Source organism: Lepisma saccharinum, chromosome 4 (genome assembly GCF_977018435.1).
Source record: "Lepisma saccharinum chromosome 4, izLepSacc3.1, whole genome shotgun sequence".
NCBI classification, from domain to species: Eukaryota; Metazoa; Arthropoda; class Insecta; order Zygentoma; family Lepismatidae; genus Lepisma; species Lepisma saccharinum.
The window spans coordinates 28,241,527-28,529,884 of NC_139232.1; the positions used below are offsets into that span (position 1 = coordinate 28,241,527).

The window sequence follows — 288,358 nt, forward strand, 5'->3', positions numbered from 1 at the left end:
ATGATTGAACCTTCATGCCAAATTTAATCCAAATCAAATAACCATGACCTGTAGGCCCTGGTCGATCTGACGTGGAATGACCTCATTGTAAACTTATTCTACTACATTGTATTAGTTACTAGTTAGTTCATTGACCCGTGTTCTTGGAAACGTCTTCAAGGAGATGAAAATTGTTTAAATTTGTGGAACGATGGAATAATAAAATTTACTCTCAGAAAATCACGTTGCAGAGAATGCTCCTTTGCGTAAGGGGGGTACACTTTTCTAAAGAAGTGGTCACGTCGATTCGAAGATACAAATCTTCATCAAAAGAGTATATGACTGGACTCCTCTGTTTTGAATATTTCAATTGGAATTTTCCGAATGGATATACTTACACAAATGATTTGATTTGATTTAGTTTATTTTACTTCGCATTTTGTGCCTCTTGGCTAATTGCGAAGATGGGGATGAAATGATGAAATTTATGAATGGACATTCACAAACAACCAAGCCCGAGCGGGATACGAACCCGGGACCCTTGGCATCGCAGCGCGATGTGCTAACCACTTGGCCACAGGGTCTGGCAAAAACACTTACACAATACTCCTGTACCTCACCCATAATCATAACTTTTTTAGAGGGCTTAACTTAAACTATGTATTGTGTGATTTTTTGTACATAAAGATGGTACTAAGACAAGAAAAATCTGTTTCTCCTCTCATATTTTGAGACGAGACTGAAATAAATCTCTGCAAAATCAAAGCGAGACGATACTTCATGTCCGAGACAATCTCGTTCGAAACTCTGGTATCATATTTGAAGAAATTGCTTAAAATAAATTTAAACTACTATATGTGTTATCCAGACATAACAAGCATATATCTTATTGATATTTCAATTACGTCGTATATTTTGTTTACTGTAATTGCATAGTTAATCCATTACTAACAATTGCGAGCCTGTGCTGCCTGGTTTCATCTATTCAGGATATAATTCCATATTTCGATGGTTCGCAGCGTCGATACAAGATGTAAAGCAGAAAAATGTTATTTAGAAAAGTTTTTGCTTTAACAGCCTATATACGATATGAAACTTTGAGTGGTAACACAATGTACATGTTGCTTATACTAAACATTTCGTTGGTAAGGATGACATATATATATCTTGCCTTGTAATTAAGTGTTCTTACATGTACAGTGCTTTGGATTCCACTTTAAACCGCAGATCCAGTCTCAATTACCCTTTCTGAGCATGAAGTGAATCTAGAATAAGTTTTAATAACTTCTGAGTGGAAACCGAAACAAAATTAAGCGCAAACAAGAACAAGGAGGACCTCACCACACAGGAGACGACATGAAGCAGCGACGATTCTCTACTCGTCGCATCACGATGTCATTCCTAGGTGAAACGAAATGTTTCCTAGACATTAAAACGGTGCAATTTGTGATTTTATCAGAGGGGGAACTTATTTTTACCTATGTATTAGGTATACTTAGAATTGTAAAATTGCTTAAAATCTAATTTTGATATCGAATCCAACACAAACACAACGCCATTTTAAGTTAAACCTTAAAGTCAAACTGTAAGAAAATTATGTTAGTCAGATGAATGCACAAGATAAATGAGACTCACTGCAGGTTCTATGGCTTTCCAGATGGCTTGTCAAGGGCACTGTGATACTTAGACTTGATTTAATTTTTTGCAATTTTTTCTGCATGAAATCAATGTACTGGGGTCTAAGGAAAGGAGAAGTAGGAACTTCTAAATGATTTCTCTAATCAGTTCAGGTAGTTATTGGTAGATTTTGGATTGGATTCACAAGGTCTTTGTAGTGAGTTTGGAATGTTTGATTGATTGATTTAGTAAATTTTACTTCGCATTTCTCCCACTTTTGGTTAATCGTGCTAGGCTGGCGAGGTGGGAATGTGTTTTGGATTTTCTTTGCATGCAAAAATCTTTAACTGAGACGTGCACATGCTTTTGCTTACATTAAAGTTCACCTTTTCACTTAAATGAGGAATTGACATGTCACCCTAAAACATACACATGTATCTACATTTAATACCACTACATACAAAAAGAAACCTTGGCCGGCACTTCATATTGTCCACCAAAGATTGAGAAGAAAAACTTACAAGCGTTTGGCTTTCCTTGCTTGCTCTGACATCTGAAGGATTTCGGTTTTGTACGTGTAAAGATAGTACTTTCAGTGCTTGAAAAGTGTCATTAGGTACAGATAATTATAAAAAAAGGTAAAGTGTTCCCCTGTGCATAGCACCACGCCATGAAGGCGTATAGGGGGTGTGGGGGTAACGCCCCACACTTTCTTGATCCGGTCGTGAGTGGGGGTGATGTGATCAGCATCACGCCCCTGACCGCCTTTACCCCCCAGGGTTTCCCCCAGGTACCCATGTTATTCGACGCTGGGTAGGCGCCGGGGCCGCTTCCACAGATAATTATACTACAAATAAATGCTTTTGTCAAATGTTTTACAAATATTACAAAGTTAGACCTCTTACAAGTTGATCGAGAACCATTTCAACTCAGTATTTTTATTTATTTATTTATTTATTTTTTAACACAGCACCCTATAGATGTTTGAGAAAATAAACGAATACAAGGCTTCTGAAAGGCATTAGATGTTGTACACATCTGCCATAAATTGTTTAAAGATATTTTTTATGTGTGCTATGGGAATGAACCGAACTGAAGTAGAACTCTATAAGTGTGATATAGTATTCAATAATCGATTGGGTGGGTGATGATTATTCCTGGTTGGGATGGCTCAAGATTGAGGAGTGAGGAAACTTTCCCACTCCCCTTTAACATCACCCTGCATTAAAATGAATAGATGTATCTTTATTCTTAATTTTCACATTTCGAACTCCTGATTTTCCGTTCCTTTAAATTCAAAATGAGCCCAGAACAAGGTCCAGAGCTTTATATGTTTCGGAATTGTTATCTGGTCTTAAAATCTGTTTCTAAAATAACCAAAAATTTGAAGAAGAACAGGAACAGGAAATTTGTGTGTGCTGTTCTAAAATAGAACATTTCCCATGCCTTCACATTATACCTAAGTATACCTGTGAAGTAGTATGTGTGTGTGTGTGTGTGTTTGTGTGTGTGTGTGTCTCGTGTAGCCTACCTAGCCTGGCCTTCCTGAAGGCAGTCCCGAATGATCCTGGTTGTGACTTCAGCACCCACCCGATCCATGTTCCTGCCGATTTCTGCAGAAAGACGCTGTTTCTTCTGCTTGGTACCCTAGAAATTCGGAAGGTAACCCCATTGGCTCATATCAGCCCCAACCATGTGTTTCGGTCTGCCCATGCTTACCCTCTCTCTCACTTCTTTCCCGGTTATAAGCATCGAGGGTACCCAAGATTTTGACAGCGTATGCAGTGTTGGCAGCAGTCAACATATATTTTTTTCTGGAATGCTTGGCTTACTAGCAATTAGCAGCCACGCGTAGATAGATCACTGTGTTGGGTTGCAATAAAAATACATTATAAAAAAATGATAGAGGAATCAGAGAGGAGGGCAAGAATATGTAGTGGTGGAAGATCATATTTACGTAATATACACGTAAACTATCACATATAAAATATTTATATGAGATAAAAGTTACACTAGCAAGTTTTTTTTCGTATACGGAGGTGAGGACTGGCCGATTGAGGATTGGGTCTTGCGTGAACACCCTTTTGACGTCGTCACTGTGTCGATGGGAAAATATGTGAACAATTTGCAAGTTTGGCACAATTTTCAGAGTACGAGAGTATCTGTTTATCTCCTTTGGGGATCAATTTTTTTTTTTTTTAGTTCCATAGCATGTGTGTTGATTGTTGACCCGACAATATGAATGAATGATAAAAGAAAAACATAATAAAACACAATGCTTACAATGGGATTCGAATGAGCCCCCCCTCCCTCCTGCCAGACATTGCAAAGTGATGTAATTGGATGTTATATTGTGCCTATCGTCATTTATTTTAGTGTTCTGCGATGTATGCTGACGTATTTTCTACTTGTCCTTAATTATCTCCCTTCTACAAAGTACTTTGTAGACTCGCAACTCCGATTCATCCATCCACAAGAACTCGTGGTTTTTGGACCTAAAGGATCGGACACAGTACCGTGGGAGTTGGACTTTTGCTTTCTTCTGTCATGTGAAATTTGCAGCTAGTATTTCGTTCATATTATTTACATTACAGGATCTCTATTGTTTGTCGGTACAGTGAAGTGATAAAATAGGGGGACTGGGAGTTATTAATGACATTCTGGAGAAGAGATTTTCGGCATTTACGAAAAAAATTGTAAACAATCCGAAATGGAAGGTCTGTTCCTGATTTGCAAGGATTGTTTCAGACAGGAGTTGTGAAGGATGGAAAGCAGTATATTAGGTATTTTGAGAAGAAAAAAAATACAATGTCTACAGACTACACACGAATTTCCTGTTTCTCAATGCAAAATATGACTGAGTAGAAAAACAGTGAAACTTTATTGTTGGCCTTTTTCGTTGGTTTCCTCTGCGTAAGGTGTTGTGAAATAGTAGAGGATGCTGAGCTTTATCATATTTATCACATGAAATTTGAAACGATGGAAAATGATTGTGCCATTTCCTTCCCGTTCAATGTTCATCGCACTGCATGAAGGAAATAATTGAAGTTGAATTGTTGGACTCTATGTAGCTACTATCAGAATATATTTGCAAATATAAAATATAATACATATATTTTAACTCGTTACATTTCGATATTGATACAAGGATGAGAAATTTCCCATTATAAAATTGTAGAAGGAAGTTATTTTCTGAATAACATGATGGCACGGGAATGGGTGTTCTGGCCCTCATAATCCATTTCGGTTGGCCCATGTTGCGTACCCTAGTCTAAATGTCACCGCACGCCACTGGATACTGGTATGGGAAGACATCATGCTCAATGGACGTACGGAGCTGCATGTATCTGCTGGAGGTACTGTCACTACCAAGACAAGAGGCACAGAAATGAGGTACTCCAACAACATGTGCGACTTATCAGAGGTGCAGTTGGTCCATACTTCATTTTCAAAGATGATAAGATAATAATACATGTGCACATTGAACCAAGTTGGATGATGACTTTCTTGAAGGTGAAGAAATCCACTGCATGAACTGGCCACCGATGTCCCCAGACATAAATCCTGTGGTGCCTTAAGGAGACGAGTTAGCCCTCGGTCCTCTCCAAGGACATTTCCAGTGGTCTGCACTACTCACCTGAATGCTGAATGGAACCAGCTGCCCATAGAGCTCTTGAACCACGTTGTAAAGAGCATGCTACATCGTTGCAAGGTTGTGTACTGTTCAGTGTAACTTTACCCCATACTAAGCTATTTTCGTTAAGGGAGCGATCCTCTATTTTCTTATTTTTTGCGTGAATGTCCTTACACTAAAAAACAATTGTTAATTTCATGCATTCTACTCTATTGTATATCAGATAACGTTTTGATTAATTTTCACTGTTTCATGCAGTTCTGGCACTTCATTAATAAAACATTTTATCATATCTTAGTCATACTTAACTTTTGGAGACTACTGTAGTAAAAAAAATAATGATATTTTTTTCACTTTTTAATTATTAACAGAAAATGACTAGAAAAGTCTGATAATCAAACTCTAAATCAGGTTATGTACCATATTTTATGATCAGAATCTCCATGGCAGCCATCTTAGATTTTGGATGTTATGTATAGTCGCTGACACATTTTCCAGTAAAACACCTGTAGTAATATATGATTGCATGCCTCCAAATGAAGGCATCCTTCATACATATATCTTTCCTTTGTGCAAAAACCCAACAACTTGCAAATCGTCAAAATGACTCCCAAAGGAGTTTAGGAGATATGGTCGTTTTTCTTTGTTAATGTCTGTAGAGGTAGCCATCTTGATTGTATGATGTCACACAGGCCATACGCGACAATAGTAGGCATCAACAAAATATCACAGGCAGTAATTGTTCCCCTTTATATGCCAGAATGTCAAGTAAAGTGTAAAATACTCTTAGAATCCTACCAGAAAAGGACACAAAATAGTTTCACTGGATATATCTCCATAACAGTGCAAGATACGAAAAGAACTGTAAGAATCAATTTTGTTCTTTTTTCAATTCTGAACAAAACATGTATCTATAAAATTTTGTCAAAAACCACTCTTGCAGGAGTTATGATAGATTTTCTTTGTTAGTGCATGAAGCGGCAGCCATCTTGCATTTATGACGTCACACAGGCCATATGTTACAATTGCGAGCAAAACACCTGGTAGTACATGATTGTGTACCACACTTGCAACTTATTAACGGTAGTCACATATTCCCTTCATTCAAAAACCCACGGACTATATAAATATTGACATATGCATGCCCCTGGACTATACAGAAATATTGGGAAAACCCCAGGGAACAAAATATATTTTCAATTTTTTATAAAAATTTTCAGTCGAAAAATAAAAAAAATAGAGCTTCCCCTAATTTTAGCTAGGGAGATCTACCTGGTGGGGATGTATTAAAAATTTGATATTTACAGCGTAAAGTGTACTGTGGGAGGTACTGTAAAAGAAATTTCTAGACCAATATTTCATAGATAACTAAGTTACAACGGGGAATTTACCCAAGTAGCCACAACCGTTGGGCCAACATCAGTTCTTACATGGGAAAGGATTGCGTTACTTTGGTTGGCAAATTGACATTGGTCTTACTTTGGGCCAATGGTGGTTGCCAACGTTTGCCCAACAGTGGAAAAGTGAGTCAAAATCAGTTTTGAAATCAACTTTTTCACTTTAAGACAACTTTCAGGAGTATGCTGTAAATTCTAGAGTGTCAAATAAGTGACATGTAACAGTACTTCTTTATGAATATTTCAGTCACAATAAATATTGGAAATATAATATATTTTAAATGAAAGTAGAAGCTATTTTTAACTTGCAGTCACTCACCAGTCATTTGTCAGCCACCATGGATGAAATATGTGTCTGTAATTGCTTATTGTTTTTCTCTTTAGCTGTAGTATAACAAGAACATTCTGACATGTATTATTGTGAAATTGGTTAAGCAATGTTATGTGCAGACTAAATTCCACGAAAGGTGGAAAACTAAGTAAACTCTAGAAAGTTTTTGTGCTACCATGTGAAGGTACGGTGCCTTGAAAACAATGATACCGTGTGACTGAGAAAGTGCTGTGTATTTTTTTTTTATTTTCATAAATAATTTGTACTATTGTTTACATTTGGCTTCACAATAAATTATGTATATATCAGAACACAAACCTATCCATTCTTTAGTTTTCAGTGCATTGGGTCAACATACAATTTACTGAGTACAATGTTTTTACCCCAGCTATCTATCATTTTCTTAGCTGAGTTATCATAATTATCGCAACTGTCTTCAAAAGCCAAAAGTGTCTCATTAGTTCCGTCAAAATAGGAAAACTAAGGGAACTAATTCATAACAAGCTGAAATTTGGTATGTAACTTCTTTATACCATTAATAACAACATATCAAAAGTCCCCGGCGATCACCCATACGCAAAGTCTGCCATATTGAAAAATTGCGGACAAATGAAATTTTTCATGAAAGAAAGGAAATAATTCATAACAAGTTGAAATATGTTACATAGCTTCTTTATAACATTAATAACAACATATCAAAAGTCCCTGATGATCGCCCTGAGGCTAAGTACGCCAAATTGAAAAATGGTGGACAAATTCAAGTTTTCACGAAATAAATTAATGTTACATATAAGTTATGAACTAAATTTCAGCTTTTTATGAATTATGTCCTTTATTTCGGAAAAGGTGACTTCACTATCAACTCATGAAACAAAAATGGCTGCCATTTTTAAACAAAGTCAAGTTTTAGAAAAATAATGCCTATTTTGAACTACCCTTGCATAGGGGTTACAACAACAAAAATATGAAATTTTTTGAAATGGTCAAAAGATCAATAATTGTCTGGGTTTTTTTTTTTTGTTTGTTTTTTATCAAGTGATACGGATTGACTCAAAACTTGAAAATATTTTGCGCTACATTTGTACTATAATGAACAGCAATTATCAGAGGCTTTGTAAGGATGTCTGTATAAGTGTATGCAGACATCTCTGGCACCCTGTGGCACCTATGGATGTAATGTAGTGAAGCAAACAGGAAACCCTCATTGCACAATAAGGCTTAAAAATGGATAGAATGGAAATTAAGGATACTTTCTCATGGTCATCATCTTTTTGCCTTGCATGTTTTGTTACGAGAAGAATTGTCATCGTAAACAATTCCAACCAATTTTATGGATGTAGCAGCTTGTATATATATATTATAATATATGGATAGATATTAAATAATTAAGAAACGAAAATGCATACTATAAATCTTTATTCTTTATTCAGAATTGATCGTGCAATGATAATTTTCATCATTTCATTTGTACCTTCTAATATTTGATGAACACGGCTATCTCTCATGTATTGTTGTACTGGATAATCCTTGAGGTATCCATATCCTCCATGCATCTGCAAGGCTGTATTAATTACCTGTAAAGATAAATTTAGTTAAGTAGGTTGTTATAGTTTATTGTTGATAGTATAATGACAATTTTTATCTAATAAGCAAAAAATGTTTGCATTCCTAAAAAATAATGAAATCAATCTTTAAAACAATAAAATGTTTGCACTCAAATCTGCCTACAATGTCAGTGCTAGAAATAGTCCTGTTAAAATTTTAATTGCAAGGCATATCCACAACAGGTTTCAGTGATGGCGTATTCTCTCAAGTTATTTGGTTTACCACCAGTAAATCAACTTTTTCATGTATATAGAAATAGCCACAAAATTTGAAGTTGTTAGACATCTGTTTTTGTTTTTACTTCCATGCCTGCATTGGCATTTTCTTTCTATTATGTCTAATTAATATATAATAAATATATACTATAAATCAGAATTATTGTGATAAACCAGGTAAAATTTTCAGAATACACCACTGGAATATAGTAGCTTTCTATCATATGCACCAAGTACCAAAGACTTGCCTACACAGAATTCTTGCTGTAAGGATATTTGATACAAGCCAAAAGTATTGTAGAAAATATTAAAAATTTACATACAAGTTTTAGCATGTACATTTGTTCAGTGAAATTTTAATTGTTAATTCTCTTCCAGATTTAGATGTTTCTTACATTTGAAAAGTCTACAATTTAGATACTTTAAATGCTGTACTAATCATGTTTACAATGTACCTTGAGAATAGTTTGGGAGAGCGATAAGAAGAGTTAAAACTGAGTAAATAATTTCACTTTAATTTTAACTATAATGAAGATTTTGAGGTTAATTCTTGATAAGTTTGGAATAATTGGTTCCTCTTGCAGAATCTAACTTAGAAACCTATTTATTTATTTCATGTTTTTCTTTAAATTATATTGTGTTCAATTCATGTTGTTTTCTCCCACATTGAACCTATTTTTCTTCTTAATCATCTTTATCAAAGTAATTTGAACAATACATGGTATGGTGAATTTTATTCCTACCAGAATGAGCACTTACTTGTATTTATGTGTGATAATAAATTCCATTAATTTTTGTAATATTCCTAATTATATTACAAACATTATTGACACTTACTTCAAAACAGTTGTCTGTTGCAAACAATTTTGCCATGCTGCACAGAGCAACTTTGTCAGGGTGATTGTTGTCTAAAGCAGCAGCAGCATTTCTAACCAAACAACGAGCTGCAACTAATGATGTTGCCATCTGAGCTAAGTTGAATTGATTGTGCTGCAAAGGAAAGGAATACCAGACAATTTTGCTCATGCATAATTTGTTTACATAGTTATTTTACGTTGGTATTTACTAAAAATAAAAACATTACTGGTTTACATCACAATTTCTTCTCAGTTACTAAAATTGAACATCTCTAGTTATAGCCAGTGGCGGCGATTAGGGGGGACCCCCCCACTTTTTACCAGTGACGTGCACTGAGGAGTAGCTAGTCTAGCAGAGATAGATCAATCAATCTCAAATCTCTAATTATTTTCAAATCACAATATTTATTGTTTTGTTGAAGCCACAGTTCATATGCAACACTTTTTTTTCACGCGCTTCTCGTCCCTCGGTGCGTTCAGCGACCTAGCTCGCTCTTTCTCTGCCTCACAGTTCCAGGTAGAAACGGGTTTTCGAAGGGAAAGGGAAGATTTCTGCCTCTACCTCCCTTGCCCCCTCTCCCCGCTCCACTGGTTGAAAGCCCGTGCTTTCAGGTCCCTCACTCTATCTCCTATAGGACAGATAGGGGATTGGATTCCCTTCGCTTCCTTTGTAAATCCTCTAAAAAACTAAGGGGAAATTTTTCTGCAGTATTTCTGTCCTCTGTATTTACACTACTTTTTACACGTTGTACAATATGTATGTATAATATGGGATGTACTTTTATCATTTATGCAATTGGAACGTCTTATGTGCAGACAAAATTTTATGCTTATTTAAAAAATATGGAATATATAATGATTAAATAACAAATATTTGCTCACGCTCTCTCTCGCTCTCGTTTTAGTAGTGTTTTATTTAAATATACTAATCTCTTGGCCTCAAATAAAAAAATGGATAAGCTAAACAATCATAAATACGGATGTACTTATTTGGGCAAGAGAACGCACGTTCTAATTCTTGTTGTTGGTTTGGTTTATTTTACTTCGCTTTTCTGCCACATTTGGTTACCCATCGCTTTTTCTAGTTGTATAGATTTAATCGGAATAAGTAGCTAAGAGCTTGGAAAGTCGTGAGGGACAATCATAAACAGAGAATTCTAGGCTCCTGATTTCACAGTGCCCTGCAGATGCACTGGGAGGAAATTATTTGTATTTTCTTCTCTCTTCCAATGCTTTACCTAATTTCTGCCATGACGATGAACGTTGATTAAATTAAACGGGTGAAGAGTAGTTGCAAATAAATACTCATGCAAAGGCCAGGGCTCGAGCCCGGATCCTTCAGCAACGAGATCGTGAGATGGGAAAATTATGGAAATCAAGCAATCCAAAATTTTTGAAAAAACGTTAATCATATATAAAGATGGTATTTCAAAAATTCAATTGAAAATTAATACTTAGGAGAAATGCAGTTTGCTTTACCGATACCCACACATTCGAATGTTTAGCGTCTTCTTCACATGTTTGTTGTCGGCCGACCTCATTGGAGGAGTGCAAATGGTCCCGGATCTGTACCCGATGGAGGCATATAGTGGTTCGGATCCCACATTAAACTATAGGTCTAGTCCCGATTAGCCTTTCTGTGTATAAAGTGGACTTAAAACGTCAAATCAACCAACAGTGGGGGAGTGATTACCACAGCACGCTACAACACCAGGAGTTCCGGGTTGGAACCCCTACCTAGACATGGGTGTTCTTTGTGTTTGTCCCTTCATTAATTTTGTCGTATCATCTTCGCGATTAACCAAATGTATAAAAAAGCGAATCAAATAAAATCATTCATTGATTGATTGTTTGATTTGGTTTATTTTACTTCGCTTTCCGCCATATTTGGATAATCGCGAAGACGATATGATAAAATTGATGAAGGGCAAGGGACACACAAAGAAAACCCATTGCCAAGCCGAGATTCAAACCCGGCATCTCTGGCTCAGTAGTCAAATCAAATCATTTTTGATTTTTGAAAGTGGGTGGAAGTTATGTGTACAATTTTTTGTAGTCATTCTTAACATTGCAATTTTTTTCTGTATTTGACGTTCTTCTTTTAGGAATACTGGGCCCTAAAAAAGGGGGGATTATGACCCGTTGAGCACGCCACTCATTGCTACCTGAAGTGTCGACGTCACCGCACGTCACTGCTTTTTACCACTTTTGCTCCTGCAATATGCTAAACCTTATCTACCAAGGGAAAGTAAACTGTTCTTGACCCCCCCTCCCCATGCACACCCCAGTTTTGGAACCCAATCGCCGTCACTGGTTTCAGCAAACCATCTCTAAATCAAAAGGCTCATGTTGAGGGTATTGGAATAATCAATGTTGGTTTAGATGCCCAGTGGAGATTTTGATTCAACTTTCAACTCTTTCAAGTCCAATCCAAAGTAGCCTACCTGAACAACTTTGACAAATTGGAGAGTGCACTCTATGGGCTTCAACGTACAAATTATATTATATAAAATTTAAAAAGAAAGTAAACTGGTGCAGCACCCCTCAGAGACTTAGGCATGCCAAGTTGCTTTCACTGGGTTATGTGCAGTCAGCTGATTGCATTCCATCACCAGTGTTATCTGACTTCCTAGAATGGAGTCTCCTATGATTGCCTTCAACAAGATCCCCAACTGTCAGCACAACTGGGCCAACATTAACATTTTAGTCCTCCAATCAGGGATGGAACCCCCATGACTGCTTGAAACCAAAGTACGAATGCTAGTTCTGGCAGGAGTTCTTACTCAGTACCAGACAAGATGGTTGGATGAATTTACTTTAAAGCTTTCATTAAGCAGAAATGCACTCAGGACTGGGTATACAGTTTTAAGAGGATTTGAACTACAGAAATATATCCCTACCGTGAATTGGACCTGCAATCTGTTGACTGAAATTTTGTCAAGGGATATAATTTCCTATGGTCTTGCAAATCACACAGTTCATTGAAAGTTACTACTAATCGCTTACTTACTTACGTGAAATTTTCATTCACAAAAGGGTACGGGGTTTGAAGCGGAGATGGTACCGCGTCACTGCATTGTTTGTTCCCGGGCGGCGGTAGTTGTGATTTCTCCCATTTGGCGGTGCTGGCCTGTGCATCCTGGTTTGCATCGTCTGCTTCCTGTTGTCAGGTGGCGTTGCAGTTGGGGTTTGGGGGGCTGGGCTATGCTGCTCAGCAATGTGCCATTCCTGTTCCCCGCGTGGCTGGAGGGGGGTTGAGTATGTGCACCGCATCTTTTCTTTTTCAGGTCGGGGATCTTTCTGAGGACAGGGTGCTAAGTTGGGTGTGCCTGTCCATTGTCCAGGTTCAGTGCTGGTTTCTGTTGGATGATAGCATGGGTTCCTCTTTGACGATGTTTTCTATGACAGAGCCGGTTGGGTGAAGTATGGATATGGAGGAGATGGTGTGGTTAGTGGAGTGGAGGTGTTGGGAGAGGCCTGATTTTGGTGTGTCATTTTTGGCATCTTTTACAAACCTGTATACGGACACCATAGTCATTTACTAACAGGAAGAGAACCTAACCCATCTCCTGACTGCCCTCAACAATATACACCCTATTGGTGAGCCCAACTTAAGAGTTCAGTATGGGGCTTATGGCAACAGCGTTGCCGCATGGTGCGCAGTAGAAGAAAGCTCCAGCGCGCATCGAGCGTCTGCTGTGGTACACGCAACAACAAAAGTTAGTGGTCAACGGGGCTGTTCACTGCCAAACTTTTCCTCTAGAGGTGCCAGCCCTGTTTGTCCCTAAATCATTTCGTTCATCATCTGGTTGCCCTAAGCTTTACATTGGAGCACGATAGGATGGCTATTCAAACGTTATTTTCAATGAAGGTAAGAATTTCTCGTGTAAATCGATAACAAAAATTGTTTAGCAAAGCTTTAGGATTATGTAGCAAGTCATAAGTTTCTGAAAATTACGTTGTCCTGAACCTAAGAATTAATATATTAAAGCGCAACGACAGGGTAGCTCAGACGGGCTAAATATAGTATATGTATGCACAAAGAGCACTAAACTTGATGTTATTTTGGTCGTCCCTAGCTGCCATGGGTCTATAATTTAAATAAAATAGATTTTTGCACTACGGTTTTATGTTTCCTCTTGTTGCGACTTGCGAGTATGTGCAATTCAACAGCGGGAGTAGGAATCGGGGAAACTACCCAAATTACAAAGAGAAAATGTATTAAGTGGATAAGCGCATAATATTTATTATTATACACTATGCCCTATCCGATAACTTAATATTTACATATGTTTTCTTTGTATGAAGCAGACATTTCCCTCTCGTATTTTCGTCCTTTTAAGATTATAATTTCTGTAAATAAGAAAGTCCTAGAGGTTGCGAGATATGAAACAGAATGTAACATATTTTTTGTAATAACTATTTTTCTCAATAAATGTGTATGTATAAAATAGAGAACCATATTTACTAGCCATGAGGAAAAGTATGATATCACGAAAAAAAAATCGGGTATTAATAACAACTAGCTATAAAAAAAGTGCAGTCGCGTGGAATTATTATGTATTATTCTTTACCAGATTCACAAGAATAAAGCACTTAAATTGTGAAAATTCAAAGTGACGTAAACAAGTGCTGTGCAAATTTTAAGGCTATTTTTAGTTCTGATATCTTTTCTGTTATTGACGATCGTCTTATTAAAATTCTTAGTTTCACAACACTGATGTTCCGACATAATTTCCGATATTAAGATGAAATTAAACTTGCAATTTAATGTAATAGCAGTACGTTCAGCATCAAATTCCCCTTATATTTAAATATGAGAGAGAACAATTGCCCATCAAAAGCGTGGGGTCACAACATGGGTGCTGGCACCTACAATAGTTTGCTTTGACCAGGAACATACAAGAATGCATGACTTGGTGGGAAGCTGTTCATTCTTGCAGCTGTTGGTCTACAATAATGACGGTCCGTGGAGGAAGATTTGAAAATACCTGTTTCCGAATATACTTTTCATACGTCTTGCTCTCTATTTTATCACAGTGTTTTTCTTTCCTTTATGCACATAAAGGCAAATCGGGACTGGACCTACAGTTTAACGTGTCTCCAACGGGTATCAAACCCGGGACCCCTTGATTACGAGGCGACAACGTTACCACTGCGCCATCGGGGAGGCCTCTTTCACATTTTTCAGTGCACTGTCTCATTTGAAACGGAACAGTGTTCATTATAATACCGGCATACACCAAAGCACCCCGGTCGTCGCATTTTAATTAAGGGATTAGGGTTCCATACCCTGTGGAGGCATTTAAAGGTTCGTATCTCACATAAAACCGTAAGTCCGTCCAGTCCCAATTAACATATCTGTGCAGAAAAGTGAATTTAAAACTCAATTAATCAATTACTAGAGGTGTGAAATAGATGAAGTTCTGTTGTATTTGTGTAAACAATGATAACAGAAAGAAAGGACAGACATTGGAAATATTCAATCTAAAATGCTCTCGCTTTGTGTCCATCAGTTAACGTTATTGCCATTGCAAACAACAAGTTCCGGATTAAATTTACTTAGGTATCTCATAAATCTATTCCCTATTTATGCATTTGCGTCAAACTTTACTATCTGGAAAAGAACTGCTCGATCATTTTATGTTCTTTTAATATAATGCTATCTAACTTTTTATAATAGTTAGTCATCCTTTGGGAAGAGCAAGTGAACCGGGGGTATTCCCGCTAGATCCGCCAATGCATACAATATGCCTGTTTTCAGAGAAAAATTCCCCAAAACGAGAAAGCCCACACACAAATAATAAATTTCTTGACCTGGCCCCAAGACGGATGCCTATTCACGAACTTTTGCCTGGCCATTCCCCACCCCCTTCCCTCTTCCCAACACGTGTTTGCAGCGAGTGGCAAAAGGCGGACGGCTGTTATTTTTGACTCCCCAAATCGCGCTTAACATAAGAAAGGAAAGCGCATTTTTTGAATGTTCTGAATTGTAATGGAAGGTATAGACCATCAATACCTTACATTTCCTCTCCTTTTTGCATATTTATTATTTTCTCTTCGCATGTTAACGACTTTTGTTTCTGGCAGAATGGGGATGGGGATCTCAAAAGTAAAAGTCCATAACGGCCCATACTGAACTCTTAACTTGGGCTCCTCTATAACATAAACTTCACCGTTGAAAGGGAACAAAATGGCCACCTTAACTTTCTCGACCTCAGCATCCGACAACACCAAGACAAATTCATCACATCCGTATACAGGAAACCAGGTTCGGGCACCCAGTACATCCATGCAAAGTCCAACCACCCACCAAAACAGAAAGCTGGAGTATGGATGAACTTTTACAGAAGAGCCTTCACACACAGCTGCACAGCTGCATGATGAAATAGCATGCGTAACTGAAATAGGCCTAAACAACGGTTACACCGAGCGCCAACTATCCATGTGGTGCGCAAAAACAGAAGCCCAGCTCAGACACCCAAGAAACAGAGATAACCCAAACCAAAATCCTGAACCCAAATGGATCGCCTTTCCATACCACCCCACCACATCTGGCAAATTTGCAAAGGCCCTCAAACCTTTCAACATCCGAGTGGCACACAAACCCATATCCCAAATTGGAAGAGCACTACCCAACTTCAAGAGATACTACCTACCCAAACTTGCATCCCCTGGTGTCTACAAGACCACATGCCAATGCCACAACACCTACATTGGCAGAACCATCCGCACTGTCCAAGAACGGATTAACGAACATGTAAAAGATGCCAAAAATGACACACCAAAATCAGGCCTCTCCCAACACCTCCACTCCACTAACCACACCATCTCCTCCATATCCATACTTCACAAAACCGGCTCTGTCATAGAAAACACCATCAAAGAAACCCATGCTATCATCCAACAGAAACCAGCACTGAACCTGGACAATGGACAGGCACACCCAACTTGGCACCCTGTCGTCAGAAAGATCCCCGACCTGAAAAAGAAAAAATGCAGTGCACATACTCGACTCCCCTCCAGCCACGCGAGGAACAGGAACGGCACATTGCCGACAGTGGCGATTTCTCTGGGTGTGTAAGTCGTGTGTCAACATCCAAAGGAAAATGAAATAAAGAAGAAAGTATCTGTACTTTTATAAATTACGATTTTGAGCGTTTTTCTTTAATTGTCAGTTTCGAGCGCCCGGTAGTTTTCGAACGCGGCGCAGCGCGCAGTGGTTGTCAGGCAGGCAGATCGGTCCGTGACGGGCAGGGCGTTGCGAGGAAATCCAACATCTTACCACTGCCAAAACATAGCATGACCGTGCATGCGCACCCTGCCACCCACGAGCTTGGTTAGCACTGGTCAACTTCTCAAGGCGTTGTATTTGTTCCCAACGGTTTGGCTTTCATTCACCCCGCGTTCCACGTTGTTTTGCTCGTGATTGTTGTGCATTATTTTTTAAACGTGTGGTGTGAAGTGATGTGATTATTTTAAGATGGAGAATAGTGAAAGTGTTGTGCAAAAGTATTTAAATAAATCCTTTTCTTCGCTTTCGTATTCAGAGAAGAAACAAGTGATTGACAATGGTCGACCATGTCCGAATCTCACGATGTCAACATGTGTTAAAGGAAAAAATGGTGCTGGAAAAGGTTTTGAGAATGATTTTCGAAAAGAACTCTATGAAATTTCAGACTGGCTTTGCGGGTGTGATGTGGTGAATAAATTTTACTGTTGGACATGTTTATTATTCTCCACTAAAAAGAAAATGTTTGGAATTATCAAGGGTATGCGAATTTGAATAATCTCAATACTGCAGCGAAAAAACACAGTGGATACTCAACGAAAAGCTGAAATAGAGCTACACAATGAAAAAGTAAAAAGAACAGGGAAATATTAAAGAGGTTGATTAACGCCGTCTGCTATTTAGCAAAGCAAGAACTGCCATTCCGAGGCCATGAGGAAAATGCAGCATCTCTAAATAAGGGCAATTACATGGAATTCCTTATTGCAACTGCCGAGTTCGATCCCTCATTAAAAGAACATTTATTAAATTCTACAGTGTTTCGCGGTACTTCGGCAGGCATTCAAAATGATTTAATAAATTCAGTTTCGGATGTTCTGAGAGATGAAATCTATAATGAAATTCAAAACGCAGACTTTGTGGCTATCATGGTCGATGAAACATCAGATATTAGCAATACATCTCAGGTGTCAACCATGTTACGTTTTTTTTCGGCCTCACAGAAAAAAGTCATTGAAAGATTTCTTGGATTTCATGACATGAGCGCCGATAAAACTGCAGGAGCTCTTTTTAGTCACGTGACTGAAATAGTGGATAAATATAAGTGTGGAGATAAATTAATTGCCCAGATATACGATGTATCTTCTGTAATAAGTGGGCATTTGAATGGCCTTCAAAGCAAAGTTTTGGAAAAGTATCTGAAAGCTTTTTTTACGCATTGTTATGCTCATGTCATGAACTTGGTGCTGCAACAATCGTTAGAATGTAACAAAGAGCTTAAGGTGTTATTTTGTGTGGTCTTAAATCACTGCCTACGTTTTTCTCTCATTCCCCAAAGAGGTTACACGAACTTTCTGCTTTCATGTCCAGAAAGCTCCCGTCATTAGCTCCTACCAGATGGAATTTTACCTCTAGGCTAGTGTGGACAGTCAATGACAACAGAGAAGCACTGCTTATGTTTTTTGAACATGTTAGTGAAAGTAGAGACTTCGATCATTTGACTGCAATGACTTCAAGAGGATTTTCTAGCTTCCTGAAGGATTTCGAAAACATATTTTTAATAAAGGCTTTATCCAACTTGCTTGCCTTTTCAGACGTATTATTCAGTATATTGCAGTCTAAAAATGTTGATATTTTGTATTGCAGTAATAAAATAACTGAATTTCAGCAACAGCTGCAAAAGGAAAGGGAGAATTTCGAAACACTATGGAATTCTATAACTGGTGCAGTAGAAGAGGAAGAGGTTGTTGAAATGAAAAGGAGGCGACTGAACAACGAATCACAGAAAGACCACTGCCGGAGACTTTACTTTGAAATCATTGATAATATCAGCAACCAGATAACAATTAGATTCGCATCATTTGGAAAATTGCAATATTTTGATTTACTAAATCCCACAAAACGGGGCAACTTCAATAAAAGAGAAAACTTTCCTCACCATCTCGTACATAAATTGCAGGAAATTTATGGTAGTCTGTTTAATTTAACAAACTACAGAATGAACTTTATGTTTGGTATGCTTCCACTGAAGGATCTGAGAAAACACCAATTGAGATTGTAAATTATGTACTGGACACGAATCTACTGGGTGGGTTTACGGAAATATATAAATTAGCAATGTTGATCGCAAGAATTCCTTCCACGACGTCATCTGTCGAGAGATCGTTCTCGTCACTCAAGAGGATCCACACATTCTGCCACTCTACTCAAACTCAGAACCGGATGACGAATTTAAGTCTTATCTCCATCGAGAAAGAATTACTTTCTAAGCTGTGAGAAGGAGATAAATCCAAATTTTATGAGGCGGTGATCAGCGCATTTCTCTCTAAAGAAAGAAGAATAGAGCTGGAATTCAAGTAACTGTAAGTAATGAGCATTTGATTTTTCAAAATTACTTTTTGGAAGAATAAATGAAGGGTAAGGGGAAAAACTGGGAATGTGCATGTGAATTTTAGCAATTTTGTAATGAACGAGTCATTCTTATGTCCAGTATGTTCTTTGTAGGGGGTGGTGGGAGTTCCAGACCCATCTGGTTGCAAACTTTTAGGCAAAGTGGCTTGTTAAATATACCTAGTCTGGCCATAAATACTGTTACAAACTTTCGGAAAGTGTACATTTTGAAAACTGATTGGTGCTATTTGTGTGTAATATATGTAACTGTAACATAATAAAAGAACATTTAAAAATCTGAAACCATATTCAATTTATTCACCAAATAGTGTGTAACAGTATTTATGGCCAGACTAGGTATAATACATACAATATCCCAAGTAACTAGAATTTCTCCCCCACTGGAATTAGAAATGTCCACATACGTTAAGATCATTGAAACTCGTGCTTTAAAAATTAATTGTATGGCGAAGTATTGAACACTAATTTTCTCGTTTAAACTGTTCTTTGGCAGTCCTTGTTTCTCCTTACCCTTCAAATACGATTAATATTTTAAATGAAGTATTTACTTGATTTAAAATAATTTATGTGATTTAATGTTTTTCTAAATATTTCTAAATTTACACCAAAAATGTTCAGGCAAAATTTGTAACATTTGTTCACAGAAATGAGAGGGGGAGGGGTTAACACTTCTTCCTTGCCAACGCCTTTAGTTCAGGGTCAGGAGACGCCACTGATTGCCGAATTGCACGGCCCAGCCCCCAACTGGCAACGCCACCTGACAAGAGGAAGCAGACGACGCAAACCAGGATGTGCACGCCAGCGCCGCCGAACCCGAGAAATCGCAACTACCGCCGCCCGGGAACAAACAATCAGTGATCAGAACGCTAAATTTTTAAAGTAGCTTCGCTACAGTTACAGCTACATTTACCAAAAAGTAGCTCGCTACGCTACTCCTGTTCGCTATTCGCTACATCGCTACTTTTTGCGCTACTTCTGCATAAAAAACAACTTAAAAACAACCATATGGATATTAAAAAAATCCCCTACAACTGGAAAGTAGATTCTGTTATTTTTTTATCATGATTCCCGTCATTTAAAAATTTTGATAGCATTGTTACTTCAGTTACTTATTTTTCCTATAGTTTTTGAGAATACCATACCTATGCAAGTGACATATCAATTCAAATTTGATATATGAATATTGCAATTAGGGTGTTACCCAAATTAATGATTACAACTATACACATATAAAATTTGGTAGGATTACGTATTTATGTTCACATCAACATATTTTTCTTGAGAATAAATATTTCATTTTTTAATAGACTCATATGAAGGCAGCATTTTGAATGAAAAGTACCTGGGGTCCTTTGATTACAAAATGGCCCCAGGTTCGATAACCAACGGAGGCACATAGTGGTTCGGATCCAGTCTCGATCAGCTTATCTATGCATAAAATGGACTCAAAACAAAAACTAGGAGAGACGCAAAGTTGGGAGGATGGATCCTCCTGCTCCTCCATTCCCCACACTGCTCATCATTCATCATACTTCCTCATTCTCACAATTAGCCGAAAGGGGCAGAAAGCGACTATAGATAAGAGAATAATTAAATAAACCATTTATCCTCATTGTCATCATTGAGAGAAGTGGAAGGAAATCATGAGGAGGTAAACAGAAGAGGACAAATGGGTGGTGGACTATATCAAAGCGTTCGAAGATTAATATGGAACAGGGATGTACCTATGAAATGCAAGAAGGTAATATGAACACATACTATGTGCCAATAATTACGTATGGAGCAGAGACTTGGACAATGACATAGAGAGACAAAAAAAAGATGCAGGCAGTGGAGATGAAATTTTAAGGAGTCTTTTGAGGAAGACCAGAAGGGATAGAATAAGGAATGAGGAGATCCGACAGACAGTGAGCTTCAGGACAGGATAGATCAGACACAGATGAGATGGTTCGGACACATGAAGACGATGGATGCAGAAAGACTACCAGCAAGAGCTTACAATGCACGATTGATTGGTTGAATTGCTTCATTTCACTTCGCTTCTTGTGCCACTTCTGGTTAATTTGCGAAGATGAGGATGAGTGATGATATGATGAAATTGATGAATGGACACTCACAAACATCCATGCCCTGGCCAGGATTCGAACCCGGGACTCCTGGCGTGGTAGCGCGATGTTCTAACCACTCTGCCACGGGAGCCGGCTTACAATGCATAAGGAGTGGGAATAAGGTCAAGGGGGAGACCAAGTTTTTGGTGGAAAGAGCAGATAGTGGAGAGTGTTAGGAGAAGAGGACAAGATTGGAACACCATGGAAAGAGAGGAGAGGTGGAAGACCAGGAAAAAATGGAGAGGCTTGACTTACATGCCGCCGACCCAGCCAGAGGCAGGAAACGGCGAAGGATGATGATGTCATGATTAACAAAAATTACAGAAAAGTGACGCAAAAGTAGGGAAAATACATAAATTTGAAAACTATGTATTTTAACTAAAGAAAATTGTAGTTTCTGCAGGAAAGTCAATAACTCGTACGTACTTTTTACAATATGATAAAATATATTGAGGAAACTGTCGTGTACGAGGGTCACTATTTATATTTTGAGCCTAACAATGAAAAAACAGGAATTTGGTATTGAAAACTGCTTTATTGTTTTTCGAAGTATTCTCCTTTATGGTCAATACACTTTTGCATTCGTTCGAACCATTTGTCAAAGCAGTTTTTCCAATCTTCTTGAGACACCTCCATAATATGGTTTTTGAACGCATCAACGGCGTCTTCCGCCGACGAAAATCGTTGTCCACGCAATTTATTCTTGACATTCGGGAACAAGAAGTAGTCATTGGGTGCCAAATCAGAACTGTACGGCGGATGACCCATCAATTCGATTTTTTGACTGTTCATAAAGTCGGTTGTTAGACGAGATGTGTGACAGCTGGCATTGTCTTGATGAAGAATGATCCGACGGCGTTTGTTTGTTTTCCGTATTTGACCGAAGACCTCTGGCAAACAAATTGTTGTGTACTATTCAGAGTTGACCGTTCTACGTTACTCTAAAGGCACAGTTGCCACATGACCAGTTTTCCCGAAAAAAACAGACGACCATTTGTTTCGATATGCTTCGAGCGCGAACAACTTTTGTTGGATTGGGTTCATCTTGAAAAACCCATACAGTCGACTGCTGTTTACGTTCCGGCTCATATGCATATATCCATGATTCGTCACCTGTTACAATCTTATATACGTCTTTTGAAGCACCACGATTGTATTTATTGAGCATTTGTTTGCACCAATTGATGCGAGCGTCTTTTTGAGTTTTTGTAAATTGTGTGGGATCCAACGAGAACATACCTTTCTCACAGCTAAATGATCATGTAATATTTTATATATGCTGGTGGAACTAATGCCTATGGTTGCCTAGGGGCTTCCACGATGGCGCAGTGGTAGCGTCGCCGCCTTGTAATCAAGGGGTCCCGGGTTCGATACCCGGTGGAGGCACAAGTGGTTCGGATCCCACTTTAAACTGTAGGTCCAGTCCCGATTAGCCTTACTGTGCATAAAGTGGACTTAAAACACCAAGTCAACTCAACCCCATGGTTGCCTGAATCTCACAGTATGTCACATGACGATCTTGCAGTATTAGGTTTTGCACAGCATCAATGTTTTCTTGAACAACAACTGATTTTGGACGACCTTCGCGAATCTCGTCGGTGAGCGAATGGCGGCCACGATTAAATTCGTTATACCAGCGTTTCACAGTGGCAAAGGATGGGGCTTCATCGCCAAATGAGGAAGTAAGTTGATCGATGCACTCTTGTCTTGATAATCCACGTCGAAAATCGTAAAAAATCATCGCACGAAAATGTTCACGAGTTAATTCCATTTTATTGTTGTCGCGCCATCTCCAAGGCAACATAAACAACACAAATGAAGCTATTGACAAAACATTTGAAGTACGTTATGGTCAATAATGCCAGACGATTCCGTGCAAACGTCAAATCGCGCCTAACTTCAATCAGTGTTGCCAAGGCTCAAAATATAAATAGTGGCCCTCGTAAACCTGAGTGTTCCTCCTTACAACCTAAATGTATTGTAATTTTAAAATTTGTGAATAATATTATCGTGAAAATAATTGTAATTCCAGAAACTCTATCATTCTTGTAACAATAATTTCTTGCTGGTGAGATCCTATATACTGACAATGATCAATGCTGTTAACGTACTGAGCCATTTATTGCTGGAACTATTCCTTTGTCAGTGCAGTGGAAAATCCATCGCTCGTTTTTGCACTGCAAGTTGTGTTTTACACAGCAATTAATGACATTTTGGTGCCTCTTACACCATGGATATCCACAGGATTTGTTCCGGGGTGACGCAAACGAGGCACTTTTTTACCGCGGTGCAGCAAAAGAGGCATGTTTCTCCCCAAAATAGCGATGCAGCTAAAAAAAAGTAGCTGTTAGCTGGAATATATTCATGTATGTCAGTTAGTTATCTAAATATCTGAATTATTCAGATGCTAATTAAATAAATTACGAAGATATCTATAATCTACAATCTAGATAATCTGTATCTCCATGTAATGGACTGTGTATATGAACCTTCTGCAAAATTAAGGGTTATTGTCGATTTCTTTCTGATGCTGTTGCCACATTCAAAATTCACCTCAAAATGCTGAGAAAAATGTAGCTGTAGTGAAATTTTCGCTACAACTACAGGAATTTTGTAACTTCGCTACCGCTACAACTACAATTTTCAAAATGTAGCGTCGCTACAGCTACAGCTACAAATTTTGTAGCTAGCTACAGTAGCAACGCTACAAGTAGCACGCTACTTCTGACCACTGCAAACAATGCAGTGACGCGGTACCATCTCCGCTTCAAACGGCGTACCCTTTTGTGAATGAAGACAGTGGATCTTCGAAATTAATAGGATTTAACAATTAAATTGTGCAACGCGGAAGTGCGAAATTTTCTAAATTTCACGTAAGTAATTTTAAACCGCGTTTACCGCAACCATCATGAATCACATACTTATTTAGAATATTTTGAAATATTGAAAAAAAAACATTTACATCAGGCTAAAGTGTGAGAATATAAAGATTTGTTTCTGACAAAAGATGTTACTTGGCTGGGGTCACTGTAAAACAAATAATCTCCTGCAATAAGTCTGGGAGCTTTCCTGGCGGTGAATAATAAAGAGGTTTTCTCGAGATATCAGGCAGGTGATTTCCGGATAGGCTTCCGAGCTTTCAAGAGCTAACGTCACTCTCATCTTCAGGGATTGAATACCTCACCTCTGACACATCTCTGCACTTCAATCCCTGAAGATGAGAGTGGCGTTAGCTCTTGAAAGCTCGGAAGCCTATATGGAAATCACCTGCCTGATGTCCCGAGAAAATCTCTTTATGAATAATTTCTTACTGCAATTACAAATTTTTAACCAAGAGAGATAAATGTACATGCATTAAAAAAAATGTAAAGTGAATACTTATAGGTACAATTTCGAGCCAGAAATGACTCGCATCAATTCATCAATTAGCCCAATAGAATTCAATAATATTCTCGTTTTTTTTAGTCATATTCCTCTTGCGTAGAAACAGACTCTTCACCACCTCTCAGATTATTTCAGCAAAGAAAGAGGAAACTTTAAAAAAGAAAAGAAACAGTTCTCCACTGTTTGAAAACTTCTGGGGGCACCTAACAATGTTTTGCACTGGGTACCACCAATTCTAATACCAGTTCTGCATGAAATGGACAAGACATGCACAGAGATCTAATTAGTGAGAGTCATTGAGAAGACAGAATTTATTTTGGTACCTCTAGTGGTAGAACCTTAACACAATTGTTTCAATAAGTTAGAAAAAATATAGTTAAAAAAAGAGCAAGAGAGGTCACACGAGGTGGTGTTGCACTGCTCGTCCAGTAAAACACAAACACACAGTCCCGTGTCATGTGGTACAACATTGACAAAGCTGGCCCCAACTCACTATGTTGGGAGAACGAGACTGAAATAATTCCTAGATCTTGCTAGATTAATGTAGTAGTCACTCAAAGTTAATTAACACTTTATTAATATTAACTTAAGAGTCCTTTTTACTAAAGTTTTAGTGTACATGACATTCTACTTTTAAATTCAATTCCCTAAATAGACAGCTTTACGGACACTTCCATGATGACATCACTCCACCTGGAAATTACAGAAAACCTCCATCGAATTTTTCTTTGTACGGGGCAAGATGGGGGTTAATAAGGTCTTATAGAGGTAAGAAAGAAAATTCTGTCAGATTTTCACCTAACATTATGTGTTCTTCACCTTATTTTACACTAGTTAAGGAAATTCAACTAACCTGGAATTCTGCCAGTGACTTGCCAAATTGTTTTCTAACTAATAAATGTTCTCGGGCTGCATTTAAACTCGCTTGTGCTGCACCCAATGAACATGAAGCTGCAGAAAAGAAATAGCATACTATATGTGAAAACATTATGTATTTTATGAAATACAAAATACTGATATACTGTACACAGGAGAAACATGAATGTACATTTTCCTAGGGCCAAAAGAAGAAAAATGTTTGGGACACGTAAAAAGCAGGAAATCACAAGGGAACCAACCACATGTGTGGGTAAGGAATGAAGGTCCAATTGAATTTGGGACATGTAATATCAAGAAGAATTCTAACAACCAGGTAAAAAGTTACATAAAATCTTAAAAGGAAAAATGAAGACGTACCTCAATACATAACACCAAAGGAAAGTTCACGAGCACTAGCGCCAATTTTCAATAAATGAGGAGGGAATAAAATTGATAAATTTTAGAAGAGAATCGAGAGTGGGGCATCGGGAGGGGTTTCCAACAGGTCCTCCTGGAAAATGTCATCTTTCATTTCAAGTTACAAGAAAGCAGACTTTGTTATTTTTATTGTTAATGGAATAAAGCAAATTCAGTTAGTTATTGGAACACAGAATAACAAAAGTTAAAGCTGCATCAGATCGAAAAAATGTGTGTAAAATACAGGAATCACGTTACATTTTCATATTCAAGTATCTAATTCAAGGAATAATTTGTTTTCAGTAACTTTTGTGTGTAAACGTTAATAATAAAATTGAAGAACTATGCATTTCAGTGCACTAACTTTATGAAATGTAACAAATATAATGAAAAATATTGTGGATCGAGTGAAAGTATCTCCTCAATGATGTAATAACAGTAATAATAATAATGACAATAAATTCGAAAAAAATGGTTTATTGTTTTAGTTTATAATAGTTACTATTGTAAAATAACAATAACAAAAATGTAATTATTATTATTTCTACTATTCACGTTTTATCAATGACCTGACTACCCTGGTAAAAGTTCAATTTCAAAGCCTCTCCAAGAAACTCGGTCAGGCGAGCATTTACCTCAAGACAAGCAAGACACCGGCGCCAGGTCAGTGGAATTCGCGATCACGCATCAATCGCTGCCGGTTTTTACTATTCATGTCAACACGTAAACATGAGAAAACCCGGAACAACAGTTCAGCAGAACGACCGTGCAGAGAGGAGTACAAAGACTTCGCGTTTTGGCAGGAGGAACAGAATATCACAGTATACGACTATCGCAGGACTCGTCGATGCACTGACCAACTTCTTTCAAAAAAAAAAAAAAAAAAAAAGTAAAGTGCTCCCCTGTGCTTAGCACCACGCCATGAAGGTGTATAGGGGGTGTGGGGTAACGCCCCACACTTTCTTGATCCGGTCGTGAGTGGGGGTGATGTGATGAGCATCACGCCCCTGACCGCCTTTACATCCCAGGTACCCATGTCATTCGACACTGGGTGGGCGCCGGGGCCGCTTCCAACGTTAGAAAAGTTCCCGGATTTGAACCGGCCGGGGATCGAACCCGGGACCTTTAGCATGGTAGTCAGACGCGTTACCGACTGAGCCACTGCGGGCATCATTGCCAGTATATCTCCTGAAATATGGTCCCTCTACGAAACAGAGTCGACAGTGTTTAACCGGGGGTGGGGGATATTACCTTGTGAAATGTGTTCCCTCCGAAACAAAAGTAAACGGAAAGATTATCATCCCGTGATATATGGTCTCTCTTGATAATATTCCGTAAAATATCGTCCGTCCTGCGAAATTTATCCCTTACAAAACAGAACTGAAGACTAAAATTGGTAAACGCTGTAAGTGCCAAAATAATTCCAACACCTTTTTCCACGTTAAACTGTGAAATGTACCATGCTTATAATGTGATGAATGTGAAAAGTGGCTGGTAGCCCTCTAAGTAGTTCAAAGGGCGTGTAAAAAGGTCACTAGTGTGAACGTTCGTACGGTCTGATGTGCGGAACGATGCGATTTCCAAACACTTTCGCTTTTGGCACTTACAACGTTTGCCACTTTTGATCCTCAACAGTTTTCCTGGCATTGGTGCCAAATACGGAGCTGTTTATGGTGAAAATTTTAAAATTCGTACTTTCTGTAATGAAAATTTAATATGCCTCTTTTGTTCCGTACAGAGCAGGCTCCAAGCAAATTCTTCTTGGAAACAATTTTGTTCCATCAGCTGGAAGAACAACAGGGACAATTTTTAAAATACTTCATTTAAGAAATTTGAAACTTGGCCGTCCCCAAGGGAAGGGAAGGGAAGATTAAAAACTGCGTCACTGTACTGTCCTGGCTACGATTTAATATTTTACAAGGACTTCCATGTTAATTGCTTATATTTACGGATAAAAAACAATCTCGGATATGAAGCAGGAAAATAGAGAAGTAAAGGCATTGATAAGAAAATTATATCACCAAAACTATTGACAGTACGGTTAAGAGTCGTCTGGTTTTGTTCTAGAGCCTCCCTGATGGCGTAGTGGTAACGTCGGCGCCTTCAAATCAAGGAGTACCGTGTTCGATACTCGTTGAAGGTAACCGGCAAAAAAAAATGGGACACCTAGATCCTGAAATACTCGCTAGCCCGCATGGCGTTATGTGTGTTGCCTAACTCCACGGCGATGTGAGAAGGTCGTTACGAAGCGCTCTTTTTACACTCAAGTAAGAAACCTAATATGCAGTGTTTTAAACGCCACGCAATTCTAACTTTCATCGCTTCTAAAACGAAAGCTGCAAAAATATTGACACCAAGTTTTCTACTTTTTTCTAATACTTTTAATTACAAATTTGTGCCGTAGAGAAACCTCTAGATATGAATTAATGGAAAATTTAGAATATTTTTACTAATGTCAGGAAAAAATGAAATTACCATAGAGTTAAGGAATATCTGATTTCATAATAAAGTGGCCACCTAATGCTACCTTGTAACTAATGTTGACCTTTTATTTAGATTAAGACACCCAAATTGTCATTTTCTACAATGGTGCAGACTAAGATTGGCCCAATTGTTACGAACATGTGTTTTGCAGAAATTTGTAAATTTATCTCAAATATTGGGCGTTAAACTTCCCCTTTTCAGTCGCCGTTCTGAGACACGTTTTCGTTCATGTTCAGTTTCATATTTCGGTTTCTGTTCATCATAACAACATACACTTCGAGCTACCGGCCTCCGAGTCAATATTTCCTTCCTTTTCTAATAACCATATTTCAGTTTCCAGAAGGAGATACGAAGGATTGGGCGATGTTTATCTAAACACACAAAAATTATATGAACCATGACTGTTCGTATTTTCTCATTACAAGCAAAATGAAATATATTTTCTCATGTCATGCATAAGTAACTGTATTACATGTTTCATATAATTGGTATCGAATAATTTGTGCGTGTGCTTCCATTGTCCAACACAGTCAACTCTATTGTTAAACTGGATTAACGAAAATGCCGATCGGTATGATCTATTACCTCAATTCTTCTTTAGTATCTAGAACGTGTCACTAAATTCATCTCGTAATTCATTGTAAAATTCAGGCAGTTCAATTTTCCAAAACACAAGGTAATGAACAGCAACTGAACCACTCCCAACGTTTTATATATATATTAAGTGTGTGTGTTAGAGAAAATTCACACCGAAGCGACACGCGACACATGCCGCTTGGAAAATAGCCAATCAGCAGTAACATTTGTCACTGTAGCGGCATGACGGGCCCTACAAGCGACAGGTGTGTTCTGACGCTTCTGAGTGAATTCTCCTTTACGATTTCAACAAATGAACACTGTTGGTGCATATAAGCAGGGCCGTATCAAAGTTGGTGGAGGCCCCTGGGCAAAATGTTTGGTGGGGGCCCCCAATTTTTTTATTATTTTTTACTAGGAGCTTTATTAGCTCAATATGTTAACCACCAATTTTCATCAGTTGAAATGGTAGACCTGATTTTAGAATCAGTAGGCATTCACAATGGAACATGTCGCAGATAGGTTTGCAGGGAGAATAGCGCAGTAAAATAATGTTACAGGACGAAAATTACAGCGCTATAGCAGCAGTAAAATTCTGCGTCTAAATGTCTACAGTATATTATGAAGAGTGAACACGGTAACTACAATATATAGTAAATACTAAGGGGGTTCAGACCAGGTACGTAACTAGAAATATGTTTCTGGGGGGGGGTGGTCCGAACCAAGTGTCTCAGGAATAATAATAATAATAAAATTGTAATAATAAAATAAAATAATAATAAATAATAATAAAATAATAATAATAATGTTTAAATTAAAATAATTATATTAAATCAAATTAATACTAATTACAATACATAAATTAAAATTATATTATCACACGATTAGGCAAAAAGACTGTATAAGAATAGAGATATAACAGTGCATATTCATTACGTAGCTTACCTGTAGTTATGATCGGAATAACTTACATAAAAACAAGTGACCTGGCAATGAAATTAATGTCAAATAGATGAATAATTGAATATTTATCGAATAACAAAAATAATGTTACATGTAGTTGGACAAATGTAAGTTTCTGATTAAATTTTTTTGCGTATTATTTTGATTAGTAGTGTATATAAATCTTCTTTGTAATGTGATTCAAATCGTATGATCCCAATATAATCCTTGCCTTCTAAAAAGTTCAGAGGAAATTAATAACCATCGATTATGCAACAAATTCTAATATTTTCATTACTTAATTTTAGTACTTGGTAAGTCTTGCGGGGAGTCTGGATCCCTGGACCCCTAAATACGTCCTTCCTGTCCTTCAAAGCCGTATGATCCCAATATAATCCTTGTCTTCCAATAAGTTCAGAAGAAATTATACAACAAATGCTAAACGAGTATATTTTCATAATTTCGTTTTCGTACTTAATAAGTCTATTGGGTGGGTGGGGGGGGGGGGTCTGGACCCCCGAAATACATCCTTCGTGTCCTTCAAAGCCGTATGATCCCAATATAATCCTTGTCTTACAATAAGTTCAGAGGAATTTATATAACAACGGTTAAACGAATAAATTTTTCATTATTTAATTTTAGTACTTGATATATCTTTCAGGAGGTACGGACCCCCTGGACCCCTATAAATACGTCCTTGGTTCAGACGGAAACAGAGAACTGAGCAGTAGACTGTACTTACGTACATAATTTATTATAAATTGTATTATTTACAATTAAGAGTAAATATGTCACTACATATGCACGGTCCATCTACTGAACAATTACCGACAGGTTCATTGTGGAAATTGTAGTAACTACACTTTCTTCAAGAAAATTCCCAAAGGCTTAACACTTAAAGACATCCTTTTCTTGCCTTTTTCATCGAAGTCCAATTCACGAAGAAGTTCATGTTCAATACTTAGTAAACAAAGATTGGATAAGCTATCCTGTCCCATGGCAACACGAAGCCTGTTTTTCACTAATTTTATTTTTGAGAAAGATCCTTCTCCGCTGCAGTTTGTTACCATTAAGACCAAATACATTCTAAAGAGAATTTCGACATTTGGAAATGTACTGCAGAACGGGTCCTTACGTAGCTACAATTTTATACATATACCGTTCCATTGGGATGTCTTCCTGATGTTTGACATTGCTACTGCTTACTAGGTGTGCAAACCTTATCAGCTCATTCTCTAGCGAGGGTTCCAGATACTCCTCGTAGATGCTCACAAGTTTGAATAAGTGTGCCTTATTTCCACACCACAGCCAAATCAACCCATGGTATCAGTGGTGCCCACAGGGAAGGATTATGATGCAGGTTGCGACATCGAGATTTGGTGGTGGGGTTTCCCCTTTAAATAATATAAAATTCAACATTATATATTTCTCCAAAAAATATATACAAATTTTACACCTTAAACGCACCGTATTTAATCCATTAGATGAAGAAAAGAAAGTGTTTAAGGGCATTATCGAGAGGGGGGACAAATATCCAACTATTACATTTTAGGCATTAATTGACACGTGGGTTCTTTGGGGGGGGGAATCTGAATTAAACATTGGGTGGATAGTATCCAACTCTAGGTTTTAGATTATGGCGAGTAATTTAGTTAGAGGAGGATTGAGAATTAAATTGAGGGGGGGTCCAATTCTTGTATATTACTATTGTCTTAGGCTGTTGCGGAAAATCTGGTGTGGAGACTGAAAATATTTTTTTTTAGTAGGTAATATTCACTCTTCAATATCAACAGTAAGTCTAAAATAGGCATGGAAATTTTAGTGGTAGAATTGAGTATTAAATTTAAAGGGGGAGATAGGAAGCTCTTGATAAAGTGTTAATTAGTTCTTAGATTGTCAAGGGATTTCTGTAGTGGAGAGAGAGTTCCAACATTAAATTTCGGAGACTGTATTTAGCGATATGGAATCCACACGTTTTCGACCTCGAACGTGACAAAAGAGAACTGGAAAAGATTAAATATCTCGAGATCCTAAGAAAGTATTGACACCCCATTAAATTAATATTCTTGAAAGCCTGCAAGAAAATGTATGTTAAAATTTTCTTGCTCGCTTCGCGCTTTACTGAGGTGAATGTGAAGTTTTATACTATAGTTGCATTACAAGACATAAGCGATATTTTTGATATTAATTAATAACATCATTTCTTAAAATATAATGCTTAGTGTTGGTATACTGCTTAATTTAAAGCAGGTGCATCACTTTGAACAAAAATATATCGAATCTGCATTTCTAACTTCTTGTCACAGAAAAATTTTACTTTAACAAGTTAAATTTGCACTGAAGGTAAAATCCACGTAATTATTGTTATGGGATAATAAAAAAAATATATTTACCCCAAGAAAACGGGGGTGGGTGAGTTCTTTGAAAGAGCAACCGTATTATATAATCGCCCTGAACTTAAGAATTTCTAGCTAGGGTTCTGCAATGTCCCGTGAAACAGTAATTTAATCGGACATTCGGCTGGAGCATGTTATTTGGTTTGCCAACGTTGAATTTTCTATCTCTATCTTAAGGTGTGTATCAATTTGTGTTAAATACTCAAATTGGGAGTTTTATAAACCCACTCAAAAAGACTATCTATATGCACATTTACATAATTTAATTTACTACATTTAACCAATCAAAGCTTTAAGTTTTCTTTTTCGAAAGTCGAACAATTAAAAAGTTATGACAGTTTAACATGGTAAAAAGGTAAAGTGCTTCCCTGTGCATAGCACCACGCCATGAAGGCGTATAGGGGGTGTGGGTGTAACATGGTATTTCATTCAAATAGACCTTAATTATTAATTATTCAACCAAACTATTTTCGGGGGATTATGATGAACGGTTTTAGGGCCAGTCTTATGTGATGGGCACTTCTGTTTAGGGAGGAAGGGCAGATTAAGTATAGTGTTCAGTAAAGCTAAGAAAAAAATCGACTGAGAGCTGTGATGCAATTGGATCCAGAAGAGTGTACACATACGACAATATTTAATTTTTATTATTTTTATTTTTCAAATACAACTTCTTATGTGATTTTTCACAAGCATAGCCAGCTGGTTAATTTTCTTTTTTCTTTTTTGGTGGAAGCCCTTCACAGCTTCCTTTTGGTGGGGGGCCCGGGGCAATTGCCCCAGTTGCCAATGGGTTAATCCGGCCCTGCATATAAGCACCTTCCATATCTTACGTAGCAACAAATTAACGAAGTTCCATTTGTTCGTATCGAAATTCTCTATTGAAGCCTCAGATATATATAGTATATACATAAAGTGTGTGTAGGGTGGAGGGAATGCGTGTGTGTGAGAGAGAGAAAGAAATAGAAATTTATTATCTTATATAGCTCTAAACAAATTAATACCGCGTGTGAATCTGCATACAATTTTGCAATAAGTTTTCAGTAGATAAAATGTAATACAAATCAAAGTAAAGTGCAACGAAAGTGAGTTACAAAAAACTGCATTAGGTCACTCAACCTCGCCCCCCCCCCCACTCCCACCTCCCTCCATTCGCCTAAACACCAACAAAACAACATGTAATGCTGTGAATTTCTGCTTGGCTTCGCTAGGCTACGTGTTGGTCTTCATATCAGTGCATGAGTCATGCTTCAACAGACCCTACATCTTACCTTGATAGACCAATATAGGGGCAGTACCTATTCGAGCTGCCGCTGCCAATTTCATGAGGAGTTGAGAAGTGCTTTTCGATCGTGTTTGAGCTACAACATGCGTAAAAGTATGGCTAAAGTAAAAATGTGCTTCTCGTTTTTTAGGTATTTTGGTTTAAACAAAGTTTTATTCCGCATTGTGAATTCTTGTTTAGTATTTTTAAATACTTTTTCCTCTGTCAATTTCTTGGTGCCTATGCCATTCTGTTTCGAGGAAGACACCGAATACAAAATCACTCGAAGCAATGGCGTATCCAAAGGGAGGGTCTATGCAGTCCGGATGCCCCCAAATCCATATTTTTTTCCCTCCGAGCAAATATTAAGAGTACTTGAATTTTACTCAGATTATGTATGTTACACTGCAAATAATAATGTCGGTGATATCAGGACGGCACGAATGTTGAGACTAGAACAAGACCGAGACAGCCCAGTGAAACTTGAGACGAGAACTAGGTTGGGTCCTTCGAGACTTGTCGAGATAGAGCAGGCATACACCTTTAAAATCGAGACGAGACCGAGACTTATTTATCTGAAACTCTCAATCTTGCTCGAGAATTAGGTAATATTAGAAAAATCTTTCCTAACCTATAAATGATATAAAACTACATGTAAGACTGCAAGACACAGTCCTACCTCGTTTAAGGACCAAATAATAGTACAAAGACAACAAACGATCGCTGGTTCTCTTGAACACACAACTTTCGCTTAGATTCACGGAAATCTGTATGCCGTAAATACCATCGTATTGTGTTGATAAGCCATTTCGAGAAACGAAAGACAAGATTAGGCACACTCGGAGAAGTCAGAAAACGTCGGAAACCAAACCTTTGTAACAAGCTAGAGTTTGTATAAAACTGTTTTTGTCCAATGATGCAAAGTGAAAAAGAAACTAGGTTGTATATTTAACAGTGCTAAAGTTTCATTGTATTGAGATACGTATGTGAGTAGTCGTCACAGGATTGTCCGGTGGGTTATATAATGACGCTTGCTGCTGGGTTATAAGAATTATTTATAAGGGGACAAATTATTGAACCTCGATACTATAATAAATAATGTGATTTGAAATATTTTTTATAGTTTATCTACATTTGCTATTTACGTTCGCACAAGAATGGGGAGGGTGATCGAATTTTATAAAAATGTTGGTGATTTAATCTCTAACAATGATGTGCATAAGTGGATGATTACTGACGTGATGAATTTTGGTAATTTCTCTATGTATATCTGTAACATCGTTGAATCATGTGGTGGTCTTCATCAGTGGCGAAGCGTAGTGTCGCTGGAAGGGTAGCACAGGCGTGTGAGTTCGTGTTGTTATGGGTGCGACTTTTTTAAAATACAAAAAATATAACCTTTAAAGTTATTTTTTGGAAAGGTAACAACATATTCTTGCATCTATCAACGAACCTGAATAGTAACGCTTCATGTGTGCTAAGCTGCTAACTCGTAAATCGTATTTCTTGATTTTTATTGTAAATTGATGCTTTAGATGTCATTCGAGTGGCAGTCCTCAATGTTCCGATGCCCCGTCTTTCTTCCTATGCCTATTATGCTTGTTTTTGTAGCATTCCAATACAAGTCATTATTCCGCTTTCTCACTTCACGCTCACAACAATGAAAGCCGCCCCCGTGGTGGAGTGGTTAGCACATCGCGCTACGACGCCAGGGGTCCTGGGTTCGAATCTCGGCCTGCGCATGGGTATTTCTGGTCAATTTCATCATATCAACACCATTCCCCTTATTCGCAAATTAGCCAAAAGTGGCACAAAAAAGCGAAGTAAAAAAAGAACGATAAAAAAAATAAAATAAAAATATAAAATATAACAATAAATCAACAGGAGTAAATCGAGAAACTAACGAAAACGCAGAACACTGGGATAGAAACATTTTTTTTTCGCTGTCGGAACAAGTTGTCTTTGCCATTCTACCCTCACCTTTCCTTTCCCCTCGTTGGACACCCCGCGCTGGACAAGAAACAGATGTGAAGCCCAGTTTGTACCGTGTGTCCAGCGTTGCCAACCTCCCAATCAGGAAAAGTGTGCTGATTAAACTCTTAAATGTTGCTAAATGCAACTAAATTTATTTATTTATTTATTCAAAGTTTCAGATACAGCACTTTTAAGGCCATTTTACACTGAAAACTCTAACAAATAACAAGAACAAGTCAAGATGGTTTAAGGTAAAAACAAGAAAAGTTAAATATAAACATAAGGCATAAACAAGGAAACAAACAAAGATTTACATATTCATTTTTAGGGAAGATCGGAAAATGCTTTCAGGGGCAAAAATGTCTATGTTTATGGGTAGTTTATTGTAGAACTGGGGCAGCCTGTGGAATAGAGCGCGCTGTATAAGGGAAAGCCTAGCTGTGGAGGTGTGGAACAATTCAGTGTTTCGGGTCGATCGAGGGGGAACTCTGAAGTTGAATTCTGTAAGAAGAAATTCAGATCTTAATTTTCCATGATTTTATAGAAAAAAATCATATCGGCCATATCGCGTCGGGTCTGCAGTAACTGAATGTTCAAAGTAGTCAGGATGTCAGGTTTCTGAAGATGCCGCAAAGAAGGAATTCTATGACGAACAATGGCGGTAAAGAAGCTGAGGACGGAATCCATGCTAGAAAGATTTGTATTGGAAGCCATGTCCCAGACTGGAGAACAGTATTCGAGAATCGGAGAAATGAATGACTTGGAAAACAGGCTAAGAGAAGTTGGAGTATCAATTTCAGTGAACCTGTAGAGGAGGCCTAAGAGGCGCATTGCACTTTTAGTTGTAGCTGCGATGTGTTCCTTAAAGTTCAGTTTTTCATCTATGATAACACCTAGATCTTTTTGGGTCGCAACTGTAGTAATATAATTGTTTTCAAGAACATAATGAGAATGTATTTTGTTCTTTTTTAAAGAGACTGTGAGGGAGGAACATTTCTGTGGGTTAAGTTGTAGATTCCACTGCTTACACCATGTGGCAAGTTCGGAAAGAGCATTCTGGAGAATCACAGCATCTTGCGTGGTTCAGATTTCTTTGAAAAGTTTACAGTCGTCAGCAAACATGAGTATATTGACAAGAAGTGAGGAAAGTCTTTGAGGGAGATCGTCCATGTATAGGATGAACAAGAGAGGGCCCAAGACGCTCCCTTGTGGTACCCCAGACAGGACAGGAAGAAAGTCAGAAGAGGCGCCTGAAAGGGTGACACGCTGTGTCCGTGAGTGTAGATAATCCTGGATTAAGGAGAGACATTTGCCATGTATGTTAAATCTAGTTCGTAATTTGTGAATAAGAAGAGCATGGTTTATTTTGTCAAAGGCTTTTGAAATATCCAAGTATATCACATCTAGCTGGGAATTTTTGGAAATAGCCCTAGTGGCATGTGAAAGGAGAACTGAAAGATTAGTCAAGCAAGAGTTACCTGGAAGAAACCCGTGTTGGGCAGTACTGATATGCGGAGATGTAAATCTGAATAATCTTGCTCGGATGACGTAGGTCTTAAGTTCATTTTATGCATCTATTTTGGAGGCAGTTGTGATGTGAACATGCGTTGTTGATTAGTTAAACGATATTGGTAATTTCCTCCATTAAATTTGTTACAATTGTTTAACCAATATAATTGGTTCAATATAACGCTTGAAAGAGTTTGAGAAAATTCGACGACTAAAAAAGGTGGCGGCTTGTTTTATCTGTGACCCCAACTTTCTAGCAATTTCCTTCAATAAAATGTTCCTCGTGAGCTAAGTAAGGAAAGATAAAGAAAATATGAAAATAAGACGGTGGACCAGATCTAGCTGGATCGGCATGCTACCTTTTGTTTGAAACAAATAATATTTGCGATTTTATTAAAATTTATTTTTTCAAAACATATTCCTCTGAATTCAATTTATCGGTCTCCCAGGGGCGCATGTTTATAGAAGTAGAGTAGGTTCGCCGGTTCTGCATCACATTTGGTACGAGGCCATTTATTTTTATTAATTTAACCACAATGGAAAACCTATTTTGACGATGTTTTTGTCGATTTTATACTATTGCAAATCTGTGTTTTTTCATGTCACACTTGGTACGAATGGTACGAGGCCTATTGTTTTTATTAATTTAAGCACAATGGAAAACCTATTTTGATGATGTTTTTGTTGATTTTATACTATTGTAAATCTGTGTTTTTTCATCTCGTACTTCGTACGAATGTCATAATTTCTTACGAGTTAAAGTACGTAACGCCTACACCCACCCACACACACCTACACACACCTACGCCTACACCCACCTACACTTATTTACTTCCGGTCTACTTCCGGTTCACTTCCGGTCTACTTCCGGTCCACTTGACAGTCACCTGTGAGTTTTTCCAGTTTCTTTTTAAAGTATACACCCACGCACACCCACGCCCACCCACACAAATTTACTTCTGGTCTACTTCTATTGTCTCTGGAAATTCCGTATAAATAACATACCTGAAAATTTTATCGTAATAGCTACAATTATTTTATCTTGAAGAGGATTCAAGTCGTTTTTCACACAGATTGAATTTGTATGATTTTGTATTTGTATTGAATTTTGTATTTTTTTCGGAGAAAATTTGTATATAAATACCAGAGCTGAAAAAAATATTATAATTATAACTATTGTCTTTTTTAAGTTACATTCTATCAATTATCGTAAGTTTAAAATTGTCTTATTGAATCTTGACTTGATTGTGCGTCTTATTGTTATTTACTTAAAGCATATTTAAAAAAATGTCATCTACCACTTTCATCGAATGTGTAATTTGTGGAAAATTCATCTCCAAAAGTAATATTAGCAAGCATAGGGCAAGATGTTGCGAAGCAGGTTCGAAAATAAATCGTTCGTTACCTACTAGGCCTTGTACTCAATGCGAAAAAATAATTAGCATTGCACATTTAAGTAAACACATGAAAATTTGCGAAGCATCAACCGGACATGGAACATTGAAAAGAAAAATTGATCGTCCTGAAACTGAAGCTTCTACTTCTAAACAAATTAAGATGTCTAATGACCAAAAGCCGATTAGATCTGCATTCAACGACCAACTCTTGGATTTCTGTTTTACTTCGAATCCACGCTGTGATATTTCTAGTTTCTTGAGTGAAATTAAAACATCTATCATAAATATTCGGAAAAATAAACTAGAAAACAACTGCATAAAAGTATATGTTGATCTAATTTGTGAATATGAGAAACCCAATGGTACAAGAAATGTTTTCTTTCACAAAACGAAAAACCAAGTTCTTTATTTGGCAGACATTGATAATTTGAACGTTTTTATTCTAATCTTACTAGTGATTTGATTAGGAAACACGATGAGTTCAAGGCTAAGGGATCAGGTTGGTCTCTATGCGGAAGTCCTCACAGGTTAATCGCTTATGTAGACAAATTTACACCTTTTTCTGCTTCGAGCTACGTTCCACTTCCGGTAGAAATTCTGCATAAGAGAGCTGTGCTGAACATTCATAACACCGACAATAAGTGTTTTATATGGTGCATTTTAGCAGCGCTTCACCCGGTTCATCGTTCAAATAATCCATATCGAGTTAGTCACTACACACAATATATCGATGAGTTTGAATATGCTATGACAGACATCGAATACCCTGTTGCTATTTCCGACATAGCAAAGTTTGAAAACAGGGTACGAAATAGAAAAGGAAAACGTTTAGCTATAAATGTATATTCGTATACTTCAGTTAAGCATATTGTGCATCCTGTTAGGATAAGTAATATTGTTGATGACGAAGCCATGGAAATCAATCTGCTTCTCATTGCTGACGATGACAAGTTTCATTACTGTCTCATTCGTTCAATGTCACGGTTGGTGGAAATTAAAAAAACCAAGCATGAACACAACATCGAGATCTGTCCAAGGTGCTTGACCACGTTCGACGATCGAAAACAAGTCGACTACAGAAAATACACCGGACGTCAAATTGCCAAACAAAAACTTGCTGAACATAAAGTCTACTGTGGAGTTAACAGACCGGCTCGCATGTTGATGTCCAAAGCAAATGAATTCGAAGAATTTAAAATGCACAAGGCCTTGTTGGAACATCCGGCCATCATCATTGCGGACTTTGAGGCTTTTCTCAAACCATTTTCTTATTGCGATCCGGATCCTGAATTGTCTTCCACAACACCGTACCAGGTTCATGATCCAAATAGTTTTGGATATGTTGTTGTTTGGCAAGATAGGATAGATAAGCCATATATATATCGCGGACCGAATGTCATTGAACTCTTTTTCAAGAAGATGGTGGAGGAGGTTGAGAACATTGGCAGCTTCTTATGTCAATCGAAATCAATGCTTCCACTATCAAGCGATGAACTTCAATCTTACAATAACATTGAGACGTGTCCAGTGTGCGATCAACATTTCACGAATGAGAATAGGAAAGTATTTCACCACAATCACTTCACCGGAAACTACATTAGTGGAATCTGTAACACCTGCAACCTCAAAATCCAAGTCCAAATTCGTACCAATATTTTTCCACGATGGATCCAATTACGACTTCCATTTCTTAGTTAGAAATCTTGGATACGATACGCAAAGAATAGACATTCTTGCTCAAAACGAAGAGCGTTATATTTCTATAAGTAAGAAAGTTAAGATTCCAGCAAGGAATGAAATCATAGAGATGCGATTTCTAGATTCTTTCAGATTCCTATCGGCAAGTCTCGATGCTTTAGCGAGTAAACTTACTGACGAACAGTTTAAAATTACAAAAGATAGTTTTCCCAACGTACACCTAGAGCTGATTAAACGTAAAGGCATTTATCCTTACGAATATGTAACCGATTAGTCCAAATTTGACGATGACACTCTCCCATCTCAAAAAGGATTCTTCAGTCAACTGAAAAGAACCGGAATCACGGACGAAGAATACGAACATGCGAAATTAATTTGGAAGGAATTGAGATGCAATACTCTTGGCGATTATCACGATGCGTATATCAAATTAGACGTAACGATACTTGCTGATGTATTCCAAGTGTTCAGAAAAACAGCAATAAATATTTATAAATTAGATCCAGCACACTTCTACAGTCTTCCTGGTTTGGCGTGGTCTGCTATGTTGCTCCAGACCAGGATCAAGTTGGATTGATATCTGACGTGGACATGTTACTTTTTATAGAAAGGGGGATACGTGGGGGGATGGTGCAATGTTCGCAGAGATACGCAAAGGCAAACAATATTCACATGTCTGAGAATCAATACGATGCAAATCGACCATCGAATTACATATTTTATGCTGACGTAAATAATCTATACGGGTTTGCAATGATACAGAAACTACCATACGGAGGATTCGAGTGGCTGGATCCTATTTCAATTGATATTAATCGTTTCGACGATCGTGAATTTGGTCTGTTCATTGAGGTGGAGATTGAATTTCCAAATACTTCGCATGCTACTTTTTCCGATTTACCTCCGGCTCCAGAAATTAAATGCCCACCTGAGTCTAATCAAAGCAAGCTTATGTTAACTCTAGAGAGAAAAGAGAGATATGTCGTCCACTACAAGAATCTCCAGTTTTTGATTGGGAAGGGTGTTCATGTATTAAATGTGAGAAGAATTCTCAAGTTCAAACACTCTGCATGGTTAAAATCTTATATTGAGACCAACACGAGACACAGAACAGCTGCCATTTTAGAATTAGATAAAGATTTTTATAAACTAATGAATAATGCCGTTTATGGAAAGACGATGGAGAACGTCAGAAAGCATGTAGACATAAAATTGGTTTCGGATAACAATAAATGTAGAAAATTGGTATCTGATGCTAGATTCAAATCGCGAAAAATTTACAATGAGAATTTAGCACTTTTTAATCTAGATATAAAATTGATAAAATTCAGAAAACCTATTTACGTTGGCGCAACGGTTCTCGACTTGTCGAAACTGTACATGTTCGAATTTCACTATAATATTATGAAACCTTTCTATACTGATAAGCTGTCAATTTTGTACATGGACACGGATAGTTTTATTTATGACATACAAACATCTAACCTCTACGAAGATCTTAAACATCCTTCCATGCTTGGGTATTTCGACACTTCTTCCTATCCTCAACCCAACAGATTTGGAATTCCTTCCCACAACAAGAAGGTTCTCGCAAGTTCAAAGCTGAGTGTAACGGCAATATTATTGTTGAGTTCGCTGGTTTGCGTTCGAAGATGTATACATTCAGAACAGAGAGCAGCGTCACGAAGAAAGCAAAAGAAACGTGCAAAGATACTGTGGAAAACAAACTAACATTCCAAGATTATATTTGTTGTCTTTCTTCACAGTCGAGGATACTTCGAGAGGATAATATAATACAAAGCTCAAACCATGAGATTAGAACGAATAAAATAAAAAAGTAGCCCTGGATCCACATGACGACAAGAGGTGTATTCTCGAGTGTGGAATCCATACTTTGCCTTGGGAGCACTTTAGTTTAGAAGTTAACAATAATTGCAGTCTACACGTATTTTAATTTTTTATATATTATTCTCTACTATACTATTAAAATATTTCTATCACTCTTTCATTTTTTACATCATAAATATATGATTTCTCCACAATTAAAATTGCACTGCATGTAGTATTTTCAGATAGAGTTTCATGAAATTCACATACTAATTTAATATTAGTTCGATCATTTATAACTACTAATTTTCTCTTTGATGCATTGATTAAAATCATTGGTCTGTGAATTATGAACTCATCTGGATTATAATACATGTCTATGCTACTTTCAGTTACTCGTTTAAATGCACTGTAAGCTTCATATAACTTCAAATAATCTTGTTCTGCAATGTTTAAATTTTAATTTTCACGAGGAAATACTTCATTTCTGCCATTCTTCAGATACACATTTTTAACTTTACAATTATCAAACTGGCTGCTATTCTTTTCCTGATTGTCATCTCTCCCTGTCTGAAACAGCACAGCTACGAACTCTGGCATGTTATATTGCAAAGATTGGAACTGATTAGTAAGATCAAATTCAAACAATTTACCCTCCACTGACCTCTGTATGCATTGGTATGTATAAAACTGAATCGGAATTTGGGGATTTTTCAAAATGTTCGCTTTGTATTTGAGAGCATAATTCGATTCATATTCAACTATAGGCATTCGCAAATCCATAGACTGGATCACACATTTCGCAGCTTTGGGCAAACTAGCCTCATTGGCTGTTCCATCTGCATTCAAAGTTTTGTATCTCATGATGGCATTATGATCATTGGGTGCTCTGCGAAATATGACGCTCAAACCACCTTTCCACATAATTTCTTTATAATCAGAGAAAAATCCAAATAGCAATTTCATGGGGAACAGTACTATGTGACTTTTTGCTTGAATTTTTGTTCCAGCTTCGAACCCACCAACGTTATAATATGCACTCTCTGATTTGGACAGTTTCAATGTCCCTACTGTAGTGGATGTAATTCCAGGGCAATCAATCCTGTCAATCACTGTACCATGCTTTCTGACATCAATTTGAGAGAATAAGAATGGAACAAAATTTTCTATAAGTTTTATATTAGCCCCAGGGAGGGGATATTCTTCACCATCACTTTGTTTTACAATATCAAATTGTATATACAGATCAGATCTATGTGGATGAATGAACCCGTCCCCTATCGTGATGTCATACTGTATCTCCTTTGGGCTGATTCAAATTTGCAAATGTTCTCCTGTTTGGAGGGAAGGACTGTAATTCATAACTCTCGATATTTTCCATCTTGGTATTTATTTGTATATTTTAAATATTAATTTCTATTATCGCAGTGCTATTAGCACCGGCAAAGTCGATGATATCATTTTTCTCATTCGTAATAGTTATCTCTATGTAATTAACTTTATCAATAGCAACAGGGAAATAGACTGGAGGGATTGGGAATAGAAGATAGGTTCCATAAATTCCGAATTCGGTTTAAATGTAGCAATGATACCTGTCTCCTTGTAACTGCCAATCGAATTTTCTTCTGCTTTGATAATCATACCTTTGGCAATGTTACAGTGAATATTCAATGTCTCTATAGCTAAGAATTTCGATATAAATTTACCTACGTGCCTAACACCTGGTTCTAATTTGCTATTGTTCTCAAATCGCAAAAGTTCCCCAATGGTAGATAAATCCACTGTTTCATTAGTAGTTACAATCTCTACTCTGTGTGTTACAGAATTTTGAGAAAGCAAGACAGTGGTTGGAAGTTTAAACTGTAAAGTAGATAAGATATACTGTCCAGGAGGAATAATTATTTTTTCATTACCTACTAATATAGTATTGTTGTAGGTAGTTACATTCGGAATCAGATACATACTGTAGAATGCTCTCAGAGTTATGGATTTTGGATAGATAATATAATTGTGAAGATGTAGTTTCAAAACCGAAGTCTCGCTGGAGAGATGAAAAATTCCCATATTTAATATACAATACAGCTTTTTGAAAATCTTTTAATTTGATGTTTGGTATTTTACTTAAAATTCTGAGCATCGTAATGCAAACATGACCACATATAGTTTGATCAAAATCTTGAATACGATCGTCGTTGTAATAAATTTTAACGTGTTTCAAGTAACGAATTAATTCTGTAGGGGTTCCCCTCCGAAAGAATCGAAAATAAAAGCATTGTCATTTTGTTTATAATAGCATATCCAGTGAGTACCAACGTCCTCGGACTTGTCAAAATTCACCACGCCATATTCCCGAGAGTGAGGACTGCCTTTAGGGAGAGAATCAGACATGAAAACCCCCTGAAGTGTTTAATTTTAAATATTTTAACTAAATATTCAATGTCTTGGTTCGTGAGTGCTTCTTCTTTTTTTTTTAATTTTCTAAGTGCTCTAGACTTCACACCTTCGCCTATTTTTATCTCCATGGCAAGATTATGACGCTTTTGCTCTTCTAGTTCTGCCTTATTCTTCTTCGAATCAATCACAGTTTTGGCAATAGCAGCACTGCCCCCAGCCAAGCTCCCAACTGCTCCCAATGCAGCCAGGATAGCTGGAATGCTGAATATGAATCCACCACTCTGTGTTTTCTTTCTTGCATTTTGCAATCGTTTTAATTGTGGCGTACTGAGTAATAATTTCATTCCGTTCCCTTTGGCTATACATATCCTCTTCTTTTCTTGTTGTTTTTTAGTTAAAATCGAATTAAGTTTTAAATTTTTAAGATAGTGATACGGTATTTGGTACACAACTCCTTTTGGTTTCATGTTGTTATTATTATTATTATTATTATATTTCAGGGTATTTATATTACAAACCCCACCCTAATTTTTGTTTTGTATTCATAGCAATAGTTGTACCCAATGCTGTTATTTTTTCACCCAATGATGTGTCTCTGCTTGTTAATCTTCCAAAAGCTGCCTCTTCCAGTTTTTGATCACCCACATGACGATCATTCAGATCTTTGTGTGTGTTGTATGCAATATCATGCTCTTTGCAAGCTGCATCGACTGGATTAATACCCCTGTCTCCTCTCTCTATTCGTTTCTCAAGTTTTGTACCAGGACCACAATATTGGTGACCAGGTACGTGTAACTCGAACGGAAGTTTATTAATAATATCATTCACTAAACCTCGACCTTCTGATATATTCCAGAATCTAGCAGGTAGAGTATTGATAATTTTAATTAAGTATCCTATGCCTTTAGGATCGTTTACAATAAAATGTCACTAATCGTTCTTACAATACCCATTTTCTCATTATGGAAATTATTGTTCCCACATTTTCCTCCCCTGCTATAACAAGCAACCTATCTATAAGTTTTCTCACATCGTTTACCCATACAAATTGCTTAGGTAGAGTATTGTATTGTTTTATACCACTACCGGTTTTTAGTTGATTCCAGATAGGTTTAATGAGATTTTTGTATTTATCCCCGCTGCTCGATTTCACACGCTTTTGACTAGCATCGTTATTTTGGTACAAAGCATCAGAGAGTGTCAAAATTTCAGAGTAACTTTGATAATCATCTTCTGTAAAATGTTTTGGTTGTTTCTTAGTGATAAGCTCCCATAGCCCTACGGTACCAGGATATTTAGACCAGCTGTTTCTCCCACTCAAATTATTTTTTATGTTGTCCCCTTCGAATGTTACTTTAGACTTGCCAATTTTCCATACTACGCCTTCATCACCCTCCATAGTTAGATACAATCCAAATACTTCATCTTTTTCGAATTTTCCAGTACTCAAATAATCCCTTGCCAGGGGACCCAACTCGATTTTTTCTGATTCTTCTATAGCTGCTTTAGCAGGTGGTTCCTTTAGTACTAGAGGAGTGTGGATGCTAGATAATAGCGTAGGAGGAAATTCTGCATAATTTTTAGCAGTAAGAGGTACCAATTCATTGATGAGGATTTTATTTTGTTCTGTAACACTCTTAATCTCTTTAGCGAGACCACTGATTGCATCGATAATAGGTTGGTCTTGACGCTTGTGTTGTTCGTAAAAACCTCGATTCTCTGATTTTCAACATTTGAAACGCTTGGACAAGTACTCTTGTAATTTCGAATTATCTTCTATTTTACGTTTCGTCATTTTTTTTGATTAATGGTTATTTTATATCGTTTCAACGTTTAAAAAGTCGTTGATTTTATTTCTAAATTTACCATTGTTAGGTTTACGAGTCATGTCGATACTGACAAATCCAAAATCGTCGCTGTTCCAACAAGATGAACAGAATTTTGAAAATTGATTGTAATTTAAGTCTCCTCCCACATAATCATCGTATACATGTTTCAAATTAGTATGATATTGACGAAACAAACAGATTAAGTTTGTATTTTCTCGTAGCAACTGTTTGGGAATTTTGGAATAAGTTTGAGCTAAATAAAAGCAGTCTATTTCTTTGTGACGACCCTGCGTAAATAAATTTCTAATTTCATTCTGATTTTCCAAAATAACATGATCGAACACCACAACAGAATTTTTCAAACATTGGTCGAGAGGTTTTATTGTTGATGCAAATGTAGCTATGCCCAGTCCCTCGTACAGCTTCATGAGTTGTTGGTATTTCGGTTGTTCTAAACTCTTTGAGAATACATACAAGTGTCTATTTTTCCAATCTAGCCAATTGGGGGCAAGCAAGAAATTATCAACCAGCAAAGTGGTTTTTCCACAACCTGATGGGCCTGCAATGAGGCATCTTATGTTATCAGGTAACAACGCTCCATTTTTCTTATTAGTTTCTACTACATCTGGTAAACGCTGTACCACATTCCATGTTGGTGTCAAAGAATCACTTGGTTTGCTTCTATCCAACTTCTGTCTTGCAGACCTAGCCATTTCACATACAATTTATTATTTTTCTTCTTCAATATTTTCTCGATTAGATATGTATCTCGATATTTTGTTTTACTAAGTTCCTCTTCATAGAATCGTCCTTTCAATATTTTGTTATGATTATCTTTTATGATATATGTATTTCTATTCCCTGGTAGAACTTGAACCACTGAGAATAACTCCGTACTCCAATTTTTAGTAAAACCCTTCTCGAATAACTGTTTATATTTAGTAACCCTTACCTGATCCCTTATTTTAAACTTTGGCTTCTTGATAGTGTATGTATATTTTTTTACAATAAACAGTAGAAATCAATCGTTGCTCATCAGATTTGGTTACCTCAGCAGGTATCATGCGAATAGTACTGTGTACTGTATTGTTGTAATCATGAACTAGCTTGGGTAAAATTTGCACCCATTTGTAATTGCCCTTTAGAGTGAATTGTCTCCACATGCGATTTTTTAATGTTCTGTTGAATCGTTCCACTATACTAGCTTTCAGATCACTGTACGTAGAATAATGTTTAATATTATGTTGTTGCATTAACTTAGCAAATGTAGCATTGTAAAATTCTTTCCCTCTATCTGTCTGTAAATATTTTGGTATCCTTCCCTCACTGAATATCGACTTGAAGGCTTCGGTAACACAAGTACAAGTCTTGGATTTTAGGGGAACAGCCCATGCATATTTGCTAAAAGTATCAATAACTGTAAGCATATATTTGTAACCATGATTTATCTTATCCAAATTTTTTAATGTGCCCCCCTTTAGGCGAGGAGCCATCTCGATCAGATCAGCCTGGAACAAATCATTTATACCTTTTGTTACTACACTTAATCGCTTGTAATTGCGATGGCCTGGTTTGTGTATCTTGTGTATATCTTGTCTTGACATCGAGTTCGAAGTGAGAATATTGCATAAAATGGATTGTCCTCAGGGTATAACCGCTTTATGTCATATACTAGCTTGTCACCAATTTCAATATCAAAAACTGATAATTGTTCTACGTCATGTACTTTATATTTATTTGTAGACTCATCCCAGTATGCAATAGGTATTTGAACTGCCTTGTGTACACCATCTTTTCGCACTATAGTAAACTGAGGAACTTCAATATGTTTTCCATGTTTTTGAAAACTAAACTTCAGAAATCGTAAACTACCATCAGCAAAAATTCATGTACCTGAGTGTACAGATATAATTTGTAAACATTGCCAGCATTGGCGTACGTCCAATGCCCTCGAGCATTTTGAACACTTTGTAACCTAGCAATTTCCATAGAATAAAATTGACGAGTATCTACGTCATCTAGTCTGCTTAATACCGATTCCAAGTGTTCGTTGATAGTACGAACCAACTCATCGTAGCTAGGTTTGATTTTTACATCAACATACAGTTGTTTATATTCCTCTTTGAGATCGTGAAGTTGAGTAGCAAAACCTGATAAAGCAGATTCTTGACTTGCTTCAAGAGTAGTAATTTGTGACGTAATATTAGAAATAATCTTGTAAATTTTCTACAAGTTTCAATTTAGAACTCTGGGTAGCAAGATCGTGTACTTAACTTCTGATTTCTGTAAATAATGCATGTAGTTTGTTAATTATTTGATTGTTGGGGAGAGTAGCAACAGTTTCTCTGATTTGCCCAATTTCTGCTTGAATGTTTTTGATATCTTCAGATTTTAAAATTCGACGTACTGCTCTCCTCATAGCTCTGATTTCCTGAGAAGAAGGCAAAGCAGCTACAGTATTCTGAAGTGTGGTGAGAGTTAATTTTATAGCATCGAGTTCTGTTGCATCAGCTGCATTTTTCAAAATTTCTTGCAGTTGCGTTATGTCATCCTGCGTAGGTGTAGACTGTTGCAGTGTCTCTAATTTACTCTGAATGTCGTCGATAAGATGATGGAAATGCGATAATTCTGATTCAGTATTCAAGCTTTCAAGCTTAGTAAATTGCTGTTGAACTATAGCTAGAATATCAGTAATGCCAGGCAGTTTCGATTCCACAGTTTCCTGTACACTTGTTAGCTAATTTCACATAGTTGCCATAGTATCTTCTATGTGAGTTATGGTACCTTGTATCTTCCCAAAATCTTCATAAGTCTCCAACTGTAATTTGATGCCGTCAACGCTCCGAGCAATAGCATTTAATTCAGAAGATGAAGGTAAATTATTGTTAAAATCTTCCAATGTCTGCAGTTTCGATTGAACTTCCGTTATAGCTGTATGCAATTCATCTGTCTGTAATTCAGATTTGATACTTTGCAATGGTGGAACTTCGAAAGATTGAAACTGTTCTTGCAATTTAGCAATACTAGCATTTACCTGCTCATATTCTTCTTGAGTTTTGATATTCTGGATGATGGTTTCCAGTTAGGTACGAATACTATTTGCCTGGTCATTTAATTGCTGTTTCAGCTGTTCGGTATTCGTTCTCTGGATTTGTCTAAATTTATCAAGTTCTTTTTTCAAGTTGGCAATATTCTCTTCTAAGTTCTGAAGATTATCTATTGAAGCTAAATTAGTATATTTCTCAAGCAAAGATTTGAGTTCTCCATCAATTTTTACTATAGGATCAATCAGTTGAGTTTGAAGATTTGTAATGTCTGCTTGAATATTTAGATTTAGCGAATTCTGTAATATGAGTAAATCTGATTTCAGTTTCTTTAGACGTACATCTAAACTAGCAATCTCGATTCAATTATCTGGAATCTCCTGTCGCCTTCTATTACCAAATATATCCTTGTTTTTTTTTGTTTTAGGTATTTTATATATTAATAAGAGGATAGATTATTCTTATTTCGACAAACAGTGAAATCAATTTATCATACTCCCCAATTATCTCAGCATACAAAAATTAACCAGCTTCCACATCATAAGACGTATCAGGAAGTAATGTACTATGTTTAATTCTATACAATTTCGACCTATGTACAAAACTACCGCATTGGGTGGTGAAACGTTTATTTGAATTTTCCCACTAACAGGTAACTTATATGATGATAAGTTATTATTAACTACAAATAAGTGCTTTCCAGTATCCTCGTCAACATGAGACCAAATACTATTCAAGTGAACAAGAAGTAATCCCTTTCAATTGATGATAAATTTATCTCAAGACATCCATGTTAACTTGAATTCTCTCTGCAGGCTGATTATGTTGTTGCTTTTTAAACCCAAAAATATTCATGACGTTTTATTTCATATTAGCTATTTTTTATTATATATAAAATATATATTTGTACTAAGTATAAAAAATATCACCCTGTGCTTAGCACACGAAAAAAATTATGAGCAGCACTGCAACAACACGTCCGCACTCTTCAAACACTCTCGCAAAACTAACTGACCTGTAATGCGAAAACCCTTTAAGTAACCTAAGCACGGACCGCGTTGAAAACATCAGAAACAGTAAGCCAATCAGAAAACACCCATTACGTCATAATCCAGCCAATCAGAAAACTCCTATCACGTCAGATACTGGGTCGTCACAATATTGCGTAATAACTTGTTGCGCAACATGATGCAATAGTTTACCCTTACGAGCTATCGCAATGTAGCATAATAACTTGTTGCACAACATGATGCAATAGAAGTAGACCAGAAGTAAATTTGCATGGGTGTGCATGGGTGTGCGTGGGTGGGTGTAGGTGGGTGTAGGTGTGCATGGGTGTAGGTGTGCGTGGGTATGCATGGGTGGCGGTAGGTGTGTGTGGGTGTGCGTGGGTGGGTGTGGGTGTAGGCGTTACGTACTTTAACTCGTAAGAAATTATGACATTCGTACGAAGTACGAGATAAAAAAAACACAGATTTACAATAGTATAAAATCAACAAAAACATCATCAAAATAGGTTTTCCATTGTGCTTAAATTAATAAAAACAATAGGCCTCGTACCATTCGTACCAAGTGTGACATGAAAAAACACAGATTTGCAATAGTATAAAATCGACAAAAACATCGTCAAAATAGGTTTTCCATTGTGGTTAAATTAATAAAAATAATAGGCCTCGTACCAAGTGTGATGCAGAACCGACCAACTACTATACTTATAGATGATGCTATATTTTACCATTATTCCAAACACAGGGTGCTAGGTGCCAATGAAGTTCAAATTGTACTACGTTTAGCACAATTAATCTAGGGTTGGCATCACTGCGTGAGGCCGGACTCACCAGGGAGGTGCAGTCTGGCGTTCGGAACCATTCGTAAACCTCCACGGATGACGTCAGACACAGGACATGTCAAAGACGAGCACAAGCAACGGCATAGGAATTCATATATACTTCTTCCGTGTTTTTGGAAATAAATTTGTCTTAAAAATCGATTGAATGTTCTAGCGTGTGTGTAAGTAAATGTATATGTATAGAGCAGACTATATCTAGTAAATTGTGTCGCCGAAGGTTAACTATCAATATAATTAACATGTAATGAAAAGCGGGAAAGCCGGCTCGGGGGTGGAGCAGAGGTCTATTCAGAATTTTCTCTTTTAGGGGTGTAAGTTCGTGTTTATGGGGGTGAAAAGGTATACTTAGAGCCAAAATAACCACAAAGTTGTCCTTTTTAAAAAACTGTGTGGAGTGTTAGGGCGAAGTTAGTGAATAAATCACTGGGGCCGAGACATTACAATATCAAAATACCAAAATGTAAATACAAATGAAAGAAAATATACTACCATGCACAAGTTAAAATTAATTGATAAATGTGACTTACCATGTCCAGGAAAGAAGCATTAACAAAACGCCAGGAAATACACAAAAAGCACACACACTGCACTGCGCACATGTAGCAAACATAAATAATCCAAACACTATTGTTATTTCACTTCACACTCTGTTCACGCTTCATTTCAGAGTCTGGATAGATGGCTTTTTATATCCCGTGAAGCGTCAACACACACAAAATATTGAGTACTTGTTTCTCATTTGTTCTCAAAGTCAAATATACATTAATGTAAATTAGATCACAAGTTCCCGCTCCAAAGTTAGTCATGCCTGACTACAGGTTGGCCTTAATTACATAACAACCATTTTTTACCTTTCTTGAGCAGACTTCGATTGTGTTTACTTTTCGAATTTAAATGCCTGATACGAATGTATGTCCGAGTTTTGACAAACAAATCTACAATTTCCTTCTTTATCATAGCAAACCTGAAAAGTAATAATTTCCTCATTGCTTTCATTACTTCACATTCCCTGCTTAAATCACCAGGAGGATTGTATAAACAAAATGCATTTTCCATTTGTTCAATGATTTGGAAAAATTCTTCAGTAGGTTTATACAGTCCACCACGCGACACTATGTCAACCCATTTTTTCTCTTTTTGACGAACGGGAGGAAGACTGTCCGTACGAGAACCCAAATCTTTATCTAAATGCCGACACTTTTGCGCAATGAAACCTGCGATATAATATAAACCTTCCTTGGAACAGTCGTGGGCTTCGTTGTCACTGCACTCTGTTGGAAACTGGAGTTCGCTGCCATCGGTGTTATCCTTCGTCTTTGATTCGCCTTCCTCTTTGTCAAGTAAAAGGTCAGACACCATCGTACTAAAAACACTATTGTATGTCCTACTGTGTAATTCATCATTCTCGCACTGATCCCTGGTTGGCATTTTTAGGGGAAGTTGTCCTATATTCACTCCTAACAACAGCAGCCTAAGTCGGTTTTTAAATTCTGTAGGGAGAGGGTGATCATAGAAACCTCCGATGGCACGAAGACGCGAGAAAAGATTTTCAATTACATCCTGATTCAACCTTGCAGTCAGTAAAAAATTCATATTGTGTTTCTGTTTCATATCCTGATAGAGCCCAAATAATGCGTTGATAGATTGTATCATTCCTTGCTGAAAAGGCAACAATTTTCCATGTCCTTTCACGCGAACACTTTCGATGACCTGCTTCATTTCATTTAACACCTTGGTTTGATGTCCAAGATGCACTCCAAAAGCACTTTTTAATTTAACATCAATATTCTCTTTAACATATGAATTCATTATGTCAAACCAGTTGTTAATTAATGCGAAAAATTCTGCACTTTCAACTTCATTTGGGAATAAATAACATATAGCACTGCTTGTCCTTCTAGAAAATAACTGAAAATAACTCTTTGTCTCTCGCGACCTGATACGCAAATGTGTGCATCCGTTATCGATAAAGGCAAATGAAGTTCACTTTCATTTTTATCTAACACTGACTGTATGACTTTTTTTGTTACGACATTCTGCGATGGCAAGACTAAACCTTTATCAATAAAATGGTTTCTTAGCAATTTAAGCATGTGTGGAGTATCTGCAAATACCCAAATGTTCCGTCCCTTATCATTCGGATTCACAAACGAAGGATGACTCGAAGCGACACCTAATTCTCGCCAAACCCTTATATTTCCACATCCCAAGTCGGAAACACACGCAACAACTTCATAGCCCGCACTTTGCACTGCTGATATTACTAAATATAAAATCTCCTTAGTCATTTGTGTGTCGAAGTTGTAGTATACAGTTTGTTTCCATGGGGCGTACAACCCGCGAACCAGAATGACCTGTAAAAAAAAAAAAAACTTTCTAAAATCTTCTCATTAAAATGTTGAGTTTCGAGCAATAATTACGGTATTAATACTTGATAATAATCTCATTATGAACTACTAATAAATTTAGTACTTCATCCTGATAACACAGTCTATCGAGATGTGTCTTTCCAAATTTTAATATGTATTTTTCATTCTTAATTATGCTATGTAACACTTTTTTAAGGACTTTAAAGTAGTTTACTTCTATTAGAAAAACTTCAGTCAAAAAATTAACGCTGAGTTTTGGTGAACACACCCTAGCAATTTTATTCATATTTTACCTTATATCTTTTCACATTTCCAACACAGTAAGAATACACACGCGCGCACACGCTAACGCAAGATAGAAAAAGATGAAGGTTGCAGCGGAAAAACTCCGCAGTCAATGATGAATGATTTGGATTGATTTGGTGTTTTAAGTCCACTTTATGCACAGTAAGGCTAATCGGGACTGGACCTACAGTTTAAAGTGGGATCCTAACCACTATGTGCCTCCACCGGGAATCAAACCAGGGACCACTTGATTGAAAGGTGACGACTCCAGAACTGCGCCATCGGAAAGGCTCTCAATGATGAATGAATGAAAATGATTACTTGCTCATTCGTTATGCTAGAATTTGACTTCTGTTACGTTCTAACATTATATAAATAACTTGTTAATTCTACTTGTAAGTAAAGTAATAAATTATTTACCTGTGCATTCTTGAACGGTCCCATGACAGTGTCACTCTCAGCATCGTACGCAACTTTGGAGTATATATTCATTTCGTCGGAGCATAATACGCAGCACTTTTGCTGTGGTTGAAGTGATTCTCCATAACTCTTCATAACATCAATAACACTTTTCAGAAGGCCTGGTCTACACTTGAAACTTTTTGTCCAGTGACGCAAAGTGGAAATGCTTGGAAGAGGGATTTTCATATTTTTCCTCATGTAGGTGTAAGCTTTTCTTGACACATGCCTAAGTTCTAATGCACTTACAATATCACTTCTCGACCACAGTTTCGGTCTGCTTTTGTGGCTAAAAAGACATTCGATTTGGTTGGAGGAAAACACTGGTCGAAGAATTTCCCTTACTTTCTTAGACACATTTAAAGCAGATTGCTTTGATTTGTGAAGTTTTACTAACTGTTGCCTCAAACTTTTATTGCTAATTTGTAAATTCTTGACTTTATGTAATAAACGATTGCATTGTTTCTTTACTTTGTTTACTTTCTTAGCACTTTCATCATGTAGTGTCTGCAGTTTCTTTATTTGTTCTTCAGCACATTTTAATTTCTTTGTCAGCGTTTCGAACTCACTATCTTGTTGCAGATTGGATATATTTCCAGTACTCAAAGTCTCTGAATTATGTGCCATGCAAATTCTTTTGCGAGGAGACAACTCTTCAAGTTTTTCCAATGCTCGCTTTCTAATCTGACGTTTATTAGCACGTCCACTTCGATCAATTATGTCATTTGGCTGTTGCACACTACTACAATTCACCACACAACCAGGCAAATTTAAACTTGGTACAGCGTTTTTATTAAGTTGCGGTCTACAGGCAATGCTCAGCAGTTCTGCTTTTAAGTTCCGTTCGTAATCAGCATCCAGAAAATGCGATGAGCACACTGTCGCTGTTTTGGCGTTAACAGGATCTAACCTCTTACACTTTGAAACCCATATCTTGCACGTAATCGGATCCTTTGGGAACGAAAAGTAGCTTACACCTACAGTATTTCTTGCGTTGTTCGGGCACAAAGCAACAGCACAATTGCACGGCATCTTCCTTAAATGTTATTGTTGTTGCAAAAAAAAATTCTCCACTATCACACAAGCTACAGAAAAAGGAAAAACAAGGCACTTTCACACTCTCTCGCACAAATGCAGATCCTATAACAAGCGGAAAGGTCAGTGACAGAGTCACCCCTGTCCTGTGAGTGACGTCAGGGTTGGGACCGCCCACGACCCTCTTTTTTCAGCTTCGGGAGGGAAGACTGCGCTACTTTCTCAACTATCTGTGTCCATTTCGGGCTAACGTGCCCCTGAAATTATGCTTTCCCGCATGAATCACATACAATGTTATGGGACCAGCTGAGGTCCTCGGAGAAGTGGCTCAACATGCGACGATATAGCCTCTGGCAGGGATGGAAATTTGTGGAAATTATCGTAAGGCCTAGAATTTCAGTTTACTTGTATTAAGGCGTCGTTTAATGAAATTATGAGTAATAAAATGATCCGTAATAGCCAATTATATTAGGGTAGACCCGGCCTCCGGGCCTCTTATGACGCTTCGCCACTGGTCTTCATTTAACATAAGACAACATCCTTCATAGGAAAAGTACTTATCAAATTTCCATACTTTGTGGACATTTCCGGGAAATAAAATGAATTCAAAAGGTAAATAATACTTTATATTTCTCAACTTAAAACAAATAACTGAAAATTGAAAACAAATACTGCTTATATTACATTTAGAAGATATAAAAAATTAAGACATTTCATCTGTAACTTCTCTATTATTTTCTTTGAAAACCACACTACACCTTGATCTTGTATTATTTGCAATGAAAGAAATACCAATGTTGAATGCAATAATAAGATATGCTACATAAGTAAAAAGAATTAGAAGTACTAAGTCTTAGTTCTTAAATTGAATACCACATTTATTGCTTTAAAATTCCTTACAATTGCAATTTATTTTAAATGTTAACTTTCTAACTGCACTTTATAGTACCAAATAATCACTCACATAAAGACTATTACCAGTGGCGTGGCGTGGGATTTTTAAAAGTGTTACCTGTTATCAGTAGGACATTTAAGGGAGACTTGGGCGCCTCCCCACCTCATCCCCCCCCCCCCCAATGTCTTCCAAGTAGTTCATATAATATTAATCTGGTACGTCTGCAATTCAATACTAGATTTTGGTAAAGTTATTAATCAGGAAAAAAAATGTTGACATAAGGACTGAAGTGAAATCGCAAACATTGGTTGTTTACACAATAATACGTAATTTGATACTTACAGAAACATCGAAGGCTACTTATAGAGCAGATCAATCCGACGACTCTTCTTTGAAAATAGTTATATGATGCTGGGGTCCCGGGTTCGAATCCTGGCTTGGGCATGGACGTTTGTGATGTCTATTCATCAATTTCATCATATCATCACTCATCCCATCTTCGCAAATTAGCCAAAAGTGGCACAAGCGAAGTAAAATAAATCAAATCAAAAAAGTTCTGTGATGCTGTCATAAAATGAAGTTTTTCATTTGAATTTGAATTTTTGGGTGCGTAATGGTCAGGGTCCATGTTATCCACACCTGAATTCCACACTTTTTTTCACCCGAAAATAGAGTACATGGCCAACAAAAGAGTTTCGACAACTGCGCACATTCACATAACCACGGATAGTCGTTATACCACGAAACATTGAAATGTCGGTCATATCCAGCAGACGACTTGGTTTTTAAATCGTTCAAAATAGGCTTTGGCCTCCCTTTCGCCACAATTTCGCTTTTTTCTGCAAAAGAACGAACCGAAAGATTGCTTCAAAATATCTTCTATCGCACGATTACACACACTGTTCAGATAGGATGAACCCGCCACCTCGGAACTTGGAGAAAGCTCCATTAATTAATTGACAATGCCCGAAAACAACATAAAGACGGAAGACACCATTCACAAAACTCGCACTGCACAGTCCCTCCCACAAACCGTTGTTTACTTTTGTAACACGTGAAGCACCCTCCTTGCCCCCTCCCCTCTCAGCATTGATGCTTCCCCAATATTTCCTTCGGAACCTGCAAGAAGTCCAGTTCTACTACTGTTGCCATCTTAGTTCTTTTGAAACCAGATTTGCCCAAATCGCGAAACTTTTCGTTCAAATCAGACGTATGTAGAGTAGCTGTTTCCTAACTACTCCCACTCCCATGTTTCGCTAAATCCTGAAATCTCATTTCTGACACCACTACTATTTCGTATATTTTACGTCCTTTGCTACCTTTAAGGCTTTCGCTTTATAGGATAATCGTGACGATCATGGTGAATTATTGAAATAAAATTATTATTTCTTTGTGTATGTAATTATTAATTTTTATAATTATGTAAGTAAAATAATAACAACGAACATTGAAATAACCATTTCTTGCTGAGGATTCGAACCTGCGACACCTGACACTTCAGAGCGTGCTAAGATAAGAATCGGGAAATTATGCTTGTAAGTATTGTTTTCACCCAAAAGCAGTTCTACCACCTCAAAAACATTGCTTCAATCCGAAATTATCGCATTCCTGCGACAACGTATGTCAATCTCAATCGGCCCTTTCAACAATTATCACAAATTCCTGTAACCGAAATAATATTATATGTGTGAAATATAGAATTATAGGTTGACATTTTTAGAAGGACAGCGGACCCCTTAACCATACCCATCCCTCTCCTCTCCTTCTCACCCATGATGTAGAAGAAGGACAAAGAGGACTTTCGTAATCGCTGATATTTAGAGTAAATACAAAATATCACTTGGTAGTTTGCTTTTCCCCCAGTGTGATTTGATTTTTTAAAATTTTGATTAGGCGATTTAAGTCCACTTCATGCACAGTAATGCTAATCGGGACAGTTTAAAGTTGGATCCGAACAACTTGTGCCTCCACCGGGTATCGAATCCGGGATCCCTTGATTATAAGGCGGCGACGCTACCACTGCGCCATCGTTCACCAGTGTGACTGGACAGCTTCAGAGTAAGATAGACCCGATTAGGCGACTTAGCTCTTTTCTGTCAATTGAATATGGCAACACTGATCTGTATCCGGTAAGGATCACCGGCAACTGCGCCGGCTAAACAGCCCGCCTCCTGCTCCCGCCATAACAGTCTTTGACGCTACGCGAAGTCTTCCTTGCGGTGGCTCAGGGCCTTTTCCTCATGTTGCCTCGGGAGGGTACCGGATCAGTCCTCCTCTTCGCTTTTGCCGGTGTCAGAAAAAAATGTCAGTCTGCAATGTTAACTTTACGACAATATTACCAGTTTATGTACGTAATAATATTTTAGGACGGGTTCTTCAATTCTTTATATTTTGGTGTTACCTGCTGTAACAGCGGCTACATGCCTCTACAGATATTTCTACAAGACAAATACTTGCAGAAATATCGAATCAATTTTGGTATCTAATAGTGTTTTCACATTTCTGGTTGAATAATCAATGTATCTGTGTTAAAAGAAACAGGGTTAACCACCTACGGAAAAGAAGAACATTGTAAAGTACATAAAAGTATGTATTGTTGCGACAATGTACTGGAATATTATAAATATTTTATTATTGTATTGTTTCGACGAGGACACATGGTTTCGATTTTCGTCATTCTGTAGTATAGAATCAGAATGGAAATGCTTTGAGCAGGTTGTGTTTTGGTCTCATGGCCTGTTCTTGCATTCATGCATTTTCACTTGCTCACGTCTAGTCTATTCATGTTGAGGAAATGTCAATTTATAGAATAATCTGCTCTATTCTCTACCATCTTCAAAACTTGCAAACGAGGAAACTTCTACTTCTTGTCTTTTTATGTGAAGAAATCCAGACTACCTCTCCAGAATATACAATACAATGGAAATATCTACAAATTCCTCAAGCAAGCATACCTTATAGTTATATTTGGCAGTACTGCAGATACAACAAATTTCGTTTGTTTTAATTATTTGTGTTGTATTGTTAGTGATATAGGCTGGTAGAGACTATCGTCAATACAATTTGTGCATTTTTAAGTATGTAACCAGATAAGGAAAGAAGTCACGTAATGTTGTTTTGTTGCATATTTAATATAAGATAACGCATATTCTCTACACTAATGCAAATTTCTTGTTTTCATAGTGTGATACTAAGCATAATGATTATTCGTGGCTTTGACTTTTTTCCTTATAATGTTAACGTTTCATAACTTGTGGATATAGTTAATTATAATAATGAAGTAAATCATGAGCGTCCGACCGCATAAAATTTTACAAAGGAGGGAACGTCAATATCAAGGTTATGTTCTGAAGGGCAACATATTCCATTTCATGTGATGCCATATTTACGGGTCAATATGAGTTTTGGCTTTAAACACACAAAAACACACACACACAAACACACCTGTTCGCACATGGGGCTATGAGGAAGAAGGTCGCATGATCAACTAGTTGAAACAAACATTCCAATGTTTTTCTTTCACTTTATTGGTTAAAGTTTACTTGAAATCGATTTGACCATTTTAGGCTTGATGGTAAATTAAAAGGAATAGAATAAAACAGATGAATAGCCTAGTTGAAGATCCCGTCACTTCCTTAGCCTGTATTGGCGACGGACTGGGAGTAGTGTGAGGAAGAAGGATGAATATTTGCAGAGATGTAGCTAGAGATATCCCGTAGCGAATTCGGCAACTTCGTCCTATGTTTCCCTCATGTGCAAATTTCCCCCTAAGCCCGTAAGGCAATGGGTCCCTGGGGCGCCGTGGCTGGCTTACAGAGGTGCCCCGAAATCACTGAAATGTCATTTATTTATTTACTTACTTACTTATCCGTTTAGATAAGCAATAAAAAAATGCAACCACTGAATCTAATGGTTACAGATAATTCAGTATTGCCTGTCTAATAATTTCCAAATGTAATATTGAGTGTGGGTTTTGAAAACACTAAGTTGCTGACCAAGGCAGTTTATTAAGATATAAAAACACTTAACCAGTAACGTTTCAACCCTGAAAAATTCTATTTAGTTTAGTTCTTCGTCTGAGGAAGACCCTGATACAGGGTTGAAACGTTATTTGTTAAGTGTTTTTATATCTTAATAAACTGCCTTTGTCAGCAACTTAGTGTTTTAATATGGAAACAAGGCTTAATTATATTACTGTGGGTTTTGGTTTTTAAGTTCACTTTATGCACGTATAGGCTAATCGTGAGTGGACCTTACATTTAAAGTGAGATCTGAATTACTTGTGCCTCCACTGGGTATCGAACCAGGGACTCTTTGATTACAAGACGATGGCTTTACCACTACGCCATCGGAGAAGCACTCGTTGCTATGTAAGAAATGGAAGACGTATTATACGATAGTAATTAGTTTTTTTATTGAATGCTATATATATTTCTAAACCATAAAGACATTAGTGCAGCGTGAGCAGGGTGGCTAGAAACAAGCAAAAATGAAATTCCCTGACTTTTCCAGGTTTTCCAGGACAAAATTTACATTTTTCCCTGACAATTACAAACTAAACTAAAGCGATGTTTTTGTAAATTGAAATAATAAACTCATACAGATCCAGGCATGGATTTGTTAAGCACCAATATTATCTTCAATGAAATTGACTTAATTCCTCTATTCTCTATGATTTGAATTCAAACTGCAAAATAGTGAATTTGGAAAATTATTACAATTCACAAGCTAAGGAAGGATTACGGAATTTTGTTGTACCCAGTAAGTTTAAAATAAAATACTTGATTATTCTTAGTTACGACTAAATGAGATAAGAGTGAAGAGTGAATAATTAAGAAATACAATTTGTAATTTATCAGTCTCCTTATCCATTCTCGGTATTATATGTTGATATTTCCACTGAAGTTTGGAAGCCTCTGCTTGCAAGAACCATGAGTGTGGACTCAATTTTCAATGCATAAAGCTACTTCCCTCTTCTCTGTAAAGCAAACAACTTAACTCTTTCATATAAGTGAAACAATTGAATCGAACAAAATAAAGTGTCATATTTCCTTACATTATCAATGGGATTTCTGCTTCAGTACAGTATATCCAAGTGAAGTACTGTGAAATTGACAACATGCAGTTATACCATTAATGCTGACGAAAAGGGTATGTACATATTAGAAATTTAATGCAAGGAATTTATAGAATTGCATTGTATAGGTACCTGATTTAGCTAACCACACATTAAAACACAAATAATAAAAGCTTCTGAAAGTTCATATACGAGGGGAATCCTGAAAAAAGCTCCAATGGTGTCTATACGCAGCACTAGTGGTCGGAGAGCGACACACACACATGCAGGCAGGAAGAAGTGGCATTTAGCTGTAAATGGTAATAGTCGTAATGCAGCCGTTTTAGGAGAGTTCTAGGTTAAAGATTGCAGCTTTCATACAGTCTCCCACAGACTGCGATGTAACCTACATTGCACGCTCGGAATTTGGCACAGAGCCACCAGCAATTGTGTGAGGTGTGCAGACCGGACGTCGTGAACGATAGTATGGTCAGACGATGTTGCAGACAATTCACGGAAGGCCAATCGAATGTGCACAACCCCATACAGCACAACACAGGCCCTTTGCATCACTTCAGGTGAGAGATCTTGGACCACTCCCTGCCCTTTAATGTACCGACTTTCATCTCCTGGTTTAACTGAAGATGTTTCTGGCAGGGCAAGAATTTGACAGCTACACTGCGGTAGAGATAGTTCCAGTCTTTGTTTGTCAGACACATATACCATGGGCATACAAAATTTAGTGACATGCTACAACAAATGCCAGAAGAACGATGGTGATTATGCCGAAAATTAAGTTAGGACTCACTGTTACTAATGCAATAAATTACTACTGATATTCTTGTTTTATTTATGCCTAATTGGTAGTGACCTTAATATTTTGTAGTTTTTTTCTAAATTGGCGTATTTTCTTATTTTTTAGTTTTTACTATACGGTGTTATTTTTCCCAAATTCACATTTTCATTTTAGCGCATTTTCTGGCAAATATCTGAAATTATACCTTGACGGTGTTTTTAAACTACTGTTTCACATGGCCTACATATCTTCATGAGAGTTTGATATGTTGAAAGTTGTTTTGAGAAAGTTATTTTCCATACATCTTTTTTTAAATTTTAAGGTAAGGATTTTAGATAATGGAATTTCCCCCGTATATACTGAAGGGTGCATAATGACCATAAGTGGCGACGCACCAAAAAAATTTTAATCAATCAATCTCACGTGACAGATATCGATATATTATAGCACCAAAAATTGGCATTATCTTTTTTTTGACTTGTTAGTGTTATGTTTCCCAAAATTCGCGTTTTTTTTAGAACATTTATCTGCCAAATATACCGAAACTTAATACCTCATTGTGCTTTTAAACTATTATTTTAAATTGTAGGTCACATGGTCTACGTATTTTCGTGACAGTTTGATATGTTGGAACTGGTTTTTGAGGAAGTAAAAGTAAAGTGCTCCCCTGCACTTTTCCATGAAGGTGTATAGGGGTGTGGAGTTAGGGTCCCACACTTTCTTGATCACGGCTGAAGGTGGCTAGTGATGTGATCAGCACCACAGTCCTGGCTACCTTTATCCCTCAAAGTTTCCTCAAGGTACCAGTTTCATATTATGCTGGCGCCGGAGCAGTCTGAATATGTGGAAAACATCCCAGTTCTCCCCCGCAGGGGATCGACCCCGGGTCTCTCGCATATTAGTCAGATGCCCTAACGACTGAGCTCCATTATTACTCGTTTGACAAATGCCGATGGTGCACACTTAGCTTGGTAATTCAAAACATATCTTCTGTGACAAATACGAAGATGTGGCTCCCTTGTGACGGTAGATATGCACTCGATCTCCTGTTAGAACCCTACCACTTTGCTCTGTGATGCAAATGGTTTTGATAGAAGTTGAAAAAATTGTGGGAAATACATGATTTAATGTGTCTATCAGAATTATTCCATGTACGTATAACTCTACAATTTACTCTTGAGTAAAATGTTGGAAAACTTGCATGTTCTATGTACATAAACATGGCCTAGAAAAGACAAGAATGTTGGATTTCATGGAATTTTTCATTTTTTTAAGGACATTTCTTTTAAAAAATCGTTAAAAATGCCAACAATTCGCATTTTATGCCAAATTCGCATTATTTCGATATTTCGAAGGGGCGAAAAATGTGTCCAGACATCACTGCACATTCCTAAACATAACTTCGCAGCAATTACCATTTTTCACGGTTTTTGGCGTTTGCGAAAAATCAATGTCCCTACTAATTGGAAATTACTTTCTGGCCACCCCTCATATAAATTAGTAGATGGAAAGTGAAAATTTAGCAGGGCTGGTAGAGAAAAGTCAATCCTTGAAGAAAGTGATTTGCTTTTATGACTGAATGAATCGAGTAAATATGATATTAAAATATTTACGTATTTATTATTAGTATTTTGTTTCATAATATTGGATATTAACCTTACCCTGTGAGAGATTAATGACCATCTCTCACGAGTTTAAACAGACAGGACAGAGAGTGGCGTTAATTTCAATGCAATACTAGTGTTACAGTAAATTTGAGGTTGGGAGCATGCTCTTGCCAATTTTTATAACTTTCACCAATGCAGTTTATGTTTCACTTTTTCATGATAGTATTCAATATATATCCCGTTTGGTTGAATTCTTCTTGATATCTAAGAATAGTGCAATGTCATTGTAAACGTATGTTAACTTGTGCGAAACCAGTAATACGTCAGGATGATGAAAGAAGACCTACATTAGCACTGCTACATTAAATAAGGTGAAGTGAGCCAGGAGAGTAATAAAATTCCAGCAACATATTTGCAGTCCATGCAATTTCTGTCGCATGTTGTAGTGAGATACTTTGTCAGGTGGCGATATTCAACAAAAATCGTATGTATCAATGGAACCTATTTGTTTCCATGTTACTTCAGTTTGCCCAACAAAATGCTTTACTACGTGACAAGTCCCCTTACTACTCCCATATGGACAAGAAAAAATGATAATTCAATGCATTTTGCACGTAATATTTAGAGGCTTAACCTTTACTCCCCCAATGATACCATATGTTATCATCAGAGTAAGGTCGTACTGGCCCGATGATACCATATGGTATAATGGTGCTGATTACGAAATGAATGTGCTTTTTGGACATTCATACTCTTATGTTTGGGTGGAAACTCTCACACAGGTCTGGAGCAAGCCTGGGAAATTCATATTGATGACCAACCTTCCCCCTCTCCGCAACATATCCATGCCACATTTCCGAACAGAGTTTCACATTTTGGCTCATTATTCAATCTGTATGGCACCCAGGAAAATGTAATATGTTTCAATCTCTTTGGAAACGACCATTGTTTGAAGAGAATACTAAGGTTTGCGCCTTTTCACTAAAATAGCGGGAGAAGAGGGGGCAAACCTCAGTTTTTTATGTTTTTTCATTGAAATTCGGTGGTCGCGCCCTCAAACCCCCCTTCCTCCGTTCGGCGATCTGAATTGTACACGGTTGCATGCTCTGATGTTTTATCTGTAAAACAAAACTTATCCGAAGTAGATTGCTCCCATAGTGCCCGAGTTATAACAATTTTCCTCCAAAAATGCAAATTACCTATTTTTCGTAAAAAAAAATAATCACATTTTGGCTTATTATTCAACTTGTATAGCAGTCAAGAACATGAAACATGTTTCATTCTCTTGAGAAATGCCCATTCTTTGAAAATAATACTAAACTTCGCGCCTTCGTCCCAAATAGCGGGAGAAGAGGGGGCAAACTCCAGATTTTTATAGTTTTTAATTAACATTCAGGGGTCGCGCCCCCAAACCCCCCTTCCTCAGTTCGGCGTTCTGAATTGTACACGGTTGCATGCTATGATGTTTTAGCCGCAAAACAAAACTTATCTGAAGTAGATTGCTCCCATAGTGCAAGAGTTATAACAATTTTCTGAGCAATATGCAAATTACCTATTTTTAGTAAAAAAACAGTGTTTCACATTTTGACTTATGGCACCCAAGAACATGAAACATGTTTCATTCTCTTTGGAAACGTCCATTCTTTGAAGAGAATACTAAGGTTTGCGCCTTATACCCAAAATAGCGGGAGAAGAGGGGGCAAACTTCAGATTTTTATGTTTTTTTCAATGAAATTCGGGGTCGGTCTCCCCCAAATTCCCTTCCTCGGTCAGGCATTCTGAATTGTACATGGTTGTATGCTTTGATGTTCTATCTGAAAAACAAAACTTATCTGAAGTAGATTGCTCCTATAGTGCCCGAGTTATAACAATTTACCTCCAAAAATGCAAATTACATCTCTTTCGTAAAAAATAATAATCACATTTTGGCTTATTATTCAACTTGTATGGCACCTAAGAACATGAAACACGTTACATTCTCTTGAGAAATGTCCATTCTTTGAAAACAATAATAAAATTCGTGCTCTGTACCCAAAATAGCGGGGGAAGTAGGGGCAAAATATTTTTTTTTTTCCATTGAAATTCGGGGGTCGTGCCCCCAGCCCCTCTTCCTCGGTCCGGCGTTCTGAATTGTACACGGTTACATGCACTGATGTTTTATCTGAAAAACAAAACTTATCTGAAGTAGATTGCTCCTATAGTGCCCGAGTTATAACAATTTTCCTCCAAAAATGCAAGTTACATATTTTTCATTAAAAAAAATCACATTTTGGCTTATTATTCTACTTGTATGGCACCCAAGAACATGAAACATGCTTCATTCTCTTGAGAAATGTCCATTCTTTGAGAAGAATACTAAAGTTTGCGCCTTCTTCCCAAAATAGTGGGAGATTTTTGTTTTTTCTATTGAAATTCGGGGGTCGCGCCCCCCCAAACCCCCTTCCTCGGTTCAGCATTCTGAATTGTACACGGTTGCATGCTATGATGTTTTAGCTGCAAACAAAACTTATCCGAAGTAGATTGCTCCCATAGTACCCGAGTTATAACAATGTTCCTCCAAAAATGCAAATTACATATTTTTCATTAAAAAAAAATCACATTTTGGCTTATTATTCTACTTGTATGGCACCCAAGAACATGAAACATGTTTCATTCTCTTGAGAAATGTCCATTCTTTGAAAAGAATACTAAAGTTTGCGCCTTCTCCCCAAAATAGTGGGAGAAGAGTGGGGCAAACTTCAGATTTTTGTTTTTCCTATTGAAATTCGGGGGTCGAGCCCCCCAAACCCCCTTCCTCGTTCCGGCGTTCTGAATTGTACACGTTTGCATGTGCTTATGTTTTAGCTGCAAAACAAAACTTATCCGAAGTAGATTGCTCCCATAGTGCCCGAGTTATAACAATTTTCTGTTCCCGTGCAGAGTTCCATAACGATATCTTTAAATGAAAAAATTTTAAAAAGTCAATGAAGACAAAATTCCCTGACATTTCCCTGACTTTTTTTGACACCTCAAATTCCCTGACTTTTCCCGGTTTTCCAGGTTTTCCAGGTCTGTCGCCACCCTGAGCGTGAGGAACTGCAGACAATTTTGCAATAAAATTCTCAGCATATAAAATGCAATGAAATCAATGATTAATTATATAAGGGAAGAGGAAAGAGCTACGAATGTAAGAGTTATAAAACACTGCAGTCACTTGAACTTGCCTTCCCTCCTCCCTCAAACGCCAAGAAAGTGGAATCGCGTAGTTCTGTGAGGCATGCTCCTTTATGTTACTGCAAGGGCAACTCAGGTATTCCAACATCCGCCAGAATGATAAATTAGCGGTTGCTAATTTCGTTTAGAGTTGAAAATTGTTGAAAAATATACATTTCATGACGCGACAAACCTTTGTGAGCCAGGCCTATCAAGCAGATTGTCATTGGGTAATTAATGTGTGATCAGTGCTTCGAGTCGCGTCATCGTTATCCACTGGCTTTCTAAACCAGAATGCGATACTTTTCTTTTTAATTAAAGTGCACAATTATTGCAAGGGTGCTGAATAAACATCAAAATTTTGGGTACTTTCACTGGGAATCGAACACGGGGCCGTTCTTTCCAAGGGATCAACTATAACAATAAACTCATTCATCATGTCCTTGTATTTTGAAACCAGCTGTGACAGCCTTACACAACGATTGGACAAGGACACGGTGTGTCCTGTAGGACGGTAGAAAAGCATTGTAAACGTCTACATTAGTTTATATTAATACTATAATTTTATTAAGATGTGTCTTTAGAATAAATGTGTAAAGAATACCGTGAAAGCCAACTGTTGTCGTTATAACATGAAAATTTTATGAGACAGTTACCTCGAATTTAGTGGTGCCCTTTAAGATATTTTAATATTCTTCCGAGAGCCAATTGACTCCATGCTCACTTTTAAATTACAAAGCGCAAATTTTGAAAACACGTTAAACGCTTAGGTCATGTCAAACCGCAATTAAGTCATAATTCAAAATATCATGACGCCATAAAAACTCGTGGTTGGTTGCTAAAAGACGGAAGAAATATGCCCTAAATTACTGATCAGTGACTAAATAATCGTATCGAGAAAATTATAAACCAAAATTTTAACCCATTTTTTTTTTTCATTTGTAAATTTTGTTGAATCTTGCAACACTAATAGGGTATGGCGCTTCAGGAACGTTAATTGCATCATCTGATTTCAACGAGAGATCGAATCTAGGTCCTCTCGATTACAGAGCGAAAACGTTGTCTCTGCACCATCGGGAAGGACAGCAAGACACCTTGTCAATACCCATAGAAGATGTAATGGAGGTAAGGTTAAAATGTGGAGGAACCTGGAGTAATGAAGGATAATTACAGGACAAAACAACATTCCACTGAAGTGTTACTTTCTTACTTCGTTCAAGAAATGGATAATCCCAAAGCCATGATGTTCTCCTTCACTCACAAACAGCCAATTGCGATCTTCTGGTAATTTCTTTTTCTCTCTCGAAATTGACATCTTGGACAAATAATTATTCTAAATTTCCATATTTATTAATTTGGAGGGGGTTATAGCACAAATTGGCAATCACAAGTATTACAAATACGTAGAAACATAAAAATTTAGGTGTAAGTATGTTTTACAGATTTCGAATTTGAAGCGATCAAAGTTAGAATTGCGTGACGTTTGAATCACTGCATATTAGGTTTCTCAATTGAGTGTAAAAAAAAACCGCTTCGTAACGACCTTCTCACAACGCCGTGGAGTTAGGCAACACACATAACGTCATGCGGGCTGGCGAGCATTTCAGAATCTAGGTGTACCATTTTTTTTGCCGGTGGCGGTACATATAGTGTTTCGGGTTCCACTTTAAACTATAAGTCCAGTCCAAATTTGCCTATCTGTGCATAAAGCGGACTTAAAACAAAATTCAAACAAACAAACCAAAAAAACTAGTTTTGTTCTATCAGCTAGAAGAACATGAAGAACAAATTTGAAAAATATTTTTTTTACGAAATTCGAAATTTGACCGTCCCTCACAAAGGCCACGCCTTGCTGAACGGGAGGGTTGGAAATAGTATCACTATACTGTCCTGGCTATGATTCAATATTATGCAAAGAATTGCACGCTAAGTGTTTATATACTTACGGAGAGAAAAACTAATTTCGTATGTGAAGCAACAAGCCTCCTATATATCCAGAAAAAATCTAGAAGAAAAGTGCAGTTGTACGCTGAATCCTGCAGCCGACTTTGTAACCCACAAAAGTATCTGCAGGAGAAAGCAAAGGACTGCTTTATCTTAAGAGATATTGTCTCATTTTATGTCGATTGTTAAAGTTAGCAAGACTTTATAGTCATCACAGATTGACTTCCTTTCGGCAATGAATAACGCGAGATATCATAAAGCAACTCTGCAAAACATACGTGAAGCTGACACATGGTACGAAACCAGATTTACAAACACTGTAGAAATATGTAATGACTTGGATGTAGAAATACCTCCAGTCAAAAGAAAGAAGTGTCTCACTGACTAGATGATACGCAACAAAAAATAAGTCCAGTTTAAATCAAAAGTGGAAGAATTCAAAGTACAAACACTTTGCCCGTTCCTCGACTCCCTCGATGTGTCAGTAAGGTAATGGAGGTGTATAAAACACTTGTACGTACAGTCCTGCTAGAAAAAAATGTCGCATGGAATTTGTCTAAGTCCAACGTCTTTCCAAATTGTGTTGGCAGCTCTGCAACAAGGATATGTTGTGAAATATACGATCCTATAACAGAATGAAGTTCGCTTTGGAGGAGCAGGAGGAGTGACTCACTGTCTTGTTCACAGGAAGTTCAACCAATGCAGGATTTTCAAACATGAGATAACGTCCCCATTGGTTAAATATTGTTTCAATAACGCGAATCAGCAGAAAGAATGAGCAAAAGTTTACATTGTCGCTTTAGTTGCGTCTCATTATTTATATAACCTAATACATTTGTATGTGGCGTTAGACTTAGTATAAGAAGATCGTATCTTTGTATAGATTCGGCTTTCCGTTACTCAGTAAATATGACTTCCATTTCTACATTGGGGACATGATATGACACACACAAAAATGTGACATGGTATGAGGTTTTACCTTCCCCGACTGAACTTCCATCAAGGCTTTTGCCCCCTCCCCCTAATCAGAGGGTCTGACCGCGCCTATGATGTAAAACATGGGCGGCCGTCAACATCATGTGACAAATGCGCGTCCGATAGTGATGAAAAGTCGTCGGCTGACCTCTGAAATAGCAGAAGTGGAAATCAGTAGAAGTTCATGTCATCTGGTATTTAACCGAAAAACTCAACATGCATCGTGTTGCCGCAAAATTTGTTCCACTTTTGCTGACAGATGAACACAGTGTTGAAAGAGTTTTTGGCGAAGCATAACTCAACTGTTATACCCCAGCGCCCTGTCCCCCATATTCTCCTCATTTGGCACCTGCGAACAACCTATTGTGTCCAAGGCTAAAAACCAGTCAAAGGACACTGTTTCCAATAAATAGAAGGCATTAAAGAAAATTTGTTATGAGGCTTAAAGCTTGTTCCATGGAAGGATTTAGTAGAACGCATTCGAGCAGTGGAAGTAATGCTGGGAGCGGTGTATTCACAGCAAAGGGGGCTATTTTGCATGAGAAGTCAATAATATATCGAATGGCTCGATTGTTGACATAAGCAGTAGAATGGATGGACCAATCGGGGAATATTTCTTGAATTCGGTTAATATTTACTAAATAAATTTCGGTACGATCCAAATCACATATTTATAGATTTATTTACTTGGGAAATATTGAAGATTAGACATTGGCTTGCTCTCCGTGACGGAGAGGTCATAATAAGGCACTACGACGACAGCGATCCCGGGTTCGAATCACGGCCTGGGCATGCATGATCTTTCTGAGTGTCACTTACTCATATCATCACTCATCCTCATCTTCGTGACTAGCCAAAAAGGGCAAAGAAAGCGAAGTTAAATAAAAAACAAATTAATTGATCAAAACTTTGATTTCCCATTGTTAGATTCATATAAGAAGACAGACACTCACTCAGATTGAAACCTTTATATAGTGTTATCAAGCTTGTACCCAGGATTGTAAAGTTGCAATATTATGATACAAAGTAACAGAGAAAAATCAACTCCCCGACGAACACCCCTGACCCAACAATCAACAAAAGAGTCACTTACAGACAGAGGCTGTCATACGGCGTCCAGCTTTGTGCTTAATATTTTCATTCAATTCTCAGAAGATTCGAATAGTACTGCATTCCGCAAATTAACGATGTTTTCAAATTTCCTTTAATTGTCTTATACCAGCACCAATGAACAGCGATGATGTAGAAAATAATCCCTATTCCTAAATTAAATGATACATATTAGCAATGAGAGCCGCGATCGTCTAGTCCGTAGGGCGTCTGACTGCGTTCGATTCCTGGGATGGGTGATCTAAGGTCGGCATTTTCCCGGCCTTGTCCTCGCATAAAACGGCTGTGAGGCTCACACATCCTCAAATCAATGGGTACCTGGGGACAAAACTGGGGGGAGCGTGGTGCTGATCACATCACCTCCAAAATGAACTAGATCGAGAATGTGTGTGGCCTCACCCCCACTTCCCCTAAAATGTGCCTTCGTGGCATACTCCTATATGCACGGCGAACTTTACCTTTTTTTTTACCTAGTAGTCTATATTAGCAATGATTCTAAAAATGAAGAACGTGCCTGAATGTGCTTTATTATTATTATTTTACACATCATAACTACAGTTTGAAAAAGTCTGAACATGGGTTGAAAATAATGGACTGTGAAACTAAATCAGGACGTCTGGTAGCCTTGCCTTATGAACGGTTATAAAACTAAAATTACCACACATTGCGGACTGCAGACTTCTGGAGCTGCCTCTCTCCACAAACAAGCCATTCATTTATGCAAGGGAAAATCCTTGCAAAATCTGAAAAATCGTCAATGTTATTTTTGTAGTTTTTTTAACAGGTTAACATTAAAATATTTCATAGTTCGTGCGGGGAAGTGGGGGAGCATGGCCCCTTTGGCAGCCCTTTGAGTACGGGCCACAACGTTATGTTAGTATTAGGTTGATGTTTCTGTTTGCCGAATTTTATATTTTTATCCTTAGTAGTTTCCGAACATGGCCGTAGACAGGAAAGCTTTTGGGAGGAGATATCGGGAAGTTTGATTCGATCGTCTGTTGCCTCTTGACGATCAGACTGACAGGCCAATCGAGTTAGTGCATGCGTTGTGCTATTATCTGGAAGATGAATTAATCCACCACTGACAGACGTAAACTCCGTACCAGCTAACTGTAGACCAGGCGAACGAGAACAAGTCTCTGCGCAAGTAGTGACGCGAGACGGCTCCACCAATGAACAGTGTAAAAACGGGATTGTGTAATGGGCGACGGGAGTTTTCCCGATTTTCTCCTTTACTATGAAGCGTTACAAACTTTTGAAAAGGATATTACCGAACGCACATGGTCTCCAGGTCCGTACGATTGGTTTAAGAATTTCTTAGGGAAATATTATGGATAGAACTATAAGAGCGAATTTTGACAAGCCGTGTATTTAGCGTACGGACTAAGGTCTGGACCGTACGTCCGTACATGTACGGTCAGGACCGTACGGTTGGCTACACTGCGCTTTCACCACTCGATTTTCCTCCTCCTCCTCTGCCGATATGCGCGGCCCTGCTCTACAGTTAGCTGGGACAGGGTATAGCTTTAGTAGTTTCCGAGACACCGGCAGTTCAGGTGGACGGACAGAGAGACAGAGGGATAGCTATACGGTACGGCCATCGTACACCCAACGGCTTAAAAACAGTAGGCGAATTGCCCAACACCATTTTCATTCAGTGTGTTTTCCACAATGCGATGATTATGAAATGAAATATAAACGTCAATAAGTGGAGGACAATAACTGCTTCACATCAACAGAACTACCTTAAAACAACACGGGGTGTAGAATACAAGATAATAAAAATGGCGATGGATAATTTGCCTACTAATACTTGCCGTTGACTGTACAACGATATCTACTTTTAAATATATTTTATTGATTAGTACCTTGAAAACTAGGTACCAAAATTGTGGTAAAAACTTTAAAACATAAGAAATAACCCCTTAACATAACCTGGTCCAACTGTTATAACTAGGGCTCGGAAGTTGAGGAAAAATCCATTTTTTTTCCTAGTATCCAAAGACGAGGCCCAACATAATATATGTTCATTTTGGGTTATTGTAGCCCAGAAAAGGTGGGTTTTATTTGTCCTTTTTTGCCTTTTTCGGCGTTTTTTGGCTTATTTGTCCTTAGCCTATTTTTAGGTTTTAACGGCTTTCTTTTGCAACTTCACCTTCTTTCGAATAGGTTTTTACTGACCATTCTCAATTCGAATCATCATCAGTTCATCACCTCTTAAACATCCTTTCTGTAGTAAAGAAATAAAAGAAAGAAAGAAATAACTATATTTGAACCATCCCTGAAACGAGAGAAAAACATTTTTGGACGACTGAAGCAGGTACGGTACAAGGTCCTTTAACAGTAACTTGTCTGGAAGGTCGCGCTGTAAGTGGCAACTTTATCTTGATTTGAAGCTTTCAGCACAGTGTATACGACCAGACAGCACGCGCCTGAAGAGATCTCAAGTCAGATAAGGAGGTGCCGCGCATATTCATTAAATATGTAACTAGAACTGAAGTTATTAATTAATTTCGATCACATTTATACGTCCTTTTTTCCGTTTTTTAGGTCCTTTTTTTATATTTTCAGGTCTTTTTATAATCTTTTTATTGGCAATTTATAGGTCTTCAACTTCCGAGCCATAGTTATACTTGCGTACTGGCTATCTCTTACAGTGGCGGATTAACGACCTTCTATCGTGCGGGACGTATTACTCTTTTAAGCCATGTTAATGGATTAATAAAAATTATTAACATATATTATTGTTAATTTTAGATATCGTATCTACAAATTTTAGATGTTAAAGGGAACGATAGATGTTTACTCTTACAGACGATTTATGGTTTATTTTAGGCGTTCCAAAGATTGATTCTGTTTATTTTACTTCGCTTTTCTATCACTTTTGGCTAATCACGGCGATAAAGATGAGCATGAATGTCCGCAGGATTCTTTTCAGGGAGGGGAACCAAGGTAATTTTTTGCAGGGGGCGATAAAGGAGGCATATTTTCCCCCATAATAGTGATGTCTTCTCAAGAAACACTGTTTCGGTATGAAATTATCATGTTTATTCAATGCACTTATAACAATTAACATAAATTACTGTAACTGAAATGGCCCGACCCTGTGGCCGAGTGGTTAGCACATCGCGCTGCGACGCCAAGGGTCCCGGGTTCGAATCCCGGTCGGGTATGGTTGTTTGTGATTGTCCATTTTCATCAATTTCATCACTCATCCCCATCTTCGCAAATTAGCCAAGAGGCACAAAACGCGAAGTAAAATAAACTAAATCAATCAATCAATCAATCAATGTAACTGAAATGAAAGTATTTGTGAAATATAGAATTTTTATGTGGACATTAATTGTGGAGTTTCAAAGAAGGCAAGGGGAAGTGATTAACATTTACTATTTTGTTAAGTGGTGAATTATTGTTAATTTTTATACGTTTCGGACCGGGTAATCGCCATCGCCACCACACTTCGCCCTTTTACCTGGCCATGGTCTCGGGAATGGGGGGGTGGCGCTTGCATTGTTATTACCCTCGGGCCTGATTATGAATAAACTACTACACTACTCGCAGCTTTCATTCCATTGTGCTTGTTTGCAATAATCCGGATTCTCTGCAAATTGTTTATCGAATGTGTCCTCTACAATCAATTCAAATACGATGGACCTCTAACATATCTACCCTACAATTCACGAATCAAAAATGCCGAAAAATTTGTCCTTGTTTTATTTCCGACTCATTACTGTGCCGTCTATCAAAAACGAAAGAAAAAAGATTCAACTTTGCACACGGTTATCAGAAGCGAGATAAATATCAACTTCCTCTTGATTCACCCCAGCTTTGGGTTTTTCCGGTGTCGCATCCGTATCCTGAACATTTTTGCCAGTCGATTTCCACACAGGGTCACCATGAAGCAGGCGCTGGCTTTTGTGGTGCTGGCTGCAGTTCTCGCCGTTTGCAGAGGGACGTTTCCGCTGCCTGTTTTAGACACGATGAATCTGATCGTGCCATCTGCCAGAAGATTCAGGTACACCGTCCAAGACTGCATCAAAGGCCTTCCGAGCTCTTTCATCAGGCAGGAATGTGGGAAGATATTCAAGCACAGGCTCTGTCCGGAAGGTACGTACTTGGAGCTGAGATACATGGAAAAGCGCGTGATGTGTCAGCCCGAGGGGGAGAAAGACGCTTCGATTCCGCAAAACACCGGAGGAGGAACCGGAACGCCCGTTCGGTTGGACCCGCAAGATGGCAGCTGTGTATTTCCGTGGGCGCTGTGGTCGGACGGTTTCTGCTACAAACTCGCCACCCAGGGACCGTGCAAAGACAACGAGAAATGGTTCGTGAAAGACGGGGAAACTGAAATGCCCATGTGCCTCAAACGGCCCTGTTCGCTGTTTGAAGTCCCGCATGCTATAACCGGAAAGTGTTTCAGTACAGGAAAGCAAGGGTTCTGTTTCAGTGGAATGACAGTTTTTGCGGATGCTTACGGCCACGCGGATTGCCAATGTCCTACCGTACCGAAACATGTTACGTGGCAAGAAGACGGACGCTGCTACCCCCTGTTCGAGAAAGGACCGTGCAGCGAAGGCTTCGTGCTGGCTCCCGATGCCGAAGGCTCTGCAGAAGACCCCAAAATCGCTTGCCAGGCCAACGGGTGCACGGAGGAAGGGTACGCCGTATGGGAAAACCGATTTGGTGGTGACGACCAGTGCCATGCTCTCTACGAGCAAGGTTTGTGCCAAAGAGGAGAAACGTTTGCTATTGCTTCAGGAACATACTGGCCTGCATGCATTAATCCATTGCTAATTTGATTGTTACATGGGTATTTGAAAATCATCGAGAAAACGATCGTTCATGAGAACACAAGGTTTATTGTTTACAAACTTTCAACTTGTTATCTTGTGCTTTATTGTATGTATTCAGCGCCACTACTTTAATATAGTAGATATTAGACCCATTGGTTCTTCCTGTTATTGACACTTTGACTCAAAAATATGTCATAAAAGTTTATGTAACAGATTCTGGCAATGGGGGCAACAGGCCCACATGCCCACCTAATCGCCGCCACTGGTCAGTGGCAGCGAATGTGTTCCAAAACTGGGGATGCAAGGACAGTTTACTTTCCCTTGGTAGATAAGGTTTACCATACTGTGGGCATAAAAAATGACAGGCAGTGCCCCCACGCACCTCCTAATCGCCGTCACAGCCTCGCCTCTAATCTGTCAGCCATTGTAAACACTAGCATACGTAGGATTTTTTTTCGGATTTGATTTGATTGATTTGATTTGGTGTTTTAAGTCCACTTTATGCGCAGTAAGGCTAATCGGGACTGGACCTACAGTTTAAAGTGGGATCTGAACCACTTGTGCCTCCACCGGGTATCGAACCCGGGACCCCTTGATTACAAGGCAATGACGCTACCACTGCGCCATGGGGGAGGCCCGATTTTTTTTTTTCGGAAAGGGCTGGAATTATAAAGATGGATATTATATAGCTGCGTTTCTGGCAGGTGAGATGCAGAATAAAATAATATGTAATTACCATTAGAGACAAAAATGGTAATCGGGAGTCATTTTAAAGGGGGTTTGCATCAATCACCTTGGTTTTTCCCAACTTCTTTACTGCTTTCATTTGAAAATTTTGGGAGGGGTTGTAGCCCTGTATACACCATGCCTGCAAATGTTGTGGACCGTGGCCTCATGTACTCTACCTACAGGACTGATTGATTCTCAGATTTCCTCTTATTTCGTCCGAGGAATTCGGGGTAGTAATTGCAATATTTATTCCACAAATTTTACATATAAATAACCCATGAAACAACAGCCCGTAAGGGCCAATGCATACCTACTGACTGCTGGCCATTGCCTTGTTAGAGGTGGGCATTCATCCAACCAGTTATGGGGTGACATGTGGTTAGCATGACGAATCCCCAGTTGTTGTAGGTTTCCATGATCATTTTATTATACTCATTCATAACTCCCTAATTTCGTCACAATGGTGGGTGGCCACCGATCCCATACACTGGCCAAAGTCTTAGGAGAAAAGTTGTTACACTTCCCCCAGGAGAGCCTGAAGCCTGATGCCTTAGATCGCATTGCCATTCTGCAGGACTTTACACATTATAGTTATGTACAATAGCACGATACACTCATATGGTTTCAAATGAAATGAGAAAGTAAGTATTTAGTGTGTGGACAAATTAATGGAAACAGTTTCTTTTCTTCCTGTAAGGAATGTAAACAGACAAACATCTCTATTTTTCCTCTTAGTAGTATTTTTTTGTTTAGCATCACTTTTATGCCACTTTTGACTAATAGCGACAATGAGGATGAGTAATGGTGGGATGAAATTTATGAAGGAGGCATTCACAAAGAACACCCAAGCCCACGATGGGATTCAAATGGGAGGCCCCTGTCATAATAGAATGCTATGCTAACCACTCCACCATGGAGGTTGTCGATACTAATCTCTTGCCTGCAAATAGGATAATTAATTAATATAATTTGAAATCTGAAATGTGTGTGTGTGGTGGGTAGGAGGATGTGCCTATAGATCAATATTGGAATAAATTTTCAGAGGAAAACTGTACAAGGGCAAATTACACAAAACCTCTTATCAGTTTTCTCCATGTGCTACTTTGCATTTTTGCCACTTTATATCACTATTCTGGTTTTCGAACTTTGATTGTGATGATAAAAGTAGCTGATGAACTTATGAAAGTGATGAAGGATAGACATTTCTTGCAGGTGTTCATTTTTCAAAGAGTACTTTCTCAAAATTCCTTTTGTGTGTGGGGGCGGGGGGGGAGGAGGAGTGTACTTAAGTGCATAGACTCGACCAAAAACGATTTAAAAAAAAGTATTTTGAATGTTAATATTGGCAGGAAAGTGGAGCAAAATAATTATAATGAATTATTTTTTTAATAACATTAAGTTCAAATGAGGTATGATTACCATAACACCCCTTTTCAGTTTGATTTTTTAAAGTTTATCATCTCAGTTCTATTTAATTGGGACAGTAAGTACTGATCCACCATAACATTATAGTTTAGTTTTTGAAGCGAAACTTCATTGAGGATTCAAGTATTTTCAGACATAAATACAAATAACTAAATAAAATTCAGGTTTCATGCTAAATTGTCACTTCCATTGAAATAGCTAACTTGCATTTGTTTGTGTGTGGGGGGAGGGGGACTGATGCACTGATGCTTTTTGAAGAGTACACATAATCAGTTGCCACTGATTTTTGGAAGAGGGTACATTGCACCCATGAATACTTCAATTCAATTTGTACCCCTTGCCAGATTTTTTTTAAAATTTTTGCATTGGGTTGGGGGTAAATAGATTTTTAGTGTTGTTTAAAGGTAAAATAAATAGCACAATGACCAATTGGGAGTATGGACAAATCACTGTATCCTCTCAATTTTTTGGGGCAGATGGAAGAGACTTGCATTTGAAAATTTTAATTTAGTAAGCAGAGCTTTTTTTTGGCTACATTATTTCGCTATCTAAAATAATTCAAACCGCCATAACACTATTATACAATATTGTTATACTGGATAGTTGAAATTTCTTCTGTTCTTCGAAGACTGATAGTGGTGAAAGATGAATTAAAATGAGTGCAAGGAGATGAAATAGGATAAAAATTAGTATGAGAAGTTATTAGGCCTATATTTAGTGTTACTAACTCCTAGGCCAGTGTGAATTAGGGATGCCCAGATCTGGATCCTGACGGATCCGAAATCCGGATCCGGTTGATTCCGGATCCTAGGGATCCAGATCCTAAAATTTATCGGATCCGGATCTGCGGATCCGTTTTGCCATCCCACATGCGCTTCTTTGGAAAGTAAGAATGTGCTTATAACATATTGTTACCTGCTAATATACATATATATATAATATACATACACACACACACACACACACACATATATATATATATATATATACAAAGGTAACGTGTTCCCCTGTGCATAGCACCACGCCATGAAAGCGTATGGGGGGTGTGGGGGTAACGCCCCACACTTTCTTGATCCGGTCGTGAGTGGGGTGATGTGATCAGCATCACGCCCCTGACCGCCTTTACCCCCCAGGGTTTCCCCCAGGTACCCATGTTATTCGACGCTGGGTGGATGCCGGGACCGCTTCCATCGTTAGAAAAGTTCCCGGATTTGAACCGGCCGGGGATCGAACCCGGGACCTTTAGCATGGTAGTCAGACGCGTTACCGACTGAGCCACCACTCAATATATATATATATATATATAGTGTGTGTGTGCCAGTGCGCGATTTGTAATTAATTAAAACACATACAAGGGAGGTCTAAGTCTCCCCCTCCGATTTCCATGAAACTTGGCAGGTGTATTGAGCCCCCCCCTCAAATTTCAAGATGAGGAGAAATTGAAGTGGGGATCTGACTCCGAAATCACGTAAATATGGCATAGGAAGAAACAGGGGGCATAGGGCCTCTCTACATACCTGTCAAAAATCATGGGAATCGGAGGGGGACACAGGGGTCAGATGATCCCCACGTCAATTTGTCCTCATCTTGACATTTGATGTGGGTTTTGCCCCCTAAAACAGTTTTTTAGCTGAAACAAAAAAAAACACAAAAAAACACGCATTTCTTCTTTTGGGCCCCTCTATGCACCTGCGAAGTTTCATGAAAATCGGAGGGGGACACAGGGGTCAGATCATCACTTCAATTTGTCCTCATCTTGACATTTGAGGGGAGGTTGCCCCCTAGAACAGATTTTCAGCCGAAACAAAAAAACACGTATTTCTTCATTTGGGGCCGTTTATACACACACCTGCCAAGTTTCATGGAAATCGGAGGGGGACACATGGGTCAGATCCTTACTTCAATTTGTCCTCATCTTGACATTTGAGGGGGTTTTGTCCCCTAAAACCGTTTTTTAGCTAAAATAAAAAAAAAAACACGTATTTCTTCCTTTGGGCCCGTTTATACACACACCTGCCAAGTATCATGGAAATCGGAGGGGGACACAGGGGTCAGATCCTCACTTCAATTTGTCCTCATCTTGACATTTGAGGGGGGGTTGCTCCCTAAAACAGTTTTTTAGCCAAAACAAAAAAAAACACGTATTTCTTCATTTGGGCCCGTTTATACACACACCTGCTAAGTTTCATGGAAATCGGACGAGGACACAGGGGTCAGATCCCCATATTTGAATTACTCCTCATCTTGACAATTGAGAGGGTTTTGCCCTGTAAAACCGTTTTTTAGCTGAAACAAAAAAAACACGTATTTCTTCCTTTGGGCCCCGCTATACACCTGCCAAGTTTCATGGAAATCGGAGGGGGACACATAGGTCAAATGCCCACTTAAATTTGTCCTCATCTTGACATTTGAGGGGGTTTTGTCCCCTAAAACAGTTTTTTAGCTGAAACAAAAAAAAACGGAATTCTTCCTTTGGGACCCACTACACGCCTGCCAAGTTTCATGGAAATCGGAGGGGGACACTTAGATAACCTCCCTTGTTAGTCTTACACTTTGTAATTATATAACACTGTATATATTATAATGTTTTATTTTAATTTGTAAAACTGTAACTGTAGAAAAATGGTATAATTTTTGTATAACATTTCTATCTTGTTCTATGTGTTAAAGGTTTCATATTGGAATGGAATGTCTCACATTTATGTGTGTTTCCATTTCCAATACATTCGAATGAATACATATTCGTTTCAATGGCATTTACAAAATCACCTCTGACATTTTATGTTAAACAAGTAAGATTATTTTTGTGCACGAGTGTGTTAGCCGATGCGTAGCAAAGTATTTTAGGAACAACACTTCAAAAATATTCTTGTAGGACTAACGAAAAATTTCTTTGCAATCGAAGATCATAATACCTTTTTAAGGTGTGGTAATATTATAATGGGATTGAGATACGAAACTTTCGGACCCGGATCCGGATCCGAAATTCTCGGATCCGGAACTCTCGGATCCGGAACTTTCGGATCCGGATCCAGATCCGAAACTTTCAGACCCGGATCCGGATCCGGAATTTTCGGATCTGGATCCAGATCGGTAACTTTTGGATCCTGATCCGGATCCGGATTTTTCGGATCTGGATTTTTTGGATCCGGATCCGTTTGGCCATCCCTAGTGTGAATATGACACTCCTTTCAGACTATTTTCTGTGAATGTTTTTGCATTATTGGGGAAACTGTGATTGGGAGAGAGACAAACTATAGGATGGAAGGAGTGACAAAAAATGTAAAGAAGTGTCTTGGCCATCATTAAGGGTTCTGTAGGAGAGACTGAAGTTAACAATGGAAAAACGCTAGCCAGCTTGGATTGATAGATTAGAAAGAGAAACTTTTACTAACTTTTGTCAACCTTTTCTGATTCTCTGCAACTATCAACAATAGACAAATTGAATTATTTGATTATTTTTTATTCTATTATTACATGTGATCATAATTATCAAATATTGTGAGTAGATAATGTAAAAGCTGTAATTTCTCTTTCAGGTCATTCTAGATCAATTACCCCTTTTAATTAGCACAAAGGAAGCCACTAATTGAGCAAATTTATGATATTTTTCACCATCTATCTTTCTATTCTGTCCATTTTAAATCTAAAATTTTAATTTATTTGAAATTGCTTTTCTACCTCTTAGGTTAATCAGGACAATGAGAATGAATGATGATGATGAATTAGTGCAAAAGGTGATGGGACAAACACAATGATACATACATGCGTTACCCCAGGGCTGTATACAACATTCAGTGTATTATAACAAGTGTTTATTTGTAAAAAAATTACACTTGGCAAACAAGCATTTATATGCCACTGAATGGATTCTTCCTGAGTCTTGTTATCCAATGTAACCCCCTTTCACTTCGATCACTGCCTCCATTCTCTGCCTGAAGCATGAGCATGCCCTCTTTAATGGCTCTAGGTCCAAATTTGTGAATGCTACCTCAATGGCGGCCTGGAGAGATGTCACGTTGGGGTGCCTGGACTTGTTAGTAAACCCTTCAATAATGATAACTCCATTAAGCCTTGTTTCCATGATTATGAAAAACTAAATATGCTGACCAAGGCAGTAAACTAACGTTAACGTTAGTTTATGTTTTTAATAAAATAAATTTACTGCCTTGGTCAGCATATTTAGTTTTTCACCTTCAATAATGCTCCACACATAATAGTCCAGAGGGACTATTCAAAGGCCAGGAACAAGCTGCAGCAGGCAAATCTCTTGGTATTGGCAGCCTCAGGCAGCCTCTGTCATACCTTGATCACATACGACGCATATCTCAAGTTCTCTTCAGCAATCTGATGCTCAGTGGCAACACTCACCCCCCAAGGTAGTCAGCACTTTCCTTAGCGACGTTCCTGTATCTTTCAAAATGAGCTCTTGGGATCTTTGGAAGAACTATCACGGTCCTTGCCATCATCTCCTTGAATATTTTTTCTCACATGTTTAGCAGAACCCTTCTCGGACTTCTCTTAGGCCATACACTTCTGTATAATGTCATACACAGCCTTTCTGAGGTTCCAGAAGATCTTTATGATTTCAGCTGGCAACATTTCAGCACAAAGATCTTCAATAATCGCCACTCTCTGATTGTATTGCACACTCGACCTCACTAACTTGGCCATTTCAATGGTCTGCACGTCTTACGCACACATCAACAACCAACTAATACTGAAGTCGAATTTAGTGGAAACTTCAACTTTGTCTAGATTCTGCTGATGCACTCTGTGTGTGTGTGTCTATATATATATATATATATATATATATATATATATATATATATATATATGACTGCTGAATGGTGAATGAGTTGCTGTAACAACACTGCCTGTGATCAGGGATGGCCTGCTTGGTGTGGTTAAATTAAATAGTTGCATGGTATAGTATTTTGATTTACATTATAGTTCACCAAAGTCTTAGTCAAGACCAACAATCTCACCAGCATGCATGGCAAAATGGTCATTATAATGTGCTATGAAACTAGAATCCCCAGGTTAGAACTCTGGTTAAGGTATAAAAGTTTGTTTCATTGACTGATAGACTTTGTGATTAACCCTTAACTGCTGTCGTGAACATTTCGGGCACAAACACAGTCGTGTGGTCTACAGGACCTCTAAGAAGAAAGGAATGTAACTATATCGGGACATATTTTAAATGATGTAAATTTAATCATGTTGTATGCTTTGTTATTCATTGAACACAATTACATAGTTTTGAGAGCGAAACATTCTTTTTAAACTTTTCAAAAATAGTATTTTATTTATATTGTGAGTTTAAAGAAAACAAATTCACTAAGCCAAAATATATCTTAACTGAGTGTTTACACACAGCTGATCAATGTGAATTTAGTCCTTAGTTATTGTTTAACATTCATTCTTCAAAACCACGGGTCCCTATATTCAGTATATGCCACAAATAAAAAATCTGCCATTGTCTTGTCTATTGATCATAATAAATTGTTGGTGATTTTAACTCTCAAACACAGACCGCGGGACCGCAGTATATAAATAGAACACCACAGAAGCAGATAATGCAATATTTACCTTCACGCTTTCACAGCACACTGAAGTTGAGGAAGGTACTGAAAGATAGGTAGCTTCAAGATCAAAATTAATGGCGGGGTAACAAGCAAAAGGAACGCACTGGTCCGTGGGACGTCACAACTGTAGTTGAGGGTTAAGAGTTGCTTTTCTGCCACTTTTGGCTAATTGTGATGAAGAGGATGAATGATGATATGGTAAAATTGATTAATTTTCTCACAAAGAACATCCATGCCCAGGCTAGGATTCGAACCCAGAATCCATGCTGTGGTAGCATGCTGTGCTAACCACTCCACCACAAAGGTTGCCCAAGGTAAGAATGTAGAGAGCCTGTTAGAAATTGAGCTAACATCTGATCATGCTGTGTTGCCATGTTACTAATTCTTGGACTTAAAAATAATTTCAGGATGGTAAATTGTGTAACTGTGAGAGATGTAGTGTATCAATCCCTAAGATTGTATGTTTATTTTATTAAGTCTCTCTGAACGCTTCATGTTGACCAGGGCATTCACTTGTTTTTCTCAGCTGTCTCAAGCCTCTTAGGCATGTTTACAATGCATTGTGTTGTGCCATGCAAACCTCCTGAGCATTCAGGAAACAGGTAATACTTCTGGTTATGGTGTCAGCGGTTTGCATGGTAGCAATTATATTAAACACACGATTCGGCGATTCGGCATCGAGGAAGAGCTCAATGGCCAGGGAATATAGACGGGAGACAAGCTGGGAGGTGACTGGACTTTGGGCATTGAGTTGGTAGAGAGAGGTGGTCAGCAAGGCAGGAGGTCGATAGTGGAAGCACGTTTAGGTCAGCATAAGAGAGAAGCTTACAGAGGACTTCGCTATTTTCATTCAGCTAAGAGACTTCAGTTAGACAGGTAATTATCCTACACCTAGCCATGATACAGGTTCAACGGTTCACAAAATCCAGCGAGTGACCATTGTCTTTTCAGTAGTTTAATTCCTTTGTGTAATTTGTACCTTTCGCATGCCAAGCGATAACTCGTCATGTCAATGATGAGTGGTCTCATTAAGAGGATGAATGATGAGTAGTTTACATCATCCCATCAATTAACTGGTTCAGATCCCTTCATTCTATAGAATGACACGGTAGTTTGATTTTATCGTGTCACTGTTGTGCAGAAAAGATCTAAGAAAGTGAAACTGAGAATGCTTAAAATTGTCAAATTCCTTACAGGATAACCTACACTCAGTATATTTTCCAGAGGCCTGTTTTATACACTTATTTGCTTTCACATATTTCTGTATCTTGCTTTTTGATGTTGAACATTATTCGGAAAATATTTCCAATATCCTTTGATATTAGCGATAGGTTGGAAAGGATCTTTCTCAGATTTCCATGACATGAGTCAGGGGTAGTGGTAATCTCCTCTCGTCAATGATAGATATGTGGTGGTAGCAAGTTATCCCTTACTCCCCCCAGTTCCAACAACTTTTGTTCTGCATGGCTGTGTTGATGGTCAGTAAGTACATATGCATATATGTAATGAACACACATCATATCGTCATATGAGAACCAGAGGAACTTAACTCCAAAAACATGGTTTTCAGTTTTGTTTGAATAAACCCCTCTCAAGAGCTTTATTTGGAGTCACATTGGCATATCTCCACTTATAATCCTTAGCAGTAAGGTAGAGTCATGTTTCTCCAATTTAATGACTCTTTTTAAGATTCAGAGAATATATTACTTCATCTGCCCTGTAAAACTGAAAAATTGGAGTTACGACCTTCTGGTTCTCACAGGACGATATGCACCATTCACTGACATACATTAGCCATTTACATAGAAATTTTCAGCGAAAAATGCAGGCTTGACCAGGACTCGAACCTGGGTCTCTGGCATACCGTGCCATTGCTTTAATCACTGAGCTACTTAGCTGGCCTTGCTTTGCCTGATTTTTCGCTGTTGCTGTTTTACCTGCATGGAATCATCTCTGCAGCCAGGTGAAGCCAGGCCGGCTCGGTAGCTCAGTGGTTAGAGCAATGGTACAGTATGTCAGAGACCCTGGTTCTAGTCCTGGTTGAGCTTGCATTTTTTGCTGAAAATTTCTACATAGTACATCTCCTGTGCGTGCCTAATCTTCAATAATTAACCATTTACTCTCTCATTTCTATAATTCATACACACACATACAAATACAGATAGACTTGAGGGGTAAAAGGATGAAAAAGTTTCTTAAAACTGAACAAATCTTAAATAATGAAAACTTACCAATATTAATACGTCCTCCATTCAAGCCATGCATAGCTATGCTGAATCCTGATCCTTCTTCCCCTATTCTGTTGCTGGAAGGTACTTTACAATCCTCAAATATTACTGCTCGAGTAGGCTGCGAATTCCATCCAACTTTTCTTTCTTTTTTTCCAAAGCTCAAACCTACAATGAATAAAATTGATTGGTTACTTTCTTTATTTTACTTTGCTTTTCTGCTACTTTTGGCTAATCATAAAGACAAAGATGCATGATGAAATTGATGAAGGGAACACCCATGCCAAGGCCAGCATTTGAATCCATAATCCCTGACATCGTAAGATGAATTAGAGAATTGAATATTATTGTACATACTTATAGAACAGTTATTTGTTGTTTATATATTGATTAAAACTTGCTTGACATGATATGCAAGCTTTTGTACCATGGCTTCCTGCAACCTCTTCAATGCAGGAAGCCCTGTAACATTCTCTATAGTTATGAAATCTTGTATAATTCCAGAAATTTGATGGATATTTTCGCTTACATGGAAGAATTCAATTTATAAAATTATGTGTGATTGTGTGATTGTGAATGCATGCAATTAATGCATTTCTTCAGGAGAAAAATAAAAACTCAATCCAATAAATAATAATAATAATAATAATAATAATAATAATAATAATAATAATAATAATAATAATTCCAGAATTACAGGTCGACATTTTTTGGTGTAAGCACTGAGCCACCCTTGTTGTTTACTTAGAAGATATATCAACAACTGAAGTTCACTCTGTTGTATGGGGCACATGTTAATTTCCTACATAATTTAACTGAGGGGAGAGAGAACAATTATATGCCTGTCCACCCTTGTATTATACTCAATTCATATGTGCATTATAAAGATCAGGATGTTTCTTTCGCAGGAGGAGACAGGGCATGAGCATTGAGAGGAGGGGATCAAACTGATCCATTGACATCATTATGTTCATTTCAAGTTACAAAAAGCCAGTAAACTTGTTATTTGTAATGTTAATAACATAAATAAATTTAAGTTAATTAGTTTCCAAATACAGTAACGAAAGTAAAAACTGCACGATATCAAAAATATTGAGTGTAAAATACAGGAACCAGGTAATGTTTTTGTATTTTACCTTTTAAACCAAAGAGTAAATGGTTCTACAGTTTTCAAAATTGCAAAAATTAGAATTCTACATAAGAGGTCACACAATAAACTTTTATGAGTAAAATTTCACCCTAACTTTTAAAACTTTTCTTGAATAAGGGATGTAAAAGTTACCACCAAAATAGAATAACTATGCATTTTAGTACAATAATAATAATAATAACAATAAATTTGATATAATTTTTTTATTGGTTTATAATAGTTATTATTGTATAACAATAATAAAAATAATCATAACCATGATTATAATAATTTATTTTGTTATTATTCCTTACTACTCAAGTTTTATCAACGGCCTGACCCCCACCCCTCCCCACAAAAATTTACTGTGTTGCGCATAAGAGGGGCAGAGAAAACTGTGCTATGCCTGTAGGCACCAACTTATTGGGGAAAGGCACTTCCCCAGCACCATTCCTCAAGAAGTATATACATTATACATAAAAATGAATATTATTATACATTCTCCTCCCTCCCCAATATTTATGTGAAGTTGATGCCTCTGACTATGCCACTGCTTACATAGTAAAACAATTTGCTCTTTCCATTTGCCTTTGCAATCCATTATAACAGGTAAGAAAGAAAAGTTAGCTTACCTAGTTAACTTGTAACCTACCCTAGTTGTTTTTAGTATAATTCTTGTGATATTGTATATTTTATATACACCCACACACACACACACACACAGTGGCACCCCAATTTTATATTACCCAGTTTTGCATTTTCCCGTTTTATACATTCAATCTTCATGTCCCAGTAGAGCAAAATGTAATAACATTTTCTTGGATTTTATGTTATTTCACCTTGGTCCCTTGAAAAACTTAAACTAGAGGTTCCACTGTATACAGGGTGTATCATAAGTGATGGCGGAAACTAAAATGGTGAAAAGTACATGATAGTAGAAGCAAAAAATGTGTCAAATGTTGCAAACAAACTGTTTGCGAAATAATTGCAAATGTATGGTTTCAATCTGCCACTCGCTTGATTGTTTGTACACGTCGTTCGTGACACAAATGCAAATGTATGGTTACGATCTGCTACTGACTTCATTGTTTATACACATTGTGTGCTTCTCACTTTTCAAGTGATTTGCCTGTTATGATTTCCATCCTGTACTGGCGTATGGTTTGTTTACAATGCCCCCTTTCAGCAGTGTTCAGTTTTAATCAAATAAATCTCAGGGTGCAGAAGGAGACAAGTGTACGATGTGTACAAACAATAAAGTCAGTGTCAGATTATAACTGGGGCTAGACTGGCCTACCAGAACATTGGGCAAAATCCCAGTGCCCTTCTGAAAACACACATTTGCGCCTTTTTTCCCACAACTGCTCACAATCGGCACCCTGTTGAGGAAAATTGAAACCACCATCTTCACAGTCCAAGTCCAGCCATGATCATAACCATACATTTGCTATTATGTTGCAAATGATGTCTACAAACAATCAAGTCAGTGGCAGATCATAATCATATATTTGCAAATTATCTCGCAAATGGCTTGTTTACGACCCCATATTTACTGAGACTTTTTTGCTTCTACCATTTCCATTTGCACTATCACTTATGATACACTCTGTATTTGAATATGTGTGTATATGTGCATCTCATTATTTCTTAGTTTTCATTTTTCTCTGCTGATATCCTGATATAAAATTGATTTTTTTCTGGATTAAGAATTTTTCAAAGAAAAATAAAGAATAGTGTATATATATTATAGATTGGAGGTTTGTAATAATAATAATAATAATAATAATAATAATAATAAAATCGCCTTTATTGGAGCGGACATGTTTCGGCCTCTAGGGCCGTTCTTACAACATACCCTTGTCTGGGAGATTAATACAATGGAATAAAGAGTATACATTGAGAAACAAATAAAAATAAAAGACATGAAAAGGATTACATATCAATACAAATAAGAACAATTAAATACATAGGTATATACGTGTATATGTATAGATAATGAAAAAGAAAAACAGATTTACCTATAAATTGTTGAACATAGGTATCTAATGTCTCTTGCTTTTGTTTTAGTACATATACATATATATTCAGTAATCTGGAACAATGAAAAATATATAATAATAATGAAGTGAAATAAAATAATGAAATTATAAGATTTATATGCACACAGTTGCCAAATGTTACAGTGAGTATTTTTATGAATGAAAAGTTGCTCGTGATTAAGTATTTCGCTGCCTTGCCAGTAGATACTGTTTGAGATTCGTTTTAAATAGCTTATAGTTGTTGATGGATGTTAGGGAGGTTGGGAGGGAATTCTATTCTTTAGTGGCAGTTACGGTAAAAATGATTTTCCGTAGGTGATCGTATTATGTACTGGGACTGACAATAATTTTTTTCGTCGTGTTACATGTTCATGTCTGCTCGAATTTGTGTTCAGTTTTTCAAAGAGATATGCAGGCTGTTTGTTGCCTAGTAATTTGTGTGTTAAAGTTAATAATTAGTATTTTGCGAGATTCTTGGTGTTAAGCCAATTCAAATTGAATAAGTACCATGCGTCCATTTCGATCTGCAGCCGAGAGATCGGGAGAAGCGTGGCGGGCGGCACTGACGGAGATGCCGACATTTGCGGCCTGAAATGCCCGCTTATTTTTATGGACATATGCAGACATTTATATAAATATTGCAGAACGAGCACTAACCTGTGTTATAAGAGTATGGTTTTAATTTTAGTAGCTTAGTGACTGTATGTGCCGATGATTTTGACACGCCCACCTCTTGTGAAACACGGCGTAGAGGTTTGTTTGGAGAACGTTCTAACGCTGCACCAATATCATCGAGTTTTGCTTCGGTTAGATTCCGTCGTTTTTGCTTAGGTGTTTTAAAATTTAACGATACAGTTTCTCGTAATTTAAGGACAAGATGTCTAACCGTATCTCTGTGTGGAGTTGAAACGCATGGGAATTTCTGTACAAATTACCTACACACGTCTCGACACGAGTTTGTTTTCACGTAGGTACGTGTCATACATAACAAAATCTTTGTTCTAACGTGAATCTTGCGGCTGGCATTCCAATCGTCTCACTGACACGTCACACATACACACTACAATAACACAAACAAGTAACTGCAAGTAACCAAGAATAACACTCTTGCGCACAGTACGAAATTAACACGCGCTTGGTTTACATTGCTCGCCACTATATTTACAACTCTGTCTTCATCTAGTCGCGAAGGAACAAAAAACTCGAGCTCGGAGATTTCGGATTGCAAGGAAGCTCACGAACACTATTGACTTTTAACGGTTTCTTCTACAGCGTAATCTTGATACAGTGTTGCACATTCAAAACCTCCAAACGATCCCCATCGGCACAAAACTCTTTCAAGGATATAAACTTAAGCAGGACGTTACTGGTCAAAACTATGATTAAAATGTTTTATTATCTGTGGCTCTTAACATCGTTTCTAAAGCGTATTTATTTGTGCATATAAGAGCAGAACTTGGATGAATTACAGAAGAACTTTTGCGTGTTATAACACAGGTTAGTGATCGTTTTGCAATATTTATATAAATGTCTGCATATGTCTATAAAAATAAGCGGGCATTACAGGCCGCAAATGTCGGCATCTCCGTCAGCGCCGCCCGCCACGCTTCTCCCGATCTCTCGGCTGCAGATCGAAATGAACGCACGGTATTTCGAAATGTGGTCCTTTTTTTTCAGCTTGTAAATGAATCTTATGCATGCATTTTGTAGCTTTTGTAGCTTATTAGTTATGGAGCTACTTGCATTGTAAGCAACTGTCGCTCCGTAGATTAATCGTGATAAAACTAGATTCTCGCACAATTTTTTTTTAACCTCAATGCCTACAATATTTTTCAAGTGATGTAATGCTCGAAGAGATTTGTTGGCTTTTTTCATCTACTCTGAAATATGACCTGACCATTCTATGTGGGAATCCATGACAACGCCAAGGTTATTTACAGTATTTTCTAAATTTAATGGGTGGCTATTCAATTTTGGGAGAATAATGTTATCTGTGTTTTGGCTAAGCTTTTTAACCAGAAATTTTGTTCTCATTATGACAAATTTTGACTTCAAGCACCTAAATGTCAATGTCTGTTTCATGTCATACACTCTGGACTGCATCCTTGTACACTAGCGAGGCTCTGAAAACTGGACAACAGATTGTGTTGTGACCTGACCATGTCTGTTTCTGATTGTTCATTCATTAACTTCATCTTATCTCCTTTCATTTCTGTCTTCACAATTAACCAAAAGTGATAGAAAAGCAAAGTAAAATAAAACAAACCAAATCAGATAGACTGGAACATGAAATTTTGTGAAAATTTAACTTGTGCATTCTTAGGTAGGTTTAGGAAAGTGAGGTTATTGTTTGAATCTCAATTAAAACTGGTCTTTCTCATAAGATATATATATAAAGGCCATTCAAATTAAACGTAGACTGTGGTGTAGAAGCTAACACTATTTATAAGCAAGAAAACACACAATATCACAAATATAGTGTACTGCAGTGGCGGAGCGTGACCTTTCCAACAGTGTAAGCCTAGCAGGATGAAGGCTATTTCCCGTTGTGCTTATTTTTGGGCTGGTATGGTCAGTGATTTATCCACAAACATCCTCCCCCTATTTTTTTCAGAACACTTCCAAGGAATTTTTCACAAAACCCTTTTGGCACTAAAGTTAACCTTACACTCCTTACAATCAAAGTTACACCACACCAGATTAAAAATTCTGGATAAATCCCTGAGCCTGGTGTGTTCTTTGCTAGGCTGTGTACAGTGACGACTCGTGGAATTTTTGGGGTGTAGGAAGTTATGGTAAACAGACTGAGGAAAGTTTCCGAAAATGTGTTCAATTACACAATGACATGTATCGCCTGTACCTTGGATTAGCCAATGAATTTTAATGTTAGCTGCAGCTTTCCCTGCCTGTCATGTGTGGATTAAGAACAGCTTTGCCAATTACCTCCTGATAAGAAAAGGTGCTGTTTCAACTCATAAATTACGCTAAATGTGATAAAATTGTGCTAGGGTTTATTATTATTACACAATTATTATTAATTTATTATCATCATTTCATGATGATTGTAGTAGTTTTAATATCAATTTTATTTTGCTATTTTGGAGTTGTGAACTGCGTTATTGATTATTTATTGTAGTTAAGCAACATTAGGAATTTCGACCATTCAATATAATGGGTTTAGCATAGTGCTTGAAAAAACTTGAAGAAAATTCCATGACTGGTAACAGCATGCGTTTGTTTTATTTGTGAACTCCAACTCTTTCTACCGATTTCCTTTTATGAAATGTTCCACCCTTGTTAAGTCGAAGAAGATAAAGAAAAGATGAAAACAAGAGGACGGATCAAGGCCTGTAAAAGCTTGTCCCTTGGTCGGCATACTTCCTTTTGTTTGAAACAAGTCCGCTAGAGAAGTATGAACAAGATCTGGAGATTTTCTTAAAAATAAATATTTCCTCAAAATATCTTCATTAGAATTCAATTTCTCTTTTTCCCAGGGACGCCCGTTTTTGAGATGATGCTGTATTTTCCGTTATGCCAAACACAGAGTGCTAGGTGCCAACCAAGTTCAAATTTTGCTAGGTTTTGAACCATTATGCTAGAGCTGGCATCACTGTTGAGGAACCCACGGGACCTTCTTCGTGGACCGTATATCTGGGCAACCCCCCACATACCCCCACCCTCCCTTGCACTTCCCCTCACACATCTGCCTGTAGGATGATGAGAAAGGTTCCTCAGCGGCAGGCAACAGATCTGGAATGAGCGGGTGATAGCTAGCACATTAACTCTCAAAATTTTATAACGCTCATTAAACTCTTAATAAGTAGAAAACTGGAAATAAGTATAAATAAAACTGTAGGAAGTTCCTCACTTCCTACATGGAGGAATTGCCACTGGCTGTGTATCTCCTACATTTCTACTGAAAGTAATGTCAATCTTATTCCTATCACAATGAGTAACCTAATGATAAAAATATGCAAAGTTAGATAAAATAAAGAATAATGATACTAAAGAGAACAGAAAGAAACAGAAAAGTTCTGAATACTTTTCACAATTGCATAACCAAGTATCAGCTTCGTACCATGAATCACAAAATAGGCACACTCTATGTTTCGTTTCTGTTACCATGCCTGCTAGAGAAGGGGTGAGCCTACCTACAAGTTCTTTCTTAGGGTAGTGTTAAACCAAATCTAACACCTAAAAGACCATAAACAGGTTTTTCGTACATTGTTCGATGAGTGTTTAAATCATGGACTATGTAATTAAATATAGGCCTAATTAATAATATTTTGTTCACATTTGACATGAGATTTTTAAAACTGGTTCGATCTTCAGTTTTCATTAAACATTTAATTTTAAAAACGTTTTGCACTTTTTAGCTCAATTACTACCAGTTGAGTTCAAATATAAACAAACAAAAAACAGAGATCTTAATATTTCTCCTACAAGCAAAAAACAGAAATAAGCATTTAGCACATTAATGTATGTCTGGTTTTCCCATTCATTTTTAGGTGTTCCTCCTTTTCCCCTTCCTGATAGTTTTTTTCTTTGCTTCAGAATTCCCTGTTCCTTGAAAAAAACCTCCTTGAAACACCACCGGCTCAAATTTTCTTTGCAGCCAACCATTCATACCGGATGACGCTGGAGCTCCCTCCTCTTGTGGGACCTGTATCTCGCCGGAACATATTCATGGTTAGCCAGTGAAGCAAAACCAAGCATAATGGTGCTCAATCTCGCACAAGTTTAAAAAGTCATTTGTATTTGTAAATTGGAGATATAAATTAAACAAGAGGGCTGCTGTTCATGGAAGTTGAATTTTCTCAAACTTTTGACGTGTAATATCAAACCTACCCCATTGGCTGAACCATTCAAATTAATATTTATGTTTTTGTTATAAATTAATATTAATAATATGTAGATCCCAGAACAATTTAGTAGTATGTAGCATAATTTCCGAGTTAAAACGACACCATGGATGTCCAGAAGGAGCAAGGGGAAGAGGCCCTTTCTGGAAAATTAATGTCAACCATAAAATAATATAATTCACACATATTATTTCATTTCAGTCACACCAAATTACGTTAATTATTGTAAGGGAATTGCATAAAAATGTTAACTTCAAATTGAATTAGTATCTATTGAGGAGGCAACTCTATTATGGAGGAAATATACCTAGTTTACCACCAGCCCTGGAAAAAAATACTTTGCTTCATTCTCACTTGTGGAAGGAAATACTGCAGGTGCCCATGAACAACACTTTTTCTGAACAGGAGGTTTGCAACGCTGCTGTTATCCTCTGACAAAAGGTTTACACACGTAGGGTTTTGGCCTGCTCTTCTCCACCCAGATAGGGTAGGCAATGCTCGCTCGCGGTCAGCAATTTGCAAGGCAAAATTCAGAAGGCTTACAGCTTTCCACAAGCAAAAGTGGGAGTTCTGATGTGCTATGCAGCCTGATGCTGAAGTGTTGCAATCTAACAAACAGGATCTCGAACACTGGTTACAACCCGAGTTGAACTTTGTTGTTTACGAACTTTGCCATATAATTACATACATTTTACTAGAACTAATAAAGTGCAAGCCAGGCTTACACGGCTTACATGGTGTACTGGTATTACTTCAACAGAGGCGACAGATAAGCACCCCACCATTCAGGCAACTGTCCCAATGCTGAACAAGTTTCTGTATACCGTCCACAAAGAAGGATGTTGGTTGTATGTTGAACCACTCTTCCACAGCATCTTGAACCACTTTATCAGAGAATGCTTACCCTGCAGAGCCTTTTTCAGTGGACCAAAGATGTGAAAGTCGTAAGGGGAAAGATCTGTGCTTTATGGTGGTTGTTACATAACATCCCACCGAAAATGGTACATGCATTGGCAGTGCATGGGCATGTGTTATCGTGAAGCATGCTCACACCTCGTGACAGTTTTCCCGGTCGTTTGTTTTTGATGGCCCTTCAGAGTTTCTCTAAGGTGCCACAATAACATTCAGTTATCCGGCACACCACTTAAACACTGTGTTTCTTTTGAAACATGCATCCCCGTACATGGCTTGCATTCACCGAAGGATTTCACTTGCACATGAATTGAATGATGCCCCATTGTACATGCTTGGACGTATCCATTACACACCACTTGTGCTTTCACTTTCTCCTCAACTCAGCAGACGCATGCAACAGACTGTGCACATTATGTTCTGTTACTATGAACCACCAAGCCTTACAGTGCTGCCAGCATCTAGCCTCCCTGTTAAATGCTTGCAGTGTTGCCAGCTCTGTCTATCTTTCACTTGAACGAGCCTTATAGAATCTTTAATGTTATGAAAATACTATGAAGATGTTAAAGTACTATTTTGTTAATTACCTGGTGTTCCTTTCTCCACTACTAAGCATGAGATTCCTTTAGACCCTGCAGAGCCAGTCCGACACATCACAACATAAAGGTCACTTTCTCCACCACCACTAATGAATGCCTGCATATGAAATGAATGATCAAAATCAAATTAAATGTAATGCAATCTATATTATATACCTTGGTGTATTCTCCCATGTAAACTTGTAAACAAACTTTTTTTTTACAAATAGAAATTGCCAGAAAATTTGAAGTTGTTGGACTTCTGTTTTTTGTTTTACTTGCATGCCTGTATTGGTGCCTTATTTCTATATATCCGATTAATACAAAATATATGCATACAATAAATAAGAATTGTTGTGGTAAACAGGTCGAATTTTCAGAATATATCACACAAACACACACAGGCAGTTCAAAAACAAGTAACATTTCTGATAGACATATCTTACTTTTGGCGGTATGAGTGCTTAACATCTATCCTGTAAATATACAACTCAACCCAGCAAATAATTGAGCTGACCTAACTTCCAGGAGCAAGTGACAGGGCTGACACAGGCATCCATTGTTAGTTCAGATAATTTGAAGAAAAAAAAAAAAAAAAAAACAACTTGAAGTTCTTAATTCAATACACACACCACCACCCCTCTGTCCCCTCCTCCCAACATTTTTCACAATTTATGAAGTTCTTAATTCAATACACACACAACACCAAACCTCCTCCCCCTCCCCACCAACATTTTTTTTACAATTTATAGTAAGGATCATTTATTCTAAACACGTTCCATTGCATTTCTAATGTCAAATTTAACAGAAGACAGCCTCCATGGGTTTGTGGCCATTGTGGGAGGTGTGATGAAACAATGTGTTTCATCATCTCTTTTCATACAAACAGGGTATAAATGTCTGCTCAAATCAATGAAATGTTAATATCAATTACTTTATTCATAAATTATAGGTGTATTATCATCTCTTTGGGGCCAACATATAGTATGGGTTCAAATCCCTTAATGAAAACAAAACAAAAAAATGATAAGAATTCTTAAAAAAAGTGTTAAAAAATTAATTAATTCGTTCCTTGAAACAATTCATGCATGTCCTTATTAAGATCTAAAACCAGTCTACATGCCTACAATAAAATGATGTGTAATGATAGTACACAGAATGCATAACAACTATATGCAACTTCCGTGGGTGCTATTTTTCTTGTCAAAAATGGTGTAAGTTAAGTGGACAATATTTTGTAAACTAAACAATTTGACCTTCTTGCACAAGAAAATTAGCATCCAGGAGATTTAAATTCCACTGCCAACTTATGTTCATCAAAATATGACAACATGGCCCTTTTTAAATCCAAGCTGTGTGTAAATATGCACATACACAAATTCCATATTTATAATACCTGTTCAATTTCTTTACCTATTTACTCTTCTTCTCATTACTACTACAGCAGCATGGGAAAATATCTATACGAAGTTTGGAAGTAGTTCAGGGATTTTACAAATATTAACAACATAAAATTACAATAAGATAATGCATATAACAGTAGTGATTCTAGGCAAGTTGTAATAGTGGTGCTGATCGTCGTCCTGTGTTTCGAGAGTTTTCAGTGGTTTTTCTCGGCCTGTGTTTAATCATAGTGTACTCGTGGCTTCAGTGTAGCATTCCTTCCGCTATGTCAAAGGATTCTGATGAACTATTGCGGTGGAGATGTGCTCAGAGGAGATTTTCTTTTCCGGCACTCGCGGCGACACGTGTGCGTGTCTCCGCCATGGCTTCACCCAGCAGCAGGGAACAACGCTCGGCAGGTAAGGGGACCCCGGTCCGGTACTTTCACCTCCTGTGCATGGCCTTGATCTGCGGGGACATACATGTGAATCCGGGGCCTGTGAAAACGGTGGCAAATTTCTCTGTGTATTACCAAAATACACAGAGCATTAAGAATAAGCTTGGCGACTGTGCAATTTTTGCGTGTGAACTCATGGCATATGACTGCCTAATTTTTACTGAAACGTGGTTGACAAAAAACGTTTGTGACAGTGAGCTGCCATTCGCAAGCCATTTCACCATATATCGGAACGATCGTGCGACTCGTGGTGGGGGCGTTATGATCTGTGTTAACTCAAAATGGCCAAGCAAAGTACGCCACGACTTAAAACGGAACTGTGAAATACTGTGGGTGGAAGTTTCGGTGACCGGTGCCAAGAAGCTTCTCCTTGGCTCTTACTATAGGCCACATAAAAACAGTCCTTTGTTCCTCCTCGAAGAATGTCGAGATTCTTTGCTTGCGGCAGTTGCCCTGGGAGACGTTGCGCTTTTCGGCGACTTCAACCTCTCAATTGACTGGCAAGACCCTGTGAATGGAACAGCGAAGTGTACGAACGACGCATGGTTTATTGAAACTTTCATCTGTGGTTTAAACCTGAAACAACATAATTTGTTCAACACCAGGAAGGACAGCAACCTGGATTATGTTCTATCCACCCTAAACGATATTAGTATCACGCCACGTAAGAACCTCCTGACCTCCGACCACGACAGTTTGGATGTTTCTATTCTCATCCCCCCACCCCCTAGAAGAGGTCATCGCCCCTCCATCCAGAACAAACGCTACCTGTGGAACCGAGCGCCGTGGGAGGAGATAAGACTTTCCCTCGACTCCTTCCCCTGGTGCATCTTGGAAGACGGGACGGTCGACGAGGCAGCTGACCTATTTACAGGTGTCATTCAAGCAGCAGTGACGGACCACGTGCCTACAGGGAAAATATCTTCTCGGAGATTTCCGTGTTGGTTCGACTCCGAAGTGCGGGATGTACTGGCCAACAAGACACGAGCATGGCAACTTTGGAAGGGCTTCCCGAGTGAACACACGCACAATACCTTTGCGGCTCTGCGACGACACTCAAAGTATCTGCTTCGAAAAAAATATAAGGAACATATAGACAATATCACTGCAACAATCCCGGAAAACCCAAAAAACTTTTTTAATCTAATAAACTCAAGGAAAAATAACAGTAGGATTCCAGCTGAAATTACGCATGATAGTGAAAGTGCGATAGGGGACCGAAGGGCAGAACTCTTCAACGCTTATTTTCATGGTAACTTCTGCCCCCCGTCTTCCCTTGCAGCGTTGCCAAACGTAAGACCAGTCTGTTCCTCCTCCCTAACAACGCTTGTCACTACACCTGATGAGGTGAAGGATCTATTGTCGTCTCTTTCAGTTCACCGTGCCCTAGGACCGGACGATATCAACACCATGTTCCTCAGGAAAACTGTGCAATCCCTGTGCTATCCCCTCTCCATTCTCTTGAACAGATTTTTTTCGGAAGGCATCTTTCCTCACGCTTGGAAACAAGCTAACATCACACCGATTCACAAAAGTGGTAACAAAAATTTTGTTTCATCTTACAGACCAATCTCCTTACTCTCTCCTCTGTCCATCATCTGTGAAAAAGTAATCAAAGACAGACTGTACAAATTTGTTTCTCCGTACTTAAGCTCTAAGAAACATGGTTTTCTTCCTGGTAGCTCCTGTCTTACAAACCTGTCTGTTTTACTCTCACATGCTATGGAATGCATTTCAAATAATTCACAATTAGATGTAATATACTTTGATCTGGCCAAAGCCTTTGATACTGTTAGTCATCGTCTTCTGATTCACAAATTATGCAATAGATTCAACATTCATGGCAAATTTCTCACCCTTCTCACAGACTACCTTAGCGATCGCCAACAACGTGTTGTTCTTCCTGGAACTGTTTCTAACTTTCTTCCTGTCCTCTCTGGAGTTTCACAGGGTAGTGCTCTAGGACCTCTCTTGTTTATATTATTCGTCGATGACCTTGCCGACCATCTCACAGCTCCCTCTAGCAATTACCTTCTTTTCGCAGATGACTGTAAAATTTTCAGGGAAATCTCCACTTCCGACGATACTCATCTTCTTCAGAATGACATAGCAACATTTACTTCCTGGTGCCTGACATGGGACCTTACATTACATCCTGACAAGTGTACTACTCTCACTATCTCTCTCAAGAAGAACCTGTTAAAGTCATCTTACTCCATCTCTGGCAATAACATCAAAGCAGTATCCTCTCACAAAGACCTAGGCATTGTTTTCGACCAAAAGCTCACATTTGAGGAACATATTTTATGCACCACAAAAAAGGCCATGCGTCTCTTAGGTTTACTCTACCGTTTCACTGAAATTAGTGACATCTCAGCCCTCACTTTGTACTTCACATCATTCATCTCCCCAATAATAGAATACTGCTCTCCCGTCTGGTCCATGGCATGTCCCACTCACCTCTCCAGATTCGATTCAGTCTTTCACTTCTTCCTAGCTATAGTCCGTCACAAGGTTCCCTCATTACGCAATTTTTCATCTCCGCATCTCTTGTCTTTTCTAAACTTACAAACTGCTTATCAGCGACGTTTGCAGATTGATTTCAGTTACTTATACAAAATTGTGAATGGCAAAATCCGCTGCAACACACTCCTTGAGGAATTCCACTTTAGAGTACCTATGCGCACAACTCGCAATACAAGGTTATTTTATACTAAAAAACCTAGACTAGAAATTCAAAAAAGATCTCTCTTTTATAGACTTGCAGCACAATACAATGATATTCCCTCAAGTATTGATATATTTTCCTCCGAGTTTGCCTTTCGGTCTTCTATCAGAAGAAATAACCATAACCCCACAGCTCTACAGCACCTTGGCGGGCCTTGGCTTACCTACCGACTGCTGGTCTCCCTCCCACACTGTTCCTTCGTCACCTGTTATAGCGTGGAGGTCTTAGACCAGTAGTGGGGTGACGGGTGATCAGCCCGACGAACCCCCAGCCGTTGTTGTAGGTCTTCTCGACCGGGTTACGCTCACTCACTCGGAGCTTCCCAATTTCCTCACGATGGTGGGTTGCCACCGGCCCTATACGCAGGCCGAATAAATTCCGACCAGAGCCGGATTCGAACCTACGCCGTCCCGCAGCGAACGATCTCAAGACGAGTGAACGCCTTAACCCGCTCGACTACGGAGGAGGACTATCAGAAGAAATACTTGTAATTAATATCACATAGTGCCATCTCTTACTTATTTTTTTGTTCATTTGCTATTCACTTTTATGTTGTTTTGTTACTCTTAATTATTTCTTATTTATTTTTATTTATTTATTTTATTTTTTATTTTTATGCTTATTATAATTCTTGCTTTCTCATTGTTGACAATTTCAGTGTAAAATGGCCACCTGTGCTGTATCTGAAATTTTCTCAAATAAATAAATAAATAAATAAGGTGCATCTCCCACACAGAACAACTGGTCTCGAGTTTTCCGAAAAAAAAAGGATTCACAATATATAATATCATTATTACCAGGGTGGTATTTGAAGGAGGATATAGGGAAGTTGCCCCTTCTGGTTTATATGTGCAGGGGGACGAGGTTGAGAGGTGTCTGCTAGATTATTGTAACAATGAATGCTTATAATACAATCACACACAAAACATACATACCAGGGTGGATAAAAATCATTTTTGATTATTTTTTAATCGGGTTTTTTAAATTTAAATTGATTAAAAAACACGCTTAAATTGCTTGCATGGTTTTTGTCACCACACACACAGATATATATATATATATATATATATATATATATATATATATATATATATATATATATATATATATATATATATATATATATATACAGGGTGTCATTTTAATGGCGCCCACGGACCACGGAAACGTATAGAGGACATCAAAACAAACAACTTTTTTCAGTAACATTTTTCTCGTTGGAGCGTCGTTTCGGCGCTACAGTCGTTCAAAAAAGACCGTTTTGCCGCCTGAATGCTGGCAACCACACACAACATTTGATTGCATTTGTGACGTCATATCCCGTCGTGAAGCGATGCGTTACAGGGTTGCCAGGAACACACATATTCTGTGAAAAATGACATATCTACAATCAGCTACAATATGTACCGTAAAACAAAACGAGAAAACACATTCTGTAACCTAACAGGAAGTAAACAAACGATACGAAAAATGGTAGAAAGAAAATAGAATTCAAGTGGAAGTGGTCATATCGAATTTTGTATCAGCTTGCATGTCAAATATTTGCAAAAAGTTACCAAGTTGGCATCTACAATTTAGTCTATCCACTTCGTCCTTCTGATACTAGTTGTCTGTGACACACTGAATAGATGACAAAATAGAAATGAAAGAACTCAAAATTCCAAAGGTAAGCAACACATAATATAATGTATATTCAGGGCATTATGAGGCAAGTGACAAAAATGGTTGAAAATACAGGGATATAAATAGTAGTAAAACAAACTCTCCGACGACTGTGTTTATCTACGCACCGGATACACATGTAATAGTTTGCAACTCTGAACAGGGCAGTATATTCGCTACTGATTCATCATTAGATTGTTACAGTGGTTGTACGTGTTTTAGCCGTAATGTAACAACGTGAACCTCGGATACTTCCGTTATCAGCACAAAGTACCACAAGGCATCTGGACTAGGGTGACCAGACACATACATTCAAAAAAGAGGACAGAGCAGGCGAAAAAGGAGGACGAAGTCATAAAAAAGAGGACACCCCAAAAAATGGTTGTACATTTGCCATTACTCCAATATACAAAATCTTACCAACATTTTGCTCACAGATGCTTTTCTGATCTCTTAAGTTGGAGCAAAGAAAGCAATCTCCTAATCTGTTTTTTAACAAATTACAAAGAATATCTATAATTTGAAGCACAGAATTTTACTCCTTTTTCTCATTTTTGGATATTAGACTGAAATATCTCCACAAGTGAATGCAAATGTAACAAGCAAGATTCGCTTAACTTATTTCGGAAAGCCAAATTAAAATTTTAGGTAGTTTGGATTGGGTAGAGAAATATGATTTCAATGCCATGAATATTTCTGGCACTCTTTCAACAGCAGGGGAAAGTGGTACCCACCTTACGCTTTAACCCATATTCGTTTCTTCCATCCTTTAAAACTGGATATTTTCTTTCGCTTCGTCTTTTCATGAAAGTAAATATTACTTAATAATCAAAATTCTCACTACGCATTTCTGTATCGCGTATGTATAACTCGAAAAGGAACTTGCCGACCTCTGTGTTGGAGTGGTTAGCACACGCCAGAGGCCTCGGTTTCGAATCCCGGCCTGGGCATGTGTGTCCTTCATCAAAATCATCATATCATCGCTCATACTCATCTTCGCGATTAGCCAAAAGTGAAAAAAACGAAGTAAAATAAACCAAATCAATCAACCGAAAAAGAACTGCACAGACTACATGCGTTCCAGCAGTCTCAGCGCTTAATACTAATGACAGGGGTGCGGAAATTTGCGTTTTTTATTCCTTTGTAGTAAACCATAGGCTTTCATGTTTAAACTTTAAGTTCGTTTCATGGAGTTTCTATTCTGAAAACACATTTTTATAGTGCCTATAAATTCCTATTTTGATGGTTAGTGCCTATTTTGCTTAATCGTGCCAAAAAATGGATATTCTGCAATTTTGCATACTCCAGCTTTTTTCTTACGTGCATTTGGCTTTCCCTATATTGAAAGATGTAAGTAAGGCTTTGTTGATGTTGTACTGACTGAAATCTGGAATTCGCCAGATTTGATGGTCTGAATTGGAACATTGTTTTAAATAATTTTTTGTTACAATGGTGCAAATTGTTTATTCATTATTTGTTCAAATTCGCAGTCGTTAGCACAAGCTCTTTTTGTGAGAATTACTTTAACAGACGATTCCCCGCAAATGTGTTCGATCAAAAGAGTATTATAGTATGTTAATCGCTAGCGCACTTTTATGTATAAACTGAAGTGCTAATACAGTATAACTGTGCATTGTAATAAGAAAATTTAAATAAGTTCACATCCATTGCCTATTTTTATGTCCTTTTTTAATTTTTGAGGTGCCTTTTTAGTGCCTATTTTCATGCCTTTTCTTAGTTTATGGCAGTGACGTGCACTGAGGAATAGCTAGTCTAGCAGAGATAGATCAATCAATCTCACATTTCGAATTATATTCAAATCACAATATTTATTGTCTTGTTAAAGCCACCACAGCTCATATGCAACACTTTCTTTTCCACGGGCTTCTCGTCCATCGGTCCGATCCGCGGGCAAAGCTGGCTGGATACCCTAGCTCGCTCTTCCTCCGCCTGACCAGTTTCCAGGTAGAAACGGCCGCCCGAAGGTAAAATGAAGATTTCTACCTCTACCTCCCTTGCCCCCGCTGCAATTGGTTGAAAGCCCAGGCTTTCAGGTCCCCTAGTCTATCCCCTATAGGACAGATAGGAGATTCGTTTCTCATAGATTTTTTTTGTAAATCCTCTAAAGAACTCAAGATAAAATTTTCTGCAGTACTTTTGTTCTCTGTATTTACACAACCTTTTACACGTTTTACAATATGTATGTATAATATGGGATGTAGTTTTATTATTTATGAAATGGGAACGTGTTATGTGCAGACAATAATGTTATGCTTTCTTTCTTTCTTTTCTTTTTTTTTTTAAGTATGGAATATATAATGATTAAATTACAAATATGTGCTCGGGCTCTCTCTCACTCTCGTTTTAGTAGGGTTTTATTTAAATTTAGTACACTTGGCCTCTAACAGTCATAATACGGATGTATTTATTTGGGCAAGAGAACGCGTGTTCATATTGTTGTTGGTTTGGTTTATTTTACTTCGCTTTTCTGCCACATTGGTTATCGCGAAAATGAGGATGAGTGATGATATGATGAAACTGATGAAGGGCCCTCATATGAACAATCCAGGCCGGGATTCGAACCCGTGATGAGCGCGCATTCTTGTTCCTATGTGCTGTACTCTGCAATGAATAATGAAATAATTTGGAATGAAAAATGTATCTCAGAACTCGAAAAGGGAAATGAATATTATTGAAGAAACTACAAAAAAGTGTGTTTTGTTACCTGTTTTGTTTCTGTGCATAAAGTGGACTTAACACACCAAATCAACCAACCGTGAGGGAGTGGTTATCACAGCGCGCTAGGACACCAGGAGTTCCGGGTTCGAACTCCGACTCGGGCATGGTGTTCTTTGTGTTTCTCCCTTCATTAATTTAATCGTATCATCTTCGCAATTAACCAAATGTGACAAAAAAGCGACGCTAAGTAACAAAAATGAAATCAAATCATTGATTGATTGCTTGATATGGTTTATTTTACTTCGCCTTTCCCCCACTTTTCGCTAATCCCGAAGATGATACGATAAAATTGATGAAGGGACACACGCAAAGAATACCCATGGCCAAGCCGAGATTCGAACCCAGGATCTCTGACTTAGTGGTGAAATCAAATCGTCTTTTATTTTCGAATGTGGGTGGGGTTTTAGTACTCATTCATCATTTTGCAATCTTTTCCTCTTATTGACATCCTTTTTTAGGAATACTGGGCCCTAAAGGGGGGGGGGGGTGACCCACACCATCCCCAACCCCTTGAGCACGCCACTGACTGCTACCCCAAGGGTCGACGTCAACGCACATCACTGGTTTATGGTGCTTTTTGTGCCTATTTTCATCATTTTGGCCTATTTGACTGCCTATTTCAGAGGTTTTTAGTGCCATAAATACGCGCCCTACTAATCACTCAGTCGGGAAAGTGATCGTATTGAGCTCCCAGATGCTAGGTGAGCATTGCTCGAATCATACCTCGAATTAACGCGCACCAAATGAAGCATTCTGTATGCAGCACATTTTCTATGGTCAATGCTATACTCTTTCCAAAAAAGGAGGACATTTACCGATTTCTAAATAATCCGCCCGGACGCCGGACAGACACCTAAAAAGGAGGACATGTCCGGATAAAAGAGGACGTCTGGTCACCCTAATCTGGACACAAACCTGTAGATATCAACCTTGCAACGAGATTTGCAAATATAATTGACATGTAGCGGGGCTTAAACAGCCACATGTAAGTTGTAAGTACAATAAAAGTTATTGTTGTTGATATTTGACATGCAGGCTGAGAAAAGATCCAATATTGACAGTTCAATTTCAATACGTTTTTACCATTTCTCATATCGTTGGTTCACTTCCCCCTTCCCCTGAGATGACTGCTGATCTTCTGGCTGGTAGGCTATGATGTTCGGACTACTGGACGCGTTCTCGCTTCGTTTTACAGCTAATAATGTGGTTGGTAGTTCGTAATTTTTCACAAAATTTGTGTGTTCCTTGCAACCCTACCGTGCGCTGTTTCGCCTCAGGAAATGACGTCACAGATACGATCAAATGTTGTGTTGGGTTGCCAGCATCCAGGCGGCAAAACGGTCTTTATTGAACGGCTGTAGCGTCGAATTGACGCACCAACGTGAAAAATGTTACTGAGAAAAGTTGTTTGTTTTGATGTCCTCTACACGAATCTGTAGTCCGTGGGCGTCATTAAAATGACACCCTGTATATATATATATATATATTCTGGTAAACAACCCTGTAAAATATTTGAACAGTTTGATTAAAGCAAATTAAAAACATATGTAAATATACATTTTCCTGTTTCTGATACTGTATATTTGAACCTACTAAGGAAATTTTTGTTGAGTGTGTTAATGTAACTATAATAATTTCAATAATTTTTCTTCCAGTGAAAATAAAACATTCTGGATGTAATATAATTGTAACTTAAATTATTTTTATAGTCTTTGTAGCTGAATTTTGGCATTTTCTATTATTTACAGTTTAATGATAATAACACTATTTACATTTTAACATGATTAGTATTTTTTATATTATTTTACACAAAATGTCTGCTATTTTTGCCTATAAAAATTATTGGATTTTAAATCAGGAGAATTTTAAGTGTGTTTAGAGTTTACACATTATATATCCTTTTGTATGAGCTTTACCCCATCAGTACATATATTTTGTTTCTTTTCTTTCTCTTTCTTAGAGCCTAACAAACACCAATATATGATTAGGAGATTAATGTACTTTCACCAAAAGGGATTATGATATCTACAAAATCCTTATGTACATTATTCTATAAATTATTTCTTTAAAGTGATTTTAAATCAGTAATTCTTTTTTTTGTTTTTAAAAATTACCTGATTTAAATCTTGATTTAAGTCGCAATTAAATCAACCTGATTTAAATCAATCCACCTTGATACATACATGCATAAATGTATGGAGTTGTTCTGATAGCCGAGGGATACTTCTGCCATCCTCTTCTGGCAAGAATGTTTGCCGAGATCAGCAAGGGAGCTGGCTAAATGTGATCTTGTGTTTGTCTTCCTCTTCCGAAGGCTGCTTGTTCTTCTTTTAACTCCTCCTCTACTTCATCTCTTAGCCTTCTTTCTAAGATTCTTGTGTATATTTTTAAAGCTACTGAAGATAGACAGATGAGTGATATCTTCTCCTCCATTTCCATATCTACTCTTAATATTCTTGATCTAATTGGTTACAAATTTACTATTTCCTTCCTACATTCTTCTTTTAATATTACACTTACTCCTTCCTTTGCTCTAGCTTTCTTATCTACTCCTGAGTATACTCCTGCGTGTGCTCTTTTATATTATGCATGTTATTGTATATCGTTCCATTTAAAAAAATATGACTTTGCTCCAGATGCCCCATTTGTCGATATTTTTCGACCCACCCCATACCTCCGATTTACGAGCCCCATTTGATATTATTGTTTCCCGCAAACCTCACATCGCTACTGTTTCTGGTTTCTTCGCTATTTCAGGTGGTACTTTCAGGTGCCTCACGTGGTATATATATATATATATATATATATATATATATATATATATATATATATATAATGTTCACTTCACCTTACCTGGGTTGCCCCTCGACCCTGGAAACATTGGTCAAATATAGATATTTGGAAGACGTGTTGTGCAGGGAAGCTTGGCATTTTTAGATTTGAACACAGGACATCATTTCCTTTTCAGCACCTCCACTAAACCCACAATATTTTCGACATTTTTCGTTTCACAGAGTTCACTCAATTTTTAAACTGCTTTCAGAAATCACTTGTTCCTTTCGCCTAAAAAACGTGTCCACTGTAGAGTCAGATTCTTTTCATAACAACTCCAGCTGACCGCGCAAGTCCAGTTAGTGAGCCTACCAACAGTCCAGAGCGCGAGTAACAGGGATAGCGATAGGTGCTGGGTAGAGATGACGCTAGCGGCTCGTTTGTTGATTGGCTGCTCCGGGACTTATGACTCGCTCCAAAGCTGCCAATGCAAAACAGCCAGAGATGTTACGAAAGTAATCTCACTGTACCAAGCTTTCTCTGTAAGGTTGCTTCTCTTTCACGCTTTTCGTTTGCAAGTTTATGATAAGCCACCTTACATAACTTTGTTCGCTTCATGCTGCCTGCTGCATAAAAAAAAAGAACCCACCAAATCGCAAACGCACTAGCAACAAACTGAATGCACAAGCCAGAGAATACAGTAAGACAAGATCTAGTTGCGGTCCACGCGAAAGCTGCACTCACTCACTCACTTATCAGCAGTGTTTATGTGTTATTTTTTTTAAGACTGGCATTACAGATGCGAGTTTCAAACAATCAGTCTTCTTTCCTGCCTGGCCATTAACAAACGCTTAGTGGAAGATCGAGGGGTATGCATTACAAAAACAAACCAACAAAGGTTGGTCAGCTTGCATTGTTATTGTAAGCGATAAAAGCCACAGCAAGGGTTAAAAACAAATTGATTGGCGCCTGAAGGAGGCAGAGCAGACGAAACATTTCTTGATAACACACAAATCCGATACATGAAGGTTTCTTTCGTATGAAGCGAAACTGTTGCTAACCGTTGATTTGAAACATTGGTTTCATAGGTCTAAATTGTCACTGTGTACGTAAGACACTTTTTATTATTCTTGATATTCTGAAAAAAAAATTTGCCGCCCCTAGGCACATGCCTAGTGGGCCTATTTGGTAATCCGCCACTGCATATATATATATATATACTTGGTGCGTACTGAAAGTCGTGATCAACTTTTTATTTCAGACGTAAATGTTCACGTAGCGATGCGCTGTATAAGACAGTTAGAACCATCTATTGTGACAACATACACTTGACAGTGGGGTGATCGGCGCAGTACGTATGCGCATTAGCGAGTAGCGTGCAGTAATTGAATTTCTGTTGAAGGAAGGTGCATCGGCATCAGATATCCACCGCCGATTGCAGGAAGTGTATGGTGATCAGTGTATGGCTGCCAGTAGCATCAGGCGATGGATAAAACATTTTAGAGGTGGAAACACAGACATCAGTAATCTCCCTCGCACAGGCCGCCCGAGAACTGCCTCGAACAACAGGAACGTGGCTTGCGTCCAGGAAATCATTCAGGGGAACAGGCGTGTTTCGGTTAGGGAACTTTCACACATTGTTGGAGTAGGGCACAGTGCTATCCAAGAGATGATTGGTGTACTGGGTTATCGGAAAGTGTGTTGCAGATGGGTGCCAAGGGATTTGAATGCGGCACAAAAACGAAACAGAAAAGATGTTTGCACGGAACTTTTGGCACGGTACCGAGCAGAGGATGGAGGCGAGGGTTTCTTGAAGTGTTTGGTTACTGGAGACGAAACCATTTTCCACCTCTACGAGCCTGAGAGTAAGCATCAAAGCCTGGAGTGGCAACATCAAACATCACCAAGAAAGAAGAAACCGAGGACAATGTCATCAGCTGGCAAAGTAATGGGAACTGTCTTCTGGGATTCGGAGGGTGTTCTTCTCGTGGACTTTCTCACTCCAGGGGAAACAATCAATGCTGCTCACTATGTGCTCACTTTGAGAAAACTTCGTCGTGCTATTCGTGAAAAACGTCCTGACAGGGGTAGTGTTATCCTCCAACACGACAATGCCAAGCCTCACACAGCACAGCTAACGAGGGATGAAGTTGCCAGATTTGGGTGGAAACTCCTTCGACATCCTCCCTACAGTCCAGATCTGGCTCCTTCTGACTTTCACTTGTTTTCTTTTCTGAAAGAACACATGTGGGAAAACAGATATGACACCAACAAGGAAGTGGAACTTGCCGTTAGGACAATACTCAGACGTGCCTGAACGGAGTTCTACAACAGAGGAATTTTCAAACTTCCAGAACGTTGGCAAAAATGTGTCGATTTAGATGGTGGTTATGTTGAAGACTAATAAAGGTATGTACTTTAACAGGCATATATTAGATTCTTTTTTGTACAGTTTACTTCCTTCTTGTAACATGTTGATCACGACTTTCAGTACGCACGATATATATGTACTTTATAGAGTATACCAATGCTATGAAGAACAGTTCCTAGGATCCCATAACTGGAAAATTTTTCAAGCACCACACTCAGTATATGATGCGAGTTTGCTTTTTGTTTTAATATAAATTGTTCTTTACTACATAACAAACCCTTAATTTTAACACAAATATTTACCTTTGATCCATTCAACACATAAAAATCTCCATCAAGTTTTGCAGAAGTTGATAATGATGCTGCATCTGATCCACTTCCTGGCTCTGTTAAACAGTATGAAGCAAAAGCTTCCATTGATGCTAATTGGGGAATCCATTTCTTCCTTTGCTCTGCATTCCCATATTTATCAATCATCCATGCACACATACTGTGAATGGAGAATTAAAATGTTTTAACTATAAGACTGCATGCATGTGTATTATTTTCCCCTTAACTCTAATGCATTAACATATCTATATCTATATCTATCTTTCTTTAGATGAAAACGTCGTGCCTTTTGCTATATTTTAGATAGACAATAAATAAGTCGGAAGATCAGGGGTTTCCAGGGCATATTGATGGTCACCTGGTGTACTTGTAAATACAGTTTTATAAATTTTGGACAAAAGATGTAGGTTATCTACATCAATAAACTGCATGAAATTTGGGCTTCTTGCTATGTTTAGTTGTCACTTTATTTATTGCATTTTCTGATATCTGAGCTTCAATGGCACAGTTTCTCTATGATGATGTTTGTATGATACTCATGTAATCTATTGACCCAAGAATAAAGATTTCAATACATTTGGGAATAAAAAGACAATATTGAGTCGTGAAATGCAAAGAGGCCTGCTTCTAAATCAGAATATTTTACATTTTAAAAATTTTCTTTTCAAAGTAACATAGAGGAATGTTAATAGAGTACACCAAAGGTAATTGCCAATTTCTACATAGAATTAATACTTTTTAACCATATAGGCTTTATCATGGGCCATTTTTTAAATTTGCAAGTAATTTATGAGCTAAATCTGGCACCCCTGATTACTCAAGTAACCAAAAGTGGTTGGCACAATGTTGGGCCAACCTTACTGAAAATGGTTGGCCAATGGTTGGCCCAACGCAAAAACGTACCATTGGCCAACGGTAATTTTGGCTGTGGTTCCAACGTTGGGTCAACGTGTGGTTTTTATGTTGGGCCAACGTATGGTTTTACTACGTTGACCCAATGTATGGTTTTACTACGTTGGCTCAACGTATGGTTTTACTGCGTTGGCCCAAAGTACTGAAAACTAAAGAATGGATAGGTTTGTTTTCTGAAATATACATAATTTATTGTGATTACAAATGTAAAGAATACTTCAAGTTATTTATGAAAATAAAAAAATACACAACACTTTCTCAGACACATGGTATCATTGTTTTTAAGGCACCATACCATCAAGTGGTAGCACAAAAACCTTCTAGAGTTCACTTAGTTCTCCACCTTCCATGGAATTTAGTGTGCACATAACATTGCTTAACCACCTTCACAAAAATACCTGTAAGAATGTTCTTGTTCTACTACAGCAAGAGAGACAAACAGTAAGCAATATCCAACACATGTTTTATCCATGGCGGCTGACAAAAGACTGGTGAGTAACTGCAAGTTAAAAATGGCTTATACTTTCATTAAAAATATATTATATTTCCAGTATGTGCTGTGACTGAAATATTCGAAAAGAGACACTGTTACATATCACTTATTGTACACTCTAGAATTTTCAGCATTCTCCTGAAAGTTGTCTTGGCATTAAAAAGTTGTGTTTAAAACTGATTTTGATTCACGTTTCAATGGTTGGGCAAATGTTGGCAACCACCGTTGGCCCAACGTAAGACCAACGTCAATTTGCCAACCAACGTAAAGCCAACCTTTCCCACGTGAAAACTGACATTGGCCCTACAGTGGTAGTTACTTGGGTAGCCTCACAATATGGCAAGTTGTGAGGTGAGTGGCAAATTTGGTCATAATAAACACACATTTCAAGACTGCAAGTAATTAACCATGTTTGGAAACTTATTTCCGTGTAAGGCAAAATATTATGACATTACCTTATCTCCTGTAGAAATTAACACAAAATGAAACCTTGCTCTTTCACTGCACTGCCATCTATTATGTGAAATAGTAAGTTTGCCTGGAATAATCTTGTTTCCATTGTCAGAAGAACATTTCTTGCATAAATTCTTCTTTGATAGTTTCAAAATATATTATGATATCATATTTGCAAACAATGTGTAATTTTATAATATTCCACGCAGGTAAAAGAGCCAGAGTCAAAAATAAGGTGAAGTCAGGGATGGTTTTGTAGCTCAGTTGGTAGAGGAATGCCAGGATATGCTGTAGAGACCCAGGTTTGAGTCCTAGTTAAGCCTGCATTTTTCAATAAAATTTCTACATCTCTTGTGTGTGCCAAATCACAATGTGTCTTTATGTGTTACTGAGGTATATTTTCTTCCATCCTCCGTGATTGGTGGAAGATAGCAGATATTTATGGTTGGATGGTGCCACCTACCATCAATGATACCTGAAAATATATACAATCTTTGATTTGCTTTATTTTACTTAACTTTTCTGACACTTTTGGATAATCATTTAAATGTGGATCAATGGTCACAAGATAAGATGGATGAAAGGACAATCACAAACATGTAGAGACAGCACAATATGAGTTCTACAGAGGATTATACTGACTATGAGTCCCGATGTCTGAACCTCAGTAGTGTGCAAAATGCAGTCCAGGGTGAACTAATGTTGGTTCTATTTTTTCTGGACAGTGTTTTCTATTTCTTTCCTTCTTTATTTCCTTAATTTTCAAGATTGTAAAGAAACATTATAATGATGTAAAGACTTACTTGTGAATACTCAGATAGGCAGTTGTGGAAACACATCCCTGAGACAGTGCTTCAAATATAAATGATGATTCCAATCTCCCTAATCCTGTTCCTCCGTATTTTTCTTTTGCATAAATAGCACCAAATCCTAGTTGAGCAGCTCTTTTTAAAGTTTCAACTGGAAATATTTCCTACAAAATAAATAAGTAAATAAATATAAATCATTTTGTTTTAATTTTAATTTTGGAAACTGTAAACAATTTCATAAAATATGTCCACATTAACATTAATGTGTATATTCAGTTTGCTGCTACAGTACATTTTCTGCAAATGTTAGCCAGATGATAAGCTTTGAGGGGTACAAAATCCATAGGGAATATTTATAATGTTGTCAAGATTAAAAGTATTTATTTAAATAAGAAAAACGTAATATTTCTGTCATGTTCAAGCTGCTGCATACAGATGGAATTGAAGTGGTACTTTTTGTTAAGAATGGTGCATAGAGTGGAGAGAACAATGGGAGCAGCATCTCTAATTTAATCTAAAATGTAATATAAATTACATGAATATATAAAAAATAATATATATATATATATATATATATATATATATATATATATAAACTAACTAACTAACTCTCTAGCCTTCTTAAACCCGAAGGTTCATGGCTGCAGCAACACAGGCCTTCCATCTGTTCCTATCTTGAGCAAGTTCTATATACTCTTTTCCATCCCTACCGATTTCCTTTAGGTCCATCTCAACGTTGTCCCTCCATCTTCGTCTTGGCCTTCCTACAGGTCTCTTACCATCTGGTTTCCCAACAAGAATCCTGTAAACTCCTCTTTCCTCTCCCATTCGTGCCACATGTCCTGCCCACCTAAGTCTTCTTGATTTAATTATTCTAATAATATCTGGACATGAGTACAAATTATGTAGTTCTAAATTATGTAACCTTCTCCACTCACCTGTCTCCTCATCCCTTTTAGGTCCAAAGATTTTCCTAAGGATTTTATTTTCAAATACTCTCAATTTATGTTCCTCTTTCAATGTAAGGGACCAAGTTTCACACCCATATAATACTACAGGCAAAATTACTGTTTTGTATATTTTAACTTTTAGTTTCTTAGATATTAAACGAGAAGACAAAAGTTTATGAAGAGAGAAGTAACATGCATTTCCTGAATTAAGCCTACTTTTTATTTCCTCTTTAATATAATTTTCATTTGTTAATATTACTCCTAAGTATTTGAATTTGGAAACTGGTTCAAACGAGTTGTTATCAATAATTAGATTTTGATTATTACCTAACACTTGGTTTCGGCCTGTAAGCATATATTTAGTTTTCTCTTTGTTAACTTCCAAACCTATCTCTTTAGCAGTTTTGAAAAATATTTTAGCATTATTCTTAATTGTATTCACATCATCCCCCAGTAAGTCTACATCATCTGCATATGCTAACAACTGAGTCACACCATTTAATTTTAGTCCTTCTTTAGTTTCTTTTACCTTCCTTACAGCATATTCTAAGGCAAAATTAAAGAGCAATGGAGATAATGCATCTCCTTGTTTTAACCCATCATGAATTGTAAATTTGTCAGACATATTATTACCCACACGAATTTTACTTTCTGTTTCACTGGTGCATATTTTTATCATACTAACAAGCTTCTTAGGTATTCCAAACTCTACTAATATATTATATAATTTATCTCTTTTGACCGAATCATATGCTTTTTTGAAATCAATGAATAGCTGATGGACATTTTGATTATATTCCCACTTTTTTTCAAGTGTCTGTCTGATGTGAAAAATTTGATCTGTAGTTGATCTGTTACGTTTAAATCCACATTGATAATCACCTATAATTTCATTAGCATATGGGGTTAGTCTTGTTAAAATAATGTTAGACAATATTTTGTATGTTGTTGAGAGTAGAGAAATTCCACGGTAATTATTGCAGTTCATTTTATCACCTTTTTTAAACACAGGAACAATTATGGATTCTTTCCACTGTTGAGGGATTTCTTCTTTATTCCATATTAAACAAATTAATTTATGAATTTGACATATTAATGAATTTCCACCATATTTAATTAACTCAGCTGGTATTAAATCAATGCCAGGTGCTTTGTTATTCTTTAGCATTTTAATAGCATCTTTAACTTCCGTCAAGTTAGGTTCTGGAACTAAAGGTTCTGCTGTGTGGACTTCATTTACTTCTGATTTATCTCCTACATGGACATTTAAAAGGTCATTAAAGTAGTTCTTCCATCTATTTAGAATATCGCATGGGTCAGCTAGAAAATCACCGTCTTTATCTTTTATCAAGTTTACTTTAGGTTGCCACCCCTTTCTAAACTCATTTACACCTTTATATAAATCTATGATATTTTTATTTTTGCTGTTTGTTTCAATTTCGTCAATTTTGCTTTTCAAGTAATCTCTTTTTTTACTTCTAAACGTGCGGTTAACTTCTCGCTTTATTCTATTATAATTGCTTAGATTTGTATCATCCGAGTTATTTAACCATCTAAGTCTAGCCTGATTTCTTATTTCTATTAGATTATGACATTCATTATCAAACCACGGCTTACTTTTTCTTGGTTTATGGTATCCTATACTTTCTTTAGCTGCTGATTCTATTGCATTACGTATGTGCTCCCAATTCTTATTTACGTCTGTTTCATTTATATTTTCATCATCATTTAAATCCTGCAAAACATCAAATCTATTTGACAGTTTAATTTGGTAATCTTTCTTAATTCTTTCATCAACAAACTTTCCTGTATCAAATTTTAGAACTTTTAGATTTTGTTGCTTATGATTTATCACTGAGAGTCTTTCTCTTAATTTAGCAATTACTAAATAATGGTCACTGGCACAGTCAGCACCTCTATGTGTACGAACGTCAATTATACTAGTATGCCTTCTCTTATCAATGAGAATATGATCTATCTGATTATGAGTTTTACCATCTGGAGAAGACCAGGTATATTTATGGATATCTTTATGTTTAAAAGTGGTACTTTTCACAATTAAATTCTTTGAGGTTGCAAAAGTAATCAATCTTATACCATTATCATTACTTAATTCATGAAGACTTTCTTTACCAATCGTGGGTTTAAATGTCTCTTCTTTGCCAATCTGTGCATTACAGTCACCTAACAGAATTTTCATATCATACTGAGAAAATTTATCAAAGACCTGTTCTAACTCTGTATAAAAATCATCTTTATTATTATCATCTTTATCTTCCGTTGGTGCATGTATGTTTATTAAAATAATTTTACACCACCTACCCTGTAAAACTGCATATGATATCCTATCATTAATAAATTCTACTGTTTTAAGAGCCGAGATAATTCTATTATTTATGAAAAAGCCTGTTCCAAAATTATGATTTTCAGTACCACCGTAGAAAAAAGTATAATTTTTAGTTTTACAATTCCCTTCTCCTGGCCACCTAACTTCCTGGACAGCTACTACATCTAATTTATACTTCACTATCTCATTAACTGTACACTGAAATGCCCCAGGCCGGTAAAGGCTCAGAACATTCCAGGTGCCTAATTTAATATCCTTATTCCTAATGAAGATCTTATCCTTAGTCCAGGGACCTCCCAAAGTAGTCCCCACCCGGAGATCCGAACTATTTTACCTCCGGAATATTTTACCTTGGGAACATCCATGGCCTTATATTGCTGATTCTTGACATGGCTTTTTACAGTGCAGAGTTGTCAGCTCTACGCCTAACCCCCAATATGAATGGAGGAACTACTACACAAGAGAAACACAAACATATTAGACAGCACAATTACTACACAAGACGAACACAAACACATCAGACAGCATAACTACTACACAAGACACACACAAACACATCATATATATATATATATATGAAAAGAGATTTAGAAAAAATGTTGGTGGATTTAAGAACTCCCCCCACCCCTCCAAAATAAGTTCCGACGTCCCTGTTCTCACCTGTCTGCCTGATCTCCACCATGAGTTGTTACCTTCGGAACTCATCCAATATTCGACTTCTGATTGATTGTACACTCGCCTCAATTAGTACTCTGTCAGTTTTTCTTTACACAGCATATTTGCAGAAGATATAATTCAACATACCAGTGTATCAATATACGCTGCATAAAACACAACTTATTACTAACTTCATTGACCCTGTACCATTGGGCTTCTCAATTTCCCCCTGAATTAAACCAGTATGAAATCAATCCTCAGCAAATATGGCTTGTGTGGACTCCATAAAAAAATATGCTCTAAATAAGATTAAAACCTTACCTTCTCCGGCACCTCATAAAAAAGAATAGATGGATGCTCTCTGTCCTCCTTTTATCGAATGAGGAGTCGAGTTGTCATCAAGTGAATGGTACATAGCAGCAGAAAGTATAATGGTGTCAAGATACAGTGAACTTAAGTACAAGAGTGTGCTAACGTATTTGAATGGTACAGTGGTGGTGATTGGGTTCCAAAACTTGGGGGGGGGGCAAGGTGCCAAAACTGGGGGGGGGCAAAGACAGTTTACTTTCCCTCATAAGATAAGATTTAGCATAGTGCGGGAGCAAAAGTGACAAAAAGTGGGGGGAGCAACTGTGCTCCCCCCTTAATCATCACCACTGGAATGGTGTGTAGTGTATTTTTAAAGAATAGAATGGAATCATTATTGGGCTAATAAAATTTACATCCAGCATGCCTTGAGTTGTTTTTTTTTCTGGAGTTGCAGTGATACCGCTGGAAAAAGCTAACAATAAGGGAAAACTTTTGCGATAAGAGCAAGGAGATCGTGTCTACCTGTACAGACTGAGCTGTGTTTGACAATGCATACTATTTCTTGTTTCATGCACAAATCACTTTTGAATTGACACTTATATTTATTCATCATAATAATAAATTTATGTGTGTTTGTCTTTAATTGGGTATTACTCACTTTGATGTTGTGTGATTTTGTATTTTTATTGAACATTTTGGAAATGCTGCTATATGTAAAAAGTATGAGTTGATAGATAAAAGCTATCCATATACTTTACTGACAACAATTTTGTTATGTAAATCATTCCAAGATTCTTTACTCTGCTTTATTGAGGCAGTTATGGTTATCTAGATTATATGATCTTTTAGATAAAGAAGGTTTACAGATTTTTGTAATAAAGGTGTATCTTATTCATAATTAACTGATATATGCACCTTTTGATCCCACTCTGCCATGTTTGGTGCCATTTCACTCATGGCAAAATCCAAAGCAACTTTCTGGATCTGCTTCTGCTCTTCTGACAAGCCTGAAGTTGCTGTCAAGAAAATAGAGATCATAATTAATTTTATTTCTGTCCATAGAATCAAAATGTTGTACACATGGGATATAACATTAAAAAAGTCAGCCACATGAAATGAGTATACAGAACAAGTACAATATGCAAACTGCAAATCAAATAATAACAATTACTAAATCTTCATATAATACCAAATTCTGTTACTAAATTCATATAAATATCAACAGTGGCGGCGATTAGGGGGGGAGCGTGGGTGGCAGATGTCCCTCACATTTTGCCACTTCTGCCCACACTCTATGCTAAACCTAATCTGCGAATGGAAAGTAAACTATCCTTGCCCCCCAATTTGTGCAAATCGTCCCCCTGATTTTGGAGCCCAATCGCCGCCACTTGACTCATTGAAACTGAGCAACATATATAGATTGAATGTGAATTCTACATCGTGTCTCTTCATTATCCTGGGTGAGTTCCATACATTGATTATTTCAAGGCACTTTAATATATTTGCTTCTTCTCATGAATTGCCTTCACACTTAAAATGTCTTACCCACTGTGCGAATTAAGCCTTTTCCGTTGTTTTTTTTGGGGGGGGTGCTCACTCAGTTGCTAATTTGTGATTTCATTTCAGGAGGCAGTTTTTCCGGGAGTATGCGGGGTATAAGGGGTGCTCCTTCCACATAGTGCACCCAATAGTCAACCTCACTTCCACGTAGTACACCCTGGACTGCAGATTAACGAGGCTCTGGCGACTGGCCTTATAGCCAGTATAATTATGTTTGTGTTGTCCTGTGTTTTGTCCTTATTTGTGCTGAGTGCTCCTTTACAGCCTCAGCTTTTAACGAAAGTCAGAAGATTTCAATATTTTATGATTTTAGTTATGCAACGTTAGAGTTGTTATGTGTAACAATAAGGGGCTGGACCCCATATAATGTGACGGGTGCAAAATAGCCTTAGTGCTGACGCACCCAAAATTTTAAAATCAAATTCAAAATTCAAATTTCCGGGACTACGCAAAAGTTGTATGTTACCTTGGAACATTAGAACCGCGGTGCTCTAGTCGATAGTGCGGCTGACTGCTAATCGGGACACCCGGGTTCGATTCCAGAATTGAGTGATCTAAGGTCGGAATTTTCTGGCCTAGTCCCACATAAAGCAGCTCTGGAGCTAACCCAGCCTCAATTCAATGGGTACAGAAGGGCTCAAATGAAATGTACTTCCCTTTTCCTACCAACTCAGAACCGAGTTGGAAACTCTTCATTGCTCCTGTATAGATAAGAAAGTGAAGGAGGGCAGTAGCAGACAAGGCCATCACGCAAACTTGTTTCCAGCAAGCTTTCTGTTAGAGTCTTGGCATTTTTTGGTAGGAGTTTGTGTTCCTACCACCCCCACTCCCTGCCTTTCTTTCTCTCTCTCTCTCTCTCTCTCTCTCTCTCTGTGTGTGTTTATGTGTGGATGTGGATGTGTGTGTGTGTGTGTGTGTGTGTGTGTGTGTGTGTGTGTGTGTATACATATATCTCCCTGCACTATACCTATATAAACATGCATCTGGCCCCTCTTTCAAAAAAATCCTGGGTACGGGGTTGCTTGTAACGTCAGCTTTTACCTTAGAAATGGGAAATTTGTACTTACCTAAACTTTCAGTTTAAATTCTCGTAAAGGAGATTAATTCTAGTGTGTATGCACACTAGCGCAGGAAGGGGCGTACAGGGATACATTATACCCCCCTAAATTTTGGTGATACAACAGTACCCCCTAAACAGCAGATCCAAGTTGTACCCCTTGTATCCCCTGAAAGATTGATTGATTGATTGATTCATTTGGTGTTTTAAGTCCACTTTATGCACAGTAAGGCAACTGGACCTACAGTTTAAAGTGGGATCCGATCAGTTCGAACCACTTTGTGCCTTCACCGGGTATGAAACCCGGGACCCCTTGATTACAAGGCAACGATTCCATCGGGGAGGCCCCCCTGAAAGAATTTGACAGATACAAGGTGCTGCTGTTGAAGAAACCTATTTTCTAATAACTCAACACAAAAAGTTTGTATTGTTTACAAACATTATTTTCATTTATGAAAGAATTTAAATCACTGGAAACCTATTGTACTCGTATTGATATTTGCTCTTGGTAATCTTTCAAATTAAATTAAATGTTTTTAAAATGAGTGTGAAACAATGGAATCAGATGAAATTTACTTTCAGGAAATCGGGCTGGAGGCTAATGCTCCTTTCTGTGTGTGTGTGTGTCGGGGGGGGGGGGGAGTTACACTTTTCTAAGAATTAGTCGATTGAAAGATAAGGTATAAATCTGCTTACGTCTGCTCTTCCGAATTTTTCAAATGGAATTTTCCCAAATTAAATACTTCCACAATTGTCACGAAAGAAATTGTATGAATCCATCACTACAAGCAGAATTTATATTTTCCCCATTTTATGCTTGCGTAAATTTATTGAAAATGACATAATTTTATCAGAGTACAAGAAAAAAAATCAGCTGAATAGACTAGATGAATGGGACTATTCCTGTATATGACATCTCCAGTTGCTTTGCCAAGGGTTATGTGATGCTTAGACTTGATCCATTTTCTTGCAGATTTTTCAGCATGGAAGCAATGGATTGGAGGTCCATTTATTGAAAGAAAAAGAAAGTTTGAAAGTGTTGCAACTTCTAGATGATTTCTCTGATCAGTTCAGGTTAGATTCATATTACTGGACACGATTTCACATTCAACTGTTGATATTGGTAAAATTTCGATTTGATACGCAAGGTTGTTGAATGAGGTAACAATATGTTTTGGACTTTCTTTGTGCATGTGAGAAATTTTAACTAGTAGCCTGCTATCGCTTACATTAAAGTTCACTTTTCACATAACTGAGAAAAAAATACGATATTCATCTGAAGGTCATGTATCTGCATTTAATACGAATATACCTGGAAATAAACCTAAGTCTTGTGTACCAAAGATTTAAAAAAAATGCTAAAATGTCATGTAAATGTAAAAATCATTCTTGTAACTTCAGAACTACAGTCATTATACACGGTGAATCAATTATTGCTTTCAATGTTCTAATGATGGTAAGTTCCAGTGGCGTGCGGTGAGCACTTGCATAGCCGAAGCACTGAATATATAATTTTTAAGTAAACAATAGTAAATCAAGGGACAGGCTTGCCTTGATAAAAATCACAGCTGGTAATAGTTTAAATTAAAAGAATAGATATTGAAATAATTAGACCTAAAAGAGGATCATACTCTGCAGTGTACTTCAACAATTCCACGTAATTGCTTTGATTAATAGAATTTGCTGTTTCATCATGTCCTCGAAAGGCCAACTCTTGTTTTCCCAGAAAACACACTGCATTGACAAGCCTTTTAAGGATGTCTCTGTTCCGCCTTGCCTTTTGATTGTGTAGAGATATTTCATTTTTAAGCTGGTCATCAAGCGAAGTTTCTATTCTATTTTCTCCCAAAGCAGCTATAGCTACAGACGATCGTAGATGGTTAACAGACAGTCCGTGCTCGACTATTGACTTTACTAACTCCCTGTCCTTCGTTTGTAACAGAAATACACGCACACAGCCCGTGACCTTGAGGTGCGCGCGCAACTGTCTGCCACTGCTGAACTGATGCGAGAGGAAGATCGCTTCGGCTCAACCTCAGTGCAGGACTGCAGGGGCTGGTATTTGTTCTATGTGTAGCGAAGAAATGGAACAGTTTTATCTAGATATTATTGAATAATCGTGTGATTATAATTACATAATACTGGGTGGGCCAAGATAAACCGAACCTGACATGGGAGAAGATATTCGATGTACCAACACGCAATAATAATAATAATATTTCTTTTTCAGCGTAGTGTTCTGTGAACGACGCACATTGACATTGATCTGACCTTGATCGTGAACGGAGAGAGGGAAGGACGCGGGGAGAGGTAAACCTACACGTGTGAAGGCAACAATCGAGGTCTAGCTAATCACCAGTGTAGACACAAAAATGAAGCTGACGAAGGAGGACAGAATATTCATCGTAAAGGAATATTACTCGCAGGGCAGACCAGTGAAAGGAGTACAAGAAAAATTCCGTGCCGAATTCAACAGGACACCACCCGCCAAATCATCCATACACGAACTCATAAAGACGTTTGGGGCAACAGGATCCGTGGTTGATAAGAAGCATGAATATCCGCGTTTGAAAAGGACCGAGGCAAAGAAGGAAGATATTCGCTAGCGGATGTTGCAGAGCCCCACTAAGTCCACGAGGCGGCTGTCACAGCAGGCGGGAGTGTCGCGAACAACATGCCGGCGTATCCTGAAGGACCTTTAGCTGAAACCATACAAGATCATGTCTTTGCAACAGTTAAAGCCTGCATACCATGCTAGACGTGTACAGTACTGCACATGGCTACTGCAGGAAATCGAAAGTGGCTTTCTAGATCCAAACCTCTACTTCATGACGGACGAGGCATGGCTTCACCTCAGTGGATACGTTAATTCGCAAAATACGCGGTATTGGTCTGTCGACAATCCACGACAAGTATTCGAGCTACCGCTGCATGATGCAAATATTGGAGTGTGGTGCGTTGTGTCGGCAACGAGCATCATTGGACCAATTTTCTTCGAGGACACAGTGAACTCAGCGCGTTACATTGCCGACATCTTTGAGCTCTTCGCACATGAATTGACGCCTCATGAACGACGTTTCGCGTATTTCCAGCAGGACGGCGCAACAGCACACACCTCCTTGGAAGAAGTGCATTCTGTTTTCACATCTGACAGAACAGTCTCAAAGGATCTATGGCCTCCACGCTCACCTGATCTATCCAGTCGCGATTTTTATTTGTGGGGCAACCTGAAGGCCAAGGTGTACCACAACAATCCACGAACTATTGACGCACTGAAAGAGAACATACGCAACGCCATCGCCGACATTCAACGGAACGAGTTACAGCAAGTCGCACTGAACGTGCAGCAGGCTGAACCTCGCCCTTTAATAAAGGAAAATTGAATTGAATTGAATTGAAATCCATCGGGCCACCCTATGCTTGGCCCATGGTGGTCAACATTTCCAGCAGTATCTGTAGATACGGAGAAATGCATGTGAATAGACTTCTGTCTGTGATCTAATTGTATAAAAATATACAATAAAATAGCCTTGCAGTTCATATGTTCATTACTTGGTTGGGTTCAGTTTATCTTTCCCCACCCCGTATATTGTTACGTTATTGCATTCCGAAGCAATACTTCGGTAGCTTTCATTGTATGCACGCCACTGGCAAGTTCTTATTTTGCTCTAAGAACCTAAGGGTTTCGGTTTTGAATACATAATGATAGTACTTTCAGTATTTGTGCTTGTAGTGCAGCCAACTCCATTATAAATAACCACTTTGTCAAATGTTTTACTAATCCATCAAATTTGGATATCTTGTGAGTCGATCGGAAACTATTTCGAGTTTCGACTCAGTTTTTTTAAAAACCCACAACATACTACAGGTCTCACAACACTCTCTCGAACAGCATTAATGGACGAAGCGACCCAAGATACAAGGGCTGCTCAAAAAGAAACAGGACTTTTACAAAATTAAGAAAATGGTAATATTCACCCGCTATTTGGACCTGTCTCCTTCAAAGTATTCCGACAAGTACGGTAACAAGTATCGTGTGAGGCGATAACTAGCAGATCAGATGGATAGCCAGTCCAGCGTCAACTAAATCCTTAATCAAACGGAACTGGACATCCTGTAGGAATACCCTGGACGGACTGGCTACCCATCTGCTAGTTTTCCCCTCACACGATACTTGTTACCGTACTTGTCGATATACTGTTGTTCCCACAGACATTGCGCAGACCAGTCGATCTAAAAAGATGGACGAGCAATTTGAAGAATGTTGTAGGAGAAATACTGAAAATTAAAATAGAAAAGTGTGGACTAAAAATTGGCTCGAAAGAAAATATGGTAATCAATGCGTACTGAAAAAGCGTTTTAAGGGATTCGAGTATGCATATTCATACACGAGATTCGAGGCATTCATTCATCAAAAATATATTTTTTCAACTAAATATATCGTACATTCAATGCACTTGTTATAATAAGGATTTTTGCCACGTATAAATCTCATCGCTTTGCTTAAATTTAATACCTAACGAACTGAAGCGAAAGAAACAAGCCAACACTCGGAAAACACATACAAAAAACTTTCCGTCGGCCAACTCACAGCTTATCTTTACTAGGCCAAACTTCGCTCTTATTGGCTGTTCCACAGAATCCAGTCGAGGAAAACCAGTTGCAATTAGAACATGACTTGTTCCTCAAAACCAGTCAGGCAGCCATCACTTCCGGTCAGTTCAACGCCAACTAACTGCTAATACAGTTCCGTGTGATTCGGCCTTTATTCACTAACAAAGCAGCAAAAGAGGTTGAATACGGCAGCAAGTGAACGGGTAGGCGAGGTTATACATTCAGCAGCAGCACCGTTGCCGAACCAGCAAAGGTAACATCGGAGGCATCGCTGGCGATAGGCCAAGAATTGGCCAAAGGAAAGGGTTCGGAACCTAAGGAACATAAAGTCACAGTCCGCGATTCCAAAGAAGGCGACAAGGGTTATACTGGAGTTTTGACTTTCGGTAGTGAAATGAAGAGGGGATCTGACAAAGATGTCGAAACTGAACTAGATCACTTTGAAGAAATCAAGCTAGAAGTTGAGGAAACAACGCCCTCACAGCTCACAGAGGAGGAACCGTACATTCGACCAGGGGAAAAGTTAATCAGGGACTACGTTCTAGTCGAGTGGAAGTATACAATGGCAACAGTTAATTCGGCCATAGAAACTAAAAGATTCTCCGCCCTGAAGCGCATGAAAGAGAAAACCCTGCGCGGTCGCAATATTATATTTTGTTAAGAAGGTTTGGATAAATAGTGCATGCTAAAAGTCCCTGCGAAGCGTACGCTTTTAGTTTAAATGTGTTAACGGATCTACCTCTACGTATTATTTGACCCTGCGTGGTCGCTGTATTCTGTAAAATCTAACGGATCCACCTCTACGTTTATTAGCTTCGACCCCGCGTGGTCACTGTATTCGGTAAATGTTATCATTTATTGTCATTTATACTGTTCAATTTGTTGAAGAGTCCCGCGAGGCTCAATATCAATTGTATTGTCTGAATGCACACAGCTTTAGTTTATATTGACACGTGCAACTAGTGATTTTCCCACTAGTGTTTTCTTAATGTTACTTCTTGGATGTTTCTCAGTACGAAGTTTGCTATATGTAAAAAAATGAGTTAGCAACGCGTACTTGTAGTTAAAATTTTCACCACTCATGCGCCACAGCGAGTATAAAGCCAGCGCAGCGAGGCCCGGAGTTCACTTTCACTCCTCCCCGAGATGCCGAAGTGGAAGCACTTCGAACTTCATTCTTCGCCTTGGTAGAAAGAAGGGCATCGTCCGTCGCTGTCCCCCCCAGAGATGCATAAGGGGAGACAGCAGAAACGCGCCCGAGAAGAGAGACCTGAACCAGAGCCAGCAGAAGCAGAGGATTCAGCTACCGACAGCGAGTTCGACGATGACGCCACTTTAGTGACCCAGCAACCCGTTACTCCTGAGCGGACACGCAGGCCTCCCTGCATAACCATCTATAAAATGACCTGCCCCGAGGCAGCAGTAACCATTAGTAAGCTAGTCGGCAAAAGGTGTCGCTTCCGTTACACCCGAGGGAATTGCCGAATAACTACTACCACTCAGCCCGATTTCACAACTATTTGTGAATATCTTAAGAAAAACGAAATTGGATTTGCATATGGCTCATCAGCTGCAGCAAAACTTAAGGTTGTAATCCGCAACATTCCGATGGACGCCACTCCCGCTGCAATACAAGCATTTTTGGCGCACGAATATGGACTCACTATCCATAGTGTTAGCCGTTTGAATGTACTAGACCGCAGTCGGAAGAGCAGCAGTAATGTAGCGGACCAGAGTTCCCGTCCGTCCAGACGCCCGTTGCCCCTCGTGATGGTCGTCCTACCTAACAACCAGACATCTCGTCAGATTCTTACCTTTAAGCAGATGGGTATATTCGATATCACAGTCGAAAAATACCACTCCAAATTGATACTACAATGCCATGCTTGCCAACGGATAGGGCATGGGCAACGCCACTGTTTTGCGACGCCTCGTTGCGTGAAATGCACGGGGCCACATAAGTATGCAGACTGCCCAAATAAGGCCCCAGAGATACCTCCAAGATGCGCGAATTGCGGCCTTGCTCATTATGCCAGTTATAGGGGTTGCTCCCTATTTAAGAAAATCAAGAACGAAAGACGGGCCCCATCGGACCCCAAACGCCAGATTACACCCCGGCCAATTCGACCAGACGTTCCGGTGACGACACCAGCCCGTGACTATCGTCCTAGAACTTTAGCCAGCTCGACCAACCAGCGGCCACCACCGCAGAGAAGAGACAAACGCCCACCAGCGCCTCGACCGCCACCACGCCAAGCTGAGCCTCCGACTGTAGATCACGCGTCCCTGCTGAATCTCCTCAATCAACTAGCGCAGCCAGACATCCTTCCAGGCCTTATCCAGCTTTTAACAGGACTTCAAGAAATCCGGGATGCGCCGGATCGTGCGACGCGTCGGCGAGTGATTGCCCACCTCGCCGACACTCTGGTACCTTAGGGTACCCTGTGTTGTCCAGTATTGTCCCCTTTAATGTTTATGTATTGGGAAATTTTTGGGGAACAGTTGAAAATGTAACCTCTTGCGACAGATGCAGAGGAATGGTTATTGTTGATTGTTAAATTTTATTGTTGTAATTCAAATAAATAATCGACACCTGTAAATGAATCAAGAAACAAGAAGCAGGTTCCCCACATGTGATGACCCCCCGACCGCTTTTGGTAAAAAAAAAAAATAAAAAAAAAAAAAAAAAAAAAAAAACGGAGTTCAGTTGGCTTTCAGGTCGGCTCACGATAAGATCTCTCTTACCAACGGACCTGGAAGAAGGATCACTCCGTTCTTGCGAGAGTCCAAGCATCCTAAGGAAGGAAGTTGCACTCCGCTCTTGCGAGAGGCCAAGCACCCGAGAGAAGCCGCACTTCGCTTTCCAGCGAGAGAGCTTGAACTCTGCCTTTGGCAAGAGAACCCACTCCACTTTCGATTGAGAGATACCCCACTCCGCTTATTGGCGAGAGAGAAAAACTCCACTTTAGAGTGAGAGGACCCGCTCCGCTTGCTGCGAGAGGTTTCCTTCCCCTATCAACCTGCGGCACCCCGCCAGGGTAGTGTGGCGTTGGGTTTCCAGACAATCTACTCTCTCTTTCAGGGGAACCCGCTGCGACCAGGCCGTAAAAAAAATTAGGTCCCCATACTCCCCATTGGCGCCTCACTGCGATGAATGAATTGGATGTTCCCTGTTCCCCTCCTTTTTTCTTCGAGTCTAGAGGTGGTGCAGGTAAAAGCACGTAAGGGATACAGGTAAAGACTCGTGTGCTAACGGACATCTTTGTGTTCAGATTATAATAAACTTTATATATATATAAACCTGGTTTAATCTTTCTTTACACCCAGCAAGCCCTGAGATATTTCTGAGTCTTTGTACTACTACTAAATCAGTTAGAACATATGGGTAAACTTTTGCCGACCACCCAACTGCAGTGTTTAGCATGTTGGACGCAGCCAGTACCAGTACTCCTGCACAGTGGTGCTGAGTTCTCCGTGGGTGGACGTTGCAACTTTGAAGGACGGCGAGTTCTCGGTTTTTCTGCAGGAAGTTGGCAGATTGGAAGCCGCATTAGCATGGAGATGCATCGAGCTTCAATATAAACAGGAGGAAGAGCTTCAACACTTCCTGCTCTCAAATGAAAACAAAACATCAGACAACATTTTGAAGTTCGGAAACTTTCAACGCAATGTGGTGCGACGATTGAAGGAGAACCTCCTAAACGAGTTAGAAAGCAACCTCAGACGATTATGCAAAGAGGCCTGTTTCTACGAGGAGAAGAAAAGGAAGAAGAAGAAGAAAAGTCAGTTCTTTGGGATTTCCTTGAGCTCCGCCGACAGCCCAAAGACCACTCCGACCAGGGCCGAGAGGAACCAGCATCGGCTGACGGGGCTCCGTGGCAAATCCACCACGAGAGGAGGTAACCCCCCGGCAGCTGAGGTCGTAACTTTTGCAGCAAAGGTAGGAGACAGGGTTGCTGTTCAGCGCGAAGCTCGGAAGACAAGCAGAAGGAAATATATCGAGGAACCTGGAGGGAACGAAGAGAATACTTTCACAATGCACTAGAACGACGAATGGAAACGCGCTGAGGAAGAATTGAAAAAGTACATGGACTCCGAGACGTCCACACTGAAGAAAAAACTGCTCTATAACACTACACGGTCGAGATTCACCAAAGAGATCGAGGATTTGGAAGCAAAGGTATGCAGGAAGCTTACGGATCAACGCATTGCTTCAGAGAAGCGGGTTGGACGTTATTTCGTCAGAAAACAGACGCCTCGATCACGATCTTACGGTGCAGTTTATGAACTTTCATTGCAGGTCAGTTAACAAAACTAAGAAGAGCTTAATGCAAGAGGTGAAGTGGAGTTTTGAGATCATTGAAAAGGAAATGCACTTCTATAAGGAGCGAAGAGGATGCCTGAACAGATTATCATCATTCTGTCGACGCCACTTATGTCTGTCGTAGTGGACACTTATGTCTATTGTGTTTCATGAACTGACGCTTTCATTGCAGTGATGTGCAAATTTTATTGGTTCAAGTAATAACTAGATAAAGAGCATTGGAAATATAAACATCACCTGCTTCAAATTTAAATTTATGAGAGACTAATTTAAATTTCTTGTACGTATACACAAGAAAAACATTATTCTGCATTTTTTGTGTTGTCATATGAAACATGCTAAATATTACGTGTCTATGTTTTAATGCTTGAATTACATATTGACAAGCATAATTATGAAGATTTGGACCAAGAACTGAAGTAAACTGAAGTTCTAGATTTGGTTAATGCATGTTATTAAAAACAACGTTTCCATAAATTTGTTAATAAATATGAAAATTCTAAGATTAAACATATTTCCCTCCCCCCAAAAAAATTTACATTTAGATATACGAGGGCCATTTTTCATGTAGCGGCAACATGTATGATAGAGGCATTAAAGAAGATACGTACATACCTGGAATCATTTACAATCCTTCAATGTAATCTCCTGCTGCTGCGTGAACACGTTTCCAAATATCTGGCAGTCGTTGGATGCCATTGATAGCTCCCGTTCGTGCAAGTATGCGCAGAGACCGCCCTGAGGCCGAAATGATGCTCAGGACGTCTGGAAAGAGTTTTCCCCCAGAGGTTCCTTCATCTTGGGAAACAAATCAAAGTCGCAGGGACTCATGTCAGGAGAATAAGGTGGGTGTTCCAACGCAGATCATTCTCCAGCAATGTAGGAAGTGCATCGAGGTGTTGTGCAGTGCCGTATCTACAAGCTGCAAAACCCCGCAATGCAGGGGGGGGGCGGAGACAAGTCCGCATTTAGGGGGCCCTCAACCATTGACATAGTAGAGAGTTCGTACATGCGTATGTAAAAAATAAACGTAGTTATTCAGGGGTACAGAAACTGATACAATATATAGAGGTAAAGGTAAAGTCAATGCCGTATCTACAAGGCGCAAAGCCCCACAGTTGCGGAGACAAGTAAGCTTCTAGGGGGCCCTCAGCCATTGACATAGTAGAGGGTTCATACATGCGTATGTAATAATCTTGGGTACTCAGGAGTACAGAAACGAATACAATATATTGATGAAGGAATTAGGAGCATAAAATCTAAACCTCCATTTGTTAAATTATCGCTTTTAAGCTCAAAATACAGGTAAAGATAAAGATAAAGTTCCCTGTGCATGGCACCGTGCCATGAATGCACATTTAGGGTAAGTGGGGTAGACCTCCACATATTTTCGATGTCGGCCATCTTGGAGGTGATGTGATCAGCACCACGCTGTGGCCGCCTTTACCCCCATCGGATACCATTTAATTTGAGGCTGGGTGGGGCCTAAAGCCGCCTTATGCGGGGACAAAGCCGGAAAAATACCGACCTGACTGCATGGTTGTAACAAATGTATCATTCTCGAGGTGAGAGAAGAAAGTGCCATATATATATATATCACATCACTCCTTTCCCATTTAAAAATTTTGAGTTGAATTTACTATGGCGGACGTCCGCTTGGAACACACCAATGTGGTTCCGGCTCTGTTTCGATCATGACCATTTGTACCCAGCCTAACTCCTTTACTTTTTTTATAGGAGATGTTAAGGGACTTTTGAATCACCTTTCTAGTCCCTTATATGCGACTTTGTCAACATGACATCAAGAATTACACACACACATATAGCCTACATTATGTATGTATGTATGATTTGATTGATTGATTGATTTATTTTACTTCGCATTTTGTGCCTCTTGGCTAATTTGCGAAGATGGGGATGAGTGATGAAATTGATGAATGAACATTCACAAACAACCAAGCCCGAGCGGGATTCTAACCCGGGACCCTTGGCGTCGCAGCGCGATGTGCTAACCACTCGGCCACAGGATCCGGCGTATGTATGTATGTATTTATTCATGTGTGTGTGTGTGTGTATGTGTGTGTGTGGGGGTAAATGTAGGTAGGTATTGGGGGGGCCTTTGCTATTATCTTGCGGGGATCCCAAGATTTGTAGATCCGGCACTGCACCCCAATCAATGTGAAATTTACAAATGAATTGTCACATGCAGGGACGTCGGAACCGGCGGGGGACGCCTTTCCCCCCACTCACCATCGAAGGGGGTAAGATAGTCTTTTTGTCTCCCCCCCACCGGTCGCGTACTAAAAATGTGACTATTTTTTTAAACTTATGTTTCGTTTTGAAAAAAAATGGAAAAATATTTTTGCACTAGTTAAATGAAGGTGGATTCAGTTTTCGTTACAAGAAGTAGCTATATGCAGATAAAAATTGCATTCACGTCTCCTTAAATCAAGTGTAAATTGGAAATATCCTCGTGGTGTATGTCTGCATAATGCATATACAACTGACGTCCACAAAGACACGTTGTTTTTTCAATAATCTGCACTGCATTTGATCATTCAAAGGAATCAACACGTCCACTCCTTCATGGTAAAACTTTAACAAATACCTTTAGGACTATCGTCGCACAACTGATAAAACAAGTGCTCATTTCCTACTTCGTATGCCGGTTAATCTGTACTGGAAACAACGGGGACTGGTGTAAACCGGAAGGTCCAGGAGGAAACGAACGAAGGGTTTTAACAGGGTCCATAACAATACACCGGGGAAGGGGCAGAGGGCAGTTTAACTTTAAACTTTCCGGTGCACTTTACTAATTTATATTTTCTGTGTGAAAGGACAGAAAAAGACGAGGCTAGAGAAAGACAAGTATCGTCTCGATATACCATCAGTTCTCTGCCTTTTCGCATTTTAACGCTGCAAACTTTGCAGTGTATGTACCACCTTCTCTCGTGGAAAGGGAAAAACTTTTATTTCTTGGCCATTTAAATTTATTAAAAGTTTACTGTTTGTTTTCTAAACTTCATGTTCAGGGCTGATGGCTTAGTTTTAGACCTCAGAAAGAGGTAACACCATTTGTTCTTATGTTCACGGGTGATTTAATTTTGTTTTGGGAGGAGTAATTGTTTAGTTTTAGGTGGCAAGGTCGAGGCATGATCGCTATTAGAGACTTCTTGGGGAGGAGGGGGGACGATCGCCCCCTTCGCCTTCAGTCTTAGGCTCTTCTCTCAAATCTGAAACATCTGAGAAGGGCTATTGATCTGAAAAGACATGTAAAGTTCAGACTGATTTCATTCAAACGCAATACCAGGTACCTAGCTCCTATGATAATTACAGATCAAAATATCTAATTTTGAAGCAGCTGGCATAGTGTGGTAACTTGCTCCATATTTGACACCTCGGCCCTCTTTAACCGTGCACTATATTTGAAAGTTTTCGTTGCAAACCTTTAGTCTAGCATATGCTCTAAACTTACTGAGTTTAATTTCTTAATCTCAATCTCTGAATAGCATTCTGAGATTTGAAAATATCAGTAAAAGGTGAAAGAATCGTTTTTGTACGTCATTTTAGAAGCAGAAATGTTTTATATCTATGTTAAAATATGAAAAATATAGCGGTTTCAAAATAAAGATACCACAACCACAACGCCTGAATCTCATCGACTCTTCGCGATTACCCAAAAATGGAAGAAAAGTGAAGTAAAATAAACTAAATATATCATCAAATTACTTCTCTTTAACTATTTCATCCATGTAATTCTTCTTTACTATGCGACGATTTTGTTAAAATTATACAACGATTTATAAAATGATGAAATGGTAAATGAGAACACGGGCAACTTTCTTTGCAACACATCGATCAGAAAGTATAAGAAACATGGATTTTATCAATACGTTTGCACGTTTACTTTGTTCCCTTTTAAAAGTAACGTGTTTTCAGTTATGTTACTAATCATTAAAGGAATGCCTCAACACCATCATGCCTCACTACATACGATGATGTAGTAGGAGGCAGGGATGAATATTTGCGGTAGATAGATTAGATAACCCCGAATATACGCCTCTGATATACATATAAAGCATCATTTCATGCTGTCTCTAGACAGTCAGTAGAATTTCCCCCCCTCTGGAAATTTCTTAAATACCACACTGGTGAGCCCTCATTTTGCCACTTGACGTTCTTTTTTTTTTAGGAATACTGGGCCAAAGATGGTCGGGTTATAACCCCCACCAACTCCCCCTTTGGCACTCCACTGCGTAGAGGGACAGATTGTATACATATTTACATATATAAAATATTGTTTATGCCAACCTTGCCCCCCCCCCCAAATTTATCTATTCCTCCAAAAATTGATCTGAAGTTGGCGCCTCTGGTTCACATGGCACATGAGAAAAGGCGATGGCAACACTGTCTGATTAGGATCTTGGTACTTCGCGCTGAAGCATTTGTTGTGCCCTTGCCTTCCCTATATTTCTGCCAGACAATTCGAAAACCATAACAATAAATTCTACAACTAAGGCGTGAAAAGGAATGATGGAATGTTTTAGAAAATTGAAAAATTTTGTTGTAATTCACTTTTATACTCACGTCAGTTAAGCAAATCATATGCAGTTTAAATTTTAATCCAAACCACTGTGCATTAAATAGTGTCAATGTTTTGTTATGAGTCCGCTTTATGCACAGATAGGCTAATCGGAACTGTACCTATAAATTAAGAGTTGGCTCTGAACCACTATGTGCCTCCATAGGGTAAAGGGTCCTCTGATTACAAGGCGACAGCGCTATTTCATCAGCGGGAAGCCTGTATATATATATATATATATATATATATATATATATATATATATATATATATGTGTGTGTGTGTGTGTGTGTGTGTGTGTGTGTGTGTGTGTGTGTGTGTGTGTGTGTGTGTGTGTGGGTGGGTGTGTGTGTGTGTGTGTATTGGGGTGCATGCGTGCGCGTGTATATGTGGGGGTGTGTGTGCCGTGGAACGAATGAGAGAACATTGCTAACACTCATGACTTGACCTTGGATTTTAGGTTTTTAACCTATTTTTTCCTTTGAAGGTAAATAAGAAATAACAAGTTATGTCAGCGTTTCATAAAAAACGCACCAACTGACAGTTTTATAGTGCCTAAAATAACCTATTTTGTTTGTTAGAACCTTTTTAGATTTACGTGCCTAAATTAAATATTTTCTTAGGTTTTAAAGGATTTGAATATCTCACAGAAGTATTTACTAGGTTTGGTGGCAAAATAATTCAATGACTGGCGCGTTTGAAACATGTTTGCTGTCGATTTCCCTCCCTCCAAGCATATGATGTTTAACAAGGCTCTAAACAAAACAAAATTACTGACGCCACTGTCACCTGCACACAGTGGCGGCGATTAAACGGGGCAGTTCCTCCCTACTTTTTACCCCTGCACTATAGACTCTTAATGCTGTGCCCTGCCTACTAAGATAAAGTAAACTATTCTTCCCCACTTCCGTCTCTCGGTTTTGGCACCCAACCATCTTTACTGCCAGCACAGTCCAAAGTGCAAACTTCTGATCTGAGTGACCTTGCTCACTTTCACGTCAGTTTGGTTGTTTTTGTCATTCACGCCTTGCGAAGTAACGTTTCAACATTCAAATTTGCACCACTGACTATGTTTCTGTTGAAAGATAATTTTCAGCACATGAAATGATCCTCACAGACAAAAGGCGGAGTTTGGGTGTGGATAAGATGCAAAAAGATTCATGGTGGTCACTAGGACCATGATAAAATTCAAGTATAATTCCTGGTTTTCAAGGTGAACTTTCCAAATATTCAAGGATACAAGCAGATCCAACATTACATATTACCTACTCTCACCCTCCCCCACACACAAAAAATAAAGGATTGAGAATATTATATTTACCATATAGCTTTATTTTTCTTCCTAAAAAAATCAAATGAGAGAAACTTGTCTAAGGGCATTTATAAACATGTATAAAATTTTATAGGATTTGGATTAATAAAAGTTGCAATTTTTCATGTCTACGGACAAAAAAATTGGAATAGAGAAAAGATCCACTTGTACCTTCTCTCATGTTTTACCAAAATTCATGAGTAATTTCCAGAGCCAATAATCCACGCATATTTCCTGGAATTCAAGGAATTTGCAATTGAATAGCCTCCCTGATATTGTGCAGCAAATTATACATACGTGATTCATTTTTCATATCAACATGTAACTTTTGCTAACAGCACAAGTGTAGTATTATAATTATTTGTAGATAATTTTGAAAATTATATAATTAAATGAAAATTTGTTTAGTAAATTAACGTTTGGATATTACGGTTCTTGTGAAATTTTGTTTTTAACGATTGTATCTAATCAGTCTTTTTCAGGAATTTTGTACCAATTTTAGTTTTTTGGCAACCTAATTAAGATTTTTAAAACCTATTTTAGGATCTTTAGAGCCTATTTTAGGAGTTTTAGAACCTATTTTAGGAATTTTAGAACCTATTTTAGGAACCTAAAAGCACACTTTTTAGAACCTAAAATTCTGAGGTCGACTCATGACATTGCCGGTACTCAAATGAGGAACTGACAAACAGAAACTAAACTTGACTGTTCTTTAGATATTGAACGTCCTCCTACTTATAAAACTTCATTTTTCACACCTGTAATACCTATTCCTTAAAATAGTGATTCGATTTATAGGGGTTAATACGTATACACATTTGTTGTATGTGCACATATTCCTCATCACAGTTTGTACCTCCAGCAACGAATGGACAATCTCACACGCATTGAATACATCCAACTTCGAGGAATGTCAAGCAGAAAGTTTGGAGACTCATGTTTGACCAATACGTACTTAGTATAAAATGACCAGCGGCCTTTGTTGATCTAGTCAGATGTACGGGTGTCCCTACACCTTACCCCTTACGATTTTAGAACACACCGTAATGTAGTCTTCTTGCGATCTTACCCAAGCAGGAAATGTACTTGAACATGTAATGACCTTGCTCAAATGGAGATTTTATAGTGGAAAATATTACGAGTATGTAAGAAAACTTCCATTTTTTATTTTTTTTCTGTCGGCATGCATGTACCTTACTATAATAGTCTGGGGGCCTACAAGCGGGGCTTAGGTATGTTTTTTGGGTGGGGGGCATCATCTCCGCCTAGCTCCCCTGTAGCGCCGTCCCTGGCTACAGCCGAAGCTGGATCCAGTCGAGTGCTATCAGTAATCTGTAGCGTGTTACAAGAATGGTATTATGACGTGTAACAATCATTCGCAAAGTAACTGTTTCCGTGGAAAACGACAAAAATCAGACCAATGGTCTTTAAACACAGAATATAACGCGTAATTTTCAACGTAAGGAAGAAAAAAGTTTAAAAAGAGAAGAATATACAGAGAAGCGACGATAAATCCCATAAAATGGATTCTAAAGGTAAGTGGCACAGATAATGAACATTTTTTACTATTTTCTTACAATAATTTTAACAAATAGACCATAGGAAAATGACTCCTCCATCGGGGCTCTAAAAGTACGATCCGCCATGTTGATAAGATAAAAAATTCAACATTCTGCAGCCGTGGGACCAATTCAATTATTGTTTCAAGAGACATTACAGAACTCTTAACTAGAAATTCCTAAGCTCCGGCCGAGAATATAATACAGTTCCTCCTTCAAAGAACTCGCCCCCTCTGCTTGGCGTAAATATAAATAAGTATTTTAGTAATCCATAGCAATATTTACGTGGATTATATCTTCAGTGCAAATGGCACTTGTTCAAGTAAAATGTTATTTTATCACAATGCACAAACATCAAACAGAGACCTTTTAATTTACTCTATTTCATGGTACTCTGATCCATGTTTTTTAGAGCCGGAAGGTATTGAAAAAAATGACAAAATTTCGAAAAAATTCCAGATCTCTTTGGGAAATGGCAATTTTTTCCAGTTCCGAACGTAGGAATTATTAAACATTTCTCTTCCCAACATAGATCCGACAAAAAATTTCCGTTGCGCACACCCCTAATTACGGTAATATGATTGTAAAGTCTCTGTTCAAAACCTTTTCTCGTTATTTTGTTGGACATGACAGTTAATTTCTGTAACTTGCAGCCTGCATATAAAAGAAAACAATATTATTTGTAATGCAATATTGCTACAATTTCACAATTCGAATTACATGAAGTCTCTCGCTCTGTTGCAGATGCGAATAAAGCGAATCCGTCCTTTGAGGCGTCCAAGGAGCGCAACAGACGCAGGAAACTTCAGCTGACTGCAGCCGCCACTCACGCGACCACCACTTCGTCATCAGACTCATGCACTGCAGAGCAAGGTGAGCGATCTCTTTTACTGAATAACAGAAACAGGTATTTGTACACCCAAAATTGCCACAAATTAAACGCGCGGCCATGAAATTAGGCGGGTGGAAGACGTTCGCGCTGCTGACACGTGGGAGTACAACCCCATGCATTAGGAGGTTCAAGATAATGAAAGATCTGATTGTAGAGTTGATTGATCTATGTAATCCATGCGATACAAACTGCCAGTGCTTGCTCGAAAGGTTAAGGATGACATAAAAGTGCCCCGGAGAGAGGTTGGTCTGACGCTCGAACTAAGCAACGCAGCACGGTTAACGTTGCCACACAGTGCGCGGGAACCAGCGACTTTTGTCCCGCTCTCGCTTTGCTTTTCCTATATGTGGCAACAGCGTAATTCTCCCCAGCCGCCTATTTTCATGGCCGTGCGTTTAGAGCTTTGTAGAAAATTTTGGGAGGTGGAGGTGTACGTGCAAGACAGTGGAAGCTGTCTTATTCCCACTTTTTGACATAGTGTCCCGGGATGTAAAAAGTATCTAAGTTTCCAAGTGACAAACAACTTGAATTATGTTTCCCACACTGGAAGGGTTAAAAAGATGGAAATTTTTGCAATGTCCTTGTATCTTCAAAGGGAGCCTAGGGGCATAGTTCATGGTCTAAAGTGTGGGAGGTGTTTTCATTTCAAATAAGATACAAGATATCCTCCTCCTGTAACTTGCCAGATCGGGAAACACTTGGGTTTGATTTATTAGACATGATAAAACAAGGCCCATGACTGAAATATGAATTTATTCTCAGAGGAGGCCTAGTAATATATTTCCTTTGTCTAAGGTGTAGGACATGGTATTACTGAAATAAATAGCATGTTTTCGACCACCTTCTGCTTACTTAGCAATCAATTTCCCAAGTGTCAAGCACCAGGGTTATGTTCCCTACATTATTTATTTATTTTATTTTACTTTGCTCTTCTGCCGCAATTGCCCAACGGCGGAGATGGGGATGACAAGTGGCAAGATGAGAGAAAAGTAGTTTCACTGTGTAAGTTACATCATACATGAAATCCTTTGTATCTCGCTGAGAGATTTCTTTCATAAGAAAACCCAGATATATACACAAGATCCAAAACTTCTAATCTTTTAACATTAAAAATTCATGAACTGAATTTTTAATTCTTTCACTGCACCAATTGTTAGAGACTGAAATGAACTCTTACATGAAATAAGTTAATGAAATTCAATTGAGGAGGAGATTAATAAAAAATTTTATAAATGTTTGTCATGGCGCATTTAAAAAATAAGGGCCGATTGATTATATCAAAGAAGAAAAGAAGTGTAGCGACAGTGTATTATTGGTTACAAACACGTATGTATCTACTTAATTTCTTAACATATTCACCATAATTTCCCATAGGAATTTTGGTACCGTTGAATAAACTCTGCATAGAAGTTCGCCGCCTGGGAGTTCAGCGAATCCAACATTACCGTTTCAACACCTCAGTGTTTTCAAATAATTGACATGTAAGTCACTTTTTGAGGTGCAGGAACACGAGATAGTCACGTTCAAAGTCCGGATTATACGGGGGAGTGATCAAAAATTTTACATTCGAACCTCAACGTCTAACAGTCTAGAGTGGATAAGAATAGTTCTTGAGCGCAGTATTCCACGTCGTCGGTTTTATATGGCACACCCGAGTTTTGATACCGTTATGTCTGCAATGCAATTGTTTTCCCCTGCTGCATGAAATCCAACATAAACACACCTTGTTTGTGCCAGAACACAGTTGCCATGACTTTTGGCGCAGATGGAGTTTGATTGAACTTTTATGCCTTTGGTGGCGAATGTACAACACCATTGCCCTACGCTTCCTTCATTCACTACATACCACACACTTCACACAATTCTCCGTGAATTTCGGCAGCATTATGATCTCTGGCGTTAATAAATCGAATCACATACCGTACTTCTCAACAGGCGAGATTGTGTATTTGCGCAGCAATTTTAACACGTTCTAACTCACACGATAACCAACAGATGGCTAGGGTCTCCCCGATGGCGCATCAGTCTGCCTGCAACTCGTGCAGGAATCAGGTCGTAGCGAGCTCCGCTCTTCGCGTGAGAAGGCTTAGTGATCGAACTGTCCGAGTTAGCTAGGGCGTATACGGTTTGCTAGTGTTGTGTTAGTTCTTTTTTCCTTTGGAGTGCAAGCGAGGTTTTGACTACAATTACCGTGAGCCAGTGAAGATACGATGAAATAGTTCACGATGAATACACAAAGAGAAAACTCCTTGAAATTTGTTTTCATTGATGTCAAAACGCGACCTACGTCATTGGATTTTCATCGATGGTTTCATGATGTCTACCAAGTGCCTACGAACCAAGTGCTCAGTTTTGAAATAGATTACTTTCGTAAGTGTTTGTACGTGAAATTTGCGACAAAAGTAGTAGGAGAACGGTTACTAAATGATTTTGGTGCTGAGGTAATCTATAGTGACGTAGATGGTGATCATAAAGTTGAAGTAGAATGGGCCCACCAGCGACATGTAATTGTCAGAATCCATGTAGTCCCAAGTGTAGTGCAGAAGTGATAAGTCATGTCATGAGGTCTTATGGGGAAGTGTTGAAAATTGAAGACGAGACATACTCTGCAGATCACATTTACCCTACTCGAACTGGACGTGTCTTGATCAAAATGATACTACGTAAACCCATACCCTCATATGTAATAATGAATGGAGACTCCTATTGGGTAACATACCCTGGTCGGGTACGTACGTGCCTCGCGTGTTCGGAAGAGGGTCATAATGTTGCTCAGTGTCCCAAGCGTCGATCCTCTGGGAACCAGCCCCGCAGGGGGCCGATTAATATACCCGCTGACAATATACCGATGGTATATGAACCAACTGTGCTACCCGTACGGACTAAACCAAGAGATTCAGGTCCATCAGTTGCAGAAGTCCCTGCGTCAGGAGATAACAATGGAGGGAACACGGATAGCCCCAGAATCACTGACGAGGAGACAGGTACCAGACACAAAGTTAGTGTGAGAATGCATGAACAGGAAAGGAAGAGATGGAGCAGCCAACATTGACCACTTCAGAGGAGATGCATCACATACCCCCACCCCCAAGTGCTTTGTTCGCGGAGGCAGAATTCCCCGTAGTTACCTCTCCTAGGAAATCACGGTCAAGATCTGTATCAAGGTTACGGTCAGTGGCGGAAGAGTCCATGGTGCTACGTAGAAAGAAGAAGAAAAAATAATGAACGTGTAAGTTCCACAATAGTTCATAACGAATTTAGAGTAGAACCTGGTACCCCAAACCAAGATGTTTCAAAGGTTAGTTTAACAAGTCATTCAGCAAATGTAACTAAAGAGAAACCTTCGACGAGTAACAAACTTACCCCAGATTTATTTAGTGGAAAGCATAGTTAATGCATTATAGGCAGAAATTAGAGATCAGTAATGTTGAAGAATGTAACTAAGTTTAGTTTTCTTTTGCGGACAGTTATAATCATGCAAACATTTACCTTGGCATCTATAAATTTAAATCAAATTCAAAGTAAGACCAAAATAATTGCTCTCAATGACTTTCTCATTAAATCGTCTATTGATGTGGCCCTCTTACAAGAGGTCGCCATAGACGATTTTTCTGTTCTAAGCATGTTTAAAGTATACAACAATTTTACTCCCTTTGCACAAGGGACTGCCATAGCATGTAGGCGACACTTGGATTTACGTAATGTAGTGCCCCATCCCACGGGCAGACAAATAAGTGCCAAATTAGGCTCAGTGTTTCTCTGTAATGTGTATGCTCCGTCAGGAAGCCAAAACAGACGGGAAAGAGAAGATTTTTTTTTCAACAGTTGTAGGGCACGAGTTGACATCCCACACACTAGACACTATACTAGTGGGAGATTTTAACTGCGTAATTCGTTCACAAGATCAAAATCCAGGATACAACTTCTTACGTGTGCTCTATGAAGTAACACAGGGGTTACAACTGCGTGACGCTTGGATACACGCCAACGGCGAAATTCCAGGTTACACACATATCACCTCCAATAGTGCATCAAGGATCGATAGGTTTTATGTCGCACCAAGATTTCAGGAATATATAATTAGTGTTCAAAATTTTCCAGTATGCTTTAGTGACCATAGTGTCCCAATTCTCAAAATAAATTTAGATTTGATCAAACCCCGACAAGGTAGCGGATACTGGCTTTTAAATAGCACATTATTACACAATGGTAGTTATGTCCAGCTAATCAGGGAAACGTGGAACGAACTCAAGGCCTCTCGGCCAGTGCAAAAGACCCTAATCGAGTGGTGGGAAACTCGAGTTAAACCTAAATTTCGTCAGGTCAGTAAATTCTTCAGTGCAGAGGTTAGTAGAGATCAAAGAAACAAATATAATTTTTTGTATGCAGTCTTGAATGATCTCCATCGTTTAGCACTGCAAAGTAATTTCGATCGTCCCTATGCAAATGAAATAAAAGCGCAATTACTTTCTATACATAGGAAACGAAAATCTGCAGCAATAATAAAGAGCAAGATTCTTCCTATAGACCCTGACGAGCAAGCCACACTAAGTCACATTCTTCAAGAACATAAACACGCCATAACTTTAGATTCCGGTGAAGTTGTCACCAGCCCTCATAGTATACACGACAGGTTTTTGCAATACTATAAAAATCTTCTTGGTCAAGCCTTTAAACCAACAGAAACGCAATGTAATTTTTTGAAGTACCTCCCTGCATCACTGACGGAAAATGAAAGAACTGATCTCACACAACCGTTTAGTAAAAAGGAGGTTCATGATGCAGTATTCAAAGCTCCGAGGAATAAAACTACAGCCGAAGATGGATTACCATCAGAATTCTATCAATGTGTCTGGTGTGACGAAATGGCTCAACGAAGTGTTTACAACAGGGACAATAGGGAAGACCAGTAGCACGGGAGTTATAGTGTTAGTTCCCAAAAAGGCAAATCCATAGTTTGTCACAGATTTTAGGTCAATTTCAATATTAAGTAGTGACATCAAACTTATAAGTAGGTGCATAAATCAGCGTTTAAAAAAATATATGGTTAAATTTAATGGCAATTTACATTTCGCTTGTAATACGTCTCAAAGTATACATCACTTGCTGCAAACCAGGGACGGCGACAGGGGTGGGCACGGGTGGGCAAGTGCCCACCCAAAAATTCCTGTGCCCACCCGATTGCCCACCCAATCAAATTCAATAAGTACATATACTTGGGGATATATGAATGATTCAATAAATGAGTGTATTCTGGTGTTCATAACATGTATATTTTACTTGTGAATATTATCTATGTATGATCAAGATTAGATCAGAATTTAGGGTGAACTTGAGGACTGCAGCTCCGGGCCTCCACATACGTATATAAATCCCGGCCTCGGTATGGTTAATAAATCTCCAAATAAACAAATAAAAACATCATCTTAGCGTCACTTCCTCCGGAACACAATAAATTATTTCGACTTTTTAATTATTATTAGAATAATTTAATCAAGAAGACTTAGATGGGCAGGCCATGTGACGTGAATGACAGAGGAAAGAATAGTTTACAGGATTCTTGTTGGGAAACCTGATGGTAAGAGACCAGTAGGAAGGCCAAGACGAGGATGGAAGGATAACGTTGAGATGGACGTAAAAGAAACCGGTAAGGATGGGAAAGATTAGATTGATGTTGCCCCGGATAGGGACAGATGGAAGGTTTGTGTTGCTGCAGCCATAAACCTTCGGGTTTAAGTATGCTAGAGAGTATAGTATAGTTTAAATTAGCTCTGCATTGAAATTCCAGAAGTGTCCTTTTTTATATTTCATTACAATTTGTATATACCTGTCATCTTCAAATATCAATATGGTATGCGAAATATCAACTTTATATTCGTTCTACTAATAAGTAGGAATCACAATAATCACTACAATACCAAAGAAAATAAATTTTAATAAACCAGTTATGTATAGGAAAAGCTACAGAATTATTCAATTGCTAATGAGTGGCTTATCCTATTTAGAAATCCTCGTTCCAGATATAAATTTTGCCACATGAATCAGCCGAAAATGTCAACAGAATCTCTAGATGCAGCTGAAGTAAAGAAAAAAGTTATGTCATGAAGCATCCAGAAGACGATTTTATTAAGTTTGTGTTTAAGCCCACTTTTATGCTCAGATAGGCTAATCGGGACTAAACCTACAGTTTAACGTGTAGTCCGAAACAGTGTGCATTGTGCTTCCACCAGAGGGGATGGGGAGTCGAACATAGGACCTCTTCATTATAATGCGACAGCGTTATGCCGTTGGGGAAAAATATACAGAAAGAACTCGCACCAAACGTGTCATTTTACCTCCACAGAAGATGCGTCCATTTTAAGAGGGTGATTGCCTGAGACGAATATTTGAGACTTTCGAAAAACAATGTCATTGTTCACGTAATTAGCTGCTTTGATCCACTAATGAAACGCTGTGCAATTGAAACTACCACCTCAACTTGGAAGAGTAAGTTCTGGTTGATTTGTTTTATTTTAAGTCATTTTTCTGCTAATTTTGATAATGACGAAGGTAAGGTTCAATGGTGATTAGATGAAAGTAACGAAGGGGCGAAAACAAAGACATGCTGACACTCAAAATACAAACCCTCATAAATTTTTACTTTGACAGTGGTTCCAGGCGCCAGGGACTCGTTGCCCTGAAAGAATAAAGTTTCTAGGGTATGCTGCATAGGATAGAGGTTGACATTCTGCTGTGTTCGAAATGGTCATGCCATACAATCCAAGACACCTATGAAAAATAGATGAATTATTACTGGTACGGTGATCGACCAATGAATTCCTTTTGTCCTAAATCATTTTGTAACCTCAAAAAATATGTTCATGTAACCATACATGTATTGTTTCTCCCGCAATTGTAACATGACTGTTCAGAAAACGAATAGCAACTTAGCTAATAATCTCTTCAATTCTGAACAGATTTCTCAATCTTACTTGTTTATTACTTATGAGTGATATTTTGTCAAAATAGCCTTTCATTAGCCTAGGAATACTTCATGGACAAGGAACAAAGAATTGGTTTTCTGCGTGTGTTTTAAATCATTCCTAATAAGACGTTTATTTTAATCCAAACATTCAGTGGCGGTGATTAGGAGGACCGGGAAGTGGAGAATGCAGTTCCCCGCGGCCACATTTTGCCACTTTAGCCCCCGCACAATGGCCTCTTTATGCTAAGCCTTTTCTACCAAGAAAAAGTATATTGTCCCTGCCCCTCAAATGTTTGCACCCAATCGCCGCTACTACAAACATTCAGATAGATTTGTCAAACCTTGAATGCTAAGAAAAGTGACCCCCCAAGGAGTAAAAAAAACTCTTTCAGTCAAAAACTCAAACGATGAAAATACTATGCTCAGGAACATGCATTTACATTACGAGAAACTTCACGATTGTCTACCATCGCACTATCTATCACTGTCGCCGAATACTTAAAATCAAGTATGTGCCTTGTATTTGCAACACAAACTTAAACCTAATTCACATTTATTTCACTGTATTAATATCCATGAAGGAATGTGATTAGAATGTATGGCTGCGCATGTGTAAACACTCCCTTGAAATAATTGTGTCCATCAGAGACAAAGCGAAAGGAAATGGAACAGGATGCGAGAATAGATTAGAAAAGAATAAAGAGGAAAACAAGAAAAGGAAAGGAAAAAGAAGTAAGAGGAAAATCGGGAGTGTAAGAGAAGAGATACATACGTCTTACATACACATACGTATATACTATATATGGTCTTACATTTATACTGCCCACCCTAATCTATCAATATGGAGCTTCTACCCACCCGGTCGAAAATTTCTGGCGCCGCCCCTGCTGCAAACGATAAGAGACGTAATTATTACCAACACAATAAGAATGCATCAGAGGCAATTCTATGTTTAGACTTTTCCCAAGCACATGACAGAGTGAGCCACGAATATCTGTACAAAGTCTTAGAAGCATATGGCTTCGGAGACACTTTTATTAATTGGATCAAAACCTTATATAATCATATGCTCCTAAAACTCAAAATAAATGGTTTCTTGACAAGTTTTAAAATGCGACGAGGTGTACTACAAGGTAGTCCCTTGAGTAGCACATTGTACGTCCTCACAATAGCCCCCTTTTTGTTTAGTATCCAGCATCATTTACAGGGTATTTCTATGGCTTCCACCACAATACAAGTTGGCAGCTTCATGGATGACGTCACAATTTTTCTCAAGAATGAAAGGGATCTGTACAGTGTTAAAAGCCAAATACATACTTTTGAGCTCACATCAGGAGCAAAACTAAACAATCGAAAGTCATTCCGGATGCCCCTTGTCAAGGAGAATCCTTTCACAAACAATACGGAGATCCCTGTAGACAAGAAAATAAAAGTTTTAGGTATAAACTTTTATGCAAATATCGATGAAACGATCGAAGCCAATAGTAAACTCACGTGCGAGAGGGAAATCTACGTCCTCAGAGTGAACAAGATGCGCATTAAAAGCACGAGTAAGATTTATCAATGTTTTTGCTCTCTAAACTTTGGTATGTAGCAAAAATCCTGCCCTTCAAAGCACAGCACGATACAATTTTCCGGGTGGCAATAAATGAGGTCACGTTATCAGAGAAGACAGGTGGGTTGGCACTAACACACGGGAACACACAGGCAAGAGCATTGTTTGTACAGACTGGCCTTCAAACAGCTTTCTCACTGCACGAGTCAACGACCCAAGCATGTATACAGACGATAATACGGAACATTCCATTAGAAGCTCCCATCGATATCCAAAGCATCCCCAAAAGGTTTTTGTTTTATAAGGACATCGCTTTACAAGTATGCTACCAGTTATTACGACATGAGACAATTACACCATCTGTTAAAAAGTTATATAGTGAAATTAATAGTTCAAAGAACACAGTACCACGAATAGTCAGGGATTTCAATACACATAATTGGCCACAAATATGGGAAAATGTCTCCGCCAAACACCTTTCAAAAGCTGGCCAATCAATATGGTACAAAGTGGTTCATCGTGTTATAGTGACAAGAGATAGGACATACCAATATGGAATCAGTTACTCTCCTAACTGTACATCATGCAACGTGCCAGACTCTTTAGCCCACAGGATAACCAAGTGTCGAAACTCCTCAACGACATGGAACAAATTAAGAAGAATGCTCAGTCGTATATGCCGCACCTCATTAACAAATTTTACGCATACAGATATAGTTTTTCCTGATTTCAATTTTTTTCCACCAACAAAACAACAATGGTTGATAACTGAATACTTATTATATATATTTCACAATGACGAGAGTAGTTTTCAGAAACAATTCAATATCTTCTTGCAAGAACGATACGAAAAAATTCATCTCCAAACAAGGAAGAAATGGTATGCAAATTTCTTATTAGGACTTCATACTTAATTTAGGTCAAACAAAAATGTAAAGGTTAACCAGATAGAAATACTAATTGTAATAGCAGTAATACACTTATGTCAACAACAATGTAATTCCATAACTTGTATATCAGAATGAGACAATAAAAAAATGGCGCAGTGGTAGCGTCGTCGCCTTGTAATTAAGGGGTCCCGGGTTCGATACCCGGTGGAGGCATTTGGAACAGTGATTCGGATCCCACTTAAACTGTAGGTCCAGTCCCGATTAGCCTTACTGTGCATAAAGTGGACTTAAAACAACAAATCAATCAATCAATCAACAGATGGCTAGGAAAAATATGAAAGTCGGTAACGGAGCATTTGATGTTATTGAGCCGGCCGATATCCGATCACTGTTGCCAGTCACTTTTTTATAAATAATCGACCCTTTCTTTTGAAATGCACCTCGTATAAATATACAGTGGATGGACAAAAATATGGAAACAACACGACATCGGAACAGGTTAAATCGACACAATATTTCCACTTGAAATCGGACATGGTTCGACATTCGTTTGTTTCGTGCCGTGAGATAGGACCCTGTCTGACCGGGAGTCTTCCCTGTCGCACAACAGATTTGCTACCTTGTGTTCTGACGTCAGACGAGGAATGTCTACGAGGTTAGGTTAGGCCTGTTAGATTATGTTCCATTAGCATAAGTACATCGAAATATTATTATTTAGGCTAAGTGAAGCAGTCTAACCTAACAACGTAGGCATCTAGCTTAAAAATAATAAGCTTTATCTCGTGACGTCAGAACACAAGGTTGCTCAAGTGTTGTGCGATGAGTGAGACCCGTCGGACCGGTAAGAGTCAACAGTTGCGCTGTAGACAGCGTGCAGTGCAGTTGATACTGAATCATGTCCAAGCTGACAGTGTTTCAAAGAGGGCAAATTGTTGGTGCCCGCCTTGCAGGCCCCTCTGTGACCAAAGATGCCATGTTATTTGGTGCATCGTGGGGGCTGTATCCATGGTCATTACGGCATATAGTGTGTCCCAAAAGACACCGTCAGATAAACACCTGCGTGGACGAAAATGTACACTGAGTGACAGAAACAAAAGGGCATTGAGGAAGATTTTGACCAGGAATAAGAAGACGAGTGCTGTGAAAGTGACATCGAAGCTGAATTCCTGTTTGCCAAACCCCGTGTCTACAAAAACAGTGTGGAGGGAAACTCCATAAGCAAGACATTCATGGGCGAGCTGCAATTGCCAAGCCGTTGCTGACCCAGGAGAATGCCAAGAAGAGAAGAGAGTGGTGCAACACCCATAAATCGTGGATTGCCGATCAATGGAAGACTGTCATCTGGCCTTCACCCTATTTCCCGTCACGGGACGTATGTACGTTTGAGAACACCAACCCAAGCGTACGACAAGGACTGTCTCATTCCAACGGTGAAGCATGATGCCGGTTCGGTAATGGTTTGGGCAGCCATATCGTTGTATTCAGCAGGTTCCATTTTCACCTTGCACGGTCGAATCACTGCCAAGGACTACGTAGACATTTTGAGCCACCAGGTCTATCCAATGGTGCAGATGTTGTTTCCTGGAGGGGACGCCATTTACCAAGATCATAATGCCCCGATTCATACAGCTGATGTTGTCCAATCGTGGTTTGATGAGCATGCAGGTTTGGCATCTTCCCTGGCCGCCACAATCGCCGGACACAATATCATAGAGCCTCTGTGGTCGGTCTTGGAGAATATGGTTCGGTCCCATTATCCGCAGCCAACATCCCTGTAGGAACTGGAACATGTCTTGCATGAGGAATGGTCCAGGATACCCTTATCCACCATCCAGGACTTGAATTTGTCCATTCCTCGGAGACTGCAGGCCGTCTTGGGTGCTAAAGGTAGTTCTACACCTTATTAGCTACAGCATTCCGTCTTTTCACAGGTGTTTCCATATTCTTGTCCATTCCCTGTATGTCCGATGGGAAAGGTGTATGAATGATCATTATTTTCTGTGATTATATGTGAATCCATATTATGAATGTACAGTGGCGGCAATTGGGTTCCAAAACTGGGGAGAGAGGGTCAAGGACAGTTTACTTTGCTTTGGTAGATAAAATTTAGCATAGTGCGGGGGTAAAAGTGGCAAAGGTGAGTAGGCAACTACACCCCCGCACCCCTAATCGCCGCCACTGTGAATGTATATTATATTATGAATTTATTATACAATTTTAAGGTTGAGTGTAAAACAAGGATTGAGCCTTAATCTCCGCTATATAAAATAAGTGCTAAATAAATAGAATATAGTTAGTTCTAGTAATTCACTTTGTTGGCCTCAGCCTTAGAGTGTAGAAGGGATAGAGAGAGCACTGTAACGTCAGCTGAATCGAAAATATCTGATATGTTCGGTTACACACCTGCTTGTTGAACCCATTTGTTTACATTCAGCGAGAGGGAATTTCGTCGGAAAAAATAAGGCTGATTATTATGTTTCTTTATCTTTAAATCGTCAGAAACAATAAGAAACACGAAGATCTAGGAATCTCATCTTATATATCTTTGGTAAACTAGAAAAAGTTTAATAAAATAACAATATAATCAAAATAGGAGTTGAATTATAACTTTTGAACTCATAAATGCATCACAAAACATAATTAATATGAAAATAGAGCTATGTACAGAGATTAAACCCGATATAACAACACAATTTACACCATCTCAATAAGTAAGCCTAAGTCAAGATCTTAGGAAGATTTCAGACTAAAGCATAAGGCAATAAGTGACAAAAGACAGAAGACCCTTCAGTCTATAGGAGCTTTCAGATCATAGTGACATGCGACAAGCGATAAACGACACGTGTCTCCTGGCAAACGATTCTCAGAAATAACTACATTTTTTAAGCCTAAGCTTTACGACAAGCTTCACGTGTCGCTTGTCGCTCGCGTGTCACTCGGACTGGGTCGTTTTCCCAATACCATGCATGGTGTCGCTTTCGTGTGTTGTTCGCGCATGCGCGGTGAATGTTTTGCTGAGACTGGAGGGGTTTATGTCGTTTATCGCTTGCCACTCCGGTGTGAATTCTTAGTTGCTCGCGCGACACATGCCGTTTGGGAACGAGCTAATCAACCACAACGTTTCACACCATAGGTCGCACCAACCTTCAATTGGTGAAATCCTGAAGCTACAAATGTCGCGTGTCGCTTCGGTGTGAAATCTCCCTAAAAGCAAGCATTCACCTTCTATGCGCTATGAACAGACCGATGCGACACGATATATGAAATTGAGAAAACGGATCTGAGTGACACATACAGCATTTCCTGTCGCTTCGGTTCGAAAGGTTGCGTTGATTACTGAGGGTTGGCTTCCAAGTGGAACATATTGCTTGTGGCTTCGGTCTGAATAGATATATTTCGCACCGAAGCAACAAGCGATACGTGCCGCTTTGAGGATTTCACCAACGCAGTTTGTGCAGCATGTCGTGTCGCTAAGGCAGGTGTTAAACGTTTGCTGACTCGTTCCCACGCGACATTTCTCGCGTGTCGCCTCGATCTGAAAACTCCATTACGGGAGGCAACAAGTGACAAGCGACACGGGCCCCTTCAGTCTGATGGTAAACATTCATCGTGCATGCGCCATCAACAGACAAAGGCAACTCGATGGAAGGTATTGAGAAAAATGCTCAGTCCGAGCGACACGTGCAGCTTGGCGTGTCGCTTCAGTTTGGAAGGTCTCATACCTGTCTCTAGGAAACGAACCATCAGAAATGTATCTCTTGTCGCACGCCTGAAGTCTCCCTGTTCGTTCAATTAATTTACTTCCCACAAAGATCGCAAAGTAGTTTATTTTGCATAAGTATAAAAATTCCCAATAGTTATCTTTAGATCACATGGAAAGGATTTTTGCAATCCCGATATGTCACAATATTAAATTTTGTACACACCATTAATAAAAGAATAACAGAAATGCTTGAATAATAAATGTAAATATGTTGTAAGCATGTTTACATGTGGAAAGTAATCTTCTTGGTACTCTTCACTTTTTTTTTACACTTCCGTTCTTGCATCCGAAATCTGCGCACACAAGTTTTTGATTGATTGAGTTGGTGTTTTAAGTCCTGTTTATGCACAGTAAGGCTAATCGGGACTGATCCTACAGTTTAAAGTGGGATCCGAAGCACTATGTGCCTCCACCAGGTATCGAACTCGGGACCCCTTAATTATAAGGAGACGACGCTACCACTGCTCCATCGGGGAGGCCAAGAACAGAGGCATAGCTTCTTATTTATTGTCCACTCGCAGTGTCACTGAAATATACAGAAATAATGCACTATAAACGAGCATTCCACGCTCGGATGCCTACTTCCACCATTGTATCAGCTGTAACTAGTGTGCAACCCAAGAAGGCGGTTTTACCTCACCCCCTCCGCTCTCACGGCTTCATTTCCCTCGCCCAAAATACACGCTTAGGCCCTTTCCTCCATACTCTAAGGTCTCAGCCCATAAAAACATATTGATGAAAGAGTTTATCGTTTAATGCAAAATTCTGCCCTGTTTATGAAGATAACGTGAAATACAGCTGTACATGTCCCCGTACCCCAATATATTATATATTACCCCTGTAACTGGGTCCGCTCACACATGCGAATTTGAGTTAGCGTTTCACATATAATATTCAAAGCAGGGATACCAACAGCGAAATCTAAATCATTCTCAAGCAAACGAATACCGACCAATTGTCAACACGGTCGGAACAGGATGCATATGGGTATGCGTACTTCCAGGACATGCTGTAGGTAAACTCCAGACTTGAGCTTCTCGCGTGCACTTGTGGAGACCAGCAAGCGCTCCGTGAAGTACGAGCTCCACCCCTACACGCTGCAGTCCAAGGGCAGTACGCAGCAAGCACACTATACCAAACACGAGAGCACGAGAGCGATACCGAAAAGTTTTACCGCGTTGGCACATCTAGTGAACCCTTTTCTACACAAGAAAGAAAAATCTTTTTTCACACTAATTTGCTCTTCATTTCAGAAAAAATAAAATCAATTAAAACTTTATGTGTTGTTGTTATTATTATTGTTATTATTATTATTATTATTCCCCTGGCCTCATATAAATCATAAATTTAATGAACATTGTGATTGATTGAATTAATGTAAAAGAAAATATACCAAAGTAAAAATGAAATTGTTTACGAAAAATATACAAAATACGAACATTTTATTACCCTTTCCATACCTCTTATAATGCTATAGCAGAATCACAGGCAAAAGAGCCTGCGCAGACTCGCCACTCCTGAGCACAGTACTACCGGATGGAGGCAAGGGGTAGAGTTGACCAGTTCTGATCTATTCGTTCGATTTTGTGCAGTATCAAAGACTTATTATCTTATTATTTAAACAAATAATATTCGCAGTTTCCAGGTTTCAAAGGTAGGTTAATAATACATTCCTTTATGTCACGCTTGTTTTCGAACAGATAAGATATGGACGCATCCCCAGTTCCCTCTAGATGGCAAGAATTCTGCCAGAAAGAATAAAACAGTAAAAACAAATCATGAACGCAAGACGTTCTCCGACAGCGTTTACATTACGCAGCTAGTATCATCAACTAAAGGAAGAATGATTTTCACTTCTGACCCAGGCTGTCCTGGAGTCTCTCATGTAAGAAACACGAAGCGCCAGCAGAGGTTGCTGACAACAGAAACGCCGCTAGGAATCCTTTGTGCTCAAGGGCAGACACGCCTGGCTGCTGGTGACGGAAGCAGCTCCGGATCCAGCAGCCCACTCTTCATCCCGAAGCGACCACAACGCAACATTACAGTTTGTCCATTGAAGAATGGGGCTTCGGATGAGATGAAGCAACATTACGTAACTCTTCCATATGGAGAGCAGAGTTACCAGGAGGAGAGTGAATATTCAAGCTCGCTCGAGTCCACTCCCAGAACCCACGAAGAAGGCGAGATCGCCATTACAAAGTCTGAAGAGCAAGGAGCTCACCCACTTCTAGCCACCTCTTTGCCTTCCATTAGCAGGCCGAAGCAATTGCCCGATAGCGATAGCACCACTGCATCAAGCAGCCCGCTATTCGTCCCAAAGCGACCATCAGGTTGTCCATTGTCCAAAAAGATTTCTAAGGAGTTGAAACATCACATGACCATACCATTCGAAGAGCAAAGCTTACAGGAGGAGAGTGAATATTCAAGTTCCCTCCTGTCATCCCCTCGGGTGTATGAAGAACACGAGTACGCAATTGAGAAGACTGAACAGGCAAAACCACACCCAGGTCCTACACCTTTGATTATCTCTAGTGGACATTGTTTGCAAGAACGAAAACAGAATTCAACAGTACCCGGTGTCCGAATCTCAGGTTTGAAAGGGACTTCAAGTGCACCTGAATTAGGGCTTCAACCGGAAGAATTTCACCCGATGCAATTAGATGTTAACTTTCAAGATAGTAACGAAATCCCTTTGAAAAGAAGCTTCGCTCGTGAAGATTTAACAAAAACCAACAAATACAGGAACACGTCTCAAACCTCTTGTGACGAGTATAAGAACGAAAGTGAATTACGAGCCGACTCGAATGAACAATTAGGTGACGTATTGTTGCCGTCAAGTAACGAAGAATTCAGCGCTTTTTCTCAGTGTGAAGGCAGGGTTGCTGATGATAATCTGCAAAACGAAACAAAAGTCAGCCAAAGTTATAGTTTGGGTATTATGAATCAATATCCTAATTTGGAAAGTTTGAATAATATTGTTGAACCAGTACCGAGCACATCAACACAGCTAAGACTTGACAACACCGGTAAAGAATATACGCCTTCATTTCCAAGTAGATTTAGAAGCATGTTGGAATCATGGAGTGAAATAAAACATAGCAGTAAATGTAATGAAAATAAAGAAAAAGCTACAAATTCACTGAAACTGAACAATATCTTGCACGCAGTTGATACACTTAGCAAGATCGAAGATGACTCCTCACATGACTTCAAATCATCTCTACGCGATCTCGGGACATTTGCTCAAAAAATAAGTCATGTGGTCGCAGAGAACACCCGGAAAATTGAACAATTTGAGAAACTTATTTTCTCTAGTACGAAGTCTAGTACAGGAAAAACGACAAAGAAAAAGTCATTCTTATTTTCTCGTTCTAAGAAGTGTCTCACTTCTCCTAAGTCAACCATAGTATCAAGGCCAGCATCACTGCGAAAGGGGCTAAGCAGCAGTGCGATGGCGAATGATCAGAGAAATGAACAACGGGAACTCTGGCTTAATGAAGAGAAAAATATTGGAGAACAAAGAGGACACCCGGATGTGGAAAATGACAGTTATAAGCAACATGAAGAAATTTTACGAAATAAGGATGCAAGTAAAAGCACCTTTACTGGATTGCAAAACTACAGTCAGAATGGGGCAAAAATGTCAACCGACACTAAACTAGAATCAAAGATGCGTGCACTCGATGATGGAACGAAATATCAGTTCAAAATTCACACAGAGGAAAATTCCACTACTCCTCCTACCGATGATGATGCTGATGTTATTGTGAACAAATCCATTGGTAAGAAAGTTTACGTGACAAACCGAGAAATATGCAAAAACGCCTTAATACAAGACTCTGAGGCTTTGCAACCATCTGCGTTAATTCACAATAAAAAATGTCAAAGTTCAAATCAAAGAAAGATTATAACTGGAGTGCAAGCAAAAGAACAACGAATGAAAGTGGGGGCTCTTCATTCGTTTGAAACTTCATTGACAGCACACGAAGTATTGGATGGCGATAATTGTGAACAAAACCAAGGAATTATATACAGAGATGGTAAATACATATTTATCGGATTACGAAAAGTTTCATCTAACAGCATACAATCTGATTCAACTGTAACTAGACTAGAATCAAAGATGTCTACAGTCGACAGTGCACATCGTAAAATGCACACTGAGAAAAATACAACTCCTACTACCGATGATGATGCTGATGTTATTGTGGACAAATCCATTGGCAAGAAAGTTTACGTGACAAACCGAGAAATATGCAAAAACGCCTTAATACAAGACTCTGAGACATCGCAACCATCTGCGTTAATTCACAATAAAAAATGTCAAAGTTCAAATCAAAGAAAGATTATAACTGGAGTGCAAGCAAAAGAACAACGAATGAAATTGGGGGCTCTTCATTCGTTTGAAACTTCATTGACAGCACACGAAGTATTGGCTGGCGATAATTGTGAACAAAACCAAGGACTTATATACAGAGATGGTAAATACATATTTACCGGATTACGAAAAGTTTCATCTAACAGCATTCAATCTGATTCAACTGTAAGTAGACTAGAATCAAAGTTGTCTACAGTCGACAGTGCACATCGTAAAATGCACACTGAAAAAAATACAACTCCTACTACCGATGATGATGCTGATGTTATTGTGGACAAATCCATTGGCAAGAAAGTTTACGTGACAAACCGAGAAATATGCAAAAACGCCTTAATACAAGACTCTGAGACATCGCAACCATCTGCGTTAATTCACAATAAAAAATGTCAAAGTTCAAATCAAAGAAAGATTATAACTGGAGTGCAAGCAAAAGAACAACGAATGATAGTGGGGGCTCTTCATTCGTTTGAAACTTCATTGACAGCACACGAAGTATTGGATGGCGATAATTGTGAACAAAACCAAGGAATTATATACAGAGATGGTAAATACACATTTACCGGATTACGAAAAGTTTCATCTAACAGCATACAATCTGATTCAACTGTAACTAGACTAGAATCAAAGATGTCTACAGTCGACAGTGCACATCGTAAAATGCACACTGAAAAAAATACAACTCCTACTACCGATGATGATGCTGATGTTATTGTGGACAAATCCATTGGCAAGAACGTTTACGTGACAAACCGAGAAATATGCAAAAACGCCTTAATACAAGACTCTGAGACATCGCAACCATCTGCGTTAATTCACAATAAAAAATGTCAAAGTTCAAATGAAAGAAATATTATAACTGGAGTGGAAGCAAAAGAACAACGAATGAAAGTGGGGGCTCTTCATTCGTTTGAAACTTCATTGACAGCACCAAGGAATTATATACAGAGATGGTAAATACACATTTACCGGATTACGAAAAGTTTCATCTAACAGCATACAATCTGATTCAACTGTAACTAGACTAGAATCAAAGATGTCTACAGTCGACAGTGCACATCGTAAAATGCACACTGAAAAAAATACAACTCCTACTACCGATGATGATGCTGATGTTATTGTGGACAAATCCATTGGCAAGAACGTTTACGTGACAAACCGAGAAATATGCAAAAACGCCTTAATACAAGACTCTGAGACATCGCAACCATCTGCGTTAATTCACAATAAAAAATGTCAAAGTTCAAATGAAAGAAATATTATAACTGGAGTGGAAGCAAAAGAACAACGAATGAAAGTGGGGGCTCTTCATTCGTTTGAAACTTCATTGACAGCACACGAAGTATTGGCTGGCGATAATTGTGAACAAAACCAAGGACTTATATACAGAGATAGTAAATACATATTTACCGGATCACGAAAAGTTTCATCTAACAGCATACAATCTGATTCAACTGTAACTAGACTAGAATCAAAGATGTCTACAGTCGACAGTGCACATCGTAAAATGCACACTGAGAAAAATACAACTCCTACTACCGATGATGATGCTGATGTTATTGTGAACAAATCCATTGGCAAGAAAGTTTACGTGACAAACCGAGAAATATGCAAAAACGCCTTAATACAAGACTCTGAGACATCGCAACCATCTGTGTTAATTCACAATAAAAAATGTCAAAGTTCAAATCAAAAAAATATTATAACTGGAGTGCAAGCAAAAGAACAACGAATGAAATTGGGGGCTCTTCATTCGTTTGAAACTTCATTGACAGCACACGAAGTATTGGATGGCGATAATTGTGAACAAAACCAAGGACTTACATACAGAGATGGTAAATACATATTTACCGGATTACGAAAAGTTTCATCTAACAGCATTCAATCTGATTCAACTGTAACTAGACTAGAATCAAAGATGTCTACAGTCGACAGTGCACATCGTAAAATGCACACTGAGAAAAATACAACTCCTACTACCGATGATGATGCTGATGTTATTGTGGTCAAATCCATTGGCAAGAAAGTTTACGTGACAAACCGAGAAATATGCAAAAACGCCTTAATACAAGACTCTGAGACATCGCAACCATCTGCGTTAATTCACAATAAAAAATGCCAAAGTTCAAATCAAAGAAAGATTATAACTGGAGTGGAAGCAAACGGACAACGAATGAAAGTGGGGGCTCTTCATTCGTTTGAAACTTCATTGACAGCACACGAAGTATTGGATGGCGATAATTGTGAACAAAACCAAGGACTTATATACAGAGATGGTAAATACATATTTACCGGATTACGAAATGTTTCATCTAATAAGATGTACTCTGACTACGAAGCTAAGTATGAACAGGGCGGAATCGTTTCAAATGAAGCAAGTCGCGATCAGGCAGAATTGAAATCATCAGAGATAATATCAGACTTTCAACTCAAACCTGTCGGAACACCCCTATCTCTGAAATCAATCGAAATTGGACTTGAATCGAAGATGCATGCAGTATATGGCAATAACAAGTATCAAGGCCAACTGGATACTTATGAAAATTCTACTCGTACTGCTGACGATGATGCTGATGTTATAGTGGACACATCTATTTGCAAGAAAGTGAAGGTGTCAAAGCGAGGAACATGTGGCCCTGAACCTTCTCCCATTACACCGAAAAAAGAACCTGAACGTGCAGTCGGAAAGAGCCTTTCCCCGAAAGGCAATGTTTTCCGACATAGTTCGAACAGTAGTGAACTCTCTTCCATCGTGATGAGGGAAAATGATGGCGACAAAGATCCCACACAACCTGAAAGAACAAGTCAGAGCTCCCACGCAGAGACAATGATAGAATCATTAACTGCATCAGAAGCAGAGGAGGAAAGAATATTTGCTATCGTCCAACATAATAGAGATAAAGTTTGCGAAAGTGATGATAGAAAGCGAACTGCAGAACAAAGCAGACGCTCAAATGAAAGTATCGCTTTGGAATGTGACATTCCAGGGGTAGTACCTCTTGATAGGTGCACTGATAAGACACCGTTGAAATTTAAGAGTTTTTCTTTGTCAAACGTTCATACGAGAAGCGAATGCGGTGAACTGTGTTCAGGAAGGATTTTCTTACACCCGCTGCAAGATGATAATGGCAACAAACAAGTTCTGCGCATAATGACTGATCCAGTGGTCAGGAAGGAGACCTTCAGAGTGAAGCACTCTGTGCTAAGGGAGAAAAGCTCATGTGAAGAAAGTCGCGCTAGAGAGAACGACACCAAAGAAGTGAATACACCAGCACAATTAATGAGGGACAAATGCGTTGGGGACGAAGAAACAGCGTCACAAGTTACGAACAAAGAAGAAAGCCAGCAGAGGAGATCGACGCTGAGAAGGATCCTGTGTCCTTGTTGTAACGCTGCAACCAGCCCGGAATTGGCTCGAAGGAGCTAATCATCTTTTTAATATGAAGACTCATAAATTTGCTATTCTTATATCTCAAGTAGGAAATTTTGTTTGGCAGTGTTCCTTATTGCAAGGGAAATCTTTATTGTTTATAAACATGTGATGCTCGTTCCCGCATGTATGTAGTTGCTTCATTTGGAATGTACGTGCATATTACTAATAGACAGAAAATTGTAGACATTTGTTGACAATAAAATATCAATATAAACGGAAGATTTTGCTGTTACCATTCGTAACCTTAAACTGAAAGTATGTTGTATTTTTTCTTAAAATACTGATTGTATTCATATCGGAACGTGGTTTTCGATTCTTTAATTGATGATTTTCTGCGTATTACGTTAACGGTGACAGTGAGAAGGATGACATTACATGAAAGGACAAACGCCCATGCTCTGGCAACATATTGCAATATAGAACAAGAATGCCTATAAATGTGAAAATTAGCTAGTTCGAATCCCATTTGTCTGAACATATCAATGTATTTATCCTTTACATTTATTTACATTTCACCCTTCATCTTCATCTTCGTGATCAATGTAAGTTGTAGAAAGTGGACGCAAAATAAGATGATATTTTTAAATATAATTTTAAAAGAGTTTCTATCTGTATATACTGATGGTGCGAAACTCACTATCTACTCTTCACCTATATTTACTCCTCCCACAATTACTCTGCTACAGTTACACATTCTACAAAGTAACTCAGTTATAGTTACAGTTACAGTTTACTATAGATAAAATATAACTCACCTATCATGTTCATAGTTGAAGTGCTAGAAATGTGTTAGATTTGTTTACGGACGACAACAAAAAATGACCAATAATCTTCATGACTTGTTAATGATGATGTATTTTAAATATAAAGTATACAGTTAATTAAATCCAAAACATATCTTAAAGTAAAGATTAAAATTTTGTATATCTTCATTCCATTTTTCAATAACAAAAACAATATGTACAAGATTTGACATGTTCAGCTGGATTGTCTAGCTTGTATACACACTAGGGTGGTCTATCATAACATGTGAAAACTTTTTCTTTAGACAATTTCAACGCATAGTTGCTAATTTTGTTCCATTAGATCTAGACATACTCTGTGCAAAATTTTGTGTGAATAGAAAAATATTTAGGGGTCTCTCAAGGTCCTCAAAAATGTTCTATACCAGCTATATGCTATGTGAAGTATCAAACAGTATTGCATATATTAATATCATGTGGTTATAAAACTTAAAACAAATAGGTTATTTTACATTACTTTTTAACTTTCAAATAGGTATGTTAATTTTACTAATACAATGAAACAAGTGTACGAAGACAAACAACACTTGATAAAAAGTCCTGCAACACTGATTGTGAAGAAGAAGAAATTTAGGAAGTTTTGCAGAAGTACAGTAAATATTTTAATGAACTTCAACTACTAATCAATTCGTTGTTTCAAATTTGTACAAGTGAGGCGGGAGGGGGTGGGGGGAGTGGAAGTGTTCCTTTGAATTTCTTCCAATCTGAGATTCTGTCAACCTTTCGGACATAAAGTTCACGATGCTCACCGCAGCTACGGCCACAGCTAATGGCCAGAATCTTGACAGCTGAACACTATAAAATTCCACAATGAAGATAAAGCGAGCTGCCCATCAATAAATCATTGACAAAACGTGTGCGTGAGGAAGTTTGTAACACCTAAAAGTTCCTTTAGTCTTGCACTGGGATAGTACGTTGATGAAAGATCGATCAAATGAAACGAATCTGAAAGCAATTGTGGATAGACTTTCAGTACGTACCTGTTACAGGTTATGAAGCTGACAAAATACTAGGTATTGCAAAGGTACCATCTGGAACAGGAGAGAAAGGAAAAACCATTCAGGAGCTAGCTGCTCTTTTGGGAGGTGGTTCATGACATTGTGTGCATGAGTTTCGATATAACAGCTTGTAAGACACGAATGATGAGAGGTGTCTGCATTATGTTGCAACAATGTATTTCAAGAAAGTTGTTGTAATTAGCTTACAGGCACCATATCCACAAACAGCAAGGAACAAGTTGGAGGCCCATGTGCAGTATCTTGGAGCTGAGCTGGTTAGAAAGAAGGTATCTTCCATGGAAAAGCAAGAAATGATAACTTGTCTTAAGGCTTGTGATGAAAACTGAAGTTCAATATGCATGAAACTGACAGACTCCCAAAGCATAGAAATAAAGGATATGTTTGAATTGATTAAGCCAGTCTACCTTTGCAGCTTATGTTTGCCTTCAGCTAATGTTGATTTCAGATTCCAGTATGAACCGAAGAGCTGAAGTGACTCGCATAAATTCAAAAAATTCAAAGCAATCGTTGTCACTGAAGGTTGTCAACGGTACTGTTGAACTTTTAATGGCTCTTGTATACAACTTTAATGTACGTGGAACGTGGCAACACCGCACACACCGATGACCGTTGAACCAGAGCGTATAGAAGAGAAAGTGTGTGCACTTCGTTTTCTTCCCGTAAGCCAAGTGAATAGAGCGGTGCCCCACCGAAACACTGGCAGCACCTTCGCTTGCGAGCGTCTTCTGCTTGCAGTGCGGCCGCGCTTTACGTAGAGCGTTGTGTTTTGTTGTGCTAGAATAACATTGTGCACTTTTATTAATGACAACGTTGTTACGTTATTGAGTTTAGTGTCGTTAGATTTGTGATTGATCCGTTGTGACTAGTTTGTGTTGTGTTCAACGCATTATTATTTGAGACAGCAGCGAGCGAAAACTACAAGATGCCTACGTGTTTCGTACCCGGCTGTAGATCTGGATATGACCGCTGTTCTTCAGGCAGTAGACATTTTTTAGGCCACCTAAAGACAGTAATGGTTTCTGAAAATGGGAGAGTGCCATCCCTAGAAAAGATAAAAAACTAAGTCATAATTGCTATGTGTGATATTAATTTTTCCACTGACCTTTTAGTGAAACTGGATTCGTTCAAAGTGGTTGGCGATACAGTAGAAATTCCACGACAAAGGTGGAAATTAAAACCAGAAGCAGTTCCTCATATATTTCCTAATCTGCCCAAATACCTCTCTAAGACAGTTAAGAAGGGAAAATCTCCCATGAAAAGGCAATCCTTGCGGACAGATGATAATAAAGTAAGTACTCGTCGCAGTGTATCATTAAGCTTATCAGTAGAGGATGATTTGCTTCACACTGCGGATGCTAGCAAAACAATAGCATTGCTAAAGAAAAAACTTAAGAATCAGAAACGCAATTTAATTAGAACGCAGAATAAACTAAAGGTCGCACAGGCTAAAATAAATTTGCTTGAAAAAGGCGTTAAAGATGCTAAATTAAAGACAACGGTCACACAATCAAAAACAGTTCGCGTCTCTTAGCGAAAATCAAAAAATTGTAATTGATACAATCTTAAAGAAATGCCAACTGAAAAGTAAGACAGAAATGAGATACAGCAGGGATCAGAATTATTGGTTTTACATCTGACGGTAGCCAATCTAACAAAAAGTTATGGAAATGCTTAGGAATTTCCGGAAACAGAAACAATCTTAAGTGCTCTATATCCAATCCAGCTGACTCTAGTAGAAAGCTTTGGGCATTTTCAGACGCACCACATATATTTAAATGCATAAGGAATAACTTCCATGGTAAAGTGCAGGTGTACTATAATGGTGATATTGTTGATTATTCATTTTACAGAAAAGTGTATGAACATGATTCATCTACTGAACTTTCCGGTATCAAAGCTTACTACAAAGTGACCTCTGCTCATTTGGATCCTAATTCATTCCAACGAATAAATGAATGTAAGACTCGCAATGCAGCTGTTCAGCAGATCTGTGGCTAATGGAATAAAATTTTATCGGAGTATTAATGCAGAGGGGTTAGAAGGCAGTGAAACAACGGAAAAGTTCACAAGGGACCTAAACTGTCTGGTTGACGCATTCAATTCATTCACTCCTGCACAGGCACTATTTAAAGGATCAGAAGCACATACAACTTTAATGAAATGGAATGCTGTCCTTAGAGATAATCGAAATTCCTTCGCTTCAGAAAAAACTCTAGAGTCCTTAAGAATGACTTTAGAAAGTACTTTAGAAGTGTCCGAATATTTGTGGAATAACAATTACAAGTACGTTTTGACAGGAAAATTTAATCAAAATCCCCTAGAAGGTAATTTTGGTATATTGCGGTCGTTCACTTGTGATGAGCATCCCTCCACTGTGGATTTTCTGCACTTACATATGCTGCAATCAATTTACGTACCAGCAAAACTTGCTTTATTTTCGGGCGAAACTGTGAATACAGGACTGAATCTCCTCTGACGTCTTTTGTTAATCAAATGCGAACTCTGGCAAGAGCAACAGAAAATAAAAATCTTTCGGTAAAGAAGCAAGCTGAAAATAAAATAAGGGAAAAAATTTCCATTGTTGAAGATGAAATTCAAATACCGGACTGGGAAAACAACATACCGAACTTAAATGAACAAAGTGTTGGTAAAGAATACTTGGCATATCATTTGGGAGGATACATAGTGCGGTATATTTCCAAAGTGACGGATTGTAAACTGTGTACAACTTTTCTGCACGGGGAACCAACTAATGTACCTGCCTCACTTACGTTAATCCAAGACTATGGTTCGGGCGACGGCTGTAAATACCTTACCTATGCATCGAAAAGTGTTTATGATGTGCTGTTACGAATGGAAGAATTTGTTGCAGAAAAATTATCATGTGCTAATAGTTTATGGGGTGATATATATTTTTTGAGTGTTTGGACAATTTAAATATAATTGCTGTAAAAACTTCGCAATTAGGATGCTGTGAAGATCATGTGCTGCGTACGCTACCTAAACTCGTATTTCACTATCTGAAATGTCGATTTTTCTTCCGCACCAAGGAGATAAGAAAGGAATTAAGTGCCTCGAAGACAGCAAAATCATCTCGGAAATTCTCCAAACTATCCAGCTGCTGAGCTTTTCTCCAAACGTAAGTAACATGCATTTTTGTTTCTTATGTAGTTAGTTATGTAAGCAACGCGAGCATCTTCCGCGCCCTCTCAAACGTCACCACTGCCATCTAGGTGGTGGACCACGGCAACTCAGGAAGTGCGCACACTATTTCTTCTATACGCTCTGGTTGAACCGTAAAAATTGCGGTTTGTCACAGAGAGTCAGTGTTGTACAGTGTTGCCACGTTCCACGTACATCTTTACTCTGTTCAGTATAAGTCTGCATAAAATAGGTTTCGCAATTCGAGTTAACAATGAGATTTAATTTCAAGAAACAGATGCAAAGAGCTTCAAAACAACACCATGTACGACTAATCAATACTCAGGAAAAGGTGTTTCGTAAAATTGGTAAGAACGATTTTTTTGACAAATTTCAAAAGTCTGAAAATTAAGAATTGTGTTTTAATCCTTTGTGCCTTCACCGTACTAAAGTTTCATAATGATCGGATCACCCGTTTTTTTCTTAATAGAATTTTAGAGAGAGCGATCGTTTGCAAAACAAAAAAAGGCACTTCTTTTTGTTCTCACGACGATAAAAGATAGAAGTCATACTCGAAGAAAATTTTTGGTTAGCATAGATTAACGCAGAATTGAATAAGATATATTTTAATGTAACTCGCTTTTATGTAGGTCTATTGGTTAATTTTTTATTTGAGTCCAAACTCTAGTGTCTATAATTCTTAATACGACAGTAGAACAATCTGTGAGTTTGTGATTGGAGCTTCCCCAATGGTGCAGTGGTAGCGTCGTCACCTTGTAAACCTTCGATACCGGAAGCACATAGTGGTTCGGATTCTACTTTAAACTGTTGGTCCTGTCCCGATTAGCCTTACAGTGCATAAAGTAGACTTTAAACACCAAATCAATCAATCTTTTGGAATGATTGATTTGCTTTATTTTACCTCGCTTTTTGTGCCACTTTTGGCTAATTTACCAAGTTGGGAATGAGTGATGATATGATGAAATAGACGAATGGACGCTCTCAAACATCCATGCCCTTGCCGGGATTCGAATCTGGAATCCATGGCATCGTAGCACGATGTGCTAACCACTCCGCTACGGGGACCGGCTGTTCGCCTGCGGATAGGAGTAAAAAAATTGACGACGACAATCAGTATTACACAATGTATCCGTTACGAATACAATTTGTTTCCAACATACAGATATTTTTCTTTTAAAGAAAGTTATCTCGATTTGGTATTCAGAAAAACCATGAATTCTATAAAGCTTGAAATTTGTGTAATGAAATTAGATGTAAGTACCCTTTAAATATGATGTACATTATCCTCATTAGAAGTCCGTTGAAGCATTTACAAATAGTAACAAGGAGATATGATCATGTTCTGATTAGTATAGGGTTGCTATACTTCATAAGTGAAAATCCGGGACGCTTGTTGCAGATGGGGACAACGCCTGAACCGACAAAGCAATATACCGTATACTTATGATAGCCATAATTATAATCATATTCTTTACACTTATTAGTAAGCGGAAATTTACTTCGACGTCTATCATTAAACTTACATTTTCATTTTGGTGCCATAATGAACTAAGCTGCTATCTGACAATTTCGAAACTATTTTAAAACTGCGGACTGAACCGAACAGATAGGCACCCGAGCATTGACTGCGTACTGTAAGCAGCATACTAGATAATGGAAGAGAACTTTAACTGGAATTCGGCCCTGCAAATGAAGGAAGTAAAACTCCCATTGATACTAACGGGTCTCAAAATAGCTAAGTGTCAACCTTACTTCCACGAAGTACACCCTGGATTGCAGACTAACGAGGCTCTGGCGTCTGCACTCATGGGCAGTATAATCCTCTATGGGACTTGCGCGCTGTCGATATGTGTCTGTGATTATTCCTTCAGCAACGTGAAGCAAAATAATTCATTTATTCATTCATTCATTGTCGACAAATGCATTGAGAGGCGCCATCGTGAAGTCTGTAGGACTATCTTCTAACTAGATAACTCTTTTATTGTTGAGAGAGAACGGTTAAATGTACAGTTAGTTTGTTTTGAAAGATCGAGCATTCATTTTAAAATTATATTCACACATTTGAGTTGATATAATGTTCAAGAAAGTATAGCCTTAATCCTGGACAGCATAGGTGACGTATACGGTACCCCACTGCGTAATCAAACCTCTGGCAAATGCGCATTTTTGACGACAGACACCAGCGCCTCCATGTAAATTCTTGCCGAGGTATGTTGTGCAGACAGCTAGCTCCCGTAAATCGCGTGATTTGGTGTGTTTGGGGTTCCGTGGACCCCACCTATACTGGTATTGAACTGAATTGTAAAACCGGCTTAAATGCTTGGAATCCTTTATTTACAGACATCATCATCGACGAAATTACACTGTGCACAAATGAACACATCACATTGCGCGCAGCCAAGTATAAGGTAGGAACTGGATACATTTCAGCAACAAATAATTTAGAAGTGAAATCGTATATCGGATTGCTGTACTCGGCGGACTCATTGAAAGACAACCATATGATTCCAATGTCATCACGATGACTGAAAGGTGGACTGTGAGTGTTCAGTGAGAAGAAGAAATACATATAAAACTGAAAAGAAAGACACATTTTCACATGTTTAATGAATATTTGCATAAATAAAGTTCAATTTGTGTGTCGTTCAACTCATTGCAGATTAAAGCTTCTTTGTACCCCACCTATGCTGGTAAGTTTTATTTTCCCACATATCCTGTCTAGGGTTAATGATTTCTGCTTTCCCACCTGATTTCTCCGGGACTGGTGTGTCCAGAGGAAACGTTTCGGAACTCCGGGACTGTCCCGGAAAATCCTGGACGTATAGCAACCCTAGATTAGTGCCTAAGTACCATATCGCGGTTACATAGTAAGCACAGCTTCTACATGTTTTGCCATATGGTTATTGAGACGGGACACGAGAGATATCAGTTTTGCAACAATGGATTAACATCGATTACTGACGAAATTAATGGGTATAACTTAATTTCATCTTTGGACGACAACAATGCTCCAATTGTCAACAATAAGCAAGAGTGGTTATGGAACTTCATACAAATTACGCCTCAACACAACGCCGAGCCACAGAACTTATAGTATGTCAGGTAACCATATTCTATGTACAGTTTTAATTTCAGGATAGTGAGTTCCCTGCAAGAGCGAACATGCAGTGATTTCCAATCATAAACCCTGACAGGTGAAAGATAGTAAATACGTGTTACAGACGTTGAGACATTACGCTACTGATGAGGTAGTATAGCAGATCATCAACAGCGTAGCGAAGACCCCAAACTTATCCCCAAGATTTTTCCCTAACTATAGAAAAATATAGTGCACGTCTTGCAAAGGTCTTTGCTGTTCTCGCCTGTAGCTAGGCTCTAAGATTAGAGGCTCACCGATGTAAAATGTAAAGATAATGTGAACAATTTCGCTTATTAATTTACCAAGATGATAAATTAATTGTTCGTATGTCTCAAAAGATGATTTCCGATAAGTTGATTGGGCCTGGAATAAATATCTCAACTATCCTATACCTGTGGTGTCATTTATTTTCTTATTTTTTTTTTAGACCGATGGACTTCTCATTAAGCACTGTATTAACAACTCATGTAATCAAAACATTTCTACCAAGTAATCACATGTGGTGTGTTCCTCATATAATAAGTTGACTTCCAACCTGGGCAGGATGAGGCTTTCCACTAAGAAAGACACGGAAATCAAACCATTAAGACAAAATCTACCTGGAGGAAATAAATAAAGGCTTTATCAACCACATTTGTTAGCCAATCTTCACTCTAACAAACTGTAGTATCAAGCTGTGTATCACACTTCACCCATTCCAATGTACACCTATATTGGTACAATAGGTTTGTCATGTGACTGTCTTATTGGAAAGTTGTCTCACAGACATGGAAGTACCATGTCTGTGTCCATACCATAAATTCCACACAAGTTGTCAATGTACCACTATACATGCAATGTGATAACGTTTATTTTCCCCTTAAAGTCAGACAAATGGTAAAAGTTTACTTTCCTCTTTCCCAGATAACCAGTACAAGAACGAAATCTCCCAGCTGGAAAAGAATTTCACACATTAGAACGTACATGCACATACTCATAATATATAATAATTCAAAGAAATATGTATGCAGGGAAAATTTTCAACTCCATCATACTCTTATAATATGTATTTATTAAGAGAAAACATGAATAATGAAGTAAATTCGACTGTGACAAATAACTTTGATGTTTACTTCTAAACAAAGTATTGTACCAATACTTTCAGACTTGAGTGTAGCGATAACATTAACATATGTTATTACACATTAACATGAACCACAGCTAAAATGCAAGCTGTATACTTTAGCACATGGTGAGGTATTTCATGCTATCAATGTTTCCTCACAAACTTTCTTTTTCTTCTATAATTAAAAGAATTAACTTGCATTAAGCGATGCAAAGCTTTGCATATCAGACATCAAAACATGTGTTTCACATTTAAGATTCTTTGCCTGAGATATTACTCAGCGCCAGTTACACAAAGCATATGCTACAACCTTGGTGACAATGAAGTTCGACCAGAAAGGAATACGTGATTAAATGCACCGAGGCATAGCATTACCTTCTCTATCTGAAAGCCTAATGGCTTGCTCCGGTCACATGACTAAGCGTCATCAACTGGAGGCGAGATAGCCGCCATGTTTGATTTGCTTCTTCGGAATCAATGTTGAACCTTTTTAGTGAATATGGGTTTGCAATGCAAATTTAAGAACTGTAATTGAGTTTACATGACGTGTAAATATGCTTAAATGTGCAAGAGGTCTGGTGTGTAAGTGTTGTGTACTCAATTGCAGAGGCAATTATGATGAAAAAGGTAAGAGTAACGTTCACATTTCTTCAAGATGTCGTTGAAAATGAGACATGTTTAGGGCAATTCCATGCCATTCGGCCCCTACGAAAAGATACAAGTTAAGTAAGAAAGGTTTTATACTCATAAATAAATAGTTATAGTTCATGATGTAAACATTTAATGTGTCCGGAATAGGAATGCAATATACTGTGTTCATGTTTCATCTCTTGTCAACATTTTTTTAAAATTTACCCTGAATTACAAACGTTGGTTGACGTTAAGATACGTTGTTGCTTATGATTGCAAATTAATTTCAAGATTTAGTCAACGTTTAAAATATCTACAAGCAGTTTGTTAGTGTAACCTTTATGCAAGCATTCGATAACATATTCATATTATTTGCTCAAATTTTCAGTTTCGAAATATGCTTAATGAAAGAAAGCTATACGACAGGGCAAAGTTGATAGATGTGTACATTTACATTCTTATTTTAGCTCGCTTTATGCTTCTTTAGGCTAATCGGAGGCTAATGGAAGATATGTTGTGCATTCAAATACGAGGGTGCGATGTGTAACAAGAACTTCGATGAAATATTCGTGTGTAAAATTATCTAAGAATATATTACTTATGTTTCAAACACAAATGTTTTCACACAGAAAGCATTTTGTTACCTAGCTATGTTAATATGAACTACAAATGTATTAAATTTAATAAAACTGTTTCATATGAACTGCTTTTTATTTTTTGTATTTGTGAAGCTTCGATGTTCGTAACTTTGATTATTAAATCAGTGATAATGTTTATTATTTCATAATTTTTTAACATTCTTCACGATTTTATTAACAGAGTAAAGACAGTGTGAAGAAATATTCCAAATGTTTATTTCCCAAGTGAACGCTAAGATCGAAATATTAATCTGCTTTTTCTTTTCAATGAAAATGTTGGAAACTCTAGTTATTGTCACAGATCTTACTAACTACAATGAAAAGATTCAATTTGTTTATTGTCGTTCAATAAGTCAATAGGGTCGAAATTACAATGTGACAAACGATTTACGTTTAGTCTTTATACGCAGAAATGTAACATTGCCCTTGTACCAATAACTTTCGTAAGTTTTTGTATTGAGATTGTATAGCTACACAGAATGTCTGCATTATCTGGTTGATTAATTTGGTAAAGTTATAGACAATTTAATTCATTAGGTAACTTGGAAAGTTTGCGGTCAACCTAACGTGCGGGGTTTTGATTTAATCAATTGATTTTTACATACAACAGTTCATACAAAAGGGGTTACGAGTTTTACTGTAGCTGACAAATATTCCCAATAATATTTTTCAAATATATACAATGTTTAAATTTTTCCGCCAGGAAGTTTCTAACGGTTTTCAACCCGTTCTTTGTGCTATGCTAGGATTTTTTTGTGGTGGCCATAGTGACTTCCTGAATGAAAATTTTGGTATAAATATTCAATATTCTACTTTTCTCTTCTAACTATATTCGTCCGGAAGGTAAATGTCAAAATTTAACTTCATAAAAGAAATAAATATAGCTTAATTCTCTATGATAAAAATAAGACAAGGGGTTTACAGCGTTAAGACGATCGCCTCCAGATGATGACGTCTTGACTGAGCGCTGTGGCCTGAACCTCAAGATGGTCTTGGGCATAGGCGGTTGAATGGGTGACCCGCAGAAGTGACGCATGTGTGTAAGAGGAGGCGTGTGAGCAGGCAAGAATCGTGATCCCAGCATGTTGCACCCAAGGTCACGTAAAGAACAAAAACGGGGAACAATACGCGTGACATTGAACTTCGACCAGGCACCAGACCCATACGGGAATTCCAGATAGTGGCGCATTGGACGGAAGCATGACGTCACGGACACGATAAGGGAGTCCGCCGTATATAAGCGCGTGCTGTGCACCGAGGAACCGCGGTGCATCATCGCCATCGCCAGGGGCAAACCTATTGACAACACCGTGAGGAGAAGAATGGTGGAGTTGCAACGGGATGGACTCAGTGAACGGGAAATAGGGCGCCAACTGAACTTACCCAAGTCAACCGTCCACTGCATCATCAAACACCACCAAAATACGGGTACTACAGAGCCAGGTAAGGCCCCCGGTCGAAAATGCCTGCTGAGCGTGCGTGACCTACGGATATTTAGGCGCTATATCCAGACCAACAATCATGTTTCTGTGGCCGAATTACGACTGTGGACTCGAGAACGCTTTCACATTGAAGTGTCAACCAGAACCATTCGCCGTTACCTACAGCGATGCGGTTACCGAGTGTACAAGGCGAAACGTAAACCCTTCCTTTCCATTTTGAACAAAGGCAATCGAATACGGTGGGCACGAATGTACCGGGGATGGACATTTCGGCAGTGGAACAGGGTTTTGTGGACGGACGAATCCATTTTCAATGTTGTGTATGGGAAAATACGGAAAACAGTCATTTGTCGGAAGGAGGAACAGAATGAAGCAAAATGTTATGCACGTCGGGTACAGAAACCTGCGTCAGTGATGGTATGGGGATGCATGACGGCATCTGGGGTTGGCCCACTACACGTCTGTGAGGGCATTGTGAATGCACACGCCTATACACGCATACTGGAACGGCATCTTCCCACAGTGCGAAGGCACCTGTTCCACAGGCGGCGTCTCATCTTTCAACACGACAATGCCAGGCCTCATACAGCGCGGCTGACAAGAGAATGGTTGACTCGCCATCACGTGCGAACTCTGCCATGGCCACCATCGAGTCCCGACCTCTCGCCCATTGAGAATGTGTGGCGTGTTCTTAAGCGACGTGTGCAACAGAGGGGACCCACGACAGTGGCTGCTCTTATCGCCTGCCTGCAGGAGGAATGGCACCGCGTCGATGTGGAAAACCTTGAACGACTCGTCCGCAGCATGCCCCGACGCATTGCCACAGTTATTCGCCGACGGGGCGGCGTCACACCATGGTAAACAGGATCCCCTCTAACAGTGGTCGAACTTCAATGTCACGTGTAGATGGACGAAAATGTTTTATTTTGTGTGGACACCATACATTGCTGCGTTGCAGCAGAAATTTATGTTTTCCTTTGTTCCATGTAGCCTGCTGAATAAAATATGTTCAGCATATGCATGTGTTCTCCTTCTTTCACAACGCACTCCTATATTTGTGACTGGTCGAACTTCATTGTCACTAAGGTTGTAATTCTCTTCACGAGATTTGGACTGATTAAGTCTGTTTAGCACCCAAAAATTACACGTAAGTAAAAGTATAGTTCTTCAAAACAGAATACGAGCTGGTATCTAGCTCTATCCGCTTGCAAAATGTCGTGGACCAACTTGCATACCAATTTCATGTGACATGGCGGCCTTCACCGTTTTATAACACGTGCATTGTCGGCGATGACAAAACTCAAGTGCACTTTTTCAACACACGCAAAGCTAGCTTATTAAAACCACGTTTAGTTACTGCAGTATTACTAACCTTCGTACATGAAATCTCTTGGAGGAACAGTTTCCTACTTACACGCAGCCTACCGGTATGGCAGACATTAGTCTCCTTCCCGCCGGAACATCAAACACATCCATTCGGTCAAATAGCACATAATTCCCTGCGTAACTTGCATCCGCTACACACTTGGGTATTCATCGGTTCACTTAACCAAGTTATTTCCCTTGAAAGTCCATGAAACCGCAAGAACAATCCAAAATCTAGCAAAGGTCATGTATCCGTGACCTATCCTGTCTCCATTTTTTACCACGCACTGCCGTTCGTGCTGCGTTCAAACATTCACCTTTTACTAAAACTTCGTATTCCATCAACTTTACAAATCATAATACAGGCATAATAATTACTTTTATTAATATGTAAAATGTGTTAAGGATCTTACGGTTACATTTGGTGTCCGTACCATAATCTCCCACGTCTACAGTTAATTATTACAGTGTAAAGCAAATTTAACGTTCCTAAAGTTATCCTTTTCTAACATAAATTTTTGAATTCCTGCCGCCCACAAAACGAAACTTCCCTTTAGTCTCGACCCAGAGCATGATTGAGAAACACTGGAATTCTGTTTATAGGATTACTTTAAGGGGGTTCTAAAGCCATGCTAAAGCATAGGCCCAAATTTGAAAATATAATCGTACAACTAATTTAGATTCGGTAAGGAAGAAATTTTCCGATATAAAAGATTGTTTTATTCACTACAAACCGTGAGCCTTATAATTTTGTTACGATTGAAGGTATATAAGTAAATAACAGAAAATAAAAGGTCTCCGTCATGTTCAAACTTCTGCGTACAGATGGCACTGAAGTGGTAGTTTTGTCAATACCGGTAAATTTTTTTCTCTTATGACTAGTATGAAAGATTTCGTGGTGAAACAAAGATCACATTTTCTTCCCGCAAGCATCTGAAATTCTATGTGAAAAAATGAAAACATTTCGTACCTTCAGAGAGTAGTGTTTATCATCAAAATTTTTGAAGTAGCGTTTCGTCGCAATTTAGTCCGTGGTGCAGATTTTAGCCAACACTGTTGCCGAGATTTCACTCCGTGCTTTCGAACGATATGCTCAATGCGAGTGCTTCGAAATTGTAAAAGTTAAACCAAGTTACCAGAGAATAACGAATCCCAGTAAATGTTGGAAGAAGGAAACATCGGGAAAAACTGAAAGGTATGTCTTATATTTAAATGCTTGTTGCTTAATCCATCAAAAGCAAAACGTTGCAATATGCAAGAGTGATGCAGAATGTATGATTTATTTATATGTTTAGGAAATACCTTCCGATATAATTTCTGTGAGAATATGGCTTCAACGTCTCTACCTTTACAACGCAGCACGCATTTTTCCTTACAAACGAAGTTCATAATTCTTTGCAATTGTAAAATCAGAAGAGAATGTTACATTAAATTAGGCATAATGCAGATATTACAGTTTTGTGATTATTACTAGAGCATGAAATACCTTGATATAAATTATATTCTGGCATTAAATCGATATTGTACAAAATGCTCTACTATCGTTCCTGTGAGATTATTTTCGTATTTCATTGGTGCTATTCAAATGTACGTACATCGGAATTTGTATTACAAACCTGTCGTTCATTATAGTTTCACTTTGCCCTTGTACATGGTTGGAACGACTCGTTTCTGACCTGTTTTGAACAAGATTTTTCTCTTTTATGTTTTTGAAACTTGAACACAGCTCATAAAGCTCGCAAATGTTAAATGCATTAAGTAGGTTAAGCTGTTACTAGGTTGGATTGGAATAGATTTAATGTGAGATCCCCGAATTTTGTCAAGTTCTGGACAACATTCTGTTATCTTCTTTCACAGAATCAGGTCATAAAACCGGTTTCGTAAGCTGTATAAAACACTTCGGTTTTCTCGTTCTTTCATAATTTTGAACGCCTTGTAATCGTAGTGCAGCATTTCCAGTAAGTTCAAGCTTTATGTATTTAAAGTGTAAAAGTACACCCTAACAGCTAAAAGAGTAAAGTGCTAACAGTCTACCAAACAATAGTTTGCGTGTTTACTGAGAATTTACAAATTAGTTCACATATTTTACAAGTGAATCATTTATTTGTGGGTAAGATTGATTGATTTTCAGGGAAATCATAATTTGTCCAGATTATGTTGCGAATATTTGATTCAATAACCTACTGAACTCCAAGTCATATTCATAGGCGTGCGCTTCGGGGCAAGGGGGGCTCACGGACGTTCGCAGATTTTTCCCACATAGGGACAAGCAAGATATTTTTCCGTGGGGCATGTTACCCCGATAATAGTGCTGCCCCCTAAAACACCACTTGAATTTCAAATTATCGCATACTTGCGTCCCTCCATTACATAATAATTAATGTAAATTATTATGACTGAAATCAAATTATACGTGTGAAATATATACGTTTAGGTTGATATTCATTTTCGAAGTGGGAGGTGTGGTAATCCTTGACCCCCTTCTAGACGTTCCATGCCCCTACATTATTATACTTTCAACTAGAAATTTAGTGTAGAGGAATCTTATGACTTATTAAACGATATTATTGGAGAAAATGAAGTATTTCAAGCCGATGAAAATTCAAAACAACTACGGGGAAGGGGTTGCAGTGGCGCAACCACAAGGGGCAGAGGGGCATTGCCTTATCCCAACCTTGGACGGAAATCAATTCTAGGAGGGCAAACATTGAAGTAAGAGAAAATAAAACTAGCAGAAATTAAGAGTAGCAAGACATTAGGATACTCAAAATGGAATTAGTTTTCACGTCTTTCTATCATTATTTTTTCCAGACGGCCAGGCGCACTTGTAGAGGGGCAATTGCCCCTTCGACTTCAAATTTTATATACAAACAAAAATACATTTCGTAAAATTTTCTTGCTTGGTTCGCTCGCAATATCTGCTTCTCTTACAGTCTTGTCAAGTTCATAGTCATAGCTAGGGGAGGGTGGGAGTTGTCCCTCGACGCTGAAGAATCTGAATGAGAAAAATTGTAAAAGAGAACGTCATGGCGTCCCGTGAATTTTTTGCGCCATATTAAATCAATACTGTTTTCACTTTGCAAGAATTTGGTGGGTGAAATTTCCTTGCTCGCAATTTATTTTCTGTAGTGCATTGTAAATTACCAGAGACAGTGTAAGAACAATTAAGTACTTCAGACAGTTGCTCCTGTAACAGCTTGGTTTGGAGGAAAAGGAGCGCGCATATTTCAGAGACAATTTATATCATTTTTGCTGTTGGTTTGTTATGGGGCGGATGAATTGATTTTGTAATGTATATAAATAATGTCATATACACACACACACATATAGCCATCAATGCATTAGAACTAAAACAGTGACATAGTGAAGTTTTTCTTTCCCGACTGAACTTTCAAGGCTTTTGCCCCCCCCCCCCACCCCGCTTAATCAGAGGGTCTGCGCACCCTATGGTCATATTTAACATGCACTGTCAAGATAGATCTGAGTCACTGAAGTGAGCTTATACCGTGAATCAAACCTTTCATAATTCTGTTATAAAAGGACCACTTCGTTAACCATTATGGTGCAGTTTAGATCAATTATATTCACCACCACTTACACAACATCTCTAAGTTGATTTGTGGTTGTAACAATGTAATGAAAATGATTTTTTTCATCTTTGTTATGTTCATAGTCTCCTGCACCATATTAACAATATTTTTATTTGCTCCTTTTGCAGATGAACATTTGAGAATCTATTTGATGTGTCTTCTAAGAATACCTTGAAATTTGTAAAAAGGACAACAGATTTGACTAACAATGGCAACCCAATACCGTGGATGTTTGTGGATATGCTTCTATGGAATCAAAATCGTCTGTGTGGATTGTTTGAACTGTACACAATTTGCAGATGCATGGTTGAATGGTGATGGTTTACAAGATATCAAGCGTCCAAAATATACTCAAGAAATGATGTTGCAAGACTTCTTAATATCTGGTTGCAAATAGTCAGCAATTGGGAACGGTATATTTGAGAAACTCAAAATAATGGGTATAACTTGTTTGTCTTGTCTGTCAAGTTATAGCACACATTCCTTGAAATTTTTGCCAGTTCCAATTTTGAAGGATATTTGCTCAAAATCTTAGAATATTCATTGCTTTCTGAATAGGATGATGATTTCAAGACAGCAAGAAGCATACGCATCTATGAAAGAACCACATAATGTTTTGCAGGATGGGCAAGAAGGAGAATGAAGTTACATTGAAAGAAAAATGTTAATGTGAATTTATACGTATATCCCGAATATATAGTTTTAGTAGTCCCTTCATGCAATGATTTTTGAATGATTTGAAATTCATTCTAATGGTAATTATTACCATATTGTATCTTAGAAAACTTCTCTCACAATTCTTATCTGAGTAATGCTGAACTTTAAGACATCGACAGTGTTTGGAATGTTACTTTTCAAAAGTAATTCAGTTATAATTTCTGTAGCTTTAAAACGTATGTAATTTAGTCACTATTACAGTTACTTTATTCTAGATTAGTTATATCTAGTAAGACATGGTTCAGAACATGAAATGGAAACGCACTATTTATTTCATCACAGATGACCACCAACAACTTAGCATTAAGTTTCATATATAATTGAGGACTAAAAGTGGTAAACGTAAGTGCCAAAAGCGAAAGTGTTGGTAAATCGCATCGTTCCGCACATCAGCCTGTAAGAACGTGCACACTAGTGACTTCTTTACACGCCCTTTGAACTACTTAGAGGGATACCAGCCACATTTCACGTTTACCACATTATAAACCATGGCACATTTCACAGTTTAACGTGGAAAACGGTGTTTGAATTATTGTGGCACTTACAGCGTTAACCAATTTTAGTCTTCAATTGTAACTGCTGGCATCCGTGTTGGAGTGGTTAGAACAGCGCGTTACGACGCTAGGAGTCTCTGGTTCAAATCCCGGCATGGGTATTCTTTGTATGTGACCCTTCATAAATTTCATCATTTATCACTCGTTCTCATCTTTGCGATTAGACAAAAATGGCAGAAAAGCGTAGTAAAATAAACTAAATCAATCAACCATATAATTATAACTAAGTTAATATATTTTATATGTAAATACAGAGGTAATAAAATCGACATCTTTTACTTAAATATGAAAAAATAATATTTTATTGTATTTTTGTATTGCATTGAGCAAATAATATATTATTCAGAATTACTGTTGGAGATTATATAGCCTTATGTCGAAATTAATCTAATTAAAATACACTTGGAATAGATACATTCTGATTCTTGGCAATAAATAAAATTGTTCTTATGGTCTCACGATTTCAATAATCACTAATTCATCCATTCTTTCAGGTGAGGATATGATTCAACAAATTGTAAAAATGGAACAGAAGAACACTTCTGTTCAGATCAATTGGTACATACTTCAACTGTTCGACCCTATAAAGAGTGACACTTTATGTGAACAGGAATGTACAACTAACTTTGAATTTAGTTACTAGTTAGGTGGAAAAATAACTGAATTGCAGGTACTAATTTCGTAAAGTAAGTAGTTTACAGTTAATGTTACTCGAAAATGTTACTGTTACTTCCAAAGACAGCTGCAGAACATACCAGTATAATTCGTGAAGAACTGTGAAACAGGACTTTGGACATTGTGCGGAGGCAACGTGTGTAAAATTGTACTTAAGTATTTTGAAACGAACAAACAATCACTCTGCTTCTCGTTTACCTTTATTCCCGGTTCTCAAATAAAGGCCTCCCCGATGGCGTAGTGGTAAAGTCGTCGCCTTGTAGCTACTCAAGAGGTTCGATACATGGTGGAGGCGGTGGAGGCAGTGGTTCGGATCCCACTTTAAACTGTAGGTCCAGTCCTGATTATCCTTTCTGTGCGTAAAAAGGACTTAAAACATTAATTTAAGGTCTTCAAATAAATAATTTTTTTAAAGTATAGTAATTTGAGCTTTAATTTCCATTCTAACACTGTTAAGCCTTGTTTCCATGTCATTAAAATGTTGACGAAGGAAAGATTTTATAGTATTAAAAAATATATACATAAAAACGTAACGTTTCTACCCTCTAACAGGGTCTTCGTCAAACGAATATTCACAATTGACAATAAGCAAAGATTATTTGGTCTTATCATCATCCTGATTAAATGGAACACTTTTTTGTATCAATTGGATTTCTTCAAGAAAAATACATTAAGAAACTGAAATTTACGGCATTGTGGAAAAATTAACATTAATACTTTTAAGCATTTTTCAACAATGTTTATAATTGAAAAAATTGAAAACGTGTTTTATCTTTAATTTCATTTTACTAATACAGGGTGCGGAAAATAATATCTTGCAAATGGCATTTCAACAATGAAAGCACGGTGCGTTGTGTTGCGTTCTACCCAAGAATATTTTGAACGGTCGCACAACAAAAGAACTTCGCTGGAACAAGCGAACGAAAGCAAGTCTCTTCACGAAGCTGTTACACAATGGATGGACAATCCACTCGACGATTTGAGATTCAAACTGCGGGCTGCGAACTGGACGCACACAGTTCTCGAATAGTTCTCCATGATTCGAGCCTGAATACCACTAATGTGTCTTGTCTTCCCATGTATGCAGCTCTTATAAAAGGTGAAACCCACCAAATTGTTCATATTCAGGCCTAAGCACTCGCAAGTGTTCAAAATTGTCCGTCACAGCTTCCGCAGTTTTGTCATACGACATGAAACAAAGGAAGTCTTCTCGAACACAGCTGGATCGAGAAACAATTAATGCACAGTGAAACCCCTTCCGTTCTCAACACATCTAATGTTTCGACTTCCAATATGATAAATGCTCACTCATTTATAGCCAGCGGCGTGATGGGGCTCATAACCCTCCTTTGGCCCAGTATTTCTAAAAAAATGAACGTCAAAGGCAGACAAAGATGTGGCAAAATGAGGACTGACTACCGGAAAAAGTATACGTAACCCCACCCCCCCCTTTCGAAAATCCTAGGTATGCCAGTAGAGCAACGGCACGACTTGCCAGAGACCCTGGTTCGGGACCTGGCAGAGCCTGAAAATCCCGCTAATATAGCTACATATGCAACATCTTCCTGTTTTCTCATCTTGACATTCATATAATTTTCGGCTGTCCCTTTGTAGTGGTTAAGTGTTTGAGTGTGTGTTGAACCCAGTTGGCTTAAATAAAAGTCATTTTTATCCCACGAAAGTCTCGGACTGCATACACGAAATTTGGATCGGGCACAAATAAAATTACAGTTGATCCGTGCAACTTATTCATGTCTTTAAACCGCCCCAATATCCGGTACTCCTGAAATATTCACTTTAGACCTTCGATCTCTTCGGCTCATGCCCCGAACTAGCACTACACTGAGTCTCCTAGAGTTCCAAAGACTTCCATATCTTCATCTTTGGACAAGAACTAGAAGTAGACTTCGGTAGTTTCCGGGAAATTGTGTCACTAGTCCTCTTCATTTTCGAATTACTAACAGATTCTGTTGTACTGATCAACCGGGAAATTGAAGCCAGGTATTTATGTCTTCATTATATTCTAGAATGTTCCGCAGATAAAACGTTCCATTAATATTATCAGTAGTTCGACTCCACCTCTTATTTAAGAACGTTTCCTTTCCCGCTTTCCAAAGAATAAATAATACAAAGAATCGTCCTACTCGTGGCACGCTTTGTTGTGCAGCTTCCAAATGATGACAAATCTTTACACAATGATCGCTCTCGCGACAATAACAATGAAAGCGCAAGAAACGTTTACGTGCAATATTGTCAATAAAACGGTTATAGAACATTCTCCGTCTTGCCTCGATAATTACTCTCCTTAAATTATCGTCACATTATTCAAGAAGCCAAAAAACTAATTTATCCAGTGCAAACTGATAGATTTCCTGCGGGGGCTCGACCCCGTGATCTCCACCTTGGTTACGTGCTATTATCAATGAAATGGTTATGGAACATTCTCTATCTTGCCCCGATAATTATTTCTCTCCTTAAATTATCGTCCCATCTTTCAAGAAACAAAAGAACCTAATTTATCTAGTGTAAATTGAAAGATTTCCCGGGGGGGAGGGAGCTCGACACCCCTCCCTGACCTCTACCTTGCATACGTGCTATTATCAATAATAAGGTTATGGAACATTCACTATCTTGCCCCGATAATTATTTCTCTCCTTAAATTATCGTCGCATCTCTCAAGAAACCAAAAACTAATTTTATCTAGTGTAAACTGAAAGATTTCCCTTGGAAGGGGCTCGACCCCCACCCCCCTGATCCCCACCTTGGACACGTGCTATTATCAATTACAGGGTTTTAGAAAAACTTACTGGTGGTACTGAAAATCATAATTTTGGAACAGGCTTTTTCATAAATAATAGAATTATATCGGCTCTTAAAACAGTAGAATTTATTAATGATAGGATATCATATGCAGTTTTACAGGGTAGGTGGTGTAAAATTATTTTAATAAACATACATGCACCAACGGAAGATAAAGATGATAATACTAAAGATGATTTTTATGCAGAGTTAGAACAGGTCTTTGATAAATTTTCTCAGTATGATATGAAAATTCTGTTAGGTGACTGTAATGCACAAATTGGCAAAGAAGAGACATTTAAACCCACGATTGGTAAAGAAAGTCTTCATGAATTAAGTAATGATAATGGTATAAGATTGATTACTTTTGCAACCTCGAAGAATTTAATTGTGAAAAGTACCACTTTTAAACATAAAGATATCCATAAATATACCTGGTCTTCTCCAGATGGTAAAACTCACAATCAGATAGATCATATTCTCATTGATAAGAGAAGGCATACTAGTATAATTGACGTTCGTACACATAGAGGTGCTGACTGTGCTAGTGACCATTATTTAGTAATTGCTAAATTAAGAGAAAGACTCTCAGTGATAAATCATAAGCAACAAAATCTAAAAGTTCTAAAATTTGATACAGGAAAGTTTACTGATGAAAGAATTAAGAAAGATTACCAAATTAAACTGTCAAATAGATTTGATGTTTTGCAGGATTTAAATGATGATGAAAATATAAATGAAACAGACGTAAATAAGAATTGGGAGCACATACGTAATGCAATAGAATCAGCAGCTAAAGAAAGTATAGGATACCATAAACCGAGAAAAAGTAAGCCATGGTTTGATAATGAATGTCATAATCTAATAGAAATAAGAAATCAGGCTAGACTTAGGTGGTTAAATAACTCTGATGATACAAATCTAAACAATTATAATAGAATAAAGCGAGAAGTTAACCGCACGTTTAGAAGTAAAAAAAGAGATTACTTGAAAACCAAAATTAACGAAATTGAAACAAACAGCAAAAATAAAAATATCAGAGATTTATATAAAGGTGTAAATGAATTTAGAAAGGGGTGGCAACCTAAAGTAAACTTGATAAAAGATAAAGACGGTGATTTTCTAGCTGACCCAAGTGATATTCTAAATAGATGGAAGAACTACTTTAATGACCTTTTAAATGTCCATGTAGGAGATAAATCAGAAGTGAATGAAGTACACACAGCAGAACCTTTAGTTCCAGAACCCAACTTGACTGAAGTTAAAGATGCTATTAAAAGGCTAAAGAATAACAAAGCACCTGGCATTGATTTAATACCAGCTGAGTTAATTAAATATGGTGGAAATTCATTAATGTATCAAATTCATAAATTAATCTGTTTAATATGGAATAAAGAAGAAATACCTCAACAGTGGAAAGAATCCATAATTGTTCCTGTGTTTAAAAAAGGTGATAAAATGAACTGCAATAATTACCGTGGAATTTCTCTACTCTCAACAACATATAAAATATTATCTAACATTCTTTTAACAAGACTAACCCCATATGCTAATGAAATTATAGGTGATTATCAATGTGGATTTAAACGTAACAGATCAACTACAGATCAAATTTTTCACATCAGACAGACACTTGAAAAAAAGTGGGAATATAATCAAAATGTCCATCAGCTATTCATTGATTTCAAAAAAGCATATGATTCAGTCAAAAGAGATAAACTATATAATATATTAGTTGAGTTTGGAATACCTAAGAAGCTTGTTAGTATGATAAAAGTATGCACCAGTGAAACAGAAAGTAAAATTCGTGTGGGTATTAATATGTCTGACAAATTTACAATTCATGATGGGTTAAAACAAGGAGATGCATTATCTCCATTGCTCTTTAATTTTGCCTTAGAATATGCTGTTAGGAAGGTAAAAGAAACTAAAGAAGGACTAAAATTAAATGGTGTGACTCAGTTGTTAGCATATGCAGATGATGTAGACTTACTGGGGGATGATGTGAATACAATTAAGAATAATGCTAAAATATTTTTCAAAACTGCTAAAGAGATAGGTTTGGAAGTTAACAAAGAGAAAACTAAATATATGCTTACAGGCCGAAACCAAGTGTTAGGTAATAATCAAAATCTAATTATTGATAACAACTCGTTTGAACCAGTTTCCAAATTCAAATACTTAGGAGTAATATTAACAAATGAAAATTATATTAAAGAGGAAATAAAAAGTAGGCTTAATTCAGGAAATGCATGTTACTTCTCTCTTCATAAACTTTTGTCTTCTCGTTTAATATCTAAGAAACTGAAAGTTAAAATATACAAAACAGTAATTTTGCCTGTAGTATTATATGGATGTGAAACTTGGTCCCTTACATTGAAAGAGGAACATAAATTGAGAGTATTTGAAAATAAGATCCTTAGGAAAATATTTGGACCTAAAAGGGATGAGGAGACAGGTGAGTGGAGAAGGTTACATAATTTAGAACTACATAATTTGTATTCATGTCCAGATATTATTAGAATAATTAAATCAAGAAGACTTAGGTGGGCAGGCCATGTGGCACGAATGGGAGAGGAACGAGGAGTTTACAGGATTCTTGTTGGGAAACCTGATGGTAAGAGACCTGTAGGAAGGCCAAGACGAAGATGGAGGGACAATGTTGAGATGGACCTAAGGGAAATCGGTAGGGATGGAAAAGAGTATATAGAACTTGCTCAAAATAGGGAAACATGGAAGGCCTGTGTTGCTGCAGCCATGAACCTTCGGGTTTAAGAAGGCTAGAGAGTTAGTTAGTTAGTTAGTTAGTTAGAAAAACTTACCTTGCTTCGATAATTATTTCTCTCCTTAAATTTTCATCACATTATTTTATTTCACACACACAAGAAACCAAAAAGCCTCATTTTATCTAGTGTAAACCGAAAACTTTCGGGGAGCTCTGGCCCCTTGGATACGTGCCTGAGTCAACACAGCATTTGCTTCAAACGAATTAACAAAATGTTTTCAATTATTTCAATTACTGTCCTTACTTGGTCCGTTTCGCGTTTGAATTAACTACACTTATTATTGTATTTTGTTCTCTGCATTCTGAATATTAAAACAAATACTGAGCATAAAACAACGGATTTTATATTAATATTTAACTACACTTATTATTTCATTTTCTTCTCTGCGTTCTAAATATGAAAACAAATACTTAATATAAAACAACAGATTTTATATTAATATTTCGACTATTACTACCTTCCACTGATGATACATTGCTTATTTCTGTAAGAAGAACATATAACTAAAATCTCATGATTATCAATTTCCATGATTTACTACCATTTTTTTAATCCACTAACTCACCTCTAACCAATATGGCGTCATCTCACATCGAGTACCCTAATCGACCAACCTGTATGCATCTACCTTGGTTATATATACGCGGAGATCTGGCAACATGGCTCTCGGTTGCCATGGCAAACGGTGCTGCCATCCGTTATCGAAAAATTACCACAAAATTGCCTTTAGCCTACAGCGCCTTGAATAACATAGTGTGGAAAACGACCCAAGAAACTGGTTCCCCAGACGGATGAGAAACATACTCGTAGATGGCAGTGCGATCAATGTCGGTGCTAATTTTCTTATGAAAGTAATGCGGCTGTGTTAGTTTTTGGAATATATTATGTAGATTTGATTGTCTTGAAAGGCGGTACGTGAATTGATGGAAACGGTTATATTTGTGGAGTGATTTGCAGTTACGAAATGACATTAATTTAGAAAGAAAAGTAAAATAAAATTAATAAATAAATAGCATGCGTAACACAAGAAGAAACATCGCAAAGTGATTCCGGACGTCAGGTGTTGGATTGTGTACTAGTGTTTTATTTTTCTATGTTATTAGAATATAAATAGTATCCTGAGTGATATTTCATACCGAGGCGACAAACCACAAGTGTCGCTTGAAAGCGAGCAGTCCGTACTCAATGCAGCCTTTCGAACCGTAGGGACACAAGCTCTGACTGCACCGTTTCCTCAAGGAGATTTTACACCAATGCGACACGCGACAAACGATACGAGGATTTCACACCAAAGCGACACGGGTCATTCGGTCCAAGGCAACTTTCACACCGAAGCGACACTTGTTGCTTGGAAACGGGCCAATCAAGAGCAACATTTCACATCGTAGCGGCATGACGGGAAGCACAGGCCAGCGTTCGGTTGGTGAAATCCTCAAGCGATAAGTGTCGCGTGCCCCTTGTTGCTTTGGTGCGCAATCTCCCTAAAGCAAGACACTCATTGCATCGCGCATGCACGAACAACAAACCACAGCAACATGTTGCAAGCTATGAGGAAATGGCCCAGTTTGAGCGACGCACAAGCGACAAAGCGACACGTGTGTCTTATCCTGTCGCCTAGATCTGTTGTTGTAATGTGCGGTTTTTCGTGTCGCCTATCTGTTGTTCGCACAATTAGCAGCGAACGCTTGCCAGTAGACTGAACGCACCATGTCGCTTGTCACTTAGTTGGGAACTCCCCCTGTAGCGCGTCGCTTCGGTCTGAGCACCCTTCCTTTAAGGAGCTTTCCAACCGAAGTAACAAGTAGCACGCGAATACGCCATATGAACGTGTCGTTTGCTATTTGGACCCTCATCTGCAATGAATGCTATTTTACAGTCTGGAAGTGTGTGTCACTAGTGTGACAGTGTGAACATCCCGTGTCGCTTGTCCCATTGGTTTGAAAGTTTCCTTACACTCATGTCGATGGCACTAAGAAAGTTTTGTGGGGTTCCCCTTGTCGTTTCATGAAATCATCATTGTCATCATCGCCGCGATTAGTTTAAAGCGGAAGAAAAGAGACAGTAAATATCAAAAATACAGATGCTTCAGTGTGTATATCTTTAAAAGAAATGATGATGATGATAATAATAATGAACCTAATTCATACACAAAAAATTAGTTGCCAAGAGCATTCCACGCGTATTTTTTCTCCCGTATTATTAACGAAAGTATGACAATAACATTACGTGGTCGACTGTCTAGAATGTTCGTTAATATCTTCGCGACCACTGTACCAAATATCATAGCAATTATCATATTCATAGAAATGCTTCATGTAAAAGAATCAGACGTTGCAGCGAAAACTCCATTTACTACCATTATAAGCAGACGAATACCAAGCACCGGGTTCAACACCAGCGCCTCTAGCGGTTCATTTTCGAGTGGAACCAGCCAGAGCGCGCAGAACTGTGCCGTTTTCCACAGTACGTTATTCAAGGCGCTGTAGTACGGCCTTAAACACAAAAATAGTACTAATTTTGATCATGTTAATTAACAATTAAGAATGTAGAATTAAACAAACAATATAACTTTTTAAAAAATCATTTAACAAAGAAATTACGTAACTAGGAATTTGAAAAACAATTGTTGAGACATCGTTTGTGGATTTCTGAAATTTTTATGGTAGAGATCGCACCAAACTGTACTTGCGTGCCGCCTATCGTGAATCTTTGCAATTAAATGGACCCTTCCTTTCCACCACGTAAGTATACAACATGACATAGGCGGTGTTTGCCAAACAAAGAAGAAGAGAGAGAGAGAGTACAGTGGCGTAGCGTTATAGTACGCCCATACGCCCGGCGTTCCCTCATTTAAAATTTCAAAAAATACGTAAATGCTGTAAATATAAAGTAAATCTTGACTAATTTCGTATATGTTTGACCTTCATGGCATTATAATAGCTATTTTTCCCGATCCGCTTGCAACGCTACACTAACAACACTCGTTCCAGCATTTCTATCAATGCCTTTCCTGCCTGGACGCCGGGCAAGTGCGGCGTAAAGAACTTTATATTCCTTGCTGTCTTTCTGGAGGGAAAGCTTGGATCTCTACAGCACGTGCGCAAATGCTCTCTCGTACGCCAGCGTATGGAGCAGAAGGCTGCTTAATTGGTTCATGTGACCCTTCCTGCCTTCTGAAGCAGACGACAGCGGTAGAATTCCTACCCGGTTCTTCGTGCTCGTGCCATTCGTGCTATGTGATGCTACAATACGCAATATTGACTGACGTAACTTTACCAAATTCAAATATACCATTTCTCAATGACAATTGCATTATATAATTTATCGCACAAACAGCGATGTGTATTAAAAACTAAAAGATCAACACAGTTTTTGTCAAATAAGTTGGTGAAGTCCTCGTGGTAGAAGTTCAGCCTGTGCTTGCTCGCCACTTAACCCGCAAAACTATTATTTTTATTATTATTATTATTATTATTATTATTATTTCGTTAGTATCTAACTGCTTGATATTGTGTCAATGGAAATGTTTAGCGTTCATTTGAAAACTCCTAACATCGAATGGTCTGTGGACAAAATTAATTTAAAATGTTTATCACCATTCCAAGATGCAATAAACAGTGGTCTGAATTACTGTTACGTCAGTAGAGTGTACGATGTTGAATCATCCACCCACCTCCGTGTCAGAGTGTTTTTCACAGCGCGCCAAGACGACAGAGGCTTCTGGTTCCAATCCCGGCGTTAGCACGGGTGTTCTTTATGAGTGTCCGTTCATCATAAACATTTGTGGCATAGTGAGGCATCTCATTTTCTAGCTAAAACATGCATAGATGATGTTTTATTGAAAAGCCAGCTGACTTCAGGCAAATAAACAATACCTGTGGCGACTAATGCCATAAGTAAATTATTAAGCAAGAAAGGGCCGACGCTTCCTTCAGACTTGGCGTTCCCACCCGAAATGCCCATGCTACGCCATGAAATGTAAAGTTAAAAACAAAAATCGTATTAACAAACACCAACATTGATCAATAATTATCCACTTATGACTACACACGTCATAACGTGTACAGACTGAAAACTCTAGTTAACACTGCACATTGATTGAAATTTACTCTTTAACATAGGGTGACCAGACGTCCTGATTTTCGAGGACAGTTTTTTTAGGGGTAGTGATTGCTGCTACAACTGTTTCAAGCATTCCCATTGGCTGGTAGCTTTTTGGGCTGGTAAATAATCTGTAGTGGTTAGGTTAAGCTTGTTGGGTTTGGTTCTCTAGGAAGAAAAAGAAGACGAAAAATTGTTGTAGCAGCAATACCGACCTTTTTTAGGGCCATGTCCTGCAGTAAGCGATGGCACTCCAAAAAATCAAATATGTCCTCTTTTTAAAGAGTGTTCTGCGAAATGTCCTGCGAAACATCCAGATGAATTGTTAACCTCAATAAAGTCCTCCCTTTCATAAATACAAATGTAACTACTTATATTAGATTCATAAACTTTTCTCATATAAACTGGAGCAGACCTCTATGGTGGAGAGGTTAGGGAAGCATGCTACGGTACCAGGGGTCCCTGGTTCGAATCCCGGCCTGCGCATGCGAGTTCTTTGTGAATGTCCCTTCATCATACTCATGTTCGCAATTAGCCAAAGCCCAAAAGTGGCATAAAGGCGAGGTAAAATAGATCAAATTAATCAATCAATTATATAAACTGGTGGCATCCATACATGCGTGTGTGTGTGTGTGTGTGCGCGCGCGCTTGCGCTGACTATTGTTTTATTTGAAATTTGACGAATTTCTATTGCATGGACTAATTGCTGTCATGACTGGGAATGAACCAGGTTAGCAATGGAGACATAATGAAGGATCAAAATTACAAAAAGTCCTGGCATGAGTAGTTAGTAGTGGTAAAGGTTAGGCAAAGTTTATCGTGCGTATAGCACCGTGCCATGAAGGCACACTTAGGGTATGTGGCTGTAGTGCCCCGCATATTCTCGAGTTCGACCATTTTGGAGGTCATATGATCAGCACCACGCTCCAGCCATCTTTATACCCCAGGGGTGTAGTAGATACGAGAAAATATTTCTTTTTTTACATTCTGCGTATGTGACAGTATTCTTTGGATATTGTCTTGGAAGTATCTGTTAACATCCTAACCCGCAATTTAGTTTAAGGATAAAACTAGTTGAAGGCCGCGAGTGATCCTGAGAAGTAATGAGCATATCACATAATGCCCAATAGTTTAGCTCGCGTTTTTCGAAATATATATATACACAGTGTGTCCGAGAAAAAAATATACCAACAAAGAATTTAAATAACTCAAAAATCGTTAACGATAGAAATGTCAACTAACGTTTATTTGAAAGAGGGAAGAAAGGATTTTTTTTTTACCACCAGAAGGGAAAAAATCGTAACATAATTAAGCGCATGTGCGGCTCTGTTCGTGAGTATTCTGTACAATGGCGGCGTTTACTGTTCGTCAGAAAGTTGAGTGCTGCTTTTGGTTTGCAGAATTGAAGTCTCCTGTAACGGTACAAAGAAGATTCCGGCAACAATATGGACAGGAAGCATCAGAACGTCATTACATTGTTAAATGGCATAAACAATTGTTGGAAACAGGGTCTTTGTTGAGGTAGAAAGGTAGTGGTCGGAAGCGTGTGAGCGAGGATAAAGTGGTTGCAGTTCAGGAAGCTTTCCAGAGAAGCCCGCGTAAATCTGTGAGACGTGCTAGTTCTCAACTTCAAATTCCACGTTCTACTGTGCATGATATCGTACATAAAAGATTAAGGCTTAGAGCCTACAAGTTACAGCTTGTTCAGAAACTAAAGTGCAGTGATAAACCCGCTAAGTTTGATTATGCTAGTGAAGTGCTATCACGCATTGATGATGACAATGAATTTCTGACACGCGTAACATTTTCAGATGAGGCTACCTTACACATTTCCGGAAAAGTGCATAGGCATAACTGTAGAATATGGGGTGAGCAGAATCCCCATGCAGTTATCGAACATGAACGCGACAGTCCAAAGTTGAATGTGTGGTGTGGTTTGACACGAGATTCCGTAATTGGGCCATTTTTCTTTGAGGAAGCTACAGTTACAGATGCAAGTTACCTGCAAATGTTGCAACAGTATGCTGTACCTCGTATAGCTCATGGGTACATGTTTCAGCAGGATGCACCCTTCCCCACATTATGCTCGTTGTCTTATTAACTTCCTTAATAACAATTTCGCTGGTAATTGGATTGGGAGGGGTGGACCCATTAAATGGCCACCACGGTCACCAGACTTATCTCCTTTGGGGTTATGTGAAGACTATGGTTTACCAAACACCTGTGCAAGACCTCAATGATCTCCGTGAAAGAATTATCGATGCATGTGGCTCCGTCACTCATCAAATGTTGAAGAACACTTGGATGGAGGTTGAGTACCGCCTTGATGTTTGTCGCGCCACCAAAGGAGCACACATTGAGGTCTACTAAGGTGAAATTTTTTTCTTGTTTTTTGGTTAAAAAAAATTCTATGATTTTCTCTTCCAAATAAACATTATTTGACATTTCTGTCGTTAACGATTGTTGAGTTATTTAAATTCTTTATTGGTATATTTTTTCTCGGACACACTGTATGTGTGTGTGTGTATATATATATATACAGGGTGTCGCAAAATTCTTTCAACAACGCTTGGGTGCTGGTAGATAACATAAAAACAAGTAACTTTTCCCTATAAAGTTTACCTCGAAAGCGCTTAGTTTCTGCGCTATAAGCGCTTAAAATCTATCCTGTACGTATGCAACCCAACAAACGCTTGCTCTGACATAACTACCAGGGCCGCGTGACAGGGTTGCCACTAGCTTTCCTAGTTAAGAGAGACGACTTGAAAACAACAATTTGGGAGTCTTGCCTGAACAAAATCCAAAACATTAATGATACTTTCGATGTTGTAAGAAGCATTGACAGTATTTATAAACTGACAAGACAAATAATGGGCAGACTGAAATTCAAGATTACTCATTCTAAAAGATCTCAATAATTGATTTGGTTTATTTTAATTCGCTTTTCTGCCACCTTTGGCTAATCGCGAAGATGAGGATGATATGATGAAATAACAAATGACACCAATGTCTAGGCCATGATTTAAACCAGAGACACCTGACGCCGTAGCGAGCTGTGCTAACCACATCACCACGGAGTGTTTCGTGTATCATGCGATATCAACAATTGCAAGGGAGACGTGAGATTGGGGGATCGAGCTGGGCAACCATCATGCTGGTAAATCATGTCACGTCTTGTAGCTAGAGGCACATCCTCCAACAACATTGCCATCCCGTTCTTCAAAAAAATGTCATAAGTGATGCCATTTAAGATTTGTGGCAGGGAAAACGGCTCGATCAAATGATTGTTGATGACGCCCATCCATACTTCTGCCTGGGCGTGGGACAGTGGCTGGATGAAAATTACCCAAAGAAATGAATTTGCCGAGGCGGTCCGATTCCCTGGCCGACTCGATCCCCTTATTTGCCGCCTTGCGACTTTTACATTTGGAGCCACAAGAAAGACTTAGTTTACAAGACACCGGTAAACACGCAAGAAGAGCTCAGGGAGAAGATCTTAACAGTTGGTCAACACATCAAAGACACCATCACATCACGAGTTACGAGACCAAATGTCCGTAAAAACCTGCGTGTCTGCATTCGTAACGGAGGTGCCTACTTTGAGCAAGACGTGTAATGTTCTTTAATTGTATTGTTCATTGATTACATTCACATGAAGATGAATGAAGTATTATTTCTTGTACACAAATGTAAATGTTAGCAACATTTGTACCTTGATGGATAGCAGATGACACAAGGAAGTAATTTAAGTAATTTGTACGCTTCGTGTCATACCATTTTTGTTATTAATACGTTGCCAAGTAAACTAAGAGTGCATTTTTTTATCATCAGTTGTAAGTTTAGACCCACCCGTTACTTACATGTGATTGTTATTTGGGAAAAACTTTTTTTTTCCAACGAATCACTTATTTGTTAGCTATCAGAAAACGCTGAAATAAGTTCCATACAATGAGCAGTTTTGTCTCAATTTATCTTTTTATGTGGAAAATTGTCATTTTTTAAAAAAACAATAGAAATTCGATTATCTCGAAAACTACTAATTTTCGGACGGGGTATCATATGGTCAAATTTATTGCAAATTGTCTCTACTTTAACCTCTTTCAGGGAATACATCTAATTACCAATCACCCTACATATATATATATATATATATATATATATATATATATATATATATATATATATAAAAATCAATTCTACAAATTGTTACGTCATTGTGACCATGGAGTGCATTTTGCAGACTAACGAGGATCTGGCGTCTAGACACAAACAAACTGTAACTACCTGATGTGGACAACTTTTATCTGCTATAACGTTATACATGATTGAGACTGAATGTGAGATGTAAATAGTTAAGTTAAGGATTGTAAATACTTGCGTTAAGAGCTGTAAATAGTTCATGCTGTAAATATTTAAAATAATGTCGTAAATATTAGTTTAACTTTGTGCAACACAATTTTTTTAAGCCGTTGTTGAACTGGAAGCAGCCAAACAGATATTTGATAAGGATTGCTTTCATTTCTGTGGAAGGTAGAACACTGATGCATTAACATAAACCGAGAAGTGACTCGCACTGAAGGCAGTGCATATGATGATATGTTAGGTACTTGTAAGGGAGAAAAAATGGCGACTAGAATTCCTGAGACAAAACAGTCTATCCTTCAGTAAACTGATCGCAGAACTAAAGTAGAGTGAACGAGTAAACGAAGTAAGTTGTAAGAAAATTGAAAAGACACTTTAAGATCATTAATATCTCAACGTAGCCTACACCACGCAAATAACCAAACATTAAATAAAATTACAATGGAATTGAAATCTAATACTTGTGTTTCTTTTCTTTACATTTTACATTATCTGCTTACAGAAGGATAAAACAGCCACCGCGGTGGCTGACATTGCCACCGAAGGTTGTTGGTTCGGGTCCTGGTCTGGAGATGGATGTTTAGTATGTGTGCTCGTTTGATAGATCCTCTGATCCGTCATTCATTCTCATCGTTACGGTTAGTTAAAAATGAAATAAAACGACAACAATTAAATACAAGTATCTATAGACCATGTTGAAGGTGGAGCTACTCTGGATTATGCCCACTCGTCTGATTCCCCTCGAACATCCGGTTACGCTGGTGTAGCTATGGACGTCAATATGAAACGGCGAAGTGGGGATTCCTTTACAGGGGAAAAGGGTGGCAGCCAGTGGCGGTGATTAAGGCGGGCGTGGAGGCAATTGCCCTTCCCCTACACACTTTTTGCCATTTTTGCAACAGAACTATGCTAAACCTTATCTTCTTCTTCTTCTCTTGCACTACAGTCCTTGGTGGTCTTTGGCATCCCAAACTATCTTCTTCCACCTCTTTCTGTCTTGAGCTTCATTCTTCCCATTAAGTACATTCATCCTTTTCAAATCATTCTCAACCACATCGATCCATCTTCCCCTCGGTCTTCCTTTCGGCCTTGTTCCCCATAGTTTCTGGTTTAATACCAAGCGTGGTACTGGTAACCTGTCCTCCTCCATTCTCATCAGATGTCCTGTCCATCTTAAACGTTGTGTTTTGATGTATCTTCCCACATGATCATGCTGGATCAACTCTTCTAGCTCCTTGTTATTTCTAATTCTATAGGATCCACCTTCATTGTTAATGGGGCCAAAAATCCCATCCACTCTCGCCATAGTTAAGTAACGTAAAAATTAGATTTCGGAGATGTGACTGACTACTTTGTTACACAAAGGGAGCAAGATAAATCCCATTTGGTAGGTAATGTAGATTGTTTTATCTTCGTTGTATTTGCGTTCTCTAAAGAAATTTGCTTCTACAATACTTTCAGAATGCAAATGTGCAGAGATCAGCATTCTAAGTGGAAATTGTTAGGTGGGGCATGTTTAACTTTTGTTCACCAGCGGTCCATAAATAGATACCTCTAGGTATACCCCTTGTTTACCAGCTATCTATACTATATATAGATACCTCGACAAGGTCGTAGTTTTTGCGTCATAATGTCGATATTTCTATTTGGAGTTAAGATTTTTTTAATATTATTGTTAACACATATATTGCACCCTAAGGACTCTTGCACGTCTTCTTCTTCCATAAAAAGGCGGGGAAATGACGGCTTTCTTTGTGGCGGCTTCCTCTGAAGAAAAAAGCATTGTGCCCAACAAAGACCGGAATTTTTGTTCCACTAGAATAGTGCCAATAGTGCAATTGAACCTCAATTTGGAAATAGTTTGCTGCGATCATTTCCATGTGTATGTTCACAATGCCCTATACTTTGTTGTCCACGGGCGGAGGGGGAAATAGGAATATTTCTTCACAAATTTTGGATCTTTGTCGGTTCCTCCCCCCACCCCCGTTCATATTATACTCTCAATGTGCATAAATTTTATATAGTCCGATTCTATGGTTTATTCCGCGTATAACGGTACTTGATTCGTCCGTCTAGAGCAATTAGCTTCGGACCTACAGTCTTTTCAAGGTAACTGCGCATTACGCTGAATGGCTCAGTGGCGTACAGACAAGTCGTGTTGTATTGTTCAAATCATAATAGAGCAATTATTTTCTTGTTCCAGACATGCCAGCGATCATTTCCATGTGTATTTTGACAATGTCCTGTATTTTGTTGTCCAGGCGCGAAGGGGGGAAAGGGCATTTTTCTTCAGAAATTTTGGAGCCTCCCCTATGGCGCAGTGGTAGCGTCGTTGCCTTGTAATCAAGGGGTCCCGGGTTCGATACCCGGTGGAAGCTCATAGTGGTTCGGATCCCACTTTAAACTGTAGGTCCAGTCCCGATTAGCCTTACTGTGCATAAAGTGGACTTAAAACACCAAATCAATCAATCTTCAGAAATTTTGGAATTTTCCGGTTCCTCCCCTCCACTCCGCATCCATATATACACTCAATGAGCATAAATTTTATATAGTCAGAATCTATGGTTCATTCCGCGTATAACGGTACTTTATTCGTCCGTCTAGGGCAATTAGCCTCCAAGCTGCAGTCATCTAAATGACACTCCGCATTTTGCTAAAAATTGGCCCGGTCCCAGCGTGTTTACCTGGCAAAATGGGCTCGGTAATCAAAAGGTTAAACCTTGGGGATATGCTAAGGGCATGCTTTGCATAAAATATCCAAGCTTTGGGAATACCATCTTACCACTTAGAGCATCGATGAAGATTTTAAGTAACACACACACACACACACATATATGTACACACATATACAGGGTGTCGCAAAACTCTTTCAACAACGCTTGGGTGCTGGTAGATATCATAAAAACAAGTAACTTTTCAGTATAAAGTTAGTTTCTGCTCTATAAGCGCTTAAAACCTATCCTGTACTTATGCAACCCAACACAGCAAACGCTTGATCTGACATAACTACCAGGGGCGCGTGGCAGGGTTGCCACTAGCGTTCTTCGTTAAGAGGGACGACTTCAAAACAACAACTTGGGAGTCTTGCCAGTAGTGGGGTTTACGGTACGGACAGCACAACTTTTAAGTGTAGAAAAGGCGAGGCTATTTGATTGAACAATCAGATTTGCTTATACTTAAAACAAAGCCAAGAGAGGCCTATACCCCAATTTTTCAGGTGTGATATGCTCTGATTTTTAAGAAATTCTGAATTTCTAGTGTAGAAAAGGCGAGGGCTCAACAGATAGATTTACCTATACTTAAGACAATGCCAAGAGGGGCCTATACCCCAATTCTTCCAGTGTGATATGCTCTTAATTTTAAGAATTTTGAATTCTAGTGTAGAAAGGGTGAAAGCCTCTCAGACAGATTTGCTTATACTTAAAATTATGCCAAGTTCCCATATGATCTTATTGCTTATAGTGTGTTTTTCTGTCAAAATCCCAGGAATTGAATTTTAGTGTAGCTCAGATTGATTCTGCCATGTATATTAATATAAAGCTTATAGTTACTGGGTTCTGAGGCCCAGTGGAGTGTGGTGCATAGCCCCATGGTTTTTATTGCCTTGCAATCAGGAGGCCTCTGGGTTTGAGTCCTGATAAAATGTGAAGCCTCTCCTGATGGCAAAATGTTAATATTGTTGCTTTGTAAGCAAAAGGCTCGGGTTTGAGTCCTGATAAAATGTAAAGCCTCTCCTGATGGCAAAATGTTAATATTGTTGTCTTGTAAACAAGGGGCTTTGGGTTCGAGTCCTGATAAAAGATTGAAATATATACAACTGCCCACACATAAGATATTCACTGCTAGCTGATAATACAGTTGAGGTTTGTGTATTGTACAACAGGATAATAGAACAAATATCTTCTAGAACTGCTCCGTGACTCTCTCATTTCTTACATCATAAACATATGATTTTTCTCCTATGAGAATAACGCTACAAATGGTGTCTTCGGGTAAAGCCTCGTGGAATTCACAGATAATTTTAATGTTTGTTCTGTCATTGACCACAACTTGTTTCCTTTTTGAAGTGTTAATTACAAACATGGGTCTCCGTGTTTTGAATTCATCTGGAGTGTAGTACATATCAGTACTGCCAGTAGTGACTCTTTTGAAAGCCGAAAATGCCTCATATAATTTGAGAAAATCATCCTTGGACATGTCTAAATTGTAATTTTCTCTGGGGAATACCTCATTTCTGCCATTTTTAAGATATATGTTCTTGATGTTGCAGTTATCAAATCTACTTGAATTTTTTTCCTGATTATTGTGTCTTCCAGTCTGAAACAGTACCACCACAAAATCAGGCATGTCAAATTGAATACTGGAGAATGAACTTGTGGCATCAAATTCATAATAAGTACCAGAGGCAGGCTTCTGTACGCATTGATATGTGTAAAATTGCAGAGGAATTTGTGGATTTTTTATTATATCTGCTTTGTATTTAAGAGCGTAACTGGCTTCATATTCAACAACTGGGATTCTTAACTCCATAGTCTGAATAATGCACTTGCCCTCATCAGGTAGGGTATTAGGCATAGCTTCCCCTGTAGGGTTTAATGTGCTGTACCTCATCAAAGCATTGTTATCATTTGCAGCTCTTCTAAATGTGATTCTTAAACCACCCTTCCACATAATATCTTTGTAATCCGAGAAGAATCCTGGCAACAGGCGCATGGGAAACAGCACTGTGTGGTTCTTGGATAATATCTTATCACCAGCCTCAAATCCACCTATTTGGTAGTATGAAGCCTCGGTTTTGGATAATTTTAATGTGGCCAAAGCTGTGGAGGTAATGCCGGGATAATCCACTCTGTTTATAACAACACCATGCTTTCTGATCTCAATTTCAGAGAACAGATGCGGCACAAAATTGTCCACCAATCTTATATTTGAATTTGCCGGAAAATCTGTACCATCGAGCTTTACAACATCAAATTTGATGTATAGATCTGCTCTGTGGGGGTGTATAAAACCGTCCCCTACATCAAGATCAACCTCAATCTCTGTGTTGGGTTGATTTAAATTTGCAAATGTCCTCCTGTTTGGGGGGAATGATTGTAGCTCATAACTCTCAATATTTTCCATTGTATGTATTTTTATTTAAATATTAATCTCTATGATAGCAGTTGTTGTGGCTCCAGCAAAATCAACTAATTCTTCTTTTTCATTAGTGACCATCAACTCAATGTAATCTATTCTGTTATGGCACACAGGAAAATATAATGTTGGGGATGGATTGTAGATGATTGGCTCCATAAATTCGGAATTAGGTTTGAATGTTGCAATGATGCCAGTTTGTTTGTGAGTGCCTATGCCATTTGATTTGGTGATCATACCCTCGGCCACATTACAGTGAATATTCAGAGTCTCTATGGCTAAGAATTTAGGTATATTCATAGCAGTGTGTTTGATGGCCGGTTCAAGTTTTGTGTTGTTCTCAAAGCCTAACAGCTCTCCTATAGTACCCAGATGCACTGTTTCTGTAGCAGATACAATCTCTACTCTGTGAGTGACAGAATTTTGACTTAACACTACACCTCTGGGTAATTGAGCATTTAGAGTGGACAGATTATACTGCCCTGGAGTGATGACAATTTTTTGATCCCCAACTGCAATTGTGTTGTTGTGGTGTGTAATATTAGGTATCAAGTACATGCCGTAAAATGCTCTGAGAGCTATTGTTTTGGGATACACTATGTCATCATGCAATCTGAGTTTCAATATTGAATTTTGGCTGGTGAGATGGAATACCCCCATGATGTTTCAAATACCACAAGGCTTTTTGAAAATTTTCAATTGATGGTTTATTTATTTGAGACATATATCTGAGAACAGATAAACACAAATGTCCGCAATTAACATCTTTGAAATTTTGAACACGGGCATTATTGTAATAAAGATTAGGTGATTTTAAATATTTTATTAAATTTTCAGGTGGAATACCTCCAAATGAATCAAACACAAATGCCTCATTGTTTAAATATTTAAGATAACAAATCCAGTGAGTGCCCTGATTTTTGTACTCATCCAAATTAACAATGCCACACTCTTTCCTGAGTGGTTGCTCCGGCAAAGAATCAGACATGTACACACCTCTAAAATGTTTGATGCCCAATGGCTTGATTAAAGCTTCAATATCTTGGTTTGTAAGCGCCTCTTGTTTTTTTTAAACTTATTCATGGCTCTCTTAAGACCTTTGCCTTTTTTCTCCATTGCCAGGTTATGGCGCCTCTGCTCATCTAATTCTGCCCTATTCTTCTTGGCATCTATTACTGTTTTTGCTATGGCAGCTGATCCCCCGGCCAAGCTCCCAACAGCCCCGAGAGCAGCTAAGATGGCAGGGATGGTAAATATGAAACCCCCCACATGTGATTTTTTTCTGGATTGCTGTAATTTTTTTAATTGGGGGGTGCTAAGCAACAATTTCATACCATGACCCTTTGCAAGACAAGAGCTTTTTTTCTTGCGCTGCTTTTTGGTCAAGAGACTGTCAATAGTTTTAAGAGATTTGAGACCTGCATAAGGTATTTGATACATAACACCCTTGGCCTTCATCGTAGGTTTATTATATACATATTCACAACCCCCACCCCAGTTTTTGTTTGGTGCTCATAGCTATGGTGGTTCCCAATGCTGCTATTTTTTCACTCAAAGATGCATCTTTGCTTACAAATCTACCAAATGCAGCCTCTTCTAATTTCTTGTCTGCAACATGTCTCTTGTCAAGATCAGAATGTGTGTTGTATGCTATGTCATGGTCTCTACAAGCAGCATCTAGGGGATTTACACCAGGGTCCCCTCTGTTTAATCTATGGTCCAATTTTGTACCGGGACCACAATACTGATAGCCTGGAATGTGTAGTTCAAATGGCAACTTGTTTATAATGTCATTAACCAACCCCCGACCCTCAGAAACATTCCAAAATTTGGGTGGTAGAGTATTAATAATTTTTATGAGATATCCAATCCCCTTAGGGTCATTCACTATAAAATTAGATAATTTTGTGCTTATCATGTCCATAATTCCAACCTTTTCATTGTAAAAATTGTGGTTGCCAGCATTTTCCTCCCCAGCTATCACCAATAACCTATCTACAAGTTTCCTGACATCATCAACCCACACAAATTCTTTAGGCAGGGTGTTGTATTGTTTGATCCCACTGCCAGTCTTGATCTGTGACCATATGGGCTTGATTAAATTATTGTATTTTGCCCCACTGCTCGACTTGACTCTTTTTTGCGTGGGATCATTGTTCTGGTATAGAGCATCTGATTTTATTAATATTTCTTTGTAATGTTCATAATCTTGATCTGTATAGCTGCCAGGTCTCTTCCTAGTCATCAGTTCCCACAATCCAGGTGTGCCGGGGTACTTAACAAAAGCACCTTTTTCTCCGAGACGAGATTCTGAATAAACAATGATATCATCCCCCATAAAAGTTACTCTGAAATTACCGATTCTATGAATAATGCTGCCATCAAGCTCTGTGTCGGCATATAAGCCAAACACCTCATCTTTGTTGTCTTTAGGTGTGGTTAAATATTTTTGAGCAAGAAGACCCAATTCAATAGGATCCTGAGTAGCTTCAATTCTTCTAGGAGCAACAGGACTAGGTGTATGAATACTGGAAAGTGGGGTGAATGGATAATCTAATATGTTCCTTGCAGCTACAGGCACGAGCTCTGTGATCAAATCTTGATTTTGCTCTGTAACAGTTTTGATATTCTTACCTAAATTATTAATAGCATCAATAACAGGCTGTTCTGTTTGCTTGTGTTTTTCATAAATTCCACGGTTCTCTGATTTCCATCCCTTAAATCTTTTTACAAGATAATCTCTTAACTTAAGATCATCAATGACTGGTCGTTTCATGGTTGTTTATTTATGTCTCAACGTCTAGAAAATCGTTGATTTTATTTCTGTATTTGCCAGTATTGGGTGTTCTTGTCATATCAATTGTGACAAACCCATAACTGTCCTGGTTCCAGCACCTGCTGCAAAACTTGGAAAAATCATTGTAGCTCAAGTCCCCACCTACATATTCATCATGTATGTGTTTGAGGTTGGTATGATCTTGATGAAACACACATATAAAATTGCTGTTGTCTCGGATCAGTTGCTTCGGAATTTTAGAAAAAGTCTGTGCCAGGTAGAAGCAGTCAATGTTTTTGTGCCGGCCCTGTGTAAAGAAATTTCTAACCTTGTTTTGATTATCCAGTATAATGTCATCAAACACAACAACAGAATTATCGAGACATTCATGAAGTGGCTTAACATCTGGTTCAAAAGTGGCAATATCCAATCCATCATATAGCTTCATCAGCTGCTGATATTTTAATTGTTCCAAGCTCTTTGAGAAAACATACAAGTGCCTGTTTTTCCAGTCTAACCAGTTGGGTGCCAATAAAAAATTATCAACCATTAGTGTAGTTTTACCACAAGCCGATGGCCCAACAATAAGACATCTAATATTTTCAGGCAGCAACTTGCCATTTCTCTTAATCTGCTGTTCAGGTTCTGGCAGCCTTTTTATAACATCCCAAGTGCTCATATTATCACTTTGTCTGCATCGATCCAGCTGTTTTCCGGATGACCCAGCCATTTGACAAATAACTTGTTGCCTTTTCTGCGGATGATTTTTTCTATGAGATATGTGTCGGGCTGTTTAGTTTTGCTGAGCTCTTGTTCATAGAATCGGCCTTTGAGAATTTCTCCTCGGTGATCTTTTATTATATATGTGTTAAGGGTCCCGGGTTTAACTTGAACCACTGTAAATAATTCGGTGCTCCAGTTTCTCGTAAAGCCTCTTTTGAATAAGTGCTTATATTTGCTGATTCTTACTTGATCGCCCACCTTGTATTTGGCCCTTCTTGTTGTTGGCTGGTATCTAGGATAATAAACAGTCCTGATCAATTTTTGCTCATCAGATGAAGTTACTTCAGAGGGTTTCATGTTGATTGTAGAATGGACCGAGTTGTTATATTTATGTAGAAGTTCTGGAAGAATATTAAGCCATTTATAATTACCTTGAAGTGTAAATTGTTTATACATAAGATTTTTTAAGGTTCTGTTGAATCTCTCTACAATTGAGGCTTTGAGATCACTGTAACTCGAGTAATGTTTTATTGACCGGCTTTTAATAAATTGTTGGAACACTGAATTATAAAATTCTTTGCCATTATCTGTTTGCAAATAGCGCGGGGATCTTCCTGAATGATTGATGATTGTCCTGAGGGCTTCTGTAACACATTTTCCAGTCTTGGATTTGAGTGGCACAGCCCAGGCAAATTTTGAAAATGTATCTATCACAGTGAGTAGATACTTGTAGCCCTTGTTGATTTTGTCTAAGTTTTTCAACTGCCCACTTGACAACTCAATCAAGTCGCTCTGCCATAAATCATCTATGCCCTTTGTGACTACTGGGAGTCTCTTATAATTATGTCGGGCTTGTCTGTGTAATTCATCAACAATAATTTGTCTAGACATAATATGTAAACAAGAATATTGCAACTATGGGGTGTTCAGCAGCTGATACTGCAGGATTTTCTAAATATAATTTGTCCCCTATTTGTATTTTAAATTCCAGAGAGCCATCATCTTCAGCATAGGCTGTTTCTAATGTATTGGGATCTGTAAAATCCTCTAACTCTACACTGGTGATTTTCGGTTTGTTGTCAGCATTTGTTATTGATAAGGTAGGGTAGTGGTGTGCCTGTGGTTGATGCCAATATTTGATCTTGATTGGTCTCAGTGTGCCTCCAACAAAAAACTGGTAATAAAATTGTGCAGGGGACAGCATATATATTTTGCCGCCTGGTGTAAATGGAGAATCATATTCTTTGTTGGGGACGCTGTACAATTCAAGAATTACTGTATGTTTTGGATTCTCGATTATTCCTGTTATTTCTTTTTCGGCTGTAAGCAATCTGCTTGTTACAGATTCAAGGTGCTCATTGATGGTCCTAACAACATCATCATGGCCTGGCTTGATCTTTATGTCCACAGCAAGTCTCTTGTATTGTTGCACAATCTCTTGAAGCTGGGTGGCAAAAACAGACAGAGCATTTGCTTGATTGGATTCCATGGTCCCTAGCTGCTGCTTGATATTAGCTACAATTTGTTGCAAATTTTCAACAACTGCCAATTTTGAATTTTGAGCAGTAAGATCATGGACCTGTCTTCTGATATCCTCAAACAGGGCATGCAGTTCATTAATATGTTGATTGGTTGGTAGAGTGGCCACTGTCTGAGTGAGTTGTTTGATCTCTGTCTGGATATTCTTGATATCTTCTGATTTCAATATGCGATTCACTGCCCTCTTAATATTTTTAAGTTCCTGTGATGTGGGAAGATTTGATACAGTATTTTGCAAAAATTCAAGTGCCAATTTTACATTGTTTAATTCAGAAGCATCAGCCACATTTTGCATAGCATTTTGGAGCAGGGCTATATCTGCCTGAGTAGGTGTGGATCGTTGTAAAATTTCAAGCTTTGTTTGGATATCATCGATCAAGTGATGAAAATGTGATAGTTCAGATTCAGTGTTGAGGTTTTCAAGCTTTGTGATTTGTTGCTGGACACTGACAAGTGTGTCTACAATTCCGGGCAATCTGGATTCTAGTACATTTGCCAAATCACTTTGCACTGCTGCTATTGTACCCTCAAGATGGGTTATGGAACTTTGAATTTTTCCAAAATCTTCATATGTTTCAAGTTGCAGCTTGATGTTGGCAACACTCCGAGTTATTGCATTCAAAGCATCAGAAGATGGCAAATTGTTCATAAAATTTTCAAGTGTCTCAATTTTTTCTTTAACCTCGGCTATGGCATTGTTCAGAGGGTCCAGGTTAGGTATCTGGAGTGACTGAATCTGTTCTTTTAGAGTGGAAATCACTAGATCAAAATCTTCTTGTGATTTTATGCTTTTGACAATTGTTTGGAGTTGTGTCTGGACATTATTTATCTGTTCCTCCAATTGCTGTTTCAATTGCTCGGAGTTGGTGGCCTGGGTCTTAAATTTGGCTTGAAGAGCTGCTACAGCTTCTTCCAAACTTTGAAAATTATCCAATGTGGCCAAATCAGTATATTTCTGAAGCAACAATTTGAGTTCTGAGTCAATTTTAAGAAGAGGGTCCATGCATTGTGATTGCAAATTTGTAATTTCTAATTGAAGACTGGCATTGAGCGTGGTTTGCAAAGCTTGCAAATCACTTCTCAATTTCTTGACTCTGACATCAAGCATCAGAATCTCATCACTGTGATCTTCATGTCTTGTGTGGCCAAATATATCATTAGGCATTTTTGTTTTAATGGTTATTTATTATAGAGTATCTGATTCTTAATTCTATAAAAAAGGGTATAAGCTTGTCATATGATCCCGGGACCTCAATATATAAGCAGTCACCAGCAGAAACCGTATATACAGTGCCAGAAATCATGTTTGAGTGCTTAATTCTATAAATATTTCTCCCTACTGAAATTTTAACATCACCCTCAGGGGTTGTAATAAATTGCAATTGCCCACCTACAGGTAATTGGTAATGATTTAAATTATTGTTAAATATGTACAATGTTTTGCCTGTTTCTTCATCATTATCTGTAAATATGCTGTTCAGATGAATAATTAACAAGCCACTCAGCTTAGACATTACAGATTGTAAATCAGGAGAGGCTTGTGGTGTCGGCAGATCCATAATAGCCTGTTTCTTGAACCCAAATAAGTTCATAGGCATGTTTATTTATTTCAAATCATGCTCTGTAATTGGGCATTGATTTCCACTTTTCAAATCACAATGCCCCCAAGGTAGAGTATGTATGTTACATGACAAAATGCATCTCTTGTCATCATGTGGGTCCAGAGCCACTTTTGTTACAATATTTGAAGTCAATAAGTGATTCTCACTCTGAATTCTATTTTCTGATGTTCTAATTGAATTCTGTGATTTGATGCAATTTTTATAATCTTCAAATACAAGCTCTTTTTCCACAGTCACTCTGCCAATGCCCTTGGCTTTTTTGACAACAGCACTACATGTTTTAAAACTGTACATCTTGGCACTTAACCCAGCAAATTCCACAATAACATCACCAAGTGTCTCATCTTTTAACTTGCCAGGCACCTTTTTGTTGTGGTGTTGTTGAATTCTTGTATGTTCACTGGTATCAAAGTATTGAAACAATTCAGGCTGTGACATATCTTGATAAACATCTTCTGTTTGAATTTCAAGAATAAAACTATCCGTGTCCATGTACAATAATTTTACACGATCACCATAAAAAGGTTTCAGCACATCATAATATAATATTAACATATGTAATTTGGACGATTCCAATATCACAGCCCCTTCATAAATAGGTTTATCAAACTTAATCTTTGTTTTCATCATGTTGAAGAGTGCCATGTGCTCATCATAAATTCTTCTGTAATTGAAGTTGGGCTTTGCAACCAATTTTTTGCTCAGGCTGGGGTCAGTAATTATTTTAACATCGGTATGTTTCCTGACATTTTCAATAGTTTTGCCATATACTGAATTCACCATCAATTTAAACAAGCCCTTATCAAATTCGCTTTTTGCAGATGTTCGAAGCTCCGTATTTGTATCAATGTATGGTTTCAACCATCTTGAGTGCCTGAACCTCAAAACTTTGCCAACTTTGGTTACTTGAACACCATGTTTCATCAGGAACTGTAGGTTTTTGTAATATATGACATAGCCTTGTTTCGGCTCCAGAGTCGTCATGAGCTTCCTCTGTTTAGAGCCAGGTGAGCACTGAACCTCGGGAATTGGGGGCAGATCAGAAAATTTGTTGTGTAAATGATCTGGAAACATCAGATCAGTCTCTAAGAAGAGGCCATATTCACTGTCATCAAAATCCTGAAGATCTTCAATATTGAAATCTTCGACCCACTCAAGCCCTGCATATGGCAATTTATCCATCATAGCGTGACCATAGAGGTTGTTTGCATCTCCATACAGTATATAATTTGATGGCCGTGTTGGATCATAATCAGGCATGTATTTGTTATTTGCTCTGGCATATCTCTGGGAACATTGCACCACCCCCCCTCTTATACATTCCTCCATAAACAGATACTTTTCTTGATCGTGGATCAGATCCAATGGCTTTTTGGTGTTGAAAAACATTGCAGCCCATGCTAGGCCCGGGGCACTGTAAAAATACACTGGGTCCAGTCCATAATTTTGCATAGAAGATTTTCTGAATGTCTGTATTACATCAGCTAAGAGGGTGACATCAAGTTTCAAATAAGCCATGTGGTAATCACCAAATGTCTTGCATTTTAAACTCTTCCACATCAATTTGGCATGGTGATAATCTTCATCAGTGATTCCAGATCCTCTGATTTTGCTGTAAAATGCTTCTTGTGGTGGCAGGGAACACTCATCAAATTTAGAAAAATCTGTAACATAGTCATATGGATATACACCCTTCCGCCTAATTAATTTCAGGTCCTGATTTGGAAACAATGCACGTGTGATTTTCAAGTCATCATCAGATAATTGAGAGGCCAGTGTAGCCAGGCTAGCAGGTAAAAATCTGTAAGAATCAAGAAATCTTATGTGAATAGGAACACCATCAACTTTAATTATCTTGCTAATAGATATATATTTTTCATCATTTTCAGCTAAAATATTTAAATTCTGCTTGTCAAACCCCTCGTACCTGATCAGATGATGGAAATCATAATTGGATGCTCCATGGCAAAATATGGGGATAAATCTTGGTCTCTTGATCTTAATATTACAGCTATTACAGAGGGCCTGTTTATATCGACCATCTGTATGAGAATGGTGTTTCACCTTGATATTTGTATCTGAAAATTCAGAATCACATACCGGGCATTTTTCTGCTTTGTTGAAATCTTCAATCTGTTCCTCTGTTAAAGGCAACATAGGCTTTGATATTAATAAGATGTTAGATGCTATGTCACGGCACTCATTTTCTATTCTATGTTTAAATTTTTTGATGGCATTTGGTCCCACGTATAAGTATGGCTCACTAGCTACACCGTCCCGTATAACCATAAAACAAAAGCTGGAAGGTTCATGTTGCTGGTATGGTGTAATTGCAGATTCTTCTGGATCTGGGCTACAGAATGCAATAGGTTTGAGGTTCGATTCGAAATCACAGACAATATATGCTGGGTGTTCCAACAAGGCTTCATACTTTTTGAATTCTGCTTTTTCACTTGGATTGGGCATCACCATATGAACAGGTTTATGGTTCCCACAGTATTTCAGATGCTCAATTAACTTGTTTTTAGCAATTTCTGCATTCTCTTCCCGAACCCCCTTCACCATTTTTTGACCATCAAATACAGTTAAACATCTTCTGCACAACTTGAATATTGTATGAGTTTTGTCTAGTTGTGTTCTCACTAAAGCTTCAAGATTATGTATCAGAGTGTAATGGTATGTATCATCCCCTTCAATTAAGAGCAGATCAATCGGAATAGCAGATTCATCATCAATTGTACTGATTCTGAGAGGTGCTATCGGACAATTGCCAGTGGAACAAATAAATACATTAATAGATAATTGTTTGCCATTGATGTGCTTGGCCCTTTTTTCAAATTTATCAATATTCTGAACTGACATTGGATATTCCAAACCCTCCATTACATCGTCAAAATCATATTCATGCTGTTTGTAATAACTTATTCTCTGAGGATTCCTTGAAACTGGATACAAAGCAGCTAATATACACCACAAAAAGCATTTCTGGTCGGTGTTTTTTATATTGACCACGGCTCTTTTGTTTTTGATATTGGCAGGTAATGGCAGATATGTAGATCCTTGTAATGGGCTGAATTCAGAAATATTAACATAAAGCTTGTGTGATGAACCGCATAGGCTCCATCCGGACTCTTTTGCTGCAAATTCAGAATGTTTGATATTTAATTGATCTATCAAATTGCCTATTATTGTGTCTGAATTTGCATTTGAATATACAGGTACAGTTTCTGTTATGTGGGGCTGTGTAAATTTTGTGCCATTTGGCTTCTTATATTGTACAAACAATTTGAGGGATAGCTTATAAGAGCCATTTTGTGCATTAAGAATTGCCTGCAGATTAGGATTTATACTGTTTAAGAAATTCTCAATGCCACATCTTAGCTCTGATACAAACTTGTGATCCCTTAATTGGCCGTTAAAACTGCTACGGGTAGGTTCATGGCGTGGCTGTTTTGCTGCTCTGGCATTAACAGGTGCTTCGTGCTTCCTTTTCAGACCAGATGTAGATGGTTGAGAGGGCAATGCAGATGACTGTGCAGAGCAAGTATCTTTATGTTTATATGTGAAATATTCCATGTTGTATTTTCTATTGCATTTGGGGCAAATTTTTGTGGGAGTTCTATATCTATCTGGATTACAAATTTTTTGATGCTTGGCCCAATTGGGGCTGGATATATTCTTATTGCACTGATTACAATATTTTTGATTTGGCATTTTTGCTGTTGTTTATTATATACAATTTCCTGGGTTTCAATTCAAAACTTTATACTGAATAAAAATATCAGTTGGGGTTCAGCACTGTACTTTGTGTGTGTGTATGTATATATGTATGTATACACTTAATATTTTTGGATTTGGTATTTATATAAAATTTCCTGGGATTCAATTCAAAACTTTATGCTGGATCAGTTGGGGTTCAGCACGGTGCTTTGTGTGTGTGTGTATGTGTGTATGTGTATTAATAGTTTTGGCTTTGGTATTTATATACAATTTCTTGGGGTTCAAATTCAAAACTCTATGCTGGATCAGTTGAGTTCAGCACTGTGCTTTGTATGTATATGTATATATGACCTTACTTGGATTATTCCGCCAAATTATATGCTTCAAGCCTCCTATACTTTGGTGGAGCAGTGGGTTCCACTGCCAATCCAGCAATGGTGAAGAATCTGCACTGTACCCTGGCTTTTATAGTTTTACAGAGCCAATAGAAACACTGTAGGGGTATATTCAGAAACATGAGCTATTCTCTAACATTTTTGCCGAAGTACTTTCTTCTGAATGAACCTCCCGTTTTTTCTGCCGAGCGTACATGCAATCCCGACCGCAGCGCCTCCACGCTTAGGGGAGCGGAATTGTCTGGAACTAATTTGTAAAGGATCGCTGCTCCAAATATTGATCGACACGCCGGTACTGGGCTCGAAATGAACTGATCGCTGTGCAGAAAGTATCGATCCCACCGCTTTGGGGCCGTCATGCGCACATATTGTTCAAGTATTGATTTTATACCCTCTCGGCGCATGATTTTATATATGAACAGATTACAATAAATAAATTGAATATAACAAATGCAAAATATCCTAGTTTCTATTCAATCCTTTTATGTGAATTGAAGAAACCAACAATTCACATATCCCCATATCATTGTATGCTTGTCCTATTATTTCACTAATAGGCAATGTTCTCGAAGAGTCCTAATAGGCAATGTTCTCGAAGAGGCCTAATAGAACAAGATACAGCGGTATGAGAAATATGTGAATTGAAAATATTTTAGTAATATACGACGTCTAAGAAAAGGAATATTCAGCTCCAAAGTACTTTGTCTAATGCTTGCTACCATTTCCCTATTACTGGCAAAAGAAGTTAAAAATGTTGACATAATGAAAAAAATGGACTTGTTCCCAAGTATTCACCGAGTTCAGGCATTTGCACATAGATGGGTCTGTTGTCACGGAGCAATTCTAGAAGATTTACATTGTCTTAATATTAGATATGTAAATTGAGCCTGGTGGCCAATTGAACTTAAACCAGAAATAAATATGTATGTGTGTGTGTGTGTGTGTGTATATATGTGTGTGTGTGTGTGTGTGTGTATGTGTGTGGATGGCCAGTTTTAAGTGTGGCCACAAGAGGGGCATATTTTTAACAAATTTATGGATAACAATCTCACAGAAGTGCCTTTTGTAAGTATAAACAAATCAATCTGAGAGGGTCATACTTTCTGAGGAAATTCCCGAGAGCATTTTCACAAAAATCTTAGATTAGACAAGATTCTATACTTGAACAAAAAGCTCATATGCTCATGTTAAGCTTGTTTTAAGTATAGCAAATCTGCTTGAGGAGGAGTTCATACTTTCTCGGGTTTATAATAGTATCAATACAACTACTCTTGCCTGAGCAAAATCCAAAACATTAATGATACTTACGATGTTGTAAGAAGCAGTGACAGTATTTATATTTGGTGATGTGGTTAGCACATCTCGCTACGACGCCGGTATCTCGGGTTTAAATCCTGGCCTAGACATTGGTGTCATTTGTTATTTCATCATATCATCCTCATCTTCGCGATTAGCCAAAGGTGGCAGAAAAGTGAATTAAAATAAACCATATCAATCAATCAATCAATTATGGAGATATTTTGGAATGAGTAATCTTGAATTTCAGTCTGCCCATTATTTGTCTTGGTCAGTTTATAAATGCTGTCACTGCTTCTTACAACATCGCAAGTATCATTAATGATTTGGATTTTGCTCAGGCAAGACTCCCAAGTTGTTGTTTTGAAGTCATCCCTCTTAACGAAGAAAGCTAGTGGCAACCCTGCCACGCGCCCCTGGTAGTTATTAGGTCAGATCAAGCGTTTGCTGTGTTGGGTTGCATACGTACAGGATAGGTTTTAAGCGCTTATAGCGCAGAAACTAAGCGCTTTCGAGGTAAACTTTATAGGGAAAAGTTACTTGTTTTTATGATATCTACCAGCACCCAAGCGTTGTTGAAAGTGTTTTGCGACACCCTGTATATACGAGCTGCATCTCATATGTGGAAATACACGTACCCAGGATGTCGCTGTAAACCACCGGTGAACTTTCACGGCATAGAGGGGATATCAATGTGAACGATTATATTTGATAACGTTTGTTCGTTGAGGTCTGAATTCGACTCTACGAACCCTCAAGAAACGGCATTTTTATCGTGTAAGCTTGCAGCCACACTTCACATTTATAGTTGTCAGTAGCATTTCCTTTCGGCCGGAAAACGACAAAAGCTTGTAGTATGCGACGGACAGAAAGGAAACGATCTCTCTCAGGATATGAATACCTCAGAATTCAACTTAACCAGTTTCTAATGCAAAGGCATAAAATACGATAAGAAACAATGCATTAATTGAGCGAAAGGGTACTGAAGTAGTATATCGGTCCATAGGACCGATGCTCGAAGCGAAATTCCGAACATTGTTCCGCAGCTGGCAACACTGCCGCTTTATATAAAGTTATTACTTTTTGCTCAAGAAGTATCAGTCTGTTTTCAACGAAACTTTGCATAGTTGTAGGAATGTACCGCCGCTACATACAAGGGTTGATCAAATGAAAAGGTACGAAACGTCGTAACAACGGAATCGTTTATATAATACCATGCCGCGATGGGAGAACGTAGCGTGATATGTAGGGGTGCGATTGGAGTCGCCACGCGGCATCGGAGCATGCAGGGGAACGCGCATGCGCACGAGAGAGCAGAGGCTCTGATACAGAGCGCCGTCCAAGTGACGCGGCAGTGCGTGTTCGGACAGGATGGCGTTAACATTGGCAAATTCGACTGTTGATGTGCAAGATCCGCTACTTGTGGAATTCCTTGAACACAGACGAACTATTAACTCTGATGTGTACTGTGAGACACTCCGCAGCCTACGCAGGTCCATCAAGAACAAACGACCGGGGCTGCTCACGGAGGGTGTGGTTCTGCTCCATGATAACGCATGTCCACACGTCTCCAGGGTCACACACGCGGAACTGGCCAGGTTCAAGTGGGAGCAGCTAGACCATCCCCCCTACAGTCCGGACTTATCCCCCTGTGAATTCCATGTGTTTGGTCCCCTGAAAAAGCATCTCAAAGGAAAGCGCTTCACCTCGGACGATGAACTCAAGGACTGGGTCGCATCACGGCCAAAGGAATTCTGGGAAAAAGGAATCATTCGGCTCGTTCATCAATGGGATCAATGTGCTCAGGCCTATGGAGGATACATTGAATAAAGTATTCATTTACACCGACAGTGTCGTTTTGTACCTTTTCATTTGATCAACCCTTGTACTATAAGAGCAACCACAAGGGAAAAAAAACCTTAGACGAAAAGTCCCCGCTCAGCTTCCCCTTCTTCCGTTCAGCTCGGGCCATAAAGAAACATGGTCTACTCTCCCCCTCCCCTCCTAGCGGGAGTACGGTGCACAGGAGTCGCGGGTCTGCGCAGGTTTCTTTGCTTGTGGTTCCACTATACATTTCTTTCATTCACTTCGGTCTATTGAGAGGCTCACAGGGGTCATTTATTTAAAATTCAACTTTCTTCTTCTTCTTCTTCCTTTAACACTAAATATTCGGTGGCACAATGTATAAATTTCACCTCCTCTAAAAGCCCAAAGCAAAACCAATTTCGTCTCTCCACGACAATTAGTTCTAGAGTTTTTACTTCGCGGCAAGTTTGAAAAGCGCGCGCTTGAAACGACCTGCCATTGGGAGAGCAATCTTAGACTGCATCAATGAAAGGTGTAAGAAATTTCCAAGCTGGGAGAGGCGGAATGAATGGAGAGACGCCTGGTAGATCACTGTCAACAAAACCAAGTGCTGGCAGGATCTCGTCTGCACGAACAACGAATGGCCTTGTAACACGAGGATGTAACCGGTCAGGCACGTACCCAGGGGAGGGGCCATGAGGGCTATGCCCTCTCCCCTCGAAGTAATTTCAAAAATTTCGATTTCGCCCCTGCATAAATAAATGGATTTTTTGTAGGGAGAAGCAGACCCCAGAAGTCTGCAATCTGCAATATTGAGTATATTTAATTTTAGGACCATTGATGCAAGGGTACCAGACGACCCGATATAGTCAGGACAGTCCCGACTATTTTCTAACTATAGTCGTGAAGCAAAAATGTGTTGATTTTTTTATTCACTCACATTTATATATGTCCTTTATATTAATAATCATTGCTAACACGTATCATTATATTTTTATATATATATATATATATATATATATATATATATATATATATATATATATATATTTTAAACATGCAATTAAGTAGTGTAATTGATGCTATTATAAACCCGAGAAATGATGAGCCCCCCTCAGGCAGATTTGGCTACACTTAAAACTAACTCAAGATGTGCATATTAGCTTATTGCTCAAGTGTGGTACTCTGTCTAACCCAAGATTTTTGTAAAAATGTCCTCGGGAATTTCCCGTGAAATGATGAGCCCCCTCAGGCAGATTTGGCTACACTTACAAAAGCTACATCTGTGAGATTGTTGTCCATAAGCTTGTTAAAAATATGCCCCTCTTGATATTTCTTTTGGCTACACCTAAAACTAAGCCAAAAATGCTCATAAAACCCACACCCAGCTACACCCACACATATTTACTTCCGGTCCACTTCCGGTCCACTTCCGGTTATACAGTATAACTTAGAATAGACAAGATTGGACAAGACAGGACAAGAATAGGCAAGATTCAACAAGGCAGGACACAATATTACAGGTTAGGACCAGTCCAGACAAGATTGGACAAGGCACGATAAGAATAGACAAGATTGGACAAGACAGGACAAGAATAGACAAGATTGGACAGTTAATAAACAGAGGTTTTGATTGGCTAAAGCAAGCAAGGTTTTGATTGGCTAAAGCAAGCAAGGTTTTGATTGGTCCGACAAGACTATATAAGTCAGTGCACAGTGCTGTTTGTTACCATTGCTGGATCGGCAGTGGAACCCACAAGTGGGGGGCAGAATCTGAACAGGCTCTACCAGACTGTAGGAGACTTGAAGCATACAGTCTTGTAGAATAACCCAAGTAAGATCATAGGGACAGTATACACTGGTGCAGTAAAAGCCAATTTTTGGCAGGGGGGCCAAAGTGGTTCCTAAATACAAAATAATTAATATCTCAAGAACTAATTGACATAGAGCTATGCAGTTTTTTTGTCTGCATAAGAAACTGGGCAAGAGTAGTGCTGTTTTTACATGATATGCTGTTCAATCAGGTTCCTAGGCATGTAGTTGAAGGCAGAGCTATACCGGTGAATGACAGGTTTACAAATTTTTGGGATTTTATAGATACAAGACCTGTGCTCTCTGCAAAAGTTGCATGTTTTATAAGATCCTCAAGATTTACTAGGGAAACACTTACAGAATTTATAAATATGTGGTATCATATCCTATACAAGGATATATTTGAATCCCAAGAAATTTTATATAATAAACCAACAACAAAAATGCCAAAGCCAAACATATTTACACACTAAGTATATACACTAAATATACAAAACACACTGCTGAACCCAACTGATATTTTTTATTAAGTATAGAGTTTTGATTTGAACCCCAAGAAATTTTATATAATAAACCATAACAAAATTCTAATATTTATTTTTGTTTAACAGGTACACCAAGTTCTGAGCACATAAGCAGTTTCTGAGGAATACAAGGCAGCAGCAGCAGCAAGCAAGTAACTTATAGAAGGCAGTGTGTATCCTATCTAATTGCATGGATAATCTTGACACAGGATTTTTTGAGAGAAGATGTATTTCAAAATACATAAAATCTAAGTCACTTGTTGATGATTTAAAGCTTAGATTCTTTGGCCTGTCCGAGTATGACCTGTTTACAGTGCAAAATGAAACTGAAATGCAGTGGGTGCTTATCAGTGACAGGCCATTCCAATACCTGTATCTCAAGTTTATCAGCAAGTTTGAAAGATTTGTCTACAACAGGTGCAGGAGAATTGTTGGATTGTTTGTTAATTTTTATACAGACAGGTGCCATTATTATTTAAGGTTGAAATTGTTTGACAATTATTGGTTCAACAATTGCTATGAGCATTGTTTTGAGTATAGGATGCCCATGATTGCATCTCAGAGTTTAAATTGGAGACATTATAAATATTCAAATAAAATTATTAACAGGATATCTATAGATAAGAAGATTGAATTTGTTACAACTGATAATGGGCATCTGTACAGTGGTGAGGATTTCAATCCAGATTTTGTCTCATACTCCAACTATATATATTTGAATGAGCTTGTCATGTATTTTATAAGGCAAAAATTTAGAGATTGCACTTATGATTGTATTGTTGAGGCACTGAGGCAGAATAATTTGCATGACATATGCAACTGTGGGAGAGTTTTGTCCAGCCTCTCAGTGTGATTTCAGGCACAGGAATCTGGCAGTTGGGAATCAACCCGCAGCAGGCAGTCCTGATTATTTCAGCAGAGACAGCAATCAAGGTAAATAAATATTTGCTGCAAGTGTAAATTGCATGTTTTCCATGGATAATCCTGACTCTGAATTTTTTCAGAGAAGATGTATTTCAAAGTACATAAAATCCAAGTATCTTGTTGATGATTTAAAGCTTAGATTCTCTGACCTGTCTGAGTATGACCTGTTTGCTGTACAGAATAAGACTGAGATGCAGTTAGTGCTTGTAAGTGACAGGATTTTTCAATACTTGCACCTTAAGATGCTCAGCAAGTTTGAAAGGCTTGTATACAACAGGTACAGGAGAATTGTTGGATTGTTTGTTAATTTTTATACAGATTATTACTGTGTATTAAAATTGTCCGACAATCACTGGTTCAATAATTGCAATGAATTAACTGCAGAGCATAGCATGTACATGATTGCAGATCACAGTTTAAACTGGAAGCATTATAAATTTTTAAATAAAATTAATAGGACATTGATAGATGAGAGTGTTGAATTTGTAACCACAGATGGTGGGCACTTGTACAGCGGTAAAGATTTTAATCCATATTCTGTCAGGTACCCAGAGCATCCACACATAAGTGAGATTGTTATGTATTTTCTGAGACAAAAATTTAGGGATTGTAATTATGAGTGTATTGTTGAATCACTAGATAATAACAACCATACATGCAACTGTGGGAAACAATTATCCACTCTGCTCGTGTGATATATTTCAGATACAAAAATCTGGCAATAGGCAGTGAGCATCAATCTTCAACAGCCCTGAGCTACACAGACATCAATCAAGGTAATTGATATTATTTTTGTTGAAATGTATGCTTAGAATTGTATGGAATTACCTGTAGCAGGATTTTTTCAGAGAAGATGTATTTCAAAATATATAAAGTCCAAGTCTCTTGTTGATGATTTCAAGCTTAGGTTCTCTGGCCTGTCTGAGTATGACCTGTTTGCTGTACAGAATGAAACTGAGATGCAGTGGGTGCTTGCCAGTGACAGGATTTTTAGATATCTGTGCCTAAAGCTCCTCAGCAGGTTTGAAAGAATTGTATAGAACAGGTACAGGAGGATTGTTGGGTTCTTTGTTAATTTTTATACAGACAAGTCCCATTACTATTGCAAATTGAAGTTGTTTGACAATTATTGGTTCAACAATTGCTATGAGTGGTGTTTTGAGTACAGGATGCACCTGAGATGCAAACATGCAATTTACACTTGCAGCAAATATTTATTTACCTTGATTGCTGTCTCTGCTGAAATAATCGGGGCTGCCTGCTGCGGGTTGATTCCCAACTGCCAGATTCCTGTGCCTGAAATCACACTGAGAGGCTGGACAAAACTCTCCCACAGTTGCATATGTCATGCAAATTATTCTGCCTCAGTGCCTCAACAATACAATCATAAGTACAATCTCTAAATTTTTGCCTTATAAAATACATGACAAGCTCATTCAAATATATATAGTTGGAGTATGAGACAAAATCTGGATTGAAATCCTCACCACTGTACAGATGCCCATTATCAGTTGTAACAAATTCAATCTTCTTATCTATAGATATCCTGTTAATAATTTTATTTGAATATTTATAATGTCTCCAATTTAAACTCTGAGATGCAATCATGGGCATCCTATACTCAAAACAATGCTCATAGCAATTGTTGAACCAATAATTGTCAAACAATTTCAACCTTAAATAATAATGGCACCTGTCTGTATAAAAATTAACAAACAATCCAACAATTCTCCTGCACCTGTTGTAGACAAATCTTTCAAACTTGCTGATAAACTTGAGATACAGGTATTGGAATGGCCTGTCACTGATAAGCACCCACTGCATTTCAGTTTCATTTTGCACTGTAAACAGGTCATACTCGGACAGGCCAAAGAATCTAAGCTTTAAATCATCAACAAGTGACTTAGATTTTATGTATTTTGAAATACATCTTCTCTCAAAAAATCCTGTGTCAAGATTATCCATGCAATTAGATAGGATACACACTGCCTTCTATAAGTTACTTGCTTGCTGCTGCTGCTGCCTTGTATTCCTCAGAAACTGCTTATGTGCTCAGAACTTGGTGTACCTGTTAAACAAAAATAAATATTAGAATTTTGTTATGGTTTATTATATAAAATTTCTTGGGGTTCAAATCAAAACTCTATACTTAATAAAAAATATCAGTTGGGTTCAGCAGTGTGTTTTGTATATTTAGTGTATATACTTAGTGTGTAAATATGTTTGGCTTTGGCATTTTTGTTGTTGGTTTATTATATAAAATTTCTTGGGATTCAAATATATCCTTGTATAGGATATGATACCACATATTTATAAATTCTGTAAGTGTTTCCCTAGTAAATCTTGAGGATCTTATAAAACATGCAACTTTTGCAGAGAGCACAGGTCTTGTATCTATAAAATCCCAAAAATTTGTAAACCTGTCATTCACCGGTATAGCTCTGCCTTCAACTACATGCCTAGGAACCTGATTGAACAGCATATCATGTAAAAACAGCACTACTCTTGCCCAGTTTCTTATGCAGACAAAAAAACTGCATAGCTCTATGTCAATTAGTTCTTGAGATATTAATTATTTTGTATTTAGGAACCACTTTGGCCCCCCTGCCAAAAATTGGCTTTTACTGCACCAGTGTATACTGTCCCTATGATCTTACTTGGGTTATTCTACAAGACTGTATGCTTCAAGTCTCCTACAGTCTGGTAGAGCCTGTTCAGATTCTGCCCCCCACTTGTGGGTTCCACTGCCGATCCAGCAATGGTAACAAACAGCACTGTGCACTGACTTATATAGTCTTGTCGGACCAATCAAAACCTTGCTTGCTTTAGCCAATCAAAACCTTGCTTGCTTTAGCCAATCAAAACCTCTGTTTATTAACTGTCCAATCTTGTCTATTCTTGTCCTGTCTTGTCCAATCTTGTCTATTCTTGTCCTGTCTTGTTGAATCTTGTCTATTCTTGTCCTGTCTTGTCCAATCTTGTCTATTCTTGTCCTGCCTTGTCCAATCTTGTCTGGACTGGTCCTAACCTGTAATATTGTGTCCTGCCTTGTTGAATCTTGTCTATTCTTGTCCTGTCTTGTCCAATCTTGTCTATTCTAAGTTATACTGTATAACCGGAAGTGGACCGGAAGTGGACCGGAAGTAAATATGTGTGGGTGTAGCTGGGTGTGGGTTTTATGAGCATTTTTGGCTTAGTTTTAGGTGTAGCCAAAAGAAATATCAAGAGGGGCATATTTTTAACAAGCTTATGGACAACAATCTCACAGATGTAGCTTTTGTAAGTGTAGCCAAATCAATCTGAGGCGGCTCATCATTTCACGGGAAATTCCTGAGGGCATTTTTACAAAAATCTTGGATTAGACAGAGTACCACACTTCAGCAATAAGCTCATATGCACATCTTGAGTTAGTTTTAAGTGTAGCCAAATCCGCCTGAGGGGGGGCTCATCATTTCTCGGGTTTATAATAGCATCAATTACACTACTCAATGATCATGGCTGCTCAGTGACCCTGATACAAGAAAATTAAAGGAAATTTGAAAATATTGTTACTCCTGGAATACTTCTGAGAACTGTATATAAACAATAAACACCATGCTGTACTCCGTGTGACAGCCTTGGTCTGTAAGGGACTGCGTTGCTGATTGTCAGGTCGAGGTGGGGTGGGGGTTGGGTCATTTGTTTTTTTCGTTATTGTGGACCATAATATTACAACTCTATACGTATACGTTTAGCTTTAGCTGCAATACTACCATAACATTGTGCCAGGGGTCCTGGGTTCGAATCCTGGCCTGTGCATGGATGTTTGTGAGTGTCCATTCATCAATTTTATCATATCATCACTCATTCCCATCTTCGCAAATTAGCCAGAAGTGGCACAAAAGCAAAGTAAAATAAAGCATAAAAATCAATACCATAGCATTGGAGGCCACATCTAATCCAACAGCATTTCGCCGACCACCATGGCGGAGTGGTTAGCACAGCACGTTACGGCTTCAGAGGTTCCGGGTTCGAATGCCAGCCTGGACATGGGTATTAGTAGTAGAGGACCCAGCCAAGGACTGTTGCTGCATGGGTGGTCTTTAATTTGCACGTACTTATAACTAATTTGCACGGGTTTTAATTAATTTGCAAGTACTTAGAACTTATTTGCAAGTACTTAGAATACTTTACATTTATGTATTTGCATGTTTATAAGTTTTTATGAATATATAACAATTTATTTTATGAAAAATATGTATATAGAAGGTAATTAGAGGTACTAAACGCTATGCATATGGTTTTATATTCATTACTGCAAAGTATGTAATGTATAAAATGTTAATATTAATGTTTATAATATTGAAAATAAGAGTTTATGGTTTATGAACCGCTATGAACGGTGGTAATGGGTGTAGGTACAGGTCCAATTACGATTGGGGACGGTCCCGGTACTCGAACCCGCGATATGTAATATTATTAATTAGTACTATGCAATTATTTCATTATGTTATAAAAGACGGTGGTTTCACACGCTAGACAGAATACTGTCTCAGAATTTCGACTCCGCTCTGATGCCAGACAGAGAGAATGAATTAATATTCCGAGCAGGTAGAGGAGAAAGGAATTTGGGGAGTGTGCGTTCAAGGTCAAATGACGTCACAACGTCAGAACAAAGAAAGATCCTGATTGACCAATCAGAGAACGCGTCGGTAGATTTTCAGAACCGGTTTTTTTCCCCAAGGTTAACTAGTACGCAAGAACAGGGGAAAGATATGCAATACTGTAGGGCAGGGGAGGGATTGAACCAGACAACAAAGGATGTCTGGAAATGCGCAGCAAGGGTCAAATTTTTTGAAACTGTGCGTCGCTTGCATGCTAGAATATGTTTCTGTCTAAGTAAGCCAAGGTTACCGAGAACACTAGAACAAAGGATGATGGGAAGAATTCAAGGTGAACTAGAACGCAAGAACAAAGAGAACGAAGCGTAATGGTTTTTTATCTGTACTATGAAGAAAGAAGAGCTATCAGGGACGGGGCCTACAGTTTTCACTATTTGCTTTTATCACGGGGTATCGAACCTAGGACCCTTTGATTATTGATTTAGGTAGTACATTTATGTTACTGTGTTATTTAACATAATATTGAGTTTATTTTTTACCAAACTTTGACTTTATGCCTAACATTTTCCCAGCTTTTTCTTATTTTTACCAAAATAACACAATTCAATCTGTTCAGGAAAGATTTTTAGTTAGATTTTCGACACACAAAGTGTGTGTTCTCAACTTCTATCTGTTTATTTCACAAGTTTAGGCTTATTTTTACCAAAATAACACAATTCAATCTGTTCAGGAAAGATTTTTAGTTAGATTTTGGACTCGCAAAGACATTTTTTTCAATTTTTAACTTATTATTTTACAACTTTATGTTAATTTTTTACCAAAATAACACTATTTATACTACTCAGGCAACATTTTTTATTAAATTTTGGACTCGCAAAGACATTTTTTCAACTTTTAACTTATTATTTTACAACTTTATGTTCATTTTTTACCAAAATAACACTATTTGTACTATTCAGGCAACATTTTTAGTTACATTTTCGACACACAAAGACATTTTTTCAACTTTTAACTTATTATTTTACAACTTTATGTTAATTTTTTACCAAAATAACACTATTCATACTATTCAGGAAATATTTTTAGTTACATTTTTGACACACAAAGTGTGTTTTCTCAACTTTTATCTGTTTATTTCACAAGTTTAGCGTAATATTTACTCAAATAACACGATTTGAACATGTTTTTTATTACATTTTGGACACACACACACACAGACACACACACACAGAAAGAGAGAGAGAGAGAGAGAGATTTTCCAATTTTACAGGATTATTCTCCAAGTTTACTCAAATAACACAATTTAAATGTGTTTTGAATTAAATTTTGTACACACGAAGTGTGTTTCGTCTAGTTTTACCCTTTATTTTTCAATTTTATGCTTATTTTACCAAAGCAAGACGTCTTAGTCTATTCAAGAAAGAGTTTTCAATTATATTTTGGATGCAAAAGTATGTTTTGGCAAGTTCTACCCTTTCATTTTACAAGTTTAGGCTTATTATTACTCAAATAACACAATTTCATCTATTCAGGAAAGACTTTTAGTTACATTTTCGACACACAAAGACATCATTTTTTTCAAATTTTAACTTATTATTTTACAAGTGTATGTAATTTCTTATTCTAATAACACAACTTAATCCATTCAGGAAGGATCTTTATTATATTTTGGATGTACAAAGAGAAATTTTCAACCTTTTTACTGATTTTTTTGCAGGGCTTGTATTAATTTAATTTATTTTGTTTTGAATCCGACATTCACTAATTTGTAACTTAAGAGTTTAGTATTTATTTAAATCTTTTCAAAAACACTAAAGAAAAAGTACTTTTAGCTAAAATGTAAGCCACAGAATATATTATTATTATTAGGGTTTACTGATTTCCACTATACCATTTTTGTTTTGTATTTCTATATTAATTTAGGGCAGGTTACGCCTGCTTCGTAGGGAAGTTTGTTTATTTTAGAGTTTGCTGAGTATTTTGTTACTGTTGTACTAGGTAAAAGTTTTCTAAATATATCAGATAGGGCTCTGTATATTTTTTTTGTTTTTGCTATTTTGGAGATGATTCGATCAGCACCATTCTCCATCTGCTTCTTATCTTATGTACCCAATATTATTTTGAGGCTTTGTGAATTTATGCAGGAGAGAGGGCTTGAAAATTTTGATCTCAGATAACCCAACTATTATTTTAAAGGATATTTTATACTTATTATGTGCCACTATAGAATATCTAAGCTTGCTTAATTTTAATGTCTGTAACGTTTTTATTGTATTTCTAGCTAAGGCTTACTGGATAAAGTACACGAAATGTTTAACATTTCGACTATTTGCCTTGATACGAGGCCAAATTTTTAGTGTAACGAAAATTATTATGTGTCTATGAGGTCTGAAATCCCTTTACCGAGGGTCCATATTTGGACGCTTGGTAATATTGTTTTTCCCCTTAAATATAACAATTTAACAATATAATAACAATACGAAGTTAACAGACGGCTTAGGGGCCTAGGTCCACTTGCTAAACTTTTTTCTATGCTAGAAGAATAATTTAGCCTTATAGCCTTTTTTCAAAGTATTTTTGAAGTATTACTGGTTTTTTGGGTGCATCAACATTTGGGTTATTTCCATTTGTTATATTATACGAGGTTTATTTTTTACTCTAAGATCAATATATGTCTTCTAGGACTAAAATACACTTATTGAAGCTAAAAGCTTTGGCTGTAACTAGGGACTTAGCATGTATATCGACAATTTATAGGACAACACGAATTTTACAGAGGATTGTAGGTGATGTAGGCCCACATGCCAGAGCCTTATTCGCCTGCAAGAAGCACTTGCAACTAATGCTATGAGGATATAAGGTTGATTTTTACTGTTTCACAAGAATGCTATCTTTTATACACCCAATATTTGCTTTTTCAAGTAACTACATGTACCAGAAGCACACAGGCCAACACTAACTAGATTTTGATTTATACTATCTCAGGTGCTAAATGTATCAAGAACATTGATTGTACATATTTTTGAGAATCCAACTATATCAGGATTTTTCTATCTAAGTATATTTTTATTGATTGCTTTGTTTAACAGATCAAACAGAAAGACGGCAAAATTCACTAAATGTAGGTGATTGCATGAAAATAACTAGATCAAGGGGTGACCAACAGTGAGCTGAATGTATATATAGCGGGTCGCGCTCTATTACTCTCACCTTCGCTGGATTGGCGAAGGAACGCACTTGTGGGCGGTAGAACCTGAACGGGCTCCACCAGGGCATCGGAGACTCGAAGCAGATGTTTTGGCGGATGAACCCAAGTAGGGTCATAGACGCTAGGACCAATTTGGTCATTGCTTTTTATATGAGGAACCAATTTGGCCCACTCCCAAAATTAACTTAGATTGCTTAAAACTTATGAAATTTGAAGTCTGCACAAGATCTGATGACAAAATCTAAAAATTGTAATCGCCCAGACAGGGACTCGAACCCTGGACAGATAGGTTAAAAGAATAACGCTATACCAACTAAGCTATCTGGGCACAAGGTATTCTTTTTCTTGAAAAGTTAGTTATGTTAAGAAATATATTGGAACATTTGAGACACTCTTGGTCTGGTTCGACAGAGGAGGAGACAACATTTCCAAATTTATACAGACTGGGTGTATTTTTCCACATAGAGGCCTTCACTATATGTAATTCGAAACGCTAAAGTTCAGCTAGCTTCCAAAATTGAGGTAAAGATTGTGTCTGGCGAGATTAACAAGTTACATTTATAGCCAGTTACGGACAAATAAAGCTAAAACTCTCAGATTTACTGTACTAGCCAAGTTTTAGTAACATTTTTCTTCACGTTAGTACAAATACCAAAGAAATAGGTATATTTTATTTATAATTTGACAAAATGTACTAGTATTTAATTCACAAAGTTAGGTAAAAAAAACAGTATTTTTAAAAATATTGTTACTGCCTTCAAATTTTATGTTATTTAGCCACTAACATCTGGTTTACACTGTTTGGCATTCTTTAAATAGGAAAAGAAGGAATTATTTGTTTAATATTTTTACTACTTTATATTTATTTAAGAAAACAATTCTACAGTTTAATTTAATTTTTAACAAATTGTTACTAATTTATATATCAGAGTTATGTTATTTAGAGTGTATGAAGGCGTATAAAGTTAATATTTGTACTTATCAGTGCAACTAACAATTATATTTTACACACAAAAGATAATGTTTACAGTTAAATTACTTGAATCAGAGAATAATATTTTACAGTAATTGATTCATTCAGCACTAGTCAGTACTTTTATGCATCAGAAAGTTTTCTTAATTTTCTATTACGCATGCTATTTTGGGCTATTTTTAAAATGTATTTCTAAGGTAAACTGGTTTAATTTTCTGCTTATAATGCAAAGTTGAAATAGTTTTCGCACAATGCATTGTACATTTGTTATATTCACTACTTACAATCCAAATATTATGCTTATTTAATGTATAACTAACTAACTCTTTAGCCTTTTTAAACCCGAAGGTCCATGGCTGCAGCAACACATGCCTTTCTTCTGTCTCTGTCCTGAGCAAGATCTATATACTTTTTTCTATCCCTACCAATTTCCTTTAGGTCCATTTCAACATTATCCCTCCATTCTTGTTTTGGTATTTCTATTGGTGTTTTACCATCAGGTTTCCCAACAAGAATCCTGTATACTCTTCTTTCCTCTCCCATTTGTACCACATGACCTACCCACCTAACTCTTTTTGATTTAATCATTCTAATAATATCTGGACATGAATACAAATTATGTACTTCTAAATTATGTAACCATCTCCACTCATCTGTTTTAGGCCCAAATATTTTCCTAAGGATTTTATTTTCAAATACTCTCAATTTATGTTCCTTTTTCAATGTAAGTGACCAAGTATATTTACTGTATTTAACTTTTATTTTCTTGTAATTAACAAACGAGTCTAATTACTATGACAGGTTAAATAGCTTATACTGTTTCTATCAGATTATTTTCAAATTAATATTATTAAGTATAGTCTTTGATTTTTAACTATATTGCTGTTTTTATCAAATTATCTAAGAGTACACACAGACAAACACATGTGTACACACTTTTATGTACATAGATATGCCTTTTTTCAATATTTTAGTATGAAGATTGCACTTTAGCTATTCAAGCAAGGGTAGGAAAGGTAGGATTTCTGAGAATTTGTTGCAGGTTTTTGTTGTCCAAGTACAGATGAGAACTGAGCTGGGAGACTGTTTCGAGTCTTTTCACGAGACTTGAATGTGAACTGTATGCAAATTGAGCACTATTGACTGTGCACGCTTCTAAGTTTTGATGTTATTTTACATCAACTCTGTGAGACTGTAGAGAGTTTTCCCTTTTCAAGTAGTTTTTTTATTTATTGTATTTGTATATGTTTTGGGGAGTTAGCAGTTTTATGTTATGAGGCAGTTTGTTGTAGAATATTTTTATCTGATTGTTTTGAGATATTGAGTGTCTGCTGTTTTTCTTGTAATTATTTTTCCTTCTTGTGTAGTGTATTTGACTATATTTTGCTCAAGTTCGTAGTATTTAGAATAATTGTTATTGAATTCTAGATGTAGGGAGTAATAATCCTTTGCAAGATGCCTTATACTTTAGTCTGAACATTATTCTTAGTGTTCACTTTTGAAGCCTTAGTATTCTGAGTAATTACTTGACTAATTGGAATTTTGTACTGAAAAAAGGATTGCTTGTCTATCTTATTCCTATGTTGTTGAGTTTTGTCCATAAGCAAGCCATGTTTTTACTCTATCCTATGTCTTGGAAGAATCTAGATATATTGTGTTTGCAGTTTCATCTTTCTCTAACGTTTTAGCTATGTAGTTTTTTGAACTGTGCTATGGGTGCGACTATAGATTTCTCTTTCTGGATGCCATGTTGTTTTCTGTGTTCCTTTTGCTGCTTGAATTTGACTTAGGTTGTTTGCTTTCTTTCTTAGATCTTTATTTGTTCAGTATTTTTTATTTTTTGAATATTCAATTCACGTAAAAGAAATTCAAAGTACATGTTAAAGTCAAAGTGTGATAAAATTCAATTTTTCAAAGTTAAAGTTTTAAAAATACAATTTTCTAAAATTAAAAGTTATGATAGTACATTTTTGTTAGTAGAAATATTTATACTTGGCTAAATTATTTTGTTGTTAAAGTAAAATATGGTAGTTAATGTAAAATTAATGTAATTAAAATTCAATTTTTCAAAGTTAAAAGTTATAATATCACATTTTTGTTAGTGGAAGATTATATACTAGAATAAATTAATTTGTTGTTAAAGTAATAATCCTTTGCAAGATGCCTTATACTTTAGTCTGAACATTATTCTTAGTGTTCACTTTTGAAGCCTTAGTATTCTGAGTAATTACTTGAGTAATTGGAATTTTGTACTGAAAAAAGGATTGCTTGTCTATCTTATTCCTATGTTGTTGAGTTTTGTCCATAAGCAAGCCATGTTTTTACTCTATCCTATGACTTGGAAGAATTTAGATATATTGTGTTTGCAGTTTCATCTTTCTCTTAGGTGCATGGATGTTTGTGAGTGTCCATTCATCAATTTCATCATATCATCACTCATTCCCATCTTCGCAAATTAGCCAGAAGTGGCACAAAAGCAAAGTAAAATAAAGCATAAAAATCAATACCATAGCATTGGAGGTCACATCTAATCCAACAGCATTTCGCCGACCACCATGGCGGAGTGGTTAGCACAGCACGTTACGGCTTCAGAGGTTCCGGGTTCGAATGCCAGCCTGGACATGGGTATTAGTAGTAGAGGACCCAGCCAAGGACTGTTGCTGCATGGGTGGTCTTTAATTTGCACGTACTTATAACTAATTTGCACGGGTTTTAATTAATTTGCAAGTACTTAGAACTTATTTGCAAGTACTTAGAATACTTTACATTTATGTATTTGCATGTTTATAAGTTTTTATGAATATATAATAATTTATTTTATGAAAAATATGTATATAGAAGGTAATTAAAGGTACTAAACGCTATGCATATGGTTTTATATTCATTACTGCAAAGTATGTAATGTATAAAATGTTAATATTAATGTTTATAATATTGAAAATAAGAGTTTATGGTTTATGAACCGCTATGAACGGTGGTAATGGGTGTAGGTACAGGTCCAATTCCGATTGGGGACGGTACCGGTACTCGAACCCGCGATATGTAATATTATTAATTAGTACTATGCAATTATTTCATTATGTTATAAAAGACGGTGGTTTCACACGCTAGACAGAATACTGTCTCAGAATTTCGACTCCGCTCTGATGCCAGACAGAGAGAATGAATTAATATTCCGAGCAGGTAGAGGAGAAAGGAATTTGGGGAGTGTGCGTTCAAGGTCAAATGACGTCACAACGTCAGAACAAAGAAAGATCCTGATTGACCAATCAGAGAACGCGTCGGTAGATTTTCAGAACCGGTTTTTTTCCCCAAGGTTAACTAGTACGCAAGAACAGGGGAAAGATATGCAATACTGTAGGGCAGGGGAGGGATTGAACCAGACAACAAAGGATGTCTGGAAATGCGCAGCAAGGGTCAAATTTTTTGAAACTGTGCGTCGCTTGCATGCTAGAATATGTTTCTGTCTAAGTAAGCCAAGGTTACCGAGAACACTAGAACAAAGGATGATGGGAAGAAGTTCAAGGTGAACTAGAACGCAAGAACAAAGAGAACGAAGCGTAATGGTTTTTTATCCGTACTATGAACAAAGAAGAGCGATCAGGGACGGGGCCTACAGTTTTCACTATTTGCTTTTATCACGGGGTATCGAACCTAGGACCCTTTGATTATTGATTAGGTAGTACATTTATGTTACTGTGTGTTATTTAACATAATATTGAGTTTATTTTTTACCAAACTTTGACTATATGCCTAACATTTTCCCAGCTTTTTCTTATTTTTACCAAAATAACACAATTCAATCTGTTCAGGAAAGATTTTTAGTTAGATTTTCGACACACAAAGTGTGTGTTCTCAACTTCTATCTGTTTATTTCACAAGTTTAGGCTTATTTTTACCAAAATAACACAATTCAATCTGTTCAGGAAAGATTTTTAGTTAGATTTTGGACTCGCAAAGACATTTTTTTCAATTTTTAACTTATTATTTTACAACTTTATGTTAATCTTTTACCAAAATAACACTTTTTATACTATTCAGGCAACATTTTTTATTAAATTTTGGACTCGCAAAGACATTTTTTCAACTTTTAACTTATTATTTTACAACTTTATGTTAATTTTTTACCAAAATAACACTTTCTATACTATTCAGGCAACATTTTTTATTAAATTTTGGACTCGCAAAGACATTTTTTCAACTTTTAATTTATTATTTTACAACTTTATGTTAATTTTTTACCAAAATAACACTTTTTATACTATTCAGGCAACATTTTTTATTAAATTTTGGACTCGCAAATACATTTTTTTAACTTTTAACTTATTATTTTACAACTTTATGTTCATTTTTTACCAAAATAACACTATTTATACTATTCAGGCAACATTTTTTATTAAATTTTGGACTCGCAAAGACATTTTTTCAACATTTAACTTATTATTTTACAACTTTATGTTAATTTTTTAACAAAATAACACTATTTGTACTATTCAGGCAACATTTTTAGTTACATTTTCTACACACAAAGTGTGTGTTCTCAACTTTTGTCTGTTTATTTCACAAGTTTAGCGTAATATTTACTCAAATAACACGATTTGAACATGTTTTTTATTACATTTTGGACACACACAGACACACACACACACACACACACAGAAGGAGAGAGAGAGAGAGAGAGAGAGAGAGAGAAAGATATTTTCCAATTTTACAGGATTATTCTCCAAGTTTACTCAAATAACACAATTTAAATGTGTTTTGAATTAAATTTTGTACACACGAAGTGTGTTTCGTCTAGTTTTACCCTTTATTTTTCAATTTTATGCTTATTTTACCAAGAAAGAGTTTTCAATTATATTTTGGATGCAAAAGTATGTTTTGGCAAGTTCTACCCTTTCATTTTACAAGTTTAGGCTTATTATTACTCAAATAACACAATTTCATCTATTCAGGAAAGACTTTTAGTTACATTTTCGACACACAAGGACATAATTTTTTTCAAATTTTAACTTATTATTTTACAAGTGTATGTAATTTCTTATTCTAATAACACAACTTAATCCATTCAGGAAGGATCTTTATTATATTTTGGATGTACAAAGAGAAATTTTCAACCTTTTTACTGATTTTTTTGCAGGGCTTGTATTAATTTAATTTATTTTGTTTTGAATCCGACATTCACTAATTTGTAACTTAAGAGTTTAGTATTTATTTAAATCTTTTCAAAAACACTAAAGAAAAAGTACTTTTAGCTAAAATGTAAGCCACAGAATATATTATTATTATTAGGGTTTACTGATTTCCACTATACCATTTTTGTTTTGTATTTCTATATTAATTTAGGGCAGGTTACGCCTGCTTCGTAGGGAAGTTTGTTTATTTTAGAGTTTGCTGAGTATTTTGTTACTGTTGTACTAGGTAAAAGTTTTCTAAATATATCAGATAGGGCTCTGTATATTTTTTTGTTTTTGCTATTTTGGAGATGATTCGATCAGCACCATTCTCCATCTGCTTCTTATCTTATGTACCCAATATTATTTTGAGGCTTTGTGAATTTATGCAGGAGAGAGGGCTTGAAAATTTTGATCTCAGATAACCCAACTATTATTTTAAAGGATATTTTATACTTATTATGTGCCACTATAGAATATCTAAGCTTGCTTAATTTTAATGTCTGTAACGTTTTTATTGTATTTCTAGCTAAGGCTTACTGGATAAAGTACACGAAATGTTTAACATTTCGACTATTTGCCTTGATACGAGGCCAAATTTTTAGTGTAACGAAAATTATTATGTGTCTATGAGGTCTGAAATCCCTTTACCGAGGGTCCATATTTGGACGCTTGGTAATATTGTTTTTCCCCTTAAATATAACAATTTAACAATATAATAACAATACGAAGTTAACAGACGGCTTAGGGGCCTAGGTCCACTTGCTAAACTTTTTTCTATGCTAGAAGAATAATTTAGCCTTATAGCCTTTTTTCAAAGTATTTTTGAAGTATTACTGGTTTTTTGGGTGCATCAACATTTGGGTTATTTCCATTTGTTATATTATACGAGGTTTATTTTTTACTCTAAGATCAATATATGTCTTCGAGGACTAAAATACACTTATTGAAGCTAAAAGCTTAGGCTGTAACTAGGGACTTAGCATGTATATCGACAATTTATAGGACAACACGAATTTTACAGAGGATTGTAGGTGATGTAGGCCCACATGCCAGAGCCTTATTCGCCTGCAAGAAGCACTTGCAACTAATGCTATGAGGATATAAGGTTGATTTTTACTGTTTCACAAGAATGCTATCTTTTATACACCCAATATTTGCTTTTTCAAGTAACTACATGTACCAGAAGCACACAGGCCAACACTAACTAGATTTTGATTTATACTATCTCAGGTGCTAAATGTATCAAGAACATTGATTGTACATATTTTTGAGAATCCAACTATATCAGGATTTTTCTATCTAAGTATATTTTTATTGATTGCTTTGTTTAACAGATCAAACAGAAAGACGGCAAAATTCACTAAATGTAGGTGATTGCATGAAAATAACTAGATCAAGGGGGTGACCAACAGTGAGCTGAATGTATATATAGCGGGTCGCGCTCTATTACTCTCACCTTCGCTGGATTGGCGAAGGAACGCACTTGTGGGCGGTGGAACCTGAACGGGCTCCACCAGGGCATCGGAGACTCGAAGCAGATGTTTTGGCGGATGAACCCAAGTAGGGTCATAGACGCTAGGACCAATTTGGTCATTGCTTTTTATATGAGGAACCAATTTGGCCCACTCCCAAAATTAACTTAGATTGCTTAAAACTTATGAAATTTGAAGTCTGCACAAGATCTGATGACAAAATCTAAAAATTGTAATCGCCCAGACAGGGACTCGAACCCTGGACAGATAGGTTAAAAGAATAACGCTATACCAACTAAGCTATCTGGGCACAAGGTATTCTTTTTCTTGAAAAGTTAGTTATGTTAAGAAATATATTGGAACATTTGAGACACTCTTGGTCTGGTTCGACAGAGGAGGAGACAACATTTCCAAATTTATACAGACTGGGTGTATTTTTCCACATAGAGGCCTTCACTATATGTAATTCGAAACGCTAAAGTTCAGCTAGCTTCCAAAATTGAGGTAAAGATTGTGTCTGGCGAGATTAACAAGTTACATTTATAGCCAGTTACGGACAAATAAAGCTAAAACTCTCAGATTTACTGTACTAGCCAAGTTTTAGTAACATTTTTCTTCACGTTAGTACAAATACCAAAGAAATAGGTATATTTTATTTATAATTTGACAAAATGTACTAGTATTTAATTCACAAAGTTAGGTAAAAAAAACAGTATTTTTAAAAATATTGTTACTGCCTTCAAATTTTATGTTATTTAGCCACTAACATCTGGTTTACACTGTTTGGCATTCTTTAAATAGGAAAAGAAGGAATTATTTGTTTAGTATTTTTACTACTTTATATTTATTTAAGAAAACAATTCTACAGTTTAACTTAATTTTTAACAAATTGTTACTAATTTATATATCAGAGTTATGTTATTTAGAGTGTATGAAGGCGTATAAAGTTAATATTTGTACTTATCAGTGCAACTAACAATTATATTTTACACACAAAAGATAATGTTTACAGTTAAATTACTTGAATCAGAGAATAATATTTTACAGTAATTGATTCATTCAGCACTAGTCAGTACTTTTATGCATCAGAAAGTTTTCTTAATTTTCTATTACGCATGCTATTTTGGGCTATTTTTAAAATGTATTTCTAAGGTAAACTGGTTTAATTTTCTGCATATAATGCAAAGTTGAAATAGTTTTCGCACAATGCATTGTACATTTGTTATATTCACTACTTACAATCCAAATATTATGCTTATTTAATGTATAACTAACTCACTCTTTAGCCTTTTTAAACCCGAAGGTCCATGGATGCAGCAACACAGGCCTTTCTTCTGTCCCTGTCCTGAGCAAGATCTATATACTTTTTCCTATCCCTACCAATTTCCTTTAGGTCCATTTCAACATTATCCCTCCATTCTTGTTTTGGTATTTCTATTGGTGTTTTACCATCAGTTTTCCCAACAAGAATCCTGTATACTCTTCTTTCCTCTCCCATTTGTACCACATGACCTACCCACCTAACTCTTTTTGATTTAATCATTCTAATAATATCTGGACATGAATACAAATTATGTACTTCTAAATTATGTAACCATCTCCACTCATCTGTTTTAGGCCCAAATATTTTCCTAAGGATTTTATTTTCAAATACTCTCAATTTATGTTCCTTTTTCAATGTAAGTGACCAAGTATATTTACTGTATTTAACTTTTATTTTCTTGTAATTAACAAACGAATCTAATTACTATGACAGGTTAAATAGCTTATACTGTTTCTATCAGATTATTTTCAAATTAATATTATTAAGTATAGTCTTTGATTTTTAACTATATTGCTGTTTTTATCAAATTATCTAAGAGTACACACAGACAAACACATGTGTACACACTTTTATGTACATAGATATGCCTTTTTTCAATATTTTAGTATGAAGATTGCACTTTAGCTATTCAAGCAAGGGTAGGAAAGGTAGGATTTCTGAGAATTTGTTGCAGGTTTTTGTTGTCCAAGTACAGATGAGAACTGAGCTGGGAGACTGTTTCGAGTCTTTTCACGAGACTTGCATGTGAACTGTATGCAAATTGAGCACTATTGACTGTGCACGCTTCTAAGTTTTGATGTTATTTTACATCAACTCTGTGAGACTGTAGAGAGTTTTCCCTTTTCAAGTAGTTTTTTTATTTATTGTATTTGTATATGTTTTGGGGAGTTAGCAGTTTTATGTTATGAGGCAGTTTGTTGTAGAATATTTTTATCTGATTGTTTTGAGATATTGAGTGTCTGCTGTTTTTCTTGTAATTATTTTTCCTTCTTGTGTAGTGTATTTGACTATATTTTACCCAAGTTCGTAGTATTTAGAATAATTGTTATTGAATTCTAGATGTAGGGAGTAATAATCCTTTGCAAGATGCCTTATACTTTAGTCTGAACATTATTCTTAGTGTTCACTTTTGAAGCCTTAGTATTCTGAGTAATTACTTGAGTAATTGGAATTTTGTACTGAAAAAAGGATTGCTTGTCTATCTTATTCCTATGTTGTTGAGTTTTGTCCATAAGCAAGCCATGTTTTTACTCTATCCTATGTCTTGGAAGAATCTTGATCTTAGAGTAAAAAATAAACCTCTTATAATATAACAAATGGAAATAACCCAAATGTTGATGCACCCAAAAAACCAGTAATACAACCTTGGTGACAATGAAGTTCGACCAGAAAGAAATACGTGATTAAATGCACAGAGGCATAGGCGGTGGAATGGGTGACCCGCAGAAGTGACGCATGTGTGTAAGAGGAGGCGTGTGAGCAGGCAAGAATCGTGATCCCAGCATGTTGCACCCAAGGTCACGTAAAGAACGAAAACGGGGAACAATACGCGTGACATTGAACTTCGACCAGGCACCAGACCCATACGGAAATTCCAGATAGTGGCGCATTCGACGGAAGCATGACGTCACGGACACGATAAGGGAGTCCGCCGTATATAAGCGCGTGCTGTGCACCGAGGAACCGCAGTGGATCATCACCATGGCCAGGGGCAAACCTATTGACAACACCGTGAGGAGAAGAGTGGTGGAGTTGCAACGGGATGGACTCAGTGAACGTGAAATAGGGCGCCAACTGAACTTACCCAAGTCAACCGTCCACTGCATCATCAAACACCACCAAAATACGGGTACTACAGAGCCAGGTAAGGCCCCCGGTCGAAAACGCCTGCTGAGCGTGCGTGACCTACGGATATTTGGGCGCTATATCCAGACCAACAATCATGTTTCTGTGGCCGAATTACGACTGTGGACTCGAGAACGCTTTCACATTGAAGTGTCAACCAGAACCATTCGCCGTTACCTACAGCGATGCAGTTACCGAGTGTACAAGGCGAAACGTAAACCCTTCCTTTCCATGTTGAACAAAGGCAATCGACTACGGTGGGCACGAATGTACCGGGGATGGACATTTCGGCAGTGGAACAGGGTTTTGTGGACGGACGAATCCTCTTTCAATGTTGTGTACGGGAAAATACGGAAAACAGTCATTTGTCGGAAGGAGGAACAGAATGAAGCAAAATGTTATGCACGTCGGGTACAGAAACCTGCGTCAGTGATGGTATGGGGATGAATGACGGCATCTGGGGTTGGCCTGGGGTTGGCCCACTACACGTCTGTGAGGGCATTGTGAATGCACACGCCTATACACGCATACTGGAGCGGCATCTTCCCACAGTGCGAAGGCACCTGTTCCACAGGCGGCGTCTCATCTTTCAACACGACAATGCCAGGCCTCATACAGCGCGGCTGACAAGAGAATGGTTGACTCGCCATCACGTGCGAACTCTGCCATGGCCACCATCGAGTCCCGGCCTCTCGCCCATTGAGCATGTGTGGCGTATTCTTAAGCGACGTGTGCAACAGAGGGCACCCACGACAGTCCGCAGCATGCCCCGACGCATTGCCACAGTTATTCGCCGACAAGGCGGCGTCACACCGTGGTAAACAGGATCCCCTCTAACAGTGGTCGAACTTCAATGTCACGTGTAGATGGACGAAAATGTTTTATTTTGTGTGGACACCATACATTGCTGCGTTGCAGCGGAAATTTATGTTTTCATTCGTTCCATGTAACCTGCTGAATAAAATATGTTCAGCATATGCATGTGTTCTCCTTCTTTCACAACGCACTCCTATATTTGTGACTGGTCGAACTTCATTGTCACTAAGGTTGTACTTCAAAAATACTTTGAAAAAAGGCTATAAGGCTAAATTATTCTTCTAGCATAGAAAAAAGTTTAGCAAGTGGACCTAGGCCCCTAAGCCGTCTGTTAACTTCGTATTGTTATTATATTGTTAAATTGTTATATTTAAGGGGAAAAACAATATTACCAAGCGTCCAAATATGGACCCTCGGTAAAGGGATTTCAGACCTCATAGACACATAATAATTTTCGTTACACTAAAAATTTGGCCTCGTATCAAGGCAAATAGTCGAAATGTTAAACATTTCGTGTACTTTATCCAGTAAGCCTTAGCTAGAAATACAATAAAAGCGTTACAGACATTAAAATTAAGCAAGCTTAGATATTCTAGTGGCACATAATAAGTATAAAATATTCTTTAAAATAATAGTTGGGTTATCTGAGATCAAAATTTTCAAGCCCTCTCTCCTGCATAAATTCACAAAGCCTCAAAATAATATTGGGTACATAGGATAAGAAGCAGATGGAGAGTGGTGCTGATCGCATCATCTCCAAAATAGCAAAAACAAAAAAAATATACAGAGCCCTATCTGATATATTTAGAAAACTTTTACCTAGTACAACAGTGACAAAATACTCAGCAAACTCTAAAATAAACAAACTTCCCTACGAAGCAGGCGTAACCTGCCCTAAATTAATATAGAAATACAAAACAAAAATGGTATAGTGGAAATCAGAAAACCCTAATAATAATAATATATTCTGTGGCTTACATTTTAGCTAAAAGTACTTTTTCTTTAGTGTTTTTGAAAAGATTTAAATAAATACTAAACTCTTAAGTTACAAATTAGTGAATGTCGGATTCAAAACAAAATAAATTAAATTAATACAAGCCCTGCAAAAAAATCAGTAAAAAGGTTGAAAATTTCTCTTTGTACATCCAAAATATAATAAAGATCCTTCCTGAATGGATTAAGTTGTGTTATTAGAATAAGAAATTACATACACTTGTAAAATAATAAGTTAAAATTTGAAAAAAATGATGTCCTTGTGTGTCGAAAATGTAACTAAAAGTCTTTCCTGAATAGATGAAATTGTGTTATTTGAGTAATAATAAGCCTAAACTTGTAAAATGAAAGGGTAGAACTTGCCAAAACATACTTTTGCATCCAAAATATAATTGAAAACTCTTTCTTGAATAGACTAAGACGTCTTGCTTTGGTAAAATAAGCATAAAATTGAAAAATAAAGGGTAAAACTAGACGAAACACACTTCGTGTGTACAAAATTTAATTCAAAACACATTTAAATTGTGTTATTTGAGTAAACTTGGAGAATAATCCTGTAAAATTGGAAAATCTCTCTCTCTCTCTCTCTCTCTCTCTCTCTCTCTCTCTCTCTCTCTCTCTCTCTCTTTTTCTGTGTGTGTGTGTGTCCAAAATGTAATAAAAAACATGTTCAAATCGTGTTATTTGAGTAAATATTACGCTAAACTTGTGAAATAAACAGATAAAAGTTGAGAACACACACTTTGTGTGTCAAAAATGTAACTAAAAATATTTCCTGAATAGTATGAATAGTGTTATTTTGGTAAAAAATTAACATAAAGTTGTAAAATAATAAGTTAAAAGTTGAAAAAATGTTTTTGCGTGTCGAAAATGTAACTAAAAATGTTGCCTGAATAGTATAAAAAGTGTTACTTTGGTAAAAAATGAACATAAAGTTGTAAAATAATAAGTTAAAAGTTGAAAAAATGTCTTTGCGAGTCCAAAATTTAATAAAAAATGTTGCCTGAATAGTATAAAAAGTGTTATTTTGGTAAAATATTAACATAAAGTTGTAAAATAATAAGTTAAAAATTGAAAAAATGTCTTTGCGAGTCCAAAATCTAACTAAAAATCTTTCCTGAACAGATTGAATTGTGTTATTTTGGTAAAAATAAGCCTAAACTTGTGAAATAAACAGATAGAAGTTGAGAACACACACTTTGTGTGTCGAAAATCTAACTAAAAATCTTTCCTGAACAGATTGAATTGTGTTATTTTGGTAAAAATAAGAATAAGCTGGGGAAATGTTAGGCATAAAGTCAACGTTTGGTAAAAAATAAACTCAATATTATGTTAAATAACACACAGTAACATAAATGTACTACCTAAATCAATAATCAAAGGGTCCTAGGTTCGATACCCCGTGATAAAAGCAAATAGTGAAAACTGTAGGCCCCGTCCCTGATAGCTCTTCTTTCTTCATAGTACGGATAAAAAACCATTACGCTTCGTTCTCTTTGTTCTTGCGTTCTTGTTCACCTTGAACTTCTTCCCATCATCCTTTGTTCTAGTGTTCTCGGTAACCTTGGCTTACTTAGACAGAAACATATTCTAGCATGCAAGCGACGCACAGTTTCAAAAAATTTGAACCTTGCTGCGCATTTCCAGACATCCTTTGTTGTCTGGTTCAATCCCTCCCCTGCCCTACAGTATTACATATCTTTCCCCTGTTCTTGCGTACTAGTTAACCTTGGGGAAAAAAACCGGTTCTGAAAATCTACCGACGCGTTCTGTGATTGGTCAATCAGGATCTTTCTTTGTTCTGACGTTGTGACGTCATTTGACCTTGAACGCACACTCCCCAAATTCCTTTCTCCTCTACCTGCGCGGAATATTATTTCATTCTCTCTGTCTGGCATCAGAGCGGAGTCGAAATTCTGAGACAGTATTCTGTCTAGCGTGTGAAACCACCGTCTTTTATAACATAATGAAATAATTGCATAGTACTAATTAATAATATTACATATCGCGGGTTCGAGTACCGGGACCGTCCCCAATCGGAATTGGACCTGTACCTACACCCATTACCACCGTTCATAGCGGTTCATAAACCATAAACTCTTATTTTCAATATTATAAACATTAATATTAACATTTTATACATTACATACTTTGCAGTAATGAATATAAAACCATATGCATAGCGTTTAGTACCTCTAATTACCTTTATATACATATTTTTCATAAAATAAATTATTATATATTCATAAAAACTTATAAACATGCAAATACATAAATGTAAAGTATTCTAAGTACTTGCAAATAAGTTCTAAGTACATGCAAATTAATTAAAACCCGTGCAAATTAGTTATAAGTACGTGCAAATTAAAGACCACCCATACAGCAACAGTCCTTGGCTGGGTCCTCTACTACTGGTATTCTTTGTAATTTTCCCTCCATTAATTTTATCATCATTCATCCTCATCGTCGCGATTAACCAAAAGTGAAAGGAAAGCGACGTAAAATAACCTAATTCAATCAATCCAACAATATTTCGGATCTTCTCTTTGATCCCTTCCCTTAAAAAAATCCCGGGTACGGGCCTGTAACCGGTACATAGGCAACCTTCTCTCGTGGTACGGCGCGATATGACAGATGCAACAAAGTTTTCCGATTGAAAAACAGCATACATACGTATGTACTGTGTGTAAACTCAAATATTAAATTATTTGACCTAAAATTGGGCTCGCCTCAAATACCCACTTCGACCACTTGGGCAGAGTAAGATTTTATATGTTGCCCTTCATTTGCTGTCCTTCGTGGCACTCCTCATCCATGTTTTCACGCTACAATTTCACCACTCGAACTCCAATTACATGAGTTTTTCTTGATATCTCAGGAGGCAAGTTCCCCTCTGGCCCCCAACTGCAGGCGCCCTTGGTTATCAAATAACATACCGATATGAACGCACCGAGTGCCTGGCAAGAGGTGCCAACTCTACGAATTAGTTCAATACCACCAATTATTTTAATTCTGAAGTACTCTACTCATAAACAACCTACTAGCGTGGTGCCTAATTTTAAGCAGTAGACAATAAATAATGTCCAATTAACTTTGCACGATAATAATTTTAAGTTGCCATACATTTTTTGCAGGGGCATCGCCGCCGTCCGGGGGTGAGATCGGTACTAACCGTTTTTTAAATACTCTGAGCTTTCTCTCCTACACAGCCTAAGAAGCTACACGAGAAATTTTCAGGAGACTAAAATAAGCATTTTCATGCTTACAATAAAATTGCAAAAGTCGTGACAGCCACAGTCACTCAAAGGTAGCTCAACCGGTAGCATTTCGTTAACCCATGAGTCAAAATACTTTGGCGATAGCACTGGCTTGTTCAGGTCAGTAACTATTCTCCTCAAGAAGTCTTACGCAATGAAGTTCATATCGAGAATTCTTACTCGTAACAATTCAACGACACCCATATATAGACAGAGGCGCACACTAGGGGTGTGCGGGATCCCGAAAAGTCGGGACCGGGATCGGGGGGAAAAAATCCCGTCCCGATCCCGACTTCGGGAAATGACTTCCAGACTTTTCGAGATCCTGAACAGTCGGGAAATACCGAATGGTGATTTTAAAAAGTCGTTGATTCTCGACGTTTTCTGAATTGTAAGTGTCTGGAACTTATAGGAAATTGTTAGTTTTTATTCCAGAAATGCAAAAACAATCACTTAAGGTCAAAATGACGTGTAGAATTCGAGATTTTCAGAGCTTCGGGAAATTTCGAACATTTCCCGTCCCGAAAATTTTCCGACTTTGTCGGGAAATTGCGTATTTTTACCGTCCCGAAAGTCGGGATTAAAAATTTTTCCGTCCTGATCCCGTCCCGACCAAAAAATTCTGTCCCTCACACCCCTACAGCGCACACTCCCCTGATACATTGGTCCACCTGATATTTTACACTCCGTTGTGTTTACCAAAATGCTACTAGTTTTTTAACTCTGCTAGAGGAAACACTGCAATTGCTGTGGGAATTTCCTCCCAGAAACATGGCAACACTGTATATGTGTTTGCACGTATCTCTTTTATGATGCGCATTCGCTATCTTATCAAAACATTCAAAACGGGTTTCTATTCCAACCCATAAAACAGAGTTGTTTCACAATATAGTAAATCTTGTGGATTGTATTGTCTGATTAGGACACATTTGTACTTACGATCCAAACTGGTGACAACCGAACGAATGGCTTGTCTGTTGAAGCGGATGTGCATTCCATATGCATTCCTGCTATTCAGAGCCCTTGAAGATCCACTAAAAATACACCACAAGTGTCTCGCCATGGTCGCAGAGTGACTGTAACTGTTCTCCTGTGAAGGTCACGGAGTTTCTCAACCACTTCGCCTCTTATCTGTTGCTTTCTTGGCACTGCGTTGGACGAGCCTCCTCCTGTGCAAGATACAACAGATGAACTGGTTTTTTTTTTCCTCTGCAAGCAGTAACAGATTTCAAACGATCAGTGAAAAATAACGGCATTCTTGTGCGTTCATTTTGAATCAGGCGTTGATCACAGGCTTCACTTGATAGGTGTATGGTTTAGCTGTAGTGTTGGGTGATATATGGTTCAGACGACACATCGCGATATTGAAAAAATAGGTCATCCAGGCGATATCAACTAGACGATATATCGTGTCAGCGATTTATCGTCACGATATTTGGCGATATATGTCGTGGAGACGATATATCGTCGATATCACGATACGGAAAAGATATCGTATCGTATCGTCTGTGACGATATTTTCTTGACGATATATCGTGATGTGAAATTTCCGATATCGTCCATCCCTAGTTAGCTGTTCCAGCTAGGTTCATTGTTCATTACAGCGTTGCTCATAAGACATTTCCTGTTTTGTCTAGAAAACGATTAATATATTTGATTTGTTTTACTTCACATTTCTGCTAGTTTAGCCAATCGTGAAGATGAGGATGAGTGATGACTCACAAAGAACGCCCAGGACAGGATTAGAACCCTGTATACCTGGCAGCGTAACGCACAGTCTCGAAAACGAGACGAGACGATTTTTTTTTTATTCCAAAGGAGATGCCGGCCGCTACTTTTCCGGCATGTTATTTGTTCATGGGGTCCGCAAAAATGCCGCGCAATAGTTCCTCAGATGGAATTTATGTAAAATTTGAAGTTTCCATTCATTTTGTAGCAATATTTATTTTTATGATTACTTAACACATATATTTATATTATAGTGTAATTTTTAAATATTTTAATCCAAAGCTGTGGTAAATTGGTGCTTATAATTGGAGTGGGAACTAACAATAATAACTATTTTGAACAACTTTAAATTGGAACCATTTTCGAGGATCGGTATCAGTATCGGTGGTAATCGGTTCAAAGTGGTATCAGTTCAGCCATAATTTAATCAAATACAAACGTCAATACTTATTTACTCGGAATATTTTCTATGGATCCCAAACCAACGTTTATTACGTCCAAAGAAGACTATCCTACATGGAGTAGTTTTTATTGATTGATTTGTTGTTTAAGTCGACTTGATGCACAATAAGGCTAATCAGGACTGGACCTACAGCTTATAGTGGGATTCGAACCACTATATCGAACCCGGGACCCCTTGATTACAAGGCGACCACGACATGGAGTAGTGAATGAATATCTAAACTTTTTTATTTTTAATACTCTTTCGTAACCCAGCGGCACTTTCCATTTTTCAATTTATTTAAGGTAACTAATTTTATGTTGTGGTAGTACTCCACATACTGATAGAGCTCGTTGATTGATTTCATCTATTTTACTATCTATTTTCTGCGGCTTTTGGCCAATCGCGAAAATGAGGATGAATGGTGATAAGATGAAGAGATGAAAGGACAATCACAAACATGTATGGACACGCAACATGAGTCACACGGAGGATTATACTGGCCGTGAGTCCAAACGCCAGTCTCGATAGTCTACAAAAGGCAGTCCAGGGTGCATTACGTGGAAGAGAGGTTGACATTTCAGTGTCTCTAGTAAAGGGTCACCCCTTACAACCAAAGAACCGACACAGATCTTTATGTTTGAGTAAAAATATTGTGACACGTTCTTTGAATTAGCAGTTTAAGAACATGTTGGAAACTGGACGGAGAAAATTGTTGGCTTTGCTTTTCCACATTATTATTTGTTTATGCTTTAAAAAGTTGAAATGTTCTAACGCTTTTAAAATAAAACTTGTTTTAAATATACAGGGTGATTCAAAAGTCGCAGGACACCCTTTTCTTTTATCTGAAACGGATGCGGTAATAGCAGATCCAACTTCACTTGGTTACATCAGGGTAATGTGGCCCATTTATGTGAGGGTACTTCCGGGACATGACCGCCATCTCGAAGTCCACCATAATGGCAAGGGAGTCATGTGGGGTATCAAAGCACATTAACATTTTTCAAGAAATGAAATATTGTAATTAGTTTTCTGATAGCTCTAACCAAATTGTCTTCTCTGCACTGTAACGGTACAAAAGTTATTGACACTGAAATTTCCTGCACGGCCACTGGAGTGGCCAGAGTGGTCCCGTAACCACCAAGATGTCCCAACATCACTCCTCTGGACTTTTTTTCTACGCGGTTACTTGAAACAACTCGTGTACTCCGAGAAAATCATCATCATGCGGGCCTGTGATCAAATACCCCCACAGATGCTCATGCGGACAGTGGATCTCACACCTCGAAGAGTGTGTTCGGCTCGATTGGAACCACATTGAGCACATCCTATAAGGCATACCGGCTGAGGCGTCGCCAGAATGGGGTTCACGGAGTACACGAACCCCCAACCGAAAACGTATAATTTTCAATTTGTTTTCTTTTCTGCACAATAATACACCACATTTCAATATTATACTTATTTTACAAAGCAGCTTCTTTCGTTTGTAAAGTCTTCACAATGCTTCAAAATTCCCAATTTTCTCCGAATATTGATAAGAAAAGCTCACCAGGTTAGCCAGGGGCACATATGGCGCTATGAACTCCCTCTGCTGTATTCTTCGTGTGTTGTGGCTCTACCGAAGGAGCCGAGAGAAACCAAGAGGGAAAGGAAAACTGGAAATCGGAGCACATAGCGGCGGAGGGACGAGGTATTTTATTTTTCGTTTCGTTTAGCTTCTGTATTGGGGAAAAGTAAGTAGTAGTTAAGATATAATGCAAGCAGTTACATGTTTTGGAAAATAAATTATAATTGTTATAAACTCCTACAGATAAGCTTTAAAACAATATTTTTTAAGTATCGCGAGTTGCAGTTCTCATCATGAAATTTGAGTATTGCCAGAGACTTACGAATGAAATATAGGGAAGCTGCCGTGAAATTACAAATAGCTATTAAAAAATAAGAAGAAAAATAACATATTCGACGGTATCATGATTAGCTAAAATGAGAGCGAGGGTTAATTCTTAGGAGCAAGGAAGGGAATGAAGGAAAAAACAAGAACTTTATTTTCCTAAACAGTATACAAGATATGGTTACATAGAAAAATTATTATTTTTATGTATACGAATGGATAGAAAAAAAGTAGTCAAACTACTTTCGGAGGTATGCGCTTATGCCCTGGTACCTGAAAATTAACCCAGGGCGTCAGTTCCGCGAATTTTTACGGATTCCCCCGCTTTTCTTTGATTCATCCTTTATTTTCCATTTTTATTACAATAATTCACTGTTTTTCTTTCTGCCGTATCACTGTCTTGTGTATTAGTGTCTCCTTCTTGGTGTTCCTGTGATAGGTTCTGCTTTATAATCCTCTTGGTGATCTTAGTCCGAAGGAGGGATGTCCTGTTGTTTTTGTTGAGTTTGTCGAAGATGGATTCTTTGTGATCTTCTGGGGGGGGGGGGTATATTACATTCCGAAGGTAGGGGTTGAATGGGGAGGTGAGTGATGCCGGATTTGAAGAGGGAAAGTTCCTCTTTCGACACCAGGTTTGTTAAGTCCTTTAGTAATGTAAAGTGCACGGGATTTCTTATTAACTGGTACGTGTTGAAGTTTGGTAGCTTTTGTCTTAAATCTTCGATTTGTTTGTTTGATGTCTGGCAAAAGGAGGCTTTATGTTCCGGTGTGTCCGTCTCGGTTTTACATTTCAGGCATTTATCAGTCTGTCTGAGGTTGTGCTTATTTAGGTGTTGACCGTAGGCACCGTGTCCCGTTAGGAAATGTATGAGACCTCTCGTGGGATGGAAATGGTCCTTCGAAAATCGTTCTTTTATGTTTGGAAGGAAGCTGTGAAGTCTCCTTCTTTGCGTAGCTTGTGACCATTCCTGTTGCCAGACGCTAAACAAGTGGTGGTGAATTTCTGGTACCGTGGCAGGGCGTATTCCAATTAGGTTATAGATTTCGTCCTCTTGTCCATTTCTAAAGTAATATTTTGATGCTCTAGTTTTAATGACAATTTCAATAGAAGATAATTTCCAATTATCAGAAGAGCCAGGTTCTGAATGCACCCGTGAGGCGAAGTATCACTTTGCGTTGTGAAGATCTCAATCTGTTTTTAATGTACTGTTTACTGGTTTCCATGGCCCACAGGGGCGAGCCATAGGTAAACATAGCATTATATATGATAATGAGATATGTTTTTATATGTGATAGTGGAAGGTTGTAGTTTGCGGAACTCAATGCGGCTAGACTGTTTATAGTTGTTTCGGCCTGGGCTGTTGCCAGGGCTATGTGTCTGTTAAGAAACATCTTCTCTTGTTGAGTAATACCAAGGTATTTAGCTTCTTTTACTCTTTTTAAGTTTTTTTTTCTCTGAGTTTGATTTGAGGGTTTCTTTGTAACTTTTCCTTAAGGATAATATAATGCGTCTTTTCCGAAGCTATTTTGAGTTTAGCATGATCACACCAATCGGATAGCATATTGATTGCAGTAGATGCTTTATCTTCGATTTCCCTTCTTGAGTTACCGGAAGTGAGCATGATAATGTCTTGTAGTTTGATAAGCGCAGGTTCCAAGTTAGTATTCCAAAGCTCGGGTCCCAAAATGGAACCCTGAGGACAACCTTTTGACGTAATCTTACTCATTTGTAGATCCGGATATTTGATGCTAACTTTTCTGTTAGAGAAATAACTTTTCAGAAGTAGGAAGAGTGTACCTGGCCAGTTCATGTTTTTGAGTGTTTGAAAGAGGCTGGGCCACTACAAGTTGTAAAATTCCCCGGCGATATCCACCACGTACTTGTTTGGAGTGTTTTGTGTTGTCGACGATAGCAGGCGTAATGCATCGTCAGTGCATTTACCTTTCGTGAACCCAAATTGTATCCCTGATATGGGCTTGAGCAGACGGAATTCTTTTAGTCTTTTTAGGATAAGTTTCTCGAAGAGTTTTTCCCAAAACGTTGAGAAGGCATATTGGTCTGTATGACGTGACCCTGGTTTCGTCTTTATTTGGATGTTTCTTGATGATTATTAAGTTTGCTTCCTTCCAGGTTTCTGGGAATGTCTTCTGGATAAGCCACTCATTAAATAGTTGAGTAATGTGAGGCGTAAGTACTGGGGAGATTTCTTGTATTATTTCCACAGGAATTCCGTCTGGTCCCGGGGACTTCTTCCTTTTCATGCTGCTTATTTCGTTTTCTACTTCCTGGGTAGTGAAAGATAATATCGGTGATTCTGGATATGGATGGTGATAGATTTTTCTTGTATCAATATATTCATCGCTGTCGTTTTCAGGTTTGTCGTCTGGTATGAAATTCTTCATTAGGAAGTTGATGGTTTCTTCTAAGTCCTTTCTTACATTCGTGTTGTTCTCGTCATTAATTAAGGTGGAAATGGTTTGCGTTTTTTTATTTTGCCGGTAGCGATTTTATACCGGGTGCCGCATTTATTTATTTCCAGACGTTTTTCGATGAAGATATTCCATTGTTGTATCTTAAAGTTTAGTAGCTCGGTTTCGTATTGCCTTTTTTTGGCACGGTAAATCTGGAGGTTGGCATTTCTGTATTGTGCGAAGATGGATTTTTTATATAGTTTCCTGGCTTTTTGCATTTGTTTCTTAAGGTTGGTTAGTTTCCTCTTCATTTTCCTTTGGTTATTTCTGGGTGTTGAATTTTGAATTGCTTGTCTGATATTTGCAGAGAGTTCCTCTGCGAGCGTGTTGAGTGATTTTTGTTGGTCCAATTGTTCAAGGATAATGAGCTTTTCTAGGAATTTTTGATGATATATTTTTCTCCAGTTTAATATGTTCTCCTGGTCTGTCTGTTCAAGCTGATGTTGCCTGTAGATTAAGTCGAATAGTATTAAGTTGTGATCGCTTGTTGTGGCGAGATCTATAACTTTCCAGTTTTGGACATTGCCCCAGGCCCTTTCATTCGTGAATGTTAGATGAATGTTGCTTAAGGCGCCCTCCCTTCCCCTGTAGGTGGGGGGATTATCGGGCTGATTTTCAACTTGTAAGTTGTGCTCTGAAATGAATTCCTCCATGGCTACTTCCTTGGTGTCGGTTTCTTGGCTGTTTGCTTAGCTTCCAAAACTAAAATAAAGAGAAAAGTAATTGGTTATTGGTTTGGTTTATTTTACTTCGCTTTTCTGCCACTTTTGGCTAATCGCCACGATAAGGATGAGTGATGACACGCTGATACTGATGAAGTGACATTGACAAAGAACATCCATGCCCTGGCTGAGATTCGAACCTTGGACCCCTAGCGTTGTAGTACTCTGTGATAACCACTCTGCCACGGAGTTCGGCGAGGAGAAAACTAAGGAATTTCAATAATTGAAATTTGCAAAATAATTTTTGCATTGTTTAACTTGGTAATTTTACCATGTTTTTGAGGGAGTCGTCTTCACGAGCGACAGAGGGGTGGGGATTAAGCAGAGACGATAATTCACAATAAATTAAAATTGGCCTGTATTTTGTAAATGTATTTTCCCTAATCACTTTGGCAGAGTGTCTACACAATGCGCTACAAATACAGTACAAGGTCCCGGTTCGTATCCTCGATAAAACACGCGCTGTTATATTCGTGTTTTCATGTTGTTTTTCTTCGACATTTGGCAAAGGCACTGGAAGAAAGAGGAAAAGAAATCTTAGCTTCGATTCTTTGCTGAAATTTCGTCGTTTGTATGTTCGATTAACCAATGTCACTTAGGTTCACTGTTCTCTTCTCTGTGATGGTGATCAATAATTTCTTTCTGTCTGTTTGATTGATTGATTAATTTGCTGTTATAAGTTCACTTTATGCACAGTAGGGCTAATTGGGATTGTACGTACAGTTTAAAGTGAGATCCGAACCACTATGTGCCTCCACCGATTATCGAACCCGGGACCCCTTGATTACAAGACAACGACCCTACCACTGCGCCATCGGGGAGGCCCTCTCTGTGTGTTTGTAGCCCCTCGGTCTGGGGAAGGGGGCTGTAAATTTTCTCTGATTATAGGCTGGCTGTGATCAGCCAAGGATTTACTTTAGGCGACGCCACTGCATACCGGTAGGTACCGCAGCACACGGTTGCCATCTTTCAGTCACAATAACTTTTGTACCGTTAAAGCTATCACAAAACTAATTACAGTATTGCATTTCTTAGAAAAATCTAATTTGTTTTAATAACCCACATGACCCCCCTTGCCATTTGAAAAATTGGACCTCGATGCATTATGGCGGATTTCAAGATGGCGACCATGTCCCTGAAGAACCCTCACACATGGGTCCCTTACCCCAATGTACCCAGGTGAAGTTGGATCTGCTATTACCGCATCCGTTTCAGATAAGAAAAGGGTGTCCTGGGACCCTTGAATCACCTTGTATAATAAATTTACAATTCATTTAAAAATAAGCAAGAAAACAGCTTTGATCAGACCACGGACTAAGTTGTCTCAACATGTCATTTTAAACGCTTCTTTTACATTTGAAATCATTCACCCTAGCAGGGCCGGATTAAGATGAATTTGGGCCTGATGCTTGAAATCTTTGGTGAACAATAAACACAACGACGTTATAGTTACGTCACAGCGCAAAGAATAATAGTAACTGTATAATAAGTAACGCTGTGTCTAGGCGTCCGAAATTGGAGCTCCAAATTTCATTCCAAGATCTAGTTTCAGGTTAATATAGCAAAAGAAAACTGTTCAGCTTTCGGAAAATTCTCGTCTATTTTCATCTGGGCCTATTTCAGGAATGGGGCTAATGCTGCAGCATCTATAGCACCCGCCATAATCCGGCCCTGTACCCTATGCACAGTCCACTCGAAAGAATGACAGAAAATCGACCACATTTGAGGTACGGAACAAATTATTTTTCATCTTGAAAGGGTGTAATTGACACTTGCCCCGAATAATTTAACAATATAGAACCAGTGCAATTCGGAGATGGACTAGGGTGTTTTCATTCGAAAACGATTCAAATGCTTTTGCAAGAATGGGTAAGTTCGCACTGCTCGAAGAAGGTGCAATAAATCAAGATTAATACGTAACTTCTTGAACGGTTTAGGGCGTACACAAGGTAGAAAAGTTAAGCCAAATTTATTTGGTATACAGACAGAAAGCCGAAAACTTTGTTTTTAATTCATTCCTTTGTTTTGGTTTTCACGAATGAGAAAAGAAACGGGTTTGAGCTTGTCTTAACTTTTTGGTTCTTGGTGTTTGTTGCATTGGCCTTTGTAACAAACAATAGGCCGAACAAACGTTCTATATAAATAACATTTAGGAACAACCGTAAGGAGTGGCGTATCCTGAAAATTTTATCTGATTTGCCCCCACCTATCTAGATGAATTAGAAATACAATTGAATTACTACATTGAATAAACTCATATCCAGGGAATCTCTGGAGCAAGCTAACAAAAGCAAGTCTCTGCGCAACTAGTGACTCGAAAGAGCTCGACAATGAATGAGTCAGAGAGGAAGTGAAGAGGAAGATGCGGTTGCAGCTACCAGCCTTTAGCAGTAGCGCGTACTGAATCGCTCAACTCACTCGCATTCTCCCCTTCTCTACCGGTATGCGCGGCACATAGATTTAAGGAACAGAAAATTGAAACAAAACCCTAATACTGGAATGTAAATAAAGCAAAAACAGGAGTCAAATTTTCGGGCTATTTCGATATATTGTTCATAAAATTTCCCTTTTCACCTAAAATTGGACCTGGAATTCTTTTCACCAAGGAAAATGTCGCTTCACGAGCGGCACAGAAACAGAAAGGATGAATCAGTTTTCTCCCGCCAGCGCTGTTTCAAGCTGTGGATATGACCGTGCAGGTCGTGTGATTTTAAATAAACACCTACCCACGTTTCCTCGGCTACCTGTCCCTACCCGCGTACAATCGGGGATGACCCTAAAGAATAAGCTATACGAAAACGAATATTCAAATATTAATCTCATACTTTAAATTTTATTTTATTTCTCTTCTACTCTACTAAATGAATGACAAACATTGTCAGCGTGGGATATGACCGTGTGGGGCACCCTGCTTTGGAATGTCAGACTGGGGTTCGGGACTTGGGTTCTGTGAGCTTATGATATAAAGACTTTGTAAAGAGCAGGTGTTATAGATATCAGAACCGCTATGGAAAAAAAGAACAGAATCAACTCTGACTCCACGACTATGCATGCCTGTTTCACTGGCACGGGAATTGTCATTGATAAAGTTGTACGTGTAAATACAAGAGTCGAAATCAGAAACTGTACATTAATGGTAAATGTTATATTTTCAATGTACACAAATGGTTAAAAATTGTACATATAATGTAATATCACTCACAAGGTTTACATTTTGCGTAGGTCACTGGAAGAAGCTAACTTGATCGAATGTCTGTGTCAGGGCTGCGTTGCGCAGAGTAATTCTTATTCTACATAGTGCTATAGTACTTACAGTTCTCCATACGTTAGAGTAGTCGCCATAACTCATCAAAAACTCAATAATCCACACAAAATTACTGAGCGCAGTAAAGCTTCAGCCATGTCAAACTCGTGCCCCCAATGTCCCTCAATGTGGCCCGTCATAGACCCATGTAATTTACATGCATGCAGGACTATGTGTATATTTGTAGTTATCCCGCTTTTCCTTTTCTCATGAAACAAACCCCGACTCATCCGACCTTCACCAGATTGACCTATCCTATACAGCACACACATATCCAGGAGAGGTCTAATGGACATCCGGTGGATCATTTTTGGACGTGTTTTGGACATTAAATGGATCACTTTGGACATTACATGGATCACTTTGGCCATTCTATGGATGACTGTTGGACATGTTTCGGACATGAGTTCACGTGATAGGGACATTTTCTGGATGTTTTTATTTCATTGTGGATAAGGATATATTATGGACTAAACTTGTACTTAATCTGGACATTTTGCTGATATTTTTCACACTTGGATACGAAAATACTGGACTAGATTTACACAAATTGAAGACCTCAAGTACACGCATGCTCATAACTAGCACTCCACTCACTCACTCACTCACTCACTCTCTCTCTCTCTCTCTCTCTCTCTCTCTCATTCACTCACTCTCTCTCATTCACTCAGTCACTCACACACACGCACACAAACACACACACACATTATCTACATATCCGAAAAGCATTTTGCATTCACACGCATAAGCATAGTAAGCAGCGCTTATTCTTTACTACACGGAAGGCAACGTGCTCATGCAAACTGCCGTTTATGTTCGAGACGAGACAGAAATAAAGCCTGACGGCAACTTTCGCCTGCTTGGCGCTCATGCGTGACTCGCTGAAAAGACAATGGACTTATGGGCAACGCAATTCCTGTGGGCGATGTTTTTAAGTTACTATTGATTTATTACTGCATATTAGAGTTTGAGTGCTAACATAATTGAGACTAGATACTATGACTGAATCTTTACACGGATATCAAAACATTTGTCAAATTTGTGATAACACGTGGACGTAATACCACATATCCCGTGAATATCCAGAACGGGACGTCCTATGGATATCCAGGCTGGAAGATTCTCTGGATATTCCATAGACATCCCCTGGATATTCTGTTCTGGATATTCAGAACGGGACATTCATAGAACGTCTTATGGACATCCACAATATCCATGGATCTGAGTTGGACATTGTGGACATGGGCGGAGTTTGAACTTTTGCTTTTGGAGAGGGGGGCAGACTCTGGGAGAAGCATATGATGTACCTGAGTGTTATTGAATATCCCAGTTTATAAGGGGTCCGGAGGCCTTACCCCGGAAATTAAAAAAAGCAACTTAAAACACTGAGTTTTAGGCATTTTAGATTTGAAAATGTTAAATTTCCTCACTTAAGTAAACAAATATTAATTATAATATAATTAAGCCTTGTATCCATATTAAAAACACTAAGTGTTTTTAAATATTAATTAGTATATTTGTTGTCAGTTTTAAAAGACGCAAAACAATACGATTATTGCATTTTGCATTTCATTAATTTTTTATTGATACAATACTCGTATTACTTTAAAAAAGTTACGGTACAATAGTAAGCTTCAAAAATTTTAGAAAAATTAAATTGAAAAGTTCTTTTGATACCTCAACAGTAACTGTTGACTCAACACAAAGTCGTTTTACGTTTTTCTTTCTTCAAACTGTACACATCAATCAAATCGTCTAACTTAATTTTTTAACAACATCTGATCCAGAGTATAAGATCATTAAATTGTCCAGTCTCTCTTGATCCATTGTGCAACGCAACCAGTTGTGGATTCGCCTCATAGCAGAAAATTTCCTTTCACAAGTGGCACTGTTTGATGGCGGCAGGGTAAGAGCAAATTTCAGAAAAATAACAAAATTTTTGTATGTTTCTGTATGTTTGCTCAAAACCTTGTCATTATCTTTGGAACAACATTCCTCAAAGGCGCAGTTATCAAACTCAAACGTGAACTTTCCATTACATTTCTTAAAATGATCATTTCTGCCTTCAACATTGTTGTGTTAATACCAGGAATGGAGTAAATCTCAATGAAAGGTTCAGCTCCTTCTTCATCCAGACGAATAAATCTTTCACTCGCTTCAGCAACTTCCAAAGTTTCACCACTAAATCTCCTTTTCAGTTCGCCAATCAAAATATCCAACAATGGATTAAAAATCACACTTGTTTTTTTTTCCTCCAGTTTTCTTCACTTTGAAATGTAGAAAGTGTTTCAGCAGATGTCTCTTCTCTGGTTCTCTGGCCAACTGAAGAACAAACCAGATAAGCATCTAATTTGTTTGATATCAATCTAGGCCGTTTCGATTTGTACCATCTCACCCCCACCTTCAAAAATGTTTAGACCTAATTCTTTGTCAACACCCTTTATTCCATTCCATTTTCTGTCTATCTGGGACTCAAGCTCCTTAATCACTCCGTTGGCTACACTGGAACTCTAAGCTATTGAGGTATCAGCTTTCTGAAGGTACTGGGATAAAACATTTATGAGGGGGGGATATTCAGAAAATACTGATAAACATACAATGAAATCCAACGATTTTATGGCTGAAAGCAGGCCCTTGGCTTCAGGTTTTTTAGAATGTCTTAAATCAGATCCTGTCGCAATGAGTACAGCAACAAGCGTAGGATAATTTTTCTTGATACCTAAAACTGAAATAGCTCTGCAAGACCAGCGTGTGTCGCTCAACTTATGCAGTTCATGAGGTCCAGGGCTAAATATATTTAGCTCCTTTTGCACTTCTTTGAATTCAGCATGGGTGTCAGGATAGCTAAAGTATTGGTACAAACACTGCATGACATTGAAAAAGTTGCAGCTTACATAATTGTCCTTTCACGCTGCAACAAGCACTAAATTGACTTTATGAGCCAAGCAATGAACATACTTTGCATACTTTCCCTAATGATAGAACTACCCGCTATTGCGGCGCAATTACCGCACATGTAATCATGCCAAACGTCAAGATTTGCGGTATGGCTTCATAACAACAATGTACTAACTGAACTTAATCTTTTTTTTTTAGTATTTTTTAAGTTCCGGGGCCAGCCCCCCTGGTCCCTCCAGAACTCCGCCTACGATTGTGGACGTCCTATGGACGTCCCTTAGAGATGTGTGTTGTATGGGATTTTCCCTACCAGCGTACAGTCGGAGAAAGAATTACCTGGGCCACGGGACCTAGAATTTCGTAACGTCTTAAAGCCTGTTGTTTATGCAACCCAAATAACAAAATATTCGCTGGTGGATCTGCGTTCTCGGGAAGGATTGAGTAATAGCATGAGTCACATGAATCATGCCCCAGCCACAACAAACAGCTCTGTTCTACGAGGCCTCCAGAAGAAAATTTCAGGAACTGGTTTCTTGACAAGAGCTACTCGTAAGGAAATATTCTATCGAGTGATTAATTAGAGTTATTGTCAAGAAGGTTCACTGAAATGATGGTTCTCATCACAGACCACATGCCACACGTTAATTGTTTAAGTCCAGTTTATGCACTGGACTTACAGATTAAAGTGGTATCCGAACAAAATGTTCCTCTATCTGGTATTGAATTCGGAAGCCTTTGATTACATGTCGAAGACGTTACCACTACGCCATCGGAGAGGCAATGGAACGCCTTGAGAAAGAGACGAGTGAAACCATATTTGGCGTTAATTTTAAAAATAAGACAATATTTTGTGGTCACAGTTTCAAACCGTGGGAGAGGCATACATTTTTTGTCCCATCGTCCATTTCACGAGTTTATAATTATTTCTCACCAACACGGTTAATACGAGTGGTAGAAGAAAGCGAAGTAATATAACTGAAATAGAAATAAAAATAAAAAGCGAAACAAATTTTATCCATAATATTCTGCAGTCACTTCAGTCGTATTCACGGAATGCTACCTTTAAGAGAGCCGTGGTCTCTAACTTGTCTTTTCCCTTCTTTTGTGTTCTCGATTCCCTCTGTCAAGATCGGTCTAAAACTAATTAATGCGACGTTAATTAAACAATCCAAACAACGAAACAATGTTTCCAGACATGTTTATCATCATGAATTTTGCTTTTGAACCTTGTGTTTTTCAATTACATATACAAGTCTGTTAATCTGAGCATGGGTGTCCTTTGTGAGTGTCCCTTCACCGAGTCCATTCTCATCATCACAATTAGCCAAATTTGGCAGAAAGTAGCCACTAAATATAAATCAAATCAAACCAAACGTAAAGTTATCTTCTAAGAGCACAATTCTTTGAGGAAAAAAAACCTCTATCTATCTACAGTAAATAGTTCTATGAATTATTTTGTGTGCAGTACTTTGAAAGTTTCTATTTGAAAACCTCGAATCCTGAGAGCTACAGTAAACCAGCCGAGGACGTGTGACCCCATAAAAAAAACAAGAAAAAAACAAGGGTCACCTCCTTGCAGCCAACAATATACATGGTGACCCAAAAGTTTAGCCTCATAATAGAAATGTGAATGAACTGACCGCTCTAACGAAGTCGTTAACACAGCATGCCAGAGGTTCCGTGTTTGAATCCCTGCCTGGGCATAGGTGTTATCTAGAAGTGTCTCTTCATAAATTTCTTCATATCATCACTCATCCTTTTCATTGCAATTAGTGGCATAGTGGTAATGTTGACTTGTAATTAAGAGGTCTTTGGTTCGATACCCACAGTGGTTCGGATCCCACTTTAAACTCTAGATCCATGTTCCATTTCTGTTCTTTCACTCTTCCCTACGAGACTGGCTACCGTGCCAAAGACACGGGTTTGAATTTTAGGGCACGTGATCTGGACCAGGAAATTTCCCAATAATTTCTGTTTGTGCACCACTCTGAGACCCACCCAGCCTCATATCAATAGGTACCTGGTGCCAACCCTGGAGTTTAAAGGCAGCTGGGCATGATACTGATCACATCATCTCGATATTGCAGAGATCAAGAATATGTGGAGCTCTACCTCCACATCACCCCATATGCCTTCATGGCCTGTGTGCACATGCACAGGGAAACCCTGTATAGCTGTCTAGTGTGTTTGTGTTTGTCTTGTGTAGTAGTTGTGGTGTGCTTGTATGTGGATTTGTCTTGTGTAGTAGTTGTGCTGTCTAGTGTGGTTGGGATTGTCTTGTGTAGTAGTTGTGCTGTCTAGTGTGTTTGTGTTTATCTTGTGTAGTAGTTATGCTGTCTAATGTGTTTCTGTTTGTCGTGTGTAGTATCGGTGGTATGTGTGTATGTGTCTTGTGTTGTAGTTGTGCTGTCTAGTATGTTTGTTTTGTCTTGCGTAGTAGTTGTGCTGTCTCATTTGTTTGTGTTTGTCTTGTGTAGTAGTTGTGGTGTGTAGTTTGTTTGTGTTTATATTGTGTAGTAGTTGTGGTGTGCTTGTATGTGGATTTGTCTTGTGTAGTAGTTTTGCTGTCTAGTGTGGTTGGGATTGTCTTGTGTAGTAGTTGTGCTGTCTAGTGTGTTTGTGTTTATCTTGTGTAGTAGTTATGCTGTCTAATGTGTTTCTGTTTGTCGTGTGTAGTATCGGTGGTATGTATGTATGTGTCTTGTGTTGTAGTTGTGCTGTCTAGTATGTTTGTGTAGTAGTTGTGCTGTCTAGTATGTTTGTTTTGTCTTGCGTAGTAGTTGTGCTGTCTCATTTGTTTGTGTTTTTCTTGTGTAGTAGTTGTGGTGTGTAGTTTGTTTGTGTTTATATTGTGTAGTAGTTGTGGTGTGTTTGTGTTTATATTGTGTTATAGTTGTGATGTGTTTGTGTGTGTCTTGTGTAGTAGTTGTGCTGTCTAATGTGTTTGAGTTCGTCTTGTGTAGTAGTTCCTTCATTCATATTGGGAGTTAGGCGTAGAGCTGACAACTCTGCACTGTAAAAAGATATGTCAAGAAACAGCAATATAAGGCCATGGATGTTCCCAAGGTAACATATTCCGGAGGTAAAATAGTCCCCCGTTCGGATCTCCGGGTGGGGACTACTTTGGGAGGTCCCTGGACTAAAGATAAGATCTACCTTAGGAATAAGGATATTAAATTAGGCACCTGGAATGTTCTGAGCCTTTACCGGCCTGGGGCGTTTCAGTGTACAGTTAATGAGATAGTTAAGTATAAATTAGATGTAGTAGCTGTCCAGGAAGTTAGGTGGCCAGGAGAAGGGAATTGTAAAACTACGAATTATACTTTTTTCTATGGTGGTACTGAAAATCATAATTTTGGAACAGGCTTTTTCATAAATAATAGAATTATCTCGGCTCTTAAAACAGTAGAATTTATTAATGATAGGATATCATATGCAGTTTTACAGGGTAGGTGGTGTAAAATTATTTTAATAAACATACATGCACCAACGGAAGATAAAGGTGATAATACTAAAGATGATTTTTATACAGAGTTAGAACAGGTCTTTGATAAATTTTCTCAGTATGATATGAAAATTCTGTTAGGTGATTGTAATGCACAGATTTGCAAAGAAGAGACATTTAAACCCACGATTGGTAAAGAAAGTCTTCATGAATTAAGTAATGATAATGGTATAAGATTGATTACTTTTGCAACCTCAAAGATATCCATAAATATACCTGGTCTTCTCCAGATGGTAAAACTCATAATCAGATAGATCATATTCTCATTGATAAGAGAAGACATACTAGTATAATTGACGTTCGTACACATAGAGGTGCTGACTGTGCCAGTGACCATTATTTAGTAATTGCTAAATTAAGAGAAAGACTTGCAGTGATAAATCATAAGCAACAAAATCTAAAAGTTATAAAATTTGATACAGGGAAGTTTACTGATGAAAGAATTAAGAAACATTACCAAATTAAACTGTCAAATAGATTTGATGTTTTGCAGGATTTAAATGATGATGAAAATATAAATGAAACAGACGTAAATAAGAATTGGGAGCACATACGTAATGCAATCGAAACAGCAGCTAAAGAATATATAGGATACCATAAACCGAGAAAAAGTAAGCCATGGTTTGATAATGAATGTCATAATCTAATAGAAATAAGAAATCAGGCTAGACTTAGGTGGTTAAATAACTCTGATGATATAAATCTAAACAATTATAATAGAATAAAGCGAGAAGTTATCCGCACGTTTAGAAGTAAAAAAAGAGATTACTTGAAAAGCAAAATTAACGAAATTGAAACAAAGAAAAACTAAATATGCTGACCAAGGCAGTAATTTATTTTATTAAAAACATAAACTAACGTAACGTTTCAACCTTCTAGCAAGGTCTTCTTCAGACTCTGTATCAAGTACAAAAGTAACCAGATACAACAAAAGGGCAATATATATACACAAACATTACTCCCTCCAGACTATTTAGAAAGTTGTTTGGAACTTTCTAGCAGATGACTTTCACTTCCCAACTTTTACTTTCACCTAAAAGGCTAAACACAATTACTTCCATAGAATGTGGTTGGACTTTTTAATCTCACGCTCTTTTCTCTTCATTTTTCTTCCTTCTCCTCTCCTCTTTTTCTCTTGTCCTTTCCACTCTTTCCAACATCTTCTTCCATTCTTTGTTTAACTTCAGTCCTCCATTCCAGTTCATTGTGTCTTCTTCACCTTTCTTCTCTATTTCCTTGGCTTCCTTCCATTTTCTCACTAGCATTCTCTTCTCCCTTCCTATCTGCTTAGGCTCATCCCACTCTATGTCATGTCCTGTTTCTCTCGTGTGTTTAAATATTGCATTTCTCTCTCTCTTAAGTCGTACATCATCCCTATGTTGTTTCAACCTGTCTTTCAGCCTTTTTTTCGTTTCTCCTATGTACACACTCTGACATTCTTTACATTTTACTTCGTAGATAATCCCTTCCTCTTCTTCTTCTCTGTTTTCCTTTTTCTTGTTAGCATTCCTCGCTATTCCTAAGATGCTTCTCCCTCCCTTCCTGTAAGTTTTAATTAATGCTTAGGAAAGCGGGAATGTTATTATAACTTGACTGAAGTTAAATATGATATTAAAAGGCTATGTGGCCGCGGTGGCTCAGTCGGTAACGCGTCTGACTACCATGCTAAAGGTCCCGGGTTCGATCCCCGGCCGGTTCAAATCCGGGAACTTTTCTAACGATGGAAGCGGTCCCGGCGCCCACCCAGCGTCGAATAACATGGGTACCTGGGGGAAACCCTGGGGGGTAAAGGCGGTCAGGGGCGTGATGCTGATCACATCACCCCCACTCACGACCGGATCAAGAAACACACCCCCTATACGCCTTCATGGCGTTGTGCTAAGCACAGGGGAGCACTTTACTTTACTTTTTAAAGGCTAAAGAATAACAAAGCACCTGGCATTGATTTAATACCAGCTGAGTTAATTAAATATGGTGGAAATTCATTAATATGTCAGATTCATAAAATAATTTGTTTAATTTGGAATAAAGAAGAAATTCCTCAACAGTGGAAAGAATCCATAATTGTTCCTGTGTTTAAAAAAGGTGATAAAATGAACTGCAATAATTACCGTGGAATTTCTCTACTCTCAACAACATACAAAATATTATCTAACATTCTTTTAACAAGACTAACACCATATGCTAATGAAATTATAGTTGATTATCAATGTGGATTTAAACGTAACAGATCAACTACAGATCAAATTTTTCACATCAGACAGACACTTGAAAAAAGTGGGAATATAATCAAAATGTCCATTAGCTATTCATTGATTTCAAAAAAGCATATGATTCGGTCAAAAGAGAGAAATTATATAATATATTAGTAGAGTTTGGAATACCTAAGAAGCTTATTAGTATGATAAAAATATGCACCAGTGAAACAGAAAGTAAAATTCGTGTGGGTATTAATATGTCTGACAAATTTACAATTCATGATGGGTTAAAACAAGGAGATGCATTATCTCCATTGCTCTTTAATTTTGCCTTAGAATATGCTGTAAGGAAGGTAAAAGAAACTAAAGAAGGACTAAAATTAAATGGTGTGACTCAGTTGTTAGCATATGCAGATGATGTAGACTTACTGGGGGATGATGTGAATACAATTAAGAATAATGCTAAAATATTTTTCAAAACTTCTAAAGAGATAGGTTTGGAAGTTAACAAAGAGAAAACTAAATATATGCTTACAGGCCGAAACCAAGTGTTAGGTAATAATCAAAATCTAATTATTGATAACAACTCGTTTGAACCAGTTTCCAAATTCAAATACTTGGGAGTAATATTAACAAATGAAAATTATATTAAAGAGGAAATAAAAAGTAGGCTTAATTCAGGAAATGCATGTTACTTCTCTCTTCATAAACTTTTGTCTTCTCGTTTAATATCTAAGAAACTAAAAGTTAAAATATACAAAACAGTAATTTTGCCTGTAGTATTATATGGACGTGAAACTTGTTCCCTTACATTGAAAGAGGAACATAAATTGAGAGTATTTGAAAATAAGATCCTTAGGAAAATATTTGGACCTAAAAGGGATGAGGAGACAGGTGAGTGGAGAAAGTTACATAATTTAGAACTACATAATTTGTATTCATGTCCAGATATTATTAGAATAATTAAATCAAGAAGACTTAGGTGGGCAGGCCATGTGGCACGAATGGGAGAGGAAAGAGGAGTTTACAGGATTCTTGTTGGGAAACCTGATGGTAAGAGACTAGTAGGAAGGCCAAGACGAAGATGGAGGGACAACGTTGAGATGGACCTAAGGGAAATCGGTAGGGATGGAAAAGAGTATATAGATCTTGCTCAACATAGGGAAAGATGGAAGGCCTGTGTTGCTGCAGCCATGAACCTTCGGGTTTAAGAAGGCTAAAGAGTTAGTTAGTTAGTTAGTAAACAATGAAACAATGCCTGTCAACTGCAGAAAACAACATTCCAATTGCTTTCGAATCGGAAAACAATTGAGATGCTGTAAAATGAAGCAAGATGCAGTGATAAAGTGGGAATTTGGTACGATATAGAATTAAATCGGTGAAGATGTTCGATTTGATTGGATGTTTGTTATTTAGTGTCGCTATTCTTACACTTTTGGCAAATAGCAACGATGAAGATGAGTAATGAGTGATGATATTGATTAAGGGACACTCACCAAGAACACCCAAGGCCAAGCCGACATTCGAAGCAGGGACCCATGCTGTCGTAGCGCGCTGTGCTAAACACTCCGCTACTGAGGTCGGTTAGGAGTGGACATTATACCATATTTTGTGTGCACAATTGGGATCAATGGAATGACTAGGCATATTATATGATTAATAAGTTCATATCATAATATCACGTCATATTATTCGGCACGAAGTAACGTTAGAGACGTTCAATCTTGCATTTTTGCCTTTCAACTAATTCTTCGAATTAAGGTTAATCACAACAATAAGATAAATTATGAAGCAAATTCATTAAGTGGTCGACATTCGATCTCGTCACCAAAGTTACCAGGTTTGAGTACCGTCCTTGTCACGGGAGTTTGAGTATTTCGTCATTAATATCATGTAATGGTCACTCGTCCACGACTGGAAACAAAAGTGATGTTACGTAACAAAAATAATAAAAATAAACATGATCGAAGAGTACTTATTTCATCTCTCACGAAATCTCCTACAAAACCGAGATATATGAAATATATGTATCTTCACATACGTTTTCGATTTCTATATTTAACTAGTCGAGACGGAGAACGGGAGACCAATTTTCAATTCGAGAAACCGAGAGGCTGATACACTGTCAGGTCTTGTTTCTTTCTTGACATCTCCCTAATTGAGTTGTTGTTCTGTTTGTTATTGGCTTTGTGTTAGCAATTATTGTCATTATTCTTTCCCTGTAGGAAACCATTACGACGATTTATGATAAAATAGTGCAGATAAAAGGGCAGGAACAAGAGAGTCATGCCTGTCCTGGACTTCAACCCAGAACCTTACGTAACGAGATTTGAAATTCTGGAGAAGGTATCCGTTTCGCTTGGCTTTGTCTCTCCTCTAATTCTGTTATTTTATCATACACGTATAATTAAAATGGATCTGAGAAAAAATGTTGCGATCCATAATTGTGTTGGTTAGATGCAACATATGTGAATTCCAACGTGGAATAAATTATTGTTTTTTGTTTCGTATGTGGTTGAACATGAAATTTTCTTACACCGTGATAATTTATGATTTTAGTTTTTCTTTTCTGCACAGATAAGCTAATCGTGATTGGACCTTCAGTTTTAAATGGGTTACGAATCACTACGTGCCTCCACCGTGTATCGAACCCGGGATCCCTTGATTACAAGGTGACGACGTTATCACTACGCCCCGTGACAAAATGTTATTCACTCGATCTCTACAATAACTTATTTCAACATTTACATTTTCGTTTTCTTCTTTATTTTTGTTAATTACTCTTATACGACTCATTTTGAGTCTTCCAATTTCTTCTTGTTTCATGCAAATAAAAATAATAAATGCAGACCCTCCCTCCCCCCCCCCCCCCGCCCGGTGCAAATAGATAGAAATCTCACTCTCGAGAACTAATTTATAAATAATGTAATCATTAGGAAACTATTCGAACATTAACTGATATAACTGCAGATGAAACAATACGTACAGACGCTAACAAAATATCTATTCTTGTATAATCTCACAGGCAACAGGTATCTGGTGAGTCATTCACTCTTGCTAACTACGAGCGAAGGTCACTGAACCAAAGGGTGGCGAACAGGCGTCTGCTCTACGGAACTAGGAAGGGTTAGCAGACGAGGCCCGTGTTCCTGTTATAAATGACGTACGAAATAAGGAGGAACACAGCTTTCATATCAAACTAGACGTATGTTTTGGTCCCGACATTGCATGTAGAACACTTTCTCGTCGTGGCCTTGAAGGCTTACGAAAAGGCTTCTCTGCAAGAAGCATAGCTTACCATTGAGGGGAAGAAAAGTGTGTGTGTATCGAGGTCCTTCAACTTTCGTATTCTTCATTTCAGAACGTGTGCTGTATCGTCGACTTAATCCAATCTATCCGTTGTAGGTTTTGTTTTATTCTGTTTCTGTTCGGTAATTTCACATTATCTTTCTGGTTATGTTATTCGCGACGAAGGTTCTGGATTCGATAATCTGGACAACAACGGGATTGTGTTGGTTGGTTGGTTTGGTGTCTTAAGACCACTTTATGCAAAGTAAGACTAATCGGGAATGCATCTACAGTTTAAAGTGGGATCCGAACCACTATGTGCCTACACATTACTTTGATACTAGATATTTGCATGCTATAAGATGTAGGAAGTGCTACATTTTCAGTGTGTGGAATTGAGAGTTATTTCAGATACGAAGAATCGGAGAATGGAATAGTGGGAAAGAATCACCTCACATGTTTGAATTATACCCCCCTCCCCCCAGACACACACACACACACAGGATATCGGCCGTGATTTTTATAACGAAATATAACATGATGAATTGTGTCAAGGAAAACTGGAGCCTATTTACATCCCTACGGAACTTGGAATAAAGTCCACGTAGAGATTAGAAAGTTCTGTTCCGACCAAATCTTAGGTATAGTAAATGAAAATGCAAAGTGGTACCTTGTGCTTTGCACCAAGCCATGAAGGCGTGTAGGGGGTGTGGAGTTAGGTCCCCACACTTTCTTGTTACGGCCGAAGCTAGGGAATAATGTGATCAGCATTTAACCCCCTTCCTTGAGTTTCCTACAGAAACTTCCTTTATAAGACGCTGGGTGGGCGACGGAGCCACTTGAATATGTGGACAAAACTCCAATTCTCCCCAGCCGGGAATCGAACTCAGATCTCTCGCATGGTAATCAAACGCCCTAACGACCAAGCTACCGCGGCACATATAGTATAGTAGCCTTTGTAATTAAGGCAATAATTATTTTAGCGTTTCGTTCAACGCTTTTGGGCGAATCATTTTCGGAGATATAACGTGTAGCTCTTGTCGGTTCTGCGACCTGGCTTGAGAAAAGGCGATTTTCTGACGAACAACATGCCACCAGACAAGTCAAGTGACTTTCCTACATTTCCTGTGTCTGTTGGCTATTGCATGAAAGACGAGTTGTTCTTGAGACAGACAGAATCACCCGATCACGTAAAGGTGCAATGTGTGTTGCCTACCATTCCTGCATTATTTACCGCCATTAATGTCTTATGGGCAAGAACGTTTTTCCACCAGTACATTCTTGCATTCCGTGGCGTCGATTAAGCAAGTTGATTGGCAGGTTCCTTCTGAAGTACAAAAATATCTTGCTGGCTGGGGGAGGGAAGCGCTCATGCTTTCTGTTGCCAATGAGTCAGTTTCTTGATTGGGAAGGGTTTGTTTCAAAGAAAAGTCAGTTTCTGTTAAAGTTTCAGACAACCATGTCGCTGTCTAAGCCTTGCGGTAGTAAGAAAAGAACTATTGAAAAAGAACGCAGAATTTTTCACGTGAAATGGGAGATTACTTATCTCTGTCGTGAAGTGCGTGGAAAGATCACATGTTTGATTTGTGGTCAAAATGTAAGTGTACCAGAGGAGTATAACATAAGGCGACACTACGATTCTCATCGTTCTAAATACGACCAATTTTAGGGTTAAGTACGAGAAGACAAGTTAAAGGACTTAAATTTGGGACTCACTAAACAACCAAATGTGTTCACGAACGTACATAATGACAGTGAAGGAGTAGTGAAAGCTAGCTATGTAGTGACAGAACTGTTGGCTAATCATTCAAAGTGCTTCACCGAAGGTGAATTTGTGAAGGAGTGCATATTGAAAACCGTGGAAATTTTGTACCCTGAAAAAGTGAACTCATTCAAAAACATTTCTTTGTCACGAAATACAGTTGCAGAGAGGATTGGTGACTTAGCAGGCGATATAAACAAACAATTAAAGACGAAAATTGCTGGTTTTGTTGCATTTTCGTTCGCAATAGACGAAAGTACGGACGTGTGTGGAGTAGCTCAGTTGACTGTATTCATTCGTGGATGCGATTCTCATCTCACTGTGACAGAAGAACTGCTTGACGTGATTCCTATCCGTGACACAACAACAGGAGAAGGTATTTTCAAAGAAATTGACGCCATTTTGCAAAGATACATTCTTCCCATATCAAAGTTAGTTTGCGTTGCTACAGATGGAGCTTCGGCAATGACAGAAAATCGTTCCGGGTTTGTAGCTAAACTATACAAGCAGATCACAATTTCACCTGGCAGTAAGATTCGCCATTATCATTGTATTTTTGATCAGGAAGTTCTTTGTTCAAAAGTTTTAAAAATGGATCATCTGTTAAATTTTGTAAAAAGGACTGTAAATTTCATACGTTCACATGGACTTCATCAACGGCAGTTTGCGTCATTTCTTAGTGACATTGAATGCGAGTTTCAAGGTTTGCCTTATTATGCGGAGGTTCGCTGCCTTTCTTGCCACAAAGTTTTGCAACGGTTTTGGCAACTACTCGTACGTGAAGAAATCAAAATATTTTTGGAAATGAAAGGTCAGCAGCCGGATTTGCTTTCTGGCGTCACTTGGCTTTTAGATTTGGCTTTCTTGGTAGACATAACGAGGCATTTAAATAATCTGAATTTGAAACTTCAGGGGAGAGATCAGATTGTTACTTCATTGTATGACAATGTTAAGGCTTTTAAATTGAAATTGAAACTCTGGGTAAATCAACTGTGTACAAATAATTTCAGTCAATTCTCAACTTGTCAGGAATATCAATGGTCAATTTGTATACCTGCTTTAAGCCAATATTCGTCCAAAGTAAAAATACTGCTGATGAATTTGAAAACAGGTTTCAAGACTTCAAAGAGTGCGAAGAGATATTTTCCTTGTTTACTGCTCCCTTTTCTTTCGATGCGCATGCGCAAGTCCCGACCTTCAGATGGAACTCATTGAATTACAATGCGACTCATTATTAAAAGAGAAATATCACGAGGTGGGTGTTCCTAAATTTTTCTCATGTCTCCCACAGCAGTATTCTCGATTGAGCCATTTTGCTGCTGGAATTTTAGCGATGTTTGGTAGCACTTACCTTTGTGAACAATGGTTCTCCATCATGAAGTGGGCCTCCCCCATGGCTCAGTGGTAGCGTCTTTGCCTTGTAATCAAGGGGTCCCGGGTTCGATACCCGGTGGAGGCACAAGTGGTTCGGATCCCACTTTAAACTGTAGGTCCAGTCCCGATTAGCCTTACTGTGCATAAAGTGGACTTAAAACAGCAACTCCATCATGAAGTTTAACAAAACAGCCCCGACGATCAAGAATGACTGACAAACATCTGTTGTCTGCATTTGCATTAAGAGTCTCATGCTCACAAAAACAAAATGCGGACATCGAGAAACTGGTTTCTAAAGAAAGGTGTCAAATCTCTGGGAAACGAAACTAGAATTATCCATAAACGGTTTCTTGACACAAAGGGTTGCACAATTGCAAACAATTTATATTAAAAACAAACGTGTAAAATTGTATCACTGACTACGAAAAGATATTTCAGTTTAATTTTACTTCAATAAAATACATAAAGATTATTATAATTAGATTATTTTTCCATTATACATTTTTCATAATCCTTCAGTTCGAAGAACAGTGGTATTTGAAGGGGGATTAGAGTTTTTGCATCCCCTCCAGTTGTTAATTGTTGGTAGTAACTAACCAAGAACCAACCGATACTGCAAGGGTAATCACTTGAATCCCCACAACTGGTAATCCTTCAAATACCACAATGATTTTAAGCAGTTCTTTTTATCTGGGTAAAAAGTTACCGGTACCCTTCAACTTTGTTCGTGATTGTTATTGCGTTCATTGTTATGTTCATAAATGATGGTTTTATTCTCACCTGTAAAAAGGTGCCGGCGTGGTGTACCTTTGCTTTTCATCAGAAAAGAAGCACTGGTTTTATGTCATACAATTGCCAGATGCAGACTATCTCTTGTGTGGTTTGTAATTTGAAGCTGTCACAAACTGTATTCTTTGCTTGCTTATTGTTAGTTGATAATTTATATCTTGGAGTATGATTTATTCCTATTGACTATTGATGTTGCTTTCAACTCTAATTTAAGCACAGACAGACTAATCGGGACTTGACCTACAGTTTAAAGTGGGATCCGAACCAATATGTGCCTCCACCGGGTATTAATCCAGAGACCCTTGATTACAAGGTGATTTGTTATCAATACGCCACTGAGGAGGTAATAATGTAACAGCCATATCTCTCGACGAGAGGGAGAGGGGAAGCTTTCTTGTGTTGTTAACTGTTAGACTATTTGAAAGTCGTGAGCGAATTTAGATCCAGGAAAAGCATAGATGGACATTTTTATGGTGAGTAATATTATTAAATATAATTTTTACTTTTATTATTACTATTATTTAAATACGATGATATTTTTGCTGAGGTATGCCTGAAGATTTGATATCGATAACATTCAGATTTCAAAATTAAAGAAAGGATGGGGCCTCGCATTGTAACATCGCTCAAGGCCCCGCGACCGGTGACTTTAATGTCTCGGCTGTTTATTCGTTGGAACAAATATGTGTCAAATTTCATGTTAATATTGAAATAAAATTATAAAAACACCAAAAAATGCATTAGAAAGGTAAAAATGTAAGACGTATGAAAATATGTAAATATTTAATTTGCACTGCTGATAAGTAATTTATACTTTGCAAGCAATTACTTGGGAAATTTCCAACAACTTGTGTTGATTTGGTATATTTTACTTTGTGTTTCTGCTTCGTTTGGCTAATCGCGGAGATGAAGATGAGTAATGATGCGATGGACACCCATGTCTACGCCGGGACTCGAACCCGGGACCCCTGGCGTCGTAGCGCACTGTGAATAGCATTCCGCCACGGGAGGAATGTGCTTTCCGTTTTTTGATGTCTTCCAGCATTGCCATTCTTTCACCAACTATTTCCAACGCGGTTTTATTTCTTAGTGTCTGTCGATTTCACAAACTGCATTCTTAGCCATAACCACATTTCTAAAACTTCCAGTTGCTCTTCCTCACTTCCTCACAAACACCCTTATTTTATTAATGGCGTATTTTCCCACTGCTATTCTCAATTTCACTTTCTGACTGCAGCTCACGCCAATACTTATTATAATGCCGGGTTACTTTCTAATAACCCAACTCCTCTCTTGTTACCATTAAATTTCATTTCATCCCGAATGCTCACACTGTGCATTCAAGCATTCACCGTCCTCTCGTGTTCTGCTAGTAAACCATGTTTTCCGTAAATCTTACATTTTACTCTTCTTCTTCCTATTATTACCCCCAACCCCGGTATTTTGGAGATAGTTATTTATCAATGATTCTAAGTAGATGAATATTTTAGGTAATCGACAGCATCCTTGTCCCCCAATTCCACTTCCCTCTGTTATGTCTCCTCCTACTCTCAGTTTAACTAATTGTTTCAGGTACAGATCGAAGAGTCCCATATTTCCAGTCTACACCACTATAATGTCATTATCTTTGTAAGATACAACAGCAGGCTTTAGAAAAAAAATATGCTGGAAGGCTGTGAATGTTTTTATTTTTCTTTTCTGGTGGTTAATAAAGAGAAATTCGGTTAGAGCCTTCTATTTCAAATGATCTCAAAATTATATTCCCGGAATATATCGGTTACATTTGGATAGACAACATATCGGGTGAGGGACTCAGAGTGAAGTGTCGAATTATTTTTGGGAGAACTCTCTTGTAGAAAAGGGTATTCCCGATAACAGTAATTAACTTCGTCGTCCTGCAATGAACGAAGTATTGTTTTAGATTGCAGTGAGAAAGAGCTTAGACATATTTCAGTAAATTGGATCGCACTATAAACCAGACTTGTTAAAGGTCCAGAAATTTTAAATAAATTCAATTTTGACCCAAGAGAAAAAATCAGCACGCGTAAATGGGTTCTGCACCGTAAAATACTTTTTTATCTGTAAAGTATTTTAATTCGGTCCAGGAACATTTTTTCCTGATCAATTTAAATGCGATCTAGGAACCATTTTTCCGAATGAATTAAAATTCGGTCCAGGAACTTTTTCCTGATCAATTTAAATAAGGTCCAGTGACCTTTTTTTCAACGAAACAATACGCCAATTACCCAATAGAACCCATTAGTATTTATGGGCTCCTGGACCTTTAGCAATCCTGCTGTAAACTTTATCTTCTCGTTTTATTTAGATTAGCCTTAGTATTTATAAGCAATGTTTCCAGGAAAGTGTTCTCGTAACGTGAACAGTAAATAACTAATTAGCAAAAGCGAGAGTTGTTTTCGTTCAATCAGAGGTCAGCGATCGCTTGAAAATACGAGTTAGGCCAGTGACGTCATGCGATATTATCTCGTCACAAAGATCTCGTGACCTTCATTCGCTCTGAGGATTTGACGTCATCTGGCGAGAAACAGGTTTCCTGGGCGTGGAAGGAGACGACCGGAAGACACATCAGACGAACACAGTCGTTCGAGCTGCTTCGGAGTTATCGAAAGTGTAAGAGGAAACAGGATAATTTATGAACAAATCTTATCACGAGCAAATTCCGTCATTGGAAAAACCCTTCAAGTAGTCTCTCTCTCGTTTTTATATTAGCAATGGACGGTAAGAAAAATACACTTCCCAAGGACAGAACATCAGTTAATTTAGCCAATACCATCTTTGATAAATAATCGCCTCCATGGCCGAGTGTGGTTAGCCGAGGTTACAATCCTGGACAAAGCATGTTCTATCGTCTTATTTGTTCCTTCATCTATTTCATCATCATCAAACATCTCCATCGTAGCGATTAGCTTAGACTTGTGGAACAGGGACGTAGAATAACCAAATTAGAAAAAAATAGCTGATCAAACCATTACCAACTCGGTGAACAGTCGATTAGTCTGTCGACTAAAGGAAAGACAATTTTAATTATAGTTTGTAATTCTCTTCGTCACAAAGATAAGGATCTTCTCTCTCTCTCTCTCTCTCTCTCTCTCTCTCTCTCTCTCTCTCTCTCTCTCTCTCTCTCGAGTTTTATCAGTTCCATAAATTATGCACTTATGGAAATCATGTTCTTGTATTGTAGTACAGGTTATACCAAGATAATTGTAATAAAATTGCTTATCTCTATAATAAAAGTACAGTCAAATTGGAATAGATGGTTATGTTTTAAGTATGAAAATGCTATTGGATAGTTCCATGTGAAATCATACAAAGAAGAGAGTCCAAGTGGAGCAGCAAATCACCAGTGTTCTGCCTTAAAATTAGATCTTTTGATCTAAACATTTCACAGCAACCAAATACAGTATTTTGAAGGATTGCTCTTGATATCAGTAAGGCGATTAAATATAGAAAACTTATAACCTACCGTCACAAATCTTTGGGAAATACACTTAGTTTGGTTGTGGAGTTCATCTTACATTTTCCCCACAACATTTCCTAGTATTAAGATGTGGTTCGGGGAATAGTGTGAAAGTACCGTATCGTACCCAAGGTATTGGGTAGGATGTATAAAGTCTTAGCATAGCAGGTATCAGAGAAAGGAATGCTGAATAAGTAATCAGGCAAAGGTCGGGTGATTGACTTGAAAGTCGTATGTGGCATGAGTGTTGGAATTGTCAGGAGGTGTGATCAGTTGGCGAGAATACGAGAGAGAGTAAGGACTACAGATTGTGAGAGAGGAGCAAAGTGGGGAACGACTATTGGACGATGGTGTGTGACAAGAGACAAGTGATAGTTGAGAGGATAAGCTAGGAACAATCTCCATATATTTGTAAGGCAAGTAATATCCTTTCCTTAACCAATCCATATCGGTTCAGTCATGGAGAGTATGAAACCCATATCTAATCTAAGCTAATTTCTATCGCCATTCCTTTAAAAGGTAACCTCTTGCATTTATCACATTCAGGCCAAGCGAGTGATAACCATTTGAGAGATGAATGAGGAATAGCTACATCACCCAATTAAATCTAGAGGTTCTTGGTTCGATCCCAAACGCAGCATGGGAGTTGCGTTACGTGGTGGAGGCTGCTTAGGGCTTCTCATCCATTTTTTGCAAATGCGATGAGAAAACACTGCAGTACGTGAAATACTGCGATTTTCATCTATTTCATCCCGAAATATGATGAAAATAATAGAGCCTTCTAGCTTTTCAAATTACGTACGTGCGATATGGCGCCGGAATTTTCACTTGTTAGCGCTTCACGTTGTGTTAATTATCAATTGTTACCAAAGAAAGCCAAAGGTAGGCCTAGCAATATGCTACGCGGTAAGGCGCAAATAAATAAGAGTAGAGTTTTAACTAGGTTATTCGGCGATTGGCTTGTGAAAAGATGAGTGAACATTAGGATGTTGCATAAAGGTTGGTTAAATATTTTAAAGATGTGTTCGGTACTGTCGTCACTCTGTTACGCGATTGTTGAACCTAACTTATCAAATTTTTGGGAGAGTAAACAATTGGATTGCTGATAATGTCCTGAAAAACTTCGTGAACTCAAAACACACAGACTGGCTTTTATACTTGCAATCGGCCGTGTGGTCATACAATGTTAATTACCAGGAGAATTTGAAGAACAGTCCATTTTTTCTTCTTCATGGATTTACGCCTAGATTAGTCTGGGAGAGCGGACTACATTTAACGCCCAGTGTGAATGTAAACAACGAGATGAGATTCAAGATTCTCGAAAAAGCACGAGAAGCAGCTCATGAGTCTCTACAGAAACGCCACCGACAAGCAAAAAAGTACTACGATAAACGTCATCAGTCCATTGAATTTACGCCAGGAGAATTGGTTCTAGTATACGATGGCAGTCATCGTGTACACACCGCTAAATGCTTTTCGGGAGTATATAAAGGACCTTGTAAAATTATAGCAAAAGAAAATCCCAATGTTTACAAAGTGGAATATAAGACAAAACGGGGACAGACAGTCGTAGACTCAATTTCGATCCAGAGATTAAAGAAGTACTACGCTTCGGAACACGGTAGCGGCGATGAGAATGTAAATGGTGATGATGAGACTGAAGAACAGGAACAGTCAGGAGTGAATGAGTGAGAACATACCTTTTACCCTGTACGTAACTTCCTTTTCAGTACTCTGATGCACTAAATAAATTTTACATTTTGCAAATTTTTTTTAAACTAACAAACACTAAAATTATGTGAAATATTATTGTTTAGCCCTTAATAATTGCACGGAAGTGTAAAACTAGTTATTACCACACTAAAATCATTAGTTATAACACGTAGACATCGAGGTTTCATAATAATGAACAACAAGTACAGTAACGCGCAAAAATAATAATAATTAATATTATTGTATTCACGGATAGTGAACAAAGGGAATGTTGATGAATATAAATTGCGCGCAAGGAATTTTCCTCAGATTTTTGTAGGCCTGCAGAGAACTGATGGAAATAATCTTTTGTGAACTACAAAAGATAAATAGTGTAAGTCAATAATAGACTTTAGTATTTTTTATGAATAAAATGTGTTAAACACATTCGGTAAGGAAAATGAGAATTAAAATTCTCTATGATTTAGCGTGGTTAGTCAAAATAGGGTTTAAACAAGTATACATTTTAATATTTCAATTGTTAAATTTAAGTTAATTACATTTATAATTTTAATAACTAAATAAATGACAGAAATATGAGATTATCAGTTTTATAAGATTTAAATAACGTTAAATAAAGAGAACAGTTATAATAAGAGCTGACTAGGCATACAGCCAGTAAATTATTCAATTAAACAAGTTACAGATCAATAATAACTAAATAAGAATTGCGATAATAAGAATTATAATATAGCTAATAATAATAACGAAGAGAATAGTGAACATATTGAGTTCTTTGATATTTATAAAGCTTAAATAAAATGTATCACATGGAAATAATATAAATATTAAGATTACCTTTATAATTACACGCATTTTACATTGAGATTTAATTATTTTGTATATTTTTCTTACATAACTTTACATACAAGCTAGATTTCAAATCTAATATGAAGAGTAATAAGTCAATTAAGAGCATAGGAGAAATAAGTAGTATTTTACAAATACAGTTACGATCATGAGTTATCAGCAGCCACTTGTCAGATTTTATTAACAATTTCACGACACAGTCATGAGATGAATTAAGACAGTCTTGAAGAAGTAAAATATCTTTCATTAAACATATACATTACATTGATCCATCTAATTTGGAACACTTCATTCCAAATATGACTCACTTAATTTATTGAATGTTATAATCAAGTTACTTAGAGTACTTCCTAATTTTTTCCGCATGGTAGAAATTTCCCATCTTGTAAAATTCCCACTTAAAATTTCCCTCACATGTATTTCACATTCTGAAAACGATATCGAAAATCAGCTTCGAACGTCTTCATGGTAAATTATCTGTCGTCAGCAAAAGGATAAAGTTCAACCAGGGTGCAACGGAAATGTCCTTCCTCTTTAAGCAATGGGGAAACTTGAGTTACATTCAGAAAGACAGAACAACTAACGAAATATGCAAGTTAGGCATTCTATTCGTTTCTTGCGGCAACGATATCTACCTACATCGGCAGGAGCAACATTCTCTCTTGACATGAAGTAACCAACACGTTGCAAATTAAACCGCAGATATCTCACATTCCACATTAGCCGGGGAACTGAATAAACTGCCGGCAGAGCATTCTTTCAACTCAGGTTATCAGCTCGAAAGATACGAGGGAACATGGAATTTTATGTCTGTTCAGAACGCTATTTCTTTGTGAGACAACATTTGGAATCTATATTGGAATTAACTTTTCATTTTTATATCATTTAATGTTAGGTGCATATACATATAGTTACACACTACCAATTGTCAACTTTCATTTTTTTTTCTCTCCATATATTTTTTGTATACACAATTGTATATTATTTTCCTTGAATATTCTTAGGCTAATTGCAATATCATTAAGGGAGAAAGAGTCAATAATGGACAACGAGATTTCGAATTCTTAGAATATTATTTTACGTATTTCAATTTATGTGGACAATATTAGCAAGTGCACAGGATATTTTACAATTAATCTTTATTAATGACGTTATTTTTAACAATATCATACTAACAGAAGGACGATCATTCGATACATTATTTTTTAGTAATATTTAAAGTACTTCATTCAATTCAATTGTTATTTATAAATATTTTCAGTTAATTTAAGTATTCATATATTTTCAGAAATCAATTATACGTAATTTAAATTTTGCAGTAGTCTACAGTATACACTCATAAATTCTCAAGAGTATTTACAGCATTACATTCTATTCATATGTAAAGTTCAATTGCTTTTAGTAATTATTAGTAGTTATATTTATTTATTTATTTTTCTCTTTTCAAGATTCTAATTATATTTGGTGTGTAAAGGATGGCATTAATTAGAATTTGGGTAATTTATAGTAAGAGTAAATGTTATGACTGAATCGGTACTCCTTTTCAAATTCCATTTCCTCAAATATAACAACCCTCAACTACAAGATTTTTCATACTTGTAATATTTACAAGTACTACTTTCTTAAAATAAGGGTGACTTAGAGGCGCCCTTGTCTCAACAAAACCTCTACACATACCGACATATTAAGTTCTCTCACACACACAACATTACACCAACGATCAGGAGGAAATGCCTGTTCGGTATATGAAGCAAATTTCCTTTCCAAAACCTACCTGAATTGCCTCACAGATAATTTAAATTTTAACGGTGAAATGAACATTTTAACAATATTATGAAACCATGTTAACAGTCCTCAGTTCAACTTTTTCACAGATGTCAACGTCTAGAGATGGTCACCAGCTAAAACCTTGGAGAAATAAGAAATGAACACGATTTACACCTGAAGGATCTACGAACTTTCTTAAGAATTTCTCAAGATTTTTATTTCTGAGATTTTTCTTTTAATTTTTCGACACGTGGAAACATGAATTACAATTAGACCTCTCATCAATTTTAATTACGCAGTTCAGCGAAATCAGTTGATAAGCACCAAATCGTTTAACACGGATCTCCTTCATTCTATTTTAATTAACTCCTACTGAAGTCAATTAGTAGTGAGACCCGATATTCAACGCTGATAATACATACATCGATTTGAAGGAATATTTACATACCACTAAATATTTCACATTCACAATTCGACGATATGCAGTTCTCTACTGTGCGTTTTTCATCAATGACAATATTTGTAGCTGCAAAGTTAATGCATCAAAGTGAAAAACATTTTTCACGGCCTCAAGGAACTACTATATACATATATACGTGGTTTGGTTCAAGAAGAAACTTCATTGCTATACGCAGAGACTATTAAGTGATGTTAACACGAGTAAAATTATGGTATTTTACTTGAACTCTTTATGAGAATCAGGATAACTCAAGGATTATTTTATGGACAAATGTTAGTGCTGTGATTTTATCTATCGAACACTATTATATTCTTATTTTCAAATACATAAATTCATGTACATATATTATTATTCAAGGACAGTTATTGATACAGTGTATATATTTTGATTAACTTCAAATTTTCTAACTAAATATTTATTGTGATAGTTGACATATATTATACATAAAAACGACAGCGATCTTTAAATGATACAATGAAATAAGAGACGGTGAAATTTACATCGATAATGACATATGTGTGCAAGTGCAACTCGGATGAGTATCACAAACGTTGCTGATTTTGTAACTATTAACTTCCAAATACACAACAGTGTTGTACAGTGTCACTGCTTGCAGGATCGATTACACTACTTCGCTAGTGTGTCATTGAGACATAAATTTTGACAAGATCCATTCTTGTGGAACATTGCTTTTATAATTTTCTCACGTGGTGTCAGAGTGTTGCATGCTTATGCACGGACTTCGCTACGTCATCATGTAGTATTGGAACTCAGATGTGTAGCGTAAGCCTCTCAATGAATACGCGCACGAGCAGATTGTCAAGTTAGCATAACAAACTCACGTGCCAGTGTTTACCTTTTATATGCTTTACGCAGACATGTATTTTTTTTCTTCTTTTTTTTTTCTATCGGGACTTGTGATATATCTATACTTTCAGGACCTATATTATTCCATTTACATATATTCTGGGTAATGGTATGTTATTACAATATTTTTAGTACACTATATTTTATAATAAAAAAAAAATCTCTCCATAGAAAGGATCGATATGGAATACAACTTTAAATCTTTCATCTTTAGGTGAAAATCAAAGGATTTTCTTTAGGGGGTAGAGGAGCGTATCGTACCCAAGGTATTGGGTAGGATGTATAAAGTCTTAGCATAGCAGGTATCAGAGAAAGGAATGCTGAATAAGTAATCAGGCAAAGGTCGGGTGATTGACTTGAAAGTCGTATGTGGCATGAGTGTTGGAATTGTCAGGAGGTGTGATCAGTTGGCGAGAATACGAGAGTAAGGACTACAGATTGTGAGAGAGGAGCAAAGTGGGGAACGACTATTGGACGATGGTGTGTGACAAGAGACAAGTGATAGTTGAGAGGATAAGCTAGGAACAATCTCCATATATTTGTAAGGCAAGTAATATCCTTTCCTTAACCAATCCATATCGGTTCAGTCATGGAGAGTATGAAACCCATATCTAATCTAAGCTAATTTCTATCGCCATTCCTTTAAAAGGTAACCTCTTGCATTTATCACATTCAGGCCAAGCGAGTGATAACCATTTGAGAGATGAATGAGGAATAGCTACATCACCCAATTAAATCTAGAGGTTCTTGGTTCGATCCCAAACGCAGCATTGGAGTTGCGTTACGGTACCATAGCTGAATTTCGCAAATTTCTAAGATAATGATTCATTCATTGTTTTGTTTTATTTTACTTCGCATTTCTGCTTCTTTTGGCTAATCGCGAAGATGAGGACGAGTAATGATATAATGAAATTGATGAAAGGACACTCACAAAGAACACCCATGCCGAAGCCGGAATCGAACCCGGGACCTTTGTCGTCTAAGATAATCCTATTTCTTTTTTATTCATTTATAATGTTATTCTGATCTCAAATTTTAATATATTTTAGTTGCAAATTAACCGCTGCCAAATAGTGGCTTCAAATTTATGACTGTATACAAAGGCGTAACAGGTGGAGGTCAGCGTCTCCGGATCACGCCTCTGACTTACAATCGACCTTTCCGGAAATTCTCATTGGATATGGGGGAAGATTTCATTTCGTAAATATGTAAATAACTTACGCAAAAAAGATATAAGAACCATCAACACGGACCCCACTAAAAATAATATAGCCTTCTAATTAAGCTAATTAAAGGATTAGTATTCTCACGAGACGACAAGAAACTTGGTAGAGTCTGGTCTCATCTCGCGTCCCAAAATATTCCTGAGTAAACAAAAAATAATCGATCACACAATTCGATTATCAATGGCGGGGAAATAACTTCCAGTTTGGTCAATTTTCCAATGTAAACAAGTGGAATGCAGATCATCACCAAATTAATTTTGTTATAAAAGATCGGATCACTTAAAATCTTTAAGTAATATGGAAAAACAAAGGTACAAATACCTCGAATAAATTGGCAAGTTCCCGGAGCTTTTGAATGAAGATTTATGGAACAATAGTAATGTTTTCCGAGACAATTTTCCGAGAAGATTTTCTACAAGCGGTTTCGTCAGGAACTTTTCTTTTCCTCAACTGGATCTAAAATTATTTTTTGTTATTCAATAAATATTCAATTCGTTATCAATTTCCTTAATTTTGGCGATATACATGTTTTGTACCTATAAGCTGTAATGAATAGGTGCAGTTATATCTATATTCTTATATCGTCCTTTTACCTATTAATGTACTAATAATATCCGTATAATAATGTAATAAAAAATATAATAATAATTAATATTATTATCAGACACTTGGTTCGGACCCCCACAACAGTACCGTGCCCAAGAGGGGTTGGTGGGAGTTATAACCCTCCCCCTTTGGTCCAGTATTCCTTAAAAAAAAAAGAACGTCAAAGGTAGAAAAATGACAAAATGAGGGCTGACTACCAAGAAGAAGTATACATAACCCCTCCCTTTCGAAAATCCTGGGCAGGCCACTGCCCCAGAAATATATTTCTAGATACGTGAAATGTACACATATCTGTGTATGTAGTATGCATGTACGTATGTAGGTGTGTGTGTGTGTGTGTGTGTGTTTAATTAATAACATTGAAATATTTCGATTACAACAGTAAAATGGATAATTTTCGAAATCTTGTATTCCAACACAGCCCCATAATTTTATGTCTTGTAGAGGGCTTAGTTCAACCAGTGTTCTATGTACTACGGCTAATAACTTGCCTGACATAATAACAGTTACATCTTTTAAATTTGTTACATCAACATATTCGCGTTAATTTTGAAACACGTAAAGTATTTCATTGGGTTTATTTACAGGCGATGAAGTGCCGACTCCAGAGCCTACTCCCCCGAGTTGGTTTCCAGTCTTTTCACTTTACTGACTGAATCCACTGATTTTTCCGTATCAAGTCTGTCAGAAAATGATGCATTTGATAAAATATGTCCTTCCCGACCTCATGTTGAAACCAACAGCCATGCAAGGATTGTCGCCTTTTCTGTAAGACATAACCCTTACACCTTTGAAATACATGTTATTTTTCAAAACCGCACGTACGAAAATGTAAACATCCGGTGAATAGCCCCCATATGTTATAAATAACAGACAGTGTCTCACCACGCAAACCTTTACAGCATAAAATAGATCATACACCTCGTTTCGACGCTACGAACCCTAGAAAAACAGCATTTTACCTTGCATGTATATATCAACAGCACAGAGCTACAAGTGCTATGGATTGTTTTCGTATTCTTAATAACTATGAAAATAATATACGACTTTTCTATGAATAGTCAAATAGATATCCGCTTGGCATGTCGGATAGGAAAGTAAAATATCATACCGTACCGATACCGAGAACACCAAGTCTCGGTCTAATCTCGTTCTCGGTGTCGCCTCGACAAGTCAAGAAGGTTCTAGTCGTTTTCGTCTCGATTTAAAATGGCTACCCTGGTAGCATTCCTGAACTAATGATTGCATGTGTACCTAAGAAAATGAACATGTTACGTCACAGCGTTTGTAACTAGATCTTCCTGTATTCTTGTAATCACTGCAGAATCTCCACGAGTGAAAGTGGTTGTCCCGAGTTATCACTAGTAAATATATACACATTTCTGCTCACGGGTAAACATCCGCTATGGAGTATCTTATTCGAATAATTCCATTTCCGTGATTTTCGTTGTTCTAATTTTGTTGGATAGAGACACGCTCGGACACAAGAAATTGTTAAAACTTGTAGGATTTCACGACAGGAGTTTCCTCGTATGTGAGAAAACAGGAATTTTCTGTTCCCACGATTTTGTCTGAATGGTCATTAAAAAAGATCCAGAAAATATAACAAGGTTTGTGTAGCAACGTGAGTATCATAAAGGTTTCTGCGCACGTGGTGGTGAAGACAGGAACGGCAACAGGAACTGTGCCAATTTCTTTTTACACTTTTAGTGTTTCCAATCAGTGGCTTAGGAACGGGAGAAGTGGTATACATTACACCCCCTAAATTCATGGATCCAAGTTGTACCCCTTGTACGTACGCCTCCAATATTTTTAGGACGGAAGTTACCGCTGTTTTAAGAATCTCATTTGTAAAAGCTAAGTACAAAATATTTATTTTCTCTACAAATATAAGGCGTTATGGACGACCTTGTGGAGCAGGTACAGCAGCGCATATTGGAGGATCGTCGCGTCACGATCACGGAACTCAGCAGTCATTTTCTGCAGATTTCTTGGTCGTTGTTGCACGACATTGTTACCAAACGCCTCTTGTTCCGGAAATTGTGTGCCCGGTGGGTGCCGAATCAGATGACGCCCGAACACAAAGGAAAACGCATGGGCACGGCGCTGACATTTCTGCAGCGTCACCATGATGATGACGATTTTCTCAACCGGATCATCACAGGGGATGAGACTTTGGTTGCATACAGCACCCCAGAAAGCAAGCAGCAGTCCATGCATTAGCGTCACAGTGGATCTCCATGCAGGACGAAGTTCAAACAGACTGTGTCAGCGCGAGAAGTGATGTGCACGGTGTTCTGGGACAAACAAGGCATTCTGATCATCGAGTTTCTGCCCAGAGGTGAGACTGTGAACGCTAACGTTACTGTGAAACACTGGGGACATTGCGACAAGCCTTTCAGACTAAGCGACGCGGTAAGCTCAGTGCCGGGGTGATCTTGCTGCACGACAATGCGAAACCGCATATGGCTAGGCGCACTGCAGCCCTTCTGAACAGGTTCGGTTGGGAGGTGTTCGATCATCCATCGTACAGCTCGGATATCGTTCCCAGTGATTACCACCCGTTCTTGCACCTGAAAAAGTTCATGTCCGGTCAACATTTTCACAGCGACGAAGAGGCTCAGACGGCTGTCACACAGTGGTTCGGCGCCCAGGCGGCGGACTTCTACTACGCAGGTATACAGAAGTTGGTCCAATGCTATGACAAGTGGCTGAATTCCGGCGGTAATTATGTTGACAAGTAACTAGACAAGTGCTGCATCTGTGGCAATCAATCATTGAATTAAATAATGTTGCCTTTCTGTGCACGGCCCCTGGGAAACTTACTTTCTGGATGCGCATAATATTTTCTTCCTTTCCACAAGATTTGAAAAAACCGTAAATCTATTTATTTCATTGTGGTTATAGTTAGTTCACTTGATTTATGCTCTCGAAAAAATTGTTAAGGAGGTGAAACCTGTTTAAAATGAGTGTAAAACATGGAATACGATAAAGTTTACTGTAGTTTAAGTAAGTCGAGCTGCAAACTAATGTTTTGTGTAAGAGTGGGTTCACGTTTCTAAAGAAGTAACCTTCTGAAAGATAAGATTCAAGTATAAGAAGAGTATACGACAGACCATCAATTTCGATTCCTTTTCAAATGAGTTTTAAATAAATCAAATACTTCCACTATAAAATATTTGTTACATAAGTATTGAAACTATACGATAAGTTTAAAAATTGTGATCTTTGCACAAGAAATCAGGAATTAACGTTGTAACGAGTAAATTGAGAAGTCTCGTTCTGAGCTCATTTATAACAGAAAAGAAGGATAGGAAATCAGAGTACATTCTAAATTATTAAAAACTGTTTTATCAAACTGTCCCAAGTGTTCAATATTCAAAACAAAAAAATAGGTTATACCTCTGCCTAATTTTGACAGGTTTAGGGATATGGTTATCCGAACATTCTTCTCGCACGTAATATCCACATCTAGTTTTCCGAAGCATCAATCTGGCTTTCGGCCCAATCACAGCACCACAACAGCCATTCTGCAAATTGCTGACGATACACAAAAAGCTATCGGTGAAAGCAAAATCACCTCACTTGTTTGCCTTGATTTCTCAAAAGCTTTCGATTGCGTAAACCATGAAGTTCTACTCGCTAAATTACATAGCATTGGGGTTACTGATATTACCCACAACTGGTTTGCATTGTACCTTTCTGGCAGAAAGCAGTGTGTAAAAATCAGAGGCAAGAATAACTGCTCTACTGGATGGTTAAACATTCCTAATGGAGTCCCCCAGGGCAGCATCCTTGGACATCTGCTTTTCTCCATTTATGTAATGGACTTGCATGAAAGTCTCTCACATGTTCAGTATCACCAATATGCTGATGATACTCAGATTTACATACACACAGGGGTAAAATAATACTCATGTACGATATCCCAGCTACAAAAAGACCTCGACGCAATTAGGAACTGGGCACAATTTAACCTGCTAAAATTAAACCCAACTAAGTCGAAATTCATAATAATAGGATACAAATTTATTGTGAAAGCGCAGATCACATGATACTCCCTGAATTGAATAACTACAGATTAACCTTTGTAAAGACCGTTAATAACATAGGCTTTGTCATGGATTCTCACATAGAATGGTCAGATCATATCTCAACGCAGATAAAGAAAGCCAACAAATCTGTTCGAGCCTTGTACGTACCACTTAAAGTATATTGTAGGCACTGAGGTTAAGAAAAAAATATGTGAAAGCCTAGTATTATCACGGTTAATCTATGGAGACATAGTTGCTTCCAATGCAAGCAGGTCCATATCTAATAAGCTACAAAAACTACAGAATGCATGCATGCGATAAAGTTACAAGCTCAAAAAAAGGACCACATCTCAAAATACTTACACCGTTTTGAATTGACTTGATACAAAGAACTTCGCTAAATATCAGTTACTAACTTTAACACATAACGTACTAAGCAGCAAACAGCCTGGATATCTTTTTGAGAAACTGAATACAAATTTGAACAGGCATCAACATGTAATGCGAAGGAAAAATTTATTGTCAGTCCCAGTACATAACACAACCACCTACGGAAGATCGTACACCGTATCTGCCACCAATGAATGGAATTCTCATTAGTATTATCATTAGTAGTAGTAGTAGTAGCAGCAGTAGTAGTAGTCGCATCTTTTCACATGCGGTTGGCATTACGGCTATTGACTGAAAACGACTTTAACCACTGATCTAAAGGTATGGGATTACGTCCTGATATGTCGTTTAAAACTAATAATAAATGTGTAATGAAGCAACTGTTGTTGACGACAGCAAAGAAAAGATCATCCACTGCATGGAGAAGGTCGCTAAACCATCGTTTTTCATTATCCATGCTTAGTATCTCGATTAATATAATGCTTGGTTACAAAATGTGAAACTGGTGGAAACTTCCCAACTTTTTTCATGGAATTTTGTTATCAAAGGTAGTTCTCTTGCGGCTTCGCTTCCTTTTGTATTTTGCTGTTTGACTCTACTGCCTCATTTCCTCCCCTCCCCTTTCCCCTTACTTTACTGTCGTTTAGTTTCCTTCCGGACCAAAAAATTCAAAGAATGAGGTTAGCGGATACACGAATATTTTCCATCATGAATAACAACATAGTGTTGTTCACGTTTTATGTATGAGGTTTAAGGTGTGAACTTTCCACGTAGTACACAAAAATTTCAACCTCAGTTCTACGTAGTACACCCTGGACTGAATTTTGCAGACTATCGAGGCTCTGGCGTCTGGACCGATGGGCCATGGCCCAGTGATAGGTTTAGTTTATGAAGAAAAGGTAACCGAATTTATATTCTGTGTTGGTTGCCATGACGACACGATATTCTTATATGGATAGACGAACATGGACTAAAAGGATACATAAATATGTTACCATTATTGAGATCTATTATTTGTAAGTTTACGCTATTAAACCGGTGTTGTCATGTTCAGTGTTGTACGCATGGCTTTTATTTCTCACACAGTCTAAGCGACGGGGAACGAAAGAAGATCATTTATGATGCACGCTTTAAGTGAAGGTATTGATTAAGTCGGAATGACATTATTATATGTGTACTTTATACCATATGACACAACTGTTATTGCATATTCATGTGAGTAGCAAATTTGAAGTATCATTATGTCGAGTCATATAACATTTGTTGAGTTTGTTCTGAAACGGAGGACATCGATGATTATTTCCTTCGATTTGAGCAATTATGTGTTGTTCGAAAGTTGCCTGAGGAGTACAAAGCGCATTTATTGATTTCTGTTGTCGTTGCTACAACTTTTAAAGTGTTGAAAAATATGCTTGCTCCTGATCAGCCAGTTATCTGTGGTATAATCCTATATGGGACTTGTGTTGTGTGCTGTCCGTCCATACGTGTTTGTAATTGTCCCTTCATCTACTTCATCTCGTGGTGTAAGGGGTACCTTCCACGTAGGCGCCCAAAAGTCAAACTCACTTCCACGTAGTACAGCCTGGACTAAAGACTAACGAGGCTCTGACGACTGGCACTATGGCCAGTATAATTTTTTGTGTTGTCCTGTTTTTTGTCCTTGTTTGTGCTGAGTGCCCGTTTACAGCTTCAGCTTTTAACAGAAGTCAAAAGATTTTAAAATTTTTAATTATGCAACGTTAGAGTTGTTATTTGTAATGACAACGGACTGGCCCCCGTAAAACGTGAAGGGTGCAAAATAGCCTAAGTGCTGACGCACCCAAAATTTTAAGATTCAAATTCAAAACAATTCAAAATCTACTTCATCTCATCATCTTTATCTTCATCTTTGCAATTAGCCAAAAGTGTCAGAAATGCGAAGTAAAATAAATCGATCAATCACATTTTATATGTCTCCATTAGACTTTGTAGCAGGGCTCGAAACGGAAAGTTTCACGAAACGGCACGCTTTACTTCAGTCAACATGATGTAATTTTTTTCTCCTATTACTTCACCGACGAGAATAAAAAACTAGTGAAATGACGTGCTATATTAAAACTAATAACAGTTAATGGTAAAATATTTACATACACATCAAATAATGCAAGATACATTCGACAAGAGGCTTCTGGATTTTTCTTCATTTTAAAATTTAAACAGACGGAATTCGTGAATGGTACTCAACTAGCCAAAATGGAGAAACTTTTGAATTAAATGTACATATCTTCAATACTTTGTCTTAATAATACTTGTTAAAAATTAATTTGTGCAAATGAAAGTCAATGTTGTTATTTTTTGTTAGATCAAGAAGTGGATTTATTGTTTGACTGACTTGAAATTTTACTGTTGGGTCAATCGGGGGAAAGAAGAAAGAGCGACAGAAAGGCACTGAAAAATGGAATTTCAAGAAATGCTGCAGTTGGGTATGCTGGTTGCAGATTAAGCTCTCCGTACTTGCCTCCAACTTAGGCAACACAGACACCATCATCTGCTAAGCCCCCTCGCGGCAACAACACATCTGCTCTCTTCTCTGGCATAGGGGAGGGAAGTTTATATGAATGCTATAATATGTATTATTAAAGATTATTAACAATTTAATTCATGAAAATGAAAATGTAGTGAAATAACTAAAAAAAAGGAATTTAAAGAAAACGAACTGGAACAGTCCATTGCTATTTCTGACGAGACAGAACGTAACGTTTCCAGATAATCATTCAATGTTGCATTTTATAAGTTAGTTTAAATTAATAGATTGATTTGGTTTATACAGTGCGTTCGTTTTGGCTCTGAGCCGAGATAGCGCGTGACATGGTTCAGATGCCGACATTTTCGTCCCGTAACGTCTCGCGTATTTACGCACATATCTTTAGCATGGTATCAAACCCCATAGTGCATCATACACCAAAATATAATAAAAAGGTAAGCTAATTAAGCTAGAGGGCTCATACCCCACATATGAAGGTTCATAATTAATCCTTCCCTTTTTAATGCTCACAACCCCTAAAAAAAATAATATTCCTATTGACCCTCACAATAGGAACCCTCCTTTCTATTTCTTCCACCTTATGATATGGAGCTTGAATAGGCTTAGAAATTAATTTAATATCTTTTATTCCATTAATTTCTACACCAATTTGAATTTGAATTTGATACTAAAACTGTGGGAGCGTCAGCACTTAGGATATTTTGCTCCCGTCACATTATACGGGGGCTAGCCCCTTACCGTTACAAATAACAACTCTAACGTTGCATAATTAAAAATATTAAAATGTTCTGACTTCTGTTTAAATGCTGAGGCTGTAAAGGAGCACTCAGCACGAATAAGGACAAAACACAAAACAACACAAACAAAATTATACTGGCCATGGGGCCAGCCGCCAGAGCCTCGTTAGTCTTCAGTCCAGGGTGTACTAACGTGGAAGTGAGGTTGACATTTGGGTGTACTACGTGGAAGGTCACCCCTTACACCCCAATTTCTACACCAAACAACCAACGAAATACAGAAGCATCACTTAAGTACTTCTTAATTCAATAATTCTGACATCAGCACTAATTATAATTAATTCAATAAATTTCAACAAACAAACCCAGCTTCTAACCCTAGCTTCATTAATAAAAATAGGAGCAGCTCCATTCCACATCTGAATGCCCGAAGTTATGGAAGGAATAACATGAATTAATTGTCTAGTAATAACGACTATTCAAAAAGTTGCCCCATCAACGTTACTTAGATATGTAATTGACAATTTAAATATAATTTTAATTGTTACAATTGGAATGTCAGCAATTATTGGAGCAGTTGGAGGGTTAAATCAAACTTCATTACGAAAAATTATAGCCTTTTCATCAATTAACCACATATCATGAATCATCCTAAGAATAACATCGGAAGGAGTAGTATTAGCAAATTCATCATTAGACATTGTACTACATGATACATATTATGTTGTAGCACATTTTCATTATGTATTATCTATGGGGGCAGTATTTGCTATTATAGCAGGACTAGTACATTAATTTCCACTATTCACAGGAGTAATAATAAATCCAGATTGATTAAAAATTCAATTTATCTCCATATTTATTGGAGTCAACTTAACATTCTTTCCACAACATTTTCTAGGATTAAGAGAAATACCACGACGATACTCAGATTATCCAGATGCATATACAATATGAAATATTGTCTCAAGATTAGGATCAATCTTAAAATTTACAGCGGTAGTTATTATAATTTTTATTATCTGAGAGGGTATAACAAGCGCTCGACCAACACTATTCAATCTACAACAAGCATCATCAATTGAATGATATCAAATATCACCTCCTTCCGAACACACATATTCAGAACTTCCAATACTACTTATTAACAACTAATTTTTAAGGTGGCAGAGAAGTGCATTGAATTTAAGCTTCAAATATAAGGGTAACCTTCCTTAAAAGTGGCAACCTGAAATCAAATAGGATTACAAGATAGATCCTCTCCACTAATAGAACAAATAATATTCTTCCATGACCACACAATACTAACTTTAATTATAATTACAGTATTAGTAGGATATTTAATAATATCATTATTTAATAATAAATTAACCAACCGAATACTTCTAGAAGGACAAGTGTTAGAAACAATATGAACAATTATACCAGCAATCACTCTAGTTTTTATTGCACTACCATCATTACGATTATTATACTTATTAGATGAAATTAATCAACCTTCAGTAACCCTAAAAACTATTGGGCATCAATAATACTGAAGCTATGAATACTCCGATTTTATAAAAGCAGAATTTGACTCATATATAACCCCAACAAATGAAATAATAATAAGCTCATTTCGATTATTAGATGTAGATAACGAACAGTATTACCGATTAATATAGATATCCGAGTCCTAACTACATCCGCAGATGTATTACATTCATGAGCCATACCATCTATAGGAATTAAAATAGATGCTACTCCAGGAAGGCTTAATCAAACAGGAGTAAACATTAGTCGGATTGGTCTATTTTTGGGCAGTGTTCAGAAATTTGTGGATCAAATCATAGATTTATATCAATTATTATTGAAACTACAACTCATAAATCTTTTATTAATTTATTAATAAAAATTATACAAGAATCATTAGATGACTGAAAAGTAAGTAATGGTCTCTTAAACCACAAAATAGTAATATAACAACTACTTCTAATGAAAAAGTTAGTTAACACATAACATAGGAATGTCAAACCTAAATTATCCTTATGGATACTTTTTTATCCCACAAATATATCCTTTAAACTGAATTATTTTATTTACAACATTTATATCAATTTATTTTCTATTCATAATTATTAACTACTATAATTATAATAAATTATTAAATATTAACAATTTTATAATAAAAAATAAACCAAAAATTAAACACTGAAAATGATAACAGGATTATTCTCGTCATTTGACCCAACATCATCAATTATAAATTTATCTCTAAATTGAATAAGAACATTCCTAGGATTACTAATAATTCCAACTCCATTTTGATTAATACAATCACGAACCTCTATATTATATAACATAATAATAATAAAATTACATGACGAATTCAAAACATTCTTAGGAAAATTATACAAGAATCATTAGATGACTGAAAAGTAAGTAATGGTCTCTTAAACCACAAAATAGTAATATAACAACTACTTCTAATGATTCTTGTATAATTTTTATTAATCAATTAATAAAAGATTTATTTTCAATTATTTTCAATAATTTTATTTAAAAATTCAATAGGATTACTCTCTTACGTATTTACTAGATCAAGTCACCTAGTTTTTACCCTAACGTTAGCCTTACCAATATGATTATCATTCATATTATTTGGGTGAATTAATAACACAAAACATATATTAGCACATCTTGTACCGGAAGGTGTGCCAGCACTATTAATATCACTTATAGTAGATATTGAAATAATTAGAAATTTAATTCGTCCAATAACTATCAGTACGACTAGTAGCAAATATAATAGTTGGACACCTAATAATATCAATAATTGGAAATACAGGAACAATATTAGAAATTATTGGACTTTCAATATTAATTTTACCACAGATTATACTAATTATTATAGAAACAGCCGTAGCATTTATTCAATCTTATGTATTTGCATTATTAATTGCTATTTATTCCAGAGAATCAAAATAACTAATGTCAACAAATCAAAACCACCCATATCACCTAGTAGATCAAAGCCCATGGCCCGCGACAGGGGCCGTTAGAGCAATAATATTAACAACACGCCTAATTAGATGATTCCATTAACAAAATATAATACTATTATTAATAGGGATAATAACTATACTCCTTACAATAATTCAATGATGACGAGACATTTCACGAGAAGGAACATATCAAGGATTACATACAAATCAAGTTATAATAGGTCTACGATGAGGGATAATTTTATTTATTATTTCAGAAGTACTATTTTTTGTGTCATTCTTTTGAGCATTTTTCCACAGAAGTTTATCCCCAACAATTCAACTAGGAATATTATGACCATCAAAAGGAATTACCCCATTCAATCCAATACAAGTACCTTTATTAAATACAGCAATTCTGCTAGCATCAGGAGTAACAGTAACCTGATCCCATCATAGTCTATTAGGAAAAAAATATTCACATACAACTCAAGCACTTACACTAACATTAATACTAGGAGTATACTTTACTATTCTTCAAGCATACGAATACTACGAGTCCCCATTTCCTATTGCAGATACAGTATATGGATCCACATTCTTTATGGCAACAGGATTTCATGGACTACATGTTATTATTGGATGAACATTTCTAGGAGTATGTTTAACTCTACATATTTTATGCCACTTTTCACCAACACATCACTTTGGATTTGAAGCAGCAGCATGATATTGACGCTTCGTAGACGTAGTATGATTATTCCTTTATATTTCAATTTATTGATCAGGTAGATAACATTTACTTAGTATATTTAAAGTACGCTTAACTTCTAATTAAAAAGATTATAATAAAATAAATTAAATAATTAATATAATTATATGTACCTCATTAATTATTATAACAATTACCTCAGTTGTAATAGCATTATCCACATTACTATATAAAAAAAAAACGATTACAGACCGAGAAAAAAGATCACCATTTGAATGTGGATTTGATCCAAAATCCTCAGCACGAATTCCATTTTCCATAAAATTCTTCCTAATTGCAGTAATTTTTCTTATTTTTGATGTAGAAATGGTATTACTATTACCAATAACAGTTATTATTATTATTACTAACTCAAAATTAATATATTGATTATGTGTAAGATTCTTATTTCTATTATTCTTACTTTTAGGTTTATATCATGAATGAACCCAAGGATCACTAGAATGATCATGCTGGAGTAATAGTTATTTGAGTTGCATTCAAAAAGTATTGAATAATTCAATTTACTTTACTAAGCAAGAAGCAAAAGCAATCAGCTTCGACCTGAATAAATTGGTATATACTACCCTTGCTTACTTAACTGAAGCCAAAGGAAGGCGGCATATTAATGTTAATAATCAAATTAGGGTTAACTCCTCAGTTAAGGGCGTATAATATTAATGGGAGGCTGCTAACTTCCACCTTTAGTGGTGAGATTCCATTAATACTCTTATATTATTTCTTTAGTATAAAATTACATTATCTTTTCATGATAAAGCTGGATTCTAAACAAATCCAAGAAATGTTTACAAGACTATGATCTGCCCTTCCTAATAACTTTAATATTATGCTTTATTATAAGCTATATAAACACACATAAATTATTAATAAAATTACTATTAAAAATGAAAATATAAAATAAATATTAAAATAATTAGAATGTATTAGTTGGATATTTAAAGAACCACTCCGTATATATTTATACATCCCCTGTCCACCGACCAACTCACTCCATCCGTAGTCAATAGCCCTAACATATATTCCACCTGTAATAAATGAACTATTAATCAAGCCCCCGAAGATAAATATAGTAAAAATCATATTCCACCTAATAAATAATATATTATCTTATTATTAAAAAAGGGGTAACTTTCGAATAAGAAAGACGTAATATTATATCCAATTCATCAACCTAATAAAATACAAATGATTGCCCCTATCTTCAAATTAAGTGGAATAATAATAACAAAAACAGATAAAAAAAACAATCATATTAAAACAGAGCCACCTACAATGGATAACAGTTATAAGCCTAATATAACCTTAAATATATCCCAACCCCCATCATCAGAAAAATATTGGAATGAAGTACCTCTATAAGATTTGCCAACTAAATAATAATTCAACCGAAAACTATAGGCCATAGTTATACCAGTAGAAACCCATAATAAAATAAATATTACTAAATTAAAAGAAGACATACTTAACATTTCCAAAATTAAATCCTTAGAATAAAATCCAGCTAAAAAGGGTATACCACATAAGGCAAGACTAGAAATTATTATACAAGAAATAGTTATTGGCATTTTATTAATTAAGCCACCCATACAACGAATATCCTAAACATCCCCTATAACATGGATCACCACACCAGCACATAACAATAATAAAGATTTAAATATAGCATGTGTTAATTAATGAAAAAATGATAACTCCCTTAATCCTATAGATAATGTTAATATTATTATTCCGAGTTGTCTTAGTGTAGATAAAGCAATAATTTTCCTCAAATCATATTCAAAATTAGCACCAACCCCAGCTATAAACATTGTTAGCCCGGATAACAATAAGAGCACCCTACCAAGAACAGTAAATATTAATATATCCCCAAAACGAATTAATAAATAAACCCCAGCAGTAACCAGAATAGAATAATGAACTAATGCAGAAACTGGGGTTGGTGCCGCCATAGCTACTGGTAATCATGCAGAAAATGGGATTTGTGCACTCTTTGTTATTCCAGCAACAATAATAAATCTAGTAATTAATATTATATCAAAATCAGAAATTAATCATAAATAATAAATATAATTTCAGCTACCATAATTTAATATTCAAGCAATAGATAGTAAAATAAATACATCCCCAACTCGATTAGATAGAGCAGTTAGTATCCCCGCAGAATAAGAACGAACATTCTGATAATAAATCACTAAACAATAAGAAACTAAACCTAAGCCATCTCATCCTAAAATACTTCTAATACTATTAGGAGAAACAATTAAAAACATTATAGACCCAACAAACAATAAAACTAAAATAATAAATCGATTTATATTACAATCTCCTTCTATATAAGAACCTCTATAACTAATAACTATAGAGGAAATATATATATATAACTAATCCTATAAAAATTAGGGAAATTCAGTCAAACAATATTATTATAATAATATTAGAACTATTTAAATTAACAATACTTCACTCAATAAAAATTGTAACATCCTTAATTAAAAATATTATTCCTAACAACAATAAAATCACTCTACTAATTAATAAAATAATTGATATTACACTTGTAATAGAAAAACTAAAAACCATTGATTTAAGAACTTCTTAGTTACCACTAGTACACAACTTATTATTCTACTTAAACTACTTAAATAATTTAAATTCAATGAAATATTGGATAACAAAAAATAATTAGAAAATTTAATGGAAATAAATGACAAAATAATAATAAATACTCACGAATATTACTTCTTCAGCAAGAAAATACGCCAGAATAATATATCCCATGCTGAGTATAGGAATATAAATATAAGGTGTACCCTTCGCTTAAAAAGGAGAGTAATGCAACTCCCATAAAACTAAAGTATGATCACCCAATAATTCTATTTAATAAACTTATCTCTCCCAACAAATTAATAGAGGGTGGAGCAGCCATATTAGTAATTCTTAATATAAATCATCATAGAGATAGTCTAGGAATATAATTAATTATTCCCCTATTAATTAACATACTACGACTACCCAATCGCTCATAAGTAATATTTACTAAACAAAATATACCAGAAGAACAAAGACCATGTGCTACTATCAAAGTAAGTCCACCATTCATGCCCCACACTCTTATAGTTATAATTCCTATTAAAACAAGACCTATATACGCCACAGATGAATATGCAACCAAGGCCCTTAAATCAATTCGACGTATACAAACAAGACTAATTATTCAAATACCAACAATTCTAATATCAAATCAAAAAAAATATTATATTTAATAGCTAACCCCTCAATACAAGAAATAATTCGCAA

General features: G+C 37.7%; 3 protein-coding genes across 4 annotated transcripts; 2 read left to right on the plus strand and 1 right to left on the minus strand.

Annotated features, from left to right (window-relative positions):
• Nucleotides 1–8,364: 8,364 nt before the first annotated feature.
• On the minus strand, nt 8,365–237,399 carry LOC145987121 (isobutyryl-CoA dehydrogenase, mitochondrial-like). Of its 2 annotated transcripts, none has more exons than XM_083121609.1 (9): nt 237,242–237,399; nt 117,515–117,615; nt 112,331–112,500; nt 109,643–109,829; nt 95,238–95,346; nt 85,712–85,876; nt 25,621–25,718; nt 9,616–9,768; nt 8,365–8,532 (listed from the first exon to the last, which is right to left on the minus strand). In XM_083121609.1, exons 1-9 carry the CDS (start codon nt 237,363–237,365, stop codon nt 8,374–8,376), a joined length of 1,266 nt encoding a protein of 421 aa, XP_082977735.1. In that variant the 5' UTR covers nt 237,366–237,399; the 3' UTR covers nt 8,365–8,373. The 2 variants fall into 2 exon arrangements, with proteins under 2 accessions (XP_082977735.1, XP_082977736.1); XM_083121610.1 differs by lacking the exon at nt 237,242–237,399 and adding an exon at nt 170,790–171,046.
• On the plus strand, nt 74,830–75,890 carry LOC145987120 (uncharacterized). Its single transcript, XM_083121608.1, has one exon. It carries the CDS (start codon nt 74,842–74,844, stop codon nt 75,742–75,744), a length of 903 nt encoding a protein of 300 aa, XP_082977734.1. The 5' UTR covers nt 74,830–74,841; the 3' UTR covers nt 75,745–75,890.
• Nucleotides 135,472–155,003, plus strand: LOC145987157 (uncharacterized). Its single transcript, XM_083121665.1, has 3 exons — nt 135,472–135,583; nt 136,352–136,480; nt 151,372–155,003. The coding sequence occupies exons 1-3, from the start codon at nt 135,571–135,573 to the stop codon at nt 155,001–155,003; spliced, it is 3,774 nt and encodes a 1,257-aa protein (XP_082977791.1). The 5' UTR covers nt 135,472–135,570.
• Nucleotides 237,400–288,358: the final 50,959 nt, after the last annotated feature.

What these genes read in the sequence shown, in the direction of transcription:
- LOC145987157 (XM_083121665.1), top strand. An exon ending in CTCATGCACTGCAGAGCAAG is followed by an intron (nt 136,481 to 151,371) that starts GTGAGCGATCTC and finishes GTTTTCGAACAG; the next exon opens with ATAAGATATGGACGCATCCC.
- LOC145987121 (XM_083121609.1), bottom strand. Translation starts at nt 237,365, where the DNA reads ATGGCGAGACACTTGTGGTGTATTTTTAGTGGATCTTCAAGGGCTCTG. An exon ending in TGGCAGAGTGGGATCAAAAG is followed by an intron (nt 112,501 to 117,514) that starts GTGCATATATCA and finishes TTTATTTTGTAG; the next exon opens with GAAATATTTCCAGTTGAAAC. An exon ending in TGGAGGACGTATTAATATTG is followed by an intron (nt 25,719 to 85,711) that starts GTAAGTTTTCAT and finishes TCTTTTCTGCAG; the next exon opens with CTTCATGTTCATTGGGTGCA.
- LOC145987120 (XM_083121608.1), top strand. Translation starts at nt 74,842, where the DNA reads ATGAAGCAGGCGCTGGCTTTTGTGGTGCTGGCTGCAGTTCTCGCCGTT.